The sequence below is a fragment of the Rhineura floridana genome, chromosome 12 (assembly GCF_030035675.1).
Source record: "Rhineura floridana isolate rRhiFlo1 chromosome 12, rRhiFlo1.hap2, whole genome shotgun sequence".
Lineage (NCBI taxonomy): Eukaryota > Metazoa > Chordata > Lepidosauria > Squamata > Rhineuridae > Rhineura > Rhineura floridana.
Window position 1 is genome coordinate 4,438,256 of NC_084491.1, and position 227,637 is coordinate 4,665,892.

Genomic DNA, 227,637 nt, shown 5'->3' on the forward strand with positions numbered 1-227,637 from the left:
TTGCATTTCTTTTGCCAGAGTTTGTGTTCTTTTTTATTTTCTTCATTCGGACAAGACTTCCATTTTCTGAAGGAAGACTTTTTGCCTCTAAGAGCTTCCTTGACTTTGCTCGTTAACCATGCTGGCATCTTCTTGGCCCTGGCGGTACCTTTTCTGATCTGCGGTATGCACTCCAGTTGAGCTTCTAATATAGTGTTTTTAAACAACTTCTAAGCATTTTCGAGTGATGTGACCCTCTGGACTTTGTTTTTCAGCTTTCTTTTTACCAATCCCCTCATTTTTGTGAAGTTTCCTCTTTTGAAGTCAAATGTGACCGTGTTGGATTTTCTTGGCAATTGGCCAGTTACATGTATGTTTAATTTAATAGCACTGTGGTCACTGCTCCCAATCGGTTCAACAACACTTACATCTCGCACCAGGTCCCGGTCCCCACTGAGGATTAAGTCCAGGGTTGCCGTCCCTCTGGTCGGTTCTATGACCAACTGGTCTAGGGAATAGTCATTTAGAATATCTAGAAACTTTTCTTCTTTGTCATGACTGGAACACATATGCAGCCAGTCATTGTCCGGGTAGTTGAAGTCACCCATTACTACCACATTTCCTAGTTTGGATGCTTCCTCAATTTCATATCTCATCTCCAGGTCTCCCTGAGCATTTTGATCAGGGGGACGATAGATCGTTCCCAGTATTAAGTCCCTCCTGGGGCACGGTATCACCACCCACAACGATTCTGTGGAGGAGTCTGCCTCTTTTGGGGTTTCGAGCTTGCTGGATTCAATGCCTTCTTTCACGTATAGAGCGACTCCGCCACCAATACGTCCTTCCCTGTCCTTCCGATATAGTTTATATCCAGGGATAACCGTATCCCACTGGTTTTCTCCATTCCACCAGGTCTCCGTTATGCTCACTATATCAATGCTCTCCTCTGAGACCAAGCACTCCAGTTCTCCCATCTTGGTTCGGAGGCTCCTAGCATTAGCGTACAGGCACTTGTAATTAGTGTCTCTCTTCAAGTGTCTTTGGCACTTGTGGTTAGGCCTGTGGTAATTTTGCTCTTCTGAATTTATATCCTGTGCCCCTGCTCTCACAATGCCTACTTCTAGGCCTACCCCTTTTAAAATTTCATCATTTCTTTGGTTTTTATCCCAGGGGGGAGGTTTATTCCGAACCGGACCTTTCTCAGTTCCTGTCGGGTTCCCCCCCTCAGTCAGTTTAAAAGCTGCTCTGCTACCTTTTTAATTTTAAGTGCCAGCAGTCTGGTTCCATTCTGGTTCAAGTGGAGCCCGTCCCTTTTGTACAGGCCCGGCTTGTCCCAAAATGTTCCCCAGTGCCTAACAAATCCGAACCCTTCCACCCAACACCATCGTCTCATCCACGCATTGAGACTGCGAAGCTGGGCCTGTCTGGCTGGTCCTGCGCGTGGAACTGGTAGCATTTCAGAGAAAGCCACCTTGGAGGTCCTGGCTTTCAGCATCCTACCTAGCAACCTAAATTTTGCTTCCAGGACCTCAAGTAAGAAGGCTGTGAGGTGGGGGCTGGGTGAAGGCAGATCGAAGTTGCTGGCACACTGTTCCATTTGCTCTAATGACTCAACCTCCACTGCTGGTATCTCTGTTTTATGAGGGGCAGTTGAAAAGTTGAATAAAGAAAAAAATCTGCATTATTTTTCCTTCCTTGATGCACCCCAGCACCACCTTCTGGACATACCCCTCCAGACAGGTCTGGAGCCAAAGTCGCACCAAGCCTCCAAACTCAATTCTGTCAAGGCAATCTGGAAGTTTATCATCATCAATTGTACTGAAAGCGACTGAGTGATCTAGTGTTCTAGTCCCCAGCATACTTCTATTCTGGGATAAGTCTAGAAAGCCATAGAAATAGACTAGAGAGTGAACAGAGTGCCCGTCCTCCATACAGAGCATCCTCATCAGAGGCATAACTATAGAAAGATGGGGCATATGGCTTGCCAGAAACAGGACCGGCACCAGCGGGTGGCCAGGTTGGGCACTGGCTGAGGGCCCCTGGTGCTGAGAGGAGACTCTACTGCTGGGGCTGCCTGCCTGTGATCTATGTGATCTGTGCTAACAAAAGCAGCTTCCTTCTCATAACAGGCTGAAAATTGCTGTGATATCTGACCCAAGAATGGCAGATTTGAACCCAGGTGATCATTATTTAGTTCAAGTTGGTGCAAATTAACTTTCTGTATTGAACCACTCTGTTGAACCACCACATGCTCTAAGACAAGAGGGACCTCACATTTTGGCAAGGAGGTATTCACTATCTCCAACTTCCAGACTGATAGCCCAGCTCTGGTGGACAAGGGTCCAGAGTACAAATGGTGAACCTCAGTCTTCCAAGTAGCTTGTCCATAAGCCAATGAAAATGTTTTTAAAAGAAAAAAAAAGAGGAATCACCACTACTATGATGAGCACTAGAGGTACGCAAAAGATTTAAACAAATCCCAAATCAAGAACTGAAGCAGGGCCGCTTGAGATAGATTTGAGGCTTGTCTGAGACAAAGAGAGATCTCTCCCAGGTGCCTTGAACTGCAGCAGGGACCTCCAAAGTGCTTCAAGGCACTTCAGCGACTTGGATATTAAAAAAAATCACTGCAGACAGTGTGTCTGCAAAAATGGAAACATTTCTCCTCAAGCCTGCCATATAAGGAAAACACCAGGATGGGAATAACCGTATTTTATGTCTGACAAGTCTACTTGGGAATTATTTTACCAGGGCTTTCCAGTCACAGTGCTTTGGGGAAGGAATGTCTTGTTTGTTCTGTACTCTTTGCTAGTTCTGCCAGTGATGCTTGCTTGGGAGAAACTGGATATTCAAGTCCTTCTGCCTCTGTACCACATGCCTACCCCTCCACTAGCGTTGCCAGGTTCAATCCCCGAGACTGATCCTGTATCTTTAGGAGAAGAGAAAGTCAGCCAAGTGCTGGTGTCCTTGCAACCCTGTAATGGGAAAAACCACAAGGTGGAATTCTCCCTTTCCCCCTGCACAACTTTTAAAAATACAAAAGACCTCTTGGAGGCTGGGCCTGGCAACCAAGAAGTCTTTTGTATGTTTAAAAATTGTGCAGGGGGGAGGGAGAATTCCACCTTGTGGTTTTTCCCATTACAGGGTTGCAAGCACACCTGCACTTGGCTGACTTTCTCTTCTCCTAAAGATACAGGATCAGGATCAGGCCCTGCACCTGGCATCCCTAACCCTCCACACCTTTCATTTGGTTTTGCACTTAGTTTTTGTGACTTTTGGTGCCAACTGAGCAGAACAGAAGCCTAAAGCTGCCTTTTCCCTCTAACATCTGCCTCCATCCTTCTGACATTTTACAGATTACTTTCCTTCGGGCACCTCTACAACGTATGCCATTTTCATAATAAAGTAATTGCCCACAAATCCACAGAGAAGGAAGCAACTCCCTTTTAGAGCCCTCCCACAACAAATCAACTTTAACAGTGCCAAGCAGAAGAACCTGCAATTTGGCAGGTTTCCTAGCTAGTGGCTTTTTTCTTATGTTTTTACCGTTTTCATACAAATTGTTCATAAAACAATGGGGGAGATTAAGTGAATTCTTTTTTTTAACCACATCAAAATGGAAAAAGGCTGCCCTTTCAGGAAAACCTCTGCAGTTATCCTTTTGAAATTTGGCAGGATTCATGGCCTCTGAAGGGGCCACCATGGCTGCAAATTTCATCTAATTCTGCCAAAAAAAGTTAAAGACAGATTCTGTTTGGGGTTTGGCTTTAACAGTGCCCAGCACAAAAATGCCCTAGACCTATTTATCTGTAATTTAGCAGTCATTATCCCCTCTGAAGGCTAATTTGCCTGCAAATTTCACCTAATTTTTGCCCCAAATTATAAAATTATAGCCATTTTTTAATTTCTCCATACTAGTGAACAGGGGAGACTCGACGTGTTGCTTTTCCACATTGGGATTTGTATTTGTATCCCAAGCTGAGTCAGAAAGCTCCAAAGCACTTCAGACTGAATCTTTATCTTTCCTGAAGCACTGAATTGGGATCTGAGCCAGATGTTGGAGTTGGTGCACACCCCTAAAGAGCACTTTCTCCCTTGAATTCATCCTCCCATTTCTCCAAAATAGTTGCCCCTGGAGATTGCACCCAGTCTCCAAGGCAAACCCCTAATCTAAGAAACAACAATTAAAAAAAAAACAACCTCTGTGTGGGTGTGTATTTCCAGCTATCTAAATTATCTTGGGAGGAGGCTGAAGGAACACCTGATGCCTCTTCCTCCTGCTGTTCTTCTGTTGGGATGGTTTTATTTTCTTTGATGTAAAATGTTAACATTTCAGTTACAATTTATTAATATTGTGATCCCCTTTGAGGAAAAAGTGATACAAATCCATTAAACCAATTAATCAACTCACTGAAGTTTTCAACAGAAAGGTCACAATTAAATAGGAACAACAGATTATTTTTTTTTAAAAGATCAGCAAGGAGCCTACACCAACAGGCAGGTTTGAGTCACACATTATTCAGAACACAGAAGGTGAAGATCTGGCAGAAACGAGAGAGAGAGAGAGAGAGAGAGAGAGAGAGAGAGAGAGAGATGAATGTGGGGGTGGCAGGGAAGGTTGATTCAGTGTTTGACTTGGTAAGATGCTCATCTGTCAAGCAGATTCTGAAGCTATGAGAAAGCTGGGCTCAGGCCATGGGTCAAAGAACCTGCTCTGGCACCTTTTTAAATGCCACATTTCTCTGCCTCACCTTTAGCTGGATCCAGGGTCAAACTAGATGCGAGGTCTGTCACGGAGTTTGCCTTTGTGTAGGCTTGTTAGAAGTAAATAGATGGCCCTGGAGAGGTGCAGGCCGTGTACATCCTATTAAGTCAGCCTGGAGGAGAGGGCTTTAACCCTTTGTCCTGACTGGTATTAGCCACCACAACCATCATGCACCTCCTGTTTGCAATGGGAGACAAACTCTGATTGACACCAATGGGAATTTTCTTCCCATTCCCAATAGCAGGGGTGAGGTAGGTGTCCCATTCCAAGTGGGCCCACATCCTGGTCCCAATGTGACTCAGTTCCCCCCTCCCCTTTGCACTGGCTATTTTAAAAAACAAAATCAGTGATGCAAGGGCAAACTATGTGACAATTGTCATATCAAGCTGACCCCTGTGTTTGGCACCTTTTGGGGGGATCCAGGCATCCTGTTAATGATAAAAAATGATATGGCTGTTTCAAGCAGCAGATTTGGGAAGCCTAAATGAGTGTTGGCGCAGAAAACAGAAAGAGCTGACTGGCCATTCACTGGGATGTTCTTCTTCACAAGTCCCATTGGATGAATGAGAAGTGCTCTTGCCATGAGTAGTGAGAGAGCATGCAATTTAGGCATCTACACATCTTAAGTGTCTCTAATGTGAGGACAAGTAATCAAGCATACTGTATCTCCACACAAACACACTGAAGGCAATGGAGGTTGCACAGCCACAGTCCTCTTGGTGGACTAATCTCTCTGGAATTTCTCCCCCCTGCCATCACATGTTCCTTTACTGAAGTATTGATTCACCTGAATTCATATCACACCCGCTTCAGAGATCCCATAACTGATTTCTGTATTATAAAATGTTGCTCGTTTCCAAAGGCTTAAAGACTAAATTCCACAAAGCCTATTTTCCTTCCATTCCAAAATCCAACCTTCCTTGCTCCTTTACCTAACTGCTGCTGCCCATCACCATGTCCTAAAACAGCTGGGATGGGCAGGCGTCAGGCTTGCTGGATCCAATTTGTAACTTACTAAAGCCTCAAGTTTTACCAACCAGCCAGGGGCAAAATACATGCAGTTAGAATAAAAGAACAGGGTGCCCCTAGCCTAAGCACACTGAATGAGCTAAGGTATTTCTCTCTCTCTTCAGTATCAGAACTAAACAGAACTCACGGTCCCTTCACACAGAAGCCCCTCATTTCAGCAGCCCACTTGAAGGCATATAACAACAACAACAATTTAGGCTCTTTGTTGTTGCTGATGTTAAACAGTTAGGAGTCAGAAACACTTGCTGATCTACTGTAAATCACCTGATCTACCAGTGGTGGTGGTAGACTGCCTTCAAGTCGATTCCGACTTATGGTGAGCCTATGAATAGGGTTTTCATGGTAAGGGGTATTCAGAGGGGGTTTAACCATTGCCTTCCTCTGAAGCTGAGAGGCAGTGACTGGCCCAGGGTCACCCAGTGAGCTTCATGGTTGTGTAAGGATTCAATCCCTGGTCATTTATCTTCTTCCCACCCCTGTTCTAAAGAAGGCTGTCCCAAGCTGGTATCGTCCTGGTGGACAGCTATAGGATGCTGGGGCTGATGGGAATTGCTACCCAAAACATGTGAAGGGCACAAAGTTGGGGAAGGTTGTTGTAAAGAGCCTGAGACTTTATGTACCTAAGACACCATTTTGCCCACCCAGTGTCCCATCACCACCTCTAAGACTGATCATTGGCCTAATAATCAGCTGGGCATCTGAGTCACAAGCTCATCCAACCTGGAGGGGCCCTTCACAGTGGTTGCTCCCCAGCTCTTGAATTTCCTGCCAGCAGAGCCTGAACATCCTCTGAAGGTAAGGCAATAGAGTTTTGCAGAAGACATCATAAAAAAACAATACAAGCCTTGTCTATTTGGACAAGCATTTGGCAGCTGTACTGTTAAAGAGTATACACTTCAGAAGACTTGATGGAGTCATCTCTACAGCTCTGGGAATTCTTGGGTTGAACCTCTGTATGCATCCTAGTAAAGCAGGTCCTTTTTGGGGGATGGATGTGGGGCAGAAGGTGATTCCAAATGCATATACACCACAGGATCCTCTGAATACATAAAAGCAGAGGAACTTAAGAGCCCTACTGGATCAGGCCAAAGGCCCACCTAGGTCAGTATCCAATTTCCCCCAGTGGCCAACCAAATGCCTCTGGGTAGCCCACAAGGAGGGCAACAGCACGCTCCACTAGTGATTCTCAGCAAGTGGTATTTGGAGGCATCCTGTCTCTGATCCTGGAGGTGGCTTATAGCCATCATGACCAGCCCAGTTATCTTCACACAGTACATAGTTAAATAATGGGATTTGCTTTGGAGGTAGTGATGGACGCCAACTTGAATGGCTTTGAAAGAGGGTTAGACCAGGTGTCCCCAAACTGAGGTCCATGGACCACCAGAGGTCCCCGAGCTTAATACAGACCACCTGAATGAATACTGGTTCTTGACTGTGTTTTATTGCTTTTATTTCTTATATTTTATTTTATGGTATTTGAATTCTTAAAAGAAGCAAACATACTTTTAAAAAATCACATGGCATCTAGCACAGAGCATTACAATTGGTACAACAGGCAGGAAGATCATGAAGAGGTCCACCCAGAACATCGGCAATTTTCAAGTGGTCTTTGGGGTGGGGGAAAGTTTGGGAACCACTGGCTTGGACACATTCATGCAGGATAAGGCCATCAGTGGCTACTACCCATGATAATTATGTTCTGCCTCCGCTGTTGGAAGCAGTATGCTGGGAATCACAGGTGGGAGAGCACTTTTGCACTCTGGTCCTGTTGCGGACTTCCCAGAGGCATCCATTGGGCCACTGTGAGAGTAGTGTTGGGCTAGATGGGCCTTTGGCCTGATCCACCAGGGCTCTTCCTGTCTTCTTATGTTCTTCCATGAATTGGTCTAATCTTTTTTAATAGCCGTCCAAGTTGGCAGGCCTTCACTACATCTTGTAATAGTGAATTCCAGAGTTTGACTGTGCTCTGTGTTTGAAGGGCTTCCTTTTGTCCGTCCTGAATCTTTCCTCATTCATCTGCCTTGGGTGGCCCTGGGTTCTAGAATTGTGAGAGAGGGAGAAATCGTCTGTCTTGTTTCTCTGCACCATGCATAAGTTTATATACACGATCATGTCCCCACCTTTTCTCTAAAAGCTATAAAAGCCCCATGGGGAAACTGCTCCAACCCCTAAATTGCTTTGGTAGTTCTTTTCCGAACTTTCCCCAGCTCTACAGTATCACTATTTATTTATTTTAAAACAATATATCTTGCCTTCAGTTGTAAAAAAAAATCTCAAGAGTGAGTCACAACACACAAAAATACATTAGCAAAAAAAAAGTTAAAAATTACACAACCGTACAGGTTGTTATATAAATGTTTTGAGGTGCAGTTACCAGATCTATACATAGTACTCCAAATGTGGTGTCACCATAGATGCATAAAGTCACTATGATACTGACAGGTTTTTTTTAATGATCCCCTTGCTAATGTTCCCGAACATGGACTTTGCCTTTTTCATCCACCACACACTGGGTCAACATTTTCTTGGAGCTGTCCACAGTGACCCCGGGATCTCTTTCCTTGTCCATCACTGCCACTTCAGGCCCTATCGGTGCATGTATGAAGCTGGGATTTTTTTGTCCCTGTGTGCAGGGAGCCTTTGGTGAGACACTTTTACTGCAGATTGTGGGAACCAAGGAACGCTTTCAGCCATATTGGCCTGCCTGTGAATCGAGATCTGGCAGAGAAACCCTCTGATCCTTCCTCAGCTCAGTAATATTCGCGATGCAGCAACTCAGCGACAGGGCTTTCTTGGTAGTGGTGCCTGTCTTTGGAATGCCTTACCCAACCAAGGCACACCTTTTCAACCAGAGTTCTGCTACGTACGTTGAAAAAAATGGAAATGGACTGCCTTCAAGGCGATCCCAACTTATGGCGACCCTATGAATAGGGATTTCATGGTAAGCAGTATTCAGAGGGGGTTTCCCATTGCCTCCCTCTGAGGCTAGTCCTCCCCAGCTGGCTAGTGCCTGCTCAGCTTGCCACGGCTGCACAAGTCAGCCCCTTCCTTGTCCGCAACTGCCAGCTGGGGGGCAACTGGGCTCCTTGGGACTATGCCGCTTGCCCACAGCTGCACAGGTGGCAGGGCACATAACTCCTGAGCCACTCCCTGTGGGGGTGATCTTTAGCTGGCCCTTGATGCCCAGGAGACATGAGCGGGGATTTGAACTCACAGACTCTGGACTCCCAGCCAGGCTCTCTTCCCCACTGTGCTATACCAGCTGTTGCTAAGTACGTTGGGACTGACTTACTTTTGCCTGCTGCTCTGACCCATTGTTTCATCTGCCCATCTGATGTGGCTTTATCTGTGAACATGTTTAATTAGTTTTCATGTACCTGCCCTGGGATCCTCCCCTGGATGAAGGGTGGGCTAGAAATGATTTCAGTCAATCAATCACTATGAGCCATAAGAGTTTGATGGAATGTCCAAAGTGAGAGGCAGTCTACCGCTGAATATCAGGAAAATGGGACAAACAACAGGGTCAAGTCCAGGGTTATGGCAGGGCAGGGGTGTAGTTGTTTGGGGCCTCAGGGGGTCTTAGACTGCTTACTTTTTTGGGAGCAGGGTCCCAGCAGCGTCCCTATGTCTCCAGCATCCTACAAGCCAATCAGCATGAAAGGGGAGAGTGTTAGCCGCTGAGGAGAGTCTTTTAACTTGCTTCCTTGTTGTTTTCTGCTGATTGGGGCCAATCACAGTGAAAGAAGGTAAGTCAGCCATTGAAAAGACTCTTTTCAGCAGCTAACACTCTCCCCTGTCATGCTTATCGGCTCCTAGGGATGTCTGTTGTTATAAGAGAAGGCATTAACAAGGATTTCATTCTCAACTCAGCAGCGGGGGGGGGGGACTGGCTGTGACTGAGACCCTGCACTTCTGAATTTGCCACTACACTACTGCAACAGGGGTGGTGAAATCTCAGGCCTGGGGGTCCAATGCAGCCCGACCTGGCCTTTGGGACTCTGCCCAGCCACCACCACCCCCTTCCCCAGGCCATGCTCCTCACTGGCCCTGCTTTGCACCCTCGTGGAGTGTTTTGCCTGGCTGGGTCGTGTGGTTGCCCAGATGAAGGCCACGTGTGCCTGCGCGGGTGCGTCGACTAGAGAGGAGCCACCTGGACGAAGGTGAAATTCGCTTGCTTCCCAGCTGGCCCCGCCCACCACTGGCATCTGGCCCGGGGAAGGTTGCCCGGAAAGGGATGTGGCCCTCGGCGTGAAAAAGCTCCCCGGTCTCTGGGTTCGGGGAAGAGGAGACGCCTGTTCCCCAAGGCCCCAGCGGCAGGGCCCCGACCCAGGGACCCCTCGCGCCCCTCGCCAGGTTCCTGTCGGGAGCTGCAGGCCAGCATCTGCCCAGCGCCGAAGCTGCCGCCTGCGTCCCCCGCCCCCGGCGCGCCGCCGCCGCTGCCCACCTTCGCTGACGCGCGGCGGCTCCTGCTGCGGCTGCGGCTGCCGTCGCCGGGCTATAAAAAGCCGCTCCGCTGCCGCAACCCAGCCGGGCGCTTCGCTTGGGCTGGCCACGGACCTCGACGCGCGTCTTCCCCCGGGGGGATTCTCCGTGCCCGGCTGCAAGGCAAGGCAAGGCAAGGCAAAGCAAACTTGGCCACCAGCAGGGGAGCAGCAACAGGCGCCCCGGAGGAACCCTGCACCGTCCCTTCAGGCGCAGAGCAAGGGCCAGCCAAGCCCCGACGGGCGCGGCCACCTCTGTGCCATTCCCGCCGCCCCGTCTGGCCAGCGCAAGTTGCCGATTCGACTGCCCGGGCAGCCCCTCGCCGGCCTCCATGCCGCTGCTGCCGCCCCCCAGGTTTCCGTGAAGGCGATGGAGGCGAGCCCAGCGGCTCCCAACGGCTCCGCGAACGCCTCCGCCGCCGACGGCAACCAGTTCGTGCAGCCGGCGTGGCAGGTCGCGCTGTGGGCCGTGGCGTACGCCCTCATTGTGCTGGTCTCGGTGGTGGGCAACCTGGTGGTGATGTGGATCATACTGGCCCACAAGCGGATGCGCACCGTCACCAACTATTTCCTGGTCAACCTGGCCTTCGCCGAAGCCTCCATGGCCGCCTTCAACACCCTCGTCAACTTCACCTACGCCGTCCACAACGTGTGGTACTACGGCCTCTTCTACTGCCGCTTCCAGAACTTCTTCCCCGTGGCCGCCGTCTTCGCCAGCATCTACTCCATGACGGCCATCGCCGTGGACAGGTGAGGAGGGGCCGGGGGGGAGGTGCGTGGCTGGCTGGCTGCTGCAAAAGCCCCGGGCGCGTGTGCACGCGTGGGCGCCCGGGGCCGGCAGATTCCTGCGGTCTGCGCGTCGGGATGGGAAGACGCGTGTCAAAGCAGGAACAAGCAGGTGCCCCAGCTGAGCATCAGGAGGCGAAGAGGCCACAGAGGGGCTGGCCAGATTTGGGGCAGGCAGGCTGCTTTAGGCTCAGCGCTGAAAGGATGCTGGGAGCCCTGGTGTTTCTTACGACCAACAGGCTCAGTATTGGTTGTCCGTGGCAGGGCAGGACTCTGGGAAATATGAAGAACAGCTGACAGTGCCCCTGAGCAGGTGCAGAGTGTATTTCCCCTCCCCACCCGCTGAGGACACAGGAGGTGTTCCTCTTCTCTGGCCACCTGTTCATTCCACTCAAGATTGCACTGTCTGAAAAGGCCAAGAGCTCACCAGGGAGCAGGAGGGGGCCTTCTAGATTGGAGAGGGTGCTCCGAGCAGGGATGAGGGGCGTCAGGCCTGGGGGCCAAATGCAGCCCTCCAGGCCTCTCTCTCTGACCATTGGGACTCCTCCTGCCATCTGCCCTCCTCAGCCACACCTTTACAGCTCTGTTTTGCAGCCTCCTGCACCATTGGTCTTGTCTCAGTTGCTCCTTCACCCCTGATAACGGTTCTTGCTCCTCTCAGTGGAGGAAAGGTGTGTGTGTGTGTGTATGTAGAAACTCATTAACTGTACACACAGAGACTTGACATTTGTTGCTCTGCCCACCTTTGCCTCTGGCCCCTGCCATCGCAGGAATGTGGCCCCCAGAAAGTTGCCCTGAAGGGAATGTGGCTCTTCGGCTGAGAAAGGTTCCCCACCCCTGGCTCTAAGTGCTGCCCCAGATACTTGGGGCAAACCACAGCAGAGAGCAGTTGTCTTCGTGTCATTCTTGTGGGTGTCCCAGAGGCGTCCGGCTGTTTCCTTTGAGAAACTGGGTGCTGGGTTAGATGGAGCTCTGAGCTGATCCGACAGAGTAGCTCTTGCCTTTTTAAGTATTGTAATTATTATTTGTTAGATTTCTTAGATGCTTTCTACAGACAGTCTTAATGTGGCGTACAAGTTACGCAAAACATAAGGCAATAAATAAAAACATCAGGACAATTTAATCATATGGTACTAAGCTGCTTGTCTCTGGATGAAATTGACACAGAATGGATATAGGTGTCCTTATTTCAAAGTCATTGACAAAGACTGAAAGACCCTACCTGCATCAGAAAAGTAATATTAAAGCATCCTATTCTTTGGGGTTCTCAAACCAGGATCCATGTCTAGTTATCCTGTTGGATTGGGGAAAGATGGCTTCAAATCCCTACTTTGCTTCACATAGGCCCTGGGCAAGACAACATCTCTTAGACTCTGTTCTCCATCTGTAAAATGGGAATACTAGTACTGCCAGACCTCACGTGGTTGCCCAAAAACGAATAAGCTGAAGACTCCCCGTCCCTTTTTGCACTCTCCCAAGACTTGTTAAGCAGGAATTTCTTTCTGTGACTTGCACCTAGACATTATCTTGTCATATTCGTATACAAAGCTGATGCAGCAGTGGAGTCAGCAGGGCAGCTCTGACTGGACTCTCACCTCAGCAATGAACTCACTTGACACCCTCACTGGTAGCCACATCTCTTTCAGCCTCATCCCCCCCCCAACCCCAAATCTACTATAAGGCTGACCTTGACTACAGGGCTGTTCTAAGAATTGTTGAGATAATATGTGGATGTACTTTGAACACAGAAAGCACTACAGAAATGCTGGGCATCTTTTAACAATTCGCCGAAGGTGCTCAAGGAACCACCTATATTGTTGTTCCATTTTATCCTATGAACGTGGTTAGAGTGAGAAATCGTGACTTGTGTAACACAAACAACGTGTCCTGACTGTGGGGGTGCCTAATCTGTGGCCCTCCAGAAATTATTGGACTCCAACTCCTATGAGTCCTGACCATCATGAATGATGGGAGCAGTAGTCCACCAACATCTGGGGGGGGGACCACATTGGCCACCCCTGCCCTAGTCCACTGTATTTTATGTATTTGTTTATTTTATAAAAGTATTTATATACTGCCATTCATACAATATAGCATGATGGTGTTCAACAATATTCACAATAAAATATAAAACTCCAGTACACCTCCCTGGTTCTTAAAAACAACACCTTCCTCTCTTTATCGTTCAAAAAGACACCAAACACATTCCTCTGCATGTTTCCTCCAAGGGAAGTCCCATTGTGTTCAGTGGTGCTTATTAACTCCCAGGTTCTTCTGAAACTGATGGAAGGTGGAGATTGTTTGTGTGACTATCTGGCGCAACCTGTTTATTGAGCGCTCATCCTGATTTGTTTGTGGGGAGCTTTGATGACATTCTGTCACTTTTTCATTGCAAAAAGTCAAATCATTTGGGGAAGAGGGCTTGTTTCGCAGGAGCTCTGAATTAGCTGTAATCATGCAGCTAGAATTTCAGGATATGTGATTGAATCTCACCGAAAACAGTGGCAGCCTGGAAGTGCCCTGGGCACATGGCAGTAACAGGAAAAGGCCCCTTCACATTTGTATGATGCTCATTCATTTCAGCCAGGCAGGATTGCGGTGGGTTGAGCTTCAAATGCACTCCCCCCACTCTCTTTTAAGTTATTGTTGCTGCGGAGTGGGGGACAGAACCTGCTGGCTTAATGAAAAGAATCCTCTTTAATAGTACCAATGGGGAGAGGGTTTAACCATCCCCACATTGTAAACAACTCCTTTTAATCCGTGGGAATTCACAGCTTTGTGTTTATCAGTGGTGAGGCTCCTCGTTGCTTTAGGATTATTCCTTTTTTAATATGCCTCCGTTTTTCAATATCTCCCATGTAAGAGATTCTTGTGTGTGCGTCCATATGTGTGTTTTGAAGCACAATATCATTTTGTGAAATGAAAACCATTCGTTATTGCAGAACAGCAGCAGTGCAGAATACATTCTGCCCTTTACAATCAAAGCTAAATTGGAAAATGTTGTGCTTTCCCCCTTGACTACCCTAAAATATTCCCAGGGTAAAAAGTAAGGAATTCTTGTTATCTCTGGAAAAGATTCATTTCTAAAATGTTGTTTGTTCCATTCTCCAAGTTAACAAGTTTTCACATTTAGAGTTAATTGATGTATGCAAGTATTATTGAAATAAGCTTATCTGCAGTGTCATCAGAATGAAACAACAAAATTAGTCCTAGATCCTATTTGGGAAGGTTTCTGTATATGCCATAGCTCTGTGAGGATTCGGCAAAGATGCAGAATGTGGATAGTTTGACTGTAGAAATCAGCTCCTAAGTGTCTCCCCTTTCCATTTCTTTTAAAAAGCAAGTGTCCAGCCCAAGGTTTGCTTGTCAGTGTGGGGCAATACCTGTATATATTTTCAGAAGTGGAAGGGCTACTGTACTCAAGGGAGTCTTCCCAGAAATAACAGTAGTATAGCACAGTAACACAAACGCTGCTTTAGTATAGCCTTCACCAACCTGGTGCTCTCCAGATGCTTATCGCCTCCTATCAGCTGCAACATCATTGGGCTGTGCTGGCCGGAGCTGATGGGAGTTGCAGCCCCAAACATCTGCAGGGCACCACGTTGGGCAAAGCTGGTATAGTAGACTATAGCAAAGAGGGACAATGGCAAAATAAATCATGCACAAAAGGCGGAATCGTGCACACATCCTAAACAAAGTGTGATACAGATAAGAGAATCCAGGTCTTCTGGTCACAGAATGTAGATTAACTTGGTGCAAAACAGACACATATATACATTACATACTTCTGATTAAAGTATCCACATTCTTCTAACCATCAATTAGCAGGCACTTTCCTTCAAGGAGGAAAAATGCAGTTTGCAGTGACTTGAAAGTCAAGACCTGTAAGGAAGGAGTGAAGGGCTGGTACATCAATGTAATGAGACCTGACGATTTCAGTTGTCTCCGCTGAAGGTAATAACCTACAGGCTCGTTACTGGTTGCAATACCATAAGTTTCTTTGAGGTGAAGAAGTAAAACTAAAAGCAAGACACATTAAAATAAAGGTTAAAAATAGACGTCATTTAACATCAAGCGCCTGCCTAATCCCCAAACCCTCTTTTGCTGGATATGGATGGATTTCAGTGATGGCAGTGTCACTGCTTCAGAGTCAGCATAAGGGCGGTTTCCCATATTACATGGCAAGGCACTTGCATTTTGCCAGAGAGTGTACACTCAGCAAGGAACCACTGCCAACCTCAACGTCTCTGTCTAGAGCACCTGCGTGAAGACACACATTTGCAAATATATTTGTCAAATTAATTAACTTGTTACATTTCTAATTGCATTCTGACAACATGCTGGTGTTCACTTAAAATCACTGTGAAGAGGGCTTTGATTTGTCAGTTTCTGGACATCGCAGTGAGAGAGCAGGGCTTTGCCAGTTGGGAATGTGGTTTTCTGGGCGGTGCGGGGGTGGGGGGGAGAAGAGACTGTTTGGGGTTTAAAAGATATAGTCATAGCGATGACCCACTGGGCACTCCTTAATGAAGGATTCTTCCTGGTGGATTGCTCCCCTTATGAGGACAGGACAAGTGTAATGCCAGGATGAGACGGCAAGCAGGAGAAGGTGCAGGTGGCAAGGTGCAGAAGGGAAACATTAATTCACACGATCTGCAGAGGATCCTAGCAGTGCAAGCTTAGATTACAGGAAGGCTGTTGGGAAACCTTCTGTGAAAACTCATATCCCCAGGTGGATTGTGACTACCGTTAAAGCTGCAATCATATGCACAGTTAGCCAATCAGAGTGAAAGGAGGTGAGCCAGCCATTGAGAAGACTCTTCTCAACAGCTAACATGCTCCCCTTTCATGCTGATTGGCTCCCACTGACATCTGTTGTTGTGGGAGAAGGCATTAACAAAGATATTATTCTCAACCCAGCAGCAAAAAAGGGGGCAGGGGCATGGCTGTGACTAACATGAAGGGACCGCACACTTCTGAATTTGCCACTACACTATTGAAAATAAGAGAGAAAAAAGGGAGTGTGTGTGTGTGGGGGGGGCTGTATCTCTTCTCATGCCCTTCCTATGATATTTTATTGGAAATCATAGAAGCCTGAGCTGATCCAATTCTTTCTCCCCAAAGCTTCCCTGTGTTTTCCTCCTCGTCTGTTTTCTGAGACAGTCAGATGCCTAATTGAACTGAGTCCACAAACAGTTCCAAATTATACTGTGTGGTTCAGAATGATTTCTGCAGGATGCCCAACACTGCTTGATATTTGTGTGTGTCTGTTGTGGAAATAAAGAATTTGCAAGGATGTGGAAGACATGAAAGAGGAAACTGATGATGGTGGAAGAGATATTTTGGTGGCAACAGCATCTGATGCAGCCTTTCCCAACCTGGTGCCCTCCAGATATTTTGGATTACAGTTCCCATCACCCCCAAATACATACCAGCAGAAGGTGTTGTTGGGGGTAGCTGATGCGTTTGTCAGAGTCAGTGGGCAAAGCCTTTGCTCCCAGATTTGGAAGGAATACATGAAAGAGCCGTGGTATTAGCCAGGGGCTAAAACAGACATGATGTGGGAGATTCTTGACTGGCTCTTCTGATCCCATCCCCCCCACTCTTTAGAGCAGCTGTGGGGGATCCCGATCAAAGCAGCAATGCTGGGAGGGGGATTTTTAATTCGTTCATTCCTGTGCCGTTTCCCTACCTCCAAAGCTGCTAATAGCCCCACAGTGGACAAACACGTGCATTTTCCCCCAGTAGGGTTAATAGCAGTTGTTGTGATTTAGATCAGGAAGATGACACGGGGAGAAGGGTTAAACATCCCCTTTATAAGAGCGCAAGAATACCAGAGGTAGATCAGGCCAGAAGCCCATCTGGTTCAGCAAGCTGCTTTCACAGTGGCCAATGAGGTGCCCCAATGGGAAGCCCCCGCAGGCAGGACCTGGCTGCAACATCACTCTGCCTCCGAGCCTGGAGGATGCTGCACAGGAGAATGCCGTGATCAAAACTGGAGCCTCTTCCCACTCTTGCTTCTGTTTTAAGGTAGAAGAAAAAAGGTGGAACATTCCGTCACAGATCTCCTATACCATGCTGGTTTTGGTGTTGAGGACACAGCTGCAGGATAGGAAAAGATCAAATGGGCAGAACGTGGAACTGCCCTCGGTGCTAACCTGTCAGTCTGCATTTGGCCCGATGCCCCACCACAAGCCTAACAGGCCTTGATCCAAAGGGCTGCAAAACTAGTCCCACATGCCGACGGCAAGGGATGTTGTGTTTCTCAAGTTTTTTTAAAAAATTGATTGTATATATTATGTTTGATGTACACCGCCCAGAGAGCCTCGCTATAGGCGGTATAAAAATTGAATTAAATAAATAAGTAATAAATAAATAAATATATAAGTGACAGTCCCTCATGGGGATGCAAACGTTTTTTTGAAACCAAGGGGAGTTTCTACATCTCCTTTAGAGAGGGAGGTTGGTCTGCTGTTTAAAGGAAAAAATATGGAACAAAAATCCATTCAGAATGGTCTGATCCTTAAAATGTGTCTAGAATAGTTCTTTGGATGTCAGGCACAGTATGAACACAGTGAAATGGCTTCGTGTTCTCTTAGTGATCTTTACAAAAGCCCAGTTGAGTTAGATCAGTATTATGACCCCCACATTCTAGGGGGGAGGGGGAGGAGCAGGCCTGGAGAAGAGCAATTTGCTTTTTGCATTTGTGGCAGAGGTGAGATTGGAACAGAGGGCTTAGTGGCTCATTACTTCCAGCTGTTTTGCTGCACCACTGCTTGCAAATCAGCTGCAGCTTATTTTTATCAGTCCTATGCAGAAAATATCTCTGAGAAGGTTTAAAGCAACCTCCGCCAATCCGTTGCCCTCCATATATTCTGGACTCTTAACTCCCATCAGCTGTAGCCAAGACCACCGTGCTGGCTGAAGTGCAGTTTGAAACATCTAAAGGGTGCCATGATGGCAAAGAGTGCACTGCAAACTCTTTACGTGTTACTCGCATGAAGGAGCAACGCAGGTGCACAGAGGCTGTATATTTAGCCCTGCCCCTGAAGTTGTTGAGGGATGATTTCTGAAGCTGGGAGATTTTTCTCTCTCTGTAGGTTCCCTCATGTGGTTTAAACTCCTAGAAGACAGAGCTTGGAAAAGTTACTTTTTTAAACTACAACCCCCATCAGCCCCAGCCAGCATGGCCACTGGATTGGGCTCATGGGAGTTGTAGTTCAAAAAAGTAACTTTTCCGAGCTCTGGAAGACCAGAACTCTAAATTGCACAGGGAGCCTTCACCGAGATTTGTTTTTACATATTTGTTTAAAAGATTTTTGGCTGACAAAACTCAAGCACATGAAAAGACAATTAGACAGTAAAACACACACACACACACACACACACAAACAAAACAAGCACAATTCAGCCAAAGATTCCCACTTCAAAAGTTAGCCCCAACACTTCAGGAGCTGGGAAGACTTGAATTTCCTAGGGGGCGGGGCTAAATGTGTAACCCCTTCATGCAAGTAACACAGGAAGAGTGCCATAGTACAGATTTCCCCAGCTTGGAACCTTCCTGATGTTTTGGACTAGAGCTCCTATCAGTCCCAAACAGGCCTGTAGTTGTCCAGGGTCTCAGGGGGTCTTAGAACCTTTACTTTTTTGGGAGCAGAATCCCAGCAGGGTCCCTATGTCTCCAGCATCCTGTGAGCCAATCAGCATGAAAGGTGAATGTGTTAGCCACTGAGAAGAGTCTTCTTTGTCCTTTCCTGCTGATTGGAGCCAATCAGAGTGAAAGGAGATGAGTCAGCCACTGAGAAGACTCTTCTCAGTAACAAACACTCTCCCCATTCATGTTTATTGGCTCCTAGGGATGTCTGTTGTTGTGGGAGAAGGCATTAACAAGGATCTTATTCTCAATCCAGCAGCATAAATATAAAAATGGGGACTGTAGCTAACATGAAGGGTCCCTGCACTTCTGAATTTGCCACTATACTACTGGTCCCAACATCATATGGACATGCTGGCTGGGGCTGATGGGAATTATAGGCCAGGTTGAAAGGGCTTCCTTAAAGTCATGCTTGCAGGTTCTGTCGTTGGTCATGAAAAATACTTAACTGTTCCAATTCAAACTTAATTTCCTGCACGAACATAATATGCACATCATATGTTCAGCGTACGACACAACAAGGCTCACAACACCAACACTTCCCAGCAATACATGCAACAGAGACTGCAAACTGTAGATCTGAAATTAGCCCTTGCATCACAGGGAGAAGCGTGTTCCCAAATTCCACATGCCCTAGAGATTAACGCCTCTCCTGATGCCACAGACAGGGGGACATACAACAGCTGTGTAAAAGCTGCTATGAAACCCCCAACGAATATCAAAGACAACTGCATTTCCACTCATCCTCAGAATATCGCATTGTTGATGCTCTTCTGGTACAAGTGATTCATCTCTGTCAATAGCCGCCGTGTTTGTATTCTGAAGGCTTCTTGGAGTTTGAGCCAGTCAGTTATTCTGCAAACAATGTTCTCAGATGCTTGGCAAAAAGGGTGAGTGTGTTGCTTTTTTAAAAAAAAGTCTTGATTTTGCTCTTTGGATCAGTGAGGTGCTGTGAGTGTGGCAGCTGCAAGTAGCAACACCGGGTACAATTTGTCTTCTAAGCATACAAGAAGAATTAGAGATTTATTATTTTTTCCAGGAACAAAAAATTTAAGGGCAGCCTTTTACAGGATCAAAATCAAAATCCTTGTGAGGAGAGACTCACTGTGGGGGATTTTTTGAGGACTATATATTTATTTAGAAGTGCACAGGTTGAGCAGGCAAAGCTAGTCTTAAAAGCAGCATCAGTTCTCTCCAAAGCAAACAGAACCCTCTGCAATCTTCTGTTTCCTTTGCTAGCCACATTAAAAGTCTTAAACTGCTTCCATTTCCACCTGAGGAGGGAGGGATTGTGCACAAGTTAGCAGCTACCAGCCATCAAAGCCACCAAAGCACATTTAAGCAAGCATCTTCTAGCTACCAGTACTGACTGAGGAATGTCATTAACTATACAAAAAGGCTGGGGGGAAAAGATCACCACCGTTAATTATGATAAAAAAATCACACATAGGCACCTAGTCCTTCCTGATGAGAGAAATTAGACAGGTTAACATCTCAGGTTACTAGATCCTAGACGTTACTAGACGATTGGACCCTTGGATGATAAGGGAGTCAAAGGTGTACTAAAGAACGATAAGGAGATTGCAGAGAAGCTAAATGAATTCTTTGCATCTGTCTTCACAGTGGAAGATATAGGGCAGATCCCTGAACCTGAACTAACATTTGCAGGAAGGGATTCTGAGGAACTGAGACAAATAGTGGTAACGAGAGAGGAAGTTCTAAGCTTAATGGACAATATAAAAACTGACAAATCACCAGGCCCGGATGGCATCCACCCGAGAGTTCTCAAAGAACTCAAATGTGAAATTGCTGATCTGCTAACTAAAATATGTAACTTGTCCCTCGGGTCCTCCTCCGTGCCTGAGGACTGGAAAGTGGCAAATGTAACGCCAATCTTCAAAAAGGAATCCAGAGGGGATCCCGGAAATTACAGGCCAGTTAGCTTAACTTCTGTCCCTGGAAAACTGGTAGAAAGTATTATTAAAGCTAGATTAACTAAGCACATAGAAGAACAAGCCTTGCTGAAGCAGAGCCAGCATGGCTTCTGCAAGGGAAAGTCCTGTCTCAGTAACCTATTAGAATTCTTTGAGAGTGTCAACAAGCATATAGATAGAGGTGATCCAGTGGACATAGTGTACTTAAGACTTTCAAAAAGCATTTGACAAGGTACCTCACCAAAGGCTTCTGAGGAAGCTTAGCAGTCATGGAATAAGAGGAGAGGTCCTCTTGTGGATAAGGAATTGGTTAAGAAGCAGAAAGCAGAGAGTAGGAATAAACGGACAGTTCTCCCAATGGAGGGCTGTAGAAAGTGGAGTCCCTCAAGGATCGGTATTGGGACCTGTACTTTTCAACTTGTTCATTAATGACCTAGAATTAGGAGTGAGCAGTGAAGTGGCCAAGTTTGCTGACGACACTAAATTGTTCAGGGTTGTTAAAACAAAAAGGGATTGTGAAGAGCTCCAAAAAGACCTCTCCAAACTGAGTGAATGGGCGGAAAAATGGCAAATGCAATTCAATATAAACAAGTGTAAAATTATGCATATTGGAGCAAAAAATCTTAATTTCACATATACGCTCATGGGGTCTGAACTGGCGGTGACCGACCAGGAGAGAGACCTCGGGGTTGTAGTGGACAGCACGATGAAAATGTCGACCCAGTGTGCGGCAGCTGTGAAAAAGGCAAATTCCATGCTAGGGATAATTAGGAAAGGTATTGAAAATAAAACAGTCAATATCATAATGCCGTTGTATAAATCTATGGTGCGGCTGCATTTGGAATACTGTGTACAGTTCTGGTCGCCTCATCTCAAAAAGGATATGATAGAGTTGGAAAAGGTTCAGAAGAGGGCAACCAGAATGAACAAGGGGATGGAGCGACTCCCTTACGAGGAAAGGTTGCAGCATTTGGGGCTTTTTAGTTTAGAGAAAAGGCGGGTCAGAGGAGACATTATAGAAGTGTATAAAATTATGCATGGCATTGAGAAAGTGGATAGAGAAAAGTTCTTCTCCCTCTCTCATAATACTAGAACTTGTGGACATTCAAAGAAGCTGAATGTTGGAAGATTCAGGACAGACAAAAGGAAGTACTTCTTTACTCAGCGCATAGTTAAACTATGGAATTTGCTCCCACAAGATGCAGTAATGGCCACCAACTTGGATGGCTTTAAAAGAAGATTAGACCAATTCATGGAGGACGGCTATCAATGGCTACTAGCCGTGATGGCTGTGCTCTGCCACCCTAGTCAGAGGCAGCATGCTTCTGAAAACCAGTTGCTGGAAGCCTCAGGAGGGGAGAGTGTTCTTGCACTCGGGTCCTGCTTGCGGGCTTCCCCCAGGCACCTGGTTGGCCACTGTGAGAACAGGATGCTGGACTAGATGGGCCACTGGCCTGATCCAGCAGGCTCTTCTTATGTTCTTATGTTCTTATCTCAGGAGGATTTCCCTTTCCCATCACTCCTCTGGCCTTTTCTCTCATAGGTATGGATGTGTATGACTCACTTTGCCACATTAGAGACCCCAGGAGGTACATGCCTGTGAGTACTGTGACCACAGTTGACCAGAGGAGAGAGATGCTGGTGGCTCGCTAGGTTCCCCAAACCAAGTCCTTGTGATGGCTTCTTCTTTGCCTCGCTCAAAGGCAGATTTCTGAACAAAGGAAGGGGGTAAAGGTTAGGCCTCCTCAGATTGGCAGAGCAAAGGGCCCCTGTGACACCCCTTCAGCTCTTCACCAGCAAATTAAGAGCCTGGACATTCCTTGCACTATACCTCCCCCCCCCCAGAAATGAAAGGGAGTGCACCCTACAGCCTAGCAGGAGCAGCACCCGTCAGGTTATGGTGTTTGTGTGTGCATGTGTGGTGGGAAATAGGTGAAAATGTAGCTTAGCACACACCCCAGTAACCTGTTGGTGGGTTTGTGCTTGTATATTCTAATGAGTATCTGAATCACGTCACAGCAAGTGTTTGGTCTGCCGTGAACATATGTACTGTCTCATCTGGCTACACACAACAACTCCACTGAATATCAATTAGAGAGTGAAGATTTTCCATACTAACACAGCAGTTTCTTTGCAAAATGGCAAGGCAGGCTGTCGGCTAACGTGGCCGTTTAACCCTGGCTATTTCTCTCGTGAAGCCTCTCACCAGAGACAAGTAGTCTGCTTGCTTTTTGCTTTGCTTTCTTTGCGCCCAGAGGTGTTTCCTCCTTTCCTTCGGAGAGTGGATGTCTAGCTCAGATGTCCCATCAGCTTTCCCAACCTGGCACTCTCCAGATGTTTTTGGACTGCAACTGCCATCGGCTCCAGGCAGCATGGCTTCATGATCCTGGGGCTGATGGGAGCAAGCACGGTTGTGCAGGCTGAGGCTGGTGGAAGGTGCAGTCAAAAGTGTTTGGAGGGTGCCAGAGTGTGGAAGACTATGTTAAAGGAATGAATAACTGGGAGGGAGAAGGAAATCACATGTGCCTAAACTTGTCTTGATTATAAAACTACTATTTGCCCATCAGGGCCAAGTGGCACTTTCTTCCCAATGCACACAGCAGGATCATAGCAGCAATTTAAAACTCCCCACTCACTGTGATCCTGATAATTATTAACACCTTCCAATCCACCCACCAGCTCCTATTTGCATTTTTTTTTTTTTAAATGTGTGTATTAAATGTAAAGTCACATTTAAAGTCACAACTAGTTTGGCCTTCAGGCCTTGTCAATGAAAGTGCATGGAAGCTATGTGTACATGATCATGCAAAGCCCTTCTGTTGTATTCTGTGAATAGTAAGTTTGAGTCATAAAACTGGTCTGAATAGGGCCCTGTAGAAAGGGGCGGGGAAAAGAAGGAGGAGGCAAGGAGGAGGAGAAGGAAAGTGAAAGAAGGGAGGAGAATAAAAGCTCTTTAAGATTCCACAATGGTCTTTGTTTCATGAATAAAAATTGGGTAATTACTAAACAAATGGTGACGAGCTTTACAAACAACCCACAGTAACATCTGCTGCTTGTACTTCAATCCACTCAGTCTCGGTTTCTGCTGCTGCTTCCTACTCACCACAGTGGTAGGCCTCCAGCAGGATCTCTGAAGTTTGGGCAACTACTGCTGCTTTCAGGTATTTCAGTTCTTGTGCCAGAGCAGTTTCCTTTGCTGCAGCTTCTCCTCACTATGTATCCTGTACCTCCACCACCTTTCTTCCTGCCTACCCCAGGGGACCCTCCTCTTCCCTGGAAACAGTGGAAGGCCTACTTTTGCAATTATCTTCTTACCATCCAGACTACGGATATAACCCCTGCAAAACAGAAGGTCTTACTGCTTCATTTTTTAGGTCCAGAGGGCCAGAGAATCTACACTCATCTACCCTCCTCTACTCAAGTAGCTCAGGATGTAAATCCTTACGAAGTAGCTTTCCAAACCTTGGATGATCACTTTAATCCTCCTTTAAATGTAATTGCTGAACGGTATAAATTTTATTCAAGGATTCAATTGCCAGGAGAGCCAATAGATCAATATGTCACTGCATTACGTGCACTGAGTGCTACTTGTGAGTTTGGCAACATGGCTGAAGAAATGATTAGAGACCAAATTGTCATGAAAACCTCTTCTTCCAAACTTCAAGAAAAACTCTTAATGGAAAGGAAGCTTACTTTGACTACTGCAGTTGAAATAGCTAGAAGGGTTGAGAATGCCATTCACTATGCTAAATCACTCTCTTCAACTTCAAATACTTCTCAGGCTCCTCATACCATGGAGGTGCAAGCTGTTCAAGACAATATATCCAAGAACAAGATTTTCACTTCCATTCTGTCTCACAAGGCACATGTACAGGGCAAACAAAGTTATGTTTGCTACCGATGTGGGGATCCAAACCATAAAGCTGATTTTCAAAGGTGCCCTGCCCAAAAGGTGACTTGCAATAAGTGCCACAAGAAAGGACATTTTGCCAAAGTATGCAAGTCTGCTATACCAGTTGTGGCAGAAGTGTACTCTGAGGGTGAAGGTGATGCACAGCCTCAGGACAGTATTTTAAGTGTGACAGTGCCCCATCACATGCCTCCATACTGTCAGTTGAAAATAAATGGACATGAACTAAGAATGTTAGCTGACTCCGGATCTCCTTATACTATAATTCCTGCTCAGCTATACCAGGTACTATTTTCCAAGCCAGGCTTTACCTTGGAAGCTCAGATATAAACCCAGGGGGTTATGGAGGATCTCCCATTGTCATCAATGGATATTTCCTAGCTACTTTGAACTACAAGGGCCGCGCTGCAGAAGGTAAAGTGTATGTTGCAAAGAAAGGAGTCTCCATAATAGGATGGAATCATCAACGAGAACTTCACATGATTTTGGATCCCAATAGCAATGATTCTGTATTACAAATGAACAATGAGCCATATTCAGACATGATCACTCCATTTTCAGATGTTTTCTCTGACTCTCCAGGTGTTGCCAAGCATTTCAAACATAAAATTCAACTGAAAGCTAATGCAGTCCCTGTACAACATAAAGTGAGGTAAGTCCACATAGCATTGCAGCAAACACTAAAAGAAGAGATATTGAAGTTATGTAAAACTAACATCATAGAGCCTGTTGACTCATCTGAATGGGTTTCTCCCATTGTCTTGATACGGAAACAGAATGGATCTCTTCGCATGTGCATAGATCTGAGAGATGTAAACTCCAACATTGTAGCAGATTGTCATCCCTTATGCAATATCAACGAGATGTTGCTTACCTTGAAGGAGGCTTCAGTCTTTACAACTTTGGATATGTCTTCAGCATATCATCAGATTCCTTTGGTTACAAGTTCTCATAAATACACAGCATTCATAACTCCAGAAGGACTGTTTCAATTCAAAAGAATGTCATTTGGATTAGTCTCAGCAGCCTCAGTTTTTCAAAGAATGATGCATGCAATATTTGGCAATATGTCAGGTGTCACATATTTTCAAGATGGTATTTTAATATATGGAAAAACAGTTGCAGAACATGATGCTATTTTGAGAGGCGTTTGGGGAAAACTTCGACAACATGGTCTTACGGTCAATGCACAAAAGTGCCAATTCTGTACTAACTCAGTGACATATTTAGGACACACAATATCTCAGAAGGGTATACAACCTAAGTTGGACTTAGTGGAAGCTATAAAAGAAGCACCAGAACCCAAGAATAAAGACATGCTTCGGTCCTTCCTAGGCCTTTGTGAGTATTACTCCAAGTTTGTGAAACAATTTGCCATGAAAGTTGCTCCTTTACGTCTTCTCTTAAAAAAGGATATAGCCTTTCAATGAGATGAAATTTGCAGGGGTAGTTTTCGGGAAATCAAAATGGCTATATCAGAGTGTCCTGCACTTCCTTCCTTTGATACTGGCAGAAAAACAATTCTCACCACTGATGCTTCTGAGTATGGTTTAGGTTCAGTCTTAAGCCAGTTAAAAAATAAGAACATAAGAACATAAGAAGAGCCTGCTGGATCAGGCCAGTGGCCCATCTAGTCCAGCATCCTGTTCTCACAGTGGCCAACCAGGAAGAGAAGTTACAATTGCATTTGCTTCCAGGGCACTTACTGAATCAGAAAAAAAGTTTTCGGTCATAGAAAAAGAAGCTCTGGCATGTTTTTGGGCTGTACGGCACTTCCAGACATATTTGTGGGGTAGGAAGTTTATATTGCGTTCGGATCATAAACCATTATCTGCTTTGTTCACCACTCGAGGTTCTGGCCGAGCAACACCAAGAATTGCTAAGTGGATTGCTAAACTGATGGATTTTGATTTCCAAATGGAATATTTGCCGGGTGCTCGGAATACCACTGCTGATTGCTTATCACATCTCCCAATCCCAAACCGAAAGGACAATGTGATTGTTGATGATGACGATGGAGAAATAGTTATTGCACAAATAACCTCATCTACCCAAGGTGCAATCACTCCTTCTGAATGGAGGGCATCTATAAGTGATGACCCGACACTTACTGATCTCAAAGCTTATATACTGAATGGATGGCCATGTGTGCAAAGGACACCTGAACATCTTCTTTCGTATAGGCAAGTAGCCAGTGAATTATATCTCATTGATGATTGGATTATGAGAACAGACCGGCTGGTTGTCCCAACATCATTACAAACAAAATTGATTAACTTAGCCCATGAAGGTCACCTGGGTATGAGTTTGACTAAAAGACAACTCAGACAAAATTTTTGGTGGCCAGAAATGGACAAACAAGTCGAGGAAAGCATTCAGCATTGCATGGTTTGTGCTGCAAGTGATAAATCCCAGAAGGTCTTTTGTACTCCGTTAACTCCAGTAGAATATCCCGCCAGTCCATGGGAGAAATTGGCATTAGATATAATGGGTCCTTATGACGATCAACCTGTCTATCAACGATTTGTTATAGTAATGGTTGACTATTATTCTAAGTGGCCGGAACTTTCATTTTCTGATAAAGTGACCACAGACAAAGTGATTCAATTCATGGCATCTATTTTTGCTAGGGAAGGTCTTCCTAAAGAAATAGTGACTGATAATGGGCAGCAGTTGACCTCTGACGACATGGAACAATATTTCTGCAATAATGGAATAAATCATAAAACTGCTTCCTTGTATCATCCACGGCGAAACGAGTTAGTGGAAAGAATGAACAAACTAGTGAAGGAGAGTTTGCAATTAGCCAGTTTCCAACAACGACCCTGGAAGGAAGCAATGCAGGAAACTCTGTTTGCTTACAGAACTACTCCTCATTCTACTACAGGAGCATCACCTTTTGAATTGCTGAGAGGACGCAGAGCTAACACTAAACTTACGAAATGGGAAGACATCTTGGGTTCCTTTATCCAATCCAAATCTACGGATGAGGAGATTCGCAATCGTGTGAGGGAAAAGCAACATAAATACAAAGTGTATGTATGTAGATAAAAAGAAGGGTGCCAAACCTCATATCTTTCAAAGAGGAGATTTAGTTCAAGTGCAACTGCCCTACAGGGTTAGGAAAGGACAATCCAAATATTCGGAACCCAAACAAATTAAAGAGATTATAGGACATTCTGTAATATTGAACGATGGCAAGAAATGGAATATGTCAAGATTGTCCAAAGTATACATGCCAAAAAAAGTCGATGAGGAGTTTGATTTTTACTCTGATGTGGACCTATCCGATGAAACAGAGAGAAGATCTGAGAATCTGTTAGGACAAGCAGATCAATTGTCTGGTCTTGATCCCGATACAGGTGTCAGGAGAAGTTGCAGAGATAGAAGACCACCAAAAAGATTTCAGGACTTTGTTACCCAGTTTTCAGCAGGCAGCTTACATAATGTTGGTTAATATAAAAAGGGAAGATGTGTTGTATTCTGTGAATAATAAGTTTGAGTCATAAAATTGGTCTGAATAGGGCCCTGTAGAAAGGGGCGGGGAAAAGGAGGAGGCAAGGATGAGGAGAAGGAAAGTGAAAGAAGGGAGAAGAATAAAAGCTCTTTAAGGCTCCACAATGGTCTTTGTCTCATGAATAAAAATGGGGTAATTACTAAACCTTCTACCCATTCATATAATGCCTGGACACAGCTTGCACTGAATTATTTCATGCATATCTAAAATTCAGTACAGTAGGGCCCTGCTTATTGGTGGCCCACTTGTACTGATGGTTCAAACTGCATGTGGCAGCAGCAAACCCATCTGTTTAATCACAGGTGAGCCAGTTCTCTATAGAGTGGAGGGAGGGTGGGTTAAGAACAAAAGAGTGTATGGGTGGGGAGGAACAAGAGGAGCCCTGCGGGCTCAACGGAAAGGCCATCTAGTCCATCACTGTGCTTTCAGGTGTCCACAAACAAGTCATGAATGCAGTAGCGCTCCCCTGTTGTTTAGCCCAGAAGCTGACACTCTGAGGTCATTCATCATTCATTCATTCATTGGCGATCACTCATGGCCGAGTAAGATTGTCTTCCAGGGTAAGGTCTTTAACAGTGGGTCCATAAGTGACTGTGGAGGCCAATTCTGGATCCACACAGCCTCCCACAGTGAGGACATGGGTTTCCAGATGGAAGATGGTCACGATGAGGATTTGCTCGACATGCCTTCTGCTTAGCTCATTTGTCCCTTTTGCCCTGTACTTGTACTTCTTCAAAGTCCATAGCACCTTTGATAATGGCCATCGTTGCCAATAGGTGCAGACCAGTAGTGTAGTGGCAAATTTAGAAGTGCAGGATCCCTTCGTGATAGTCACGCCATACCCCGTCACACCGTTCACAGCACGCCCCCTTCCAAGATTATATAATAAAAATAAGCTTTCAGTCTCTGTGATTGTGCAAGATGGCGGCTTAGGTGGAGGAGCCTATGTTTGGAGCTCCTGCCGCTTGCCTTTTTTAACATCTTTTAACATCTTTTTAACATCATCTATGCTTATTCGGGAGTGTGTGGGGGAGTAAATGAATGTGTGAAAGATTTTGGTGCCATCCACTTCCCCCCCGGTTCCGAGAATAGTGACTACATTGCGGATGCCGAGGACGGCTGGGCTCGAAGTAGGAGAGGTAAAATCGAAGCCGGGGCTGAGCAAGGCCTCCTACCTTTCCAGCTGGTGTCGGGCCGTGCCGCGCGGCGCTCCCTGTTGCTGCCGTCGTTGGTTTCGGCCACGGCTTGTGGGCTCTGCTTGTGGCTGCCTGCTGTTGCCCTGTCTCCTGCCGCTTGCGTTGTTGTGCTGTTTGTTGCTGCCGTTGCGGCACTTCCTGCTGTCGTCGTTTGTGCTGTGCCTTCGTCACTTCCCGCTGTCGTCGCTGTCTTCGCTGCCGCGGCTGCTGTGCCCTCGCAGTTCGTTGTCGGGCCTCGTTTTCCGCCTGTGTGGCTTTGGTCGCCTTGTTGCTTGTGGGGACTGTGGCCGGGCATTGCTGGGCGGCGGCTTTGGTTTTCCATCGGGGCGTGGCTGTGTCCTTCATCGCTGCTGCTGTTGCTGTGCCTCATTCCTATCGTGGCTTGTGCTCCATCGTTCCCGTGGCTGGCTGGCGTTCTTTGCTGCTGGTGTGGTTCCATCTCTACTTGCCTTAGTGGCCCTCGCCACTAAGTTATTGTCATCTGGACCTTTTGCAGGCGGCGCTTTTCCCGGGAAGAAGAACGGTTCGAGAGCTGCGTTGGTGCGCATGGAGTACGGGACTGTGGTTGTCGTGTAGACCTGAATGGGATGAGTGGATGTTTGTATGATTGTATGTTGTGAGTGTGTGTGTATTTTTATTTTATTTTATTTTTATTTTATTTTATTATGTGCCTGGGCGGGAGGATAGGGTATTGGGAGGGGGGACCAGAGGGGGCCCCTGTTAGCGTAGTGACGGGTAATGGGAGGTATGGCATTGTGAGGAGGACATGCCGGTTGAGGGGAACTCGGCCCAGACAATTGGTGGCTGTACCGTGTTCCGGTCCTCCCCACATCCACAGGATTGCTGGTAGTTCTATCAGCCAACTGTCGGATCTCCAGTTGCTGCTTCTTAATGCCAGATCGGTAAATAATAAAGCTTCCCTCATCCATGATTTAATTGTGGATGAGGCGGCCGATCTGGCGTTTATTACTGAGACCTGGGTGAGCGATCTGGGAGGCATTAATCTCTCCCAGTTGTGCCCACCTGGGTACTCGGTTCAGCATCTGGGTAGATCTGAGGGTCGGGGAGGGGGAATCGCTGTGGTCTATAGAAGTTCCATCCCTCTTGTTAGGCACCCTATCCAGGTAGCTAATGGTCTGGAGTGTCTCCATATTACGTTGGGTCAGCGAGACAGACTAGGAATACTGTTGGTGTACCGTCCACCCTGCTGCCCAACAGCCTCCCTAACTGAGCTGATGGAGGTGGTCTCGGGTTTGGTGTTGCGATCCCCCAAATTTTTGGTATTGGGGGATCTCAACATTCATGCCGAGACCGCTTTGTCTGGGGTGGCTCAGGACTTCATGGCCTCCATGACAGCCATGGGGCTGTCTCAATTTGTTACTGGCCCTACGCATATTTCGGGGCACACTCTAGACTTAATTTTTGCTACTGGAGCAGGGGATGGTGATCTGGGAGTGAGGGATTTTACATCTATTCCTCTGTCATGGACAGATCATCGCCTATTGAGGTGTAGGCTCACAATGTTTTCTCCCCTCTGCAAGGGTGGAGGACCAATTAAGATGCTCCGTCCCCAGAGACTAATGAATCCTGAAGGTTTTCAGAAGGCTCTGGGGAGTTTTCCGGCTGATAAAACTGACGCTCCTGTCGAAACCCTGGTCAATCTGTGGAATACGGAAATGACCCGGGCAGTTGACACGATCGCCCCGGTGCGCCCTCTCCTCTGCAGAGCTCAATTGGCTCCGTGGTTTACCCCAGAGCTAAGAGTGATGAAGCAAGAAAGGAGACGGCTTGAGTGCAAATGGAGATGAACTCCCGACGGCTGTGGTCTTGCACTTGTGAAGGTCTCTACCAAGCTCTATGTGAAGGCAGTGAGGGCAGCGAAGAAGCAGTACTTTGCTGCCTCCATTCAGTCATCTTCTAACCGCCCAGCGGAACTTTATAAAGTTGTTCGGGGACTTTTACACTCTGGGCCTCAGAACGCAATAATACCATCAATAGCCCGCTGTAATGAGTTTGCGAGACACTTCCAAGATAAGATCACGAACATCCGCCGGGACCTTGACTCCAATATTGTAGCAGTTGAGCCTAATGAGGTGTCCGGAGCACAGTCCTGTCCTGTTTTATTGGATGAATTTCAGTTGGTTCAGCTCGAGGACGTGGACAAGGTGCTTGGACAGGTGCGGGCGACCACTTCTGCTCTGGATCCTTGCCCCTCATGGCTAATAAAAGCCAGCAGGAACGGAACAGCCGGATGGGCCAAGGAGGTGATCAATGCCTCTTTACAAGAGGGAGTGGTACCACCCTGCCTGAAACAGGCGGTGGTGAGACCGCTCCTAAAGAAACCCTCCTTGGACCCTGAAAATCTTGACAACTATAGACCGGTAGCAAATGTTCCGTTCCTGGGCAAGGTTTTAGAGCGTGTGGTCGCTCACCAGCTCCAGGCTCTCTTGGATGAAACTGATTATCTGGATCCATGTCAATCGGGCTTTCGGCCGGGGTTTGGTACAGAAACGGCCTTGGTTGCCCTGTATGATGACCTCTATCGGGAGAAGGACAGAGGGAGTGTAACTCTGTTGGTTCTCCTTGATCTCTCAGCGGCTTTTGATACCATCGACCATGGTATCCTTCTGGGACGTCTTGCGGACTTAGGAGTTGGAGGCACTGCTTGGCGGTGGCTGTGCTCCTACCTCGAGAATCGTCTCCAGAAGTTGGTGCTTGGGGAGCATTACTCGAGTCCCTGGATACTCCAATATGGGGTCCCACAGGGTTCAGTTCTGTCCCCCATGCTCTTTAATATCTATATGAAGCCGCTGGGCGAGGTCATTAGGAGATTTGGAGTGCGTTTCCAGCAATATGCTGATGATACGCAGCTCTACTTCTCCTTTTCATCTTCTTCAGGTGAGGCTGTTAATGTACTAAACCACTGCCTGGCCGCGATAATGGACTGGATGAGAGCTAATAAACTGAGACTCAATCCTGACAAGACTGAGATGCTGTTGGTGGGGGGGCTCTCTGCCCAGATGGTTGATGTCCGACCTGCCCTAGATGGGGTTACACTCCCCCTAAAGGAGCAGGTCCGTAGTTTGGGGGTCTTATTAGATCCGCTCCTGTCACCGGAGGCTCAAGTAGCCTCGGTGGCACGGAATGCGTTCTACCAGCTTCGGCTGGTAGCCCAACTACGACCCTATCTGGATAGGGAGAACCTCGCCACAGTTATCCATGCTCTGGTAACCTCTAGATTGGACTACTGTAATGCACTCTACATAGGGTTACCTCTGAAGACGGTTGGGAAACTTCAGCTGGTGCAGAATGCTGCGGCCAGAGTTCTTACTGGGACTAAAAAATTTGATCATATAACACCTGTCCTGGCCCAGCTGCACTGGCTACCAATATGTTTCTGGGCCAGATTCAAAGTGTTGGTTCTTACCTATAAAGCCCTTAACGGCATCGGACCGCAATACCTGGCGAAACGCCTCTCCCGCTATATACCTACCCGGTCGCTGCGCTCGACGTCGAAGGCCCTTCTCCGTGTCCCAATGCATAGGGAGGCACGGAGAACGATAACTAGAGCTAGGGCCTTCTCAGTGGTGGCCCCCGAACTATGGAATGCCCTCCCTGACGAGATACGCCTGGCGCCTCCTTTGTTATCTTTTCGGCGCCAGGTAAAGACCTACCTCTTCGCCCAGGCATTTTAAAAATTTAAAAATTTGAATTTAAAATTGAAAATTTTTAATTATGTTTTATTGTGTATTGTATTTACATCCACTTATATTTCAACCTGTTTTATTAAGCTGTACACCGCCCTGGGAGCTTATTGCTATAGGGCGGTCTAAAAATGTAATAAAATAAATAAATAAATAAATTGGTAAGAGTTGTTTGGCCACCAGGAATCCCTGGGGTCCTATAGAGCTGCTGTTTTCCCCTCCTGCACTTGGCTAGTGGCTTCTGTCTCCTAATCTCCATTTGAGATTAGGAATCCCTTGTATTTTCTACAAACTACTATGCTGGAAGTGTGGGTGGAAATGTAAAAATCCCATGGTATATGTGCTACTCAAAAGTAAGTCTTTTTGTGTTAGTGAAGCTTAGTCCCAGGTAAGTGGGCACAGGACTGTAGCCTAGGCTTTCCTGTGAACAAGGAAGGGCAGAGAAGGGTTCACAGTGAGAGGGCTCCTTGTGCACACCAGCGGTATTAATAAATAACCACAACAAATGAATACCATTTAATTATTTACATCTTGAATGTATCTCAGCACAGGCATCTGAACAGAACTGCTGTAAAACTTAAATCACTTCTGCCCCCCTGCATCTGAAGTACAGTGCCTGGTCATCCACTCAACGTAGCATTGGCAGCCTAAGATCAGGTGAAAGGGCCTCCAGTCACCTAACTCTCTACCCCACAACAGAAACCAAATGCCACTAGGATCGAAGAACAGCATTGTATTCCATGTCTTCCAAAAAGGAGACAGAACTGACCGCAGCAATTATAGACCAATCAGTTTGCTAGATATAAGCTCCAAACTGTATTCTAAATATTTATTGAACAAACTCCATAACTGGGCTGAACTCAATCAAATTATATCTCCTGAACAGGTAGGGTTCAGAAAAGGGTTTTGCACAATAGATCAGTACTTTATTTTGCAACATTTACTTCAGAAATCATTATGTGGGCCTAGTAAACAACTCTATGCAGCCTTTGTGGACCTTGCATCTGCTTTTGACTTGGCGAACAGATCAAGATTATGGAGCAAACCAGAAGCAACCGATACAGCTGAAAAGATTTTACTCCTCATTACAGAACTTCATACAAATACAACTATGCAGGTTCATATAGATCACTTGGGAACATTGACAAGGAATTATAGAACTAGAATAAAACTGCTCTGTACTTAGCACCCCCCATCTCTCTCTTGTCTAGGGGCTAAATGTTTTGATTTTAAGAATTCTGAAATGAAACTAAGTGTGAGACTAGGATTTGGGAGACCAAGGTACTTTACCACAAAGCTCACTTCTCACTTACCCTTGGAGCCAATCAACATGAAAGGTGTGTGTTAGCTACTGAGAAGAGTCTTCTCAGTGACTGGCTCAGCCCCTTTCACTCTGATTGGCTTCAATCGGTACGAAAGCACTAGGAAGCATATTGTTAGCCAAGTGAGAAGACTCTTCTCCGTGGCTAACATGCTCGCCTTTCATGCTGATTGGCTTGTACATAGAGACCCTGCTCCCAAAAAGTACGAACATAAGAAGAGCCTGCTGGGTCAGGCCAGTGGCCCATCTAGTCCAGCATCCTCTTCTCACAATGGCCAACCAGGTGCCCATGGGAAGCCCGCAAGCAGGACCTGAGTATAAGAGACCTCTCCCCTCCTTCAGCAACTGGCTTGCAGAAGCATCCTGCCTCTGATTATGGTGGCAGAGCATAACCACCATGGCCAGTAGCCACTGATAGCCTTATCTGCCATGAATTTGTCTAATTATCTTTTAAAGCCATTCAAGTTGGTGGCCATCACTGCCTCCTGTGGGAGCAAATTCCACAGTTTAACTATGTACCACGTGAAGAAGTCCTTTCTTTTATCTGTCCTAAATCTTCCAACATTCAGCTTGATTGGATGTCCATGAGTTCTAGTGTTACAAGAAAGGGAGAAAAACTTTTCTCTGTCCACTTTTTCCATGCCATGAATAATTTTATACATTTCCATTAATGTCACCTCTGACTCACCTTTTCTGTCCACTAAAAAGCCCCAAACATTGCAACCTTTCCTCATAGGGAAGTCGCTCCACCCCCTTGATCATTTTGGATGCCACTTTCTGAACCTTTTCCAGCTCTACGATCTCCTTTTTGAAGTGAGATGAGCAGACCTGTACTCAGTATTCTAAATGCGGTCGCACCATAGATTGTACAACAGCATTATGCTATCAGCAGTTTTATTTTCAATACGTTTCCTAATGATCCCTAGCATGGATTTTTCTTTTTTCACAGCTGCTGCAGACTGGGTTGACATCATCATAGAACTAGTTCTCATTCCTGGCCTGTCACCACCAATTCAGACCCCATGAGCGTATATGTGAAATTAAGATTTTTTGCTCCAATATGCATAACTTTACACTTCTTTACATTGAATTTCATTTGCCATTTTACTGTCCATTCACTCAGTTTGGAGAGGTCTTTTTGGAGCTCTTCGCAATCCCTTTTTGTTTTAACCACCTTGAGCAATTTAGTATCATCAGCAAACTTTGCCACCTCAATGCGCACCTCTAACTCTAGGTCATATATGAACAAGTTAAAAAGCACAGGTTCCAATATCGATCCTTGGGGGACTCCACTTTCTACAGCCCTCCATTGGGAGAACTGACCATTTATTCTTACTCTTTGTTTCCTGCTACTTAACCAATTCCTGATCCACATGAGGACCTCTCCTCTTTTTCCATGACTGCTAAACTTACTCAGGAGTGAAAGTTTTTTAAAGTCGTAAGTACCCAGTGTCCACTGGATCACCTCTATCTATATGCTTGTTGACACTCTCAAAGAATTCTAATAGGTTAAGTGAGACAGGACTTTCCCTTGCAGAAACCATGCTGGCTCTTCTTCAGCAAGGCTTGTTCTTCTATGTGCTTGGTTAATTTATCTGTAATAATTCTACCAGTTTTCCCAGGACAGATGTTATACTAACCGGCCTGTAATTTCCAGGATCTCCCCTGGATCCCTTTTTAAAGATTGGCATTACAATGGCCACTTTCCAGTCCTCACGTATGGAGGGGTCCATGATCTCCTGCATCCCTGGATAACTACATGCCTGGTGAGCAGTTGGGATTTCGAGAAAGTCCATAAGTACCAAGGGCAGTTCAGTGGCTAGCTCTGATGCTATCCTGAGGTTTTATGCCTAAGAAGGACAGCAAAGCATCTCAGCTGTTGTGCCAATTTGTTTGTTTTGATATTTACAGCAGCTTTTCAGGCTAATGCCTGAAGCCTCCCAAAGAAGCTCACAACATTAATGTGTTGTGAATAACTCATTCATTACATAATGGCACACCATAAGACCACAGTCAGTGAAACACTAAAACATCTAAAAATGTTATAATAGCAGCAATAAAACAGCATGAATAGGAAGCCTGTATAAATATAAAAACTGGAAACAAAGATTTTTTTAAAAAGCAGTGGTAAAATATAAAACAACCAAATATCAATTTAAAGGCAGTTTGGAACAAAAAACAATGTCCTCAGGGTGCTTTTAAAAGTAATCATTGTAGGGGCCAAATATACCTGCCTTAACATGGGCCCACCACTGAAAAGGCCCCATCTCTAGTGCCTACAATTTAATACTTCTTGATGGAGGGGAGGGCATGGGGAAAAGTCTTAAAAGCCAATCTTAAGGCCCAGGCAGGTTTGTTCAAGTACAGACGGTCCTTCAAATAACTTGGACCCAAACTATTTGTGGCTTTAAAGGTAAAAGCCTTTAAATTGGGCCCAGAAGGAAACAGGCAACCAGTGCAGCTGATACAAAATAAGTGTTATATGTTCTGATTGCCTTGCCTTCCCTCCTCTGCCCAGCCCCAATGCAAATGAGCAGCTGCATTCTGTGCCAGTTAAAGCTTCCAAGCCATCTTCAAAGGCAGCTCCATGTGGCGTGCATAACAGTCTGGTCTGATAAAAGGCATTCCTAAGCCACCAACACCTCCTGTGCTTCCACGGACTGTGTCAAGCCCAGGAACTTGATGTTTCAGGTGGAATGCAGCCCACTGTTATTATAACAACAACAACAACAACAACAAGGGTTTTCTGAATCATATGAAGTACTAGTTCCCCTCTATTCAGCACTGGCACTGGTTAGGCCTCATGTTGAGTATGGCATCCAGTTCTGGACACCGCACTTTAAGAAGGATGCAGACGAACTGGAACAGGTTCAGAGAAGTGCAATGAGGATGATATTAGAATTGTAGAGTTGGAAGGGGCCTATTAGGCCATTGAGCCCAACTCCCTGCTCAATGCAGGAATCCAAATTAAAGCATCCTTGACCGGTAGCTATCCAGCTGTTTCTTGAAGGCCTCCAGTGTTGGAGAGCCCACCACATCCCTAGGTAATTGGTTCCATTGTAGTACCGCTCTAACAGTTAGGACGTTTTTGCTGAAGTTCAGGTGAAATCTGGCTTCCTGTAAACTGAGCCTATTATTCCATGTCCTGCACTCTGGGATGACCGAGAAGAGATCCTGGCCCTCCTCTGTGTGACAGCCTTTCAAGTACTTGAACAGTGCTATCAGTCTTCTGTTCTCAAGGCTAAACATGCATCAGGCGACTGGAAACAAAAACTCTAACAGGAGAAATGGAAATAAGTGGGCATGTTTAGCCTTGAGAAGAGAAGACTGAGGGGAGATAAGATAGCACTCTAATAATAATAATAATAATAATAATAGACAGATTCAACTAACAGTCCTGCTAGCAGGAGCCATTGCAAGGTTTCCCACTAACAGAACATGGCTTCCCCCCTCTCCACCACTTGCGCCCCCCCCCAAATCGGCCCCACAGCACATGGAAGAAGGGGAGGGGACATTGCTCTGTCAGGCAAGGAAAAACTTTTGCGCTGACAGAGCGTTCTCATTAGGGCTATATAGAATTGAAACAATGGCGACCGCCTAGTTTGCCTATATGGATCACGGCCCTCAGGTTGACAAAGGTTCCCCCCTCTTCATGCAACTTATGAAGCTTTATGAAGCTCTCTTTCCATATATAAAAATGAAAGACAAATATGAAGGGAGGAGTAAACAAGAGAAAAAGTTAAGGAATGTTTTAAAAGGTGCAAGAAGATCACTGAGGTTGAGAATCCCAGCAGGAGAAGCAGAAGAGGGCAGCAAATGAGGTAAGGGTCCAAGACAGCGTTCAGGACCAGGGCAAACCTGGATGTGAGCTCTGCTGGAAAATGCAGCCTAAGCTTGTGAGCGGTTTTTTTTTTCCAGTGGCCTGGCAAGGTAGTGGGCAATCCTGCAGGGTTCAGCTGTGTGTGGTGACTTCTCTACCCAAATGCACAGAGAAATTTCAAGCGGCAGACATGCCAGTAATTAAATGATGCAGAGCTGGCCTGGAATATGCCACAAGAGTGTTTATCTGTGATTCCCAGTGCACTTACTCATGAGTCAGCACCATGGAAATCAAAGGGACTTATGATTAAGTCTATTTAGGGCTGGGCTTTCATGGTTTAATTGGATCCCTGCTGTGTTATGCTGTTTCCCTGTTTGCTTGCCTATAAATTTGACACAAGAGTCAAGCTGTAAAAATCCTCCCAGTGGGTTAAAAGGCTGTTTTGTTACAGCTGACTTTAAATTGTTTCCTTCACTGTAGTTAGTGCATATGAAAAAGCGAAGTCCCATCCCATAGCTCTGGAGGGCATCAGGTTGGGGAAGGCTGCTCTAGCTGAATTACAGAGCGATGCAGCAGGCCGTGCTGAGATTCACAAGGTTTGAAATAATTAGCAAGACCGGCAAAAGATGCCCAGAAAATCCAGAGTCCAATTTGATCCAATGGGGTGCTTAAAAAGAGTTAAGGCATAAACTACTCTTATATGTTAGTGCCAGTGTGGTGTAGTGGTTAAGGTGCTGGACTACGACCTGGGAGACCAGGGTTCGAATCCCCACACAGCCATGAAGCTCACTGGGTGACCTTGGGCCAGTCACTGCCTCTCAGCCTCAGAGGGAGGCAATGATAATCCTCCTCTGAATACCGCTTACCATGAAAACCCTATTCACAGGGTCGCCATAAGTTGGGATCGGAAGGCATTCCATTTTCATATGTTAGTAATATTACATATTTTCAAGACTCAGTAGGCATAAATCAGCTTTCACCAACCTGATGCCCTTCCAGATGTTTTGGATCACAGCTTCCATCAGTTCCAGCCAGCACAGCCTTGTGATGCAGGGGCTGATGGAAGCACAGCTATGTTGGCTGGGGCTGATGGGAATTGTAGTCCAAAACATCTGGAGGTTACCACGTTGGCAAAGGCTGCAATAGATGCTTGCTAAATTTCTAACAAAATCTCAGGTCCCTCCTTTTGCCAACAGGCTACATATATGTTTCTTTATATATTTCATTTCCAGTGGACTGGCTGGAGGGACACCTGTCCTTTCATGTGGGATCAGATGGCCTGGTGGGTGCCTTGTTCCCATTTCATCAGCCAACAGTTTTGTATAAGAGAAGAAAGACATTGTGACTTGGGGAGCAGGGAGAAAGTCTAGAGCAGGGGTGGCAAACCTGATGCTGCTGAACTACAATTCCCATCATCCCCAGCAAGCATGGCCCATGGGCAGGGATTATGGGAGTTGTGGTTCAGCAACATCTGGAGTGCCAAAGGTTTGACACCCCTAGTGTGGAGCAACACAACACATCTGAACTTGCAGTAAAAACTTAACAGCGGTATTGGCCATGATTCTTTACTCTGAGCTTTGGTATCTCTGGATGGGTGACCAGCTGGGAACCACATGAATGTCACCTTGGGATCATGGTGGAAGCAAGGAAGGATATAAATGTATGAAAACATAAACCAACAAACAGAAGTGGGCCTTGCAACAAAATGTTGTATTGTGGAGTATTTCTCTTTAGGTGTTCAGCCATGCTCTTTCCCATTCCATTGCCCATCCTCTGGTTTTCCATCCCCATCCTGCCTCTATGGCCACTGAGTATGCTCAGTCCTCATTAGGCTGTTTGGGGTTTTCTTCTTTCCCTTGTCCCCTCCCCCATGTTTTTGGTACTTCTGCAAACCATGCAGTTCTCCCAACCTTGCTGACTCCTCCCACTGTGTGTCAATGGTGCCATTTTGGCTGCATGAAGACTGACACTTGCTAACCTGTAAGCTTTATTTATTATTTATTCATTACATTTCTACCCCGCCTTTCTTTTCATGAAACCCAGGGTGGTTTGCATATGGTTCCCAGGCAGTCTCCCATCCAGGCACTGACCAGACCTGACCCTGCTTAGCAGGGAGCTGGCCTCATGTGCCTTCGGACCATAGCCTGGGACTGGTAAGCTCAGACCTGAAAGGTCAAGAAGGAGTAAGGACTGCATTGGAATATGACTCTAGGCCTTTTGCATCTCTCTGATGATACTCATCACCTGGGAGCTTGCGAGGGGCCACAAGGCCTGCTCTGGGCTATTGCTGTTCAGGAACACCAATTAAAGCAGGCTTCTCCAGCCTGCTACTCTCCATTGTTTTGGGCTGCAACGTTTATCAGACCGGAGGTCATTAGACCTGGCCAGCAGCAGGGATGGGCTTTGTTGTCTAGTTCTGATCCGCTTGTATTCCAATAGTCCGTCATTCCATCCCAATCTGCTCTTCTTTTGTTCCCACTTGCTGATCCACTGTGGTGTTTTTGGGTTGCGAAAAAAGAATTGCTTGATTTTTAACATAAATGCCTATGTCATGTGGTTTATTTTTCCCTATTTATCACACCTACATACTGTTAAGAGTGCATGAACTTAGATGAAATTATGAAGATAATTATGTAAAATTGGGGGGGAATTTGGAAAAACAAATCCATGCCGATTACAGCAGCCACCCAATGCAAGAAATCAGTGCTGGTCCAAAAAGATAGTGGACTGTCGAATTCAGTCAAAATCCAGTACTAAGTCCAATTCAGCAGATATTCTCCCCCATCCCTAGCCAGCAGCCAGTAGTCCAAAACATCTGGAAGACACTAGGTTGTGTTTAGATTACATTCCTCAGGAGCATCTAGAAGCCCAGTTGTTATATAACTGCAAAAATGCTCTTAAATGCTCTGCTTCTGGGCCATTGCATCTTGACTATAACCAAGAGAAGGCTGTGTTGTGGATCTTCAACCTCCCATCTTCTTTAACCTGAAAAAGCACCCACACCCCATTGCTCCTCCAAAGGGGTCCTTGTCTGCTTAACTGACATTTGCTTTCTTTAGTGGTGGCAGACAGGTGCCTGCTGCATCCCATCTAATGCTGCTGAGGTTCCAGGTCAGGATGCACTGGAACAGGTTCAGAGGAGGGCAACAAGGATGACCAGGGGACTGGAAACAAAGCCCTATGAGGAGAGACTGAAAGAACTGGGCATGTTTAGCCTGGAGAAGAGAAGACTGAGGGGAGATATGATAGCACTCTTCAAGTACATGAAAGGTTGTCACATAGAGGAGGGCTGGGATCTCTTCTCAATCTTCCCAGAGTGCAGGACACTGAATAATGGGCTCAAGTTGCAGGAAGCCAGATTTCGACTGAACATCAGGAAAAACTTCTTAACTGTTAGAGCCATACGACAATGGTACCAATTACTGAGCGAGGTAGTGGGCTCTCCGACACTGGAGGCCTTCAAGAGGCAGCTGGACAGCCATCTGTTGGGAATGCTTTGATTTGGATTCCTGCATTGCACAGGGGGTTGGACTTGATGGCCTTATAGGCCCCTTCCAACTCTACTATTCTATGATTCTATGACCCTTAAACTGGCAGGGTTCGAAGGGACCTAGTGACCCCATTGTCAAACAGCCTTTCTCTTATTTATTTGTTTTAAAATGTATAGACCACTTTTCAAACAAAATGCTTCTCAGAATGTTTCACAGAAATATACACAAACAGATAAACTTTAATACAGTTGAAAACTGGATAAAATCAAACATTACATTTTAAACAGTACAAAGTAATTCTAAACCCATCATGACCTAACTGAGCCTTCCTCAACCAGGGCCAGAAGGAAGAACTGAAGGGCAAGAATGAATGAACAAAGACAGACAGACAGAGACCCCGCTACTGGCAGACTCACAGAGACCTCAGGCATAAAGGGAGTCAAGCAAGCAAGAGTGATCAGCTTCAAGAAGGATGAAGATTGAATGTAGACTAGCCTTCCCCAATCTGGTGCCCTTCAAATGCTTTGACTAGTCTGCAACTCCCATCAGCTAAACAACTTACGGCCATGCTGACTGGGGCTGATAAGAGTTGTAATCAAAACACCTGGAGGGCATCGGGCTGGAAAGGCTGATCAAACATGACCATACCAAAAAGCAAGCCACAGACAAGCCACTAAAAGCAGCAGTAAAGGTTTCTAGATATTAAAGGATGGCCTAATTTCATGCAGAAGCAAGTTCCACAACTATTCATCTGCCTAAAACAGCCTCTCAAGATGCCCATGCAATTAATTCTCTGCATGGAAACCTCCTGGGAATTAAATTCTGCAATCTCCTTTAGCCCTTCACTGGCTTTAGTGCTAAATTGTTTCCAGAGTGAAGGAGTTTATCCTAACACTGTTTAGCTCAACTCTTCCTCACTGTGAAATCCACTGGTGCTTGTCCTGTTGCCAGTTCTGGTCATCCTCTTCAGTGTGACAGCCTTTGGCATGTTGGAAACTGCCTGCTTCTCCTCTCGGTCGTTCCTCTACCTTCAGTATAGCCTGTTCTTTTAGACCAGGCAATGGGCAGTTATTCAACACATGAGGGTCCCTGTAGCTCACACAGAAACTGGTGCAGCTTTCCAGACTTCCAAAGCACCAGGTGTGTAATTGAATGGGCTCCCATTCATCAGTCACTTTCCAGTCCATGTAACCTTTGCGTATGTTCATCCAGAAGGCCGTTGATCCTCATTTCCACATTAAATCTGCTATTTTGAAATTTAAAAATAGCATTTAAATTCAGGTTTCTAAATCTATGTTCTCTCAAAATATGCTTTTTAAACTTTTATTTGTTTTGCACAGGAATGTGCATTGGAACATTTGGGAAGTGTAAAAAAAATTGCCATGTTCCAACCCACATGTTAGACTAAATGATGTGGATTAGGTCAGTTTGCTTCAGAATTCATAAATACTGAAGCCTGCAATCTTCCCTGCCTCTTCCTTGCCACCCTTTCCTTTCTTGTCTCACTCAGCAGCTGAAATGTGGATTTTAAGCTCTGGTGCAGGAAGCTGCCTTTTTTCTTAAAGTGCAATGTACATTGATGGAACAATAAGAAGAGCAGTTTTACATGGCTGGTAAAGGTATGGGCGATCTGTTTTGGTGGTAACCTCAGTAGTTCAGAGGCAAGACAGAGCTTCAGTACTACCTTGGACAGCTCCACGCAGGACTCAAGATTGAGAATCTCTAAAAGCAGAGCTCAGACGTTGTTGCAGCAGCAGCAGCAGTCATTCTCAGATTGCAAGGGCTGGACCTCTCTCTCAATAGTTAGCTCCACATTCTGTGAGAGGATCCTCTTTATTTAAGCCTGCATTAGTAGTAGCTTTAGCAGGCCAAACAAGAGATGGATTGATTCCATAACAGACCTGAACTTACAAGATCTGAACTGGGTGGTTCATGACAGATGCTCTTGGAGGTCGCTGATTCATGGGGTCGCCATAAGTTGTAATCAACTTGAAGGCACATAACAACAACAAGTAGTAACTGCCTTTGATGGAGTAGGGGAGACTGTGGTTCCACTAGGGCTTCTGAGCTAGCGTCCTTTGAGGGCAATGTGACTGCCTCAGGCCAGAGAGCCACTGGCACAATGAGCTCCTCTGGTGCAAGTGTTTCTGAGCTAGTAGAGGCACTTGGGTCTGGCCCCAAGGGCAATTCCTTTTCCCATTCTGCATCCTCATCCTCTAAGAAAGGGGAGCCTGGGTCATGGCAATAGGAACCCTAATGTGGATAAAGGCTTGGCCTTCCTTGTTAACCTTTAAACGTATAGTCTCTTAAGCCCTTTGGGGCATATGTGTAAAGGCTACACATGAGCTGGGCAAGTGGGGATAAGTAAACTAAACTCTGCCCCCTAATGCTGCTATGCCTATCACTGTCCATGTGTTTGAGGACAACGTCTGAAGTGGGGAGCTTCCTATATTCATGGAAGTTCCCCATATGATTTTAAAGGCTGCAAAACTGGGAATCTGAAGCCACATGTATTTGTGAAGGCTCGCTGCATCATTGGGAACCCAGTGTTTGCAGGATTTGAAATCATGCAAGGAATAGAGCCTTGACATCTACAGGAAGCTCCCTTTTCAGACTTTGCCCTTCAACTTATTAGGAGTAATGGGTATTGCGATGCAGGGAGGAGCTTAGTGCACTCACCCCTATTCACCCTGCTGACATGTAGCTTTTACACACAAGCAGCACGTCTGAATAGGGCTTTACATCTTGTGACGTTTACTAGGCAGACCGTATATATGGGGCGGGATTGCCAGTTCCTTCCCCGGCCTTTCTTTACCCCCCAGCATATGCTGGGTACTCATTTTACCGACCACGGATGGATGGAAGGCTGAGTGGACCTCGACCCCTTTTACCGGAGATTCGACTTCCTCCTTCCTTTGGAATCGAACTCCGGCCGTGAGCAGAGCTTCGGCTGCGTTACCACCGCTTACCACTCTGCACCACGGAGGATCTTAAAACAGACCTTAAAATACATTAAAACAACTTTAAAAACATTTTTTAAAAGCTTTAAAAACATCTTAAATAAAAAGGGTTAAAAACATATTGTTTAGGGGGGGAAAGGTTTTTTAAAAACATATTAAAAAGCAATTCCGACACAGACTGGGATAGGTCTCAACTTAAAAGGCTTGTTGACAGTAAGGGCAGTAAGGGCAGTTCAGCAATGGAACCGACTGCCAAGGGAGGTGGTGGGATCCCCTTCGCTGGATGTCTTCAAGCAGAGGCTGGACAGCTATCTGCGGGAAATGCTCTAGCTGTGGATTTCCTGCTGTGAGCAGGGGGTTGGACTCGATGGCCTACAAGGCCCCTTCCAACTCTATGATTCTATGATTCTATTGAAATAGGTGCCAAAAAGATAACAGAGATGTTGCCTGCCTAACATTTAAGGGGAGGGAATTCCACAGGGTAGGTGCCATGTCCTGAAAACATTAGATAATGAACAGGATGGATTAGCTGTGAGCCACTGATAATGGACAGAAGCACATCATGTCTTTGGCAGTGGTTTGTGTATGTTTACTCATTCAGTCACTTCTTCCAGTGGCACAGGCCAGCTCCGCAATACAAGCAGGATGCACCGCATGCCTTTGTTTTACGAGAGAAACATTAGCTCCTGCAAATCGAACATTCATTAAGAACCAGGATGTGCTGTCTTGGCTAGCATATGTGAGACAAGGGTTCAGATGAGGCTGGCCAGTTTTGAGGAAATGTTCCCTGCGCTCACCTTTTTCAATACTTGCACTCTAGGCATTGCTGCAAGGAAGCTGTAATTGAAGCCACTTAATTGCTGCGAAGCCTTGCCTGCAATCTTGCTTAAGTGAATAGAACCTTTGTCTTTGCTTCATACTGCATAAACAGCCAAGGCAGGGAGAGGGAGGGGAGCAATAACTGGTTAAACATATTAAAAAGCAATTCCAACACCAACACAGACTGGGATAAGGTCTCAACTTAAAAGACTTGTTGAAAGAGGAAAGTCTTCAATAGGCGCCAAAAAGATAACAGAGATGGCGCCTGCCTAATATTTAAGGGGAGGGAATTCCACAGGGTAGGTGCCATGTCCTGAAAACATTAGATAATGAACAGGATGGATTAGCTGTGAGCCACTGATAACAGCCAAGGCAGGGAGAGCAGCAGCATTTCCAAGGAGGATTTGAGAGGTTATACCACCACACAGCAGGCAGGTTCACAGAAGCGTTGTTATTTACAGACAACAGACAACAATGAAAGTGCTTGTCTTCACACTGTGCTGTGGGATGCTGAACTTCCATTGGGCAGAGCAAGGCAGCATTCCTGTGGGGACATATCCTTTCTCCTCCTGAGCCCTCCCTCCCCCAGACCTGTGTATGCCACATGGCCCATCCTGGGCCCTCCAAACTAACCTGCCGCTTCAGGTGCGGGGGAGATGCTGGCCTGTCACCACGGCTGAAGCAAGAACCAGCTATGAGTGCAGTCAACGTCTGGCCATGGAGTGGGAAGGGGACACCATCTTGTCCTTTACCTCGGGCAGCAAACCTCCTTGGACTGCCCCTGCTGAGCTGGTGCCTGCTTTTTGGTGGGGATTCTGGAGGCCTCTGATTGGCCAGGGCTGGAGACCAGATGTTGGCCTAGGTGGCTCTTACTCATGCAGCAGAGTAAGATTGAAATGAAAGGTGAGGCACATAGGAAGCGGCCTTATCCTGAGCCATACCATCTAGCCCAGTATTGCACACACGGACTGTCAGCAGCTCTCCAGGGTTTCAGGCAAGGAATCCCTCCCAGCCCTACCTGGAGACGCCATTGAGGATTGGACCCAGGACCTCCTGCATGCAAGAGCAGATGCTCTGCCACTGAGCTGTGGCCTTCCCGAACTGGAGGTGGCAATATGGACCTCAGGCTGCATGCTGGGGGTGGGGGTTCTGGTGCTGAATGCAGCCCTTGCTCACAAGAACAGCGCTGTGAGGAAAGAAAGTAGCACTGCAGGGTGTGGGCTTGCCTAGAAGTCATATTTCCGCTGTCCTAAAGTTGTCCTTGTAGGGAGAGTTTGGTTTCCTTTTTTACACAGGGGACCATTCAAAAGTATTCTGTAACAGTCTGCCATGGAGGGAGGGAGAGATGGTACCCTCCAGATATCGTTGGACTACAACTTCCATTGCCACTAACTATTGGCTATGCTGGCTGTTGAGACTGCTGGGGGTCTAACAACATCTCGAGGGCACCATATTGGCTACCCCAGTCAGGATTCGAAACACAGGATTCCACAGGTGCAGACCAGGCCAGGCTCCTTGAAGAGTTAGGAATTCCCTAGATATGAGCCATCTCTGAGAGATGCTGACCCAGCCTTGCGTATTTAAAACTCTCCAGGAAAGAAGTATCCACATTTCCCCCAGAGAAGGTAGTGAGGTTTCTTTCCTGCAGCAAAAATTAGAAAGAGCCCTTTGGCACCTCAAAGACTTAACATATTTATTATGGCAGATGACTGGGGCAGGGCTGTAGCTCAGTGACAGAGGAACCGCTTGTGTGTAAAAGGTCCCAGCTGCAATCTTCGGCATCTCCAGGTAGGATGTAGAAAGCTGTCTGCATGATGCCCTGGAGAGCTGCTGCCAGTCAGTGTAGACAGTACTGAGCTAGAGCAAGTATCTGATGGTCTATGGCAGCCTCTTATGTCCCTAAGTTCTGTGGACTGGAATCCACTTTATCACATTATCTTTAGATTCTATTGAAACAAAGAAGCCACCTGCAGCTCAAAGCAGCTGCCAGCTGTTCCTGTTCATCAGACTCTCTCCTGCTGCAGTTTGAAGCCACAATCTCTGATTCTTCCTTAGTGATGTTGGTGGAGCCTTTTCTTCGCCCTGTCAGCTTTTTAATGTCCTGCCCAAACTTCCTCCTCATGGCCACTTCCCTGGAGAAACGACAAAAATGAGGGACATGATCGGATATGTAAGCTGTTGTCTTTTCCTGGTAGCCCTCAGAGCAAAGCCTTTGGCGGATTGGTGGCCCAACAGTCCCATTCAGTTCCTGGGAGACAGAGAGCCTCATTCGTCCAAACTTCAGGGGGCACAGTGATGTATAGGCTATGGGAGTTAAACCCTCTCCGCCAAAGGCCAAAGCAACATGACCGCTGAGGATGCATTAATAGACAGTATCTGGGATGGAAATCAGAGTTGCAGAGAAGAACCCTTGAGCCTTCGGCTACCAAAGGGCTTCCCTTGAGGAAAACAAAGGAAAGAAATGTGAAGGAATACGTGGAAGGCCCCTAAGAATGACCCTTCATGGCCTGGTGATCGCTGGCGCTTGGAGTAGAACAGGGAAAGGGAGAGAAGGGGAGGGCAAGAAAGAGAAAGTAAAGAGGGTGACAGAAAGAGAGGGGTGGCCCGACCCACTTTTATTATTTATTTATTTATTTAAAATATTTCTATCCCACCCTTCTACCCTATAACAGGGCACTCAGGGCAGCTTACAAAAATAAAATCAAACATGTACATAATAAAATTGTAAACAGTAAAATCACAAAAACATTAAAATAAATTAAAATAAATTAAAATACATAAAATACAATTAAAATACATAAAATACTATATACACACACACATATATAGGGATTAGTACTAAAGGGACTGCAAAGGTAAAATTTAACGTAGAAGGCATAAAATCAGTGTCAGGCTCTACCTTTAGTCCCTCCCAAAGGCTCTCCGGAACAAGATCATTTTCAGAAGTCTCCGGAAAACCAACAGGAAGGGAGCAGAGCGAACTTCTTGGGGTAGAGTATTCCAGAGCTTGGGGGCCACAGCTGAAAAAGCTCTCCCGCGTGCCTCTCAATCTAGCATCTTTCACTCCAGGCACGCAGAGGAGACCAGAGGCAGATGATCTTAAATCCCAGGCAGGTACATATGGGCATAAGTGGTCCCTCAGATACCAAGGCCATTTAGGGCTTTAAAGGTCAGAACCAGCACTTTGAATTGGGCCCAGAAACAAATTGGGAGCCAATGGGGTCAATAAAGCAATAATATGCTCTTCTGGCTGTGATCCTGCCCACCAACAGAATATATTCCCCCAACAGATCCCCCCAATGGGACTGTCATGCTTGATAGAAAGGAGGTTCCCCCAGACCAGCTTTAAAGGGACCGTTTCTTTGTGAGGACCAGGAGAGCACAGGAGATTTGTAGTGTTGCTATAATATAATATTTATTTAGTGATATGCAAGTTGAGTACAAGTTGAGTAAAGCCAGGGTCCAGTAGCAGTCAGACTAGGACTGGGGAGACCTGGGTTCAAATCCAACTCAACTATGAACCTCACTGGGTGACCCTGATATACATCAGTCAGTTTCTCTCAGTCTCTTGCATCTCACAAAGTCTGGAGGATTAAAAACATGTTGCTGCCCTGAGCCCTTTGGAAGAAGATTGGGAAGGAAATGTAATAAATAACACGATACAGATTCATCCAAAAGCAACAGAAACCCCCAAGACAGACTTTTTCAGTTCCATTGGCTGTGTTCCAAACTGCCAAACATCTTCGGGAATGCTTTGATTTGGATTCCTGTATTGAGCAGGGGGTTGGACTTGATGGCCTTATAGGCCCCTTCCAGTTCTACTGTTCTATGATTCCCACAGCACCTGTCCAAGCAGGTAGGGTGTTTCCCAAATAACAGCTGCCAGTCATCAAAGGCCACTGAGCAAACACCTTCACCTAACAAACGATGGAAAAGCCTTGGAAGGAAGGCATTTTGCATGAGCAAAAATGAATAAATAACACTTGCAACAATATCATAATTCCTCTAATACAGAATCTGGAGGATCCAGTGTCTATCTGGGAGCTATTGCCAAAAAAGTAGGCTGGCAAAAATCTATTAGTCTATAAATGAAAAGTAACTGACATTTTTATACTTCCCCAAAGCCTGACAAGGAACGGTGAGTTCCTAGCATTTATGGAATATTGAGAGCATTTGGACACCATGGAATGCTGAAGGTCAGACAGAGAGGGGGGAAAGGTAAATGGTGGGGGGGGATGACTTGCTTGAGCCCATAACAACATATACTGGAGTGCAGGGTGTGTGTTTGCCATGAGGCTAACAACGTACAGGGAGAGAAGAAATGAAAAGGGACAGTTTTTTCTCGCTCCCCCTCTCCACACCTCTGTGGCAATCAAGCGGTCAAGATTCTGAGCTGAAAGGTTTCGGGGGAGAGGAAGCATATTCTCCTCCCTGCTGCCCTGCCAGCCCTGAACAGGCTTCTATTCAAGGCACGTCCTCCAGCTGCAGCTGCTGATTCACTGCAACATTTTGTTGAGGGTCCTCAGTCGTTTGTGTTTGCGTGTATATAGATATTGATCCCTGTTCACTTAGGCTTAGAGTAGAAACACACTCCCTCTTCTGCCGGTTCCAGTGCGTCTCCCCCTCTCCTGAAAATGGGGGCACCCGACACTAGTCAGACCCCATCCCTTTCTACTGTAAAGCCTGGTGGGAGCAGCTCGAGTATGGTTTGTTTCTTTTTGTACTTCAGCTTCAAAGAGATTTTGCAACTGATCAGCAGATCAATCTGTTCCCCCTCAAGGTGTAGCTAATGGAAATGCTTTGACTCAGCGACTGGTGTGTTTACAGCCTTATACCACATAGCTCATTCTTAAATGCATGGAAAAAGGACTACAGTCCAATCCACATTAGTTTTTTGTTTTCCCTGATACTGCTGCTTCTTGCTGGGTTTATCATCTGAAAAGAACACCCCGTTTAGGCAGTGGCCACCATGAGGCTTCTGCTAGCATTCGTTTACAGGAGTGCATTCAACATCTGCACCCACATGGGCGCCTACGGCCATACTACCCTGAACACGACCGATCTCGCCTGATCTCGGAAGCTAAGCAGGGTCAGGCCTATTGACTTGAAGGCATGTAAGAACAACAACAACCCAGGGCAGTATAGGATCCACCTTCTGCAGACATGTCCCAGGAAGAGGAAGAATCTAATCACTTCTCAAAAGGCACATGCTAAACATCAGTTTAATACAAATTAGCAGCTGTTTTCTGGGGGAAACAATAAGAACATAAGAACATAAGAAGAGCCTGCTGGATCAGGCCAGTGGCCCATCTAGTCCAGCATCCTGTTCTCACAGTGGCCAACCAGGTGCCTGGGGGAAGCCCGCAAGCAGGACCCAAGTGCAAGAACACTCTCCCCTCCTGAGGCTTCCAGCAACTGGTTTTCAGAAGCATGCTGCCTCTGACTAGGGTGGCAGAGCACAGCCATCACAGCTAGTAGCCATTGATAGCCCTGTCCTCCATGAATTTGTCTAATCTTCTTTTAAAGTCATCCAAGCTGGTGGCCATTACTGCATCTTGTGGGAGCAAATTCCATAGTTTAACTATGCGCTGAGTAAAGAAGTACTTCCTTTTGTCTGTCCTGAATCTTCCAACATTCAGCTTCTTTGAATGTCCACGAGTTCTAGTATTATGAGAGAGGGAGAAGAACTTTTCTCTATCCACTTTCTCAATGCCATGCATAATTTTATACACTTCTATCATGTCTCCTCTGACCCGCCTTTTCTCTAAACTAAAAAGCCCCAAATGCTGCAACCTTTCCTCGTAAGGGAGTCGCTCCATCCCCTTCATCATTCTGGTTGCCCTCTTCTGAACCTTTTCCAACTCTATAATATCCTTTTTGAGATGAGGCGACCAGAACTGTACACAGTATACCAAATGCGGCCGCACCATAGATTTATACAACAGCATTATGATATCGACTGTTTTATTTTCAATACCTTTCCTAATTATCGCTAGCATGGAATTTGCCTTTTTCACAGCTGCCGCACACTGGGTCAACATTTTCATTGTGCTGTCCACTACAACCCCGAGGTCTCTCTCCTGGTCGGTCACTGCCAGTTCAGACCCCATGAGCGTATATGTGAAATTCAGATTTTTTGCTCCAATATGCATAATTTTACACTTGTTTATATTGAATTGCATTTGCCATTTTTCCGCCCATTCACTCAGTTTGGAGAGGTCTTTTTGGAGCTCTTCGCAATCCCTTTTTGTTTTAACAACCCTGAACAATTTAGTGTCGTCAGCAAACTTGGCCACTTCACTGCTCACTCCTAATTCTAGGTCATTAATGAACAAGTTGAAAAGTACAGGTCCCAATACCGATCCTTGAGGGACTCCACTTTCTACAGCCCTCCATTGGGAGAACTGTCCATTGATTCCTACTCTCTGCTTTCTGCTTCTTAACCAATTCCTTATCCACAAGAGGACCTCTCCTCTTATTCCATGACCGCTAAGCTTCCTCAGAAGCCTTTGGTGAGGTACCTTGTCAAACGCTTTTTGAAAGTCTAAGTACACTATGTCCACTGGATCACCTCTATCTATATGCTTGTTGACACTCTCAAAGAATTCTAATAGGTTACTGAGACAGGACTTTCCCTTGCAGATGCCATGCTGGCTCTGCTTCAGCAAGGCTTGTTCTTCTATGTGCTTAGTTAATCTAGCTTTAATAATACTTTCTACCAGTTTTCCAGGGACAGAAGTTAAGCTAACTGGCCTGTAATTTCCGGGATCCCCTCTGGATCCCTTTTTGAAGATTGGCGTTACATTTGCCACTTTCCAGTCCTCAGGCACGGAGGAGGACCGAGGGACAAGTTACATATTTTAGTTAGCAGATCAGCAATTTCACCTTTGAGTTCTTTGAGAACTCTCGGGTGGATGCCATCCGGGCCCGGTGATTTGTCAGTTTTTATATTGTCCATTAAGCTTAGAACTTCCTCTCTCGTTACCACTATTTGTCTCAGTTCCTCAGAATCCCTTCCTGCAAATGTTAGTTCAGGTTCAGGGATCTGCCCTATATCTTCCACTGTGAAGACAGATGCAAAGAATTCATTTAGCTTCTCTGCAATCTCCTTATCGTTCTTTAGTACACCTTTGACTCCCTTATCATCCAAGGGTCCAATTGTCTCCCTAGATGGTCTCCTGCTTTGAATGTATTTATAGAATTTTTTGTTGTTGGTCTTTATGTTCTTAGCAATGTGCTCCTCAAATTCTTTTTTAGCATCCCTTATTGTCTTCTTGCATTTCTTTTGCCAGAGTTTGTGTTCTTTTTTATTTTCTTCATTCGGACGAGACTTCCATTTTCTGAAGGAAGACTTTTTGCCTCTAAGAGCTTCCTTGACTTTGCTCGTTAACCATGCTGGCATCTTCTTTGCCCTGGCGGTACCTTTTCTGATCTGCGGTATGCACTCCAGTTGAGCTTCTAATATAGTGTTTTTAAACAACTTCCAAGCAACTTTCCAAGCCCGCAGGTGGAATTTTTCTCCACATAATTATATGGAGGCCAAGTTTTCAATTGATTTAGCAACCAGCTGCTAAATCCTTCCTTATGGCTGGCAGGCTGATGTGTTTGGACAATATAACATACAGAGAGAGAGAAAAAAACTTTCACCAGTGTATCGGTATAACCCCAACCTCATCTCCCCCTCTGCCCCATGCAGGTAAGCTGTAGCAATCCTGATGTTGGGAGGATATCTTCACAGCTCCTGACCCCATGGGCCACTCAGAAAACCTTGCACACTATTTTGTGATATTTTGGTTGCTGTCATTGATGATGATGATTTAGTTGCTTTCCTTGCAAAGCAACCCAAAGCGACTTACAACAATAAGATTAAAACCAATTATAACAAATAAACCCATTAAAACAACAAACACAACACAACCTAAAAACAGTTCAGTACAAATAAATACAGGTGTTGCAAGACCTGCCATGTTAAAAGAGGCCATTAATACCTAAAGCTCTTCAAATTAAGGGCTAAAATCCTGGGTAAAAAGGAAGGGTTTTGCCTGGCACTTAAAAATAAATAATGATGGTGCCAGGCATACCTCCAGTTTGTCTGCATCCATCTTAAAGTGTGGTGTCCAGAACTGGATGCAGTACTCAAGATAAAGCCTAACTGGTGTCAAATAGAGGGCAACTAGGACTTCACACAATTTGGAAACTATACTTCTGTTACTGCAGCCTAAAACAGTATTTGCCTTTTTTGCAGTTACATTGTACTGTTGGCTCATATTCAGCTTGTGATCAACAACAATTCCAGGATCCTTGTCACGTGTAGTATTGCTGAGCCAAGTATCCCCCATCTTATAACTGTACATTTGGCTTCTTTTTCCTAGGTGTAGAACTTCGCGCTTATCCTTGTGAAATTTCATTCTGTTATTTTCAGCCCCATGTTCCAGCCTATCAAGATCACTTTGAATTTTGTTTCTGTCTTCCAGGGTATTAGTTATCCCTCCCAATTTTGTATCATCTGCAAATTTGATAAGCATTCCTACATCTCCTCATCCAAGTCATTAATAAAAAATGTTGAAGAGCACTGGGCCCAGGACTGAGCCCTGGGGTATCCCACTCGTTACCTCCCCCCTGTTTGAGAAGGAACCATTGATAACACTCTTTGAGTACGATTCTGGATCCACCTGTGGATCCACTTGATAGTTGTTCTATCCAGCCCTCATTTATCTAGCTTGCTAATCAGAATATCATGAGGCACTTTGACAAAAGCTTTGCTGAAGTCAAGATATCTTATGTCCACAGCATTCCCACAGTCTACTAGGGAGGTTACCTGATCAAAAAATGAGAGAAGATTAGTCTGGCAGGATTTGTTCCTGATAAATCCACATTGGCTTTTAGTAATCACTGCATTGTTTACAAGGTGTTTACAGATTGACCGCTTTATAATCTGCTCCAGGATTTTCCCAGGGATTGATGTCAGACTGACTGGTCTGTAGTTCCCAGGTTCATCCTTTTTGCCCTTTTTGAAGAGAGGGTCAACATTAGCTCTCCTCTAGTTATCCGGCACTTTACCCATCCTCCACGATTTCACAAATATGATAGATGGTGGTTCCGAGAGTTCTTCAGCTAGTTCCTTCAATACTCTAGGATGCAGTTCATTGGGCCCTAGAGATCTGAACTTGTTCAAAGTGATTATTAGGTTTTCCTTGACTGTTTGTCTATCAACTTTAAGCTCCAATCCTGCCACTTCATGTTTTCCAGGAGGGTCATGGGCCCACTTTTAGGAGAAAACAGCCAAAGTAGGAATTGAGCATTGATGTCTCTTCTTTGTCATATGTTATCATTTTGCCATCTTCACTGAGTAGATGCACCACCAGTTCTTTTCTCTGTCTTTTACTTGGGTTGTACCTGAAGAAGGTTTTTTTGTTGCTTTTAGCATCTCTCGCCAACCTCAGGTCATTCTCAGCTTTAGCTTTCCTGATGCCATCCCTGCAATTCCTTGCTACCTGTCTGTACTCTTTCTTTCAGGCCTGGCCTTCCTTATACTTCCTATGTGTCCTTTTTTGTTTTCAGGTCATCTCTAAGGTTTTTGTGAAGCCACATTGGTTTCTTCTGCTGTCTTGCACCTTTTTTCCTTGTTGGACTTGTTTTCCTTGAAGGCCATTGTGCCTTCAGAATTTCCTTTTTTAGAAACTCCTACTCACCTTGGACTCCTTTTCTCATTAGCGTTACTTGCCATGGAACCTTACTGACCATTGTTCTGAGTTTATTAAAATCAGCTTTCCTGAAGTCCAGGGTACATGTATGGCTATTTTTAGCTTTTGCTTCCTTTAAAATCAAGAACTCAAGTATAGTGTGGTCATTTTCCCCCAGACTTCCCCTAACTGCCACTTCATCCACCAAGTCATCTCTATTGGTTAGAATCAAGTCAAGGATAGCTGATCTTCTAGTTGCTTCCTCCACTTTCTGTAGGAGAAAATTGTCTCCAACACAAGTCAGGAATTTGTCAGTGTTTGGCAGAATTTGTCTCCCAACAGATATCTGCGTAATTAAAGTCCCCCATTACTACCGCATCATGCATCCTTCAAACATTGGCAATTTGCTTTGCAAAAGTTTCATCCTCGTCTTCTCCTTGATTGGGTAGTCGGTAGTAGACTCCAACCACCATGTTCCTTTTATTCCTTGCCCCATTAATGTTAATCCAGATACTCTTGGTAGGGCTACCAAGCTCATCCTACCGTATTTCTATGCAGCAATATATATTTTTAGCATATAGTGAGACTCTACCTCCTTTTCTATTCCTTCTCTTATTTTGAACAAGATATATCCTTCAGTTGATGTATTCCAGTCATGGGAGTCATCCCAACAAGTTTCAGTTATACCTATCAAGTCATATTTGCCCTCCTGCATTAAGTGTTCAAGTTTGTCCTGTTTGTTTCCCATCCTCTGGGCATTAGTACACAGACAACAAAGACCATGTGATATATGGCCTTACTTACTTCCTACATTTTTATGAAGACTATGACTGGGCCCATTAGAGACGTTCTTTCAGTTCCTGTTACTGTGCACAAGCCTTTATCAGTTGTTACTGCCAAGTTTACGTTTTCCTGCCCCTTAGGATTCAGTTTAAAGCTGTCCTGATGTTCTCCGTGCTGTGGCCAAACACATTCTTCCCAGTCCTTGTGAGGTGCAACCCATCACTTGCCAGCAGTGCATCTTCCAGGAAGCGTAGCCCGTGGACCCAGAATTCAAATCTCTCACGTCAGCACCATCTTCATAGCCGGTGACTCACCTGGAGTGTTTTTCTTTCCCTTTCTACTCTTCTAAGTACCAGAACGATGGATGAGAAAACTATCTGGGCCCCAAAGTCCTTGAGTTTCCTTCACAGAGCTTCAAAGTCTGATGTGATTTCTTCATAGCTTCATTTGGCAGTATCATTTGTTCCCACATGGATGAGAAGAACGGGATATCTGCCAGTGGGCTTTATGAGCGATGGCAACCCTTCCATCCCATCTCTAATCCTTCCTCCAGGGAGGCAGCATACCTGGTGAGTCCATGGATCTTCTTAGCATACTTGGGTTTCAGTCCCATGCAGCAGGGAGTCTCCCACTACTACTACTACTACTTTTCTCTTCTTCTTGTCATGGGGTGTGGTTTCATTGCCTCTGCTTGACTGAGTTTCAGCCTCTTCCTCACTGTCATGTGCAATTCTTCCCCTGCAGGCTCTCCCTGAAGATAATCCAATTTAGAAGTTACCAGAGTGTAAACAACTGAATTGAGGATGTCCCTGTTCAGACGGGGGCACAGCTGGGCCACCGGCTGAAACTGGTGAAAGACATTCCATGCCACTGAGGCCACTTGAGCCTCCGGCAATAGTAATGAATCCAGAATCCCGAAGAATCCCCAAGCTATGTGCTTGCTCTTTCAGAGGGAGTGTGACCCCACCCAGAGGCCATGCTCCGCCCATTCAGTCTAGGGAACCATCCACTAACATTGCCTCAGTCTTATCTGGATTCATCTCCAGTCCATTACTGAGGCAAGGCATTGGTTTAGCACATCCATAGCCATACCTGAAGAGGAAGAACGGTGTGTCATCAGCATACTGCTGACAACAAACTCCAAAACTCTGGATGACTCTACTCAGCAGTTTCATGGAGATATTAAAGTGCATGGGGGATAAAATTGAACTCTGTGGAAGCCCACATTAAAGGCTCCACAGAGCCTAACAAGAGTCCCCAAGTACCACACTCTGAAAAGGATCGAATACAAGGAGGACTGGAAGCACCACAGAGCAGTGCCACCACTCCCAACTCAGATAGTCATTCCAGAAGAATGCCATGGTTGATGGCTACTGAGAGGTCAAGGATTAATAGGGATATACTCCCCCTATCTCCCAACAGAGGTCGTCATACAGGGCGACCAAGGCAGTTTCTGTGTCAAAACTGGATCTAAACCCCAATTGAAATGGATCTAGAAAATCTGTTTCAGCCAAGAGAGCCTGGATCTTGCCTGCCCTAATAAGGGTTTTGGAACTTATTATATAGGCACACTTTCCAATCTGACAGCAAAGAGTAAAATCCAGTAGAGACTGATGGCTCTCATGTCAGTGGGGCAGTGAATCTGCTCTGGGTTTTAATCTGAACTTTCAAGGAACTGTCCAAGGTGCTTTCAGCACTGGCCTAACATTTTCATCATGCTATCCTTCATGAAAGACCCTCCGTGGCGCAGAGTGGTAAGCAGCGGTAACACAGCCGAAGCTCTGCTCACGGCCGGAGTTCAATTCCAACGGAAGGAGGAAGTCGAATCTCCGGTAAAAGGGGTCGAGGTCCACTCAGCCTTCCATCCATCCGTGGTCGGTAAAATGAGTACCCGGCATATGCTGGGGGGTAAAGAAAGGCCGGGGATGGAACTGGCAATCCCACCCCATATATACAGTCTGCCTAGTAAACGTCGCAAGACAGCACCCTAAGAGTCGGAAATGACTCGCACTATAAGTGCAGGGACACCTTTACCTTTTTATCCTTCATGACCTCAAGAGCTTTTCTTGGTCAGTCACTGCCAATTCAGATGCCATTAGTGTATATTTTTTGCCCCAATGTGCATCACTTTGCTATGGGGACTATCACAATGCTCTTCAAACTTTGCCACTACATCAGTGACAAGCTACCAAAAAGTGGCACAGAGATCAGTAAATCACAGAAGCCTGCAGTTGGTAATTCTTGCAAGATGACATACGTTTCACCTGCCTCTGGAAGGAAGCCTACAGTGCCTCTAGTCTTGAGGGCACATCAGCTCACAAAGCAGAGAGAAGGGTTCTCCATTCGCAGTCCCTGTTGCAGCCGCTTGTAATCAATTAACAGCAGTAGGTGGTGAGACCAGCCAGTAGTTTTCTATTATATTCTTATGATTCATCTTGATGAGATTCTTGACTTTAATTCGTCTTATTATTTATTTAGAGCAATTGTTTATTCAGTTATCATTGAGTTTGCTAGTAGAAAGACTAGATACAGTAATTATTTTTTTAGGCTCAGAGACCATATCTAAATTTCTGCATGTGCAGTTTTCGGATAATATCAGTATTCATCATAGCCTCTTTTCCCCTTATTTGGTTACTCTTAAGCAAAGGGAAAGAAAGAAAGGGGGGAAAAATTCTGAAATTAAGAAAGAGAGGATTATGAATGGAAAGGAATTATATGGAATTATACTATAATTGATCTTACTGTTGCAGAAATTAATAAGGAATGCCCATCTGTCTATAAATCTATCATGCTGTTGATTATTTGATGCTCTTTTTCGATAAGTCAATTTCCCCCCGTATCTTCTCTAACCACTCTTTCAACGTTGGAGTTCCTTTTTCTCTCCAAAGTTGAGTGATGCATAACCTTGCTCCAATCATCAGGCTTATAGCCATTTATTATTATACATAAAAGTACGGTCTTTGGATTTTTAGATATATCCTGTAATTTCTTGCACTATTGCTGAAACTGAGTTCCAAATCTTTGTTATTTTTCCACAACTCCAAAAAATATGTACATAATCTGCCCTTTCCAGCAAAACAAATTCTTGCTCAGTTTGGCTGGATAAAAATTTAATAAATAAATGTAGTGGGTGCCAACACAGAAAAGGCTCTACTCCATGGTCCCATTTATCTCACCTCAGTAAATGGAGGGAGATCGAAGATGGCTGCATCACTGTCCCTTAATTTAGTCTTTCCCAGCCTAGTGCCCTCCAGATGTTTTAGATTGCAAGTCGCATCAGCGTCAGCCAGCATTGCTATGCTCCCATCAGCTTTGGCATCATACTACTGAGCCGGGTGGAGTCGAGAGATGTAGTTCAACACATCTGAAGGGCATCAGGATGACAAAGGCTGCCTTAAAGGATGGGAGAAAATGCATGGGGGGGGAGCTCCATCTCTCTTTTTTAAGTTCTATTGCTATATTTTAAATTTCTCTCTCTTTCTTTCTCTCTCTTACAGATACATGGCCATTATCCGTCCCCTGCAACCAAGGCTATCAGCCACAGCCACCAAAATTGTCATCTGTGTCATATGGCTATTTGCTTTATTGCTGTCATTCCCACAAGGTTACTATGCGACAACAGCACATCTCCCTGGCCGAGTGATATGTCTAGTGGAATGGCCAGAAAACACAACCCAGACCTATGAAATAACGTAAGTTTTAGTTTTCTTTACAGTAACATCAACCTTGGGGTGTGAAGAGGATTCATTCCATTGTCCCAATCCAGCAGGGTCCTGACGATTCCAGAGAATGCATGTCTCCTGCCTCGGGAGGCCTCAGATCTAGACAACTTACCAGTCACTCCATTCCAGGATGTGTGTGTGTGTGTAAAGTCTCAACACCCCTTCTACAGATGGCCTGAGGACATAATTCTCTCATTATCCTCAGAGTCTGAGGATGCTTCCTTGGCAGCTTCACCTGTCCACAACTATGCAGAAGCATGTGACTGCACAACTGGCTATGGGCCCTTTAAAGACTGATAGCTCTCCTAAGCCAGTGGAGCCACTGTAAGGGAAACCTCCATTAGTCTTTGTTAGTCCTTTGATGGCTGGTCCTTGGTTGAGATAACAGCTCCCGTACCTAACCTGAAATCTAAACAGTTATCCATCAGGTCAAGACAGCTACATTCTATTTTTGATCCAAAGCCCATTAGAAATGTGCATATCATCTGTGATTCCATCACCTGACTTGATTGGGAATCAGTAGGAGAATCACAATTTCTGACATGTCATTTAAATACGGTACCATCTTAGACACTGAGTTCTTCACCACCACAGTAATTCTAGTGTGCTCAAGTGGATGCTGGGGCTTCTTATTGGGTCTTTGGCCATTCTGCTAAACTGGCAGATGCCAGGATTTTTAGCTCATTGTCCTGTAATGCAGTTTAATAGAATCATAGAATCGTAGAGTTGGAAGGGTCCTATAAGGCCATCAAGTCCAACCCCCTGCTCAATGCAGGAATCCAAATCGAACCTAAATCAAAGTCCTGGCTGAGACAGGATCTATAAAACAACATTATAGTTTTATATGTGGTTATTTTAATTAATGCCAGCTTCCAGCTCCTCTGGAACTTCTCTTGCTTCAAGTGCTTCACAATTTTGTTTCCCTGTCTGTATTTCCTGCAGCAAGGGTGCTTTGTACAGGAAATTCACTGTGCACATCTAATTTCTTTTTTTAGATGGTGCTTCTAAGCCTAAGGGATAGTGTTGCAGTTTGAGTAGAATGTATCGGAAGCATTTTGGACTGGACAATAATAGCTTCTTAAAATGTCTCTCAGTGGTATATGATCACTGTGTCAACCTAGATAGAATTTTGGCCTCTTATATACTGGTCAGTTCCCAGGAAAATACAATTGCTAGACATTCTTTTCTCCATTTGGACTTGTTGCTGCTATTTCTGTGATAAATACATTGATGCAAACACAACAAGCTGAGCATTTTGCAAAAGGAGCTTCATCAGGACCAGTTTCACTGGCGGTGCCTTGGGTAGCGATATATTCCGTCATGTCATAAAATTTTAAAACAGGGTGTTGGGAAAGAGCCTTGTGCGCATGTTATACAGAGCATGTGTGTGGGAGTGGGCAGGGAGAGACAGTGTTGGGGTTGCATGTTGTATTCCTGCTCCCACCTTCCACAAGTTTAAATAAATGTCCACATAGAGCCTCAAATGCAAAGATGTGTCACTGAACACTAAAGTCAGGATCATTCAGACCATGGTATTTCCGATCTCTATGTATGGATGTGAAAGTTGGACAGTGAAAAAAGCGGGTAAGAGAAAAGTCAACTCATTTGAAATGTGGTGTTGGAGGAGAGCTTTGCAGATACCATGGACTGCGAAAAAGACAAATAATTGGGTGTTAGAACAAATTAAACCAGAACTATCACTAGAAGCTAAAATGATGAAACTGAGGTTATCATACTTCGGACACATAATGAGAAGACATGATTCACTAGAAAAGACAATAATGCTGGGAAAATCAGAAGGGAGTCGAAAAAGAGGAAGGCTAAACAAGCAATGGATTGATTCCATGAAGGAAGCCACAGACCTGAACTTACAAGATCTGAACAGGGTGGTTCACGACAGATGCTCTTGGAGGTCACTGACTCATAGGGTCGCCATAAGTCCTGATCGACTTGGAGGCACATAACAACAACACCACCACATAGAGCCTAGGCATGTCTACGGCAACTTGTGTAGAGGGCTTAACCCTTTGACCTATTCGGGGAGGACCCAAGAAATGGAATTAGACTGGATGCTATTATTAAAGTATTTATTTATTTATTTGATTTATATCCTGGCCTTCCTCCCAGTAGGAGCCCAGAGTGGCAAACAAAAGGACTAAAACACTCTAAAATACCATAAGATCAGGTCTTAAAATATATTACAACAAAACATTCTTAAAAACATATTAAAATAAAACATCCTTAAAACATCTTTTTTAAAAAATGCTTTAAAAACATATTAAAAAGCAATTCCAACACAGACACAGACTGGGATAAAGTCTCTACTTAAATGGCTTGTTGAAAGAGAAAGGCGCCAAAAAGATAACAGAGATGGTGCCTGTCTAATGAGTAAGGGGAGAGAATTCCAAAGGGTAGGTCAACGAAAGGTCCACTTCCTATGTTGTACGGAACGGACCTCCTGATAAGATGGTATGTGCAGGAGGCCCTCACCTGCAGAGCGCAGTGATCGACTGGGCACATAAAAGAATAAGACGGTCTTTCAGGTATCCTGGTCCCAAGCTATACAAGGCTTTGTACACCAAAACCAGAACCTTGAACTTGGCCCGGCAGCTAATGGGAAGCCAGTGCAATTATTTCAGCAGTGGGGTGACATGTTGGCAATACCCTGCCACTGCTGCATTTTGCACCAGCTGCAGCTTCTGGACCTATTTGCTTGTCTCATGTGAAACCAGGGGTGATAATGACCTTGATTGTTCAGAAAAGTGCCTTCTCTACTGATTCTTAGCTGTGTCTCCTACTTTACAGAGGACAGTTCTCTATTGGAAAGGTGGCCTGGTCAAAGCCTAGTTTAAAGAGAAAGTCACATAAGAAGAGAGAGGGGTAGCTTGAAGGTGTCCGTCAACAGCAGCCTGAGCAAGGCACACAGGTCTCCTGGTCACAGCACCCACCTCCCAGTATATTGTATTTCTATTCAAAGTGTTTTTTTCCATTCAAAGCTTAGTCAATATTTCTACATTGCACCTACATATCTAAATTAGCATATGCAGATTTTACACATGTCCATGTCTACTCTTTTGGTGAAACATTTTGCCCTTTCGCCCTTACTTTGCCCTTTTGCTGTTTGCCCGCCTCTACCTCCACCACCCCACCTTCCGTGGTCAAGTGAGTCATACACAAGTCCGCAAGCCTGCTTGGTTTGTTTACAAGCCCCCCCTTTTCTCCTTCCAGGACAGAGCTGACCTTCACACACATCAGCAAAATAAAGGGGGGTGTAACGGAGATGAGAAAAGCCAGGAGGAAAAGAGGCTCATTCCGCTCCACCCTGTGCCTGCGAGCGCTTCGCAACGGCAGGTCCACAGCATACATTTAAAGCTCCTGAACACCTTTCACTTTTCTTTTGGTTAATGCCATCCCCTTTCTGAGAACGTGCCTCTTCTGATGCTGCCCCACCCATATCTTTTGCATTATTTCTTATCCTCTCAGACATTGCTTTCTTCTCATCTCATTGTGTTTTGACTCAGATCAGATAACAGAGGGAGGAGGGGGAGGGGTGGGAGGAGGGGGAGGGGCAAGCAGAGGCAAGCCAATGGGAACCCGTCAGAAGCAGGAGGCATGGAGGGACCCAGAGCCACCCACACAGGAAACCGTGGTGCAAAGCAACCAGAGATATCTCCTTGGCAACGGGTTGTGATCGCTCTTTCTCTCCTTTTGGGAGTATCCTTGGTATGAGTAAATCCAGATTGAGGGGAAAGTGTGGGAAGGCCGTGACTGAAGGAGAGCGTCATATGGACAACGGAGAATTAATGCGTGTACAGGACTATTCACATTATGGCTGCCATGGCCGTGGTGTCATTCCAAGGGGGCTTGAAATGGTGGCTGCTGCAAGATGTGTTGCTGCTGTCAGTGAATGTCACACTTCCCAAATGTCATGCTTCACCCACCCCTAAGAGACCACCAAAATCTCCCCACCCCATTTTCACACCTGCCAGTGGAGGGCCCTGCCTCTCAGCCTAATCCACCACACAGGTTTATTGAGAAAATACAGTCCGCACTCAGCCACAAAGCTCACTGAGACCTTGGCCAGTCACTGTTAGGCTAAGGCCTAACCTACTTGAGGATAAAATGGGGGAGGGGGAACGATGTACAGAACCTTCAGCTCCTTGAAGGAATGGTCGGATATATATGCAATAAAAAAATACATTTTTAAAATGAAGAGATTTTAGATGCCAAGGAAAGGGGCATGTGACCCTGCGTCACCACCCAGAGCCGGTGGTGCAGCTTCCATTACCAGATTGTTTTCTTTGACATCCAATTTTCATTCAGCTGAGAGAAATTGGCTCCTTTCCTGGACAGCCAATTTATTACAATCATTGTCCATCTTCTCATGCTTAACAAACATTGTTCTCATAACGAATCTGATTATCTGCATTAAAGCATTTTAGTGAGTCCACAGCTTGCATTTTTGATGTTGTTTTTTATAACTTGTTTTCAGATGTCATTCAGGATATTGCAGGCTTTCCAACGTTCTGTTTACTGAATTCTTCCTTTCATTTGCAACACATATAAATATACCAGCTGCCAGGGATACGGAATGCCCAGAAATCATTGTCAAATGAAGCCTATGGCTTTGATTCAGTGACCTCTTCTGTGCACTTGGGTTTCAGTGTCCCCAAGGAGCTCCCCCTGTTTACAGGAGCCCCCTCACATTTACTATAGTGGAGAAGGCAGCTCTGCATGCAAAGGAATATGTGTTTGGTGCTGCATTCCTCCACTGAAGGCCAGTTTAACAGGAGCTCTGTGTGTGCTTCAGAGAGTACATAGAGGTCTGGATTGATGCCATGTGCTATATTTTGCATGCTGAACTTTGTAATGAGATCTTTCGTGGGAATGGGTGAAACCTGTCTCGTTATTTTCACAAGTAGCATCATCTTGCTGCTTACTGACAGCGCATGTTCAGGACACGTATTCATAAAAGTGGCTATTTTAATGTGAACCTACCTAATTCACGCTTTCTGAACCAATATGCAAACTGAAACAGAGCTATCCTGCGAAATTCACACTTCTCCGAATTTTGTGATGCAATTAACCAACCAAATCTACATATCAAAAGAATATATTGGGGAATGGGTAAATAAAAATGCATATATTAATATAAATAACATGCAAAATATATTATATTAGGAGAGATTGCTTATAAAGATGTGTATAGCAGGCAGTACTGTAGTGGCAAATTCAGAAGTGCAGGGTCCCTTTATGGTAGTCACAGCCATGCTCCTCATAGCCACACCCCCTTCTAAGATTATACAATCTTCTATGAACGTGAAAGTGTGTTAGCTACTGAGAAGAGATTTCTCAGCGGCTGTCTCACCTCCTTTCACTCTGATTGGCTCCAATCAGCAGGAAAGGACAAGGAAGCATGTTAGAAGACTCTTCTCAGTGACCAACACACTCCCTTTTCCTGCTTATTGGCTCATAGCATGCTGGGACCCTGCTCTCTAAAAAGTAAGCGGTCTAAGATCCCCCCCCGCGAGACCCTTGACAACTACACCCCGATAGCAGGGAAAATGTGTGTAAAATTGAGTGTATTGGGAGAAATGCACAGAAAAATGAGTATGAATTTACATGCTGACTTTTTTTAAAATTGCAACCCGATGTAGAAATGGGGTCAGCTGAACAGGAATGAAACATTAGGAACTCAGAGAAACTAAAATAGACAAAATTTGTCCATTCTTGGTTAAAGCACTGGTTTTGACCTTTAAAGTCCTTCATGGTATAGGACCAGCATACCTGAAGGGCCCCCTGTCTCTATCCTGTGCAGGCTGTTACCAAGCACCAACATTTACAGCAACACTGCTAGGGGTGTGCAGTGACCACAAGATTCATCTTGTATCTGTAGCACATGGAAGCAGCTCAGTCTTTTTCAGATCTGAGCTTTGTCATTCCAGTTCAATTCATTATTTGGATCTGTGGCTGTGAATACATTAGTCGCCTATCCCAAAGCGTTTCCATGAGCCACACTTGGAGGGGGAATGGGTTGATTGGCCAATCAGTTGCAAATGAAACTGATTTTTTTTAAAATGCACTGAAGCTGCTCCCACCAGTAAAAAGGGGTGGGGTTTGATTATTGTTGTGTGACCCATTTGCAGAAGAGAGAGGTGGAGAACAGGATCCGGCAGAACAGTGAGTGTGTTTCTACCCTCACCCTAAATCTGACCTGTTAAATCAGGAACATGAGATCATGACCTGAATCACCCCAATTTATCTTGTTATTTTTAGTTGCACACAGACCTGTTACACATTCCTACTAACAGCCTCTTCTCAGCAATAAGTTTTGATCAGGCACATAAACAAATTATAAATTAATAGTGGTGTAGCAAGGCTAATCCAGAGGTGGAGAAAGAAGACCTGCTCTCTTCCCACCTCCCAGACAAGTAGCTCACCCACATTGCTGGACTCCTGTAGCTACTTGAAGCAACGACGCTTTTTGCAAAAAAAATCTAACTGACCCATAAACTGAAATTAAAATAAGGGTGCAGCCCAAGCCTACTTGAAAATTAACTCCATCAAAATCAATAGCACAGGAGTGTTACTGTGAAATATACCATTATTACTCTTTCACTAATCCAAAATGCATGCTGCCACCACCCCAATATTACTTTCTTGTGCTGTCCCTGAGCTGACAGAGACTCCTTCAGCACTGAGATGCTGGATGGTTGGTGGTCCAAACATACACCAACTCATTGGGATGCTGGGCATTGTCATGAAACCAGTATGCAGTACATCAAGCTTCGACAGGGTCAATTCCAGGCTCTCAGGATCCAGGGTCAGGAGGCCGGGGCATGGTCCAAAACATACAGGCTCCAAACAAAGGCAGATCATGCTCTGAAGTCCAGAGGCAAGTGAGAACCAGGCAGAAGGACAAGATGTGAGATGGCAATAGAGGGTTGGAGGGGCCAGATATAGATGTGAGATCAAAGTAAGGCATGGGTCACAATCCAAGGCAGCAGTCAGGGGAAGAAGAGCTGTGCAGTAGCAATATGTTGTTCAGACTGAGGCCAGGAGTTCTAGAGCCAGGTTACAGCCTAGATGATGCCCTCAGAACCCAGGCAGACTCCCAGACTTGCAGTTGGAACAGAGCAGTGATGGTGCAGGAGGTGAGACACTGGAGTCTGACTGCTGGAAGCTCTCATCTGAGATATGCCATTCCCCTTCCACAGTCTTACAGAAAGAGAGAGAGAGAGAGATTTCTGTCATCGGAGTGAAAAGCACAGGTTATATTCAGGCAAGAAGTGTGCCTTGAGAAAGAGCTTAAGAGACTTTGGCAATCAATTCATAGAAACTCTATTATGACTTTGTAGTTATTGACTGCAGGATCAGTTCATACGTTTCTCAATGGAAGACTTCTTTAAAAAAGAAAAATCTGAACAAAAGCAATATCTCATTTGAATCAGCTTTAAAAACAACTCTGCTTGTCTCCCTTCAGCATACTAATCAAGAAAAATAGCAATAAAATGTTGACGTGTGTGCGTTGTTGCGTGAAACAGCATACATTACGTTGGAGTTAAGTTGAGCAAGAAACTTCTTCAGAGCATTAGAGCATGTTAAGAGTCTTTATTAAGACATTATGGCCAAAGGCTTAAGAGTAAATACATGTAGAGTTTCTTCAGTCACACCCCTTCTGGTACATCTCTCTCCAAAGGTAAACACCGAAGAGAACCTCTCAGTTCAGAGGCAATACACAGAAGACCCAGCTTAACACAGATAGCTGCTAGAACTTTTCCCAGTTTATCGCGATGGCTACCATAGCAACGGCCTTGGCAGTCCGTTCCCAGACTGGGCAAAGACATAACTCCCCCTAGTTATAGTTTTTCAGACTTGATGGAAAACAAACTCAGTGACAGTGCGGTTCAATGGTCAACATAAAAAGCTACAGTACCTTGACGTAGCTGAAGACAGATGTTCAAGGCTACTCAAGTCCTTTTCATGATGAGTTTGAATTGTGACATGGGTATTAATACATTCTTCACATATGAGATTCACCCTGTTCCTCCTGTGCTCTCCAAAAATGGTGATACCTGGGTAGCAAAGTGAGAGTTGGTGTAACTTTTAGGGGTGACATAGGATCAGAATCATTTTGGCTTCTCAGGTTCCTGTGATGCCATCATAGCTCCTGTACAAGCAAATATTCCAATGATGTTAATTAGCACAGTTCTTTACTCAAGCAAAAGATTTTGCCTCAGCATACACAGAGCTCATGCCATGCAGAGCTTGGAATATTACTTTTAAAAAATAATAAATTACAGTTACAATTACATGGCCCCAAAAAATTGTTATTACCATTACAATTACAATTGCTCTGAAAGTAACTGATTACTTTGGTTTTTCTCAAAAGTACTACAATTACATTTCAGTTACTTTAAAAAAACGCCTCCAAGGTGCTGGCCTTGGCTGCTGCACATCTAAGTAGCCTAAAACAACATTAAAAATAAACACACACATACAGAGGTAGTAGAATAATTCTTTTTACCCATAAGATAGCAATGGTGGTCTCTCTGCTGGTAAGGGAGGTGGGGAGGGAGGCAGAGGCCACAGCTCAGATCTTTGCACGTCAAACCCCCCCAGCCAGCAAGCATAATCTCTCTCACTTAACCACCTCCTGGACCCTGCCCTGCCACCAACTAAGGGACACTCACCCAAGCAAACATTTTCCCCTGAGATGCAAAAAAGTTAAAATACTACAAATGCAGCACAGTAGCCAAGAGGGTGGTGGAGGCCACTTTGTGTGCCAAGTGCAAACACAGTATTCACACACACACACACACACACACACACACACACACACAGCCATCTTTCACCTCCACAGTTGTTTATCTCCATCCTGCTGCTGCCTCCTCCTTTATCCATGTTCTTGCCCTCCGGCTCCTATTTCCCTCCACTCCATTCTTCACCACCATCATCCATTTTTTAAACAATTGTTTTCTCCACTCCACCCCGTCTCACTCTCTGCCTCCTCCCTCGTCACCTCCTACCCACCCACAGAGCATGAGGGAAGAGCGATGCTGCACAGAAGCCCAGTTTGAGGCACATGATTTTCATCCACAAATCAGAACAGCAGAAGACTTCCCCTGCTTCCCCACTCAAGTAATGCCCCAAAGTAATGCTGGAAACATTAGTTACTCCACAAAAGTAATAAAATTACTCCTAGTTCTATTACAATCAAGATGTAAAGGAATTACTCACCTGTTCCTCAAAAAAGTAATGAATTACAAGTAATTCCTTACTTGTAACGAATTACTTCCAAGCTCTGATGCCATGTTAGATGTGAACAGACTTCAGTTAATACTTTGTAATCTGAAACCAATGTGAGGTGATACAAAATTTCCATCTGTGGTATTTGAATTTTGATAGGTCCTCCCAAGTTGCAGGTCTCTAGGAATAAACTAGTGTAGTGTATGAGCCCTTTAAACAGACAATGAAAAAGATAATCTGGGGTGGAAATTGAGGGCATAACCCTATCTGTAGTCTGCAGCACATACTTATTACTTCCCCTGTTTGATAAGAGGGCGAGGTTAAGAGCATCTCTGCAACATGGAGAGTGCTTAGGCCATCACAGTTTCCTTTCATTCCATATTAATGAATGCAAAGCATAATCTGTTCACTGATGTGGTGATGACGAAGGCCCCCAGTCTGATAGCAAGCATTAGATTTGTGCTCAGCCTCCAAGCAGTGGCTGAGGTCTTAGGCTAATAACTTGCTGAATTCTAGAAAGCCAACTTGCTTAATTAAGGTACCATATTCTGTCATGAATAAACCAAAAGGCTGGCAGCACCGTATGTTAGTAAGGTGGCTGATAAGAACACAAAACTTGTTGCTTTAGAAAACAGCAACAAGTTTCTGGAAATAGGTACTTCCTTTTGACTCTCTCCTTTCTCCCCCAGTTGATATAGTACAATCGGCAGGAGAGGTGGAATCAAGTATGAAAAAAATTAATTTGTGACTAGACTTTAAAGGGAGAAAATTCTCCTTGACTTAAGTAGGTTTTGGTAAGGCTTTGGCTTTTGGTAAGAGTCCAAGTCCTGCCTTTCTGAGACGCTAAGAAGCATTCTTGATTTCTCTGACCCCTTCTCTATTTTTGGCTGTGCTACTAATTTATATGTAATTTACTGCCCTGGATTAGCTGAGCTGGTATGATGGTCCAAAATGTTTGTGAACATTCCAGTTTGCCCAAGGAGCAAAGTTGTCAGAATGCTTGCAGTCAAAGTTCTGTGAGGTGAGGGAAAGTTGTCGTGCTAAGAGTCAAGCCTCACATGCGTCCTTGGGACACAAAGAGCTTTGGGGCATGCCAAGAACAGGGAAGTTGTCTAAGTAGTAGGAGGGCTTAATGAGCCCAGAGGCAAGGTGGCTGAAGGAATTTCAGATATAGCACTAAAAAAAAAAACAGCTGTAGACTTCTAATCTTACATTACTCCAAGAGCTATAGTTACATAAGATAAGGTAGCATTTATATTCACTGTATGAAAAAATTGAAATGGACTGCCTTCAAGTCAATCCTGCCTTATGGCGACCCAATGAATAGGGTTTTCATGGTAATTGGAATTCAGAGGGGGTTTACCATTGCCTCCCTCTGAGGCTGAGAGGCAGTGACTGGCCCAAGGTCACCCAGTGAGTTTCATGGCTATGTGGTGATTCAAACCCTGGTCTCCCAGGTCATAGTCCAACACCTTAACCACTATGCCACACTGGTAGTATCTTCCAAAATTGCCATATTACATGTTTTACTAGCTTTCAGCCCTTGATGCTCTCTGGAGGGTTCTACATTCTAGATGTTCATAGCAGACCCTTCTCTTTAGTCAGCCATCTTGGACTTCTTAACTCCATCATCTCATCCCTCCATCTTTCTCTCTCTGTCTTGGAAAACATCTTTCTGGTGTGTGTTTGTTTCACCTTTCTCTTCTAGAGATGAAATAGCGACAGCTAATATGAAAAGTGTCAAAGATGACAGAATTTAAAGTTCTGCTCAAACAATAAACCAAAGACTAGTGAAGAGTGCATGTGCATACTAGGACTGTGCAGCTTCACTTGAGCATCTGTCAAAAACTGGCCTTGGGGAAAAGAAAGGGGTCACATGCAACAGAAGTCCCAGGTCACCATTGGATGTGGAATGATTGATACCAGCAAGGGCGGTGGCAATAAAAATTTAGTCTGCTGGAGTTAGATTCTGCTGTGTTCACTCTTGCTGAACGCCTCCTATGTAATGGTAGAGAGAGTAGATGGGAAGCAACTTGGGGTGGTGCTAATGGAGGTCGGGGGGGTGTCATCCAGTAAAAAGGAACAGCAGTAGATTTAAGACCGACAAAAGAAATACTTTTCCACATTATGCATAATTCATTTATGGAATTTCACAAATTAACAAAAGATGCAGCTTTGGCTAATGCCTTAGGTGAGTTTACAACAGAACTAGCCACATTCATGGAGGAGGATGGATCTATCAGTGGCTATTAGCCTAGCTGGAGCCTCCATGTTTAGAGGCAGTACACCTCTGGATACCAGCCAATGAGGACCAAGACCATGTCCTGTGCGTGAGGAGTCTGGCAGGTGGCTTTTGATAACTGGATGGAGGGCTAGATCCGCAGTGAGGAATTTGGATCCAGTCAGCACTAAGGATGAGCCAGCTGCTGTAGTCAGCAGCAAGGGGAAACTGCCACTCTCTGCTGGGGCCAAATTGTGGGCTGGGTTGGTCTGGAGCCAGGCCTGTGTTCACTAGAGCAGTGATGTTCACAAAGGTATTTGACTGTCCCTGTGGGCCTATGTGGCTGTTCTGACTCTGTCTTCTCACTGGCCTCTTTCCCTGCAGGCTGCCTTCAGCCACCATCAGCACCAGATGAGGCTTGTCATTTTCTAAAACAGCCTTCCCCAGCCTGGTGCCCTCCAGAGGTTTTGCACTTCAGCTCCCATCAGCCTCAGCATCATATCGCCACGCTGGCTGGGGACGATTGGAGTTGTAGTCCAAAACCTCTGGAGGGCATCAGGTTGGGGAAGGCTGCTCTAGCTGAATTACAGAGCGATGCAGCAGGCCATGCACAGGGTTTGGAATAATTAGCAAGGATGCCCAGAAAATCCAGAGTCCAATTTGATCCAATGGGGTGCTTAAAAAGGCACTAACTAGTGACCCCCCTCTCCATCACTTTCTTTACGCCTGAATTCCTAGTTGTCACATAGAACCATCACTTCAGGGGAACTTTGAGGATAAAACATGATAAAGACAGTTCTTGGCTGGTTATGACTATGCAGAAAGGAGATCTTGAAGTCACGGGGGATAGCTCAGTGAAAACTTCAGTTCAGCGTGCCAAAGAAGTGAAAAATGTAAACTGCATGTTGGGGTTTGTTAAAAAATGGGCTGAAAATAAAATGGCAAGTATAAGGTGTTGGACTACGACCTGGAAGACCAGGGTTCAAATCACACAGCCATGAAGCTCACTGGGTGACCTTGGGCCAGTCACTGCCACTCAGCCTCAGAGGAAAACAATGGTAAACCCCCTCTGAATGCTGCTTACCATGAAAACCCTATTCATAGGGTCACTATAAGTCAGAATTGACTTTAAGGCAGTCCATTATCATCATCATTATCATCATTGTGTCTTCATATAAATTGATATATAAGTAAAGCTTCCACATCCCAAAACAGTACACGTGTGAATACAATTCCTGGGGACAAACAAGAGGTCAGAGTTGTTGCCTTCATGTCTCATTTGTGGACTGCCTAGTTCTGTGGGACCTTGAGACTAACAGGAAACGCAGGCAGCGTCCAGTGAAGCCATAGCAGAAGAAAGAGCAGACAACAGGACCTAGGACAGTTCTGTGGGGCCCTGCCAACCCAAGGAATTTTCTTCTAAGGAAAATGGTGTCTCTGCAGGGAGCTAGAGTTAACTGAAGCCTTAGAGACACCGACAAAACCTTCAGTGTGGATTGCTCCACCTCTCTAGAGGAGAGAGGTCCCTGGGCCATGGGTTATCTGTAGTGATGGCAGCACTTCACGCACAGTGCAAAAGAAGCCAGGAGCTATCCCCTCAATCTCACCCCACAAAAAACGCTCTAGATTAAGAACCATGTGGTATAGTTACTAAGAAGTGGAACTGCCAGACATCAGATTGGACACAGAGAAACGGACAGGGCAAAGACAGGAATTACGAAGGAGTCAGAGATTACGTTCCAAAACATTTTCTATATAAGCCTGCCGCTCCCAGTGGGGGGTCGTTGAGTCAACTTCCTTCACACGCTGCAGAGCATGTCTAGAGTATAGTTAGGGACTCTAGTGAGTTAGCGTAGGGTTTCCTATGAAGCGCAATGCCTTTGATGTATGCATTACTCTAATAAAACGAGATTTACTTGCACACACACTCCAGCCTCATTCTTTCGGCTCTGGACGGGACAGATTGACTCAACCACCATCCCTACTCGAACCTGTTCCCATGGCGGATGACATGGACCAGAACGGAGCAAGAGGGGGAGTACCTATCACCATGGAAGCTTTGTATGCCGAGATCCAGAACCTCCGAGTGACTACGCAAGCCCTACAAGCCGAGAACCAAAACCTCAGAGCTGCAACGCAAGCCCTGCAAGTGGATAACCAGAATCTCCATGCCTTGGTCGCCCAAGTCCAGGCTGCGCCTCCTGGAGCGGCAGCCCCTGTGAAGTCTCCAGTGGGACTCCCCGTGCGATACGGGGCCCAGAGTGAACAGTTTGCCACGTTTCTAGCCCAATGTGAGTTGTACATTCAAGTGCGCAGAGCTGAGTTCCCAACTGATGACGCGAAGGTGGCGTTCATCATTAGTTTATTGGAAGGGGAAGCGGCAAAATGGGCCACCCCATATTTGATTCGCAACGACCAGATATTGCGCCAGTTTGATGCCTTCCAACAATGCAATGGGGGACATGTTCCGAGACCCCCAGAGGAAGGAGACGGTTGCCCGCCAGTTAGGGACCCTGAGACAGGGAAGGGGGTCTGTAGGGCAATACACGAATGCTTTTCGTGTTTTGTCTCAGGAGATAGAGTACAATGACCCAGCCTTGATGTACTTCTACAGAAATGGACTGAGTCCAGAAGTGTTGGATGAACTGGCGCGCTCCACACACCCCGACTCACTGAGGGGTTTGATTCAACTGAGTTTGCAGATAGACAGCCACTTAGAAGAAAGAAAGTTGGAGCGAAGGATGGAGCCTTCACAGAGTCAGGTTGCTGCTCTGCTGCCCCGTGCGCGCCCCGTGCCCAATCCTGGCATCCCTACTGTCTCGGGAGAGGAGCCCATGCAGATTGGGGGGGCTAGACTGCGATTGACAGAGGAGGAGAGGGAAAGACGCCGGAGGGAAGGACTGTGTCTCTATTGTGGAAAGTCTGGACACCTCACCAGAAATTGTGCAGCCAAAACCGGAAGATCCCAGCCGCCGGAAAACTTCACATCCCAGCTCTCGTAGAGGCTAGAGAGTTGGGGGTGCTACAGACACTGAGCCGCCGTTATGACCCCTTCCCTCCTAAGGGGGCCTTCTGTTGCCCATTCGCATCACCCTATCCTCAGGCGAGAGCTTCTCGGCCAAGGCTATGATCAACAGCAGAGCATCCTCTTGTTTCATAGACCGAGAGTTGGCACTACACCACGCTATTCCCACAAGAGAACTGAGTCAGCCGTTGGCAGTGGAAACTATAGATGGCCGGCCTCTGAAGTCTGGGGGGGGTGACTTGGGTGACTGAGTCGTGGAAGTGAAGGTCCCTGGGCATCGGGAAGACCTGTCATTCTATGTGGTGTCCTTGCCGCGTTTCCCGGTGGTGTTGGGTATGCCTTGGCTGGTTAGGCACAACCCCACAATCTTTTGGGATGAAGCTGTGGTGGTTTTTACCTCCAAGTACTGCCATCAACATTGCCAGCCTGAAGAGGAGCCACAGGTGTTGGCAGGGGCGTCTCCCCCAAGGGGGATAACTTTGCCCGCCAAGTATGGGAGTTTTCAGGATGTCTTCGATAAAAAGGAAGTGGAGCAACTCCCTCCTCACTGGCCCTATGATTGTGCCATTGATTTGGTGCCTGGAGCACGCATCCCCGCCGGGCGGATCTACTCTCTCTCTGAACCAGAGTTGGCAGCGTTAAGGGAGTTTCTGGATGCCAATTTGAAGAAAGGCTTCATTAGCCCTTCACAGTCCCCAGCTGGTGCACCCCTGCTGTTTGTGAAGAAAAAAGGGGGGGAGCTCCATCCCTGTAATGATTATCGAGCCCTAAACCAGCTCACTATCCCCAATAGTTACCCGCTGCCGCTCATTAGGGAAATGTTGGAGAGGTTGCGTTCCGCCAAAATTTTCACGAAACTGGACTTGAGAGGAGCTTACAACTTGGTGAGGATTAAGGCAGGTCATGAATGGAAGACTGCGTTTAAGACCCGTTACGGTCAGTTTGAGTATTTGGTGATGCCATACGGGTTGTCGGGAACACCTGGAGTCTTCCAAAATTTTATGAATGACATCTTTCGGGACTTTGTGGACCGCTTTATGATAGTGTATTTGGATGATATCCTGATTTATTCGAATACTCCCGAGGAACACGACTTGCAGTGCTGCAGAAGTTACGGGAACACCGTCTTTACGCGAAGCTGGAAAAGTGTGGGTTTGACCTAACCACGCTGGACTTTCTGGGGTATCGGATCTCTCCAGCAGGAGTAGAAATGGACCCAGAAAAAGTTTGTTGTGTACTCACGTGGCAACCCCCCAAGACCAAGAAGGATTTGCAACGCTTCTTGGGCTTTACAAATTACTACCATCGTTTCATAGCCAACTACTCCCATCAGACCGCACCGCTCACGGATTGCCTGAAGGGCTCAGGACCTTTCCAATGGACAGAAGCTGCACAAGAGGCTTTCGAGAGCCTGAAGCGAAGGTTTGCTACCGAACCCATACTACAGCATGCCGACCTGGCGCTCCCTTTTGTGGTAGAGACGGATGCGTTGGACGTCGCGATCAGAGGGGTTCTTTTGCAACCGGCCCAGAAAGGGGGAGAACTGATGCCTTGTGCCTACTTTTCCAGAAAGTTAACTGACTCTGAACAAAACTACACTGTGTGGGAAAAGGAGCTATTAGCCATTAGAGATGCCTTTGAAGCCTGGAGACCCCATCTGGAAGGGGCGCAGCATGAAACTGAGGTGCGAACGGACCATCATAATCTAGAGAGTCTTCATACCGCCCATAAACTCAATCAGAGGCAAGTGCGCTGGGCTCAGTTCTTCGCACGGTTCCATTTCAAAATTCATGATATCTCCCAAGCACAGAATAAGCGGGATGATGCCCTCTCAAGGAAGCCAGAATTTCTGAGGGATCCCACCCCAAGACCGTTACAGTACATAATCCCTCCCGAGCAGGGAGTAGTAGGGGACTGCCAAGATTCTTGGGAAGCTGAAGTGCGTGAAGCGCAACAACAGGACCCTTTCGTGCAGGAGCAGCGGTTCGAAGAGGGCGCGTCACCCCAGGCAGAACAGAAGGACCTTATATGGAAGGATGGCATACTGCACCATCAGGAAGCTGTTTATGTGCCCCCCAGAGAACTGCGAGTGAGGGTACTACGTCAGTGCCATGACGCCCCCACGGCAGGCCACTGGGTTTTTTAAGACCATTCAAGCTGTCACTCGGGAGTTCTGGTGGCCCAAGGTGAAGAAGGACATAGAGCATTACGTTGGCTCTTGCCCCACTTGCATGAGGGCTAAACATGCCACTGGGAAGCCACCGGGGCTACTGGAACCCCTCCCTACTCCAGGAGGACCTTGGCGAATGATTACTATGGATTTTATAACAGACCTTCCACCTTCGCAGGGGAAAACCACAGTTTTGGTGGTCGTTGATGCCTTCTCAAAAATTGCTCACTTCATTCCGTGCGCAGGGCTCCCAAGTGCTCAAGACACTGCCAAGTTGTACATGCAAAATGTGTATCGGCTGCACGGTCTGCCAGACAGCCTGGTTTCCGATCGGGGCACACAATTCACCTCGCGTTTTTGGCAAGCGTTGTGGAAGTTGCTGCAAAGTGAGCTGAGACTCTCATCTGCCCATCATCCCCAAACGGATGGGCAGTCCGAGAGGGTCAATGCAGTGTTGCAACAATATTTACGTTGCTTTGTGGGGTATCAGCAGGACAACTGGATGTCCTACCTGCATTTAGCAGAATTTGCCTATAATAATGCTGTGCATTCGCACATGCAACAGACTCCTTTCTTTGCCAATTTTGGCTACCACCCCCGAGCCTTCCCTGCCCCAAAAGACAGTCTCTCAGTCCCAGCCGCTGAGGATTACTTTCAGGAACTTCACGCTATGCAACAGCTACTCCAAGAGCAACTAGAACAGGCCAAAGCAGATTACAAACGCGCAGCTGACCAGCATCGGAGAGAGGGGGACCTCATACAAGTGGGAGACCAGGTCTGGATCTCTACACGTTTCCTAGCTATGCCTGGCCGGTGTCGTAAACTGCAGGATCGGCTTGTAGGGCCCTTTGAGGTGGAGGCTCAGATTAACCCCATGGCTTACAGACTAAAATTGCCACCCACCTTCAAGATGCACCCAGTCTTCCACAGGGCATTGTTGACCAAGGACGCTGCCCCCGACCCTCACCGTCCGCGAGTGGAGCCCGCGCCGCCGTTGTTGGTAGAGGGGGAGGAGGAATACGAAGTAGAACAGATTTTGGACTCGCGAAAACGCCGAGGGCGTCTTCAGTACCTGATTCATTGGAAGGGGTACAATCCAACTGAACGTTCCTGGGAAACAGAGGAGAATGTGCACGCTCCGACTTTGGTGAGAGAATTCCATGAGGCTTATCCAGAGAAACCTAGACCTCAGGGGTGGGAAGGGTTAAAGCATGGAGGGGGGGGTGATGTTGCACTGCAGCCAACTCAGAAGGGACAGGAAGGGGGGAGGCATGAGTTTCAGGCACCTCCACAGCCAGAAGAAGCAGAGTTGGGGATTGTTGTGTCTGAGCAGGATCGTGCGGGAGGGGGGCAGCCTGCTCTCCAGCCAGTTCCCACGAGTAACGCCCTTTCCGAGGAGCCGAGCGCACCGCCCCCAGTTGATGCAGAGGACTTGTGGGGGGAAGCTTCAGAGTCAGTGCCAGCTCTTCCTTTAGCAAGCAGTTCCCAGGAGGATTCCAGCGTGGCACCGCCCCCTGACCTCGAGCCTGTTGCTCGGGAGCAGGCGTCTTCAGATGAGCCGTTGGATGCGCGTCCCCTGTCTCCTCGTTCCCGTCGCCGCGAGAAATGGACAGGGCAAAGACAGGAATTACGAAGAAGTCAGAGATTACGTTCCAAAACTTTTCCTATATAAGCCTGCCGCTCCCAGTGGAGGGTCGTTGAGTCAACTTCCTTCACACGCTGCAGAGGATGTCTAGAGTATAGTTAGGGACTCTAGTGAGTTAGCGTAGGGTTTCCTATGAAGCGCAATGCCTTTGATGTATCCATTACTCTAATAAAACAAGATTTACTTGCACACACACTCCAGCCTCATTTTTTCGGCTCTGGACGGGACATGGCCTTATAGGCCCCTTCCAACTCTACTATTCTAGGCAGGTGCTACAATATGTAGTTCAATGAGTCACCACATGGGGCAGCTACACAGAGTTCGGAAGGTTCCCATTTTGAGCAGCAGATGAAGCTTTGGCAGGCACACAGGTCCAAGTGATTGTGAGCTCCAGACTGTGATGATCACAGAGACAGCAAGTTGCTGGAGCAACAGGCAGGTAACTACTTGGGGTCATTACTGATATGAAAGCTATAAATTGTGTCGATTGGTTGATTTAGTTTATTTGAATGCTCCCTTTCCATAGTGAGCTGCATCCAAAGTGGCTTACCACAAACATTCAAAATATCAAAATACAAAGCACTGGGGTGAGAAGAGAAGTCAGTTTACAAAATATAAATTCAAATAGGACAAAAATCAACCATTTAGCACAGAAGAAAAAAGGAAGGTAACAGGTAAGAACATTCCACACACTAGTCTTGCTGTTCTACAAGGAGACTCAGCAGCAGCCTGGCTTAAGTACATCTTGGAAGGGAGAGGGCATCTTGCCAGACTAACACTGCAATCCAGTACATGTCTCTCAGAAGTAAGCCCCATTGGGTTTGATGGGACTTACTCCCAGGTAAGTGTGTATTGGCTTTCAGCCTAAATGACATTTGGCTGGGTCCCTCATCTCCTCTAGAGGAGAATGACAGCAGCAAAAGAGAAACCCTGGGGAGAGCAATGATGGTAATGCCTCTTCCTCCCCAGCCTCTTGAAAGCCCCAGTTGATGGGGCTAGTCTTATTGCATCTAGGGCTGTAGATATCATTTATACAACCAATATCCGATGGAGAGCCATCTTGGAGAACAACGCTCCCACGCCTGTGACTTGCAGACAGAAATGGTCTACCCATGACAGAAGAAGCATGAGGGTCAGCATGTGTCTTCCTTCTCTGCTGTTTGTGCAAAGTACACCTTCCAACATGGTGGCCTTGTCTTCCTATTTAACCCTTTCCATGTCATCTATGAGAATACATATGGTGTGGTCCCTCTGGTTTCTGAGACTGGGGAATCTGTTGCTTTGTGGATGTTAAAATTAGAGGGGCAATGTTTAACTGATTCAATTAATTTTTGATCAGCTAAAAAGGTGCCCCCAATTAATGGTAGCAGATTTAATTTAATTTTATACATGATGGCATAAAGCCATCTTAGAAGAAACAGCCTCTCTATTTCTCTTCCACTCTGAAGAAAAACAAATAATTTGTTTTTAGATTTGTCATCATCTTAGAAGAGAGCTAGATTTGCTGTCAAGATGACAACAAATCTAAAAACAAATATCTATCATTAATGATTTATACAGTTATAAATAGACTAATATTTCTTTGATTTGATGACAATCATAATTAAAATTTGTTGTTGTTGATGCTGTTGTCATGAACTGCTCCTGGTTCAGCACCAGGACTCAATTCCCAAACCCAGGGCAATTGATCCTGACAAGGCACAAACCCATGCCTCCCCTTACTAGGGCTGAGTAAACGTGTTCCGGTCCTCCTCACATCCACAGGATTGCTGGTAGTTCTACCAGCCAACTCTCGGATCTCCAGTTGCTGCTCTTTAATGCCAGATCGGTAAATAATAAAACCTCCCTCATCTATGATTTAATCATGGATGAGGCGGCCGATCTGGCATGCATTACCGAAACCTGGGTGAGCGATCTGGGAGGTATTAATCTCTCCCAGTTGTGCCCACCTGGGTATTCGGTTCGGCATCTGGGTAGATCCGAGAGTTGGGGAGGGGGAATTGCTGTGGTCTATAGAAGTTCCATCTCTCTTGTTAGGCACCCCATCCAAGTGGCTAATGGCCTGGAGTGTCTGCACATTACGTTGGGCCAGCGAGACAGACTGGGAATACTGTTGGTGTACCGTCCACCCTGCTGCCCAACAGCTTTCCTAACTGAGCTGACAGAGGTGGTCTCGGACTTGGTGTTGCGATCTCCCAAACTTTTGGTATTGGGGGATCTCAACATTCATGCCGAGGCCGCCTCTGGAGCGGCTCAGGACTTCATGACCTCCATGACAGCCATGGGGCTGTCTCAATTTGTTGCTGGCCCGACGCATGTGTCAGGACATACTCTAGACTTGATTTTTGCCACTGGAATGGGGGAAGGTGATCTGGGAATGAGGAATCTTACATCTATTCCTTTGTCATGGACAGATCATCGCCTCTTGAGATTTAGACTCACATCTTCTTCTCCCCTCTGCAAGGGTGGAGGACCAATTAAGATGGTCCATCCCCGGAGACTAATGAATCCTGAAGGATTTCAGAGGGCTCTGGGGGATTTTCCGGCTGATAAAACTGACGATCCTGTTGAAACCCTGGTCACTCTGTGGAATACGGAAATGACCCGGGCAGTTGACACAATCGCCCCGGTGCGCCCTCTCCATTGCAGAGCTCAATTGGCCCCTTGGTTTACCGAGGAGCTAAGAGTGATGAAGCAAGAAAGGAGACGGTTGGAGGGTAAATGGAGACGAACTCCCAACGGCTGTAATTATGCACTTGTGAAGGCCTCCACGAAACGCTATGTGAAGGCGGTGAGGATGGCGAAGAAGCAATACTTCGCTACCTCCATTCAGTCATCTTGTAACCGCCCAGCGGAACTTTATAAGGTTGTCCGGAGACTTTTACACTCTGGTTCTCCGGACGCAATATTACCATCAATAGCCCGCTGTAATGAGTTTGCGAGGCACTTCCAAGACAAGATCATAAACATCCGTCGGGACCTTGACTCCAATATTGTAACAGTTGAATCTAATGAGGTGTCCAGAACACAGTCTTGTCCTGTTTTATTGGATGAGTTTCAGTTGGTACAGCTCGAGGATGTGGACAAGGTGCTTGGACAGATACGGGCGACTACTTCCGCTCTGGACCCTTGCCCCTCGTGGCTAATAAAAGCTAGCAGAAATGGAACGGCCGGCTGGGCCAAGGAGGTAATTAATGCCTCGTTACGAGAGGGAGTGGTCCCACCTTGCCTGAAACAGGCGGTAGTGCGACCGCTCCTAAAAAAGTCCTCCTTGGACCCTGATAACTTTAACAACTATAGGCCGGTAGCAAATGTTCCATTTCTGGGCAAGGTTCTAGAGCGCGTGGTTGCTCGCCAACTCCAGGCCCTCTTGGATGAAACTGATTATCTGGATCCATTTCAATCCTGCTTTCGGCCGGGGTTTTGGTACAGAAACAGCCTTGGTCGCCCTGTATGATGACCTCTGTCGGGAGAAAGACAGAGGGAGTGTAACTCTGTTGGTTCTCCTTGATCTCTTGGTGGCTTTTGATACCATCGACCATGGTATCCTTCTGGGGCGACTCGCGGAGTTAGGAGTTGGAGGCACTGCTTGGCGGTGGCTGTGCTCCTATCTTGAGAATCGTCTCCAGAAGGTGATGCTTGGGGAACACTACTCGAGTCCCTGGGTGCTCCAGTATGGGGTCCCGCAGGGCTCAGTTCTGTCCCCCATGCTTTTTAATATCTATATGAAGCCGCTGGGTGAGGTCATCAGGAGTTATGGAGTGCGTTTTCAGCAATATGCTGATGATACGCAGCTCTATTTCTCCTATTCATCTTCTTCAGGTGAGGCTGTTGCTGTACTGAACTGCTGCCTGGCCGCGATAATGGACTGGATGAGAGCAAACAAACTGAAGCTCAATCCTGACAAGACTGAGATGCTGCTAGTTGGGGGGCCCTCTGCTCAGATGGTTGATGTCAGACCTGTCCTAGATGGGGTTACACTCCCCCTAAAGGAACAGGTCCGTAGTTTGGGGATCTTACTAGATCCGCTTCTGTCACTTGAGGCCCAGGTAGCCTCGGTGGCACGAAATGCGTTCTACCAGCTTCGGCTGGTAGCCCAACTACGACCCTATCTGGACAGGGAGAACCTAGCCTCAGTTATTCACGCTCTGGTAAGCTCTAGATTGGATTACTGTAATGCTCTCTACGTAGGGTTACCTTTGAAAACGATTTGGAAACTTCAGCTAGTGCAGAATGCTGTGGCCAGAGTTCTTACTGGGACGAAGAAATTCGACCACATAACACCTATTCTGGCCCAACTGCACTGGCTTCCAATATGTTTCCGGGCCAGATTCAAAGTGTTGGTCCTTACCTATAAAGCCCTTAACGGCACTGGACCGCAATATCTGATGGAACGCCTCTCCTGCTATGTTCCTACCCGTTCACTCCGCTCGACGTCTAAGGCCCTTCTCCGGGTCCCAACCCATACAGAGGCCCGGAGAACAGTAACAAGATCTAGGGCCTTTTCGGTGGTGGCCCCCGAATTATGGAATGCCCTCCCAGATGAGATATGCCTGGCGCCTTCTCTGTCATCTTTTCGGCACCAGGTAAAAACCCACCTCTTCACCCAGGCATTTTAAAGTATTTAAGCTTTTAATCTTATTTTTTTAGTTTTCTTTCACTTTGTTTATATAATGTTTATATTGTGTGCGCAATACACACTTGCTGTATTTTAAATATTGTGGTTTTATCATGTTGTACACCGCCCTGGGAGCTGCTAGCTGTAGGGCGGTTTAGAAATGCAACTAAATAAATAAATAAATAATCTGGTCACCCTCTCTGGCCCAAGGGGAAACACAAAGTGCCAGAAATAGACCTGCCAAGGATTCCAACAGACCACAATCAAACTACACTCCTTGTCTTGAAGCCTTAGGCAAAATATCCAAATATACGGTAATCTGTGGTCAAATGGCCAAGGTGCTGGATTCAGAGCCACATCTTCACTGCAATGAACACACACTGGCAAATAAGAAGTAGCTTTATTAAATAAAATATAAGTGCACAATTACAGCAGCAAAATGGTTCCTTAAAACCCACACCCCTGAGGGCTAGGTAAAATACAGAGAGTCACAGTCACAAAACAAAATAACAAAACTATCTACTAGTCTATACTTACAAAGAGGTAAACAGCAAAATAGCTTCATGGTTCCACATCTCCCTAGAGATGTATAGCCTGGATAGTGGATGGAAGATGGAACCCCCCCAAGTACCATCAGCAACCATAGGGAACAATGGGGAACAAACCTAAGGTCTGAATCCTATTCTTATGGAAAAATGCCCAGCAACAGCCAGGAATTAATTAGCTAGTCAGGGGGCTTTCTAATGATGAAACAGTTCTGGAGTTTTGCACCTCATGGTTACGTACTCCCCGACCTTCTCAGGCCAGGCAACCTTCAATACCAATCTCCACTGATAAGCAGGTGTTCTTGCTTGGGTCTAATTAACTAGCTTCAGCTGTGAGAACTGCAAAGTCATGCCTCTCAGAAGCCCCATCTCAGACAAGATGTCTTCCCACAGAATTCTTTGCCTCAAAGCCATTTTAGAAATCAGGCATTCTTGACATGTTTCCCCTTCAAAAAGATGAAATCAGAGGTTCAAATACCTCTGTTTCATCATTGGCCAAAACAGGTAGAAAAATAAACCAACAAAGAAACACGAAAGAAAATCTTAACTATTAAAAGGAAATATTTGTATGCATCCCCCAAGGGTGTCCGACTGCTTCTTTAGCTAAAAGCCTTTTAAAAAGCGATATTACAAAGAGAAAGGCTTAAAAGAGAAAAAGGGACCCATAAAATACCCATTAAGAAAAATTCTAAAAAGACTTAGAAAACTTGACTAAAAAGTAAAAAGATAAAAGCGGGTAATAAAAAAAAATCTGATTCAAAATACAGGTCAGCAAAGCCATAAAATCAGTCATCTGGAGCATAGGCTCAAGACAAGCTATTAGCAATAACATTGTCTCATCCTTTAATATGTTTGACAGTAAAATCAAAATCTTGCAAAGCCAGACTCCATCTTAACAACTTCTGTTTGGAGTTTTTTGTCTTAGACAGCCAACACAATGGTGAATGGTCAGTCTGTAACTGAAAATGTTGGCCCCAAAGGTAGGGATGCAATCCGTTTAAAGCCCAATAGATTGCCAGACGTTCTTTTTCAATAGTAGCCAAATGATGCTCTCGGGGCAAAAGTTTTTTGCTGAGATAAGCAACAGGGTGCAAATCTCCATCTGCATCAAATTGCATCAGGGCAGCTCCAATGCCAAAATCTGAAGAATCAGTTTGAACAATAAAGGGTGCAATAAAAAACAGGAGCTTTCAAAACAAGATAGTTGGCCAACAAGGCCTTTAAGGCATCAAAAGCCTGTTGGCACCTTTCAGACCACAGACCATGATTGGGCTGATGTTTCCTGCAAAGGTCAGTCAAAGATGCAGTCCTGCTGCTGAATTGAGGGCAAACCTACAATACTAACCAACCAAGTCCAAAAAAGACTGGACTTTGGCACAGGCCAATGCTGTATAGCCTCAATTTTAGCATGAAGGGGTATCACAATTCCTCTCCCCACACAATGTCCCAGGTAAACCACCTCCCCCAGTCCAAATTGACACTGAGCTTTCACTGTGAGGCCAGCTTCCTGCAGCCTCTGAAACATAGTTAGCAAGTGCTGAACATATGAATTCCAATCAGAACTGAAAATAGCAATGTCATCCAAGTAAGCACATGCAAATTCATTCAGTCCATTCAGCATGGTATTAATGAGTTTCTGAAAGGATGCTGGGCCATTCTGCAAGCCAAATGGCAAGACTGTAAACTGGAACAGTCCTAGGTGTGTCACAAAAGCAGACTTCAGTGCAGCATCCTCATCCAGAGGCACCTGCCAATAATCTTTTGTCAAGTCCAGAGTAGTAATGTACATGGCAGCTCCCAAACACTCGATCAGATGATCCATCCTATCAAAAAAATAAGGATCCACTTGGGTAATGTGGTTGAGTTTCCTGTAATCCACACAAAAACTAACCTCATTAGCTTCCTTCTTGGCCATCAAAACAATAAGTGAAGACCAGGGACTAGTTGATGGCTTGATAACTCCAAGCTCCATCATAGCCTGGATCTCCCTTTCCACCACCTCTGCATGTGGTCCAGTAACACGATATGGCTAAAACTGGATAGGTGGATGGTCCCCAGTAATAACAGATTGAGTGGCCAAATAAGTCCTACCAGGCCTACTGGAAAACAAGGCCTGAAACTCTGCCAAAACTTTAAACAGTTGGGAACACTGCTTATATGACAAGTTGTCAGGCAGGAAGGCTTCAGAAATTTCCCCTTCCTGCTGACTCTCAGCTACTAAGTCCACAAATTCCTCTGCATTATCCTTTGCAGCAGTATAGGCCAAGACTAAATAGGTACTATTTCATAATGTTGACATGGAACACTCTAGGCCGCTTGGAAGAAGGATAGGCTAGCAAATAATTTGTGTCATTTAGTTGGGCCTTAACCAGTAAAAGACTCTGCCAGGTAGCAGATAACTTAGGACCTGATAAAGATTTCAGAACCAGGCCCTCACTTCCCATAGCAAACTGTCGAACTTTGGCTTCAGAGTCATACAAAGCCTTATTTATTTATTTATTTATTTATTTATTTATTTATTTATTTATTTAATGAATTCAATTTTTATACCACCCATAGCAAGCTCTCTGGGCGGTGTACAACCAATGAAAATATAAAATTACATTTCAATATTTAAAAACACCTAATCCTCAAAACAGCAGTTAGACAAACAGACGAAGCATATAACTAACATAAACAACATTAAATACAAACACTAAGATACAAAAATACAGAGATATTAAAAATATTAAAATATTAAAATGCCTGGGCAAAGAGGAAGGTTTTCACCTGGCGCCGAAAGGATAGTAAAGTAGGCGCCAGGCGTACCTCGTCAGGAAGGGTGTTCCATAGTTCGGGGGCCGCTACCGGGAAGGCCCTCTTTCTTGTAGTCGCCTTCCGGGCGTCTTTCTGAGTAGGCACCTGGAGGAGGGCCTTTGATGTTGAGCGCAGTGCCCGGGTAGGTTCATATCGGGAGAGACGTTCCACCAGGTATTGTGGGCCCGTGCTATTGGGCCTCTCCCAAATTCTCATGGGCCACTTCTAACACATCCTTCAGAGTGTTCTGCAACTTTCGCATGTAAGAAACAACTGGAACGGGGTAAACTCAATTTTCACCTCCCACTCTGCCTTTAACAACGACGGAGATCCAGCAAGGTCTCTCCCAAAGAACAATTGATTAGGGCTGAACCCAAGACTGGTTTGGGAAGCGTCTCGATACACAAACATCAAATGAGGCAAAGCTTAGCCTCAGTCAACTGGATGTTTCCACACATAGGCCTTTAACATGTGATTGACAGTGAAGTTCAGTCTTACACAGTCCATTAGTTTGGTGGCACGCAGGAACAGATGTAAGATGTAAGATGTTCAATGCCAGTAATCTCCCACAGCTTCTGGGTCAGCTTAGCCATGAACCCAGGGCCTTGATCTGAGAGAATAGTCTTAGGGCACACCCTTAATCTGGTCACCCACTCTGGGTCAAGGGGAAACACAAAGTGCCAGAAATAGACCTGCCAAGGATTCCAACAGACCACAATCAAACTACACTCCTTGTCTTGGAGCCTTAGGCAAAATATCCAAATATACAGTAATCCATGGTCAAATGGTCAAGGTGCTGGATTCGGAGCCAAATCCCCTCCTGCAATGAACACACTCTGGTAAATAAGAAGTAGCTTATTAAATAAAATATAAGTGCACAATTACAGCAGCAAAATGGTTCCTTAAAACCCACACCCCTGAGGGTTAGTTAAAATACAGAGAGTTACAATCACAAAACAAAATAACTGTCTAGCCTAGTCTATACTTACAAAGAGGTAAACAGCAAAATAGCTTCATAGTTCCACATCTCTCCAGAGATGTATAGTCTGGATAGCAGATGGAAGATGGAACCCCCCCCCCAATGTGCCATCAGCAACCATAGGGAATAGTGGGGAACAGACCAAAGGTCTGAACCCTATTCTTATGGGGAAATGCCCAGCAACAGCCAGGAATTAATTAGCCAATCAGGGGACTTTCTGATGATGAAACATTTCTGGAGTTTTTGCGCCTAACGGTCACGCAATCCCCAACCTTCCCAGGCCAGGCGGCCTTGAATACCAATCTCCACTGATAAGCAGATGTTCTTGCTCGGGTCTAATTACAGCTTCAGCTGTGAGAACTGCAAAGTCATACCTCTCAGAGGCCCCACCTCAAGATGTCTTCCCCCAGAATTCTTGCCTCAAAGCCATTTTAGAAATCAGGCGTTCTTGACAATTATTATTATTAGATTTTTAACAATGTATAACCAATAAACCAAAGAATAAAAAGCCTTTGTATAAAATAACAGTCAAAACAGTCAATACAGAGTGTGTCAATTATTATATGACTTCAGTTTCATTAGATTGAGGAGCATCATTCTGAATATAACCCCTCCACATAGAAATTTGTGTCAGTGGAGGGTGCACTGTATTTCCATCTCTGTTCATGAAATATAAGGGTAACCAAATGGCATCAGACCTATCCTGTTTTGCTACTCCTTTGAGTACCCTGTGATAGTAGGCCAATCTCTCTGATAGGGCCATATCCCAAACCCTGTCCAACCACCCTGTCAAAGAGAATCCTGTTGTTTTCCAGTGCAGGGTCAGTTCTAGGTGAGCCCCTGCAAACAATAATGTGACAAGCTCCTGATGTATGATCTGAGGACCTTTTCCATGGCTTATTGAAAGCAACGCAAGAGATGGATCAGGAGGAAGTATTTTAGCAAAAATCATGCACCAAAAGTCTTGAACATAACTGTATTCACACCACATATGGTAGAGATCTCCCCTGACCCCACACCCTCTCCAACAGTCCATTGAAAGAGCAGGATTAATTCTGTGTAGTCTTAAAGAAGTCCAATGCCATCTGTGGATTGTTTTAAATGTGTCTTCCTGTATATGAGCACACATTTTTTTGATTGGGGCTTTACACCACAACCTTTGCCAATCATTTTCCTCCACTGAATTTCCAATATCGGTTTCAATTTGTTTAGTAGTTAATGAGTTCCCCATCAGTGATACAAGGAGAGCTCTCTATATAAAGCATCCCCTTCTGATATATGTCTGATTTAATACACCACTTCTCAAACCAGATAATTTATGAAGTACCCCCTTTCTTAACTGCAAATTCTCAAACACTCTAATTTGATATAGAATCATAGAGTTGGAAGGGGCCTTGTAGGCCATCGAGTCCAACCCCCTGCTCACAGCAGGAAGTCCACAGCTAGAGCATCTCCCGCAGATAGCTGTCCAGCCTCTGCTTGAAGACATCCAGCGAAGGGGATCCCACCACCTCCCTTGGCAGTCGGTTCCATTGCCGAACCGCCCTTACTGTCAAGAAGTTCCTTCTAATGTCCAATCTGAATCTACGCTCCTGCAACTTAAAACCTTTAGGCCTAGTCCTGGGGCAGCAGTGAACAAATCTGTACCCTCCTCTATGTGACAGCCCTTCAGGTACTTAAAGAGTGCAATCATGTCACCCCTCAGCCTTCTCTTCACCAGACTGAACATGCCAAGTTCCTTCAACCTTTCCTCATAAGACTTGTTCTCCATACCGGCTATCATCCTCGTCGCCCTCCTCTGAACCCGCTCCAACTTGTCTGTATCTTTCTTAAAATGAGGCGCCCAGAACTGAACGCAGTATTCCAGATGAGGCCTGACTAATGCAGAATATAGTGGGACTATTACTTCCCTCGACCTGGAAACTATAGGTCTGTTTATGCAGCCTAAAACCGCGTTTGCCTTTTTTGCCGCAGCATCACACTGCTGGGTCATGTTCAACTTGCGATCCACTACAATTCCAAGGTCCTTCTCACACGCACTACTGCTAAGCCGGGTATTTCCCATCCTGTTCCCATGCATTTTGTTTTTGTGGCCTAAATGCAGAATCCTGCATTTGTCTTTATTGAATGTCATTTTATTAATTTCAGCCCAATTTTCTAATCTATCCAGGTCCCTTTGGATTTTATTCCTGTCTTTGTGTTAGCTATCCCTCCCAGTTTCGTATCATCCGCAAACTTCATAAGGCTTCCCTCCACTCCATCATCTAAGTCATTGATAAAAATGTTGAAGAGTATTGGCCCCAAGACAGAACCCTGTGGCACTCCACTCGAGACCTCCTTCCAGTCCGAAGCAGAGCCACCGACGACCACTCTTTGAGTACAGTTTTCCAACCAGTTGTGAATCCACCTGACAGTATTTCCATGTAGTCCGCATTTGACTAGTTTGCTAATCAAAAGGTCGTGGGGGACCAAGAAACCAAGTTGAACATAGTTCAACATAGTTGAAACCAAGAAGGTCAAACATTACCAAGCTTGTGAGTGAGTTCAATTTCTGATAATAGGCCCCCATTCTTATTCAAATCTAGAATCCTATAAATATCCTTAGACTCCCACTTACAGAATTGATTACGTTTATCTCTGTTCCTAAAATCACAATGTTCCAGAATAGGGGTTAGTGGAGAGCCTCAAGGTGCCAAAACTTTCACCCATTTACCCCAAACTTTCATTGAGGCTCTTAAAAAGGGGTTCTGGATGGTGTTAGTAACAGATTTGTTTAGCTTTTGAAATGATGTGGCTCGAAGTCCCCAGCTCGGCTGCAACCCAAGGAATTGTAACATCTCCTCTAATAATGAACAAGCAAGTGACAAGCATGGTAATAAGAAATAAGGTGTGGAAAACCCAATCCATCCTCTAATTCCCTACAGACTCTACTGCACTTACCCCCATTAATAAACTTCTCAATTTTATTTTACCATTTTTGGAACCATGCATCTGCCATGTCTACTGGCAACACCTGAAAAATAAATAGAATCCTAGGCAGGATGGACATTTTAACTGCCACGCACCTGCCAATCCATGACAGAGGCAGATGTACCCATGAATGCACCTCTTTAATGGTCTCTGTAGTTATCGTGCCCAAGTTTCTCCTTCTCAGCTAGTTCCAGTTTTTAGTCAGAATAACACCTAAATATTTAAACCCTCCATGGCATAATTTCAGATCCAGTCAGTCAGACCAACATATTTGCTCCTCCAAAGGGTTATTGAGACACATAAGTTTTGATCTGGACCAATTAATTTCAAGTCCTGCTATCTTCTTGAAGTCCATAAATGTAGTCTGAGCCAGTGTTACACCATGACTTGGATCATTTAGTGAGAGTAAACCATCATCAGCAACAAGCTGCTGGTATGTTTTTACCACCCATACTAACTCCCCCTGCCTCTGCTGTAGCCAGAATTTGTATTGCCAGCACTTCCATAATAAGGGCAAAAAGCAAGGATGACAAAGGGCACCCCTGCTTCATGCCCCTTTGAATGTCAATAAAAGGTAATTCATAACCATTGATCCTTATTTTTGCATGAAAAGTAGAGTAGAGATGTTCTAATAAACCTTCAAAATTCTGTCCAAATCCCATTCTATGAGCAAGATCTTTGAGAAACCTCCATTCCGCTCTATCGAAGGCTTTATAAGCATCTAATGAAAGTAATGTGAGGGGTAATTTGCTTGTCTCTGCATGATATAGGATGTTCAATACTCTCCTGATTGAATCAGCATTTTGCCTCTGAGGCATAAAGCCAGTTTGATCTGGGTCAATTAAAGAGCTTATGAATGTATTTAACCTTTGCACCAGTATTGAGGTAAGGAGCTTAGCATCCACATTTATAAGAGAAATAGGGCGATTATGACCCTATTTGAGTAGGGTCTTCACCCGGCTTCAAAATAATTACTATTTGTGTCTGTTTCCAGGATGTTGGAATATCGCCCCCACACAATATAGAATTAAATGATTTCAGGAGATGTGGCAGAAGCTGGTCTTTAAAAGTTTTATAAAATTCCCCACCAAAGCCATCTAGTCCAGATTTGCTATTTTTATCTTTTTAACAGCATCCTCCATTTCTTGGGCTGATATGGTTTCATTTAAAACCTCTATCTGCTCCTGTGATAGTTTTTTGATGGGTGTTGTATTCAAGCATGTTTCAATGGCCTTAGGGTCAGGATTGTCTGAAGTATAGAGTTTTTTACAGAATGTAGCAAAAGCTTATGATATATCTTTTGTTTTACAGCACATTTTCCCAGATGTATTACGCACATTTCAGATCAAATTTCTTGTCACCCTCTTCTTGACCACATGGGCTAGTAGCTTGGAACCTTTGTTCCTAAATTCATAATATTTTCTGCAAACATAAGCCATAGCAGCATGGATTCTATCAACATCTAACTCTTGTAGTTCAGATCTCTTGCCAGAGAGGAGTTTATAGGTTTGCACACATCACTTTTGTTTATAGATCTGACTAAGGCGTTCAATTTCTGACAGTATAATTTCAAATATTTTCTTTAATGTGCGTGCCTCTTATAACTGCCTTCATAGCATCCCAGAGGATCCCCCCGTCTAACTCTGGAGAATCATTGATACTGAAACATGATTTTATGTGCTCTTAGATTTCCTTATGAGCTAATAGCTGACAGGAAACCTCCATGTACAGGATCTATCCTGCTCATTGTCAGTATGTAATGCCATAGAAACAACAGCATGATCCAACACTATGATTGCTCCTGTGCTGGTCTCACCCACTTTTCCCCAGGCTTCCCTGTTCACTAATATATAATCTAAACAGGAATTTGTCTTAAATCTTGAAGAATGAAATGTGTAGTCACATTCAGAGGGGAGTTGTTCTCTCTATGCATCTAAAAGATCATATTCAGAGAACAAGTCTGCAAGCCCAGCTGGAGCATTGACATGTGAGATAGACCCCACACTTCTGTTCAGATGACCATTCAAGACTTCATTCAAATCACACACACACCCCACTATCAGAGTACTATCAGAGTATAGCAGGCTATTTCTTAACACTTTCTTAAGGAATTCCAGTTGATTTTGGTACATATATTGAGGCAAAAGTATATAAATCCCAATCAGTACTGCCACACAATAATGCATAATGTCCCTTGGCATCTAGAACAGAGTCCTTTACTACAAACGGGCATTTTCCCCCAAAAAAAGAATTGTTGTGCCACACGACTTAGAGGATCCTGGGGCACAGATCTGCTCCCCCAGCCATTTCCCTCTTAAAATCCCTCTGGGAGGTTTCTTACCCTGGTGGGTTTCTGGCAACAACATGACATCAGCATTGTCCCTTTTCAAAAGTGATTCACTTCTCGCTCTTCTGACTACAGATCCTAGCCCATTAACATTCAGTGACGATATTTTTAACTTGCCACTCATTAATTTTCAAACTATAAACCCTGAGGGAAATGAAACGTCCCTCCTTCCCCCTTTTATACTCTGTGGATATTAACCATAACACCCTAAAGAAGTTAAACCAAACACAGTAACCAACAAACCATGAAACTCACTCCCAGAGACCTCTCCCTAACCAGGGAACTTTGGCATGCAGACTGAACACTGAGGGCATATGGGAAGGCTGGAGAGAATCTCTTTGGTGTAAGGAAGCACCCTCCCCGATTTCAGGTATAGCCAATGAATAGAGTCAAAGCATTTCCAGTCTGATGGCAGAATAAACCTTTTAAATATTGATCCATCAGTGTAGGTACAGAGCTTTTTCATTTCTGTGCCAAGCCTGTTCCCACCTTTTGATCCTTCTGCTTTCGTTGCCATTGGCCATCATCATTCAGCCTTTGAGAAGCAGCACCATCCAGTTCTCTTGCAGGTCTTTGAAGTTGCTTCAAAAGATCTTCAGCTTGACACAAATCGCTCACTGCCACCACTGTCCCATTGCTTGTCACTACTAATTTAAATGGGAAACCCCAATCGATACGGGATTCCTGCTTCTTGCAGTATATTACTGACAGGTTTAGACTGTTTACGCCACTTCAGGGTCTCCTGACTTAAATCCTGAAATACCTGCACCTGCTTATTATATTTCAGATCACCCATGTTCCAAAGTGCTTTGACATTTTCCCCTTAGTTTTAAAATACTCAAAGCGGGCGATAATGTCTCTCGGGTGGTCTAGGGCCCAAATCTCTTTGCACTTGCTCAGAATCTTCAGCAGTTTCTGTCATGCCCAGCTGCAAACCATTTAGCCATTCTGTCAAAAATGTTATCATATCGGCCCCTTCCATTTTTTCTGGAACCCCACGCTAGCCGACATTCTTCCGATGGCTGCGATCTTCTTGTTCAGCTGTTCGACGATTGAACCGCTCTGCCACCATTTTAAGTTCCGTTATAGTGGTCTGGTGTTTCAGGCCCAGGTTCATAGCTTCATTAGCTGTATCAGTAATTTCTGACAATTTTGCTGAAATCTCCAATGTTTTGGTATCTAGAGGCTCTAGCTCAGACTCCCCAATCTTTGGACAAAGCCATGTGAATTTTGTGAATATACTTGTCAGTATCGTCAGAGACATTTTGAGGAAAAACAGCCCCATGAGGACTAATCATGATCAGCAGCCACGGAATGTTGTTGATAAGGAAAATGTTGGTGGTGGAATGGATATACTGGAGGAGGGCATGGTTGGCTGGCTAGGACCATGAACAAGAACATTCCTGTTAGAAGGTGAGGGTGTACTCCAACATTGTGTTCATGGTCCCATATAATACACTATGAAAACACAACATACGCAAAATATACACAGATTCCTTTCTCAAAAATTCCTTTCTCAAAAATTACAGCACATGAAATCTGCAGCACAACAAGGGTATCAAACCAGCCACCATGGTGCATCTGTCTGGAAACACTGCAAGAAAAGACAGGCCATGCCCAAGTGAGGAGCAGCCAGTTTCCCTTCCCAGCTGGCTCTGAACATGTTTTTTTCCTTGACCCCTGCTTCCTCTCTCTTTCCACCTCAGGGGACTCTTCTGCCTCTCTCTCTCTCTCTCTCTCTCTCTCTCTCTCTCTCTCTCTCTCTGTCTGTCTCTCCTGGAGGCCAGGCCTGGCAACAAAGAGGTCTTCTGTATCTTTAAAAGTTGTGCAGGGGGAAGAGAGAATTCCATCTTGTGGTTTTTTTCATTAAAGTGTTGCAAGAACACCTGCACTTTTGGCTGACTTTCTCTTCTCCTAAAGATACAGGATCAGTCTCAGGCCCTGAACCTGGCAACCCTACTCTCTCCCTCCCCACTGATCCTGCAGTTGCACACGGCCAGTCTTAGGATAAAGCCCTGGGCAAGGGGAATCTCTGGCGCCCACCATCAGTTTTGCACTGTTGCCTAGTTTCATGGCTTGTGCAGGATAGCAAATTTTGCAGTATAACAGGCCCTGCTGCTTCCAGGAAACATCTCAGCAACGTCAATGAAAAGGGCCCAGCACTAACCTCTCAATAATTTTGCTCTTGTACTGCAGACAGTACGTTCACCAAATACTAAGCCACTGAGCTCAGGCTGGCTGGTTTGAACCAAAGGTATGGGGTGAAATGGGTGCTGGCCTTTCCCAGATTGCTACTTCAAGGAATTCTGTCTAATGTCTGTGCTCTTATGAGCTCTGAAATGCTTTACAAATATTACACAACAAGGAAGAGCTAAAGGTTAAAATGTAAAAGTGTGGAGACTTTAGATTAGAACAACAGCTATGGCTTTGTGTTCACCAGTCTTTCTAGTTATGGCCTTTGATTGTGTGATATTTTCCAATCCCCTTAAGAGATCTTTCACGAAGTAAATAAGCAGAGAAAAGCAGGCCACTGCCTGTGATATCTAAAAGGTCAGGGCATTTGATAAGGTGTTTGCTGAGCAGATCTGGGGGTCAAAATGGCTTGGACAACTCCTCCTTTCTCCCTAGTACACGATACAGACAGAGGTGCATTCTCAGTCTGTTTAAAAGGCAAAGCTCATTTCCTTCACATGCAGTGAAATTTGTGGTTGTCACTACAAATTAACTCCATTTCAGTATCTCCTGATGCTTGCGGTTATTTAGTAGCACTGCCTTTTAACATTTACTTTCCTGTTTTTCAAACTAGTCTAATCTATCCCAATTTTATTAACTGATCAGATGCTTTCAGCCTGGGAAGTGAGCGCTTCCACGGTGTGCAGCTTGCTCCAATTTGGCTGTTTTCCTCCCTTTTCATTTGCAAAATGAAACACATCTAGATTGATCTATAGTGTGTTATTTTGTGAATGCCAAACAACATGATTAAATTATGCTTTGGTATTTGCCTTTCACTCTGCACCTTTGCAAGCTTTATGAATACCCTTAAAAGATAGTACAGTTTTAAACAGTCTCTTCTTTCACCCTTGGTAGACTAAATTACAAAAGTGTAATCCTTTGGATTTTTTGTGTGTGTCACAATTCCTAATTTAGATCCATTTCAGTAAGGTTTCATTTCATGGGGTTTCATATGAAAGTAGATTAAAATGCAATCGGAATGATTCAGTGATTGCATGACTGGTTGCTTGAAACATCAGATGTGTTTCAGGATTGTCTATGATTGCCTTTTTGTTACGTGCTTCCATTAAAAAGGGTGAAAACTCACCCATGACAAGCTTAATAATCACACCAGATGTTTTGCTTCGGGCACCCCTGTTTTCCAGGGAGGGGTGTCCTGCATTCCTTCCATTAGATAAATCCCTGTCCCTACTCTGAGTTTTCAGGATGTTTTATTAAAATGTTGCTTGTGAGTTACAATATACTGCCATTTCATAGGGTGTGTGTGTGTGTGTGTGTGTGAGAGAGAGAGAGAGAGAGAGAGAGAGAGCTTCTTGTCTCTAGTGCACATTGCACTCACATTCATGCTTTAATTCTTTTTCTCCTTTTGCAGTACTGACTGGATGTGTAATGTGGCCTTATATTATATGTTATATGTTTGGGGTTCGGTGCCATCAGTATGCAGATGACACCCAACTACTCCTTTCCACCTAATTCCAAGGAAACTGTCTCAGTTCTAAACCAGTGTCTGTCAGCTGTGGTGGACTGGATGAGGGTGGACAAGCTGAAGCTTAATTCAGGCAAGACAGAGGTGCTCCTGGTCAGTCGAAAGGCGGATCAGGGAATAGGGGTTCAGCCTGTGCTGGATGGGGTTACACTCCCCCTGAAAACACAGGTTCGCAGTTTGGGTGTGCTCCTGGACTCAGCCTTAAACCTGGAAGCCAGGAATGATTTTGCACAGTTAAGATTAGTGCACCAACTGCACCTGTTCCTGGAGTCGTCTGATCTGGCCATGGTGACACATGCCTTAGTTACATCCCGCTTAGACTACTGTAACGTGCTCTACGTGGGGCTGCCTCTGAAGATTGTTCGGAAACTTCAGTTGGTGCAACGAGCTGCAGCCAGAATGTTAACTGGGGCTGGTTACAGGGATCATACAACTCCCCTACTGCAACAGCTCCACTGGCTGCCAGTCTGTTTCCAGACAAAATTCAAAGTGCTGATTATGACCTATAAAGCCCTATATGGCTTAGGTCCAGGCTATTTGTCAGACTGTATCTCCCTATATGAACCTGCCCGGGCCCTGAGATCTTTAGGAGAGTCCCTTCTCACGATCCCAATACCTTCACAAGTGCGACTGGTGGGGACACGAGACAGGGCCTTTTCGGTGGCTGCCCCTAGGTTCTGGAACTCCCTCCCTAGGAAGGCAAGAATGGCCTCCTCTGTACAGTCCTTCCGCCGACAGCTAAAGACTTTTTTCTTCCGGTGGGGCTTTGGAACTGAAAGCTTTAAGGGTAGTGATTGAAGAGGGTGCTGTATATTATTGTTTTAATTGTATGCTCCTAAATTGGGTTGCAGTATTTTAATTGTATATCTGTTTGGTTTTAACATCATAATAGTTTAATCCTGTGTTAATGCTGATTTTATATGTTTATATGTTTATATGTTCTTAATGATGTGTACTTATTTTTATCTGGAAGCCGCCTTGAGTTCCAGTTTGGAAAAAGGGCAGGGTATAAACAAAGATAATAATAATAATTAGTAATAGTGTGGTATTAATTCTTGTATTGTTGTCATATTTGCTATTTTTTATTATGGTTGTATTATTTTGTTTGAAAATGTTTTGCATTTGTTTGCTCGTGTTATAAGTTATTTCAATTATTGTGTTTTTTCTTGTTGTAAGTCGCTTTGAGTTTTACCGTTGAAAAAAAGTGACTAACAAATGCCAGTAATAAATAAATAAATAAATAAAATTCCTATAAAAAGGGTGGCAGCAAAACACTTTTTAACCGGCAATGTAACAGAGGCCCAGCTTTTCCTAACGTCAAAATGTATTATTATTATTATTATTATTATTTATTAAATTTATATACCGCCCGACTAGCGATAGCTCTCTGGGCGGTGAACATAAAATAGTATAAAAATACAATGAATAACAAAATAATATTAAAATACAATCAACAATACAATAAACATTATTAAAATTAGATCAATGTAACTTAAAATGCTTCAGAGAATAGGAAGGTTTTGACCTGGCGCCGGAAGGAAAGCAGAGTCGGCGCCAGGCGTACTTCCTCAGGGAGACTGTTCCATAGTTCGGGGGCCACCACTGAGAAGGCCCTAGATCTTGTCATCACCCTCCGGGCCTCCCTGTGAGTTGGAACCCGGAGGAGGGCCTTCGTAGCAGAACGTAGTGCACGGGCCGGTTCATATCGGAAGAGGCGTTCCGCAAGGTATCGTGGTCCCGCACCGTATAAGGCTTTATAGGTTAATACCAACACTTTGAATCTAGCCCGGAAACATATTGGCAACCAGTGCAAGCTGGCCAGAACAGGTGTTATATGCTCGGACCGCTTGGTCCTTGTCAGCAATCTGGCCGCCGCATTTTGCACTAGTTGTAGCTTCCGAACTGTCTTCAAAGGTAGCCCTACGTAAAGCGCATTACAGTAATCCAAACGTGAGGTTACCAGAGCATGTACCACTGATGTAAGGTCCTCTTTACTCAAATAGGGACGTAGCTGGGCTACCAACCGAAGTTGGTAAAACGCATTCCTAACCACCGAGGCTACTTGAGCCTCAAGTGAGAGGGAAGAGTCTAAAAAGACTCCCAGACTACGAACCCGGTCCTTTAGGGGGAGTGTAACCCCGTCCAGGACAGGGTATATATCCACCATCCGATCAGAGAACCCGTCCACCAACAGCATCTCAGTCTTGTCTGGATTGAGCTTCAGTTTGTTAACTCTCATCCAGTCCATTGTCGAGGCCAGGCAACGGTTCAGCAAATCGACAGCCTCACCTGAAGAAGATGAAAAGGAGAAGTAGAGCTGCGTGTCATCAGCATACTGATGACAACGCACTCCAAAACTCCTGATGACCTCTCCCAACGGCTTCATGTAGATATTAAAAAGCAGGGGGGACAAAACTGACCCCTGCGGGACCCCATATTGGAGAGCCCGCGGTGTCGAGCAATGTTCCCCAAGCACTACCTTCTGGAGACGACCCGCCAAGTAGGAGCGGAACCACTGCCAAGCAGTACCTCCAACTCCCAACTCCGCGAGCCTCTCCAGAAGGATACCATGGTCGATGGTATCAAAAGCCGCTGAGAGATCAAGGAGAATCAACAGAGTTACACTCCCTCTGTCTCTTTCCCGACATAGGTCATCGTACAGGGCGACCAAGGCTGTCTCAGTGCCAAAACCGGGCCTAAAACCCGATTGAAATGGATCTAGATAATCAGTTTCATCCAATAGCGCCTGGAGCTGGCCAGCAACCACCCGTTCCAAGACCTTGCCCAGGAATGGAACATTCGCCACTGGCCTGTAGCTGTTAAAATTGTCTGGGTCCAAGGAAGGCTTTTTCAGGAGTGGTCTCACCACTGCCTCTTTCAGACAGCCCGGGACCACTCCCTCTCGTAAAGAGGCATTTATCACTTCCTTGGCCCAGCTACCTGTTCCATTCCTGCTAGTTTTTATCAGCCAGGAGGGGCAAGGATCCAGTACCGAAGTGGTTGCACGTACCTGTCCAAGCACCTTGTCCACGTCCTCGAGTTGAACCAACTGAAGCTCATCCAACAAAACAGGACAAGACTGTGCTCCGGACACCTCACTAGGATCTACTGCTATAACTTGAGAGTCTAGGTCCCGGCGGATACATGAGATCTTATTCTGGAAGTGATCGGCAAACTGATTACAGCGGGCCTCCGATGATTCCACCCTGTCCGGAGGATTTGAATGGAGAAGCCCCCGGACAACTCGAAAGAGCTCCGCTGGGCGGCAAAGAGATGATTTAATAGTGGCAGCAAAATGATGTTTTTTAGCTGCCTTCACTGCTCCTACATAGAGCTTAGTCGAAGCACTAACCAGCGCATAATTGTATCCGTCGGGAGTTCGTCTCCATTTCCGCTCAAGCCTCCTCCTATCTTGCTTCATCGCTCTCAGCTCCGGAGTATACCATGGAGCTGTATGAGCTCTACACAGGAGAGGGCGTGCAGGAGCGATCGTGTTTACAGCCTGGGTCATCTCCGTATTCCACAGAGCGACCAGGGCTTCAGCAGGAGCGCCAGTCCTATCAGCCGGAAAATCCCCCAGAGCCCTTTGAAAACCTTCAGGATCCATTAGTCTCCGGGGGCGGACCATTTTAATAAGTCCCCCACCCTTGCAGAGGGAAGAGGTTACTGAAAGTCTAAACTTCAGCAAGCAGTGGTCTGTCCATGACAAAGGGAGTGTTGTAAAACTCCCCACATCCAGATCACTTTCCCCATGCTCAGTAGCAAAAACAAGGTCTAGAGTGTGCCCCGATACATGTGTTGGACCACTAACATATTGAGACAGCCCCATGGCTGTCATGGAAGCCATGAAGTCCTGAGCCGCGCCAGACAAAGTGGTCTCGGCATGAATGTTGAAATCCCTCAGTACTATTAGTCTGGGGGACCTCAACAATATATCCGAGACCACTTCCGCCAGCTCAGTTAGGGAAGCCATTGGGCAGCAAGGTGGGCGGTACACCAAAAGGATTCCCAGCCTGTCCCTCTGGCCCAACACAAGGTGTAAACACTCCAGGCCAGTAACTGAATGAACATGGTGCTTGGTGAGTGAGATGGAACTCTTATAGACGACAGCAACCCCACCTCCCCGACCCTCAGATCTACCATGATGCTGGACCAGGTACCCCGGTGGGCAGAGCTGAGAGAGACCAACTCCTCCCTGCTCACCCACCCAGGTCTCGGTTATACATGCCAGATCGGCTGCCTCATCCACAATCAAATCGTGGACGAGGGAGGTTTTATTATATACCGATCTGGCATTTAATAACAGCAACGTCAGCCAACTTAAGAGGATGGTTTAGTGAGGACCGGTCTATCGCTCTAGAGCAAATCAACCTTTCATTCAGTCTAAAAACACTCTTTGGCACATTGCAAGATATGTCAAGGAAATAATTAAAACCAATCCCTGCATTTCTGCAATTTATAGTAATAGGTATAAGTACAGATGGAAACTGAGTCTGGGCTGATCACCCTCAACATTTTTTCAATGTTGAGCCTAATGCTTGCCAGGAAATGCATTCCTCTGGAAGACTGGAAGTTTAATTTTTGATTGTAACTTGATATTAACTGATGTAGTACTATATAATCTTATTATTTATGTAATCAGACATTTTGACTGAGGTAATTTTTTTCTCTTATTATTCATGGGACACCACACCTGCTAATTCTATTTTCTTTCAATAAAAGTATATATATATACACACAGGGCTTTGCCCCAACGCTTCTGAACAGGGACTCCGAAACATACACACAGCCAGGCAAGTCCCAAAACTGCCCCCCCGACAATTTTCCAAATGCCTCCCACCCCTGAACAGCTCCCAAAAGGCCCTGACCCTCAGGAAATTCCCCAAAGCCCCACCTCACCCTGACAACTCCCCAAATGCCTCCCTGCCCCAGCCACCCTGTTTGAACAGCTTACTGGCCTCCCACCTGCCCAGACTGCCACAGGCACACCTCAACCACTTACCAGCATCCCGTCTTGTTGCTGCTGCTCGCCCTCACACCTGCTTGCCCCTCTTACTCACTTGCCTGCCCCCCCACTCACCTGTTTCCCCCCTCCTTGCCCACCTGGCCACCATCCTTGCTTCCCTCACTCCTTCGCCTCGCTTGCCTGCCATCCTGCCACTGCGCCCACCCCAGTGCATGACAGCTTACAAAAATATTACATCGTAAGTTTTTTTTAAAAAAGTGTGACAACAATTCTTGGAATAAAAATAGCAACATTATATTAAATTTACAGGGATGGGGAACCTGCATCCCTCCAGGTGTTAGTTGACTACAGCTCCCATCATCTCTGAGTCCTACAATATCTGGAGGGCCACAGGTTCCCCATCCTGACTTACACAATCCGCAAACAGGTAACAACTGCTAAACCAGTTCCATGGAGTGTGGGATCCTACAGTTCTGAGGCATAGGATTGTTACACCTAAACCACAAAAATTGGAGGCAAGCTCGCTTGGCTCAGCTCAGGGAAAAAAGCAGCCATCAAAAAACAACGGCACTGAACAGATTTAGAGAAAGGTGAATAATTGCAGTAATTCCCCCCGCAAATAAAAGTTTGTTTTCAACCTGAAAATCAAAACTGCAGGATATTCAGCACATCCTTAATAAATCAAGCTTTTCCAGAGTGATGTCTTTGCTGGTTCCAGAGGGAGAGGTGGCACATTTGCTTGCGCTGGTATCTGTTTTATAATAGATTTTCCAAATCGTTTTCTACCTATGGGAGTACTTTTCTGATGACAACTTGCTGTCAGAACACTAACAGCTTCCTTCCTGCATGTGTTTTAAAGAGATTTTAGCCCCAATCATTCAAAAGAGACTGTGATTCAAGCTGTATAGCAGCAGCAGCTGTGAGAGGTGGTGATGTCTCATGTAACTCGATGCTCCTCTTGACCCAGGAGACGTCAGAAGAAGGCATGAATCAAGGCATACTTTCAGCCTTGTTCCCAGCCTCTACTATCCCAATCATGGATAGGGCCATTGGACAGTGTCCTGAGTCTGCAAAGCACTGGAGGACTTGACCAGTGGGACCAAGCAGTAGAGGCCTGGTGCGTTTAGTCCCTGCACCTACCAAGGCAGCTCGCAGGCTGAAGTTCTGATCTTCTTGTGTTGCAGAGTGGCAGTACAGAGTGCCACCAGAATGAGTAGTGCAGCTCATCAGCCAGGTCTGAGTGACCGAAGGAAACACTGAGGCTGGTGGCTGGCTGGTTTCCTATCATTGTTGCTCTGCACTTATTTAGTTAGGATATTTCTAAATCTCCCTTCCTCCGAAGTTGCTCAGGGCAATGTAGAACAAATGCATAACAGCACAGAACAAGCATCAAATGTCCTGGCTCTCACCAACAGTTTCAGTCTCCCTACTTTTGGCTTGGTTGTTGACTTTGGCTTTAATCCACAGGTTTGCACACAATTGGAACATAGATCAGGTTACAGCTCACTGCAAGGCACCACTATTAGGCATGACTACACAAGTGAAGATGTTGTCACAACACTTAACATGCCCCCTTGGTCCCCCTAATGAAGGATGGGCCAGGCATGACTATTTGCATGTGACTTGTCTGTGACTTCAGGACTGGGCAACCTAGTGGACATGCCTACAATTAGGTGGGCTAACAGGCTCCCTCTGTTTGCACTTGCGCAGCCTCTGGCGTTTCTGTGGCAACTGAGGCAGAGATGGCTAAGCCAGATCTTCCTCTGGCTTCACCTCCTGCATCCTCTCCTGTATGGGAGGTGGGTCAGCAATGTGAGGCTGGCCAGGAGATGAACCAACTGCTGGAAGCAGGGTTGTTGTTCTTGTTGTTATGTGCTTTCAAGTTGATTATGACTTATGGCGACCCTATGAATCAGTGACCTCCAAGAGCATCTGTCATGAAGCACCCTGTTCAGATCTTGTAAGTTCAGGTCTGTGGCTTCCTTTATGGAATCAATCCATCTCTTGTTTGGCCTTCCTCTTTTTCTACTCCCTTCTGTTTTTCCCAGCATTATGGTCTTTTCTAGTGAATCATGTCTTCTCATGATGTGTCCAACGTATAATAATCTCAGTTTCATCATTTTAGCTTCTAGTGACAGTTCTGGTTTAATTATTTGTCTTTTTCACAGTCCATGGTATCCACAAAGCTCTCCTCCAACACCACATTTCAAAGGAGTTGATTTTTCTTTTATCCACTGTCCAGCTTTCACATCCATACACAGAGATCAGAAATACCATGGTCTGAATGATCCTGACTTTAGTGTTCAATGATACATCTTTGCATTTGAGGACCTTTTCTAGTTCTCTCGTAGCTGCCCTCCCCAGTCCTAACCTTCTGATTTCTTGACAATCATCTCCCTTTTGGTTAATGACTATGCCAAGGTATTGATAATTCTTGACAAGTTGAATGTCCTCATTGTCAACTTTAAAGTGGATAAGGGGACAGATTAACAACTCAACTCCATCATCCACATCAACCTACGAGTGACTGGTTAACAGGCTCGGTTTGCTTGTGACTTCATAGCTGATGGTGCTTCTGTGGAGATGGAGGTGGAGACGAACCTGCCAGGTCTTCCCCCAGGCCCACCTCTGACATTCCCTTCTAGGGTGGGGGCGGGCTAGCCACAGGAGGCTGGCTCAGCAGCAGATCTATTGCTGAGGGCAGCACAATCTGAGGGACTGATGGCTTAACTCCTTCGTCTGCATCAGCCAACATCTCGGGAGGGCAAATCACTGGGTCCCTCTGTCATCAACAGCTCCCAAATCGCTGGGCTTCTACCATGGACCTCAGACCAGTGCTGCCAAGAGTTCTCCATGGGGCTCATGACAGCAAAGTGCTATCAAGGCTTTTCAGGGCTATTGTGCCTTTAATTAAAAATGTCCTACTTGTAGCTTCTGATTTGCAGACTCCTGGCCAAGGAGAAGGTGGCCAAGGATGCCCAGGCCATTGGAAAGTAAGATTCTTAACGGTATTCAACTAATTCCAGGTACCACTTTTGTGTGACGGTGCTCAGCTACGTTTTGCCACTCCTAGTGATAGGCTATGCCTATACTGTTGTTGGGATAACGCTGTGGGCTAGCGAGATACCGGGGGACTCTTCAGACCACTATCATGAACAGATGTCTGCCAAGCGCAAGGTAAGTGGTTCTGAATAGCCAAACTGGAGTATAAAGAAGAGCTGAAAACAAAACAAGCTTAGGCTGAATTGAGTTCCAAAAAAAGTAGAAAAGGAAGTTGTTTGTGGAGCCAGTGTGGTGTATGAGTTAAGGTGTCAGACTAGGGCCTGGGAGACCTGGATTCAAATCCCCACTCAACTATGAAGCTCACTGGCAGTCACCATATCTCAACCTAACTTGCCTCAGGGTTGCTATGAGGATAAAATGAGGAGGGGGACAATCATGTATCTGAGCTCCTTCCAAGAAAAGTAGAATAGAAATGTAACAATATGCTCAGAGGCACATGTTACCAAATTCTTCCAAGCTACACAGGAAGTGGATTGGACTGTGAAAGACCAACCCAAATTGTGTTTGCATTTTTACAAATGTGTAGGTCGGTACAGTATCTCAGAAAGGAGGTCAGGTCTCCTGCTCCCCTGGTGCATTCACTATAGCTGCCCAATTTCCCTGCTTTTTAAAGTTTGATAGAAATATCTGTTGGCGATAGGTACGTCCTTAAACCGCAAGGTTTATTGCCTATTAGTGAATTTCTCTGCTTTTTAATCCAGGATGTAAGAAATGGGATTGTGCTCAAGTTTGCTGAGAATGGATTGATCATTTGCATGCTTATTGGGTTCAGTGGGATTTACTCCCCTGCAATCAGGCTTAGGATAGGTGAAACTGTCCATGGGGGGTATGGGGAGAGGAGGAGGAGGAAGGGCAGAGGGGAGCAGGAGGATGGGAGCAGGCAGGAGGGCAGGTTTGATCATTTGCATGCTTATTGAGTTCAGTGGGATTTACTCCTGTGCAACTGTGAAACTGACCATGGGGGAGGAAGAGGAGAGGGAGGGAGGAAGCACTGAAGTGGGCAGGGGAGGAGGAAAAAGGAAGAGGGGAGGGGAGGTAGAAGAGAGGAGGAAGGGAGAAGAGAGGAGGAAGGGACAGGAGAGGGAAATGAGGGGAGGGGAAGGAGAGAGGGGGAAGGAGAGGGAAAAGGCAGGTCTGATTATTTGCATGCTTATTGAGTTCAATGGAATTTACTCCCATGCAATATTGCTTAGAATATGTAAAACTGACCATGGAGAAGGCAGAGGGGGAGGGGATTGGAAGGTGATGGGAATAGGGAGGGGTGATGGAAGGGGGAGGGGACAAAAAGGAGGGAGGAGGAGGGGAGGGCAGGTTTGATCAATAGGATTTACTCCTTGTACAATCATGCTTAGGAAAGATGAAACTGACCTGGGGGTGGGGCAGGAAGGGGGCAGGAGGGGGAAGGGAGAGAGAAGGGGAGGAGGAGGAGGGAGAGAGGAGAGGGGAAGAGATTGGGTGGGTGGGCATTGGGCAGAGGGGAAGCCCCTTTCCTTTTCAAAAGGAAAACATTGTAAACAGTATCATTGTTTTTCAGGGTTTCCCCCACCTTTTTATTCTACAGCAGGCACATGTAGCCTCCCACCCAAATTTAAACCAAAGCTGTCCCTGGCCACATTCACACCAGACCTTTATTCCACTTTAGACAGTCATGGCTTCCCCCAAAGAATCCTCGGAAGTGTAGTCTGTGAAAGATGCTGAGTAGGGTTGCCAGGTCAGAAGCATCCCAAACCCTGAGATTTCAGGGGTGGGCCCTAGTGGTGTCATGGGGCAGGTTGTAGTGATGTCACAGGCACAGGCCCTAGCAATGTCATAGGGCTGAGCCCTAGTGATGTAACAGGGATCAGCTTTGGTAATGTCATGGGGTGGGCCCTAGTGATGGCATCAAGCATGATTTAAAAAATCTGTGATAAATAAAAAATAAAAATAAAACATTTCTTTCTTTTAAAAGTGCTTCCTTAGAAAACCATAAAAATAAAATATTTACTGCAGGAAAGAAAACATAACAATAAAATATTTTCATGGCCCCAAACTCAAAAACAAAAATTTTAGCAACTAAAAATTTAGCTGCTTTACACTTGGGACTGAGTATTCCCATTGTTGGTGAAAAATAGAATTAAAAGGTTTCAGACAGACAAACACATAACAATACAACACATTCCAAACCTTTTGAGATTCCATAGCCTCTGGCCATGTGCAGAGCTTTGCACATGAAAAGTAGTCATGGAATTCTCTGATTATGGTGTCAATGACTGACTTAATTGCCATCAGAACTGGTTCCCCATGGGCAACAAAATCCAGTAGATGCTGGGTGCTCTTAGAATTTGGCTATGAGGTGCTTTACAGATGATTGCATTCCGAAGTGGGACAAAGGAAGAAGGGGAGTGTTACTTTTTCAAGCTTGCTGTGCAATACAGTGCGGCCTTCAATGGTTATCTTTGTTTCAAATGCATTTGTTTTAACCATCAACCATGGTTGCTTGGAGCATACAATTAAAACAAAAACATTTCTCTGATTGGAAATTAAGACAGAAATCTTAGCTAAAAGATAGAGCCTGGATAGGGAACATTTAATCTAGCCTACTTGTTTCTGGCAAGAAGGGTTTAAGTGCTCTCAAGCCAGCCCAGTCACCAGAAGGCCATAGTAGGAAGAAAGGAGCCTAGTGTTGTGGAGATGTTAGGAGCACTCAGGAGTAAAGACGGATGCCCCTGAAGGTTGCAATTCTAAACATACTTACTAAGACCCATAGAACTCAATAGGACTTACTTCTGAGTAGATACGGTTTGGATTGTGCTGTTGATAAAGCTTGACTAGGGATCCTTGTGATGCGTCCTTCCCTGGCTCTCCCTGTCAGGTTCCTACCTGCGCGTGGTTACTGCCTGTCTCTAGGCACCACCAGGGACTCCACCAGTCCGGACCGCACTCTCTTCTGGTTTACCTCCCCGCTCTAGCACAGATCTCAACAGATCCCCCTGCTAGGCAACCACCAGTAACGTCCCAATACTAGTATTCCCAGAGACTCTGAATACTGGTATTGTTATTCTCTTCACCGCTGCCACCATTTGTTACAGTTCCCCTTCAGCCTTGGTCATTACCTTACCCTCCCTTCTGGTCTGTGAAACCCCAGCCAAGGATCAGGCCTTTGGTAAACCAAATTAAGTATTTATTACAGATAACAAAGCTAACAAGATTAACAAGATTTCTTCTTAAGGCACATAAGCATATGGTTTTACTCAATACTAATCTGAACTCCACCCCCCTCCTTCTTCACTCTCTCCTGACAAACAACTCTCTCAAACCCCACCAAGCAATCCACTCTTTCTCTTCTCCCCCCCATTCCACTCTCACTCTTCCTTTTATACATTCAGCCATTTTAAACACTCAGCCAATCATCTCGCATTCTACTGCCCATTCACTCCCCCTCTTTCACTCCACTTACCATGTATCTTCTAAAACAACAACACTTACCATATATACATTAATATAGGAACATCACATTTTCCCCCCCTTAAACAACAGCAGAGTATTATTCCTGTTCCAGGATTTATACGTCGCGTTAACAAATAAAAGTCTCTATGGGGAAAATGTCTTTCTTTGTTCCTCTGTGTGGTCACGTCACTGCAGTCCCAGCCACTTGCCTGGAAAGTCCATTGGCCAGTACATTGTCCTTGCCTTTGATGAACTGGAAGTCCACTTGATAGTCTTGTAGGGCCCAGGACCACCTCTGCAGCATAGTGTTATGGTTTTTCATAGTCTGCAACCATAACAAGGCCCGATGATCCGTAGTCACTGTGAATCTTCGTCCCCACACGTATGGGCGCAACTTGTTCAGTCCCCACACGACCGCTAGGCACTCCTTCTGGACCGACGAATAGTTTTTCTCCCTCGGCGTCAGCTTGCGACTCAGGTACGCCACTGGATGTCTGGTGCCTTCTCTCTCCTGCAGCAAGACGACTCCCAGCGCGAGGTCCGACGCATCTGTAGCCACGATGAATGGTTTCTCATAGTCTGGTGCTATTAATATGGGTCCTTGGCACAAGGCTTGCTTCAGTAGATCAAAAGCCTTCTGACATTCATCCGTCCATACCACACGCTCAGAACACTTCTTCTTTGTTAATTCATGCAAGGGGGTTGCTATTTCCCCAAAATTTCTCACAAACTTCCTATAAAATCCAGCCACACCCAGAAATGCCCTTACTTGTTTTTTGGTTAAGGGGATCGGCCACGCTTGTATTGCCTCCACCTTGCTCCATAAGGGGGTGATTTTCCCACTCCCCACCTTATGTCCTAAATAGATTACTTCCTTTAGTCCAAACTGGCATTTCTTAGCTTTTATTGTGAGGCCTGCTTTTCTTAAGGCCTCCAATACTGTTGTCAGGTGTTGGACATGCTCAGGCACCGACTTGCTAAAAATGGCCACGTCATCGATATAGGCCACTGCAAAATATGACATGCCTCGCAACACAGTATTGATTAGCCTCTGAAATGAACTTGGTGAGTTCCTTAGTCCCATGGGTAAGGTCACAAACTCATATAACCCATCTGGTGTACTGAAGGCAGTTTTGGCTCTGGAGTGCTCGTCTAGTTCCATTTGCCAAAATCCTTTACAGAGATCTAGTGTAGAGATAATGGTTGCTGCCCCCAATAACTCTAACATAGCGTCTACCCTAGGCATAGGATACGCATCTGGGACAGTAATTTTATTGATTAGCCGATAATCAATGCAAAACCTTGTCGTTCCATCTTTTTTCGGAGCCAGGACAATACTTGAGGCCCAGGGACTGATGGATTCCCTGATCACTCCTAATTCCAGCATCTCTTCCACCTCCTTTTTGATCTCATTCAAAACTTTCCCATTCACACGGTACGGAACAGATCTGATTGGGGCATGATCTCCAGTATCAATGGAATGTATAACTATACTGGTTCGGCCAGGTTTGTTGCTAAAGAGATTCCTATAGGTTTTCACAACTCTCAGAATCTCCTCTTTTACTTCCTCCTTCACCTCCTCTGACCATTCCACTTGATCTACCCCTCCTTTGTCTTTGCTTTCCTGTACCAAATCTGGAAGTTCAGGCCCACTTCCCTCAGGGAATAAGGTAACTTGCAACACCTTTGCATCCCTGGTATGGTAAGGCTTTAACATATTTACATGAACCACTTTGCTTTTGTTTAATTGGTCTGTGGTGATTACATATGTCACTGTGTCAAGCCTTTCTCTGATGGTATATGGTCCTTCCCAGTTAGCCTGTAATTTGTCATGTTTCCTGGGTATGAACGCCATAACCATATCTCCCACATCATACACACGTTCTCTGGCTGTTCTGTCATACCAGTAACTTTGCTTCTCCTGTGCATGACTCAAATTATCTTTCACTACTTCCATCATTGATGTTAATTTATTGCTGAATTCCAATACAAAATCTACTACAGAAGTTTTGTACTCTCCCAGGGTTCCTTCCCATGAATTTTTTAGCAGTTCCAAAGGTCACTTCACTTTTCTAGTGAACATGAGTTCAAAGGGTGAGAAGCCTGTTGACTCCTGAGGGACTTCTCTGTATGCAAATAAGAAGCATCCCAACCGTTCATCCCAGTCTTGTGGGTGATCTTGAACATAGCTTCTTATCATGCCCTTCAAAACTCCATTGAATCTCTCAGTTAGCCCATTAGTGGCGGGATGGTAAGTAGTGGTCTTTAAATGTTTTAGACCACAACATTTCCACATACATTGCATCACTTCTCCCATGAATACACTGCCTTGATCTGTCAGCACTTCATGAGGGAAACCCAGCCTCATAAAGATTTTTAATAAAGCCTCTGCCACTACAGGGGCTTCTACAGATCTCAGTGCTTCTGCGTCTGGGTACCTGGTGGCAAAATCCACCACCACCACTAGATATTTCTTGCCATGCCTTGTGGGTTTGGAAAAAGGGCCCACCAAATCTATTCCCACTCTATAAAAGGGTTGTCCAATTATAGGAAGGGGCTTTAAGGGTGCCTTGGTCTTTACTCCACTCTTTCCCACCTTTTGGCATATTCCACAAGATAGACAATGTTGTTTTACATCCTTGGAGATATTTGGCCAATAATAATGTGCAGCCAATCTCCTCTTGGTCTTTTTTATTCCCAGATGTCCTGCACATGGGACATCGTGGGCTACCTCTAGCAATCTGGTTCTGTATTTGCTAGTTACTATCAATTGCTTCACTGGTTCACATTCATCCTTTCTCTCAGCAGGCATCCACAGTCTATATAAAATCCCATTCTCACACACAACTTGATTCCTCAGTTTGTCAGTGAAAGGAATCTGTTGGGTCAGGACTTGTTCCTTTACCTGCTTCAAACTGATATCTTTATGCAGCTCTTCCCTGATTTGCTCTGCTTCTTCCCCAGAGACCACTTGATACAGTTTGTCTTCTTCAGCAGGCCTGCTAGTGGTTGCTATGGTGACCTGAGGCTGGTTAACAGATTCCACCCTGTTTGTTTCAGCCCCCCTTAATATGGCTTCTTTTTCTCTGCCAATTTGCTGTCTGGTCACTACATATATTTTCCCCTGTGCCCCCATAACATCTCTTCCCAGTATTACTGGTTCTTGTTGCTGGGCATTAATACCAACTTTATATTGGCCCTTTCGGCCTCTCCATTCCATTTTCACTAGGGCCACAGGCAAACTCTCTGGTTGACCCCTCACTCCTTGGATAGTCACTGTTTCCTGAGGTAATATTTCTTCAGATTTTATTAAATCTGGCCTCAGTAATGTCTGAGCGGCACCAGTGTCAAGCAATGCCCAATAAGTTGCCCCTTGTACACTCACTTCCTCTCTCAGACTTGAATCAAGGTCTGTTACTTCTGTCCAGTTTATCTGGCAAAACTGAACCTTTTTCGCTGCTTCTAAAGCCTTCGGCTCTGTTTTCACTGCCCTTGTCTGAGCAGGATTACTAATGGGGTTGGCAACCTCACATTGAAAACGTAGGTGCCCCGGTCTACCACATTTGTAGCATAATTTCTCCTCACTTTTAGGGTACACAGATCCACTCTGGGGTGTCCTGTGCCCTTCAGATTTTAATGGAGGACTCACTCGCTGTGGTACCACATCCCTTCTGCCAGCACTATATGGTCTGGGTTTAAACTCTCTTGATGTTTTCCCCACCCAGCCAGTTCTATTGGGGCGAAGTGATCCGCCATCTCTGCGGCCTCCTGTACCGATGTAGGGGAATGGTCTTTGACCAGGAGCCTTATTTCTGGTAGTAACTGATGGTATAATTGATCCAATATCATGAGGTTTTTCACCTCCTCCACAGACTGAGCTTTTGCACTATTCATCCACTTTCCAAATATATCCATCAACTTTGCTCCCAGTTCCACAAAAGACCTCCCTGTCTGTATCTGGCAGTTTCTGAAAAGCTTTCTAAAATAATCAGGCCCCAGTCTGAATCTTTTAAACACTGCTTCTTTGAATTCAGCATAGGTGACGGGCCTGTCTGAGGGGAAATATTGGTATACCTCAGCCAATTCCCCTTTAATCAGGTTTGATAAATACTGCATGTATTTATCTTCAGGTAGCCCCCACAACTGAGCTGCTTTTTCAAAGGTGCTGAGGTAAATTTGAGGATCTTGTCCAGGCTCATAGACAGCAAAGTCCTTTGGAGTAATTTTTAGTTTTGCTCCATCTCTGTCTTTCCTTGTCTCCTCAGAGTGAAATTTCTCTCTACCAAATTTTAACTTTTCTACTTGTAATTCAGCATCCAATGCTCGTTGCTTCTCCCTGTCCTCAAACCCCAATCTCATTCTCTCAATTTCCAACTCCCTCTGTTTTTCCTTCTCTGCACCTTCCATCCTCAATCTCTCAGCTTCCATCTTCAATCTCTCAGCTTCCAACTCCCTCTGCTTGTCTTTTTCCTCAGCCTCCCATCTTAACTTCTCTCTCAAGTACTCTATATAAGCGGGATTGCTTAAATATCCTTCTGGGGTCTCTTCCCTGACAGGTTGTTTTTGCTGGGCAGTAGCAAATCCTATAAGTGCTACCCTCAATTCATCTACCCCTTTACCCTCGTGAGGTAAATTGAATGTTATGCACTTCTCCACCAGCTCCTCTCTTTTCATTTTTATGTATTCAGCCATGGTGTTTGAGTTCACTCACTCTTTGCCACACACTCTTTGCCAGTCACTCTCACAAGAAATCTTGTTTTGTTATTTCTGTTTGCCACACCACTGTTCTGGATTCTCTAGTATTCGTATCTGGATTCTCTGTTGTTCGTATCCCACCACTACTGACACCACATGTGATGCGTCCTTCCCTGGCTCTCCCTGTCAGGTTCCTACCTGCGCGTGGTTACTGCCTGTCTCTAGGCACCACCAGGGACTCCACCAGTCCGGACCGCACTCTCTTATGGTTTACCTATCCGCTCTAGCACAGATCTCAACAGATCCCCCTGCTAGGCAACCACCAGTAATGTCCCAATACTAGTATTCCCAGAGACTCTGAATACTGGTATTGTTATTCTCTTCACCGCTGCCACCATTTGTTACAGTTCCCCTTCAGCCTTGGTCATTACCTTACCCTCCCTTCTGGTCTGTGAAACCCCAGCCAAGGATCAGGCCTTTGGTAAACCAAATTAAGTATTTATTACAGATAACAAAGCTAACAAGATTAACAAGATTTCTTCTTAAGGCACATAAGCATATGGTTTTACTCAATACTAATCCGAACTCCACCCCCCTCCTTCTTCACTCTCTCCCGGCAAACAACTCTCTCAAACCCCACCAAGCAACCCACTCTTTCTCTTCTTCCCCCTATTCCACTCTCACTCTTCCTTTTATACATTCAGCCATTTTAAACACTCAGCCAATCATCTCGCATTCTACTGCCCATTCACTCCCCCTCTTTCACTCCACTTACCATGTATCTTCTAAAACAACAACACTTACCATATATACATTAATATAGGAACATCACAATCCTCTGCAAAGATATCTATATCCAAGCAGGGTTGGCAACCCCCTGCCTGGAATGCCTTGCCCTTACCTTTTAGCATACAGCTTTGACTCTTCACTTCAGAAAGAGGTTTGGGAAAGATTAGAGATTCTCTACCCTTTTCTGTCTACCTTGTGGGCTGCTATAAACTCACTTTGACAGCCAACCCAATTCCAGTGAGTAAAAATTGACAGAGAGAAAACACACGTGGTTTGATCTATCTTCACAGACAGCAGCTTGGGAACAATAGCAATTACAGCCACACTTCCCAGGATGTGAATTCTCTTTTACCACTATTGGGTAAGAAACAAACTGTCATGCAATGAACAAGGTGCATCATCAGTGAGTTTAAGAGGGTTGAGCGTGAGTGCAAGGAACCATGGAACATGCTTCTATGGATGTAAGGGAGTGAAGTGAAAGGTAAATGAAATGCAAACAGAAAAACAAAAACAAAAGACAGCGATGTTTTCCTAATTTTAATACCATACCAACCATAACAAAATTCCTATAGGTAAGGCATAAAACTCAGCATCCCACAACCAGTCAGGATTCCTAATGAAAAACCAAAACTAAAAAAATCCTGGTAGCCAGTCAGCCAAGGTCACAGAAATCCCCATGCAGCACAACCTGTCTTGAAGGCTGCAGTTAGTGCAGCATGCTGTGGCATGACTGCTGACAAGAGTGAGACCCAAGCAGCAAATAATACCTCTGCACTGGTTGCTGATTTGCTACCAGGCCAAGTTCAATATGTCCTTTCCATTTTACAGGTGCCACATAGTACTTGCTCTGCTCTTTTAAGAAATCAGTCTTTTAGTGTGGCAGCACCTACGCTTTGAAACTCCCTGCCTATTGACATTAGGCAGACACCTTAATTGTACTCTTTTCAACACCTGCTAAAAACATATTTGTTTAGGCAAGCCTACCCAGGCAGATAGAAGCTATTGTGTTTTTATCTGTTCTTAAGTCATTGTTGGTTTTATTATTTTGAATGTTTTTAAATACCTGTCTTTAACTGTTTTTGCCAATAATTTTATTGTTTTAATTCCTTCTGTAAACCGCTTTGAGTTTTTTTTAGAATAAAGTGGTATATCAATGTTGTAAATAAATTTCACTTTTAGGAACAAAGGAATCTACTTTATACCGACTCAGGCCATTTGATACCATCTCCCTCAGTACTGATCACATGGACTAGCATTGGCTCTCTAGGATTTCAGGCAATAGTCTTTTCCAGAATTTGAATTTTGGACCTTTGCATGAAAAGCATGTGCCCTACCACTGAGCTACAGCCCTGTTTAAAAAGTATCTTTTAAAATTGTTCTTTTCAAACGCATATCATACCTAGGGCAGATCCACACCATGCATTTAAAGCACATTAAATACACATTTGAAGCACATGAATCCCACCACAGAATCATAGGAAATATAGTTTGTTAACTGTGAGGGGAAAACTACACTTTCCAGGATTCTTTAGGGAAGTCATGCACTTTAAATGCAAGTTAGATGTGCTTTAAATGTACTGTATGGATCTACTTAATAAACTGTGCTTGCAAGTAAATTGTTTTAATTAATTTTATAAAATAGAAATGAGCTATAACATTTACTGGGTGACCATGTGCTATGCACCATCTCTCAGCCTAATCTGCCCCTCAGAGTGAAAACAACAGAGGGGTACCATGACCACCCCAAGGAAGAAAGGCACACTTAAAATGTAGAGGAAGTAATAATGTACAACCATAGTGTGAAATCAAATTCTTGTCAGGACATAGCATAAAGAAATATGTATGTAAACATGATTGTCAAATATGTTTATTAGTTACACAACCTGTAAAGATATTTGTAGTGCAATCCTATGATTGTTTACTCAGAAGCAAGTCCCAGTGTAGTCAATGGAGCTTACTCAAACAGGGAAGCATGCACAGAACTGCAGCCTCAAGTGATAAGGATCATTCTCCTAACCCAAAATTCAAAATCATGCCACTTTAAGCTGTTTTGCAACTGTTTATACTTTTTATGGCTATTGGATTTTAAAGGGATTTATTTCTTGTTGTGATCTGCCTTGGTTTCCAGTCACCAACCCTACCTCACGGGATGGTTGGGAAGACTCCATATACACAGACACACACTGGAGATGTAAAAATACATAGACCACATGTAATAGTTTATTGTCAAAACCAGTTGGTCATTGCAGAACATTTTTTTAAAAAAATAAAATTAGTATTAACTTCCTACATAATAAAAGCAGTGATACCTATGTAAACCCTGCCTAATTGCTTTAAAAAATAGGATTGGAGGGCGAGAGAAAGAAACACAAACACAATTCCTTGCTATGTTCACTGAATAGTTCCATTAATTTAAAACACAATCCTAACCATATGTACTCAAAAGTAAGTCCTATTGAATTCAATACGCTTTACTCCGGGGATGTGGGATTAGCATTGCAGCTTTACTCTCAGAAAAGCAAGTACTGGATTAAAGCTTCAGATTGGGGAGGTTTTCAAAACATTGCCCGCTTAAACAGCCCAGGAAAATTTAAACTTGTTTGACTCCTGCACACAAGAGGGAAAAAAAGGCTTTTTGTACTGCTAAAAGCTATATACTTACTCAGTTTATGAGATTTTCAGATAAACAGGGAAAAAAAACAGTTTTCTACCTTTGCAATGGAGTCTAAGGACTGCCCGGAGGCCCAGAAATCCCTTGTCAATCACAACCCTGACTTCAGTTATTGGCCACAAACCTGCAAGGGCGGGGTTAGAGCAGCCAGCTAAGAGATCATTTCACAGAAGTTGTGGGGGTGTTGATCTCATGAATCAGACCACCTAGAAACTTAATTTTTTTTAAAAAATGAAAGTGGAGAGTCAAGAGATTAAGCTGACTCACCTGGAGGCCTAGAGAAGACCTCAAAAATCTGGAGTGCTGAGAGTTGCTAGGAGAGGCCCTACTCCCCTCACAGAGCTACAATCCCAGAAAAGGGTCTGTCTGTTAAACCACTCTGACCACTAGAGCTCTGTCAGGGGAATAGGAGTTTCCTCTCAGCACCCTCCACAAACTACACTTCCCAGGATTCTTTGGGGGAAGCCATGACAGTCTCAAGTGAAATAAAGGTCTAGCGTGGGTGTGGCCCCCTCATTAGCCAAGCCCAGCAGCTGTGAGTCTAACTTTTAAAACACTGACAGTTCTAATGGCTGATTTTTAATTAATTTCAACAAATTAGGAGACCACTGACAGAAAAAGTCCAACAGGGGTCTGGATTTTCTCTCTCTTGTTTTACTCTTTGAACTCTCGATTCACAGTGTTTTGTGTATCACTGTGAAAACTTAGAGAGATGTTAAGCAAGCGTTTCAAAGTTCAGGACTATTAAGTTTTTAAGGTTTTGCTTTGAAATGAGCTTATGGGAAGTAGCAGAATGGCATGGCGGGTATTTTCAATTTAACATTGCCGCCCTGGGCTCCTACTGGGAGGAAGGGTGGGATATAAATCAAATAATAATTAACTAACTAACTAACTAACTAACTAACTAACTAACTAAATAAATAAATAAATAAATAAATATTGCAATATGCAAAAAATCCATGCTGGCTGTATAATGAAATAATGAAGATTGCTTGCAACAATATATCTATTTATTTTAACTGCACAGCATTTTATATGCTGCTGTTCTGCCACACAATGGCACAATGCCACACAATGGTTTACAATCAGAATCAAAATTATATGATAAAAACAAACAAATGCCATCCATCAATAATAATAATAATAATAATAATAATAATAATAATAATAATAATAATAATAGGCAGCAGTCAGAGACTAAAAATCCGAACAGGGAATCATTAGATACTAAAAGCAATGTTTACAAGACTTGCTTCAGAGCCTTTCAAACAGATGACTGAAAGAGAGAGCCAAAGAGGCCTCCCAGGGAAGGAAGCGCCAAAAGCCTAGGCACCCTCGCCAAGAATGCAGAGCAGAGCCTCCCTAGAAGAGCTCAAGAAGTGGGAAAATGCCTTTCTTCACCACCTGGTGAAGATGGCATAAGAGGCAGGATCCCCAGAAATAAAGACTTAATTTCAAAGATTCCAGAATGGTGTCAGCCACACTGCCTGTGCTCTGGGCAGCTTTTGACAAAGAATCACTCTGTGGTCAAGGGCATGCCCCTCCCCTAGAAAAAGGGAAAGGGCACTGTGTGGTCACATCTGAAAGAGCAAATAGCCCCAGGACAATTACATATAGGGCTTATCCACATGGGAGCATTTCTTCATAGCAAACACACTGCTTTTACAATCATAATAGATTTGCAAGGTCCACACTTCATGCCCAATGGTGGCTTCAAATCCATTGTTTTACATTCACACAAGTAGCCATTCCTCTGGGAAGGATTAGTGTTGCTGTTTCCTTCTGGCCCTGCCCTCTAATTTTACCTTTTCAGTCCCTCCGGTTGCTCAGTTACTGGGCATGTGCAAATATTTTTGACCTGCACAGTATTTCCATTCCCTCCTGCCCTCACCACTTCCTGATGTTTGGTGGTTGAAAAGAAGATAACTCGCAGGCACCTTCTTTCTCCACTGCCCCTTGCTTTTTCTGAGTTAATTTTTTCCTGCTGGAAAAACAAATCAAGATAATATTGATATTTTAAATAAAATATCAATATCAGTATCAATATTTTCTTGAAATATCAATATTAATATTTTTGAACTGATTTTTTTTTTAATCCACTTTAGATTTTTTTAGGGGGGGGGGAATGGAAACCAGGCACAGAGAGATTTTTAAGTCAAAATTCTCTCCGCAAAGGTTGAGAATATGAGAAACAATGATAATATCGAATGGCAATTCCCGTTGCTTGTTACAAGGAGTGAAGGAAGTTTACTTGGGGAGAAAGGAAGGAAAGAAGTGAGGGCTGCAGCAAACAGTGAAAGGGGGAGAACAGCGCAGTCAGAAGTTGCTAAATAAACCACCAGAAACAAAATGGAATTCATGGGAGAGTTAGTGGGCAGAGAAAGGGGAGTAGCTAAAAGTGACGTTTCACCGGCCCACTAAAAACCATCAAAGCAAACTGTCTGCAAAGACGTGTGGAGCGGAATGGAGCCGTATTGTTCTGAATTTTTCGTATTATCACTGGATTGGGTTAGTACGGATTTACAGGGGGGAAACTGAGTGATAGTTTCTGTTTGCCAGTAATGTCATGTGAACCATGCGAATTAAAAGGACATGTGAGTAGCATCAAACACACAGTAAACCACTGTGTAGATGAGTCCATACTTATTGCACTACAGCGTGAGATTTCCCTGTTGTGCTCAGCCAAAGCCCCTGCCAGCTAGTATGAATGGGTCTGTCACATCTTTGTTTTGTTTTAACTGCTTCTAGATGCTAGTTGATGAAGTTACTGTGAGATGCTGTCCATTTCTGACAGGTCGTCAAGATGATGATCATTGTGGTGTGCACCTTTGCAGTCTGCTGGCTGCCGTTCCATGTCTACTTTCTCCTGCAGCATTTTAATGCAGACTTGTACCAGGAAAAGTACATCCAGCAGATCTACTTAGCTATCTTGTGGCTGGCCATGAGCTCCACCATGTACAACCCAATTATTTACTGCTGCCTCAATGACAGGTAAGATCCATTCCCATGATATAATTGCAACAGGTGCATGCTCAAGTTTGAATTACAAAAGCCAAATCAGATTTGCACACTGCAGAAGTGACCAGATGTTATTTCCTCTGCAAATGAAAGTATTCTGAAATTTGAACTGGTAAATTCTGAGTATTAGCGGCCAATCAAGATGTTTGAAAAATCTTTCAGAGTTTGGCCTCTGGGTATGAGCAGAGCAGATCATTGCTCATTTCTCTCCAAAGGACTGTCTAGGGATCAAGGGTGTGCAGTTCAGAGCACTGCTTAGTTGTTTAACTTCTATAGAAGTCAGTGGCAGCCCACAGCACAGCACTGAATGACTCTGGGTACATTCAAGTAACACTGGCCTTTTCATCAAGAATGAAAAAAAGAAGAAGGTTAAGTACAAGAGACGAGAAAGCAGATCACCAGTGGCTGACCAGAACAAAGAATACCTGCTGTCTCCTTAGTGGGGAACCAGGATCTTAGGCATCAGCCTTATACTCTCCTCTGTTATAAGCAGAGATGTATGCATGAAACATCTCTGCAGAATTCAGCTTCCTGAGAATCTTATATTTCATTTAAATCCCATCACTACAAGTCTCAAGCACTTATAGCTGCGAAGACAACATTAAAATGTGTGGGCAAAATCTGCTGAAATCTTAGAAGCCCAAGGGATGACTGAATATGTTTAGTAATATAGGGCAGGGTTTTCCCTCTCAGCTTCAGAACCAGGATAAATTATGCAAAATAGCAGGAATGGTAGAATCAGTCATGAAAACTAAGATAAATTATGCAAATATTCTTTATTTATATAATTTTTACAGAGCTCAGGGAATTCAGCTTTTTGATATGGTATACGGCTTGCCCGGGCACAGAAATGTTAAATGTTTCATTGCAGAGATTATAAACAGGAAGAAAATGGGACAGAAAGTACAAAAAGGAAATCTGGTCTAGATCTGTGTAACTGTACCATGCACAAAATGCTAGTGAAATACATGTGTTAAATGCCTCTCAAATTGCCATTAGCATATGCCAGGTTTGAACACAGCTGATCCCATCTGTCTTCTCAGGTTCCGGATTGGCTTCAAGCACGCTTTCCGGTGGTGCCCTTTTATTAGAGCCAGTGAATATGAAGGGCTGGAAATGAAATCAGCCAGGTACCTCCAGACCCAGAGCAGCATGTACAAGGTTAGCCGGGTAGAAACAACAGTCTCTTCCATTGTTGGCAACCCAGAGGAGGAACCTGATGACAGCAGCAAAACAAAGCGCCTCTCTGTGGATCTGACCTCCAACGGTTCTTCCCGCAGTGACTCTAAAACAGTGTCGGAGAGTTTGAGCTTCTATTCCAACACACTTCCCTAAGCAACTTGTCTGTCCAGGCAATGTGTCGCAGTCAAAAGTGTGACTCAGGTTCCAGTCTCTCTAACGAAGGAGCTGTTCTTCATGTGCACCAAGTCACAGCTGTCTTCTATGAGTGGACGTTTTCCTTCTTTTCTGGTCTCTGCTGTGATGTCCAGTTGGACCCATTCAGATAATCTTCATACAAAAATGAATTTTCGTTTTGGGTCCTGCATTACACATTGTGATAGGTTCATTAGTGCGAGACCCTCTCACATTCTCAGTCTATGCTGGCTGAGAGCCAAGTATCATCAGCATGGCTTTATTTTTCCATCCCCAGATCTCACCTTCTCTTTCCATAGCATGCTTAGGTTTTGTTACTATCCCTCACCGGCTGCCTTATGTGTTGCTGCTACTGCAGAAGGAGCAGATGGGACTGAAAAGTTTCTTAGAGTAAAAATGAGGAGTGAAAAGAGTGTTTAGAGTACATATAGTGTTGTGGAAAAGCTGAATTAAAAAAACACACCCAAGCTTTAATAACACAAGAGCCCTGCTGGATCAGGCCAAAGGACTGTTTAAATCCAGCATCCTATTCTCACAGTGGCCAAGCAGATCCCTATGGAAAGACCACAAGCAGGTCATGATTGGAATAGCATTGCCCCCACTGTCTTAGAAAGCTAAAGTCCAGCCAGTACCTGAGATTCAGAAGGCAAAATCCAAATTAGGGATTTCCATATACAAATACGCAGAGCTTGGAAAAGTTACTTTTTTGAACTACAACTCCCATCAACCCAATCCAGTGGCCGTGCTGGCTGGGGCTGATGGGAGTTGTAGTTCAAAAAAGTAACTTTTCCAAGCTCTGCGTATGAAGATTTTAATTTTCCATTTTTGCTCCAAAGGCATATTGTTCCAAACTGCCTTCCGCCCACTTTGGGTGTCCGACGTACTGCAAGATCACATCTCTTCCATTTCATTTATGTTGGATTAGGAAGAGACCCTCAGTGGCTCATATTAGTTTGTGCCTGCACCAGGGGTGGCCAACGTCAAGCCTGGAGAGCATCTCCAGAAGCAATCTCTCTCCCCCCCACCCCGGCTGTACTGATTTTGGTGGTGGCAAAAAGGAAACAAATGCTGGAGTGGGTGGAAAGGGTTAAACCTCTCTGACCAGCTCAGTGCCCCGATGAGGATGCAGATAATCTCCTCCCTAGTCATCAGAGGGTGTTGTATGGTCTGCGTGTACATGGATGTGGGCCCTGGATGATAGGCTGAGGGTGAAGTTAGTCCTTGGGCTGAAAAGGGTTAGCCACCCTTGGTCTGCACTACTGAGATAAGCCCAATTCCTTTTGAAGATCCCAAATGGTGTACTGAAGCCAGACAATGAGTTACCACGTTCAGGGCGTTAGCAGAAGGACTGGAATAAAGCAGACAGAATCCAGAGAGAAAAAGAATTTGATAACACTCTACTGAGATAAAATGAACAAAACCAGTATATAATAGGAGAAATAAAGAGCGAGGTCTGACTTTCTTGGGTCAGGCCTACACAAACTCCTTCAGACCCACTTTCTCTCCAATTTCTCCAGCTGTCAGATCTCAGCAGTCTTTCTTGCTGACAGCTAACTCCCAACGGACTAGGACCTCCAGCCAATTGAAGTCTGCTGTCAGCTAGACCAGTAACAGAATCAACCCCTTAAGACATTGACTAAATGGTGCCTACTGTTATACTTCCAGCATAGAGTGTATATGCATATGCAGTAGGTGAGTGGATAGGGACCCTAACCAGATCATGAACAAACATACTGATCTTTTACCCCACTAGTTTGTACATAGAGAAAACTAACTTGGTGGAGAGAGAAAAAATCAGCCTTTTTAATAATATGGTACTTTTTTATGTGTAGGGAAGACCCTTCCCCACCCCCACACAATGGGGAGAAATTAAAACATGCACCCACAATCCGCACACCCCTGTTACATCCATTGGGATCTTACAGGAAAAGCTTTCTCTCTTACTCCTGCTGATTGTCTAAACTGGCCCTGATGTTCCTGTGTCTTCCATGGAGTTCTGCTGTTTACATGGCTGATAAAGCAGAGACTGCTTAGGTGGAGAACATCTCTCCTATGAACCCTGGCTTCAGCACCTATATAGACATCATTAAGAAATGCCCCACCCCCCTTTTTTTGCAGCAAACATCACGAGTGATGAGTAGCAATTGGCAAAGGACCGAACTGAATACTGTACGCAGTTGGAATGCAGACCCAGCACTGTGCTCATATAGCAGAGATGAATGGCTGCTGTCTGTAATAAGATTAAACCAAGCAGGATCTGGGGAAAGCAGCATTGTAAGTAAAAATGGGATGAGATAATTTAACAGGGTAGAATATATTGTGTTGGCTAACCCAAAGAGTGTGGATGGAAATGTAGGAGGGACTTCTTCTTCTTTTCCGTTTTTTGGTAGCAAGAACAATACATCCCTGATGAAGCACAGGAAATCCAGCACACTCAGCCAGCAACCTCTTCGGGGGATAGCAAAGGTGGTGAAGATACTGGAAGTTTCTGTAATGACCATGAGGCTGCACTGCATGCATGCTAGAAGGGAGGAGGAAAAGGCAACAGATATCACCACTATTATGCAGATCCCTTCACAGATGAAACGGACCATCTCTTTAGGTCAGCCTTCCCCATCCTAGAACTCTCCAGAGGTTTGGACTATGGCTGGGGCTGATGAGCATTCTAGTCCAAAATATCTGGAGGTCATCAGGTTGAAGAAGGGTGCCTTGGGTAATGTGAGAAAACTCCCTTAAACTGCCACCTAATCCTAAACATTTGTGTGTGCATATCTAGTATCATAGTATCCCTTTGTCAACTGGGCAACAAGAGAGTCCTGAACAGATTGGAAAGGGAGGAACATCGCAAGGGTTTTTTAAAGTTTTAACAAGGAGAAATAGAAGTGGGTTCAACACAGAAGCTAACAGAGCCTTTCCCGACTCCCTTCTTGCTATGCTCAAACTCTGCTTACTCTACTCAAATCTCTGCTGTTATTTAAAACCACCATTTTCTTCTCAGTATCTCAATCCCTGCTTCACTCAAACCTCTGCCATTGTTTAAAACCACCATTTTTCTTTCAGTGTTTCTCAATTTTCTGCTGTTGTTAAAAATGGAAATGAGGGTGGTGTGTGTGCAAAGGAGAGTTGAGAAAAGGAGAGGGAAGAGGGAAGGGAAGGGTGTGAATGTGAAAATGGGATGGATGTGCAAAGTGGGGGTGCAGAACAGGAGAATGGAAAGTAGGCACGGAAATGGGGTGGTCTATGTGCAATGGGGAATTAAGAAAGAAGGAGGGAGGAAAAGAGGGTGAATGTGAAAATAGGGGTGCCAAGGTTTCCAAAAAAAGGGGGGAGTAGGAGGCATGAGAATGGGGGTGAATATGAAAGTGAGGGAATGAATGTGGTTGCAGAACAGGAGAGGATGGTGATGTCATAATTGGGTGGTAGGCAAAAAGGGTGCTTAGTAGTTGCAATGTGTGGAAAGAGGAAGATGCAAGAGGTTACCATGGAGGTGGTTGCATAAAGGGAGGACGAAGAAGAGGCATAGACATAGAGGTGAAGGTGAAAACAGTGGTGCAAAGTGGGGCTGCAGAATAGAATAAGCTTCAGAAATGGGGTTGGGAGAGTGAAAAGGGAGCTTAGTAGTTGCATAGGTGGGAAGGAGAAGCCCTAAGGGGAGTGACAGGAAAGTTGGCAAGTGGAGTGAGCAATGGGTCAGCCCCTAAGCCATCATGACATAATGCAGCATGATGTGCATCTCACACACCAAAAAATGGCAAGGGGGGGAACAGGCCTCAAAGACTTGTAGCTTGGTGGCAGCCCCATGCAGGGGGAATGGAGCCTGGGCAGCAGCGACAGAAGGCCTGGAGCTATCAGTGGTGGGAGACTCAGAGCTTGGTTGGCATGACCTAGGCCTTGACCTCACCAGGTGTGTGGGAGGCCAGCCTTGGTGACCTGTGGGAGGTCTGGTGATCCATGGGGGGAAGGGAGCTCTGGTAACCCTTCCGTGGGGGGGAAAAAGGAAGGGGAGCTCTGGCGACCCCTAGGTGGGGGGTGGAATGGGGAAGAGGCTTGGCAGCCTGTGGGGAAGGGAGAGGGGAGAGGTTTGGCAACCCGTAGGGAGTAGGAGGAAAGTTTTAGTGAACTGTGGATGGGGGGGAAGGGAGGAGAGCTATAGTGAACTGTGGGGGGAGGGGGGCTTTGCTGACCCAGGAGGAAGGGGGGTTGGCAACAGTAGGTGGGGTTGGTGAGTGAAGTAAGCAGGGGCAGAGTCCTGTGTGTGTGTGTACACACAGATAATAATAATAATAATAATAATAATAATAATAAATTTATTTTTCAGCCGCCTATCTGTCCGGGTTAGGGACACTCTAGGCGACGAACAACAAGAATAAAAACAATCCATATACATCAACATAATCAAATTTTAAGCTAAAAAACCATTCATTCATTCAATTGTAACATAAGTTAATCTGTCCCAATCTTGTAGGCCTGCCTGAACAGCCAGGTCTTCAAGGCTCGGCGATAGCTGGACAGGGAGGGAGCATGTCTGAGATCGAAAGGGAGAGAGTTCCAGAGGGTGGGGGCCACAACAGAGAAGGCCCTCTCTCTGGTCCGTACCAGCCTAGCTGTTTTCACCGGTGGGACCGAGAGAAGGTCTTGCGAGGCTGATCTCGTCAGGTGGCACAATCGGTGATTCTGGAGGCGTTCCTTCAGATATACTGGGCCGAAACCGTAGAGGGTTTTAAAGGTCATCACCAACACCTTGAATTGGGCCCGGTAGACAACTGGTAGCCAGTGAAGATCTAATAACACTGGGGTGATATGATCCCAGCGACGGCTATGCGTAATCAAGCGTGCCGCCGCGTTCTGTACCAGCTGTAATTTCCGGACCGTTTTCAAGGGTAACCCCACGTAGAGCGCATTGCAGTAGTGTAAGCGAGAGGAGACCAGGCCATGTATCACCTGAGGGAGCAGGTGAACAGGAAGATAGGGACGCAGTCTCCGTATCAGATGTAATTGATACCAAGCTGCCCGGCTCACTGCTGTAATCTGAGCCTCCATGGACAGCTGGGAGTCAAGTATGACCCCCAAGACTGCGGACCTGGTCCTTCAGGGGTAGACTTACCCCATCAAGCATCAGGTCAGTAATTCCTAACTTCGTTTTATCTCCCACAAGTAATACCTCAGTCTTGTCAGGGTTCAGCTTCAGCCTATTCTCTCCCATCCATCCACTTACGGATTCTAGGCACTTGGACATGGTATTCACAGCCAACTCCAGTGAGGATTTAAAGGAGAGATAGAGCTGAGTGTCATCTGCGTACAGATGGCACTGCAACCCAAAACTCCTGATGATTGCTCCCAGCGGTTTCACATAGATGTTGAATAGCATGGGAGAGAGGATAGAACCCTGTGGCACTCCACAATGACACACATATACTCAGAGTTCAATGGGATTGTTTGCTGGTACTGAACCTTTTTACAACCCAGTTCTGCTCAAGGCAAACAGCAGGGCACATCCAGTAACAAAAGCCTCCTGAACCAATGCCACAAAGCACACTGGTGGCAGAGCAGGGGACTGGCACTGCTAAACTCCTGTCTATGCATGATGTCAGGAACAAGGACCTGCCTTGCCATTATGAACTGAAAGGTGCGTAAGAAGTCCAAAGAATGGTGTGAAAGCACATAGCCCATCTGTGGAACACAGAATGACTGAACTGCTGCCAAGGTGAACATCGGAAGAGCCCTGTTGGGTCAGATCAATGGTCCATCTAATCCAGCATTCTGTTTCCCACCTCAGTGGCCAACCAGATGACTCTGGGAAGTCCAAAAGCAAAGATAGGGCACTCGCCCTCCCCTGCTGTTGTTACTGCCTCTGGTGTGCACTAGTAGCCCTCTACAGACACCCTTAAGGCTGGTTCACACATGCATGCTCATTTCTTGATGACCATGCCTCACATGTGGGAATGGACCATCCTAGATCAAACACTACAGCAGAATCTTAATATATTGTATCCATGAGTGCTTTTTATTATGTGAAAGCAAGGTAACCATGTGTGAAATCAATCCTAAGCAAGATGCCTTTTGAAAGCAGAAGTGTATTATTTTTTATCAAGGAGATGGAGACAATCTGCCATGTCCCTCAAACACTATGAAATTTCTTGTGCATATTGTACAAACTTCTGGGCCACCTGGTTCAGGCCTGTGTTTTTATTTAAATCTGTAGTAAGGTAGCAATTTGTAGACTGATGTTGTCGCTTTTGCTGTGAAATGGAGAAGTGATGAGATTCCTGACCATATGGGCTTGCTGTTTCACAGTATATCTGTATTATGTTCCTGTTTACAAGTGTTGACAAACCTAAATAAGGGATTGCAATCTGCTCAGCTCAAATGCAAACTGTATCCTATTTGATGGGTCAGAACCTTAATGTCACCTTGTACCTTGAGGGGCTTTGGATGGTTCATATCTAAGAAATAAAAAATTATGTCTCTTAAAATAAGAATGAAAATATATAACAGACAGAGGTTGGGGTTGGGGGCAGGTAATGCCACATATCTTAATAGTTCCTTTGCCCGAGGACAACAGATAAAAATTTGAACCTAAAAGGAAATACTTGTAAATAATAATAAGATGTATGTTTCTTCAGGATGGTGAGAACAAAATTACCAAAAAAAGCAGCTGAGTGAAAATACCGGTAATAGAATGTGTTGTACTCAAATGTCTAAGAGGTGTTCAGGATGTTTATAACATAAGTCCCAACACACAAGAACCCCTCTGAAACCTGCCAAGCTGCTTTCAAAATGAACAGACGGGCTGTGGCTCAGTTGTGGCACTTCTGCTGTCCCCACAGAAGCTCCCAGGTTCAGTCCCAGGCATTTCCAGGCCCCTGTCTGAAACTGTGGCGGGCTGCTGACAGTCAGTGCAGACAACACTGAGCGAGATGGTCCAACGGTCTGACTCAGGAGAAGGCAGCATCCAATGGCGCCAGTGTGCAACTTCAGCGGGAGTTTGACGAGGTCAAACTAGGTGCAGAAGTAAAATTTGTGTTATCAATAACTTACAGAGAGAAAGAAAATAGTCGGGCCCCACTCATACGGCAGGTTCCAGACCCCCACCGAAAAGTGAAACCTGCCGAAAAGCGGAACTCATTCAATAGAATGGCGCTAGACGCCAAAAAAACGCCGTAAAAGTGGAACAAGCGCCGTATGAGTGGGGCCTTACTCTAATTGAAAGCCACCGTATTAGCGGAATGCTGAAAAGTGGGGCCTTACTGTATCTACTGCAGGAGGTCACCAAATTCCACACCCATGTCAGCCAGTGCTGTGGAGTCTGCAAAGGGTCTCAGTAAATATCCCCTCACAAATTCATTGTGCATGAGACACTTTGATCCTCTTCCTCCTCAGATCCTGTTTGCACTGAAAATGGAAATGGACTGCCGTCAAGTCGATCCCGTCTTATGGCGACCCTACGAATAGGGTTTTCATGGTAAGCGGTATTCAGGGGTGGTTTTACCATTGCCTTCCACTGAGGCTGAGAGGCAGTGACTGGCCCAAGGTCACCCAGCGAGCTTCATGGCTGTGTGGGTATTCGAACCCTGGTCTCCCAAGTTGTAGTCCAACACTCACACCACTACACTACGCTGGCTCACTGAACATTCCTTTAAATGTGCCCACATTTCATTAGATGCCAGGACGGACACCCATCCTCCCATCTGTTCTGAACAGAGAGGTGCAAAGAGATTCTCTCTGTGAGGTGGTGGGTTAAAGCAGATTTTTTGTTATTTTGGGGGGGGTCTAATGGTGCTGGACTACAACCTGGGAGACCAGGGTTCGAATCCCCACACAGCCATGAAGCTCGCTGGGTGACCTTGGGCCAGTCACTGCCTCTCAGCCTCAGAAGGAGGCAATGGTAAACCCCCTCTGAATACTGCTTACCATGAAAACCCTATTTGTAGGGTCGCCTAAGTCGGGATCTACTTGAAGGCAGTCCATTCCCCCAGTGAGGGTCAGGCCTGCACCATTTTGTGCCCTCATCTCTTTCTGCTCTTTTAGACGTGACAGCCATTTTGTATTATGCCACAAACCTATTTCAGCCATTTTATGATTGGTGCCTGCAGCACTTTCTCACAAGTCTAAATATGCCCATTGGCCAAGAAAGGCTGGCAACCCATGAGCAACTTTTATCTGTTAAATCGGTGCGGATGGAGGTATTCCAAGCATGAAGAGGGGGGAGGAAGAAATCACATTTGGGGTGCACCTGTGGCTGTGGGGGAGGTGCAGTGACACCCATCTACTTGATTGCTTCCAGTAGACTACAGACGAAGGCAGGAAGTGGCTGCGTTTAATCAGAGTTGAAAAAGAGAGAGAAAGTAGGTACAGAGCGAAGCCAGACTACTCAGTGTGAAGAAGGGCTCCAAATATTGTATTCACCTTGCAGTATACATGGCAAACTCCTCGTCTCTTCTGTACATGCCCTGCTCATGCATAAAGATGGAACTTACTCATAATTAGGAGCAAATTATTCTTATCCTACAAAGCATCCTGTAATCATCTCTACCTGATTATCAATTAAGCCTTTTAATTAGCCGCCATGGGTCTGCTGAAGCAAAAGAATTGGGATCTCTGTTGAACGTCAACATGCACATCACTGTAGTGCTGAGAGAAGCCCCTTTTGTTGTTCCAAGTGAGCGCATGGACCCTTAACAGCTTCCAGGATGCTTTTGAGCAAATTGACAGGTGAGAATAGATACAGTGGATGGCTGGGACTTGCATAGGCATAGAGGTGGATGGACTGTGAAGGGTGGGAATGAGGTTTTCTGATGCACATCTCTTCCCTCCATCATCATAATCATCTAGATGTGCTCAGGCTGCAGTTCTACCTCATTAAGGTTGGTTAAGTAAGACTTTACTTACTTGGAAGTCATTCATTCATTCGTTCATTGGCGGTCACTCGTGGCCGAGTAAGATTGTCTTCCAAGATAAGGTCTTTAACGGTGGGTCCATAAGTGACTGTGGAGGCCAATTCTGGATCCACACAGCCTCCCACAGTGAGGACATAGGTTTCCAGGTGGAAGATGGTCATGAGTATTTGCTTGATGTGCCTTCCACTTAGCTCGTTTGTCCCTTTCGCCCTGTATTCATGCTTCTTCAAAGTCCATAGCACCTTTGATAATGGCCGACCTCCAATTGGGACGCTCATGGGCCAAGGCTTCCCAGTTCTCAATGCTCATGTTACATTTTTTTAGATTAGCTTTGAGAACATCTTTAAACCTCTTTTGCTGTCCACCGATATTCCATTTTCCATCCTTAAGTTGGGAGTAAAGTAGCTGCTTTGGAAGACAGTGATCAAGCATTCAAACAACATGGCCGGTCCAGCGAAGTTATTACTTGGAAGTACGACCCATTGAACTCAGGCCTTACTTCTGGGAAAACATGCATAGGATTATGCTGCATGCTATGGGATAGGCCAATCTGTTCCCCACCCACAACTTTCTGAAGCTGCCTTCCTTGCCACACACCTCCTGAAAGATGAAATTGCAGCATCAAAGTGACGTAATTGCCCACTTTGGGCAACTTCATTTCCTCCAGTGAATTCTTATATATTTATTGTTAAATTTATATCCCTTCCAGAGGGAGGCCAAGGCACCAGATAACTGAATGATAAATAAATAAAACAGAACTCTCAGACTGAGAAATGCGTGTGTAAACAGGTGCATCTTGAAAAGCCAGAGGAATGCCAGTACAGATGGTACCTCTTATATTTCAGCAGGGAGGGCATTCTATAACACCAGTGCCACCAGTGAAAAGGCCTGCCTCTGCATCACTACAAGCTGATAATCATTAAGCCATGGCAAAACTCAGGGCCAGCACCAGAGGTTTGCCAGGTCAGGCCCTGGCCAAGGGTCCTTGTGGCCCAGAGGGGGCCCTAAGGGCCCCTCCTTAGGGTGGGAGGGCAGTGCTCCCATTCTGCAATCCACGGCAGCGTTTGCTCCCAACCTTGCTGGGGATCGTGGAGAGGTAGCTCACAGGCCCACCCACCCCCAATACAGACAGCATGGGCTTCCCTAAGGGGCTGATGTCCCCGATGCTATCTTGGTTGATGGCAGGCATGCTCACACAGCACGCACATACCTGCTATCAACCAAGATGGCAGTGGAGGCTTCCCAAGGGGTGGACTCCCCCACCGCCATCTTGGTTGATGGTAGGCATGCATGCGCAGCACACGTGCCATTCACGTGGATGGGAGAGGTGGTGGGACGTGCAGGTGGACTTTAGCCTGTACTGCCTGCATCGGGGTGGGTGGGCTACAGCACTATGGGCCTGTGGTAAAGGCCTAAAGGCCCCGTCATGCCTGGCGCCAGCCCTGGCAAAACTAACTGGGTTCTATTTGTTAAGCTTAATGCCCTTGCAAGGCAGCGGTAGGAAAGCCAGCCTTTCAGGTAACTTGAAATGTATATCCCACTCATAGAGTGCCATGTGCTCTATTTTACTGAGGGCAGTCCTCTGTTTTGCAGAGCTGTCAGAGACAGTTCTCTGTTTGAAGATGTCCCGTATTTGAGGGCTGCTCAGTCCAAATCTGGTTTTAAAAAATGGAGCCATAAAAGTGGGTAGGAGGACAGGCCTTGAAGTGGCCCGTCCACAGTTTGCAGCACTTGATTGACAGACTGATTAGGCAGGCACACAAATAACCTGCTGTCTTCCCCACCATGGTGAAATGTATCACTCTTCAGATAGCAGTCACTGTTTCTAGATGTGCACCTATATGCCATATGCACAATTTTAAGCAAATTGGTGCTCTCTGTTTCGGGTCACCCAACCCACTCCTCATTCTTGGTGTTCAACACGTCTTACTTCTGGTTCCTAGATACCCGTTCCCACCCTAGCAATTTGCAAACCAAGCCTAACCAAGCCTCAGGAGGACTAGAACCATGTTGTAGACTTCAGGACATTCTTTGGGACAGTCAATACTCAAGAGCATAGCAATGCATCCAGGCTTGCCAACTGGCCTATACAATTTAAGATAGTGAAGCTTTTTCCTGTGTGGAGGTAAAGTGGTGGTGGTGGGAGTTTAATTTGCTTAATGTCTGTGTACAAGAGCAGGAGCAGTAATGCCATCAGGGCGGCCCTTTGGGGCCGATATCCAGGATCCCACTCAGCAGAGTGACGTAAGTGAAAAGATACACATTACCATCTAAAGATCTCCATAAGATCATGATGCCCAGAGTCTAAAATTACCTAACTGCACCACTGAGCAGGCTCGCTTTTTTTTAAAAAAAGATAACAGCTCTAAATGACTCCAGATTTTAAGATGCAGAGGTAATATACCTACTAAAGCCAGAACAGCTGGGAAACAAGAACTTGCCAGGCCTGATTGAAAGAGTCCATAGTTCAGGGGAAGCGAGTGTGCACATGCTTTGCAGGTGTGAGGGACCTTCTTCAGTCCAGGGGCGGCATGTTATCAAAGGCAGCCTGCCCTCAAGGACACCCTTCTGGGGGCCAAATGCCAGCAGTGGGCAGGGCCAGAAGCCAAAGTGGGCAGAGTAATGGCTTACCTTTCTGACTAGGCTTCATTCTAGCCATGCAAAAGTCAGACTCATCTGCACATATACATGCCTTCTCCATACAAGCAAGCCAGCACCGATTGTCACAATTGAAGGACAAATTCCAGCTATGCCAAAGCACTCCAGGGCTGCATAGAGCAGGGCTGGTGAGTGATGTGGCCTGGGGAGAGAGCATATTCTTGGGAAAGTCCTCAGAGCTGGAGAGAGGGCCTGAGGTTTCCTACCCTTGGTCTAAAGACGCAGGCTCAGTTCTTTTGTGCTCCCCTAAATATAAGTGGTGCTGGAGCAGAGCTTTGCGCATACCATGGACTGCAAAAAAGACAAATAATTGGGTGTTAGAACAAATTAAACCAGAACTGTCAGTAAAAGCTAAAATGATGAACCTGAGGTTATCATACTTTGGGCATATAATGAGAAGACCTGATTCACTAGAAAAGGCAATAATGCTGGGAAAAACAGCAGGGAGTAGAAAAAGAGGAAGGCCAAACAAGAGATGGACTGATCCCATAAAGGAAGCCACAGACCTGAACTTACATGATCTGAACAGGGTGGTTCACGACAGATACTGTTGGAGGTCACTGATTCATAGGGTCGCCATAAGTCATAATCGAAGTCACATAACAACAAACAACAACAAATATGAGAGTCCCTGGACACATGGACACACACTTCTCCTTACTGCCTGTGGGTTGTCACTCCCTGCCATAATGCTCACATACAGAAGTAGTACAGTACCCAGGTTCTGGCTGTGTGTACCCAGCTGTGTATTAACAGGGCTGCAGTCAGATGACACAGTGTTTGCTGACTAATACAGTAACCTGCACAGATCTATTTGTAAGCGTCCTCATATTTAGAGGAAAGGCAAAGTGAGATGTTTATTGCCTCAATATCCATTTGCTGCATTCCATTCCCTTGGTTCTTTGAAAACAACTCACGGAATCCAGCACAACCGAGCACACACTTAGCTGTCGGCCGTTTTTGCCCAATGGAGAACAGAAGCACTTTGTGCACAAAACTAGTTGCAGCAACCAATTATTGAGGGCTCATTTCCACATTGCAGTTTTGCAGTCAAGATCTGATATCAACTACAAGCTCTGCTCTGCTTGTATCACAGAAGAAACACTATTGTCAACTGCCTGCCACTAACACACAGTCTTGGACCTCCATCTGCTACTTCATTAATTTTACATCTAGAAAAGTGCTACCTCCTTTGATCTACCCAAGCTCATTAATCACACTTTGCATGCATGCCAACACTTAGAAATTAATTTTGGTTTCTGAATCCAGTGCAAAATTTTTATTATTATTTTAGGTGATATGGATCATCTTTCAACGGGAATGGAGTTGTTTCCTAGATTTGACTTTCAAATTTTCGTTCAGGGATCAGTTTCCCTTGTGTGTCCTCTGGGGGAGACTGTGCCATTTATTAACAGCACAATTCTATGGAGGGCTACTGAGATGTAAATGCTATTAGGTTAATGGGACTTACTCCCAGGTAAGTGTGCAGAGGAGTGCAGCCTAAGGACCTGACAGATCATACACCTGCTATGATGCAGGGAATTCAGAACTGAAATTTGCAGGAGGAACAGTTGGGGTGCTGAGAGCTGGCATTTTGCTCAGATGCACAATTGCTCCCCCATCTTCCTACATACCAAATGTTACTACTTTCTTTAAACAAGTGTTTTAAGTGACCTAGGTTTAACAGGGTGAAAAAGACTAAAAAGAAATGAAACAAGTTTATCAGAACAGGATAGTTAATATGTTTATTAACACTGTTCACAATTCAAGTGAAAATAGACTTTTTAGTGCTCCTGCATTACTAAGCTATTCAATTAGTAGTGTTGATATACTTTGTTCTCTCACCTCTTTCATTTGCCTGAGAGGGCAGATGTTCTTTTATGATGAAGTCAGATAAGCAATACAGTTTGACACCAGCTGTGCTAATTGTTGTTATGTGCCTCCAAGTTGATTACGACTTAATGGCGACCCTACGAATCAGGAACCTCCAATAGCATCTGTTATAAAGCACCCTGTTCAGATCCTGTAAGTTCAGGTCTGTGGCTTCCTTTATGGAATCAATCCATCTCTTGTTTGGCCTTCCTCTTTTTCTACTCCCTGCTGTTTTTCCCAGCATTGTTGTCTTTTCTAGTGAATCAGGTCTTCTCATTATGAGTCCAAAGTATGATAAACTCAGTTTCATGATTTTAGCTTCTAGTGACAGTTCTGGTTTAATTTGTTCTAACAACCAATTATTTGTCTTTTTCACAGTCCATGGTATCTGCAAAGCTCGCCTCCAACACCACATTTCAAATGAGTTGATATTTCTCTTATCCACTTTTTTCACTGTCCAACTTTCACATCCATACATAGAGATCAGGAATACCATGATCTGAATGATCCTGACTTTAGTGTTCAGTGATACATCTTGGCATTTGAGGACCTTTTCTAATTCTCTCATAGCTGCCCTACCCAGTCCTAGCCTTCTTCTAATTTCTTGACTATTGTCTCTATTTTGGTGAATGACTGTGCCAAGGTATTGATAATTATTGACAAGTTCAATGTCCTCATTGTCAACTTTAAAGTTACATAAATCTTCTGTTGTCATTACTTTAGTCTTCTTGACATTTAGCTGTAGTCCTGCTTTTGTGCTTTCCTCTTTAACTTTCATCAGCATTCGTTTCAAATCATTACTGGTTTCTGCTAGTAGTATGGTATCGTCTGCATGTCTTAAATTACTGATATTTCTCCCTCCAGTTTTCACACTTCCTTCATCTTGGTCCAATCCCGCTTTCCATATGATATGTTCTGCATAAAGATTAAACAAATAGAGTGATAAAATACACCCCTGTCTCACGCCCTTTCCGATGGGAACCAATCGGTTTCTTCATATTCTGTCCTTACAGTAGACTCTCGTCCAGAGTATAGGTTGAGCATCAGGACAATCAGATACTGTGGCACCCCCATTTCTTTTAAAGCATTCCATAGTTTTTTTTGTGATCTACACAATCAACGGCTTTGCTGTAATCTATAAAGCACAGGGTGATTTTCTTCTGAAATTCCTTGGACCATTCCATTATCCAACGTATGGTTGTGATATTATCTCTGGTACCTCTTCCTTTTCCAAATCCAGCTTGGACATCTGGCATTTCTCGCTTTATATATGGTAAGAGCCTTTGCTGTAGAATCTTGAGCATTACTTTACTTGCATGGGATATTAAGGCAATAGTTTGACAATTACTGCATTCTGTGGGATTCCCTTTCTTTGGAATTGGGATGTAGATTGAATGCTTCCAGTCTGTGGGCCATTGTTTAGTTTTCCATATTTGTTGACAAATTTTTGTCAAAATTCAGTCTCAGTAACTTGTAGCAACTGTATTGGTATGCCATCTGTTCCTGGTGATTTGTTTCTTCCAAGTATTTTAAGAGCAGTTTCGCCTCACATTGTAAAATTTCTGGTTCTTCCTCATATGGTTTCTCCATGAATGAATCTGTCATCCTTGCATCTCTTTTATAGAGTTCTTCAGTGTATTGCTTCCATCTTCCTTTTATTTCATCTCGGTCAATCAGGGTGTTCCCCTGTTGATTATTCATCCCTACTCTTAGTTTAAATTTCCCTTTAATTTCTCTAATCTTTTGGAATAGGGCTCTTGTTCTACCTTTTTTGTTGTCCTCTTCTATTTCTATACAATAACTATTTTAATAGTTCTCTTTGTCCCTATGTAATAGTTGCTGCGTTATTGCATTTAGGGTTCTGACTGTGTTTCTATCCCCTTTTGATTTTGCCTTCCTTCTTTTTTTAACTTTTTAAGTGTTTTGTCTGTCATCCATTGAGGTCTTTGTCTCTCTTTAACTAGAGGTATTGTCTTTTGCATTCTTTCCTGATAATGTCTCTGACTCCAATCCATAGTTCTTCTGGTTCTCTATCAACTAAGTTTAAAGCCTCAAATCTGTTCCTTATCTGATCTTTATATTCTTCTGGGATGTTATTTAAATTGTATTTTGGCCTTATGATTGCTTTGTTCTTCTTCTTTAGCTTTACTCTGTTTTTCTATATTACCAGTTCATTATCTTTACCACAGTCTGCTCCTGGTCTTGTTTTTACAGAAAGTATGGAACGTCTCCATCTTCTACTACCAATTATATAATCAATTTGATTCCTATGTTGACTGTTTAGTGATGTCCACGTGTACAGTCATCTTTTTGGTTGCTCAAAAAATGTGTTTGCAAGAAACAAATTATTGACTTCACAGAATTCAATAAGTCTTTCTCCTGCTTCATTTTTATCTCCCCTCAATTTCTAGTTCTCCTCTGTTCCCTACTTTTGCATTCCAGTCCCCTGTGATTATCAGAACATCTTGTTTTAGTATGTGATCAATTTCTTCCTATACTTCTTCATAAAATCTCTCCAATTCCTCTTCTTTTGTGTTTGCCATTGGAGCTTAGACTTGGATGATGGTTATGTTAAAAGGTTTCCCATTTAATTTCATTGATATCACTTGCTCAAACCTTGAGTTATAGCTCCTAATTGCTTTTGCTTCATCACTTCTTACTATTAAAGCAACCTTGTTTCTTCTTAATTTCTCATTTCCTGCATAAAATATTTTGTAGTTGCCTGATTGAAAATGTCCCATTCCCATCCATTTTAATTCACTCACACCAAGTATCATAATGTTGATGCGTTCCATTTCTTGCTTGACAATTTCTAACTTTCCCTGGTTCATGCTTCTCACATTCCATATTCCTATTGTACATGTTGTACAACTCCGGACTCTCCTTTCGCATCTGTGCGCATCAGCCTCTGGGCTTCCATTCGGCTTTGACCAAGTGGCATCTTTAGTCACAGCACTACTCGTACTTGTCCGTTGTTCTTCCCCAGTAGCTTGCTGACTGCCATCTGACCTGGGGGTCTCATCTTCCAGCACTATCTCATGTTCCATTTTGGATACTCTGTTCATAGGGTTTTCATGGTAAGGTGTATTCAGAGGTGGTTTACCATTGCCTTCCTCTGAGTTTGGATGCATCTTAGTCTGGTGTCTCAGCTTTGACCATTCCGCCTTGGGTGCCCCTGCTAGGAGTCTAGCCTCTTGGTCTAGACTCCTGACAGCATTGCTGTCAGCTTCTTCAGCACTCTCAAACCCCCTCACCACGTTAAGGTGTGCATTCTAGAGGAGGCTGTGCTAATTAATGTGGCTTTATTCAGATACCAAATTAGATTCAGCATTACATTTCCTTCATAGCAGATAATACTTTGCAAACTCCAGTTACAGAGGAAGGCCTCATTCCCCACAGTGTTGCAGGGAAAGGGGCCTCCTATCAGTCAGTCCAGCAGCCCTCCTTCACAGAGGCCTTCACAGAGTTTTATACTATTGATGTGCTATGGTTGATGTGTGCTCTCCCTGGGTTGTGTCTTCATAGCCAGAGAGGTGATTTTCATGACATACCTTTAATAATGGCCCATAGGTGGCATTACCACACCAAAGGATATTCTCCAGTTGTTCATGGGTAGACACAACATGACCAGGCACTGTTTACCATTTTCTGTCTACGTCAAAGGAGAAGCATACTTGTTGGATGAGTCAAACGCTAGTCTTATGGGAAGTGACCTAATAGAGAAAGGATGTGTGACCTGCCATTAGAGAGTTGATAGCTCCTAGTCTGAAGCTATCTAATACACAGCTCAACTTCTATACACTTTGAGACACCCCTCCAAAAGGGGCTATAAATGGGGCATTAAAAGAATAGATTGATGCATCCCACATATTAATAGACAGTGCGATGTCCTTTTACAATACAATACCACCCTGTGGAATTCTGCAATAGTTTCCCATTAGGATAGGGCCCAAACACACTATGTATCACATGCAGGATACATATTTAATAAAAATCCATATTGCAGTGGCTACTATCAAGATCATTATTGGACCAGATTCAAGATGTCTTTCAGTTGGACTCCATTTTGTACCTTATTTCTCACTCATGATGGATACCTCCATACCAATCCTATGACACATTTACAGCACTGCCCAGTGAGATGTCCTGCACCCCTTCCTCCTCTACTATTCTATGATTCTTTTAATTAAAACAGCAACAGACTGAAAAGATTAAAACACATCAGCATCTATGTGACTTGTCTAAGGCACTTCTAGTCACTGAGACTACCTCGGCCCCTAGTCACAACTGAATCCAGAAGCACCCCCAGACTGTGTACCTGCTCCTTCAATGGGAGTGCAACTCCACTCAATTTCTTGGACACAGGAACCACTCACCCACACTGCCTCTGTCTTGTCAAGATCAGTTCATTTTCCTTCATCTGTTCCACTACTGCAAAGGCTCATTATCCCAACAAAAGAAATGGATTAGGCTACATACTTAAGAAAAGAAACTGTTTTACCCATGTTTTGCAATCTGCCTCATCTGCAGACTCACAACTATAAAACCACAGGATTGGATAGTTTAGATAGGTGAGGCCAACTGGCTCAGACTCTTTTAGACACTTCATCTATGCAGTACCCGCAATCATCTGTGCACATGTTACTGTGTTTAAAAGGAATGGTTTCTCACTCTTGATTCACCAATCTGACCTAATCCTTATGCTCCCTCCATCTTAAGGGGGGGACTCCTTCCCCCACCATACACATTTGATCAACTGGGGGGCACTATGGAAAACAAAGTAACATTTGCCATGGGCAGATGCTGGCATGGAGGTCTCCAAGACACCATATTTTCTTGTACCTGGCCTGGATGGGCAGATCTGTACTGCCAGCAATGGCTTATTACTGATGGTTGCTCTGATGGATGGCCTTTATTGGGAGAAGGACAGGGGGAGCGCTACCCTGTTACTTGAGCTCTCAATGGCTTTTGATACCATTGACCATGATATCCTTCTGGGCCAACTTGGTGAGGTGGACATTGGAGGTACTTTTTACAGTGGTTCCGATCCAAGGTCGTTTTTAGAGAATAGCATTGGGTGATTATCTTTCGGCCCCCTGGCAGTTGTGCTGTGGGGTGCCGCAGGGTACCATTTTGTTCCCCATGCTGTTTAACATCTATATGAAGCCCTTGGGAGCAGTCATCAGGAGATTTGGGGTGAGGTGTCAGCAGTACACTGACAATACCCAGCTGTATTTCTCTGCAACATCTGAATCGGGAGAGGCTGTGCAAGCCCTGGACCACTGCCTGGACTCAGTGGTGGGCTGGATGAGGGCCAATAAACTGAGTCTGAATCCTAGCAAGATGGAGGCGCTGTGGGTTGGTGGTTCCTGAGTTCGGATAATTGGTCAGTTGCCTGCTTTGGATGGGGTTGGACTACCTGTGACAGAGCAGGTCAGTAGTCAGGGGGTGCTACTGGATCCATCTTTGTCGCTAGCGGCCCAGGTGACCTCAGTGGCTAGGAGTGCCTTTTACCAGCTTTGGCTGGTAAGACAGCTGCGGCCATTTCTGGACTGCGATAGTCTGACCATTGTTGTTCACTCACTGGTAACCTCTAGGCTCAATTACTGTAATGCTCTCTATGTGGGGCTGCACTTGAAGTTGGTCTGAAAGCTGCAGCTGGTGCAAAATGTGACAGCAAGACTGCTCACTGGGGCAGGGTATCACCAACATGTCACCCCGCTGCTGAAAGAATTGCACTGACTGCCCATTTGCTACCGGACCAAGTTCAAGGTTCTGCTTTTGGTGTACAAAGCTCTATACAGCTTGGGACCAGGATACCTGAAAGACCGTTTTATCCCTCTTCCGGGAAGGGTGACTTCGCTTGTGCCTGCTTTTGAGACGGGCTCCCGCCTCAAAAGAAGCTTATTCAGATATAAATCAGTCAGAACATTTTTTTTTTGACTGATGAAATTTCTCCCGGGCAGGGAGAAACGTAGAGATCAAGCTCAAAAGCCTGTTTTTGTTGGGAGGACTGGATTTCATTAATTTATGAGAAAAGGTCCAGCCAGCAATGCCAGACGGACTTCCGAACAAGCTCTATCTGATTAATGCGATACGTTTATCTTTTCTTCAAAGAGAAAACGGACTAACAGGCAAGCACCCTTCTTTCTATTATTTTTTTTACTTGGTTTAAATTGTTGCAGCAAAAAGAGATTTGTCAAATGAATCAGCTTTAAAGAACTTCTGGGTGAGCTATAACTCTTCTCTGTTATTCACGAAATTAACAGCTTATCTCTGTTTCTATTGCAAAAAGCTGTCCTGGAAGTGCATTCTAAAGATATAAACAGAAGAGGGATTTCTATTCCGAGGAACATTATATTGTCTGGGACTATTCTCTTTTTGGTCTATTTTATTTTGACGAATCTGCTTCTTCACGACGCCACTAACTGTTTTGATGCTGGGAACTAAATTTGTTTTGTGTTCTTGAACATAGAGAGATAAGGCAGGCTGCTCTGTTTATACTGTGATGTCATCAAGCCTGGAATATTAACCCAATTGTTGCTGAAATAAGAAGTGGTTCTTCTTTATTTTTGTTTTGTTTTGTTTTTGTGGTTTTAAAAATGGCAATCAAGAAAGTGGCTGAGAATCTGGAAGTAATTATGTTTCAGAAAATAATGGATGAGATTGAGATAACGAAACAAACCCTGCGACAGGGCAGTAAGGAGCTGAAAATTGAACTGAGCAAAATGACGCAGGAGCTTAAAGAAATAGGGGATCCTGTGAGAGAGGAGAGTGAGATCAGAGATGAGAAAAGAAAAAATAAAGGGAAGATACAAGCCCTGGAGATTGGAACAAATGTGGAATTGGAAAAAGATCTGGAGTTTATGGATATTAGAAATAAAATCTACTGTTTGGAATTTAACGTTATCTCTGAAGAAATTAATGAAGATATTAGAGATAAAGTTATCAATGGCTTGGATAATCTTCTGGACTGGAATGACGTGATGGAGCTTGATATAGAGAAAATCTATGGAATTAACTGCAGCCATGTGACAATGGAAAAACTCTCAAGAGATGAGCCAGTGCATTTTGTAAAAAAGAACACAGATATGACTTTACAACAATATTTCAGCAACTTATTCAGAATTGATGGCAAGAAAATATTTGGGATAGAGGAAATTCCCATCAGACTCTTATTATATGACTATGGCTATGACAGCAAGATTATTATGGAATACTGATAATGGAAGATTGGACACTGAAATTACTGGACTTAACAGGACTATTGAAGATGGAAGATGGAATTAATATGGATAATGGAATAATGGCTATTGAAATTATTGGACCTAACAGATTTTGATGAGATGGATTAATCGATATGTTTATTTGGAGAAAAATTGATAGATATATTTCTTAAAGAATTGAAACCTCTCTTTGACTTTTTGTGGAAAGAATAAAGTAATGTTTATGAGATTTGATGATTAATTAAGATAACTACTGGAGGAAAGTGATTTTATAATATAATTTAAGAGACAGGATTGTTATATATTGTAGACCTACAACTGATTTGATCTGCGACAAATGGGAAGTCAACATTTTATTTTTTTGTTTAATCATTTTTGTTTTGTTTTGTTTTTGTCTTTGAATGTTTTATGATTTTGTTTTGTATGTTTTATGAAAATTTGAATAAAAATTATTGTAAAAAAAAAAAAAAGAAAGACCGTTTTATCCCTTACATACCCAGTCGATCACTGTGCTCTGCAGGTGAGGGCCTCCTGCAGATACCATCTTATCAGGAGGTCCGTTCTACACAACATAGGAAACGGACCTTTAGTGTGGTGGCACCTACCCTGTGGAATTCCCTCCCCTTAAATATTAGACTGGCACCATCTTTTCTGTGCCTATTGAAGACCTTCCTCTTTCAAGAAGCCTTTTAAGTTGAGACCTTATCCCAGTCTGCATCTGTGTTGGAATTGCTTTTTAATATGTTTTTAAACCTTTTTATAAAAAACAATGTTTTAACCTCTTTTTTAAAAAGATGTCTTGAAAGCTTTTTTTTTTTAATGTTTTTAAAGATGTTTTGTTTTAATGTATTTTGAAGTCTGTTTTTATGATGTTTTAAAGTGTTTTAGTGCTTTTGTTTGCCGCCCTGGGCTCCTGCTGGGAGGAAGGGTGGGATATAAATCAAATAATAAATAAATTATGAAATAAGGGTGGCAGCACAAACACAGACTGTACATCATTTATATGCATCTCAACTGAGCTTGCTGGTTTATGCATTACGTATTTCTCAGTTGCTTCTCTGCCTCCAAAAAAGGCATCCAAAGCCATGAATAAAAATTACCACCAAAAACTGAGTTTAAAATCCATTTCTAAAATCATAAAGTCAGAAAAACATTTTAAAAGAAACAATACTCAAAAAGGGTTCCTGCAAGCATCACCAAGTCTTTCAGCTAGCCGCTACATATGTGTTTTTGACAGCAGTTTAATGTATATGCTCTCATGCTTCTCTCCACAAGGGAAAAAATCCAAAGGCCCAAGAGCAGGTCAGTTAGCAACCCTAGTTCCATGGAGGCTGCCTCTACCCTAGTCCCATACTGGAATAGGGTTGCCAGGCTCAGGGCCTGAGACCAATCCTGTATCTTTAGGAGAAGAGAAAGTCAGCCAAATGCAGGTGTTCTTGCAACACAGTAATGGGAAAAACCACAAGGTGAAATTCCCCTTTCCCCCTGCACAACAGAAGGCCTCTTGGAGGCCGGGCCTGGCATCCAAGAGGTCTTCTGTATCTTTAAAAGTTGTGCATGGGGAAGGGAGAATTCCACCTTGTGGTTTTTCCCATTACAGTGTTTCAAGAAAACCTGCACTTGGCTGACTTTCTCTTCTCCTAAAGATACAGGATCAGGATCAGGCCCTGAGCCTGGCAACCCTATACTGGAAGGAGCTGTGGACCATGAACATGGCAGTTGGGGCCAGATGCCTCATGTCCTTCATCACTATGGCAGCTGACAGGTGAAGGAGAGACTTCTGGCCAAAACTCTGGTGCTCCAGCACAGGAGAAAGTTATCAGTTATCAGACTAGGAAGTTATCAGACTAAGAAGAGGCCAATTGGGTTCTGCTTAGGGTTGCCAGGTCTCCGGTTTTCTGCCGGAGTCTCTGGCAAAAGGGGGCCGTCTCCGGCCTCCGGCAATACTTCAGCTAAACTGGTGGAGCTCTGGCTTTTCATTGGCCCCCTCAGCCACGCATGCGTGATTGACACATGCATGCATGACGGCTGTGGCTGGCCGCCTTCCCACCCTTTGTCATTGAGGCAGGGATCACTGAGACAGGAGGAGGTCTTGAGGCTGAGCCACGTGGAAGCGAGGCCGCAGTGGTTCGGTGCTGGCTAGCTCGGAAGCAAAGCATCGCCCAGGCCAGTATTGGGGTGCGTGTATGGGGAGCGGGGGTGGCCGGCTCCGGTGGCAGACCCTGTCCGCATTTCCTCACGAGCAAAGCACTGGCGGGGGGGGCGCGGCGCGGCGCGGCGCAGCTTTTGAGGAAACCTGCTGGCAACTTTTCAACACGCTTTTATGGAAGCCTGGCTTGCCTTTTGCAACTTTGCCCCTGCCTGCCTTCCTGCCTTCCAAAAAGCTCTCACTGCTGAGACTTTTTTTTTTTTGCTTTGCAAGGCTCTCTTTCTCGCGGCGTGCGCCCATCCCCGTGCCATCAAACCGGCGGCCCCTTCCCCGTGAGGACCTCCGCCTCTCCGGGGTGCCGCTTGCAAGCCCTGCGTTTGCAACTTTGGCTGCGCGTAAGAGGCGCCGCTCGCTTCCTCGCGCCTTCCCTGCGGTTTGGATGTAGGGCGCCTGCCGCCCCCCACCTTCCCTAGCATGACTTGGCCGCGGGCCGGCCAGCCGCCTCTGTCTCCCTGAGGAGTGCCCCTTAATCCCGCATCACCTTCCAACAGAAAGCGGCAGCTTCCTGCGGTGGCGGCGGCACGAGCCGCGAGTGCTTCTCTGCGGCGCGTGAAAATCATGCTGCAAAAAAATGCTTTCTTGTGTGGCTTGACGCCCCCTCCCCGGTGCAATCTGCATTTCCTCTTTCCTAATGCCTCCTTCTTATGAATCGCTTCCCCTGCCCATGCCACAACCCACCGCACATCCCACTTCAGTCGTGCTAGGAAACGTTTCCCAGACCCCCCCAAGTATAAATGTGCGCCCTGGGGGGCAGCCACCTTCTTCTACCTGCCGGCTCTTTCTCCAAAAGCCCTTCGCATGCATCTTTCACCTGTCTTCCCACCCCCGCCCCTCTGGTTCTTCTGCAGCTGGAATCGGGGCTGTTTACTGTACAGAGTAATCCTCTTTATTCTCCCCTGCCCCCCCATGGAAGCATTTGGGGTCTCATCCATCAGGTGCATTTCTAATTCCATGTCCCATGCACAACTTGGAGAGCCAACCTCCTTAAAAAAAGAAACCTGATTGCGTTGAATGGAGCTGTGTCAGGGGCATGGGATGCTTTTTGATGCACATTTCCCTGCTCAATCGTGTTGCTCTCTGGAAAAATGGAAAGAACATAAGAACATAAGAACATAAGAAGAGCCTGCTGGATCAGGCCAGTGGCCCATCTAGTCCAGCATCCTGTTCTCACAGTGGCCAACCAGGTGCCTGGGGGAAGCCCGCAAGCAGGACCCAAGTGCAAGAACACTCTCCCCTCCTGAGGCTTCCGGCAACTGGTTTTCAGAAGCATGCTGCCTCTGACTAGGGTGGCAGAGCACAGCCATCATGGCTAGTAGCCATTGATAGCCCTGTCCTCCATGAATTGGTCTAATCTTCTTTTAAAGCCATCCAAGCTGGTGGCCATTACTGCATCTTGTGGGAGCAAATTCCATCGTTTAACTATGCGCTGAGTAAAGAAGTACTTCCTTTTGTCTGTCCTGAATCTTCCAACATTCAGCTTCTTTGAATGTCCACGAGTTCTAGTATTATGAGAGAGGGAGAAGAACTTTTCTCTATCCACTTTCTCAATGTCATGCATAATTTTATACACTTCTATCATGTCTCCTCTGACCCGCCTTTTCTCTAAACTAAAAAGCCCCAAATGCTGCAACCTTTCCTCGTAAGGGAGTCGCTCCACCCCCTTGATCATTCTGGTTGCCTTCTTCTGAACCTTTTCCAACTCTATAATATCCTTTTTGAGATGAGGCGACCAGAACTGTACACAGTATTCCAAATGCGGCCGCACCATAGATTTATACAACGGCATTATGATATCGGCTGTTTTATTTTCAATACCTTTCCTAATTATTGCTAGCATGGAATTTGCCTTTTTCACAGCTGCCGCACACTGGGTCGACATTTTCATCGTGCTGTCCACTACAACCCCGAGGTCTCTCTCCTGGTCGGTCACCGCCAGTTCAGACCCCATGACCGTATATGTGAAATTCAGATTTTTTGCTCCAATATGCATAATTTTACACTTGTTTATATTGAATTGCATTTGCCATTTTCCCGCCCATTCACTCAGTTTGGAGAGGTCTTTTTGGAGCTCTTCGCAATCCCTTTTTGTTTTAACAACCCTGAACAATTTAGTGTCGTCAGCAAACTTGGCCACTTCACTGCTCAGTCCTAATTCTAGGTCATTAATGAACAAGTTGAAAAGTACAGGTCCCAATACCGATCCTTGAGGGACTCCACTTTCTACAGCCCTCCATTGGGAGAACTGTCCATTTATTCCTGCTCTCTGCTTTCTGCTTCTTAACCTTATCCACAAGAGGACCTCTCCTCTTATTCCATGACTGCTAAGCTTCCTCAGAAGCCTTTGGTGGGGTACCTTGTCAAACGCTTTTTGAAAGTCTAAGTACACTATGTCCACTGGATCACCTCTATCTATATGCTTGTTGACACTCTCAAAGAATTCTAATCGGTTACTGAGACAGGACTTTCCCTTGCAGAAGCCATGCTGGCTCTGCTTCAGCAAGGCTTGTTCTTCTATGTGCTTAGTTAATCTAGCTTTAATAATACTTTCTACCAGTTTTCCAGGGACAGAAGTTAAGCTAACTGGCCTGTAATTTCCGGGATCCCCTCTGGATCCCTTTTTGAAGATTGGCGTTACATTTGCCACTTTCCAGTCCTCAGGCACGGAGGAGGACCCAAGGGACAAGTTACATATTTTAGTTAGCAGATCAGCAATTTCACCTTTGAGTTCTTTGAGAACTCTCGGGTGGATGCCATCCGGGCCCGGTGATTTGTCAGTTTTTATATTGTCCATTAAGCTTAGAACTTCCTCTCTCGTTACCACTACTTGTCTCAGTTCCTCAGAATCCCTTCCTGCAAATGTTAGTTCAGGTTCAGGGATCTGCCCTATATCTTCCACTGTGAAGACAGATGCAAAGAATTCATTTAGCTTCTCTGCAATCTCCTTATCGTTCTTTAGTACACCTTTGACTCCCTTATCATCCAAGGGTCCAATTGTCTCCCTAGATGGTCTCCTGCTTTGAATGTATTTATAGAATTTTTTGTTGTTGGTTTTTATGTTCTTAGCAATGTGCTCCTCAAATTCTTTTTTAGCATCCCTTATTGTCTTCTTGCATTTCTTTTGCCAGAGTTTGTGTTCTTTTTTATTTTCTTCATTCGGACAAGACTTCCATTTTCTGAAGGAAGACTTTTTGCCTCTAAGAGCTTCCTTGACTTTGCTCGTTAACCATGCTGGCATCTTCTTGGCCCTGGCGGTACCTTTTCTGATCTGCGGTATGCACTCCAGTTGAGCTTCTAATATAGTGTTTTTAAACAACTTCTAAGCATTTTCGAGTGATGTGACCCTCTGGACTTTGTTTTTCAGCTTTCTTTTTACCAATCCCCTCATTTTTGTGAAGTTTCCTCTTTTGAAGTCAAATGTGACCGTGTTGGATTTTCTTGGCAATTGGCCAGTTACATGTATGTTTAATTTAATAGCACTGTGGTCACTGCTCCCAATCGATTCAACAACACTTACATCTCGCACCAGGTCCCGGTCCCCACTGAGGATTAAGTCCAGGGTTGTCGTCCCTCTGGTCGGTTCCATGACCAACTGGTCTAGGGAATAGTCATTTAGAATATCTAGAAACTTTGCTTCTTTGTCATGACTGGAACACATATGCAGCCAGTCTATGTCTGGGTAGTTGAAGTCACCCATTACTACCACATTTCCTAGTTTGGATGCTTCCTCAATTTCATGTCTGATCTCAAGGTCTCCCTGAGCATTTTGATCAGGGGGACGATAGATCGTTCCCAGTATTAAGTCCCTCCTGGGGCACGGTATTACCACCCACAATGATTCTGTGGAGGAGTCTGCCTCTTTTGGGGTTTCGAGCTTGCTGGATTCAATGCCTTCTTTCACGTATAGAGCGACTCCGCCACCAATACGTCCTTCCCTGTCCTTCCGATATAGTTTATATCCAGGGATAACCGTATCCCACTGGTTTTCTCCATTCCACCAGGTCTCCGTTATGCTCACTATATCAATGCTCTCCTCTGAGACCAAGCACTCCAGTTCTCCCATCTTGGTTCGGAGGCTCCTAGCATTAGCGTACAGGCACTTGTAATTAGTGTCTCTCTTCAAGTGTCTTTGGCACTTGTGGTTAGGCCTGTGGTAATTTTGCTCTTCTGAATTTATATCCTGTGCCCCTGCTCTCACAATGCCTACTTCTAGGCCTACCCCTTTTAAAATTTCATCATTTCTTTGGTTTTTATCCCAGGGGGGAGGTTTATTCCGAACCGGACCTTTCTCAGTTCCTGTCGGGTTCCCCCCCTCAGTCAGTTTAAAAGCTGCTCTGCTACCTTTTTAATTTTAAGTGCCAGCAGTCTGGTTCCATTCTGGTTCAAGTGGAGCCCGTCCCTTTTGTACAGGCCCGGCTTGTCCCAAAATGTTCCCCAGTGCCTAACAAATCCGAACCCTTCCACCCAACACCATCGTCTCATCCACGCATTGAGACTGCGAAGCTGGGCCTGTCTGGCTGGTCCTGCGCGTGGAACTGGTAGCATTTCAGAGAAAGCCACCTTCTTTCACGTATAGAGCGACTCCGCCACCAATACGTCCTTCCCTGTCCTTCCGATATAGTTTATATTCAGGGATAACCGTATCCCACTGGTTTTCTCCATTCCACCAGGTCTCCATTATGCTCACTATATCAACTCCAGTTCTCCCATCTTTTTTAAGGTAATAAACCTTAAACAAAACTATGCAGGTAAGAAGCCAGCAGGGGTGTGGGGGCTTTCCAGTGTTTTGTACCGCCTGCAGCATGTACGACTATCTTACAAAGGGACTGCCTTCAAGTCGATCCTGACTTATGGCGACCCTATGAATAGGATTTTCAATGGGGTGTAAAAAGCAAATATCCTGCTTGATTCCCGGCCTTGGCAATGCCTGTCACCCCCTCTACTGCTCTACTGCTCTTTTAAAAGAATTGTGCCTCCCCTGTCCCCAAGAGATGCAGTCACTCTTCCCCAGGTGTGTCCAAAGATGGTTTTGTGCTCCCCGCTGCCCTCCCAGTTACCTTTCCTGATCTCGAAATAACAAGGTGCCTTTTCCCAGGCTAAAGGTATTACAGCGGGTGTTCAGGGAGAGGTGGCAAAGGTTGGGTGTGTGTGGCTGATTTGGCTCTCTATAAATGACCCCCCTCCCTTGTGCTGGGCTCCCTGTCTGTGATGCTAGCTTTAGGCAAAGACCCCCCCCCCTTGCATTCTGGAAGAGTATGCATTGCTTGTCTCGCTCCACATTTCTCTGGAGGCTTCAAGAGGGACAGGTTTGCTATAATACATTGTGCTGATCTGGACACACTCTTATTTATTTTTCTCTTCTGTAAGATTTTGCGGCCTGGTTCTGCAAGCTGACATTGGTTTTCACATGTCTGTGGTCCCCTCTTCCTTTCTGTCTCCTGGTTTTTGCTGGCCCTGCAGTTTACTGCTGATGACTCCATTAGGAAGCGGGAAGACACACCAGATTTCTACCAGGGGTCATGGGACGGGTCGTCCCCTAGAGGGTTTTTTTTAGTCAATCAAAATGCTACAAAATAGTGAGCAATGTGAGGGGCTTTCCAGTAGCTGGCCTGTAGCTGTTGCTTTCAGTTTATTTTGTACTGAGTATATTTTGATACACTGGTATTTTGTATTATGTTTATGTACATACATTAAAAACCCTTTTGAATCTACTAGAATTCTTCATCATGCTGGATGTTGTGCAAAGCAGGAGGTAAGGCTTGGTATTAAAGCCGCAGTGTTTGCATTGGACAAAAAGTAATTCTTATTGCAGCATCAAATATAAGCTCGGGAACTCACTGTCATTACCAAAGAAGTTTATTTCTTGAAGAAATAGAATACAGGGACAGACAACAGGTGAAAGTGCGCTGTAGCTATTGGCAAAGTCAAGTTTAGAAGTCTGGTATTCCTGGGGCTCTCTCAAAAAAGGCTGAGACAATTCAACAGATTAAACTTCATTTATGTAAGTTAACACACACTCTGGAGGAGTAGAGGGGGGGAGGTCACTGCCTTTCCCTTCCCCTGGCCTGGCCCTCACACCCACTCCACCAGGAGGCGGGGGGATTGGCTGGCACTATGCACCTCTCCCTGCCAAATGCCCCACCGAGAAATATGTGTGCCCCACCTAACAAGGAAGGCTGGCTACAGGGCTGAGTCACCATGGTGCTCTCTTGAGTTTTAATTTGTATAATTTTTAACTTACTTCGGCAATTTTATCTGCTCAGTTAAGTTTTTATGTTTGTATTTTGTACATAAACCGTAGTGGCTGATGTCTGATACAAATAAATTCCTCTCTTAGCCTAGCTCACTTGCTTTTGGGGGTGGGTTGGGGGAGAGTCTAGGCAACTCACCTTGGGGGAGAGTAAGTATGGGAGTATTTAGTTCCTTTTGGACCTTTTGAAGTTAACATTAAACACCCACCTCTCTACTTTATATGTGGCAGGTACATGATTAAACAAGCGTGATTGCTGTTGTCATATCTAGTTTGACGCTTAGCCTTACACAGACGAACATCTGGCAGGGAATGGAACTATCCAAGCCCTATCAGAATGTTGGCCCCTCTCACTCTCACAGGAGTGGGGGCAACCTAATTGTCACAACATCACCTTAGGACGATTAATAGTGCTTGCCACACTGCTTATGCCTTGAGCATCAGGGCATGAACAGAAACACTCCGTTGTTTGCTGCAATCACTTCTGCAGGCAACAGAGTTTTTGACATTCTCAGATGAAGAAAGAGAGCTTCTGTAGGAAGCCATTCATTTTTATTAGCTCCCTGATCTCCCCCATTGGGTACAGCAGGGAAAAGGCAGCTCTCTCATCCTCATTTTTACCATTGACGCTGTAGTGGAACCCACAGGGGAATGTGACAGTCACTATCCCTTCTGAAGTTCACCAAGGGCAGGTCCACACCATATATTTAAAGAACCCCCAATGCAGATTTAAAGCATGACTTCCCCCAAGGAATCATAAATGGGGTGGGGGAAAAGAGAAAAGTGTTAATCATCCCCTCCAATCAAAATCAGAGACCAGTGCTGCTCCTTTACAGAGAAGGGGAAAAACCACAGTGCAAACAAATCATAGCAGTATTCAAATTCCAGAGGGGGCCTAGCCCCATTACCTTTTGTGACAGTCCCCCTAGCTGCTGTTCTTAGTGGGCATAATTTCATAGAATCATAGAATAGTAGAGTTGGAAGGGGCCTATAAGGCCATCAAGTCCAACCCCCTGCTCAATGCAGGAATCCAAATCAAAACATTCCTGACAGATGGCTGTCCAGCTGCCTCTTGAATGCCTCCAGTGTAGGAGAGCCCACTACCTCTCTAGGTCATTGGTTCCATTGTCGCATGGCTCTAACAGGAGGTTTTTCCTGCTGTCCAGTCGAAATCTGGCTTCCTGTAACTTGAGCCCATAATTCCTTGTCCTGCACTCTGGGACAATCAAGAAGAGATCCTGGCCATCCTCTGTCTTGGCAACCTTTCATGTACTTGAAGGGTACATTATATCTCCCCTCAGTCTTCTCTTCTTAAGGCTAAACATGCCCAGTTCTTTCAGTCTCTCCTCATAGGACTTCGTTTCCTGTCTCCTGATTATCCTCGTTACCCTCCTCTGAACCCATTCTAGTTTGCTGTATCTTTCTTAAAGTGTGGTGTCAAGAACTGGACGCAGTACTCAAGATGAAGCCTAACCAGCGCTGAATAAAGGAGAACTAGTACTTCACTCACTTTGTTAATGCAGCCTAAAATAGCATTTGCTTTTTTTGCAGCCACATCACACTGTTGGCTCATATTCAGTTTGTGATCAACAACAATCCCAAGATCCTTCTTGCATGTAGTATTGCTGAGCCAAGTATCCCCCATCTTAATAACTGCATTTGGTTTCTTTTTCCTAGGTGTAGAACTTTGCACTTATCCCTGTTAAATTTCATTCTGCTGTTTTTAGCCCAATGCTCCAGCCTATTAAGATCCCTTTGAATTTTGTTTCTGTCTTCCAGGGAATTAGGTATTCCTCCCAATTTTGCATCATTTACAAGTTTGATAAGCATTCCCTGCCCCTCCTCATCCAAGTCATTAATAAAAATGTTCAAGAGCACTGGGTCCAAGACCAAGCCCTATAGTAGCCCGCTAGTTACCCCCCTCCCAGGTTGAGAAGAAACCATTGATTAGCACTCTGAATATGATTGTGTAGCCAACTGTGGATCCACCCAATAGCTGTTCCATCCAGTCCACATTCAGCTAGCTTGCTAATCAGAATATCATGTGGCATTTTGTCAAAAGCTTTGCTAAAGTTGAAATATATTGTCCACAGCATTCCCACAGTCTATCAGGGAGGTTTGTTGTTGTTGTTATGTGCCTTCAAGTCGATTATAACTTACGGCTACCCTATGAATCAGTGACCTCCAAGAGCATCTGTCATGAGCCACCCTGTTCAGATCTTTCAAGTTCAGGTGAGTGGCTTCCTTGATGGAATCAATCCATCTCTTGTTTGGCCTTCCTCTTTTTCTACTCCCTTCTGTTTATCCCAGCATTATTGTCTTTTCTAGTGAATCATGTCTTCTCATGATGTGTCCAAAGTATGATAACCTCAGTTTCATCATTTCAGCTTCTAGTGATAGTTCTGGTTTAATTTGTTCTGACACCCAATTATTTGTCTGTTTTGCCTAGAATGCCCTCCCTTGTCCTTAACATGGCTGCAACCATATCTACTCAGAAGTAAGTCCTATTGAGTTCTATGGGGCTTAGTTCCTTAATAAGCATGTTTACAGTTGCTGCCTTCAGGGGCATCCATCTGTGCTCCCATCTAACATCTCTGCAACACTAAGCTCCTTTCTTCCAATAATGGCCTGGCCTGAGGGCACGTAAACCCTTCTTGCCAGAAGCAAGTAAGCTAGATTAAATGTTCCCTAAAGGCGTTGAACTGTGACCTGGCAGACCAGGGTTTGAATTCCCACACAGCCATGAAGCTCCCTGGGTGACCTTGGGCCAGTCACTGCCTGTCAGACTCAGAGGAAGGCAATAGTAAACCACCTCTGTCTGAATACTGCTTACCATGAAGACCTATCTGGGATCAACCTATCTGGTTGATCCTATCTGGGATCAACTTGAAGGCAGTCCATTTCCATTTTCCATCACCCTAAGCTTGTGAGAAAGAATGGCCTTGTCACTTCAGATGGACCTAGGAACACCCTATTTTAGGTAAAATTTCTATTTTAATCTCCAGAGAATTTTTTTTTGAATGGTATGCTCCAAACAACTGTGGTTGATACAATGTATCATGTTTAATGATGTCACTAGGGCCCGCCCCGTGACATCACTAGGGCCCGCCCCGTGACGTCACTAGGGCCCACCCCCATTTTCTCAGGTTTTTGGATGGTTCCGACCTGGCAACCCTAGTTCTGCTGGCTGTATAAAGGTGTTTCCTATGGCCTCTCTCAATTGTGACTTGAGTGCAGAGCTTTGCAGACTGCCTGTCACCATCTCAGGTTAAATGGACACTCAGGCTACAGACTAGAACAATGGATATTAGTTAAAGTCCCTGTTCAAATTTTAATGCAACTTGGGAGCTTAGTATCTCTCAGCCCCACCACCTTCATCGGCAGTATGGGGCAGGGGGGTCTGAGGCACAGTAGCGTCGCTAATGATGATACCCAAACTACCTTACGGCAGGGATAGCAGCAGATGGGAGTTGTAGTCCACAAGTTCTGGAAGACACCATGTTGGCTACCTCTGTTTTACAGGGTTGTTGTAAGAATCCATAATGTACATAAGAAGAGCCCACTGGATCAGGTGAGTGGCTCATCTAGTCCAGCATCCTGTTCTCACAGTTGCCAACCAGGTGCCCATGGGAAGCCCACAAGCAAGTCCTGAGCACTCTGCCCTCCTGCAGTTCCCAGCAACTGGTATTCAGAAGCATTGAGCCTCCGACTGTGGAGACAGAGCATAGGCATCATCACTAGCGGATACTGATAGCTTTATCCTCCATAAATTTGTCTTATCCTCTTTTAAAGCCTTCCAAGTTAGTGGTTATCACTGCCTCCTGTGGGAGTGAGTTCCATAGTTCTGTCCTGAATCTTCCAACACAATGGACAATTATTTATGGTACAGTGCCATATAAATACAGAGTGTTATTGTTTTGGAAACATTTTAGAGCAACAGCCCAAGAAAAGGTTGGCAAGAGTCTACTACAGGCCTGGGACAAATGTGAGACCCATCCAACATTCAGCCTGACCCTCCTCATCACAAAATATTTCAGAATGCATTGTTTTGTTATTAATTCTGTCAAAGCCTTGCAATGCCAAAATTGTCTCTAAATAATATTTCCACCACGGGAATGGAATTATTGCTGGAAAGGATTTCAAACTGAAATCAGGTATGTGCAAACAATAGCAACCCAAAATCATATAAATTAAATCAAATAATCTAATCAGAATGCAGGTCATGACAGTCCTTTGTAGTCTCAGAGAATAAAAATGTGCATTTCAGTTAAACATTATAATCGTGAATAGACTTTGTGAGCTCTGCAGAAAGCAAGCTGACATTCAGAAAAATATTAGAATTCATTTAATGCACCAGAACATAATATTATTCTCTTCCCACTCCCTCCAAGGCTGACATGTTTTTTGCATGTTGTAGCCAATTATCAGAATAAGCCATCCTGACGGTGGAATAGATTTAATTGTGGATGGAAGAAATCACCAGTGAAAAGGAGGATTAGGAACCTGTACCTCTAAAATGAAACAGAGATTAAGAAAACAAATGCTCAGGATTAGAAGACTGCTTCTCTGAATCTGCCAACTAAACCAGCAATGGGCAAATTCCACTACCCCCAGGTGACCAGACTATTAATGATTCAACTGCAGCCCCCCACCCCCTGACCATGACATCCCCTACCCCCCAAGAAGAAGAGCAAAATGGCTCGCCTACAATTCAAAGCCAGTTCTGGATACCCATATATAACTGCCTTAAAGGTCCAGCTATTACATTCCTGATGATGTCTTGATGGGAGTCATAGGTGCAAAATACAAGTGAGACCTGAAACAAAATGTTAAGAGTTTTTCCTTCCTCCTCACGTACATCACAGGATGACTGTAATGTCTTCCATGTGTGAATTGGCTATTGTAGATAGAATGGCTACCCCCCCCTCTCTGAGATATATATCTCACACACACACACACACACACATATACACACAGTGCTTCTTAATGGAGTCAGTTCATACTTGCAACACATGCATCTTCACTTCATAATTATTGTAACAATGTGACAACTTGCATGTATGAATGAGCCATCACAGATCTATATAGTGTGGAGCATATAAGTCCTTAGAAAACCTGGTGCTGAAATGACTGATAAAGGGAATTGGGGGCGGGGGGTGTCCCAGCATGGCAGAAATATAAGCTTTTGTTGGATTAAATGCACAAGGTCGAAGGAACAAAACCGTGCAGCTAATGTGCCAATTGCCCTTGTTGCAGAATGGGGTTATCTGGCTCTCTGTTCCAATCCTCTAGCAGCACCCAATAAAGTCTTATAAACACAAATTGTGGGTTTAGAAACTGTACTGAAGCTATCAGGCCCTCCAACAACCTGCCATTCTGTTGAAGACAGCAGGTTAAAGCAGTCGTTCAGAAGGGAACGCCAAAAAAAAAGTGCTGAAATTACTTTTCCTGCACTTTGGATCTGCTTTCAAATGATTTTCATCTCCTAGATACAATGATGGCTCAAATGCCTGGATGATTTGCTTTTGTTTTCCATTATTTTTAAAATCAATCTTCCCAGTTTCTCAGAACGTCTCTCATCTTCTTTTTAGGCTATAAATTACTCACCAACCGACTGAAACATGATTTTCTTTTGTGTTCGGATGCTGTGAGAAATGTTGCAGAAGTGTTTTTTTAAAAGACACTTTCTCAGAGATGGGGAACAAACAGACTTTGCTAACAATCTGTGGCCTTATCCACATGGGAGCATTACACTGTGACCTTATCCACATTCATGTGGATAGTATTCATAGTAAAGATGCTGTTTTTAACCTCCGTTTTCTATTTGGACCATTCACAGTAAGGGCTCAATGCTAGCTGCAAACACAGTGTTTTCTATTCACACGGAGAGGAAGGATCAATCACACAGTTTTCTAATGACCAAGCCTTATAATTTAACATTTCCACTCCCTCTAGTTGCTTGGCAACCAAGCATGCTCAGTTTGTTCTACCAGCTGCAGTAGGTTCCATTAAAAAAAACCAACAACCCAGAAGTGCAATTATTTGTATTTTCACTGGTACGATACAGCTGAAATACAAACCTTTGTTTGAGCAGTGTTATGCTTTTGCACACATTAGGGGGAAAAGAAAAATAATGGCACTATTTGCAACAATATAAAAAAGCCCAGCAAAATGGAGGAGAGCTGCCAGAAATTTCTTGTAAGCCCACAGGAAATGAAATGAAAAAAAGGAGGAGGAGATAACGGGCATGGAGAGGGAAATGATTGACACACCCACCTAAAAGCATTGGAGCAAAGTGTCTGCAAACACTAGAGAAAGGGAGTGAAGACTGTTTTTTCCTTCCCTTTTCGTATTATCAATGGATAGGGTTAGTACGGATTTACAGGGGGGGGACGAGTGCATGATGGCTTCTGTTTGCCAGTAGCATCATGTGAACCATGTGAATTAAAAGGAGATGTGAATAGCAACAACCACACAGTAAACCACCATGTAGATGAGCCCTGCGACTCAAGAAATGCATCTTTTTAGACCCTGGATGTATCCCTGGAAGGGTTTTCCCCTCTGGATATGTTTCAGAAGATAATGGATGAGATTAAGATAATGAAACAAGAACTGGGACAGAGTAGACAAGAGATGGCAACTGAATTTGGTAAAGTGAAACAGGAGTTGAAAGAAATAAAGGATTATATGAGAAAAGGAGCAGATGGACAAGCAATAGAAGATGAAAAAGAAATTAAAGGGAAGGAGCAAATCCTGGAGATTGGATCAGATATATTAAATGTGGAACTGGAAAAATATTTGGAGTTTGTGGATCCTGGAGATAAAGATTACTGTTTGGAATTCGGCGTTGTCCCTGGAGAAATTGATGAAGATATCAGAGATAAAGTTATCAATGCTTCGATGGAATTTCTGGACTGGAATGATTTGATGGAACTTGAAAAAGAGAAAATTTATAGAATTAATTCCAGATATGTGACAATGGAAAAACTCTCAAGAGATGTGCTAGTGTATTTCGTAAAAAAGAGGAACAGAGATATGACTTTACAACGTTTCAGCAACACATTCAGAATTGACGGCAAGGAAATATTTGTGATGAGGGAAATTCCCATCAGACTCTTACTATATGACTATGACTATGACAGCAAGATTATTATGGGTGCAAGGATGGAAGTTGGAAGATGGAATTAACACTGATAATGGAAAAATGGCTATTGAAATTACTGGACCTAGCAGACTTGATGAGATGGATTAATTGACATGTTTATTTGGAGAAAAATCGATGGATATATTTCTCAAGGAGTGGAAACCTCTCTTTGACTTTTTGCGGAAAGAATAAAGTGATGTTAATGAGATTTGATGATTAATTAAGATAACTACTGGAGGAAAGTGATTTTGTAATATATTAAGAGACAGGTTTGTTATATATCATAGACCTATAACTGATCTGCGACAAATCGGAAGTCAACATTTTATTTTATTGTTTAATCTGTTTCTTTTTTGTTCTGTTTTGTGTTTGAAAATTTGAATAAAATTAATGATAAAAAAAAGAAATGCATCTTTATCAGTGTCTTCATAGCCACATGTTTTTCCTCCAGATCATTCAAACAACACAATCAAAGCCATGAAATGGCAAAGTGACCCCCCATCCAGAACACTTACAATCTGAAGCTACGAAGCTATGGTAACAGAAAGCAATATCTTCATTGGCAAGCAGAACTGAACTGCCCACATCATTCAGGATAATAAGGTGGTGATGTCAGAATCTGGTGTTGAGGTTCTGTCCATCATCCCTTCCTATCGGCACCTCAAACTTACCCTGAACAAATTGTCCTTTCCTCCCCACCCCACATTACCCAAGGATTATACATTATTATGGATTTTTCACATACTGCAATGTTAAATTGAAAATATCACCCATGCCATTCTGATGCTTCCCATAAGCTCATTATGAAACAAAACCTTACAAAACGTATAGTCCTGAACTCAGAAACGCTTGCTTAACAACCCTCTAAATTTTCATGGCGATACACAAAACAGTCAGAAAGAATCAAGAGTTCCTTCTTAAAGTGCAGTGTCCAAAACTGGACGCAGCACTCAAGATGGGGCCTAACCAGTGCCGAATAGAGGGGAACTAATACTTCATGCAATTTGGAAACTATACTTCTGTTAATTCAGCCAAAATGCCGTTCCTGTAAGGGGCGTGATTTGCCTCCACCCTAATTATGGAAGACGTGGGAAGGTTCTCGAAATTACGCTAGGGTGCCACGTGAGATCGCTTATCCAATCTAAAGGGGCGTTGGAGCAGCAGATATAAAGCTGCTCCTTCCCCCATGCGCTTGCCTTTTTGCCTCGCGGCACCCACCCTCCCTCCCTTGTCAGTATGGGCTTTGCTGGTCGCCAAAATGGGGCTGAGTAGGAATTTTTTGGGGGGGATCCTGAGTTCAGAATCCCTTTGGTTTTGCCTACTCCATACTGCTTGGGTTTTAATTCAATTGGCTACTCGGGTTGGGTGTGGTGTGTCTGCATTGGCTGGCATAGAATTCGGGCAGGTGAGGTATTAGAGGGTTGAATTGAGGTGATTAAGGCATTCTGAAAAAGGGGCACATCCTAGGGAACCATCACGGCTTCATGTCGGGTGGGGATCTGGGTAGTGTCCTGGTGGGACCGGCTTGCGCATCATGGTGAACGCCTGTACGGCGGGGCCATGGTGTGGAGGTTGGAACCACATAACTGGCTCTAAGAGCAAGGAGGGAGGAATTCACCCATGTCCTTGTCTCTGGAGTTACAGACTCAGAAGAATTGATGTGTTTTGAAGGTGAGGGTGTAATCCCTCATAGATAGGTTTAGCCTCACCTGCCCGGAGTATTTTGATATGAATAATTGGCTGTATTTTAATTGAGTTAGGATGTTATATTTAATAAATATAACATTATTCCAGTCTGGTGTCACGTGTCTTCCTTGGTGTGGGGGCAAATGGCATTTGCCTTTTTTGCAGCCACTGTTGGCTCATATTCAGCTTGTGATCAAGAACAATTCCAACATCCTTTCCATTTTTATTTATCTCAGTTTCTAATTTTTACAATCTTGAGTTCAGGTTGCCCCATTTCTCCATCAGCTTGTGCTTTTTTTATAAAAAAAAAAGTCCACACAACAATGTTTATGCCTATTTGTTTACATTTTTGCAAGTAATTTTCACTTATATTGCATGTGTGTATTATGAATAATGTTCTTTTTTTTTTTTTAGTAAGCAACTGTAAGCAACCCTACCAGCTATCCATGCCCTCCTCCCAATTCACCACTCCACCACCTTGGAACCTTCAAGTGTCTGCTGATCTGAATGTATGGGTGAGCTCTAGTGTTGTGACTGCTTAGGGAAACTCAAAGGTTTACAGAGTACAAATAAAATCTTTTTAATAACAACAAAGAGATCAGCCCCTTCCCCAAAATATTTATTAACTATGGAATTGGGGGTGTGTGTGTGAGGGGAACAAAGTGGCATGCAGGAATGGCTGATATCTAAGTGCACTGAACTCCAAGCTGATATTCAAGCTGGATGGTGGGCAAAGCTGTTTCTTTGGCGGAATTGTTGTTTTAAAGTAGTATGAGTTCCACGAAAGCAACTGCATGCTAAGGCTGTGGCAGTGGATACATCATACCAGCTAGAGCACTGACTGTTGAAGCTTTTCATTTACTCATGACATCATGGAAAATGTCCTGTTTTTCTTTAAAAAACCACACAGTGGCAGGCAGCCACTATTGATGCTGTGCTCCACTCACTTTGCTTGTTCCGCTCTGCACAGAGAAGAATCCCTTGTACATGACCTGCCCCTTTTCCCCTCCAAAGCCAACAAGAAATTTGGTTGTGCGGTTTTGTTATTATTTTTTAATCATAATGGGTGCCGACTGAGCAAGGGGACTTTGCATTCCCTGATCTACAGGGCTACCACCAGGCGTATTGTTTGGTCTTTGTGCTGGCAGAAGCCTGTGCCTGTTCACTCTATGACATGGACTTCTTTGGAGTCTTTTTGTGTGTCTCCATTGTCTGGCTGGAGTGCACTGGGTTTGAAACATTTTAAGGGTGGGGTTCACTTTCCACCATCAACTGTGGTGGTTAGAGAGGTTTGGAGGTAGTTGTCTGTGCAATACTTCATTTGACCCTTACTCCCATGAGAAACTTACTTTATGGTCTATATTAAAATTAGGGGCAAGATGGTGTTGTGGAAGAGTTGGATGGCTGGAGACTTTCTACCTTGGATCAGCTGATAAGCAAAAATGGGGACCTCTAATCTTTTAGGAAGAAAAAGGCAAGTTTAAGCTGTCATCTTCAGCAGAGTGGCAGTATTTTGCAGTTGCAGCACCTCGGTCTCAACCCAGTGGCCTTGAGTACTTCTGAAACCCCAGATTTGTTGCAGGATCTGATAACTTCAATGCAATTTCTGAACCTACAGTTTGCTTTTATGAAACTTGGTTGAGTGCTGGGAGGTTTGATATCAATGGCCTTATGGAGGACTGGAACAGAGAACTGGAACATGCCGTTCATTTGAGACAATGGCAATCAACATTGACCGCTGTAAGTTTCTGTTCCCTAGATCTTAGGCTTCATCCAGTAGAAACTTGTTTTTTGGGGCTTACTGGACCCCCCCCCCATCTCCTCTGTCAAAAGAATATTACATCTACTGATGTGTGTTGGCATTGTGGAGATGGGGCATCACTAAAACATATGATCCAGTCTTGCCCTGTAGTGACCTTGTCTGAGGCAGAAGTCCTTCCTTGAGTTAACCTAGTCCTAAGAACATCTCTAAAATTTTCAGATGTTCATGCTATACTTCATTATATTCTGATGTCCTGGAATTTGGTAGAAGGACCCTTTGGTGACCCATGTGGGATTGGGTTGGGTTGGGGTTGGTGAGGGGGGAGCTAGGGCACACCTGGCAGAGTCTGGAGGGGAATGCTAGGAGGTGTATGGCAGAGGGGATGGATGGAAGAAGAGCTAAGGTGCATTTGGCAGAGGGCTTGGGCGGTGCTGTTGGGTGAGGTGTAGGTGGGTTGGCAAGTGAAGCAAGCAGGGGCGGTAGCCCCTAGTATATTATTAAAAAATAGTATATTATTAAAAATTAGCACCTGTAACTGTATAGCACAGGCCAAAAATAAAAAGGTGATGAGACACTACAAATAAATACACACACAAAGCCAGGAAAACAGCCACCACCACCTCCCCACGCTTTGATTGCTACATTCCTGATATTTCACAGCAAACGAAAATGGTATTCTGAACACATACAATTTCACATTTTAAACTCACTTTAGACCAGTTACCAACTCCCATCTGAACCTGGCTGTTATGAAAATATATAAGGAAGTATAAAATATAAAAGGGGGGACATACTGCTTTGTATCACAGGCATAACATTTTGCTGTCTTTAACTAAGGTGATGAATCTTTGTAAAGGGACATGTTTTGTTCTCACTCTCCCCCCCCCATTAGCACACTTCCAGGCTTCAACCATGCTGGCATGATGATCGTGTGTTTAGATTGTATTCAAGTGAGCTTCCTCCCAGGCATGTGAGCGGAAGGGACCCTCTCACCATGAACCCTTCCTTGCCCCTTCCTCACGAGAAAGCCTAGGCTACAAGCTTATAAGCCCCATGAAACAGAGACTTACTCAGCAGATGTGTATACTATGGGATTCTTTAACATCCACCCACACTTACCGTGTAGGCGAATCTTCAGAAGACAACATATAAGGAGTAACTGATCTTAAACAGAGATTATAAGGAGACAGAAGCCACAAGCGAGAAAAAAAACATTCAGGGGAGGGGGAAACAGCAGCTCTTTAGGACCTCAGAGATTTCTGGTGTCTGAACAACTTACTCATCAATCACAGCTGGGACTTCACTCATTGGCTAAAAACACTAAAAGGAGGGAGCAGCCAGGCTGGCTTATCTCACAGAAATCACGGGGGTGGGGCAAGGTTGCATTGGACAGTGTAACGTCCTTTCTAAGAGGACTAGAGACTTAATTTTCTATGAAACAGTGATTTAGTGCCTCACCTATCTGAGATGCACTATGTCTCCTACACAAAATTTGGAGTCTTTGAAGCAACCTCTTAAGAAAAACATGTTTTCATATTGGATTTTCATGTGGGTGCCACACACATACATGCATGCACATGCACTGCAGCTTCAAATCCACATTAAACTCCAAAGGGGAAGGGGTGATCTGCTTATGGAGGGCTAGCAACAGACATGCCCAAGCTTGCAATGACCCTCCCTGTACAAATGCCATGATTCTAGCAGGAAATAACCGGAGCATCATTTCAAGCACAGGACAGTTGGGCAGACCTGTGACCAGCTCTTCCGATTTCCAGTTACACCGTCGCCAGTATAAAAATAGCAACTTTGCTAGCATGATTTAAGTGTCTAATAAAGACTGGTAGGGAATGCTAATGAGACGGGAGCATTGGGGAATCACTTTTGGAGTCACCCCAAAACTTGAATTGCTGGCCTCACTCAAATGTCATTATCCCCTTCATTGGATGTCCAACCTGTCCTGGATGGGGTTGCACTCCCCCTGAAGGAGCAGGTTCGTAGCTTGGGGGTTCTCCTAGCACCATCTCTGTCACTTGAGGCTCAGGTAGCCTCAGTGGCACGGAGTGCCTTCTACCAACTTCGGTTGGTGGCTCAACTATGTCCCTATCTGGACAGGTATAACCTGGCTTCAGTTGTCCATGCTCTGGTAACCTCTAAATTAGATTACTGCAATGCGCTCTACGTGGGGCTGCCTCTGAAGACGGTTCAGAAACTGCAGCTTGTGCAAAATGCAGCAGCCAGATTGGTAACAGGGACCAGACGGTTCGAACATATAAAACTGATTCTGGCCCGCTTGCATTGGCTGCCTGTATGTTTCCGAGCTCGATTCAAGGTGCTGGTTTTAACCTATAAAGCCTTACACGGCTTGGGACCACAATACCTGATGGAACACCTCTCCCAACACAAACTCACCCGTACACTACACTCAACATCAAAGGTCCTCCTCTGGGTGCCTACTCCGAGGGAAGCTCAGAGGCTGGCAACAAGGGAGAGGGCCTTCTCAGTGGTGGCCTCCAAATTGTGGAATGATTTACCTGACAAGATGTGCCTGGCACTAACACTGTTATCTTTTCGGCGCCAGGTCAAGACTTTCCTCGTTTAGAATGTGTTTTTAAATTGCTTTTTTAAAATGTGTTTTTAAATTTGTATATTTGTTTTTAATGTTTTTAATTGTTGTAATACAAATAATAGCATTTCTGGGTGGTGGTTGTTTTAAATGAAACTTACTGAGCATGCTTGGTTGCCAGGTAACCAGAGGGAGTGGAAATGTTAAATTAGAGGGTGTGAACTTTAGGAAACTGTGTGATTGATGCTTCCCCTCAAGTGTGATTAGAAAACACTGTGTTTGCAGCTGGCATTGTTCCCTTACTGTAGACAGTGCAAACAGAAAACGGAGGTAAAAACAGCATCTTTAGCACAAAGTTATGCTCCCATGTGGATAAGCCCAATGACTCACAAGACTCTATCTCTCCTTTATAGTACAACTGATACAAAGTTAAGGCTCAGTGATTTCCATGAGATACTTCACAATGTGCTCAGCTGTATTTTTAAGACCTGAAAGTGGTGAATTTGACTAGACTGTATCTCTATTCTGTTTCTTGACTTTTTTTTTAATTGGTGTTTGACATGATTAAAACCAAATGTTTGAGGAAATAACCTGAAGCTATTTTTTTCACCACCTCGTTAAACAGTTTTGTTTATTTTATACCTTTTGGTACTCAGTGTTCACTGTGCGTATTTTTTTTAATTGTTGTGAATTTAGTCCAAGGGGGCTGTAATTAATTTTCTATTAAGCTTGACTTTCTTATAGCCTCATCCAAAAACCTCTTCTAAAATCAGTAAACCTTCCGTTTAATAGAAGCGACAAGATGTTTACGAACTCAATCATACACGAAAAAATATGGAAATTGTAACTTAGGGTGGAAAAATACTAATTTTGGGTGGTATTGTGCTACTCCTACTCAGAGGAGACCCACTGAAGTTAGTGGACATGATTAATTTAGGTTCATTTGTTTCAGTGGGTCTACTCTGAGTAGGACTTAGTAGAATACAATCCTTATACCTAGAGAGACAAAAAAAACCAACCACCACTGCAGCTGAAGAACAGAGCAAGAAGGAAGCAGCAGGGAGGGGAAAAGAGGGGAAAACAAGTTAAATATAGCTCCACAGACAGGAATGAAAGAACTCAGAGAAGACTTGAGAGATAAGCATTCCTTAGGGAAAAAAACTCCATGCAGGAAAAGGGCAGGAGGGAGGGAGGGAGACATCAGGAATAAGATTTCTTTTTAAAAGCTGATGGGAAAAGACCCAGAAACACAGAGGACTCACCAGGGACAATAAGAACAGAGATGAAAAATGAGGTACTGTATAACAGACAGAAAAATAGGGCACACAGTGTTTTATTTGGCAGGGCATTTTTTACTGGGTGTTACTAAGCTGTCCTTTTTTTTTTCATTCAAACGGTTTGCACGTGGAAGCCTCTATACCGTGTACAAGCCCTGACATTTGGATTCAGGTGGAAGTGGTTCAAACTAAAAAAAACAGGGAGTGAATACGGGCTTGCAAACACATTTACACAAATTACTAGCCTAGCAAGATTCTGACTAATCTGCCCACCCACCAGTAAATACATGAATTAAAAAGCAAAATAAGAATATTATTATTAATTTCAGAACTTAGAAAAATTGGTTAAAAACACAACTGTTCTGGTATTACATAAAATAGTGGGGAATGATTTTTATTTTTGTTTAGTGATGTCTGTTGAAGTGGTATATCAATCGAAAAAATAAACAAATGTAAGCGGTAAACTTAATCTCCAATCTCACATGTGCTGATTTAGCAGGATAGCCTTCCTGCATCCACACTCTGCCTTGAGTCTTTCAGCCCCCACCTTCTTCCTTTGCAGGTTGGGAGCAAGACTGAAGTGGTGTCAGTGCAACTTCAGTGCAGGATACTTTCTGAGCTCTTTACAGTTGATGATGATGCTTTCAGACGGTCTCCAGTCTCCTCCTTTGGATGTCACGTCACTGGCAAGTAGCAAACTTAGGAAGCTATTACTGAGTCAAACCCTTAGTCTGACTAGCTCAGTATGGTTTACCAGAGCATGGTGGCTCTCTGGGGTTTCAGGCAGAAGACATTCCCAGCCATGGCTCTGGGGATTGAACCTGCTCTGATGCTCTGCCACTGAGCTCCAGTCCTTCCCTGTTCATCTGTCTTAAGTAACACATCAAACTCAAGTTCAGAATTATACATAACCCAAAGTCATGTTTGTGACTTCTTATTCCCTAGATCAGAGCACTTCAAAGCTGGCATTTTTCATCTGTGCCCCTTAGAAGCTGTTTTTACTGCCTCATCTGTAGAGACATTTCTCATCTGAGGATGAAAAGCTTCCTACGGTTAGCAACTAGGGAGTGTGCTCTAGTTAGTCAAACCGTACTTGCTATGGACCATTTGGGGCATCCCTAGGAGCTTGCCAAAGGCTAACTCAAGTGCAGGAGATGTTTAATGGTCCCCAGTTGGTCTGAAATGTTTCCATTTTTTGCTAGAAATAAATGCTTCACTTTTTCCCCATAGTGTAATTTTTTAAAAGGCACCAAACTTCTCAAAGCCCCCTGTGCAACTTTTATCGCACTCATAGACTTACTCACATGTACAAACCCTACAGGCATTTTCCTCCTTGTCTCACTGACTCATTCTGCATTAATCTCTCCCATCCCATGCCACAGACATTGGCTGCCTAGAAGGTAACTCCATACTTTTTCAGATCTCTGTGTGGGACCAACAGAGTGGCCAGAGAGATAAGTGGTCTAAAGCTGGAGTGTGTGTATGATATGAGATAGTATAGAAACAGCAGCACTGAAATCCTGCATCCACTGTAATGTCTCTGACAAAGAACAACCTAAAGTCATAGAGTTGGGAGGGAACTTGGAGGTCATTTAGCCCAACCCCCTGCTCAGTGCAGGACCTGCAATGTAGGATGTAACTACTATAGTGTCCCTAACAGATGGACTGTCCAGCCTCTGCTTAAAGACCTCCACCAAAGAAAAGCCCACTACCTCCTGAGACAATCTGTTGAACAGCTTGTACTATTAGGAAGTTTCTTCTAACATTTAGTCGAAATCTGCCTCCTTGCAGTGTCCAAACATTGGTGCTAATCCTGCCCTCTGGAGCAAGAGTGAACAAGTCTGCTCCATCTTCTGTGTAAGATGGCCCTTCAGATATCTGAAGACTGCTCTGAGGCCTCCCCTTAATCCTCCCAACTGTTTCTCATAGCACTTTGCTTCCAAACTCCTTGCCGTACTTGCTGCCTTCTTCTTGACATTCTCCAGTTTCTCCATATACTTGTTAAACTGTGGCATCATGAGCTTTTTCAATTTACAGAGCGAGGCACCTGTTTGCCACCTTGACACTGTTGAACAAGGACTCTGGAATAATTAGATCTGATCTCTCTGAGTCACTGCAGTCAACTGCAGCCTTAAGTAACACACTGTAAATGTCTGCACAAGAGCAATATTTGTCACAGCACTACTCTTAACAGCTTGCACCCATTGTGTCTACATCTCATGACAGCTTTTAACTGATACTTCCAGCATCTAACAGAACTCAGTGGCTGTAGAAAGGGGCTGGCACAATCCATTTTGCTTAGTGAGATGCAGCAGCAAATTCCTCCCCGCACCTCAATACCAAAAGACACAGTAGCCAAGGCTAATTGAGTTATTTTGATACTTGAGACAGAGTGCGGCATTCAATGCTACAGCTAGACATGACTACGGAGGTTCATTCATTTCAGTGGGTTTACTCTGAGTACAACTGAGTACTTAGCACTGAGCACAGCTTACAACAGAGTGAATCCCTCAGGCCCCTCTTTGCCCTCCTTGGCAGACAGAAAAAATACAATAAAAAATGAAATAACTAACCATGTGCTGCCCTTTTGTGACGCCCAAAACTAGTTGCCTGAGGCATCTGCCCCACTCTGCTGATTGATAGGGTCAGTCCTATGGACAAACAGGGCTTGCCCCATAGAGATTTACTTTGTATATCTGTAATCACAATGCCCTTCCAGCGAAAACCAGGATTGAGGGCATCATCCAAGTGTTTTCTCAGCAACAGGCTTGTAACTGACAAACCTAACAGGTTACTTCCTATTCACCCCCCTGAAATCTCTGGCACGGAGAGGAAGTTTGCTCTGAAGAGGGCCACCTGTGCTCCAAATCAAGAAAGCTGAACACACAAAGAGAGGCGATCTCAGGATCACTTTGGATGGGAGAATGCTGTGGAGAGGACAGGAAGTTCCAGCCGCAAGTGCTTCCTGTTTCTCTGCATTTCCATCACATATGACAGCATTCCCCAATCTGATATCCTCCATCAGCCCCAGTGCCATACAGCCCTGCTGGCTGAGGTTGATGGGAGGACATCAGGTTGGGGAAAGCTGTCATCCAAAACAGATGGCTCCCCAGGCATTCCCTCTGCACCTCTGTCATACTTGAAACCGCCCATGGTGGTTCAACACAGAGAGACTCATCAAAGCACAACCTTAGCTTGGATTAGACCAGCATGCTTGAATGGAGGGAATCTGTCAGCAGAATCCAGACATTGCAATTTCTGTGCCACACAGGCAGGTCAAAGCTGAAGGGAAGGTGTACTGCAGCTTTTCAGCCCACCCAGATCAGGGGATAAGAACATAAGAACATAAGAAGAGCCTGCTGGATCAGGCCAGTGGCCCATCTAGTCCAGCATCCTGTTCTCACAGTGGCCAACCAGGTGCCTGGATGTAGGGGAGGTAGTCTGGGTACCCTTGTCTTTACACAATTGCCACCCCAGACAGACGGTATTCTTGTGTGAGCTACTTGTCAGCCAGCATAGATGAGGATGAAGCTACATTGTGAAATTAGTCACATAGATAGCTCTGACCTGAAGTGCAGTGTATTGTTGCTTACAAACAGCCAATGCAGGGGCTGGGGGCTGATCCAGATCAGAACCCTGCCATGTGGGTGTGTGGGTACCTTCCTCCACTGCATGCCCAAGCTGGATCAGGGGGATTGCACCTTCCATTTGCATTGTCAAAAAGAATCCCATTAAAACTAAGGACCTTGGAATGGAATGGAAGAAATAGGAATTGCAGGTGCAGGTCCCCTGATCCAAATTGCGCCCATATTGGGGGCAAAGGGTTAATGCCTTGTTGCATGCACACAAACCTCCGTACCAGGGTCCTGATCTGACTGAGCCCCCTTGTGAGCTGTTTTTCCGAAAAAAACCCCATATAAACTAGAAGCTAAAATGATGAAACAGGTTATCATACTTTGGACACATAATGAGAAGACCTGATTCAGTAGAAAAGACAATAATGCTGGGAAAAACAAAAGGGAGTAGAAAAAGAGGAAGGCCAAACAAGAGATAGATTGATTCCATAAAGGAAGCCTCAGACCTGAACTTACAGGATCTGAACAGGGTGGTTCACGACAGATGCTCTTGGAGGTCGCTGATTCATGGGGTCGCTATAAGTCGTAATCGACTTGAAGGCACATAACAACAACCACAAGGGCAGAACTACATGGCTAACACCACACATATAGGTTTGCCCTCAAACTACACATCACTGCAATCAAACTCCTCCCATTTTTACTCTAGAACCCTGGTTAGATCAGCTGGAGTGCTTTATCATTGTTGTTTTTGTTGTTGTTGTTATTCAGCTTCAGGCAGATTTCACAACTGTAGATCAAACCATTTGCCTTCCAGGTGTGGCCAAGGGAAACGCTTTGCTGCAGGCTCAGGAAGAGACAGTGATTGGCGCAAGACTTTGATGGGGGTGGTCCTGAAAGGTCTAAAGTCAGCGGAGAGGAAGGGCGGTGTGGCCAGCAGAGGGCAGAGTTGCTTCAAAACACAACCAGCAAAACCATCCTCACACAGATGCCTCTGGGCCCTTTGATTGCCTTCTCTGGAAGTTGACCTGGATGCTCGCTGGATCGTCACCTTGTAGCGGTGAATGGGCTTGCGTGTTCCAGTGAACCCTGTGAGCGATGCCGTCGGGAGTCATGTACTCCCAGCAGGGTCACCCATGGCGGTAAGGTCAAGGGAGAGGAACCAGACTAAGAAAGTCCTCAATGGCAGAACAGGCGGAGGATAACAATGTGCATGTTACAATGGCTGTGAAGGCGGATGAAGGCTGCAGCAGATAAAGGACTTCCAATCATCGTGGTACCCATGCCATTGGATCAAAGCCTTTTTCTGTCAAGATTGTGTGTTGATCGTGGTGCACTGATCTCCCCACATAAAACAAATTCACGCACAGGCGTCTTCCATAACAAAAGTCCCATGGCGATTGGCAAATTGCGATGGGGGCAGGACTGTGAAATCCAGAAGCCTCTAGTCTGGTACATTGGCAGTGGATACAGATTCAGACAGATCCATTGTTAAAGACTATATTTTGGAAGACAATCTTACTTGGTCACGAGTGATCGCCAAGAGAGAAAGAGCCCTGAAAGGCCACTGGCTCCTTTGGCTGTCAACCCCTGCAGATTTCAAGTTTGACTGCTGGTCCCTGACACTAAGATATGCCAATTATGCTAACTTCTTCCCTATGAATGTTGGCCTGATGTGCCAGTTGCCACATGCTACTGACTTCGCGAGGTTGACTGTGGCTCAGTGCATAACTACAATGTGTTTATCTACCTAGCCTTGGCCATGTAGATTATCAGCACTTAACACACCCACTTGCAGTGAAGCCCAGGCACTTCTTCACTGTGGCCAGTTTGCATCTGAGTCGTAAAGCTGAGGAAGGAACGTGGAAGTCCTTAAGCAAAAGATAACCTGGGGGAATACCCCAAACTGTCATTTTACCTCAATGGCATCTAGTTTTTTATTGCATATTCAGCCATCATCTCAGCAACATCTGTAGAAACACTATGAAGGGAGCTCTGAATCTTCAGAAGGAAAACTGAAATTGTTTTGACAATAGCAAGGCATATAATCAAGGTCCATTTTTGTAAGGACAGATAGGCACATTCCTGAGTGACTGGGTGATGTATTGAAGCTAGGGCTATGCTGAATATAAGCTTGAAACAGAAAACACACAGAGTCACCTTTTGCACAATTGTTTCCCATGGTTGCTGCTCATACTTTGGTGCAATATTCTCCCCTGGCTGCTTCTTTGTTCTCTTTCCTGGATTAGACACATGGTTTATCCCAGGCAATCAGGGTTCATGTAGACTAGCCTTTGACAAACTTCTGATAGGACTACAAAAATCAAGGGAAGGGTGTAATCCAACTGGGAGATGCATTCTGACCCAGGATCAAGTTTAGAAGTGTTCCATTCCCTCCTTTTGTCAAGAGAGCAGTCCATGGAAACTACATTGACTGGGGAGGACTGAGGGTCTTCAGCCCTATCAGAATCATGTATCTTTTCTGAGCATGCTCAGAGCTGTTTCCTTGAAGGCCAAACATTTCTTGAAACTAAGGCCCAAGGATTGTTTCTAGACCTGATCAGCTTTGTTGTTTGCTTATTTTTATTTCACTAAGTTGTGAGAGTGAACCCCACTGGACACACTGAATCTTCTTTGTAAAATAATTGTTTTTACTTATACAAGTTTTGTTTACTGGATGGGAATGGGAGGGGGCTTAAATTATTATTTTTTTAAATTGTGTTTGCTGATTATGCATTAAAAGCTGATGGAATAGGATAATTGTGAAGAGGAGAGAAGCTTCATTTAAAGTCATGCTGTGACATGTATTTATTTTTAGCTAGCAATGGATGCTATGAGCCTGGCAAATTGATATAGGTGCATCATGAGAATGGCAGTTTAAAGCTAAAGCTCTGAAACTGGATTCCATTAACAATAAAATGATTTTACTACATATTAGGGCTAGAGCCACTTTCTCCCCCCTCCCCCTTTTTCTTGGCATTTTAGTAAAGAAATAGCAGTGATTGCATGTATCATGTAGATGACTGGCAATGCAGTGTTTATAATTCAGGCTGTTGTGGAATCTTATTAAATACAAACAGAGCTTCCTCACTGGGCAGGCAGATACAATCTATTCATACTCATGCCATATATTTTTAAGGCTCATAATTCTTAATCATGCTCAAGTTAAATCCCTGAGGCTTTGTCACATTTCGATTGGGTAGAACAATGCCTGCACATTTTCTTTTTCAGTTAGCCAACTAGCAAGAGCCTTGCCTTTACATTTTTTAAAAAACAGGCCACCACAATATGTGAAGGCCTAATTTAAAATTCTTCCTCTCTGCTCCAGGATTAGGGTTGCCAGGTGTCCAGTTTTTGGCCGGAGACTCCCATTTTTGGGGGTCCTTTCCGGGTCTCCAGTGACTCACCTTAATCTCCGGACTCTTAGCTTTCATTTTTTAAAAAAATAAGTTTCTAGGTGGTCTGGTTCAAAAGATATAAATCCAAATGTCACCCCCCACAGCTTCTCTGGCTGCTCTAATCCCTGCCCTTTCAGGTTTTTACCCAATAAGTGAAGTCAGGGTTGTGATTGACAATAGCAAGAGCTAAACCTCATTTCAGGTTCTGAGAACAATTTCCTTTTTCTGCTTGTCTCACATCAGGAATTCAGTAAATATATAGCTTTCAGCAGCATAAAGAGTACTTTCTCTGTACAGGATTGGGATTTGCTTCTGAGTAAACATGCATAGGATTGCACTACAACAGAAGATCACAGCAAGATCCTGGTAGGCATAAAAGTGTACATGCAGGGCTTTTTAAAAATACTTGGGAAAATGGCATATTATACATTTTATCTTTCAAATAATTTTTGAACAGAAGTTTTAAAAAGTGTACATGCTGCAGTGTTATACTTTTCTAATTAAGGAGTCAAACAAGTTTAAATTTTACTGGACTGTGGAAGAGGGCAGTTTATTTGTCTTATTCATAACCTGGTTTGAAAACCTTTCCAATATGAAGCTCTTCTGGGAGTAAAGCTGCAATGCTCCACATACCTGGGAGTTAATCCCATTGAACTAAGTAGACAATTTTGAGTAGACATGGTTAGGATTGTGCTGACAATCAATGGGACTTTTGAATGAATATAGAAAAGGATTGTGTTGTAAATCTTTCTCTTCACCTCTGATCCTTTTTTTAAGCAATTAGGCAGGGCTCACTTAGGCTTAATTAGGTGTCACTAGGGTTACCAACCGTACTGTTTTAAGAGTACATGTACTCTTTTTGAGATGGTGCAACAGCATACTCTTACGTTTCACTTATCAAAGCCAAATGTACTCTTTTTGAAATGACAAAATGATGGTAACCCTGGGTGTCACTGCAGGAAACGAATACTTTTTTTTTTAATGTTCTGCAATGGCCAACTGGTTTTGATGATAAACTATTATATGGAGGTGGTGGTGTATTTTTACATCTCCAGTATGTGTCTATATGGAATATTTCAAACAACCCTGTGAGGTAGGGTTGGAAACCAAGGTAGCTCACAACAAGAAATAAAGCCATTTAAAATCCAATAACCATAAACAAATATAAAACAGTTGCAAAACAGCTTAACCTGGCATTATTCTGAATTTGGATTGGGTGAGTGAAGTTCCTTGTCATGGAATTGCAGTCCTGTGTGTGCTTCCCTGTCTGAGTAAGCCCCATTGAATACATTGAGACTTGCTTCTGAGTAAATATGGATAGGATTGCACAATAGATATCTTTACAGGTTGTGTAAATAATAAACATCTTTGACATTCATGCTTATATAAATATTTTTTCATACTGTGTCTTGATACTTTCATACTGTGTCTCAGGTATTTAATGCCAAGGTGCTCCCCCAACTTCTCTACGGGATCCAAATTTGCAGTGGAGGTAATCACTCACTGTTGAGGGGGTACAATCCAAATTTATGAGGTCCGTTCTGGGCGCCCCAAGTTGCGTCCCCAATGTGACTTTACTCTTGGAACTAGGTGCTCTTCTGATTGAGACCCGCGTTTGGATGTTAAAATTCAGCTATTGGCTGAAGTTACTATTTCAACCCTTAGGACTGGCCCCATTAACTTTGGAGGATACCTTTCAATCTCAATGGAAGCGAGAAATGAGCAATAAACTTGGAACTCTTGGTTTCTCACTTCCTGCGATTGGGGCCTTAGGCTATATGACCGCCAAAACAACAATTATCCAATGCCTCAAAGATATTGAATTTGAGAACAACCTGAGCCTGGTTGCAGCTCATTAATGTTAAACCTTGTATCCCTGTTACTTACATTTCAAGTTTACCTACCCCGAAACTTAGGAGAGCTTTTACCCTAGCACGATTCAATACTTTGCCCTCTGCACTATTGGAGGGTAGATACAGGGGTGTTGCATATCATGACCGGATTTGCCCTTATGGAGTAGAGGTGGTGGAGACTGTGAACCATGTGTTGCTCTACTGTCCTTTTTATTCCGAGCTCCGCCTCAAGCTCATTTCCCCACTTCTGTCCAATTGTTCTTCATGCTCAGAGGTTACGATTTTGCAATACTTACTGGCAGACTCAGATTCCCGGACCACTGCCAAGGTTGCCTCATTCTGCGTAGCTGCTATGGCTCGCAGGAGGGATTTAATGCATTGTGCACTAGATTAAGGTACCAGCTAGCTCAGTATGTGGACTTAGTTAACAATGTCCCTGTATTGTGATGATAATGTATTGGATTCTGTGTTCTCTGATACCCAGAGGTCTTGTAACTATAACTGCTGGTCTTGGACCATAATAAAGATTTTACTTACTTACTTACTGATATGTATCTGATTTCACACTATGGTTGCAAATTATTATTTACAAATAATTATTTCTTCTACATTTTAAGTGTGCCCTTCTTCCTTGGAGTGGTAATGGTCCCCTCTGTTGTTTTCACCCTGAGGGGCAGATTAGGCTGAGAGATGGTGTGTAGCCTGTGATCACCCAGTAAACTTTGTAGCTTATTTCCACTTTAAAATTTAATTTAAATGATTTATATGCAGGCAAAGTTTATGAAGTAATGCAGACCCACATAATGCATATAAAGAACACCCAACTCACATTTAAAGCACATGATTTCTCCCAAAGAATCCTGGGAAGTATAGTTTTCCCCTCACAGTTATAGTTCCCACCACCCTTAACAAACTACAGTTCTCAGGATCCTGTGGTGGGATTCATGTGCTTCAAATGTATGTTGAATGTGCTTTAAATGCGTGGTGTGGATCTGCCCTAGTGTGCTGTGCATTCATTAGTGAATGGAAACGAACAATCTTAAAAGATACCTTTTTAAACAGGGCTGTAGCTCAGTGGTAGGGCACATGCTTTGCATGCAAAGGTCCAAAATCCGATCTGTGGAAGAGACTATAGCTTGGAATCCTGGAGAGCCATCATCCATGTCATCAGTACTGAGCTAGATGATACCAAATGGCCTGACTCGGTATAAAAGAGGAAAGAGATGCAAGGGCCACAGTGATTCCAAAATTTATTTATGTATTTTATTTACAACATTTATATACTGCTTAATATTTGTGACCTTGGCTGACTGGCTGCCAAGATTCTTTTAGTTTTGGTTTTTGGTTGTGGGATGCTGAGTTTTCTGTCTTACTCATAAGAATCTTGTTGTGTTTGATATGGTATTGCATTTAGGAAATTAACACCGTCTTTTGTTTTTCTTTTTCTATTTGCATTGCTTGTACCTCTGACCTCACTCCCTTACATTCACAGAAGCAACAACAGTGGTTTCATGAGCTCAGCTCAACCCCCTTAAACCCACTGATGATGCACCTTGTTAATTGCATGATTGTTTGTTTCTTGCCCAATAGTGGCAAAAGAGAATTTCCATACTGGGAAGTGTGGCTGCAATTGCTGCTGTTCCCAAGTTACTGCCTATGAAGGTAGACCAAACCATGTGTGTTTTCCCTCTGTCAGTTATTACTCATTGGAATTGAGTTGGCTGTCAAAGTGAGCTTATAGCAGTCCACAAGGTAGGCAGGAAAGGGTAGAGCATCTTCTTACTCGTTTCTCAAGCCTCTCTCTGCAGTGAAGGGTCAAGTCTGTAAAGAAGTTTGGAGCAGCCACGTTAAAAGGCAGGGGCAGGGCGTTCCAGGCAGGGTGTTGCCTACCCTGCTTTGATATGGATATCTTTCTAAATTGCTTTTTTAAAATGTGTTTTTAAATGTGTATATTTGTTTTTAATGTTTTTAATTGTTGTAAACCACCCAGAGAGCTTCAGCTATGGGGCGGTATACAAATGCAATAAATAAATAAATTTGCAAAGAATTCATAGCCAAACCTTTGTTGTTGCTGTTATGTGCCTTCAAGTCAACTATGACTTATGGCAACCCTATGAATCAGTGACCTCCAAGAGCATCTGTCATGAACCACCTTGTTCAGATATTGTAAGTTCAGGTCTGTGGCTTCCTTTATGGAATCAATCCATCTCGTGTTTGGCCTTCCTCTTTTTCTACTCCCTTTTGGTTTTCCCAGCATTATTGTCTTTTCTAGTGAATCATGTCAGCAAAATCCTAACTATAGCTACTCAGAATTAAGTCCTATTGAGTTCTTTGGGGTTAGTCCCTTAGCAAGTACCTTCAGGGGCATCCATCCTTACTCCTGAGTGCTCCCATCTAACATCTCGACAACACTAGGCTCCCTTCTTCCTACAGTGGCCTTCTGGTGACTGGACTGGCCTAAGGACACTTAAACCCTACTTGCAAGAAGCAAGATTAACTGTTCTTTATCCAGGTGAGAAGGAATGATCCCATCACTTCAATGGGACCTGGAAACACCCTCTTTTAGCCAAGATTTCTATCTTAATTTCCAATCAGAGGATTTTTTTTGTTTGAATGGTATGCTTGCAGCAACTGTGGTTGATGCTTAATTTAATTATTAGTACTCCCCCCCATAACAGCACTAGGGCCTTGTAATGCCAAATACCTAGCCTTTGCCAAGCACAAGACTAATAAGTTTGGAATTTCAAAAGGTTCATGAACACTGCTGGTGGTGAAGAAAGTAAAGGATTTATTAGCATAGCTGTGTACATCAAACTGTCATTTGCAAGGAATAAAACATTGCTCTTACATTTGCCCTGCAAGCTGGAAGCCTTTGGAACAGCCACAGTGAGGATTCTCTTGCCTGGGAGAAGTTATGGCTCTTGAGTCTTGTTCTTTAATCTTGATGTCTGGAGGCTTCCTCAACCCCCCTGAAGGCTTTCCTGATGTTATCTTGGGGCTTCTTCAGCCTCTGGAGGCTTAATCTCCCTGATCTAGGAGTCCCATACTTATACCCTAAAAAACCCCTGGGAAGGGCACCCTGTACCTATGAGATCAATATCTTCCCATCATCTACATTGCTGGTTTCCCCCTCAGGTGATGTCTCCAGATCCTGTACTTGTGACATCTTGGACTGAGAATGCAGTTGCATTCTCAAGGTTGTTTGCTTGTTTTGATTATCAGGCTACTTGTGTACATTAGCCAAGTGAGAACATTTATAAGCCAATTACCTCATCATCCCTTCAAAGTCTGAGAAAACCATAAACAATTCTTCTAGATGCCTTCTGAAATAATCTTGTATATCCTTTCAGGAAATTGATGATATTTGAATTAGCAATGTTTTTAGATAGCTGCACAGCTGTTAGGTTTGCAATGATCACAGTGACACACCTTCTCTGTCCCCACCCCGTAACTAATGCACCCCACAGTTCCCCAGAATGGGCTGCCTTTTTATACCTAACTCTTGAGCCAAAAGCAGCTGTACTCCTTGCTGTGATCAGAATCCACATGGGCAAATTGCTGCTATTATATCCTTTTGCCGGCTTACAGTTTTGGTTATTGGTTTTCATTTGCCCACATCTAAGAAAGAATAAAAATATCTACTGGGGACTTTAAAAAAGCTATAAAACTACAATTTGCCCCAACTGAGAAAGATGACTGAAAAAATTATCTGCCTTACTTTGTTCAAAAGATTGCTTTGATTGGGTAGGAAGCTGGAGGGCTGTTTTGCTGAGCAAGGAACAAAGATCTCATAAGCATGGCTTGCTGAGAATAGAATTTAGGATAAGACAAAGAAGCCTACTTTCTAAATAGTATGGAGATGAGGAGACAGTGGGTTATATGAGTTCTATTCCAGTCCCCTGAAAACTCTCGCCTCACTGTAAGGATTATCACAAGGGTGCCTCCCCTCTGTTTCCAGCATTCAGGAGTCACTGCCAATCCTTCCTTAGCCCATAGCGGTGCCTTGACTGTGGAATATTTACCTGTTGAGGTCCATCTGGTGCCAACTTTAGCTCCGTTTCAGTGCCTGATTAGGACTAAGCTACTTCCTCAGGCATTTATGAAGTCAATCCCACTGTGTAATAATAAGGAAACCAGCCACGCTTAATATTTTTCATATTTATTTTGTCTGCTTTTGTTTTATTAACCAAATGATTGTTGTAAATTTATTCCTGTCCTCTTCTTCCATGTGATCGGGGGCCCTGTGTGACTTGGGCTCCTGATTCATACAGAAGCCCCACAAGGACAGCTATCTCCCCTCCGGACAAAGGACTGGAGGGATGGGTGCAGTATTGAGGCCAGCAATGCAACCCCGTCCTGCTCTCCTTTAATTGTGTCCTCCTTATGTACAAGGCTTGCTGTTTGCATCTGTATCTCAAAATGTATACATTTAATAACATGTATAAATAAGTAACTGAAACCCTCCAGCTCAGATAGGTAAATTCTCAACACAGAGGCTAAGCTGGAGAAAAGAAGAAAAATAAATTGTATAAATAATGTAGGACTTGGGTGCTTCCGCTGTCCTCAAATAATTCAAGGTGACATCTGCTGATAAATCAACCTCAAGGGCTCAGCGGGGAGCTCTAAAGGGCAGTGTGCAGTCCACACAGCAGTCATTCATCTCCCTTCCAACTGATTCTTTTTTCCAGTGTGTGGCTTTGTTACTAGGAGTCAAGCTATTAAGAAGGCCTTTGGTATGTAATGCTAGCGGACCTGATTGTTACAGGTCCGTGCCTTTTGTTTTAATATACAGTGCCTGGTTTATATAGGTAGTCAAGGAAAAATAAAGATGTATATAATTGTGGAGGGGACATCTAAGATACAACAATGGCTGCTAAAGCCAGTATAATATATAGACACCATCCTGTTCATTTCAAACAACAAAGTAATCAAAGTAATTGCCTTCCTCCAAGTATGCCTTCCCAATCCTGAAGACAGCAGAGATCATAGAATTGTAGAGCTGGAAGGGGCCTATGAGGCCATTGAGTCTAACCCCCTGCTCAATGGAGGAATCCAAATTAAAGCATACCTGACAGGTGTCTGTTCAGCTGCCTCTCGAATGCCTCCAGTGTTGGAGAGCCTACCACCTCCCTAGGTAATTGGTTCCATTGCTGCACCGCTCTAACAGTCAGGAAGTTTTTGCTGATATTCAGTCAAAATCTGGCTTCCTGCAACTTGAGCCCATTATTCCATGTTCTGTCCCTCCTCTGTGTGACAACCTTTCAAGTACTTGAAGAGTGTGATCATATCTCCCCTCAGCCTTCTCTTCCCAAAGCTAAACATGCCCAGTTCTTCTAGTCTCTCCTCATAGGGCTTTGTTTCCAGTCCCGTGATCATCCTTGTAGCCCTCCTCTGAACCTTTTCCAGTTTGTCTGCATTCTTCTTAAAGTGTGGTGTCCAGAACTGGATGCAGTACTCAAAATCAGGCCTAACAAGTGCCAAATAGAGGGGAACTAATACTTCACATGATTTGGAAACTATACTTCTGTTAATACAGCCAAAAATATCATTTGCCTTTTTTGCAGCCACATCATGCTGTTGGCTCATGTTCAGCTTGTGATCAACAACAATTCAAAGATCCTTCTTGAATGTAGGATTGCTGAGCCAAGTATCCCCCATCTTATAACTGTGCATTTGGCTTCTTTTTCCTAGGTGTAGAACATTTGTAGAGTAGAATATTTATGCCTGTTAAATTTCATTCTGTTATTTTCAGCCCAGTGCCCATCCTATCAAGATCCATTTGAATTTTGTTTCTGTCTTCCAGGGTATTAGCTATCCCTCCCAATTTTGTATCCTCTGCAAATTTGATAAGCATTTCGTGCACCTCCTCACCCAAGATATTATAAAAATGTTGAAGAGCACTGGGCCCAGGACCGAGCCCTGCAGAACCCTGCTCGTTACCTCCTCCAGTTTGAGAAGGAACCATTGATAAGCACTCTTTGAGTACGATTCTGTAGCCAACTGTGGATCCATCTGATTGTTGTTCAGCCCACATTCAGCTAGCTTTGCTCATCAGAATATCATGGGGGACTTTGTCAAAAGCTTTGCTGAAGTCAAGATATATTATGTCCACAACATTCCCACAGTGCAGTTACCCAATCAAAAAATGAGATAAGATTAGTCTGGCAGAATTTGTTCTTGATAAATCCATGTCGACTTCTAGTAATCACTGCATTGTTTTCAAGGTACTTCCAGATTGACCACTTTATAATCTGCTCCAGAATTTTCCCAGGGATTGATGTTAGGCTGACTGGTCTGTAGTTTCCAGGTTCCTCCTTTTTGCCCTTTCTGAAGATAGGGACAATATTAGCCCTCCTCCAGTCATACGGCACTTCACCCATCCTCCACGATTTTGCAAAGTTAATAGACAAATGGTTCCAAGAGTTCTTCAGCCAGTTCCTTCAATACTCTAGAATGCAGTTCATCAAGCCCTGGAGTTTTGAACTAATTCAAAATAATTAGGTATTCCTTGACTAATTGTCTATCAAGCTGCAATCCTGCCCCTTCAACTTCATGGTTCCCAGGAGGGGCATAGGCCTTCTTTTGGAAGAAGACTGAGCCAAAGTGGGAATTGAGCACTTTGGCCTTTTCTTTGCTATCAGATAAGTAGTACAAGTGCTATTCTGATTATTATCATAGCAACAGACACACCAGAGATGTAACAGCCAGAGCGTTTTTGGAACGGCATCAGCAGCAGGAGCAGCTCTGACAGTATCACAGAGACATGGGGTTGCCGACCATTCTGTTCGCACAAGGCCCTGAGCAGGTCCACCCTCAGCGGACTATGTAGATCCCCAGTTGCTGGTGGCCTCTCTTGCTGTCTGCATTAGAACTTCAGAAGAGCCTTGATGGATCAGTCCAAAAGCCTGTCTAGTCCAGCATCCTGTTCTCACAGCGGCCAGCCAGATGCTTCTGGGAAGCCTGCAAGCAGGACATGAACCCAACAGCATTCTCCCCACTTGTCTTCCCCAGAAACTGCTATGGCATATTGCTTCTCACAATGGAAACAGAACACAGCCATCATGGCTGGTAGCCATTGATAGCCTTATCGTCCATGAATTTCTCTACACGCCTTTTAAAGTCATCCAGGCAAGTGGCCATTACTACCTTTTGTCTGAGCAAATTCCATAGTTTTAACTACGCACTGTGTGTGAAGCTGCATTTGTCTTTGTCTGTCCTGAATCTCCCACCTTTTAGCATTATTCGGTGACCACATTGGGTTCTAGTATTATAAGAGAAGAAGTTTTTCTCCACCATATTTTTTATACAATTTTATCATACCCCTCTTTACTCACCTTTTTTCTAAGCTAAAAAGTCCCAAGCGCTGCCAGCTTTCTTTTGGGAGGGAGTGTTGGGCTGTTGACTAATAGGCAGTACTGTCTCTAGTTGTTTTCCATAAAGCCTGCAAGTTTGGAGAAGTAACACTGTTATGTCTTTGCTGGCTTGAGAGCAGACACTCCAAGGCCAGCCGTTGTCATGGTAATGTGAGATAGCAACTGGGAAAGTTCTATCAGAGTCTGTAAGAGGTTTTTCTTCTGTATATTGCCTCTGAACTGAGAGGTTGTCTTCTGTGTTTACCAGAAGGGGGGGTGACTGAAGAAACTCTACATGTATTTACTCTTAAGCCTGTTGGCCATAATGGCTTAATAAAGACTCTTAACCTGATCTAATGCATCTGAGAAGTGTCTTGCTCAACTTAACTCCAAAGTAACGTATGCTGTGTCACGCAAGAACCGCCACCATCAACAGGGTTATGGGCCCAGATCCACAGCGCGTTACACAAGAGTAAGTTGCTGGTCTGAACGGCAGACGGAGTTCCAGAGAGGGCAGCGTGATTGATTGTGCCAGACAGAGGTGAGCAGGATGGCTGTAAACATGTCTGGAGGCTTGCCGATGGAACGACTTAATGAAAAGAATTATGGCAGTTGGAAGCCAAGGATGCGTGCTTTGTTGATAAAAGAGGATTTATGGGAAGTTATAGAAGGAAACCCCCCAGCGGTACCGACCGAGGCCTGGAAGCACCGAGACCAGAGGGCGCAGGCATTTATAATCTTGGCTCTATCGGATTCTCAACTGATGTGTGTGAGAGATGAGCTGTCAGCTAAACAGATGTGGGACGCATTGCAAGATTTGTCCCAGGAATGGCAGCGGAGGCAGAAGGCGCAGAGAGCCGAGCTGATGGAAATTGTCAGAAGCAAAGAGGCGAAAAGTGCCGTGCCGAAGGAGGCAGTCAGAAGCAAGCAAGAACAGCAGCGGCTAAAGGCATGTTATGGTTGCGGAGCTTGTGGGCATCTCCAGAGGGACTGTGCAGTCAAGCGAAACTCCAGGGACGGAGGCTGGAAACAAGGCAGTGTGAACTTTGTTTGTAAACAGAAGTCTCAAGATTTAGGACCTGTTGACTGGATTCTTGACAGCGGTGCGAGCCATATATTAATCACAGACAGGAGTTTGTTTTACACTTCAGAAGATGTGCAGGACTTTGTTTTACTTGCGGATGGATCGCAGAAGAATGTGGAGGCTCGAGGACTGGTGAGATTTGATAAACTTGGAATACTGTCAGATTGTTTGTTTGTACCAGAATTGGCTCATAACGTATTGTCAGTCAGAAAACTGGTGAGTTGTGATTTTTCAGTATTGTTTCACAAAGACAAATGTTTTGTAATGAGAGGAGATCAAGTGTGCTTGCAGGGAAGCCTTAATGATTCACAGTTTAAAATGACCATGGGTGTAAGGTGTGCTGATGCCTTGAGTTTAATGGGGCGGAAAGGGAATGACGGTCAGGGCTGTAAACAGACAGCTGTAAAAGGCACACGGTCGGTATTCACTGCCCAGATGGAGGAGGTTCAAAGAGAACTTGAAGAGCCATCATCATTTCAAGCAATCAGGTTGATGCCTGAGGCAGAGCAGCAAAAGTGGCAGCAGGCCATGCAGGAAGAATTAAAGGCCATGCAAAAGAATGGCACGTGGACAGTAGTAAAGTTACCCATGGGTAAAAAGGCCATAGGTTGCAGATGGGTGTTTAAGAAAAAGAAAGCAAGTTCCGGGGAAGTACAGCGGTACAGGGCACGTTTGGTAGCCAAGGGATTCACCCAGCAACATGGAACAGATTTCGATGCTGTTTTCGCCCCGGTTGTGAAACATGAGTCTATTCGTGTTCTGCTGAAACTAGCAGCGATGCAGAAAATGCACATTAATCACTATGATATAGGGACTGCATTCCTCCATGGTGATTTAAAGGAGGAGATATACATGGAGCTGCCTCCGGGGTCTGTGTCACAGGAAGGGTTTGTGTGTAAGTTACATAAGTCTATCTATGGATTGTGGCAGAGTGCACGCTGCTGGAACGAGAGATTGGACAGTGTATTACAAGGGATGGGATTTCAAAGGTGCAAGGCAGATCCCTGTGTATATGTCCAGAGAAATGGAACACAAACCAATATCTGTGCTGTTTATGTGGATGACATCATGTACATGTATCATGATCAGCAAGAGGAAAGGGAATTCAGGGAGCAACTGGGCAGGCAGGTGGACACAAAGAATTTGGGGCCTGTCACACACTATTTAGGCACGGATATTGTGCGTGCAGAAGACGGAAGCATAACATTGAGTCAGGAAAGTAAAATAAATCAGATCATAGAAGAATGCAACATGACAGAATGCAATGTTGTGAAGACTCCCATGGTTGTAGCGTTCCAACAGAACGTGCAAGAGACACCTTGTACAGAACCTGAAAAGTACAGGCGCATAATAGGGAAATTGCAATATTTGGTGAAGGTGTCTCGCCCAGATATATGTAATGCAGTCAGCATTTTAAGCCGGAAGGTAGAGCATCCTTCAGAGGCTGACTGGCAGGGAATTAAAAGGGTAGTGCGTTATCTGAAAGGCACGAAGACAAAGAGTCTGGTTTTGACAGGAGCAAAGACAGGAGGTCTTGAATGTTTTGTGGATGCAGATCATGCAGGGGAGCTGAGCAGTCGTAAGTCAACCTCTGGCATAGTTATGATGTGGCACGGATCTTGCATTGATTGGAGTAGCAAGAAACAAACTGTGGTTGCAACATCAAGTGCAGAAGCAGAGTATGTGGCCCTATCCCAGGCCTGTAATGAGTTGCAATGGTTCACAATGCTCATGCAGGATTTAGGCATGGAGATACAACTACCAATCACTGTACATGAAGACAATCAGACCTGCATCAAGATAGCCACATCAGAAGCTCATACCAAAAGAACAAAACATATTAGTGTCAGATACTTTCACGTGAGGGATTGTGTGCAGCAGGGGTTCATTACCCTGACATTCTGTGACACTAACAACATGGTGGCTGACATAATGACCAAGCCGTTGTGTGAGGAGAAATTTGGCAAACTGGTGACAAGGCTTGGAATGAGTTGAAATTTGATTGAATAAAGTTCTAGCTAAATGTACAGAGATGTTCTGAAATGTACTGCAATGTACTGAGATGTAATTTGGATCTGTATGATGCAATGTATTGAAATGTATTACCTCTGTATTGTACAAATGTATTGCTGAAATGGAAAAGTTATAGAGGCAATGGAAAGTTTTGCAGTCTTGATGGGAAAAGGGGAACATGTTGGGCTGTTGACTAATAGACAGTACTGTCTCTAGTTGTTTTCCATAAAGCCTGCAAGTTTGGAGAAGTAACACTGTTATGTCTTTGCTGGCTTGAGAGCAGACACTCCAAGGCCAGCCATTGTCATGGTAACGTGAGATAGCAACTGGGAAAGTTCTATCAGAGTCTGTAAGAGGTTTTTCTTCTGTATATTGCCTCTGAACTGAGAGGTTGTCTTCTGTGTTTACCAGAAGGGGGGGGTGACTGAAGAAACTCTACATGTATTTACTCTTAAGCCTGTTGGCCCTAATGTCTTAATAAAGACTCTTAACCTGATCTAATGCATCTGAGAAGTGTCTTGCTCAACTTAACTCCAAAGTAACGTATGCTGTGTCACGCAAGAACCACCACCATCAACAGGGGGTTGCTCCAGACCCTTGATTATTTCAGTTGCCCCTTTCTGCACCGTTCCCACCAGTATAATATCCCATTTAAGGTTTGATCATCAGAGCTGTGTACAGTATTCTGTGTGGTCAGATCATAGGTCTGTAAAAAAAGAATTTTCGGTTCCTTTGTGAATGATCCCCAATATGAAGTTGTCCTTTTTCACAGCAGCTGACCTTTTATCGAGCTAGCCCTAGGGGCAGAATTCAATTCAGAGTTGAATCTACCAAATTAGCACTTTCTGAAATGCTAAGAGAACTGAAGCTCAGCCATCCTTCCAAATTTGCACATCCAAATTTTGCAATGCAGTTTGCCAAGAAATGAATGTTTACAAATATGCATATATTAAGGGAAGGTGTGCATAAAAATTACTATATTAGTGAAAATTACATACACAATTTGTTATAGTAGGAGACATTTCTTGCAAAAATGTACACAGTCAAATTGCATACAGAAATATGTCTGTTAGGAGAAATTTGCAGCAAAATGCTGAAGAATTTTCATGAGATTTTGTTAACTGCAAAAATGTGAAGACCTGAATTTTAGATTGGGAAAATGAGAAACTGAGAGAGCAGCAATGGAGAGATTCTTCATTCACTAGCTATCCACAACAACTCCAAGATTCCTTTCCTGGTCAGTCACCACCAGCTCAGTCCCATCAGTGCACTAGGGCATGGGTTGACAGCACTTGAGGAAGCCACCTTGCTGATGCTGTGTAAGTCTGGATCTGCACAGTTCCTGGATTTGAGCTGAGCACTGGCTTCCTTGACTGAAGGTGGCTTCCTTGAGCTGAGCATTGGCTTCTTTGATGTGAAGTTGGGGTTTTTTTGCCCCAAGTCCTTGCTTACACTGAAAGGTACTTGTCATTGTAATGCCCTTTCCCCAGGTTTGGAGTGATCCCTGTGGAGCTTCTCACAATCCCTTTTTGTATCAATCGTCTTGAAAAATGTTGATGTCATAACCCTGGCCTTGCACTGGCAGTGGGGCTTATCCTTGCTTCTACACAGAGGGCCTGCAGAAGCACTGCCTCATTGCCTTGAAAGCAACAAAAGAAATAGCAAAGAGTAAGGTGAAAATATTGCCTATTATTGGGGTTGGGGATTAAGTGGGGAAGAAAGAAAAGTTCCAGTTAGGCCTCTTCCAGTCGTTATGCCTCAAGCCCACATCACCATTGGTGACCCCTTGAAGTTCACATTTGGTGGTTCACCTCTTGGTCAGTAAGAAAATGCTTGCCCATCCCTTGTAGGGAGTTTCCAGTTTTTGTGAGGACTGCAATTTCCCTGGCTCTGATCTGCAAAGGAGGGGTATGAGTATATGACCATCACGTGGAGTGGAGAGTACCTCATGTTCACCCACCAAGGTAGCCGTACTTCCCTTCCCATGCACCATGGTCCAAATTCTGACTTCCAGCTCCTCCTACAACTGCTGTTCCTTTTATTTAAAAAAAGGAAAAAAATAAAAGGAAAAAAATATGCACATATGTTAAAAAAAGGAAGACCTGAGCTTATAGTGCTTCAAGAGACTCATATTTAAAAGGGGGATGAACAGTTTTTGAAAGGATGAAACCATGAGAAACTTGTCATGTTACAACAAGAAGAGATCGGTGGCTATAATAACTACAGATGAGCATAAGAGACGATTTACTGATTGGATTGCTGACCCAGAAGGTAGATATTAGTTTTGTATAACTCAAATATGGAACAAACAGTATTTAATCGGCTCCATCTAGCTCCCAATACTAATCACACACCTTCTTTTAAAAAATCCAAGAAATATTATTTTCTAATTTAGATAAGGAAATATTAATTGGGGGAGGTTTTAATGGGGTAATTGATGCAAGATTAACAGATCAAGTGTGAGAGGAGTTACTGGACAGCTGCCTATCCTTAAAATTTCTTCAGTCACAAAACCAATAGCTATATGGAGGTATATGCACCCCTGATAAAAATATTATACTTTCTTTTCTATCCCACACAATTCATACTCAAGAATCAATTTTTTTCTTACTTCTCAATTAGCAAAACAAATAACCAAAACAAATCTTTGCAGATCATGCCCCTGGGTTAATGGAATGGGCTTACGTAATAGTACTTAAGAACAGAAAGAAATGGCGACCTGATAATCTGAATTTATCAAATCAGGACATTAGACAAGATATAATTAACAAATAAAGAGTATATTCAAATAAGTAATTCCCCTGACTTAAGTAAAATTATTATATGGAAGGCTTCAAAGGGCATTATTACAGGACAACTGATTAAAAAATCCATTTTAATTAAGAAAACAAAAAGAAAAACATGAAAACGAACTTAAAAATACAACTGGAAAAGACACATAAAGAAACTGGTTCTAGGGATATATACAGAAATTTAGAATATAAGGAAACAATTGGATCTGTTAATTTGTGACCAAACAGAAAGGAAATTAAAATTTTGTAAAACCTTTTTTGAGAAAGGTAGTAAAACTGACAAATTAGTATCTCATATGCTGAAAAAGAAACTAAATTATAATATCATTATGCAAATTAATAAAGCTGACAAAGTGTATACCAGATAAAAAAATATTATACAGCCACAAGAGTGGCTGTATACTATAGTCAGCATGGATTTTTTGTATTCTGCAATGTTAAATTGAAAATACCCCCATGCCATTCTGATGGTTCCCGTAAGCTCATTTCAAAACAAAACCTTACAAAACTTATAGTCCTGTACTCAGAAATGCTTGCTTACCAACTCCTTAAATTTTTATGGCAATACACAAAACAGTCAAAGTTAATCGAAAGTTCAAAGTGTAAAAAGAGAGAGAGAAAAACCAGACCCTTGCTGGACTTTTTTCTGTCAGAGTTCTCATAATTTGTTGAAATTAATTAAAAATCAGCCATGTTCACAGAGTACCTGTAATTCTATTCCTGACCTTGTCCCATACTCTGACCTTCATCTTCTCCAGTTTAAAAGTTTAAAAAATGCATGGCCGATTTGTAATTAATTTAAGAATTTTAGCATTGGAGTCAATGATAAGCCCAGGCATGCTCAGTAAGAACCAGCTGCCAGTGTTCTAAAAGCCAGACTCACAGCTACTAGGCTTGGCTAATGAGGGGGCCACACCCACACCATTCCTTTATTTCACTTGAGACAGTCATGACTTCCCCAAAGAATCCTGGGAAGTGTAGTTTGTGAAGGGTGCTGAGAGGAGACTCCTCTTCCCCTGACACAGCTCCAGTGGCCAGAGTGGTTTAACAGTCAGCCAATTTGATTGAAGGTCTGTGAGGGGAACAGGGCATCTCCTAGCAACTCTCAGCACCCTTCACTAACTACACTTCCCAGGATTTTTTGGGAGAAGCCATGACTGTCTAAAGTGGAATAAAGGTCTGGTGTGAATGTGGCCAGGCACAGCTTTGGTTTAAATTTGGGTGGGAAGCTACATGTGCCTCCTATAGAATAAAAAGGTGGGGAAACCCTGAAAAAGAATGATACTGTTCACAATGTTTTCCTTTTGGAACGGAAAGGAGCTTCTCCTTTGTCCAGTGCCCACCCACCCAATCTCTTCCCCTCCCCCTCCCTCTCTGCCCCTCTCCTCTCTGCCCCTCCCCCAGGTCAGTTTCACCTATCCTAAACATGATTGCACAGGAGTAAATCCCATTGAAAATAAGCATGCAAATGTTCAAACCTGTCCTCCCCTCCTCCTCCCTCCCATCACCTCCCTTTTGCCCATTCCCTCCCCGTTCCTTCACACCTCCCTCCTCCTCTTCCAATTCCCTCCTTTCACCTCCCCCTCTCCTCCCCCTCCTCCTGTCCCATGGTCAGTTTTATCTATTCTAATCATGGTTGCATGGGAGTAAATCCCATTGAACTCAGTAAGCATGCACATGATCAGATTTGCCTTTCCCCTCCTTCCCCTCTTGTCTTCCTTCTCCTCTGCCCACTCCAGCCCTCCCTCCCTCCCCCATGATCCGTTTTACCTATCCTAACCATGATCCCACAGGAGTAGATCCCACTGAACTCAATAAGCTTACAAATGGTCAAACCTACCCTCCTCCTCCCCTCCCCCTCCTACCTGCTCCCTTCCCCCTCCTCCCCTCTGCCCTTCCTCCCCCTTCCCCATCCCCTGCAGTCAGTTTCACCTCTAAGTATGATTGCAGGGGAGTAGATCCCACTGAACTCAATAAGCAAGCAAATGATCAATCCATTCTCAGCACAGGATCCCATTCCTTACCTCCCAGATTAAAAAGCAGAGAAATTCACTAATAGGCAAAAAACCTTGTAGCTTAAGAATGTACCTATAGCCAACAGATATGTCTATCAAACTTTAAAAAGCAGGGAAATTGGGCAGCTATAGTGAATGCACCAGGGGAGCAGGAGACCTGACCTCCTCTCTGAGATATTGTACTGCCCTATAAATTTGTCAAAATGCAAACACAGTTTGGGTTGGTCTTTAATTATCAATTTAATCAATTTTAGTTAATCAATTTAAAGATTTTTATGTAAAACTGTATACATCTTTATTAAGGCTTTATTAAGAATCATCAACTATCTATGAATATAAGGAAGCTTTTGAATATAATACATAATATTGACGTCTAAACTCCCATTTGCCCTTATATTCCTAGATGCTGAAAAAGCTTTTGATTGTGTAGTAGGATTTTTTATTTCAAGCTTTAGAGAAAATGTGACTTGGCAATGAATTCTTGCAGTGGATTAAAATGATTTATGCTAACCCTAATGCTCAAATAGCAGCTAATGGTATAGAATAAGATGTGCTAAATTTAAAAAGAGGCGCTAGGCAAGGATGCCCACTTTCTTCTCTGATTTGCCCTGTCAGTCGAACCATCAGCTGAAGCTATAAGGTCAAATTATTTTATAAAAGGCAGTGAAGCAGGTAGGGAACATTTTAAAATTAATTTATATGCGGACAATGTTGCAATTATACTGCATGACCCTGTGAACACTTCTGCCACCTTGATAAACCTTATATGACAATATAGTCAAGTGCCAAGGTATAAAACCAGTTTTATTAACTCTGAGTGGCTGGGTTTGGATATGGATATCACTGTTAAAAATATTGCAAAGAACTATAATGTTCTGCGGAAAAACGGACCAGTAAAATATTTTATATATGCTCACACCAAATTTAGATAGCTGAAATCTGATCTGGGCAAGTAGAAGCAACGGAACATATCCTGAATGTGACAGATTTCTACCTTGAAAATGATGGTTTTGCCCAAAATTCTTTATTTATTTATTTAAATTTCCCTCTAAAACTGTAATTACCAATAATCAGAGGTTAGCAAGATATTTTTATGAACTTTGGGAGGGAAAAAAACCAAAAATCTCACAAAAAACTTGAATAAAATCTACCATACTTGATGGGATGTAGTTTCCTTACATAAAAACATATTAAGAAGCAGCAATGCTTATGCATTTGAAGGCCTGGTTTCACCCAGACAAAGTCATAACTTTAGAACAAATTAACATCTCTACAGAATTTAAAAAATTGCTCTGCCATCATAATAATCTTGATAAGAATTTCTTTAAAGCCAACCTATCTACATGAAATTTGGACTAAATTTAAGATGAAACTGTGCTCAGAATGCTCACCTTTTAACCATGGTTACCTATAAAGAGGAGTTTGATTAATCATTATTAGGAGATCTTTCACTTTGGAAAAAGTATAATTTGACAGAACTTTATAGACTATTTAATGAAGGAACATTTAAAACCCTTTATTGCAATTAAAAATGAAATGCAACAGGCACAACCCTCCTTTTTACAGTATTTACTGTTTATAGCATTAAAACTCATAGTGAAGCACAATGGTCCATTGAGGCAGAAGACCATAACTGAATTTTTATTAAGTCAAAACGTTAAGAATATACTGAGTAAAATGTATAAAGTTCTGATTAATCTAAATATATCAAGTAATACATATCAGAATAAATGGGAAAGAGGATTAGGTCAGCCAATAACACCATACAAATGGAAATGGATTTGGCATAATGTACCTCAATTAACCTACAGTATAAAGTTGATTTTTTTTTTCAAATTTCTATTTCGCTGGTATCTGACTCAGGCACGGTTACACCATATATATAGCACCACTCAAAGTAACTGCTGGAGATGTCAAATGCTAAACGCAGACATGTTACATATCTTTTGGTCTTGCTCCCCCCCAAAATCTTCTGGGAAGTTATCATAAATGAAATGGAAATAATAACTGGATACAGTACAGACTACCACTAGACCGAGTCATTTTATTATTTGGTTTTCTCAAGGACTTAGTTCTGTTGGAAGATTGGGAAATGGTGGTCCCAGCTCAGTGCTGCTAGAATGACAATCTCTGCTAATTGGAAAAAAGTAAGATCCCTAAAACTGATGAATGGCTTCTTAAAACCTGGGACATAGCTAGTATGGTCAAGTTGACATATCTAGTTAGAGAAGAAAGAGCTATAGACAACTCCTTTGTAAAAACATGGTCATTTATTGCATATTGGATTAAGAAAACACAGGTCAGAGTTCAGCCTTATGTTTTACTCAATTCAGTCTAGTTGTGAACATCAGAATGTTAAATGCAGCTATACATTAATCTGAAATATGACACAATAGAGATGAATTATGATCAATATTTTTCTCCTTTTTTGAACATAAGGTTAGAAGAGATGTATAAATATATGTGAACTTTTGGATTTTATTTAATTTCTTAACTTGAAATCATTATATAATTGTATATAATATCATGTAACTGCTTTTCCTCTCCCTCATAAAATAAATAAATATAAAGAAAAAAGAAAAAAAGAAATAGGACACACAAAATGCAATGCCAGATTTCTCATTTGCACCAAGCCTGCTGCAGAAAAAAGAAGAGTGGGACATTTATGATGGCCTCAGCTTGGGAGGTTGGAGTCTACTTCATTACATGCATGGAATGGCAGGGAAGCTGCTGTGTGTTGGCTAGTGGGCTGCCTAAATCTGTCCTCCACTTCAGGATACTTCAGAATATCTTTAGAATGTTGGTGGCGAATATAAGCAGTCTTGTCAAACTTACCAATAAAGACAGACCAAGGAAAGGAAGATGATCACATGACCAGTAGTGTAGTGGCAAATGCAGAAGTGCAGGGTCTCTTCATGTTAGTCACAGCCACGCCTCCTCCCCATTTTTTATTTTTATGCTGCTGGGTTGAGAATAGGATCCTTGTTCATGCCTTCTCCCACAACAGCAGACATCTCTAGGAGTCTATAAACAAGAAAGGGGTGTTAGCCACTGAGAAGAGTATTCTCAGTGGCTGACTCACCTCCTTTCACTCTGATTGGCTCCAATCAGGAGGAAAGGACAAGAAAGCATGTTAGAAGACTCTTGTCAGTGGCTAACACACTCACCTTTCATGCTGATTGGCTTACAGGATGCTGGAGGCATAGGGACACCGCTGGGACCCTGCTCTCAAAAAAGCAAAGAGTCTAAGACCCTGGACGACTACACCCCTGCATACAATATATAGAAATAAAGCTTATTTGCACTGTACTGAAATAATATGGTTCATGATAGTATCAATCCTTATAAGATCTTGGGAACTCTTTGAATAGATGTTACAAATGTCATATTTTTCTAATTCTTTTTCTTGATCTAATCTATAAAGTATTGTCAACCAAATATGTAAAGAGCTCCAATGCAGGCACTTGAAATTTTATATATATTTCTTTTTATTATATAATTGAACATACATTTGTATCCAATTACTTTTTTCTTTTTTGTACCCACTCATACACTACGCTCAACATCCAAGGCCCTCCTCCGGGTGCCTACTCCGAGGGAAGCTGGGAGTCTGGCAACAAGGGAGAGGGCCTTCTCAGTGGTGGCCCCCAAATTATGGAATGATCTCTCTGACGAGGTGCAGCTGGCGCCAACACTGTTATCTTTTCGGCGCCAGGTCAAGATTTTCATCTTCTCCCAGGCATTTTAGCATGTGTTTTTAAATTGTTTTAAATTTTTAAATTGTGTTTTAAATTGTTTTTAAAAGATTTGTTTTAAATTTGTATATTTGTTGTAATGTTTTTAGTTACTGTAAACCGCGCAGAGAACTTCAGCTATGGGGCGGTATATAAATACAATAAATAAATAAATTGTAAAACCTTTGTTAGCCATGACAGTTTTGTTGATCTGTTGTTATCTTTGTATCTGATTTTGTTTAAATAAAAATAATTAAAAAGTAAAATAAATAAAGATGATGTCATTTTAAAGAAAATATGTTCGTGGGCAAGAGATTTTGAGCTTACCTTATAGTTGCAATGTGGCTAAGTGTTCTTTGTGTGACTTCTTTCTTTCTCTAGCACTCTGCAGCTTCCCTGGCTGCCTGCGCTTCCTGATTTGAAAAAGCCCCATGGGAGGAGTTACTTCATGATGTCTTCCCTTGGGCTTTAATTGAAGTGGTGGCACCTGGGGAGGGTGCAGGGTGCACACCACGGATTTGTAACATGAAAGAAAGGACAAACATCTCTCGACCACCTCAAAAGTAAAGTAAGCTTGTCAAAAGCCCTGCACCCCACCCATGAGAATCTCACTGACATTTTCTCGCCTCTTTGATAATATTCAGATGCAATTTCTTTTCATCTTCATTGATGGATAATGGTACAAAAAAAAAAGGCACAGGAGAATTTGTTGGCAGAGCATATATAAAAAGTGAGAGATGATGGAAAAAAGACAAAATGTGTGAAGGAGGGAGGGAGGGAGGAAACAGAGAGGGAGGGAGAATGGAAAACTAAATTTTATGGATGCCAGGTCTCTGGTTTTCACCCAGAGATTTCAGGGTTTTGGGGGTACTCTTGGATCTCCAGGTGAAACACCCCAATCTCTGGACTCTTAGCTTTCATTTTTAAAAACTTAATAGGTGATTTGGTTCAAGTAATATACACCAAAATGTCAGCTCCCGCTCCCCGCAACCTGTGTTAAATGAGCTAATAGCCAGCTGCTTGAATCCCCACCTTTATAAGTTTTTAGCCAGGGCTGTGATTGAAGAGGGATTTGTTGGTCCAGGCAATAGCTAGAACCCATTCCAAGTCTTGAAAACAGCTTCCTTTTCCTGCTTATCTACACATCATGAGCTGAATAACTGTATAGCTTGCTGCAGCAGCAAGAGTGCCCTTTTCTCTGTGTGCATATACTGCATAATAATCAAGCAGGTGATCTAGAATTGAAGATCACAGCAGGATCTTGGTAGACATGCACAGTAAACAATTTCAGTTATGATTCATGCAGACTTTTCTAATTACTTGCAAAAATAGCATATTATACGTTTTATCTTTCAAATAATTTTTGAACTTTTTAAAAAGTATACATGCCTCTTATGTTGCCATTACAATGTGTTATACTTTTCTAGTTATGAGTCAAACCAGATTAATTTTTCCAGGTTGTTGAAAACAGCAGTTTATTTGTCTAATTCATAGCCTCTTTTGAAAACCTTCCCAATATGATGCTTTAATCCTATACTCTGGGAGTAAAGCTGCAACTCTAATTTCACATACCTGAGAGTAAACCCCATTGAATTCTATAGGACTTACTTTTGAGTAGACATGGTTAGGATTCTGCTGTAAATCAATGTTGAGTGAACATAGCAAAGAATTGTGTTTTTTATCTCCCCCTCCAGTCCTAATTTTTAAGCAATTAGGCAGGGCTTACTTAGGTGTCACAGTTTTTATTTGGTAGGAAACTAATACTGATTTTAAAAAAATATTCTGCGGTGACCAACTGGTTTTGACAATATTATATGGGGTGTATGTATTTTTACATCTCCAGTGTGTATATATATGGAGTCTTTCCAATAACCCTGTGAGGTACAATTGGACACCAAGGCAGCTCACAATAAGAAATAAATCCATTTAAAATCCAATAACCATAAAACAAGTATAAAACAGTTGCAAAACAGCTTAAAACAGCTTAAAGTGACATGATTCCGAATTTTGGATTGGGTGAGTGAAGTTCCTTATCACTTGAGATTGCAGTTCTGTGCACGCTTCCCTGTTTGCGTAAGTCCCACTGAGTAAAAATGCATAGGATTGCACTATAAATATCTTTACGTGTTATGTAAATAATAGACATTTTTGACTGTCGACTTACATAAATATTTCTTCACACTATGTCTCGATAAGTATCTGATTTTACACTATAGTTGTACATTGTTTTTTCTCTATATTTTGGTCCCCTCTGTTGGTCATGATCCCCCCTGTTGTTTTCACTCTGAGGGGAAGATTAGGCTGAGAAATAATGAGAAGCCTATGGTCACCCAATAAACTTTGTGACTGATTTCCATTTTAAAAAATTTAAATGATTTATATGCAGGCAAAGCTTTATTTATTTTATTTATTTATTTATTCGATTTCTTAGTCGCTCATCTGGCTGGCTACCCAGCCACTCTGAGCGACGTACAAAGCAAAAAACATATAAAACATCAAAAACACCAAACACTAAGCAAGAAAGCTAAACAATAACATAGAGACTAACTCAGTTACAATAAGGCTTCTCATCTGTATAGTCCAAAAAGTGCGCCTTCAGATGGAAACTCGTGATATGAGTCTTCCCACCCTTGCACAAAGACCGGTGTGCGTGAGAGTCCATATGCAAGACTGAAAAACAACACCGCCTCTTGATCTCAGCATCCAACATCCAGTACATTCAGCGGGGGGGGGGGGCGCGGCAAACAAACCCCTTCAAGTCGGACTAACAGGGAAGTTCTCTTCAGAAGCCAACAACAAAGGCATTAAGATGTAAATACTGCTGATATTAAGGGCAAGCAGACAGAGGTCAGATGGTAAGATAGTGGTGGCTGCAGGGGCGCTCCCCCGCCCTCAGCATTCACCGAAAGATCATCGCAACAGCATGGTGTTCCCAGGGACAGGCCGCGGCACCAGACCTGCTGAAAGGCCCCAGCCCCAGCCCAGCTCCAGCTCCAGCCCGGCTCCATGCGACGGCGGTGGTGGCAGCGGCGGCAGCAGCAGCCCGGTGCAGATGAAAGCACCAAGCTGCATCCCGGTCAGGTACGAGGGAGACGGCATTAAGAGGGAGGAGGTTGCCCCGTATTTCCAATATGTTGTAGCCTCCGACAAGGGGCATTTATATAGAAAATTACCCCATAAAAGCCGTCAGTGGTGGAGCTCCCTCGTCCGTAGCTGTTGCACCTCCGCCATTTTAGACTGTGTTGGTGTGCAAAGCTTATAGATATGCTGTGCATTTATTAGTGAATTGAAAAGAACAATTTTAAAGGATACTTTTTTAAATAGGAAAGGGCTATAGCTCAGTGGTAGGGCACATGTGTTGCATGCAAAGGTCCAAAATCCAATCTCTGGAAAAGACTATTGCCTGGAATCCTGGAGAGCTAAAGCTAGTCCACATCATCAGTACTGAGCTACAGTAGAGGGAACCAAATGGGTGGAGTTTGTATATTGTTCTTAAAAGAGATGCAAGAGACACAGTGACTCCAAAATTTATTTATGTACTTTGTTTACAACATTTATATACTGCCTTATTGTAACAAACCTCAAAGGGGTTTTCAGAAGGAATTAAAAAAATAAAATTATTGAGAAAAACAGTTGGACAGGTATTTACAAACATTCAAAATAATAAAACCAGCAATTAGTTAAAAACAGATAAAAAACATAATAGCTTCTACATGTCTGGGTAGGGTTGCCTAAACAAAAAATGTTTTTAGCAAGTGCCAAAAAGAGTAAAATGAAAGTGCTTGCCTAATGTCAATAGTGTTTCAAGTGCTCGGCCTAACCCCACTTTGGTTCATTTGGGGTCAAAGGGGTGGCAAAGTCTTGGAGTATTCTGGACTGTAATTCCCACCCACGCACCCCATTTTTATGGCTGGTTGTGCATTCCTGAAGTACTGTGAAAGAGGATAGAAGCAAATAATAATAAAGAGAAACTGAAATAAATGTTTTCTTCCTTGGCCAGCTTGCCTGAAGCTCAGCAGAATGATCCCATTGTTTAAAGAAAGCATTAGAAAATAGTCTGAGTTTCTCTGAGTGTCACCAAGAAGCACACACACAACATGAGATCACCTCATACCCAGACTCCTCCTTTTTCACATTGATTTGTAAGAGGGAAAGTTTACTTAAGAGCGAGGCTGGAGACCTGTGGGGCAGCTGCAGTGATCTGAACTACATCATGTGTAACTACACTCTCAAGGAATGCAGCACAGGACAGCAGGCCACAGAATGGGAGGGAGTCTTTGTCTCAGTGAAAACCTTGAGACAAAGAGATTCCTTCCTGCTTTTTGGTCGGAGTTTCTTTACATAACTTCAGTTGTATTCCACTACACACTCCTGGGCCTAGGATAGGTAATCTCTGATACCTGTCATTCCTTATAGCAATAGAGATCTTTTATTGCTTTAGTGTAGAGTTATGAACAGGCAGGGGATAACAATGTGCATGTTACAACGGCTGTGAAGGCGGATGAAGGCTGTAGCAGATAAAGGACTTCCAATCGTCGTGGTACCCATGCCATTGGATCAAAGCCTTTTTCTGTCAAGATTGTGTGTTGATCGTGGTGAGCCGATCTCCCCACATAAAACAAATTCACGCACAGGCGTCTTCCATAACAAAAGTCCCATGGCGATTGGCAAATGGCAACGGGGGCAGGGCTGTGAAATCCAGAAGCCCCTAGTCATGGCCTGGTACATTGGCGGTGGATACAGGTTCAGACGGATCCATTGTTAAAGACTTTATTTTGGAAGACAATCTTACTCGGTCACGAGTGATCGCCAAGAAAAATGCTGCCACGCACCCAGTAATTTTGTACTGCTATTGTCCTCTTTTCTTTCAGTAAATGAAAGCTTTGCTTTAGTCTGGTTTGGACCTGCATTTTGAGGGTTATACACATACTGTTTAGGCACGATTTCAGGGCAAAGCGCTAGTTTTATCCCTAGCAAAAGATCCCCCTCCTCTCAAGGAGGTGTGTTTAATGGGACATGTGGGTTCCCAACAGACACTGAGAATAGAACTCTGGTTCCCAATAGACATGTGTCTTAATAATAGACAGGGAGTTCCAAAGTGTACGTGCTGCCACACTAAAGGACTGATTTCTCACAAGAGCAGAACAAGTACTATGTGGCACCCGTAACATGGAAAGCACACCTTGAACTTGGCCTAGTAGCAGATCAGCAACCAGTACAGTTTTCATAGCAGAGGTATTATGTGCTGATAGGGGCTCACTCATGCCAGCAATCATGCTGCAGCATTCTGCTCTAACTGGAGTCCCTGGGTCAGGTTGTGCTGTATGGGGATTTCTGTGGCTGATTGGTTGCCTGGATTCTTTTAGTTTTGGTTTTTGGGAAATCATCACTGTCTTGTTTTTCTTTTTCTATTTGCATTTCATTTACCTCTGACATCACTCCCTTACATCCATAGAAGCAACAACAGTAGTTCCATGCGCTCAGCTCAACCCTCTTAAACCCACTGATGATGCACCTTGTTAATTGCATGATTGTTTGTTTCTTGCCCAATAGTGGTAAAACCGACTGATGATGCACTTTGTTACCAAAGTGGTAAAAGAGAATTCACATACTGGGAAGTGTGGCTGCCATTGCTATTCCCAAGCTACTGCCCGTGAAGGTACATCAACCCATATGTGTTTTCTCTCTGACAATTATTATTCACTGGAATTGGGTTTGCTGTCGAAGTGAGCAAACAGGGTAGGCAGGAAAGAGTACAGAATCTTCTTACTCGTTTCTCAAACCTCTGTCTGCAGTGAAGAGTCAAGTCTGTAAAGGAGTTTAGAACAGCCATGTTAAAAGGCAGAGGCAGGGCATTCCAGGCAGAGGATTGCCAACACTGCTTTGATATGAATATCTTTGCAGAGAATTCCTAGTCTAGCCTTACCAACAGCAAAATCCTAATCATAGCTACTCAGATGTAAGTCCTATTGAGTTCTATGGGGCTTAGGCCCTTATTAAGTGCCTTCAGAGGCATTGATCTTTACTCCTGAGTGCTCCCATCTAACATCTCCACAACACTAGGCTCCCTTCTTCCTACAGTGGCCTTCTGGTGACTGGACTGGACTGAAAACAATTAAACCCTTCTTGCCAGAAGCAAGTAGGCTAGGTTAAATGTTCCCTATTCAGGAGAAAAATGATGATCCTGTCACTTCAGGTGGTCCTGGAAACACCCTCTTTTAGCTAAGATTTCCACCTTAATTTCCAATCAGAGAAAATTTTGAATGGTATGCTCCAAGCAACTGTGGTTGAAGCTTAATGTATCATGCTTAATGACATCACTAGGGCCCACCCCATGACATCACTAGGGCTCACACCTGAAATCTCAAGTATGGGATGCTTCTGACCCAGCAACTTTAATTCTGGGGTTTTATTGTTTTAATCCCCCAGTTTATTTTCTATTGTGATGACCTGCTGTTCTAAGCAATAAATCTGAATTGATTGATTGATGTTTATATATTCTTATGATTCAAATCTTGGTGGTACAGTTTGGAGAATAACAACAAAATTTCCAGTGACTCTTGTTTCCACCACAGAATTACTGCCTAATCATTACTGCTCTTAATATGGCTTCCAGCTTTCTGTATAATCAAAAGGATTGACTGTGTTATCAATTTTGCTCTGTACGCACAGAACAAAGGCTACCCATGAGTTGCATCTGTGCTAAATATACAATGCCATCCGAAAAGCTTCCACTAGTGCTGCAGCAGCAGAAGGAAAGATCCTAATGAGGTGACCCACAACAAGGTTTCACTGCCATTAGCTGGGACTGTGGGTAACAGAAACACATGGCAAGGATCCACATTTTCACATTTGCAAAAGCAAAAACACACAGTATTCATTCTCAGCCTGCCCAGAACTTCTTGGCCACAAAGAGAACACACACATTTGTGCCACAGAGAAACAGCTGCCTTGCTGCTCTGAACAAAACAGCCCTAAATCCAGGGTTCATTAATGTATTAATTACACTAACATTTCACCTTTCCATCATGGAGCTCAAGGTGGCATATATTTTTTCCCTTCCACATTTTTTTATCCTTGCAGCATCAACACTGTAAGGTTGCTAAGAGAAAGTAACTGGTTTAAAGTCCCCCAGGTGAGCTTCATGGCTATATGAGGAACCATTACACCACACTGTATCAGCCTAGCCAGCTGTATTATTAGTAAGAAACTGCTTGAGCATAGAAAATGCTTAATTTCATTGCAAATGTAGATACAGCCAGAACCACAAGGCAAAGTGAAGTAAGTGGTTGCCTCAAGCAACAAACTGTGGCTGGCATTGGCTGACATAGGAAGATATGTGATCTCTGGTGCACAGTCTACTATGGTATGAATGGGTAGAACCTATTTTTAAAATCCACCTTTCTAGGGCTGCTGCCAGGAATGACTGGGCCCTTGGGCACCAGCCTGCCCTGAGCCCACGGCACCCACCCGCACATCTCACGCATCAGCCCCTTATGGAAGCCCTTGCTGCCATCTTAGTTGATGGCAGGCATGCACGCACAGTGCACACAACATTCCCAGCAATGGAAGAGGTAGGTGGGGCATGTGGGGGGGCTTATTGAAGCCCACCTGTCTGTGTTGGGGGATGCCTGGGAGCTTCTTTTCCTTGATCTGTGGCAGGATCAGGAGCCACCACTGCTGCAGATCATGCAGCAGGAGTGCTCTCACCCTAAGGAGGGGCCCTTCAGCCAGGGCCCTACCTGGCCGCCCTCTTGCCACATCCATGGCTCCAAAATGTGACTGGAGGCCAGACTTGGGGATGGGGGAGAAATTCAGTTTGGTTCCCTTTTTTAATGAGACCCTCCTTAATTCACACTTCCCAAAACAGGATGTAACTAAATCACTGCTATCCCTTGAAATTTGCTTGTCTCCAATTTTATGATGCAGTTTTCCAACCTAAAAACATATACAAAAATGCATATATTAAGCAAAAAATGCATAAATAACATACAAAATGCATTATATTTTGGTAGATTGCTTGCAAAAATGTGTATAATAAGAGAAATGCACACTAAAATGCTGATGAACTTTCAGTAGGCCTTTAAAAATAATAATAATCATGAACTGTTGCAGAAATGTGGCAAAGTGAACCTAAGATGGCTACGTGAACGTGGCAGGTTCACCCATCCCTAGCCAGCATTGACCCCTGGCCAACAGTTTGGTGTCCTGGAGTATGGCTAGCTGGGAACAGGTTTGGTGTGGGAAATGCCTGGCTCCTTAATGCAGAAATGTTGCTGACACCTGCAGCTGCTGTCATGGGGTTTTCATTGTCCTTTATAATGAGCCTCCCTTGCAAGATCACATCTCATCGTTTGAATCGCGCTATGCACAGAATAAATTACCTAGCACATTCTTCACAGCCCTTCTTGAATAAACATTTCCTTGAGTGCCTTTTGCATTTTTTCATCTTTCCCAGGTTCCCTTTACTAAGCCCAACAGACAGCCTAATAAATTACTGAGCAAATGTTACTCTGGGAGATGGGTTCTCTGGAATAAACACTGTTGTCTGTTTTTAACTGATTGAAATGCTAATGAAGCAGGGAGAAAACCCTCCTCCAGTTGTGTGAACTACCAGAGAATTTATCACGGGGATTCTCTTAAAGTGGGGGAGGAACATTGAATTGCCGATGGTTCAAAAAAATAAGATGGGTGTATTCCATAATTAACATGAAACTGCCGTAAGATGTGAAGATAGCCAACCAGTGATGGCCATAGGCTTAGACAGCTTTTCTTAAAGGCTTTTAGAAACACAAATTCATTGGAAATATGGCAATTAATGCTATCAGCATGATAGCTAAATTGAACCTCCCTATTCAGAGGCAGTCTACCTTTGAAAGCCGTTGCTAGGGCAGGAACAGCAGGGGAGGGTTGTTGCCTTCAGGCCCCACTTGTGGTCTTCACAGAAGCATTTAGACCAGCTTTCCCCAACCTGGTGCCTTCCAGCTGTTTCTACAATTCCCATCAGCCCCAGGATCATCTGGCTATGCTAGCTGGGGCTGATGATAATCCAAAGCAACTGGAGGGCACCATGTTGGGGAAGCCTGACAGATTTTTGGAAGCAGAATGTTACATTAGATTGACTTTTTGACACACCACGGCAGCTGTTATTTTCATGTTTGTTCTGCGTATAAAGGAAATTAGCATTTATACAGCCTTTGTGACTGGTGAAAACAATTTACACACATTATGGCATGAATCCTAAGAACAACCCTGTACAGTAGACCAGAAGAATTGTTTCCTTATAGCAGATGGTGGGTTGAGGAGGAAGCGCAGTTGGCCTAAAGCCGCCTCCTGAGTTTGTGGCTAAAGCAATAATTAAACCCAGGAGCTCCCTTGAACTGAGCCCAGAAGCCAGGGCCTCCTTGGTGGCGGCAGCAGCAGTCCTACCATTAGGCAGAGTGAGAAGGTTTGGGGCAGTGTGGCACAGTGGTGGCAACAAAAGGGGCAGCAGCTGCCTTCTCTTTCTCAAAAGCAAACCCACTGTGGTCTGCTGTCTTTGAGCTGATCACAGCCTACAAACACTGCAGTCTTCTGCTCACCTGTGCTTAGATGTTGCTTTGTGGAAAAGCTAAGGTGGATGGCACTGTTTTAAAAGATGGAGGAGGTGAATGCCAGCATTGTCCCTTTAATAATAATAATTAATAATAATAATAATAATAATAATAATAATAATAATAATTAATAATAAATTCAAAAATTAGTGGAACAAAAACTCGTGTAGACAGACAGACTTGCAGTTCCAACAGCAGCAGCAGCCAAATCATATCACCCGCACAATCCTGATAGTCCACTTGCATTGACCTCAAAGAAAAAGCTTCACCCTGTTACAGCGATGGCACTAGGAGTGAGACCCTTCCTCCCTGGTTGGGCCTCGACCGAAAAGGAGGCATTTGCTGAACTGCAGCAGGGCTGGGTCCTACCATCAAGCAGAGTGAGAAGACTGTCGCAGGTGGCAGGTGCCAGTGGAAGCGATGGCGGCAGCTTCCTGGCCATGCCTCTGGCCCCCCTGGCCATGTCCTTCTGTGGAGGACAAAGCCGTGTGTGCCATCCCATAACTAGCCAAGGGAAAGGTGTGAGTGAGGACATGATTCCATAACCAGTATTCAAATAAGATTCTATGGTCAGTCTAGTCAGCTACAATACATGGAGCTGTGTGCGGGGCGGAGGGGGGGGCTGTATCTTCTACTTCGCCTCAGGCAGCAAAATGTCTTCAGACACAGAGGAAGCCCTTCAGTGCTGGTCTGACTCTGAGTGTACAGGGTGAGTGCTGAGCAATGTTGGTGGTGGTCCCACTTGCATTGGTGTTTCACATAACTTACCGTAGGGGTGGAAAGATCTGTCAGTTTTGGGTCTCTCCGCTTCTCATCTTCCCAATCTTAAATTCAGTTCTCCACATTTCTGCAGCAATTTGCTTTTTTAAAAAAAAAATCCTCATGAAAATTCTCCAACATTTTAGTGCAAATTTCTTCTAATAAACACATTTTTGTAAGCAGTTTTAACAAAGGTACACATTTTTTGCAAGGTACTTCTCGTTATCTAATGCATTTTTGCACGTTATTTTCACTCATTTATTCATTTTTATGCACGCTTTCCCCTCATATATGCACTTTTGTAAATATTGTTTAGTTGGCGAACTGCGTCACAAAATTCTAATAAATGTGAACATCTAAGGATGGCTGTGTTTAGGTTCTCATATTGATTCAGAAAGTGCGAATTTGATAAATTCTGCTTAAAATGTGAACTGTATTTAAATTCTCACCCATCCCTAACTTACCATGATGTAGAAGGCAACTGCCGTTAAGTATAGCTCTGGTCTGAAGCAACAGACATTTGGTTCCGAAGGTGTTGCTGTCTCTTGTAAGAACTTGTTGATCTTACAGAAAAATGTCCCCTGAGAAGGCATCAGACAAACCAAAACAGTGGCGGCCCCCACCCTCTGGAACTCCCTCCCACAAGATCTTCGGCACGTCTCTTCCCTGAATATGTTCCGCAAGGCCTTAAAGACCTGGCTTTTTCAGCAGGCTTTCGGGACTTCTGGGGAGGCTTAATATTCTTCTGTTTTAAATGCCTCCTATTATGTATTGTTTGCTCTTATAATTTATATATTTCACTGTATTTTTATATTGTATTCTGCCATATTTATTGTATGTACATCGCCTAGAGTGGCCATTGGCCAGATAGGCGACACATAAATTAAATTTATTATTATTATTATTATGTTGTTTGTGATAAAAGCGTCCTGTGCCCTTTCAGCTCGTGGTGGAGGTGGCAGAATTTGGGCCCTTGTCTTAGGATGAGGCAAAGATCTCTTCCCTTTGCTCCATGGCCTGGGGATTGTGCTGGCCTTAAGGAGGAGCCCCTCTTGCTGTCCCAGGGAGAGGCTCCATGTCCTGGGGGGGGGCGGCGGCTTTCGAGCAGTCCTCTGAGCACAACAGTATGCAACCTGCATGCTATCCAACTCTTTCCACAGATAAACTGTGGGTGCATTCATATCTATAACACGACCCATGTGCAATACTTATACGGTATCACTGCCTGAATCCCTGCCCTCATTAGATGCTGCTGTAGACCAGCCTTCCCCAACCTGTTGCCCTCTAGTTGCTCTGGACTACAACTCACATCAGCCCCAGCCAGCATGGCCAATGGTCAGGGATGATGGAAGTTGATCTGGAAGACACCAGGTTGGGAACATCTACTCTGTGCCAATGCCCAGCATGGAGGGGAAATGTCCAGGGGATCCTTAATAAAATTCACAAGCCCCATCCCCCTGACTCCCTCTGCAATTTTAGCCAAGTCAAGTCCCTTGTAAAAGGTAAAGGTGTCCCCACACTTATAGTGCGAGTCGTTTCCGACTCTTAGGGTGACGACTTGTGATGTTTACTAGGCAGACCGTTTTGTATGGGGTGGGATTGCCAGTTCCTTCCCCAGCATTTCTTTACCCCCCAGCATATGCCAGGTACTCATTTTACCGACCACGGATGGAGGGAAGGCTGAGTGGACCTCGACCCCTTTTACCGGAGATTCGACTTCCTCCTTCCTTTGGAATCGAACTCCGGCCGTGAGCAGAGCTTCGGCTGCGTTACCGCCACTTACCACTCTGCGCCATGGAGGATCTTAAGTCCCTTGCATCCTCCTAAAAAACTAAGCTAAGGAAACTATCACAAAAAGTAAGGAGGGCTCACTCTGCCTCCCCCCACACAGCCACCTTGTAATTGTAAAGCAAAAACCCACCCACAAATGACTTGTCACAACAATCATGCACTTTTTAATAAAAGCATCAAAATGGCTCCATATTGTTACGGGTTTAGGGGTTGAGATAGATGATTTCTATGAGTCCCCTTTCCAGCCTCTGCTTTGGGACCCTGCACCTGGAGGTGGGCTCTGCAGCTGAGAAACCTGCTCGGCTGGTCAGATGAGTCTCTTTTGTTAGTCTAATAGAGGGCCAGGTGGGCTAATAGGTCAATAAAGTGCCCATTAACTGGCAAATGGGGCAGGGAGATCCTATTGTTATTGAAACTCTTCAGCAGAGCCCCCCCTCCTGGGGACAAAAGAGAGGCTGGGAACTAGAGCAGGGGCGTCACTACCGGGGTGTGGAGGGTGTGGCCCGCACCCGGGTGTCACCATGAGGGGGGTGACACCCAGAGCCGCCCCGCCCCGCGCTGTTGCCTGGCAAGGCTGCTCCAACTCCTCGGAGGCGGGCGGGCGGGCGAGACCAGGAGCAGCATCAGTGGGGCGAAGGAGGCATGCCGGCGTTCCCAGGCCTTCTCCTGCTGGGTGCCCCTCCGGCACGCACCGTCCCAGGGGCATGGACGGGGTGGCTGGCCTTGAGTGCGCGCACACGTGCACACAAGCCCAGCCACCCCGTCCATGCCCCTGGGAGGGCGTGCACTGGAGGTCTGCACCCCCCTGCACTCCCACTAGTGACGCCGCTGAACTAGAGACAAGCAGAGAAGCTGGCTCCCGGCATCATGGCTTTAGGATGCCTCCTGTAAGCATGAAGGAAAAGCATGATCTATTGGACTGCTGATGCTTTGAACCCCTCCATCTTACACTCGAGCTGGAAGGTGTGTAAATAAATGAACCATATTTAATCAAGACACCCTCTTTCCAGGAAAACGAAACCCTGGGCAAGCGCAGGGACCCCTGGAGAGCTCTCACCCCTCGGAGATTGGGGTGGCACGCAACAATATGTAGCCTAATAATGAGCAGTCTTGAGGTATGTGGTATTCTAGATGCGAACACATGCACAGGCCATTGACACAACAGTTTTTTGAGCTTGGTACACACCCAGGGCCTCGCATACATTGTTTCAAACAGCTGTGCATGCATGCACATACATAACATTGTTATTGCTGTTATGTGCCTTCAAGTCGATTTCGACTTATGTCGACCCTATGAATCAGTGACCTCCAATAGCATCTGTTTTAAACCACCCTGCTTCATATCATTATAAATATCATTGTAATTCAGACTAAAATTATAATTCACATTAAAATGCTGAGGAATTTTCAGGAGGCCTTTTTTTTTTTAAGCTAAATCCCTAGTAAGTGAGAAAAGCACCCCCTGTTTGATTCATATCTGCCAAATCTGCTATTTTAAGGCACAAGAGCAGAGCCGGGGGGGGAAATGGCAACCCTGCCTTTTTGCGGCACATGTAAGGGCAAAGAGATAGGACTTTTCAGCTCCTTCTTTTGACCAACCTTGAGAGTGCAGATTATATATAAAAACAGAAAAGAGGAACAGAAGGAGATCCATCTCTGTACATGGAAGACCAGCTAAGCTATAATGGCAAAATGCCACAGTGAGGTCTCTCTCCAACCTCCTTCCTTTTAAAACCTTTGAGGGGCAGCCGAAGCTGGAGACTTGAAACAGCCCCAAAGAGCACAAGGCTTTGAGTAGCCAGTTCGATAGCTATGCGCAACAAATCCAACCTGGCTTAGAAGCCGTGATGCTTTCTATTCTACTCTCGTTTCTCCTTAGCCGTTAAACATTGTTGTAAGAGAGTAAAATATTAATGCTTGCCATTTAACTGAAAATTAAGGCAATACCTCAATGCCTGACAGCAAGCTTGCAAGTGTGATGTTTTACTCAGGGAGCTGCCCTCAAGACATTGGGAACTGGACTTGGATCGCTGATCCTGGCTCCCTCTCTCCTCCTCCTCCTCCCGGGAGCAGATTAATGTTCAGGAGTCCCAAAGCAGGAAGGCAGCAACTTCCTGTGAATAAGTTGCGGCAGCTGAAATGGGCTTCTGTTCAGAGGTGGGGAGATCTCTGTCCTTCTTGTGATCCTGGGAAATTTTAAAAGGGGGTTCTAGTGGGAGACAGACAGACTGTCACCATCTTTGACCTTGAACTAAACAGAGAGAGGTATTTCCAGAACTGACAGATCGTCTCTTCATGTTCCCAGTGTTACAATCCAGTTTTTATTGGCTTCCATGGACGTGGAAGTCAGTGCAAATGTGATCAGTAAAGATGATTCACATAATTGCTGTTTTATTTTGTTTCATGTCTCAAAATACAGCTATGGTTGCTTTCAGGGCCCTATCCTTAAGCAAAGTGAGAGGCGTCCGCATCAGGTGGTAGATGCTGGGAGATGGCCAGTCCTCCTGAGCCCCCCGCCCTTCTCCTCTGGGCCTGTCCTGAGCCCTCTAACCTGGCTTACTGCCTCAGCAGAGGATATTTTCTCACCATCACCATCAGTGTTAGATCAACTGCAGCCCTGGGCTCCTGCTGGGAGGAAGGGTGGGATATAAATAAATACATACATAGATACAATAAAACTGGAGTCTGTGAGTTCAAATCCCTGCTTGTGTCTCCTGGGCATCAAGGGCCAGCTAAAGATCACCCCCACAGCGAGAGGCTCAGGGATTATGTGCCCTGCCACCTGTGCAGCCGTGGGCAAGCAACATAGTCCCAAGGAGCCCAGTTGCCCCCCAGCTGGCAGTTGCGGATAAGGAAGGGGCTGGCTTGTGCAGCGATGGCAAGCTGAGCAGGCCCTAGCCAGCTGGGGAGGACTAGCCTCAGAGGGAGGCAATGGGAAACCCCCTCTGAAGACCGCTTATCATGAAATCCCTATTCATAGGGCAGCCATAAGTCAGGATCGACTTGAAGGCAGCCCATTTCCATTTTACAGTCAGCTTCTGTGTGTGAGATGGAGGAGGGTGCCCTCTTGTTCATCTCAGAGTGCAAAATGTCTTGGGGCAACTCTGGAAGGTTTCCTCAACCTGTGGCCCTCTGGATGTTTTGAACTACAATTCCCAACAACCCCAGCTGTGCATGGTGATCGAAAATATCTGGAGGGCATCAGGCTGGGAAAGAGTGGCCTCTGGAATGCCAAAGATCTCTCTCTCTCTCTCACTCTCTCTCTCTCTCTCTCAGCAAGGGCTGGAAGACCCTGAAAGGGTTGATTCCATTTCAGTTAGATTTTAGATATAATATTTGCATACTGCTTTCCCAACATCAGCACCTCACAACCAGTAGTGTAGTGGCAAATTCAGAAGTGCAGGGTCCCTTCATAATAGTCACAGCCATGCTCCCTCCCATCCTTTTATTTTATTTTTTGCTACTGGGTTGAGAATGAGGTGCTTCTTCATGCCTTCTCCCACAACAACAGACATTCCTAGGAGCCAATAAGCATGAAAGGGGAGTGTGTTAGCTACTGAGAAGAGTCTTCTCAGTGGCTGACTCACCTCCTTTCACTCTGATTGGCTCCAATCTGCAGAGGAAGCATGACTAGGAAGCATATTAGAAGATTCTTCTCAGTGGCCAGCACGCTCCCCTTTCATGCTGGTTGGCTTGAAGGATACTGGAGACATAGGGACCCTGCTGAGACGCTGCTCCTAAAAAACGTAAGGGGGTCTAAGACCCGTTGAGACTCAGATGACAACACCCCCGCTCACAACAGCTTCAAAGCATGAAACATATACATAATGCTTCTATCATTATTTCCTCATCTAGCTTTTTTTCAATGTCAGTATTATGAATAATGAAAAACAAGCTATCCAAATTCAGTTGTGTACAGAAGCTTAATAATTCAAATCATTGCCGCAAAAATCATTTTAACATTAATATTAACATTTCCAGTTAAACGACCCTAAAAATAAATCAGTGGGAAGAACTATTCTCCCCCATTTTGCCAAAGTGTCACTTCTTTCTGCTTGGGGACCAACATGCCAGGCCCAGATGGTGGCAACCTCAAAGGGGGAGCAGCAACGTGGCAAGGCCAGGCCTGGCACACCCAGCACCATGCCGCAATGACAGCTGGCTGGCTCAGGGTGCAGCCCCTTGTACCCCCCTGTAGGTGGCCCTGGGCCGGTCCCTCTCACTGAGATGGCACACCCTCCCTTGCAAGACAACAGCACAGTCCCAGGGAGCAGCTTCTTTAATCATCACAAAGCCAAGGGGAAAAAAGCTCCAGCATAGCTGGCTGATGCCCTGTGATGGGATGGGATGTTATGGCCTCCCTGAGGACGACAAGCTGTGAATCTTCTTTTTCTCCCAATCTGAAACACCTGCAAGCAGCCATAGGGAGGGATGCCATATTCCAGTCCCACAAATCCGGGGGCTAATTAGCATATTGTGCAAATTATTTGCTAACTATGCAAATTAAACATATTAATCATTGCATTATCCAGTTGTTTTGGTTTTGTACCTAGTAATTGCCAAGAAAAACTGAAGGAATATGTGAGTAATCCTTTTTTTAAAAAAGAATATACATTTTCAGCCTTAAATGCCTAGGCCAGCCTTTCCCAACCAGTGTGCCTCCAGATGTTGTTGGACCACAGCTCCCATCAGCCTCAGCCAGCATTGCCAATGGTCAGGAAAGATGGCGATTGTGGTCCAACAGCATCTGGAGGCACACTGGTTGGGAAAGGCTGGCCTAGGCTCTAGTTTCCAACACTGTGGAATATTTATTTATGTATTAAGAAGATTTATATCCTGCCCTTCCACTGTTAAAAACACAACTCAGGGCAGCTTACAAATGTAATACAAACAATAAAAGTGTAACTTTTCAAGAAAAGTTTGGGAACCCTTGGTGTAAGGCATCTGTCTATGCTCCTATGCTGCTCTCACCCCTCATTTACGTGCCTGGGATGCACACTGGACATACCTCTTTACAGTTATGGAAAGTGATCCTTAATAATGTGTTATCTGCTGTAGGTCTCCAGACACAAGGCGGCATAGTTGTTTTTGGGTGTGACCATAAAATATTTTATGAAGTTCAAGTTCTATATGACATCACTTACTAAATGTGCTTACAATTGCACCAATGGCATTTCCAAATATGTACTTTCACACGGACTTTGGTTTTCCATAACACAGTGTTTGTCCAAGCCTTCATACTTGGGGGGAGGGCACTACTTGCACACCGCTTCCATAAGCACATTAAGGTTGTATACACACCTTAACTAAGACACAGACAACAGGGCACTCAAAACAAAACAAAAGTGTGTTTTTGTTTTCTCAGGAGGAAGCTCTTCCTTGGGAAAGATATTAGTAGTAGTAGTAGTAGTAGCAGTAGTAATAGTAGTAGTAGCATTAGCATTAAAATCCCACCTTTTCTCCAAGGAGCTCAAGGTGGAGTACACAGTTCTGGCCCTTCTCATTTAATTACCACAACAACCCTGTGACATGGGTTAGGCAGAAGGGCGGCGACTGGCCCAAGATTACTCAGCAAGCTTCATGGCTGAGTAGGGATTCAAACCCTAGTCTCCCAGGTCTTTGTCCAACACTCTAACCACTATGCCACACTGGCTGTCAACTTTGAAAACTCACACACACACACGATTTGAAAGAAAGCAAGACCTGCAGACAACAGATGATCCATTTACAGGTCTGAGCTGGCCAAGTCCCCCCCCCCCCGGCCTTCCAAAGGCTGCCTTCACCCAAGACACAGAGACACTTTATTACCACCACCAGCCTCCTGGGAAGAGTGAGACATTTGAATCAGGCGGAGGGGGAAAGAGGAGAAGAAGGGAAGCCATGCCCCCAACTTGCTGGGCAGGCCAGAGGAGGAGGAAAGTTGGCAGAGGCTGCAGACACTTTCAAGCAAAGGTTGGTGCTACTGCTGTTGCTTTGCTCTGGAGGTGAGTGCCCCATCCCTGGTTGCTTGGTTGGGGGCTGCGGTCTGCCAAGGCATGGAGCTGAGTGCGCACATGCGCGCACACACAGACACACACACACACTGGGAAGGATGTTTATCCCTCCGTATCGCTAAAGCTAAGGGAGAAGGGGTGGGTTTTTTTGTAAGTTTCATTTTTTCTTGTCAATTGCACACCTCTCCCACACCTGAGAGCCTCCAGGTGCAATTGACACGAAACTGATTAGAGGCAAACAGAACTCCAACCTGCTTTTTGCATTATGGAGTTAAAGACAGTAGCTCCCCCTCTCTGAGGCTTGGCGCCTGCCCGGAAAATCCAGGCCACCTAATGGGCTAAGTGGGAACCAGGTAGCAGGGCTATAATCTGGGTAAAACTCGGCTAAGCAGGCAATATGGCAACCTTAGCCATGGGTAGCCTTTTTCCGATGTTAGACTGAGCTGCATTAAGGTGTGTGAGGCATGGGATATAGGGGAGCAGTCTCCTCATGGGTGGCTGAAGCCCAAGGAAATGAATGCGGCTTGGACGCAGACTGGTGGGTCTGGAAGGGCTTAGCCAAGCCCTCTCCAACTGCGTGCCCTCCAGATGTTTAGGATTACAACATCCACCGGCCCCAATGAGCACAGCCATATGATGATGAGGCTGATGGGAGTGGTAGTCCAAAACACTGGGAGGCCACTGGTTGGGGTTGGGGAAGAGTGGCTTAGAGAACAATTCATAGGGTCACCATAAGTCAGAATCAACTTGAAGGCAGTACATTGACATTCACATTATGAAAATGGAAATGGACTGCCTTCAAGTCGATCCCAACTTATGGCTACCCTATGAATAGGGTTTTCATGGTAAGCGGTATTCAGAGGGGGCTTACCATTGCCTCCCTTGGAGGCTAGTAGTCCCCAGCTGGCTAGGGCCTGCTCAGCTTGCCACAGCTGCACAAGCCAGCCCCTTCCTTGTCTGCAACTGCCAGCTAGGGGGCAGCTGGGCTCCTTGAACTATGCCGCTTGCCCACGGCTGCACATGTGGCAGGGCACGTAACCCCTGAGCCACTCACTGTGGGGGTGATCTTTAGCTGGCCCTTGACACCCAGTCTATTAACTTCAGTGAGTCTCCTCTGAGTAGGACTAGGGTTGAATATCACCCATAGCCAACAACTGGGCAAGCTGAGGTTCCGAGGAGCATTGACCAGCCCATCTCGCTCTAGGGCTCCCACTGCCTCTGCTGGCAAGGATCCTGCCAGGGACCATTTCCACCAGTGGGCACAGCAGGGACCTCTGTGGTGGATTGCTCTTCCCATCTATTTCACAGCCCCCCCCAAAAAAAATTTAGTTGCCAAGGATGTTTGAATGACTTTAGGGTATTTTGGGGGTGCTAAATCCAAAAATGACATTAGTTTTGCCGAATTGGCTCTAGTTTTTGAGATAATGGATACCCCTCAAATGACGATTGTACCCCAATACGACCTGTAGCTGCTGACATATGCAGCAGGGTTTGGTCTGTCTTTTTACTCTTGAACATTGTTTTGCAAGTTTATCCATTGCATATAATATCATATTGATACTTTTTTTTTTTGAAGAGGAATATGAGTTCGTCACAAAGAGGCTGCTTAAACAATCCTAATGCATTCTGCTACATTTGTGGCAAATACACTCTGCAAAAACAAAGAAAAAACATCACTGACTTTGTAAAACAAGCATATCTTGCTTATTCAAATTTCAAATTCTTTATTGTTACAGTCATAGACCAAAACATTTATATAAATAAAGCTATGTACATTTATAACAAAAATACATCTATACAAACATAGAGAAGTATAAAAACAATAAAAACAGTTACATGGAGAGGGAAACATCTGAAGGGGTAAGTGCCCTCCGGACTGATTGAGCCGCAGAAATATATTTGGCTACAAGCAAGGTAGTATCCCTGTTAGCCGCAGACAGAAGGTCGCAGAGTAAGCGGTCAAGCGGTTTATTAGGGAATTTATTTATAATAGGAATTATAAACTTAGAGCGAACTGCAGCATACAAGGAACACTCAAAGACGACGTGGAATAGGGTTTCTATGGCGCTGACACCACATGGGCATAAACGATTTGCGTAAGGAATGCGCTGAAATCTCCCTTCTAATAAGGCGGAATAGAGACAATTAAATCTAGCCTTCATGAAGGCTAGACGGTATTTGGGGATCGTAAGGTATTCCAGATAAGAGGCGCTGGATGATGGCGCGAAACTCAAACCAAAATGAGTGGGGGAACAAGTCGAAGTGGCTGCAGTGATGGAACTTTGAAGGTCCATATCACTGATACGAGTCAGGATTGAAAGCTTAACTGACTTTGGATCCTGAGTCATCAGATGTTCATTTGAAAGGCCAATATTTGCAAGATAGTTTATAAATGTTTGGGCCCATTTTGAAATAAAAAGATCTTCCCTGAGTAAAGGGAGATAACCAGAAGGGTATTCATAAGACATTTTAACCCAAAAATTTAGGGCAGTCATCCATGCTTGGGACTTAAGTGAGGCCAGACCAGTTTCCAACCTGAGGGCAGCCGAAGGTACACATCTGGGAACACCTAGAATTTGTCTAAGGAATAAAGATAGAACTGCCTCCATTGAGGGGTTGAAGGCACCAATCCATAAGGGAGCCCCATAAAGAAGTTGGGAAATAGTTTTGGATCTGAAAACCTTGATGGCTGCCGGAATATACTGTCCTCCTTTAGTAAAGAAAAACCTTCGGATGCCATTGGCTGAATTTCTGGCGGTAGCAGTTGCACCTCTAATGTGGGGAGTCCAAGACAGAGACGAATGAAATAATAACCCAAGATATTTAAAATGGGAAACCTGTTCAATTTTATGAGTATTGATCGTCCATTCATGAGCAGAAGAATGTTTAGCAAAGGCTAAAATCTTTGTTTTGGAGAAATTTATAACCAATTTATTTTCATTACAATAGCTCATAAAGACTCTAATTAAACGTTTAAGTCCTACTCTAGATACTGATAGAAGAGCAGCAGCATCAGCATACAATAGCAATGGGCAATGCAAATTCGCTAGTTTGGGGGGATGGAAATCCGGGGATTGACAGTGTAAAGACAAGTCATTCATGAAAAAATTGAATAATAGCGGGGCAAGGATACAGCCCTGTCTGACTCCTTTTGTAGTATTAATAGGATTTGTAAGGTGACCATCGCGACTGCACCTGACCCGGAGAAATGTGTGTTGGTGAAGACGACTAATTAAAAAGAGGAGTCTTTTATCGATTGTAGATTTAGCGAATTTAGCCCAGAGTATCGGGATGGAGTCAAAAGCCGATTTCAAATCGACAAAGGCAACAAAGAGACCGTTGCCCCAGCGATTCTTATATTTTTCGGCTAAATGATTTAGGATCACACAATGCTCGATCCCAGACCTACCTTTCCTGAAGGCTGCCTGCTCCCTCCCAAGAATGTTTTCCTCCTCTAGCCACGAGGAGAGCCTCCCTTTTGAATAGTAGGCATACAGTTTACCGATAGTGGAAAGGAGACTGATAGGACGATAATTTGCAGGGTCTTCATTGTTCCCTTTTTTAAATATAGGGATTACAATGGATTCAAGCCAAGACTCAGGAATACATCCCGAGTTATTAATTAAAGTAAAAAGATTTGCAAGAAGGGGGACCCACCAAGCTTGGTGAGCTTTCAGCATTTCAGAGGAGATATTATCGAGACCGGGGCTTTACCAGGTTTCAAACAGGCAATCAGGCCGGCAATTTCTTTTTGAGTTACTGGTTGCCATATGGGGAGATTTGTTGGAGTATCAATTAAAAGATCCACATTAGCAGATTCATTGCAGGCAGAAAAATATTTTTCCCAAAGATAAGGAGAGATGTGACAAGGGGCCGGATTTAATGGTCTCATGGAGCCAGCAACAATCCTCCAGAAACACTGCGAGTCTTTTGTTCTGGAAGCTTGGATTAGGGCTTCCCAATCTTCATGCATCACCTGCTTTTTTTTAGTAGCTATCAATTGCTTGTAATACTTTTTAATAGAGTAATACTCTGGGGGAAGGGAAGTTAGATTTGACTGACGGTAATGTTGATATATCCGTCTCAACTGTCTCTTGACACCTAGGCAATCCTTATCGAACCATCTGGGAGTAACAAAGGAAGAAGGGGCCCTTGAGGAAGATGACTTCGTAGTGGAGTCTTTAAGGTTTAAAGTTAGGGATGTATACGCTATTAACGCTAAATTTGGATCAGTGGCAAAAATAATCTCCTTCTGCAGTGACAAAGCAGAGGGAGAAGCAAGAAAAGAGGTCACTTTAAGGGCTACAGTGGATGTCCAGAAGCTTGGAGATCAAGATAAGTCTTGGGCTCCGCATAAGGTTTGCAAAACCTGTGTAGAGTGCCTACGACAGTGGAAAAATGGAGAAAGGAAACGTTTAAACTTTGGTGTGCCTATGGTGTGGAGAGAGCTGCAAAACCATCACGATGATTGTTATTTTTGTGTTGTGAATGTGAAAGGCTTCAATCGCTACAAGAAACATAAGTGGGAGTCTCCTGATTTGGACTCAGCAAGATGACCTGTGCCACACAGCGAAGACGTTCCCATACCAGTGTTTACCTCACTGCCTGACCTTCCATTGTCAGATGTTGAAGAAATGCTGGATGTGGAGTGTAGCACAGGTGGTAGCCCTGGAAGTGGATATGAAGAAAGCTTTTCAACACCTGAGCAGTTCTCCCAAAAGGAACTCAATGATCTGATATGAGACCTCAGTCTGTCAAAGCAAGCATCTGAACTTTTAGCATCCAGGCGAATGGAAAAGAACTGTCTACAGCCGGAAGTGAACATAACAGCTTATCGGACAAGAGAGGAGGGACTTCTTCCATACTTCAGCCAAGATGAAGAACTTGTATACTGCAATAACATTCCTGGACTTCTTCTCCAAATGGGACTACTGGAATATCGACCAGAAGATTGGCGGCTTTTTATAGACAGCTCCACCAGAAGCTTGAAATGTGTTTTATTGCACAATGGTAACCGCTATGCATCTCTTCCAATTGCTCACTCAACAAAACTTAAAGAAGAATATGAAAATATCAAAATGGTCTTGCAGAAGCTCTGCTATCATGAGCACCAGTGGTCTATTTGTGTTGATCTAAAGATGGTGAACTTCTTGCTCGGGCAGCAAAGTGGATACACGAAGTACCCTTGTTTCATCTGCTTGTGGGATAGTAGGGCAAAGCGAGATCATTGGAAAAAAGTGGCATGGCCTTTCAAGGGAACACATGACTGTAGGTGCAGTGAACATCATTAACAAGCCATTGGTTGACAGAGAAAAAATCATTCTCCCACCACTCCATATCAAGCTTGGACTGATGAAGGAATTTGTTAAGGCCTTGGACAAAGATGGTGATTGCTTCAAATACATTTGTAGATCGTTCCTTGGACTGACTATGGAAAAACTAAAAGCAGGAATCTTTGATGGTCCTAAAATTCGTAAACTCATCAATGATTTGAATTTCACTAAATTTATGAATGATGTTGAAGCTTCTGCCTGGTGCAGTTATGTCTCAATTGTCAAGAACTTCTTGGGTAACCACAAAGCAGACAATTATGAAGAATTGGTGCAAAACATGCTCGCTAACTTTAAATATTTGGGTACTAATATGAGCATAAAGGTACACTATCTCCATAGCCACTTAGACAGATTTCTGGATAATCTTGGTGATTTTAGTGAGGAACAAAGGGAGAGGTTCCATCAGGATATAAAGGTGATGGAGGAAAGGTATCAAGGCAGATGGGACGGACACATGATAGCAGACTACTGCTGGAGCCTCCAACGTGATTGTCCTGATGCCCCACATAAAAGAAAATCGTACACACAGCATTTTTCTATGCATTAATTGTGATTATCTGAATCAGCTTACTTTGTTTTAATGTTATTGTACTGAATACAACGCCATTAGGTGTTTCATGTGTTTACTTTTGTATGATTTGAGACACTTTCCATGTCATTCGTGGGTAGGCTATGCCTGACCATTAAATTTTTTGAATTTGTTATGTTTTTCAATGGGGGCATCCATTATCTCAAAAATTAGAGCCAATTGAGCAAAACCAATGCCATATTCGGAATCAGCGACACAAAGTTACCCTAAAATCGATCAAACATCATTGGCAATAAAATTAGTGTTGACCAGTGTTTTTTTTAAAAAGGAAGGGAAAAAGCAACACAAGGCCATCTTTCAACCATCTGATAAGATTGTTTTTAAGCAGTATTTGTTTAGCTCTCATTTCATTATTATTCAACAGGGGACAAAAGATAAAACTACACATGGAAATTTTACATTTTAGGATTATCCAAATTCCAGTTTTTTGGAGTTACAAAGACTTCTTTTTAAACCCAAGTAGCTGATAAGTGTTCTTAGTATGTCATTACCATCTCATTAGCAACTTCCTAACACACCAGATTTTTGTTTAAGCTACAGTTCTGTTTTATGTCTGTGTTTCAGCAGGGAGCAGGAATCTGTTGCAAGGGATATGGTCAGATACATCCTGTAGCAAATCAGATTTCATTAAAATTGTTTATAGGGCCTGTTTGACATCCTTCGAGAAGAGAAGAGAACCCAGGAGCTGAAAGCAATTGGCATTCCAAGCACAGAGAAAAGAAAGGAAATTACTGAAAAGGCTCTTTTCTTCTCCGGGAGCTGAGATGGCCAAGGTGCTCCAGATAATCGATTCAAGTTGGCCATTCGAAGCAACCCATGCTGCCAGGGAAGTAGCTATAATGATCCCACTGGGATTTTAGGCAGTACTTTAAACCGGCCCCTGCACTAACTCAATGCCTCAATTCACAGGCAGTTTGAGCACTTTCTGAAATGCTAATGCTGTCTGGCAGATGTGACCCAACCTGTCATGACCCAGGACTCAGATGTGAAATGTCAGCATCCTGGGACACCAAGGATCCTGAGCAGGGGTATAGTCATCCAGGGTCTTGGGCAGTCTTAGACTTTTTTGGGAACAAGGTCCTAGCAGGGTCCCTATGTCTCCAGCATCCTACAGGCCAATCAGCATGAAAGGAGAGTGTGGTGGCTACTAATGAGTCTTGTAGCATGTTTTCTTGTCCTTCCAGAGCCAATCAGAATGAAAAGAGGTGAGTCAGCAACTGAGAAGACTCTTTTCAGTAGCTAACTCTCTCCTCTTTCATGCTTATTGGCTCCTAGGGGTGTCTGTTGTTGTGGGGGAAGGCATAAACAAGGATCTCATTCTCAACAGTGGTGTGTGTGGCTGTGGCTAACATGAAGGGGCCCTGCACTTCTGAATTTGCCACTACACTACTGATCCTGAGGTCCTTTCAGTGGTTTTTGCCCATATGCTGAGAGCAAACAGTGCCTAGGGCCAAGTCTTCCTGCTGATCCCCACAGGGAACTATTCCTCCCCATAAATCCGCTCAGCTCCAGGCATCCTGTTTTCCCCACTATGCTGGTGGCAGCAGTTGTGTCAATAACCAACCTACCAGCACCAGCGCCAGAGTAGGTCACCTGGCAACCCCACCCCCTGCAGGGAAGAGGACCCAAGAGCACACAGCAGTATACAGCCCTGGGTGGGGCAACAGTGCCCCACAGTAGAGCTGTGCTTCAACCCCCTAGGATTTGTGGGTTTTTTTAATTGTCTTTTTAATTTGTGACATGACAGACAATGACAACCTCTGTTTAAAGAACGGCAGCTTGTTTTAAGACCAGGAGCAATTTAAGAATGGGACCCTCTGAAAAACTCAGTGAATAAGGCAGGGCGCTGGCACACTGCCTCTCATCATTACTTAAGTGATCCTGAAAAAACATGACCATTGAAGAGTTAAATTCTGTAACTTTGTATTATGTCCCATCACAGCCACTGGCACAATGTTGGACCTTACCCAATGCGAGGAATATTTTCAAAGCAGGAGGGTGATCGTCAGACTGACATGCGGCCTGTCAAAACGCTGAAGGGAGACAGTAATTACTGAAGAACTTCTCTGCACAACTTGGGATGACCTCCTCATGAGGTGGGGACAGACACGCCATCCAGACTGAGCCTCTTTTTTCCTTCCTCTTCCACAGAAGATGCAGACACAATGCCAGTGGAGGGGAGATCAAACGGCATGCTAGATTAGAAGGGACTAGCTTGAACAGAGAGTGCCTGTGGTCTTCAGAAATAAAAAACATTTTTGAGTCCAAATTTCTGTCATGCTCCAAAACTTTGCAGCAGTTTAACAAAGCCAGGAAGCTTGCAGAAAACATGCAATATTTAATACTGATGGATGACTCCAAGAGACACGGCTGTTCCTGGAACTTGCGGGGAGAAAGCTCTTTGGCAAAAGTTTGAACAGACCCAAGTTGCACTCGCTCAGCAGTTCAAGTGAACCTCACTCAGAGGTCCAAAGGTGACTGAAACAAAGCCAGGCAGCCCTTCTTTTTCTTTGCATGACCAACTTCCCATCAGTCGCGTAGTTGCAATTTTAAAAGTGCCAGGTCCCTTCCTGATAGTCACAGCCGCCTCCCTCCCTCCTTTTTTGCTTCTGGGTTGAGAATGAGATCCTCATTAATGCCTTCTCCCAGAACAACAGACGTCCCTAGGAGCTAATCAGCATGGAAGGAGAGAGTGTTAGCTACTAAAAAGAGTCTTCTCAGTGTTTGACTCACCTCCTTTCACTATGACTGGTTCCAATCAGCAGGGAAGGACAAGGAAGCATGTTAACAGACTCCCTTTTCATGCTGATTGGTTTGCTCCCCCAAAAGTTAAGGATCTAAGAAACACACACACCAAGACCCTGGATGACAACATCCCTGCTTCCCATACAATCTGGCAACTGGATTTCTGTTTCTCCTTGACCATCGCCACTGTTGCCTCACTCTCTCGAGAGCCAGTGTGGCGTAGTGGTTAAGGTGTTGGACTATGACCTGGGAGACCAGGGTTCGAATCCCCACATAGCCATGAAGCTCACTGGGTGACCTTGGGCCAGTCACTGCCTCTCGGCCTCATGAAAATCCTCTTCATAGGGTCGCCATAAGTTGGAATCGACTTGAAGGCAGTACACACACCCTCTCTCTCTCCTTCCCTCTTTTATTATATTGCTGCCTTCCAGTCTTGTTCTTCAGAAGCATTTCCCAGCTGGAGTTCTTCCATTCCGGGCCTGCATTTCTTGCTGCTACACAAGTAGCCACCCCCAGAAGAAAGAGAGCAGACGGAAGGAGGGAGAAAAGAAAGGGAAATGACAGAGGAGGAAGAAAAAGGGGCCAGGAAGACTGGGAAAATGAGACAGCAAGAAAAAAGGAATTCAGATGCCTTGGGGAAAATATAGGGGAATAAGCCCCCAAGCTAGTTATTTGAGGATGAGTGTATCTGCTTTCCAAGGCCTATACTGAGGCTCCCCGACACACAGAAGGGATAGCTGAGGGGTTGAGCCACCACCGCCACACTGTAATTGTGTAGGATTTCCCTTTTAACACGATATTGTCCCTGCGCAATATGTTGAAGGTTCTGTTTATACCAGGGGGAGTCAGGATGGCTTCAGTTTATTGGCCCTGTGGAGTCCATTCCTGCTCACAGACACCCAGGTCAGCAGCTCTCCGTGCAGTTTGTCCCCAGCACATGGCACCTAGAGGTATACTGTCCCTGGATATGAAGGTTCCATTTTGGTGCCATGGTGTATAGAAGCCAGCAGCGAGTTGGTGTTGCTGTGCAGGGCTTTCACCAATAGTGGAGGGAGAGGGGGAGGCAAGGTGGTGGCAAAGTCAGTGCAGTGCAAACACCCTGGCAGAGTCAATCTTCTGTCGGCACATTTGCACTGCACCAACCACACAGCTGCTTTGACCTTCCCCCTCTCTGTCCCAGTATGAAGCAGGAACTCAGCTGGAGGGAGGTCAGATGAGCAGCGCACCCCACCAAGCCCACCCGCTGATCCACTACTGGTTTTCCCAGGCCCCGTTTGGCTTGCTGCCATCCTTATCTCCCCCACCCCTGGCAGGCAAAATTTGGCAAATGGGTGGGGCTGCCCACCTATCTTATTGCCTGATCTCCACAATGACCTCAGGTGAGCCATTTCTGCATAGCGTTATGCATAGAAGCCCCGATGATCAGCTTAGCATCAAGGCATGCCAAGATCCTTGCACCTCCCAGCAGAGCTTGGAAAAGTTACTTTTTTTGAACTACAACTCCCATCAGCCGCAGCCAGCATGGCGCTGGCTGGGGCTGATGGGAGTTGTAGTTCAACAAAAGTAACTTTTCCAAGCCCTGCCTCCCAGCAGCTTCTTTACCTGCCCCACACCTGAAGCCATAGAAGACATCAGGCGTAGGGCCGGTGTGTGTGGCTGAACTGAAGTGGCCTTGTGGGCCAAATGGGGAGGCCTGGTGGGCCAAAGAAGCCGTGCAACCACAGGAGGCTCCCCGCTGCTGTTCAAGAGCAGGTGTGTATTCATGACTGGATGCCTCCGGACACTACGGTTGCCAGGTTCAGGGCCTGAGACTGATCCTGTATCTTTAGGAGAAGAGAAAGTTGCCAGGCGTGGCCTCCAAGAGGTCTTCTGTATCTTTAAAAGTTGTGCAGGGGGAAGGGAGAATTCCACCTTGTGGCTTTTCCCATTACAGTGTTGCAAGAACACCTGCACTTGGCTGACTTTCTCTTCTCCTAAAGATACAGGATCAGTCTCAGGCCATGGACCTGGCAACCCTACCGGACACAGTCCTGTTACTTGTTTTGCAGGCAGCCCCCTCCTGGAGTGCCTCTGTCTCTACAGCCAGTCAAGCTGCCCAAGCCCCAAGCCCCGAAAGCTTGTGTTTGCGTTGAAAAGCGACCTCTGAGGGGCTCTGGATCCAGCGAGGTGAGCACTCACTGCAGCCAATCACAGTCAGCACAGATCCCCTTGCACACTGACTGGCTCCAAGAGAGGCCAGAGGCTGGGGCTGGGTAGCTGGAGCACAATTACTGCACTAACACACACCAGCCAGCCTCCCCCAGATGATTGCTGCTTAAGTGGCACAGTGCCAGATGGCTGTTTCTGTCACCCTTCCTTCTTCATCGTGAATGTGTTCATCACCCCTGCATCCACCGTCTCTTCCTGCATGGGCCGCCTGAAGCACCTGCCTCCCTCTGCCTAATGGAAGGGCCGGCCCTGGAAACATCCATTTCCCAGACCTTGTGGTTGTTATATGCCTTCTTACAGCGACTTATTCATAGGGTTTTCATGGTAAGAGGTATTCAGAAGTGGTTTACCACTGACTTCCTTTAAGCCTACAGCACCCGGGATTTCCGGGCGGTCTCCCATCCAAGTACTAACCTGGCCTGACCCTGCTTAGCTTCCCACACAAAAGGCAGCCACTGAGCAAGTGGTACCATCAATGCAGGCCATTTGCTTGAGAAGCTTCTGAAATCAGCAGCTGCCAATGTTGTGGCAAGACTCCCACTCACAGTAGTGAAAGTTTTTCCTTTGTTAGCAAAATGAAAAATTAAGAGATGATTGATTCACACAAGGGGAGACAGGGAGACAGAGAGAGAGAGAGAGAGAGAGAGAGAGAGAGAGAGAGAGAGAGAGAGAGAGAGGCAAGTCACATACTCTACTCACCTCAGCTTGTCCAATGACTGGACACTGTTCTGTCTTGATGGCTTGGCCCATGGCCAGAGCTTGGAAAAGTTACTTTTTTGAACTACAACTCCCATCAGCCCCAGCCAGCATGGCGCTGGCTGGGGCTGATGGGAGTTGTAGTTCAAAAAAGTAACTTTTCCAAGCTCTGGCCACGGCCTACCTGGCTTTCTATGTGAGAAGGGCATCTGCCATAGAAGCATATCATGTGGAACAAAAGGCGCAACCCTGTTCATGCAAGGAAGCCATCAGAAGCAGGGTGTGTGACAGAAGGGCCCACGCATGTTTTAGCAATGCCACCACAGGTTGCTACGGCAGGGAAAGCTGATCGTTAGTAGGAGCCGCTATATGTAATCAAGAAAGGAAGGGAATCCCTCCCCTTTCCAATAGCTGTCAGGAGATGGTAGCTGAGGAACCATGTAAGTAGTGGGTGGGCGCTGATTGTCTAGCTGCCCCTGATCCAAGCTGCTAGTGTTAGCATGAGGGGCTAGCCAGTCAGCCACTTCAGACATGCACAATTCTCCCCCTGAAGCATCCCTGCCTCCTCCACTCCCTACCGCTCAGGGGTCATCCATGGGCAGCTTGCGGTGCTCTCTGGAATTCAGACCTGGTTCCTGCTGGCTTCTCCGCTTCCTGATTCTCAGATTGGTAACCGTTCTGAGTCTGCTGCCACGGCTCCTCCAGGAGGACACACTTGCTGGAGACTGGTCAGGCGAGCCTCCTGATGGTCCTCTGGGTCCTCCAGGCCCAGTAACAAGGTTTACGGGGTCAGTCTCTCAGGGACTTCTGGGCATGGACCAGAAACCTCCTGGCCTGAAGTGGTTGAGACTCAGGTCTTTGCCTTGAAAAGTAAACACCAGTGCTAGAGAGTAAAAATGGAAATGGCCTGCCTTCAAGTCGATCCTGACTTATGGCGACCCTATGAAGAGGGATCTCATGGTAAGCGATGTTCAGAGGGGGTTTACCATTGCCTTCTCCTGAGGCTGAGAGTCAGTGACTGACCCAAATGGAAATGGACTGCCTTCAAGTCGATCCTGACTTATGGCGACCCTATGAATAGGGATTTCACGGTAAGCGGTATTCAGAGGGGGTTTCCCATTGCCTCCCTCTGAGGCTAGTCCTCCCCAGCTGGCTAGGGCCTGCTCAGCTTGCCACACCTGCACAAGCCAGCCCCTTCCTTGCCCGCAACTGCCAGCTAGGGGGCAACTAGGCTCCTTGGGACTATGCCGCTTGCCCACGGCTGCACAGGTGGCAGGGCACATAACCCCTGAGCCACTCCCTGTGAGGGTGATCTTTAGCTGGCCCTTGATGCCCAGGAGACACGAGCGGGGATTTGAACTCACAGACTCAAGGAGAATTAGGGTGCCAGAACTCACAAGTGTAGGACCTGATTTGAAATACTGACAAGTGTGCATGGTCGGGCTTCCGAATCCTCTTCAGGCACAGAAGGGACCAGGAGCGCATAACATCCACTGCTGCAATTAGCAAGTAGTTTCAAGTTTCTTGGTTGGCCAGGCCTGATATAAATACTACCTGTTGGTGCCTTTGCAAAGAGTAGGAGAAATGTCATTTGGTTGCAACCCACTGTTGGGTTGGGAAATATCCACCTCAGTGCTGGATTTAATTAAGTTGCTCCCAGCCCCCTGCAGTGCTGGACATCCGTGGTGGTACTGACTACATCCTGCTGTATTTTTTTCCAAATGCATCGAGCATTCAGGGCTTAACGCCAGAATCTATTTTCAGTGTATTTGGGGGGGGGGGGAAGGTGCTGCTGAGAAGTTATTGTCAAGCAGCCGTAGACCCCTCCTGGAATATCGATCGTTCTTTACAGGAACTGCTATGAGAACTGAGCTAATCTACCTGCTTCGTGCAACCTTGGCCAAGGAACAGCTATTGAATGGGCCGCGTTTTGATGTTGATTGAAAGCACAGTATTGCCACCTGGTGCCTAGCCAAGCACTTGCTTTTCCATCTGGGAGCTGAGCAGAATTGTGCAGTGCTTGTAATTCCCAAAAATCAAAATTAGGGCAGCAAACTGACAGGCTGCCCTTCTGATCTCCTTATTTGGTCCAAACTGAAACAATGCATTTATGTTGGGTATGTATTCCTAGAAGAAAGCCAGTCACTCAGATCCCAGGTTCAGTTCCCGGCATCTCCAAGTAGAGCAGGAAATACTCCCCGTCTGAAATCCTGAAACGCTGCTGCCAGTCAGTGTAGACCATACTGAGCTAGATGGGCCAAGGGTCTGACTTGACTTTCTTCCTTCCATTTTAACAAGATGCCCAGGCCCTGCTGATGAGAAGCATCCCCACAGCATGATACTGCCACCACCATACTTCACTGTAGGGATGGTGCGTCTTGAGGCATGGGCAGTGTTAGGTTTCCGACACACATAGTGCTTTGAGTTTTAGCCAAAAGGTTCTATCTTGGTCTCATCTGACCACAAAACCTTTTCCCACATTGCAGCTGGGGCACTCTCATGCTTTCTGGCAAATTCCAGATGTGCTTTCAGATGGTACTTTTGGAGTCACGGCTTCTTTCTTGCCACCCTCCCATACAGGCCAGTGTTATCAGAGCTCTTGATATGGTTGACTGGTGCACCATTACTCCACTCCCAGCCACTGAACTCTGTAGCTCCTTCAAAGTTATCGTTGGCCTCTCTGTGACTTCTCTCGCAAGTCTCCTTCTTGTTCGAGCTCCGAGTTTTGGGGGACGGCCTTTTCGTGGCAGTGCCTGGGTGGTGTGATGCAGCTTCCGCTTCCTGATTATTGATCCAACTGTGCTCACTGGGATATCCAAACACTTGGATATTAGTTTGTACCCTTTTCCTTACCTATGCATTTGGATTACTTTATCTCTCACTTTTGAAGAATGCTCTTTGGTCTTCATTTTCCTTCAGATCCACAGCCTGACCAATGATCCTTCAACAGTGTGGGGTTTATCCTGACAATGTGACGGCAACTTTAATGGTTCACGGGTGGAGGGCAATGGTAAGGTAACTGTATCCTCAATAAGGCAATTTCTTTCATCTGTGTAAACTGGGAGCTTCCACAGCAGAAGGGTTGAATACTTATGCAAGCAACATGTTTCAATTTTTTATGTTTCTTACAAACATTTCCCAACATAAAACCAATGTTACCTTACAATAATTGATTTTGAGTTTCAGTGTTTCAAAATAAAATATCATACAGAATGAAATTACAATGTACCATTTGTAATTCAGTAATATGAGAGCACTGGTCAGGGCTCTGTATACTTGTGCAAGGTACTGTAACTGTACTAGCTTGTATTTTAGTTCCTTATTTCTACCCTTCCCTTTCCCCATCTCTAAATGTAGGTTGTAAGCTCTTGGCTACAAACGTCTAGAAGTACCATGTGGGCCACCCTAGATGCTGGAAAACAGGACAGCCTTCCTCAACCTAGTGGCCTTCAGATGTTGCTTTACTCTTTAGTCATGGCTGACTGAATCTAATGGAAATTGAAATCCAACAATATACGGAGGGCACCAGATTGGGGAAGACTGTTTGAGATGAAGTGCTAGCCTGATTTGCAGTGCTTCTCTTGTGTTGTCATGAGGATAGACACCTAGACTTAAAGTGTTGCTGGCATTCATATTTTACATTGTGATAGTAGTTTCTAGTACTGAATTATTCAGCAGCGGACGCAGCTATTTAAGTGGGAAGAACATGAAACAGGGAAGACCAACCTGGCTACACCCATTGGCCTGAGAAGGAACAACTACAGGGAGCTTCCTTCCCTCTTCCAGGTCTGGCTCCAGCAGGCAGCCAAGTCAGGCACTGGCCCAAGGGCCTAGGAGCTCACAGGGGCCCCTCACTACCAGGCCTGACCTCTTGCCATCTTTGTTGCTGCAGGGGCCTTTCACTGCTGCTACCTCCTCAGTGCACACCCTTCCCTTCAGTGGCTGGAGGCTTCAGGTGCTCCACTGTGACCTCTTCCACAGCCGCTGCCGCCAGAAGCATGTTGGGCCCCGCCCCCCTGGAAGCAACCCGGGCATAGGAAACTTCATCTCACGGTGCTGCAAGGCAAAGTTTCCCACCCCCTGACACGCTTCTGGCGGCAGTAGCTGGGGAAGGGCTCACAGCAGCCTTCAGCTGCGGAAGGGCAGGGCGGGTGCTGAGGAGGAGGTGGCAGTGGCGCCAGTGGGCCCCTGCAACAACAAAGATGGTGGGCAGGAGGCGAGGAGCAGGCTTGGTACCGGTGAGGGCCACTGCGCTCAAGGGCCCCCAGAAACCTGGAACCGGCTCGGCCCTCCTCCATGCCGGAAAGAACAGCCCACTGCCCACCAGCTGCAGAGTAGAAGGGCAGCAAAGTCTGGACCATACATCGACAAGAAGTCTAAGGGCTGCTGGGGTGGGGGAGGTTGGGGGGTTTGTATGTGTGTGCATTATTACAATACCTTGTTAGCCTCCTTGCCAGTTGCTCAATCGAAAGGCTGCAGTGCTCCTAGTCAGGGTTCCATTCATCCTTCTATGTCCTTTCAGGGTATCCCTTTCCATTCCTCCCCCCAAATGAGTCAGCGCTTTTCCTTCTGGCCATGCTCAGTCCTCATTAGGCTATTCACAGTCATCCCCTTTTAGGATGTTTTTTAATTGCAAAAAATTGTACGTCTGCAAACCTTGCATTTCTGCAAAGTATACCTGTTGATTGGTGCCATCTTATTTATTTATTTATTTATTTATTTTATTTATATCCTGCCCTTCCTCCCAGCAGGAGCCCAGGGCTGCAAACAAAAGCAGTAAAAACACTTTAAAACATCATAAAAACAGACCTTAAGATACAATAAAAGAACTTTAAAAACATTCTTTAAAAAGGCTGTAAAATCATCTTAAATAAAAAGGGTTAAAAAACATATTGTTCAGGGGAAACACGTTTTTTTAAAAAACATAGTAAAAAGCAATTCCAACACAGACGCAGACTGGGATAGGTCTTAACTTAAAAGGCTTGTTGAAAGAGGAAAGTCTTCAATACGAGCCGAAGATAACAGAGATGGCTCCTGCCTAATATTTGAATGAATGTGTACTGCCTTCAAGTCGATTCCGACTTATGGCGACCCTATGAATACGGTTTTCATGAGGCTGAGAGGCAGTGACTGGCCCAAGGTCACCCAGTGCGCTTCATGGCTGTGTGGGGATTCGAACCCTGATCTCCCAGGTTGTAGTCCAACACCTTAACCACTACACCACACTAATATTTAAGGGGAGGAAATTCCAAGGGCAGGTGCCACAATGCTAAAGTTCCACTTCCTTTGTTGTGCAGAACAGACCTCCTGATAAGATGGTATCTGCAGGATGCCCTCACCTGCAGAGCGCAGTGATCAACTGGGTATATAAGGGATAAGACGCTCTTTCAGGTATCCTGGTCCCAAGCTGTATAGGGCTTTGTACACCAGAACTAGAAACTTCAACTTGGCCAGGTACCTTGAACCTTGAACCCAGAACCTTGAACTTGGCCCACACTCTTGGCTACATAAGGACTGGCACTCAGAGAATTAGGGAGCAATCCAAACCCAAGGCTCTGCCAGGGTGAGCAGCTTGGAACAGGTGGATCTCCAGCTGCAGCCCTCCCTCCTGACTCAACCATAGCCATACTGGCATGCATCCTCCATCACGGCTCAACCAGGGTCAGCTGGCTAAGCCAAGGCTGGGGTTAATCCTGGAGAAGGGGCGTTCCCGGGGAGTGGTGCTGGCAGGATGGGGCAGGGGAGATTTTCCCGTTACAAACTCTGTTGATCTCGGTTGCGTGACCTGGTGACCCAGCAGAAGCTACCCTGGCAAAAAGGGTGACGTCAGGCAAACTCTATTTCAAAGGCTTCTTCTGGCAGGCTCCGGCTGCCTCAGCAGGCACTAATCCTGCTCCTGAACAGTTTGGAATAGGAGTAGGTTACACTGGTATAATTTACCACTGGCTTCCTACGGTTTGGATCACTCTGCCTGTTTCCTGTTAGTATGTATGATTGTTATGGAAAACCAGTCAAATAATCGGCAGAGTAACACTGTACGACTTATTCATAGGGTATATGAATCATCACTGGGTCATCATTTTTGTGGTTTTCCAGCTACTTTAGGAGATACCTCCCTCCACTTTTTTTGGGGGGGGGGCTAAAATTTCAGTGGAATTTCTAAGACATGTTTCTCAAGGGGGCACAACAGCAGCAAGAGCCATGTGGCAGCATCACAGTGTACTTTGCCCAAGAACCCAAATCGCTTTTGACATCACTTCTAAAGGAAATGACAACACCAAGGTCTTAAAACCAAACACACTCATCCATGTTTGCCACTTGTTCATATGGCAACTCACGTTAGGGACAAAGAGCAACCCTTACCAGAAGCAGTTTATGGATTAGCTTTAAGCTTTTCAACTGAATTGGTTCACATAGGGTAGAGCTGAAGATTTTTATTTTGGGGTGTGTGTTTTTTGGTGAATTCTATCTCCCCACTTGGAAAATTGTGGGCAAAATGCCCCACCACCATTTCATTGCCAAGAAGAGTAAATGTTGGGAGGCCACTTTCACAAGAATGTAAAAAAGTGTGCCGCTGAATCAGACTAAACGCCCATCTAATCCAACATCCTATTCTCATAGTTATCAGTCAGATGTTTCTGAAAAGCCCACAAGCAGGACGTAAGCACAACAGTAATCTCCTCACTGGCGAGCCTCAATAATAACAGGTCTCTAACAGTGGAGGTAAAATAAAC

General features: G+C 44.6%; 1 protein-coding gene across 1 annotated transcript; it reads left to right on the forward strand.

The window, feature by feature from the left end:
• The first annotated feature begins 10,058 nt into the window (after positions 1–10,058).
• TACR1 (tachykinin receptor 1) lies at positions 10,059–123,850 on the forward strand. Its single transcript, XM_061592774.1, has 5 exons — positions 10,059–11,004; positions 59,330–59,524; positions 103,830–103,980; positions 118,242–118,438; positions 119,509–123,850. The coding sequence occupies exons 1-5, from the start codon at positions 10,625–10,627 to the stop codon at positions 119,798–119,800; spliced, it is 1,215 nt and encodes a 404-aa protein (XP_061448758.1). The 5' UTR covers positions 10,059–10,624; the 3' UTR covers positions 119,801–123,850.
• Positions 123,851–227,637: the final 103,787 nt, after the last annotated feature.

What these genes read in the sequence shown, in the direction of transcription:
- TACR1 (XM_061592774.1), top strand. Translation starts at nt 10,625, where the DNA reads ATGGAGGCGAGCCCAGCGGCTCCCAACGGCTCCGCGAACGCCTCCGCC. An exon ending in ACGGCCATCGCCGTGGACAG is followed by an intron (nt 11,005 to 59,329) that starts GTGAGGAGGGGC and finishes TCTCTCTTACAG; the next exon opens with ATACATGGCCATTATCCGTC. An exon ending in ACCCAGACCTATGAAATAAC is followed by an intron (nt 59,525 to 103,829) that starts GTAAGTTTTAGT and finishes AACTAATTCCAG; the next exon opens with GTACCACTTTTGTGTGACGG.